The sequence below is a fragment of the Schistocerca cancellata genome, chromosome 8 (assembly GCF_023864275.1).
Source record: "Schistocerca cancellata isolate TAMUIC-IGC-003103 chromosome 8, iqSchCanc2.1, whole genome shotgun sequence".
NCBI classification, from domain to species: domain Eukaryota; kingdom Metazoa; phylum Arthropoda; class Insecta; order Orthoptera; family Acrididae; genus Schistocerca; species Schistocerca cancellata.
Window position 1 is genome coordinate 560486669 of NC_064633.1, and position 288358 is coordinate 560775026.

The following is a 288358-nucleotide window of genomic DNA, read 5'->3' on the forward strand; positions in this document are numbered from 1 at the left end:
GTAGTCTTTTCCTGCATGACGGTCTTCAGCATCAAAAGTGAACTGAAAACGACTCTACTTGTCGGGCCCACTGCGTCTCGCATATTTATTCACTTCAGTTAGCTGGAGGTGAACGACTTCACGGTCATTGCCTCTTCTGTCACGTTGATAATCTTCACGAAGAATCTTCTTAACGTCGGTCATTGGCTCTTGGAATGTAGGCCAGGGCCTTTGCTCACATGTGACAATTGAGAAACACGTGAGCCGGTCGGGCGATGCCGTGACGCCTGAATCGACAGCGTCCGCTTATGTGGGGAGTGCGATGGCTTCTTCTGTCACGTGAAAAGCTTCTCGGGGAGTCTTCTTGACGTGAGCCGGTCGGGCGATGCCCTGACGGCTGAATCGACAGTTTCCGCTTCTCTCCTGAACGTGCTGACTTCAAGCGCCGGCCGTTGCCACTGCTGCTTTGCCCGCTGTTTGCCAGTGTGTAATTCTTCTAAACTAAACTAAGTTTTTTATTTATTTTCTAATTTATACTTTACTTCACATCTACCTTTCTTAAGTACCACTCAACACTTGTCACATCACAGAACCAAGTACCTAAAAAAGCCAAATTAAGAGTCTTTTTAAACGTTTTCTATTTTTGGTACATAGAAAAAAATTGACATATTCATTATTGAAAAAAATATTGAACTTAAAGCTTTTTCAATTTAGCCAGCATTGTTATTGTTAAATTTTTGATTTTTGCTCAAAGTCTCTGTCTTCAAATCTGGGTGTTTAGTATAACAGACTCCTCAAAAAATTGAGTATCATACGAAATATATTTAATATATTTTTTATTCTAATAGCATCTTGCGGCCCCCCCCTGGCATAGCTCGCGGACCCCTGGGTGTCCCCGCGGACCACCTGTTGGGAACCACTGGTCTAGACGTTTTGGTGTGGGCAGGCTTACGCAAAGTGGCCGAAGACCACTGCGTGTCTTTGGGCGATGAACCATTACAGCACAGTGGTACTGCACGGAGATTATTTTGGATAAGTCCGGGTGTTTAGTGATGCGGTGGTTCCGACTTCCTGTTTGTGGGTGACAGTAATGGATCACACAGGACAGCCGAGATTTCAGACACGGGGGATTAAAGATATTGATCGTATGGAGTAGCCTGCGTACTCCCCAGATCTAAGCCTTATAGCGGGTGCCTCGGATACTATGGCAACCGTGTGTCTCAACGTACACTCGCTCCCCGAACAGCGCAGGAACTGAAAACCACTTTGAGGAAGAAATGGGAGAATATTTCCCAAAGACTCCCAAACGGTTTGGTAGCCAGCATGATTAACAGGTGCAAAGTGTGCACTGGTGTGCAAGGAGGCACCGTGTAATCGGATGACCCATTGTCTGTGATTACACTTCTCTCACAAAAATATTGAGCTCTACATACAAGCCCCCCCCCCCCCCCCCCCCCCCATGAACCATGGACCTTGCCGTTGGTGGGGAGGCTTGCGTGCCTCAGCGATACAGATAGCCGTACCGTAGGTACAACCACAACGGAGGGGTATCTGTTGAGAGGCCAGACAAACGTGTGGTTCCTGAAGAGGGGCAGCAGCCTTTTCAGTCGTTGCAAAGGCAACAGTCTGGATGATTGACTGATCTGACCTTGTAACAATAACCAAAACGGCCTTGCTGTACTGGTACTGCGAACGGCTGAAAGCAAGGGGAAGCTACGGCCGTAATTTTTCCCGAGGGCATGCAGCTTTACTGTATGATTAAATGATGATGGCGTCCTCTTGGGTAAAATATTCCGGAGGTAAAATAGTCCCCCATTCGGATCTCCGGGCGGGGACTACTCAAGAGGATGTCGTTATCAGGAGAAAGAAAACTGGCGTTCTACGGATCGGAGCGTGGAATGTCAGATCCCTTAATCGGGCACGTAGGTTAGAAAATTTAAAAAGGGAAATGGATAGGTTAAAGTTAGATATAGTGGGAATTAGTGAAGTTCGGTGGCAGGAGGAACAAGACTTCTGGTCAGGTGACTACAGGGTTATAAACACAAAGTCAAATAGGGGTAATGCAGGAGTAGGTTTAATAATGAATAGAAAAATAGGAATGCGGGTAAGTTACTACAAACAGCATAGTGAACGCATTATTGTGGCCAAGATAGATACGAAGCCCACACCTACTACAGTAGTACAAGTTTATACGCCAACTAGCTCTGCAGATGACGAAGAAATTGAAGAAATGTATGATGAAATAAAAGAAATTATTCAGATAGTGAAGGGAGACGAAAATGTAATAGTCATGGGTGACTGGAATTCGAGTGTAGGAAAAGGGAGAGAAGGAAACGTAGTAGGTGAATATGGATTGGGGCTAAGAAATGGAAGAGGAAGCCACCTGGTAGAATTTTGCACAGAACACAACTTAATCATAGCTAACACTTGGTTTAAGAATCATGATAGAAGGTTGTATACATGGAAGAACCCTGGAGATACTAAAAGGTATCAGATTGATTATATAATGGTAAGACAGAGATTTAGGAACCAGGTTTTAAATTGTAAGACATTTCCAGGGGCAGATGTGGACTCTGACCACAATCTATTGGTTATGACCTGTAGATTAAAACTGAAGAAACTGCAAAAAGGTGGGAATTTAAGGAGATGGGACCTGGATAAACTGAACGAACCAGAGGTTGTACAGAGTTTCAGGGAGAGCATAAGGGAACAATTGACAGGAAAGGGGAAAGAAATACAGTAGAAGAAGAATGGGTAGCTTTGAGGGATGAAGTAGTGAAGGCAGCAGAGGATCAAGTAGGTAAAAAGACGAGGGCTAGTAGAAATCCTTGGGTAACAGAAGAAATATTGAATTTAATTGATGAAAGGAGAAAATATAAAAATGCAGTAAATGAAGCAGGCAAAAAGGAATACAAACGTCTCAAAAATGATATCGACAGGAAGTACAAAATGGCTAAGCAGGGATGGCTAGAGGACATATGTAAGGATGTAGAGGCTTATCTCACTAGGGGTAAGATAGATACTGCCTACAGGAAAATTAGAGACCTTTGGAGAAAAGAGAACCCCTTGTATGAACATAAAGAGCTCAGACGGAAACCCAGTTCTAAGCAAAGAAGGGAAAGCAGAAAGGTGGAAGGAGTATATAGAGGGTTTATACAAGGGCGATGTACTTGAGGACAATATTATGGAAATGGTAGAGGATGTAGATAAACATGAAATGGGAGATACGATACTGCGTGAAGAGTTTGACAGAGCACTGAAAGACCTGAGTCGAAACAAGGCCCCCGGAGTGGACAACATTCCATTGGAACTACTGCCGGCCTTGGGAGAGCCAGTCCTGACAAAACTCTACCATCTGCTGAGCAAGATGTATGAAACAGGCGAAATACACTCAGACTTCAAGAAGAATATAATAATTCCAATCCCAAAGAAAGCAGGTGTTGATAGATGTGAAAATTACCGAACAATCAGTTTAATAAGCCACAGCTGCAAAATACTAACACGAATTCTTTACAGACGAATGGAAAAACTAGTAGTAGCCGAACTCGGGGAAGATCAGTTTGGATTCCGTAGAAATACTGGAACACGTGAGGCAATACTGACCTAATGACTCATCTTAGAAGAAAGATTAAGGATAGGCAAACCTTCGTTTCTAGCATTTGTAGACTTAGAGAAGGCTTTTGACAATGTTGACTGGAATACTCTCTTTCAAATTCTAAAGGTGGCTGGGGTAAAATACAGGGAGCGAAAGGCTATTTACAATTTGTACAGAAACCAGATGGCAGTTATAAGAGTCGAGGGGCATGAAAGGGAAGCAGTGGTTGGGAAGGGAGTAAGACAGGGTTGTAGCCTCTCCCCGATGTTATTCAATCTGTATATTGAGCAAGCAGTAAAGGAAACAAAAGAAAAATTCGGAGTAGGTATTAAAATCCATGGAGAAGAAATAAAAACTTTGAGGTTCGCCGATGACATTGTAATTCTGTCAGAGACAGCAAAGGACTTGGAAGAGCAATTGAACGGAATGGATGGTGTCTTGAAGGGAGGATATAAGATGAACATCAACAAAAGCAAAACGAGAATAATGGAATGTAGTCGAATTAAGTCGGGTGAAGCTGAGGGAATTAGATTAGGAAATGAGACACTTAAAGTAGTAAAGGAGTTTTGCTATTTGGGGAGCAAAATAACTGATGATGGTCGAAGTAGAGAGGATATAAAATGTAGACTGGCAATGGCAAGGAAAGCGTTTCTGAAGAAGAGAAATTTGTTAACATCGGGTATAGATTTAAGTGTCTGGAAGTCGTTTCTGAAAGTATTTGTATGGAGTGTAGCCATGTATGGAAGTGAAACATGGACAATAAATAGTTTGGACCGGAAGAGAATATAAGCTTTCTAAATGTGGTGCTACAGAAGAATGCTGAAGATTAGATGGGTAGATCACATAACTAATGAGGAAGTATTGAACAGGATTGGGGAGAAGAGAAGTTTGTGGCAGAACTTGACCAGAAGAAGGGATCTGAGGCATCAAGAGATCACCAATTTAGTATTGGAGGGCAGCGTGGAGGGTAAAAATCGTAGGGGGAGACCAAGAGATGAATACACTAAGCAGGTTCAGAAGGATGTAAGTTGCAGTAGGTACTGGGAGATGAAGAAGCTTGCACGGGATAGAGTAGCATGGAGAGCTGCATCAAACCAGTCTCAGGACTGAAGACCACAACAACAACAACAACATACAAGCACATGACACAACTATCTGAGACTGATGCCTTAGCACGTGGTCTCCATGTGGTCGAGTACATGCTATGCATGTGTTCGTAACATTAGCAGTAACACTGTAGACAGTAAAAGGTATACACTCTACAGATCTTAAGAATTGTTATAATAAGTTGCTTCTGTTTTGATAGTTCTCAAAGTGCTTTCGTTGGAATTTTCTTCGTGATATAATCTAACAGGCACTTACGATGTGTACGAAAATGTGTTAAAAATGAATATAACTTCTGATGTTGTTACGGTGAAGTGATATTAGTTTCATGGGAGTGTTAAACGCTGACTTCTGTAGACGAGATAAGTTTCTTGCATTTTGGCTGTAAGGTAGGGAAACAGAACAAAAATTGGACACCACAATTATCCTGTATGATACGTTTGTCCAGTTTCAGCATGTGGATGAATGGAAAAGATATATGCCAATTTCGACTAACAGTGATTTCGACACAGCCCAACAACCACGCTAATGTCTTGTTTCTTTCTGCTTCCCCTTATAAACAGGGGTGCCTCCATGAAAAAAATGTGGTAAACTCATGTACACTGTGCAATCTCCCGCTTGCATCGTGGCAAAGAACTTTCCGTTCCTGAAAATCTAGGAACTTTTTCTGTGAGGTCTAATGAATTCTCAACTAAAGATGAGAAATCTTCCAGTTAAACAGTGGAAGTGTTTCCGATGTACCATGCTCTGTATCCTGTGGCTTATGTTCTCCCGCACTGCAACCCAGTATGCCAGGTTGCCTAGTCGGCAGACGTCAGTACTTTAATATCAACACGTTTACCGTCAGGTTTGTGGAAGGCAGTACTCGAATAAATGGTGCCAACGTTGTCATAGGCGGCGCCATATTTGCCGCACTACTTCCTCACACCGGCCACGCGTATGGAAATAGAGCAGAACAAGTAAACCTCTGCTTAGCTGGTACTTAGGGGGCCACACGGCTCCTCGCCACCCAACCGAGTGGCCACCAGTTGACCTGGAGTTCTTGGAGCGGTTGTTCACAAGTATATATCAATGATCACGGAGTAACCTTGGAGCGACCTTCCAGATTTCTACTTTGATTTATAAATAATTACCAACTGGGGCTACTGCCAGCAAGTCAGCTAGTTTCGATTGTGACCTACCAATAACGTATAGCTTATCCAGTTTGGATTTTGCTTCTAAGTGGTCATTAATTAACTTACCCACCCAGATAGCCGTGCATGTTGAAGCATCCCTTCGGGGACAGGGAGATTCCCCGGCTCCACATCGAATCTGTCACGCGTATTAACGGCAACGTTAAGTGTGTCCGCTAGGCTGGGTGGGTTCTTAGGCGGTTTTCCACATCCCACTACGTACATACCAGGCCTCGGTTCCACGATTCTCAAACATTCAGACAACTTCCGCTCTAATTCACATGAATAAAACTACATGTAGACAATTGGGGTACGCATATTCCGCCCTGGGGGAGTAGCGGGATGGTGACAGCAAGGGCATCTGACCAACCCTTAGCTTAACCATGCCAAGTCCGTTAATAACCATGCTGCCCCTGCGCCAATGCAGGACAAAGGCACAAGAAAAAGATCTTTAATGAACTTACGCATTTTATTCTTAGTCTCCTATACGATATGAACTGTATGTATTGTGCCTTGAATAAATTTGATGATTTGTACTAATAATGTCACTTGTAGTTACATTGACACTTTGGAGAAACTGTCTCTTACTTGAATGCAATACAGCACTCTGTGACAACACCGTAAAAATGTCTACATTTCGCTATAAAACTTTCTAAAGACGCTCAACTCGAAGTACTACAAGCCAAGAAAACACAGATTGGTACTCTTTAAAAATGTTTTGGCTAATTTTCTGAGAACCTTCAAAGCATAAAATTTCAAACACCTTGTTTGATGATGTGATGTGCTTATATGAACAGCTGCAATGTAATATATAAGTAAAGAAACACTTTTCGCAGTCTTTTTTGCAGTCACACTCGAATTCGAATCAAGAACAGCTGCCAACATGAGTAACGTAGAAGTAAATATCCTCGGAGTAGTGAAGCAACTTAAATCACTTAATAAAAGCAAGTCTTCTGATCCAGACGGTATACAAATTAGGTTCCTTTCGGAGTATGCTGATGAATTAACTCCATACTTAACAATCATATACAACCGTTCGCTCGACTAAAGATCCATTCCCAAACACTGGAAAGTTGCACAGGTCACACCAATATTCAAGAAAGGTAGTATGAGTAATCCACTAAATTACAGGCCCATATCGTTAACGTCGATATGTAGCGGGATTTTGGAACATATATTGTGTTCGAACATTATGAATTACCTCGAATAAAACTGTCTGTTGACACACAGTCAACATGGGCTTAGAAAACATCGTTCCTGTGTAATACAACTAGCTCTTTATTCACATGAAGTGTTGAGTGCAATTGACAAGGGATTTAAGATCGATTCCGTATTTCTGAATTTACGGAAGGCTTTTGACACTGTACCATACAAGCGGCTCGTATTGAAATTGCTGCTTATGGAATATCGTCTCAGTTATGTGACTGGACTTGTGATTTCCTGTCAGAGAGGTCACAGTTCGTGGTAATTGACGGAAAGTCATCGTGTAAAACGGCAGTGATTTCTGGCGTTCCCCAAGGTAGTGTTATAGGCCCTTTGCTGTTCCTTATCTATATAAACGATTTGGGAGACAATCTGAGCAGCCGTCTTCGGTTCTTTGCAGATGACGCTGTCGTTCATCGACTAATGAAGTCACCAGAAGATCAAAACAAACTGCAAAACGATTTACAAAAAATATCTGAATGGTGAGAAAAGTGGCAGTTGACCCTAAATAACGAAAAGTGTGAGGTCATCCACATGAGTGCTAAAAGTAACTCATTAAACTTCGGTTACACGATAAATCAGTCTAATCTAAATGCCGTAAATTCAACTAAATACGTAGGTATTACAATTACGAACAACTTAAATTGGAAGGAACACATAGAAAATGTTGTGGAGAAGGCTAACCAAAGACTGCGTTTTATTGGCAGGACGCTTAGAAAGTGTAACAGACCTACTAAAGAGACTGCCTACACTACGCTTGTCCGTCCTCTTTTAGAATACAGATGCGAGGTGTGGGATGCTTACCAGATAGGACTGACGGAGTATATCTAAAAAGTTAAAAAAAGGCAGCACGTTTTGTATTATCGAGAAATTTGGGAGAGAGTGTCACAGAAATGATACAGGATTTGGGCTGGAAATCATTAAAAGAAAGTCGTTTTTCGTTGCGGCGGAATCTTCTCACGAAATTCCAATCACCAACTTTCTCCTCCGAATGCGAAAATATTTTGTTGACACCGACCTACATAGGGAGGAACGATCACCACGACAAAATAATGGAAATAAGTGCTCGTACGGAAAGATACAGGTATTCATTCTTTCCGCGCGCTATACGAGATTGGAATAATAGAGAATTGTGAATGTGGTTCGATGAACCCTCTGCCAGGCACTTAAATGTGATTTGCAGAGTATCCATGTAGATGTAGATTTAGATGCACGCTGTGTCTCAGGTTCTCATCATTCCTCATAAGAAGATCGTCTATAAAGAGTAACTGTTGTTTCTTTCCTACCTCCATTGTAAAATTAACGTTGGAATGAAAGCTATTGAGATCTCTCAAGAAATCACCGAGCTGTTCCACACCATTGATCCAAACGACAAAGGTGCCGTCGGCATACCTACATCGCACCTTAGGCTTACAAGATGCCAAGTCCAGGCCGTGTCTTTCGAAATGATCCTTGAAGAAAGTGGCAACCACTGTTCTAACTGGTCTACGCATGGCGACGTTTTCCAGTTGTACGTGGAAATCGCCATTCCACATATAGTGCCTCGTGGTAAGACGTGAATGGAAGGGCTTGGCGATGTCCTGCGTGAAAATGGAACCGACGTGTCGATAGGGTCATTGATTGGCACTTTGGCCAACAAAGGAATAATATAAAAGCTGACCGGGATGTCGTTTGATCCAACTTCGGATTTTTCAGCTTCTCAGTGGACTGTCCGAAGTCCCTTATGTATTGCAGGTGTTTTCCACGTTGAGCTGAAGCAAAGAGGCCAAGCGTTTCGGCAGCTTGTACATCGGTGAGCTAGGAGTGTTTACGGTCAGTCTTAATGGTAAATTAATTATTATGGGTTTTTGTTAACCTGCACAGTCGAAGTGGTTAAGCTTCTGTATTGCATAGGTCATTCTGTACGTCCACCGAGAATGAAGAATAGCTGATTAACCGCTTCGAATTCCATGTGATCCTCTCCGTTGGTTCTGCACTTAGTTTTTGGTTTGTCGTGAGATCTAATAGGAGATGTACCTTCAGATCATAACCTTCGGTTTTCATTACAGAGACTGTATTTCCCTTGCCGACAGGAGCACGAAAATGGTCTCATTGGCGTTCAGGCCTTCGGTAGCAAAATTCTGTAACACCACTTCCCAAACGCATTGATTCTCTTCCTTCCCGGTTTTACAATATTCTATTGCACAAACGAAGGTTTATGTTTCATGGTAGTAGATTTCTTTCAGCAAAGAATACTCTCTTTCGCTGGGTTTATCTGCTTCTTATATACTGTTTGCTCCGGCCATCACACATTATTTTGCTTTCATGGTAGTACAAGTTCTTCATCTATTGCGTGATCCTCAAGTTCATAATAATTAAGGGACCGATGACCTCGCAGTTTGGTCCCTTTCCCCCTCTTTTAAGCCAACCAACCATAATATTTATGGCTAAGGCCTTTCCGGAAAATATAATGTGGTGCAACATGGCTTGAACGCAATTCGGCAACACATTTTACCTCGTGATCACATGGTGGTGAGTAGTGCTTAAGTTTCAGAAGACTCACAGCTCTTTTGTATGTAACTGGCAACCTAGCGGTTACAGGGCCCCAAGCCACAGTAGCGCTATTTCATTTTTTCTTTAGATTTCTGTACTAGTGTCTATTGTCCTATTTTCTACACATTGTTGAACACTATCGATCTATGGCGAGTAAAGGGAAATTTTTATGCACGGTACTCAATTTTGGAGTGAAAGACGCTGCAGAGTAAAGAAAAAGGAGACAGATTTAGGCCCAACAGTAATCACAGATTGTGACCCAGTAGTATAACCTCATAATTTAAACAATAACACATCAGTAGCGCCAAGGAAAGGCAATAATACATTAGGTCTTGTGGATATGCTGACTGAATGAACAAAATAACTTTGTGACACGCTGAAAACATCTGCTGAACATATTGCTTCAAAGAAAGAAAGCTGGCTTTTACGTGTTGGTAGTAGATAAACATAAATTAGAATTATTTTCAATAGACCTTATCGATGAAAAGTATCATGGTCAACTGAAATTTAAAGATTGTGTAAGGGTTATGTAGAGACGATATTTGTAACTTCAGCGGTTGTCAATAAAAGATTAACAAGCGTACCATTAATGATGAATGGAACATTGTTTTGCGAAATAAATAACCGTCCATTGATTATCATGGTCAGAAAATGTGGAAGTACATGATACTGCAGATTTTTTAAATATATTGTTCAACAGAAATGGATAAAAAAGATTATTAAGAAAGATAAGTGCAAGAACGCTACAAAGAAAGATGTTGTTTATCGCAAGTATGGAAAGCACAGGGCGCTATCTGTAGTCTAACAACTAAAACTTCGCAAGGGATATACTTTGATTTTGATCAGTTTTGAATAGGTTGTAGTGCAGAGCAAAATGAGTGACATATTTTTATAGGTGCCCATACGGCCTTTAAGGGGGATAAGTATACCCTTGAAGAAACTGAATTTAAAATTTCTGAATGGATACCGTTGAAATTGTAACAGATATAAAAAACTTCCAATAATAGTACTATTACTTTTAATGTACGTTACACTGGTCCTCCCAGATTTGTCGATAAAGTTATTTTTTTTCGAAATACTCTCCCGCCCCACTATTTTGTTTTTCATTTCGACATTCAACTAATGGCAAAACGTGTACCATCATTAATTCCAAATTCAGTCATGTATGATAAAATGGTATTCGAAAGCCGGATTTGTCAGAAATAAGGTACAAATATTTCTGTATCGCATATATGCATCGGATGTTTCCGTTTAAATTCCATTTGTCATGTTGGTTTGTTTGATACGTATTTACCAGATAAATGGATTCTAAATGTATATTTTTCATTTAATTTTATGAAATATAAAATATGTTGTATTGTATTTGCGTTTCCTTTTAAAATTTGGAGTATTTTTTTGTTTTCTATGTTGGAATAATAATGTACGAAGAATTTCAAACACACTATAATTAAACCTGAAAAAGTTAAAATTTGAAAACAAAAACAAAAGCTAACTGCAAAAAGAAAACTCACGTACAACAGAAGCTATTTTATATTTCGTGTAATTGAAAGAAAAGATATACAGAACAATATTTGTAGAATAAACATTTAGATATATTTATCTGAGAAAAACGTATTTTTCAGTGTTAGAACAATTATTTACAAAGAGTCTCAAACTTAACGAAACTAAATCTGAAAAGATCAAAACTTGAGAAAACAATACACTAACTTTAAAAAGAAAACTCAGATACAACATGAGATCTTTATATTTCATAAAATGGAAAAAAAAACCTTATTACAATATATGAAGAACATACATTTAGACTGTATTTATCTGGAAACGACTCACTAAACAACCCACCATGATGGTTGACATTGAATCAGATACATATTAGCCATGCATACAGTGATATAGAGATATTTCTAGCTTATTTCTGACAAATGCGTCTTTGGAATACCGCTTTATCGTATGTGATTGAATATGGTATGAACAGTGCTATACGTTTTGCTATTGGTCAACTGCCGAAATGAGAAACAAAATAGTGTGGCGCGGAGATCTCGAAGAAAAAAAAAAGACTTTTTGGACAAATCTGTGTGTACCATTGTAACATACACTCCTGGAAATGGAAAAAAGAACACATTGACACCGGTGTGTCAGACCCACCATACTTGCTCCGGACACTGCGAGAGGGCTGTACAAGCAATGATCACACGCACGGCACAGCGGACACACCAGGAACCGCGGTGTTGGCCGTCGAATGGCGCTAGCTGCGCAGCACTTGTGCACCGCCGCCGTCAGTGTCAGCCAGTTTGCCGTGGCATACGGAGCTCCATCGCAGTCTTTAACACTGGTAGCATGCCGCGACAGCGTGGACGTGAACCGTATGTGCAGTTGACGGACTTTGAGCGAGGGCGTATAGTGGGCATGCGGGAGGCCGGGTGGACGTACCGCCGAATTGCTCAACACGTGGGGCGTGAGGTCTCCACAGTACATCGATGTTGTCGCCAGTGGTCGGCGGAAGGTGCACGTGCCCGTCGACCTGGGACCGGACCGCAGCGACGCACGGATGCACGCCAAGACCGTAGGATCCTACGCAGTGCCGTAGGGGACCGCACCACCACTTCCCAACAAATTAGGGACACTGTTGCTCCTGGGGTATCGGCGAGGACCATTCGCAACCGTCTCCATGAAGCTGGGCTACGGTCCCGCACACCGTTAGGCCCTCTTCCGCTCACGCCCCAACATCGTGCAGCCCGCCTCCAGTGGTGTCGCGACAGGCGTGAATGGAGGGACGAATGGAGACGTGTCGTCTTCAGCGATGAGAGTCGCTTCTGCCTTGGTGCCAATGATGGTCGTATGCGTGTTTGGCGCCGTGCAGGTGAGCGCCACAATCAGGGCTGCATACGACCGAGGCACACAGGGCCAACACCCGGCATCATGGTGTGGGGAGCGATCTCCTACACTGGCCGTACACCACTGGTGATCGTGAGGGGACACTGAATAGTGCACGATACATCCGAACCGTCATCGAACCCATCGTTCTACCATTCCTAGACCGGCAAGGGAACTTGCTGTTCCAACAGGACAATGCACGTCCGCATGTATCCCGTGCCACCCAACGTGCTCTAGAAGGTGTAAGTCAACTACCCTGGCCAGCAAGATATCCGGATCTGTCCCCCATTGAGCATGTTTGGGACTGGATGAAGCGTCGTCTGCACGTCCAGCACGAACGCTGGTCCAACTGAGGCGCCAGGTGGAAATGGCATGGCAAGCCGTTCCACAGGACTACATCCAGCATCTCTACGATCGTCTCCATGGCAGAATAGCAGCCTGCATTGCTGCGAAAGGTGGATATACACTGTACTAGTGATGCATCTGACCCCAGGAATGTGTCAATAAAGTTTCCCCTTCCTGGGACAATGAATTCACGGTGTTCTTATTTCAATTTCCAGGAGTGTACTTTAAAAACAACAGAAGTTTTATTCGAAGCTTTTTTATATCTGTCACTGTTTAAACGATATTAATTCAGAAATATTAAACTCGTGGTTCAAAAGGGTGTTTCACCACCTTAACGACCATATGGGAATGTATAAAAAAAATGAGTCTCTTATTTTGCTCTGCACTACAACACATTCAAAGCCAATCAAAATCGAAATGTGTCCCTTGGGTAGGTTTTCTTGTAAGTTGCGCAATTCGGGGAAGTGGACCAAACAGCAAGGTCATGGGCTCCATCGGATTAGGGAAGGATGGGGAAGGAAATCGACCGTGCCTTTACCTGTAAGTATCATCGAGAACTGTGGTAGCCTAACGAATGCAACCTAGTAATGACGTGTCAGCGATATTCTAAACAACTACTGTATCGTTTTCGAGTCTATGTCCAAAAGTCCATCGATAATCCTGTCTGTGATAGAAGCAAATAAAGGCAAACAACTCTGCTTGAAAGCTCATGGTAGACATTGAACCCGTAAAGAAACTTTGTTAACAGTTTGAACCATATTGTGTTACGCAGTAAGATACACAGCATAACAACCAAACACTTACTTGTAGCTTTTGCTTCTGTGTGGCCGTTAGATGTTCTAATATGTAAAGACAGAGTAATATTTGTCAGTAATAAAATAATACCATGATACTCAACGTTAACTTACTATTCGACTGACATTAGGATTCCCGACCCAGCCCGTCTGTCGATATGGAGGAACGGTCAGAGATACTCGGGCTTCATTTTACGACCGCAGCTCTCTCCCGTGGAAGGCACCGAGGCATGCCACATGGGCGCATCCACTGATGCGACGGTGACCGTAATTACCGCTGTCCCACACCTGTCCAGCTATTCTCTGAAGTCTTGAATACGTGCCATTGATAGCAAAGGTATTGATCTTACCTGCGTTTCAATTCTTCGATTCTGAGCCGTCATCTGGGCTGTTTGCGCGCGATTATGAGTGCTTTCGCAGCTCGCTGGACTTTTGTATCTGGTTAGCTGTTCACTTTGACTAAGGGATTCACCTCTTTTTCCACCAGTCTCTGTGTCACCGCTAGTGGAAGTGATCATGAACTGTATTCTGCCGCACCATTTTGACCCTGCAGCCACTATGAACCACGGCACACAGGAATTGAAGACATCAGTTGCCAGTGTGCACTGATTTAGATCAATGGGGCAAGTTGAAAATTTTTGCCATACTGGGATTCGAACCAGGGTCTTCTGTTTACTAGGCAGATGCGCTGTCCACCACACCATCTGGACCCAGTGGTCACCACAGCCGCACGGACTACCCTAGCACACCTCCCGTCAGGCCCAAATTCTCAACGTGTACCACACTCTACTGAGGAAGTGCCCCTGCACATTAATCTTATCATCAGCGGCATCTCACCGATTCCCATAAGAGTTCTTGCCTGGTGTGCATTTGCACTGAAGGGATCATTGGCGTGTCTGTCGCGAGGGGTAGCCGCGCTGTCTGGCGCCTTGCCACGGTTCTTGCGCCTCACCCCGTGCCGGCCGGAGTGGCCGTGCGGTTCTAGACGCTACAGTCTGGAACCGCGACGCCGCTTCAGTCGCAGGTTCGAATCCTGCCTCGGGGATGGATGTGTGTGATGTCCTTAGGTTAGTTAGGTTTAAGTAGTTCTAAGTTCTAGGGGACTGATGACCTCAGAAGTTGAGTCCCATAGTCCTCAGAGCCATTTGAAGCATATGAACCTCCCCCCATCGGACGTTCGAGTCCTCCCTCAGGCATGAGTATGTGTGTTTGTCCTTAGCGTAAGTTAGTGTAAGTCAGAATAAGTAGTGTGTAAGCCTAGGGACCGATGACCTCAGCAGTTTGATCCCACAGGAACTTACCAAAAATTTTAAATTTTTTTGTTCTTTCGGACATGATCAGGTGGACATTTAAAAGGAAAACACCGACTTCCTATCATACGAGATGAAGAGCATTCGCATTCTGAAGACAAGACAATAATGACATATTACACAGAATAACGACATGTCACACTTGCGCAAGCAATTACGTATTATGAAATCTCCAGTCCCGTTAATGTGACCACCTGGAAAAAGCTTGAATAACCGCTTTTTGGAATGCGGACCACTGCGAGACCTGCAGGAAATGAGTCCGTGTGGTTCTGGAAGGTACCGAGGACGATGTGTAGCCAGGCCGACTCCAGTGCAGTGGTCAGCTGCGCCAGGTTTCTCGGTTGAGGATCAACGGTGCGAACAGCCTGATCGAGGTAGCCCCACAGCCTCTCGATTGGGTTTAAATCGGGGGAGTTTGATGGCCAGCGCAGTACAGTTCTCATCCTGGGGCTCTTCTAACCACTCACATACACTGCGAGCTGTGCGATATTTTGCAGTGTCCTGCTGATAGATGCCATCGTGCTGAGGAAAAACGAACTGCATGTGCGCGTGGACAGTCCCAAAGGATAGATGCATAGCGCCTATCACAATGACGAGATAGTTAGAATGCCACGAAAACATTCCCCAGACCACAACTGTCTCTCGTCCGGCCTGGACCCTTCCGACGATCATTACAGGGCCGTGTACGCCAACCGACATCCGCCTGATCTACATCTACATCTACATCCAGACGCAGCAAGACACCTGACGGTGTTTGGCGGAGGGTACTTTGAGTACCTCCATCGGTTCTCCCTTCTATTCCAGTCTCGTATTGTTCGTGGAAAGAAGGATTGTCGGTATGCCTCTGTGTGGGCTCTAATCTCTCTGATTTTATCCTCATGGTCTCTTCGCGAGATATACGTAGGAGGGAGCAATATACTGCTTGACCCCTCGGTGAAGGTATGTTCTCGAAACATCAACAAAAGCCCGTATCGCGCTCCTGAGCGTCTCTCCTGCAAAGTCTTCCACTAGAGTTTATCTATCATCTCTGTAACGTTTTCGCTATTACTAAATGATCCTGTAACGAAGCGCGCTGCTCTCCGTTGGATCTTCTCTATCTCTTCTATCAACCCTATCTGGTATGGATCCCACACTGGTGAGCAATATTCAAGCAGTGGGCTAACAAGTGTACTGTAACCTACCTCCTTTGCTTTCGGATTGCATTTCCTTAGGATTCTTCGAACGAATCTGGCATCTCCTTTACCGACGATCAACTTTATATGATCATTCCATTTTAAATCACTCCTAATGCCTACTCCCAGATAATTTATGGAATTAACTGCTTCCAGTTGCTGACCTGCTATATAGTAGCTAAATGATATGGGATCTTTCTTTCTATGTATTCGCAGCACTTTACACTTGTCTACATTGAGATTCAATTGCCATTCCCTGCACTATGCGTCAATTCGTTGTAGATCCTTCTCCATTTCGGTACAATTTTCCATTGTTACAACCTGTCGATATAGCACAGAAACTTCCGATGTAATCCACAAGGTCATTAACGTCTGTTGTGAATAGAAGCGGTCCTACGACACTCCCCTGCGGCACAACTGAAATCACTCTTACTTCTGAAGACTTCTCTCCATTTAGAATTACATGCTGCGTTCTGTTATCTAGGAACTCTTCAATCCAATCACACAATTGGTCTGATAGTCCATAGGGCTCTTACTTTGTTCATTAAACGACTAGGGGAACTGTATCGAACGCCTTGCGGAAGACAAGAAACACGGCATCTACCTGGGAACCCGCGCCTATGGCCCTCTGAGTCTCGTGGACGAATAGCGCGAGCTGGATTTCACATGATCGTCTATTTCGAAACCCATGCTGATTCCTACAGAGTAGGTTTCTAGTCTCCAGAAAAGTCATTATACTCGAACAGAATACGTGTTCCAAAATGTAGCAGAAGGCGTGATTTATGTCAACAAGCCACCTGCAGCCGCTCACTGGACGAACAGTTGCGATGATACTGGCGTGCGAATTTCAACCTTAGTCGTCGATGGACAGCAGTCAGCATGGGTGCATGACCCATGTCTCTGCTGCAGGGGCCCATACGCAACATCTCGTTGCGGAGACACTGTTATTAGTCCCTTGGTTCTTCCATGCGATCAGTTGCTCAACAGTTGGACGTCTATTCGGCCGTACACATCTCCACAGCCATCGCTCACTTACACTCCTGGAAATTGAAATAAGAACACCGTGAATTCATTGTCCCAGGAAGGGGAAACTTTATTGACACATTCCTGGGGTCAGATACATCACATGATCACACTGACAGAACCACAGGCACATAGACACAGGCAACACAGCATGCACAATGTCGGCACTAGTACAGTGTATATCCACCTTTCGCAGCAATGCAGGCTGCTATTCTCCCATGGAGACGATCGTAGAGATGCTGGATGTAGTCCTGTGGAACGGCTTGCCATGCCATTTCCACCTGGCGCCTCAGTTGGACCAGCGTTCGTGCTGGACGTGCAGACCGCGTGAGACGACGCTTCATCCAGTCCCAAACATGCTCAATGGGGGACAGATCCGGAGATCTTGCTGGCCAGGGTAGTTGACTTACACCTTCTAGAGCACGTTGGGTGGCACGGGATACATGCGGACGTGCATTGTCCTGTTGGAACAGCAAGTTCCCTTGCCGGTCTAGGAATGGTAGAACGATGGGTTCGATGACGGTTTGGATGTACCGTGCACTATTCAGTGTCCCCTCGACGATCACCAGTGGTGTACGGCCAGTGTAGCAGATCGCTCCCCACACCATGATGCCGGGTGTTGGCCCTGTGTGCCTCGGTCGTATGCAGTCCTGATTGTGGCGCTCACCTGCACGGCGCCAAACACGCATACGACCATCATGGGCACCAAGGCAGTAGCGACTCTCATCGCTGAAGATGACACGTCTCCATTCGTCCCTCCATTCACGCCTGTCGCGACACCACTGGAGGCGGGCTGCACGATGTTGGGGCGTGAGCGGAAGAGGGCCTAACGGTGTGCGGGACCGTAGCCCAGCTTCATGGAGACGGTTGCGAATGGTCCTCGCCGATACCCCAGGAGCAACAGTGTCCCTAATTTGCTGGGAAGTGGCGATGTGGTCCCCTACGCCACTGCATAGGATCCTACGGTCTTGGCGTGCATCCGTGCGTCGCTGCGGTCCGGTCACAGGTCGACGGGCACGTGCACCTTCCGCCGACCACTGGCGACAACATCGATGTACTGTGGAGACCTCACGCCCCACGTGTTGAGCAATTCGGCGGTACGTCCACCCGGCCTCCCGCATGCCCACTATACACCCTCGCTCAAAGTCCGTCAACTGCACATACGGTTCACGTCCACGCTGTCGCGGCATGCTACCAGTGTTAAAGAATGCGATGGAGCTCCGTATGCCACGGCAAACTGGCTGACACTGACGGCGGCGGTGCACAAATGCTGCGCAGCTAGCGCCATTCGACGGCCAACATCCCGGTTCCTGGTGTGTCCGCTGTGCCGTGCGTGTGATCATTGCTTGTACAGCCCTCTCGCAGTGTCCGGAGCAAGTATGGTGGGTCTGACACACCGGTGTCAATGTGTTCTTTTTTCCATTTCCAGGAGTGTATTTACGTCTTATGCTGCACCACAGTTGTCTCTCAACTGTTTTAGATAGCGACATTTTACCATGCACGGAGTAGTATAACACCGGCGACACGTGTACAGTTTACAAACTTGATCCGAAAGCAATTGATCACGTTCTTTCCGACGTTAGATAAATCGCTGCCTTTTCGCATTAAGACAACGACTGAACTCTTTTCCACACACCCCTCTGCTAGTGCTGCCATCTGCTGTCTGTGAGTGTTTATTACACGTTGACGTCGAACATAGGCTGCAGTGACACTAGTTTTGCTGGACTGTGTACATCTTGAAACTGTTGACAAGCACGATGTGACAAATATTTTCACCATTGAATATACAAATACAGTAGAGGAAATCAGTATAAAAGTAGGATTTCTACCAAAGTAATAGTACAATGTCTGAAGCATACTGTATCGAATTTATTATGAAGGTAATAGATATACATATAAGACTACACAGTCATGACGGAATATTTCATAACACGAGTAACAAATAGGCTTATACATTCCCTTGGTGGTATAAAGGCACTCACTGTCTTATTGTGTTATTGCGTTGTTAGGATTCTGTCCAACTTCCGTTCTCGCCTCAGAAATTCTCCACCCTTTATCTACTGAATCGTTGATGTCCTGTTATATACTGTACTACAAACGTCAAATGCGATATTATTTGACGGAATATGTCAGTGTGCTGGACCTCATACTACTAGTTATACACTGTGCACAACTATTCCAGCCGACAATATTAATTTTACTTTAAGTATCCAGCCCTTACACTGATTTCTACTACTGTATAAGATGACATCAACCAACAATATTGTGCATATCGTTTTAAAACCAAATGAATTCAGTTGTACCTGCCTAAAATGTGAAATCTGATGTGTTGTAGTTTTAAAATGCCACTAGGTGCAGCTAATAAGTATCTTTTGATTCATACTAAGTTGATCAGAATGTTATCACAGAAAAATACGTCATGAGTTGAAGACAGAGAAATCAGCAAAAATGGGATGGTTACTTGACAATCACGCAAAAGGAAGCCAACAAATTTCTTCCAGTGGATACCAGCTTCAATTGTGATTGTTTCTGTTTGGAATCAGCCCATCTTCCAGTCGATAAAGTCAGAAGATCATAGATAGTTTTTTTTGTTCTGTGAAATATCTTAATAGACGATCACATGCCGATTATCTTGTTTCATCTCTGTAATGCGGTTGATGACAAAGTGCTGCAAAAGTTATCTAACCTCTGTATTATTCTGTGATAAATAAAGTACATGTACCAAGTGTGAAGTGCTCTTAGAATGGTGAAGAGCCAAAGAGTTTTCTGTTTACTTAATTTGATATCAGTGTACGAAAACAATTTCATTATCATGTGCTTGTAAATTATAACTGAACAAGATATTTTTTTAATGTTCTTGTTAGACTACATTGATTCTTCCTAGAGCACATAGTTCATTCGTTTTTGATGATTTCAAGTCAATATAGCAATAAGAAGAAGGGTTCACATTCTTCTCAGTTTAGAGTATAACATTCTTCATTTAGAGTATATCATTCTTTATTTAGAGTGGATTCCAAGACATTCTTATTAGGTAATTCAGTGACAGTAATGGCATACGTATATCTAGGCCACATTCAGCACAATTTCATGACATGATTAATTACACAATTCATGCGATTTTGGAACGTATTAAGGCAGTAATGGGGTTCTTTTTCTCTTTTATGTGATCAAAATTTTTGAGTTGTCTTTAAGAACTTCTAATTTTGAGTGAATTCAACTGGGGTGTGTGTAACATTTTGGCTAACTGGTCCTTGTGGACAATATAATGTGGTGCATTATATCTCGAACCCAACTGGATAACACATGTGGTGTCGTGATCACAACTTTGGTGTGTGATCGATGACGGGAAGCCACAGAGAACTACGTTTCCTCGTCCCACATTTGTTGTCCACAGCATGCCCTTATCAGGAAGTGTTACGTTTCCTTGACTCTGATTGGTTAGAATTCGAGGAGACTCCAGAATGACCTGAGGATGAGCGTCGGTCTGAGCAGGAATGTGCCCTGAGGAAGACACACATAGTGCGACGTGTGTTGTACTTCCGTATGGATTGTGTGTAATCATTTTGTTGTAATTGTGATGCAGTGTGATACATACTCTACCATGTCAATGAAATAGTATGGTATTTCTAACAAATAGTTATTTGATGTCAATAGCTCAACAGATTCGCACGATCATAGTGACCTTTGCGGTTACGGTTAGTGAAGTCAACAGATCTGGATCCGTGAGACATCTTATGCGAGAGGGACCGAACTATAGATGACGCAGTGTCCGTGGACAGAACATTTACGGCATTTTCCTGAAACCTGCATGTCCAACTCCAAAGAACAAGTCAAATTTCAGGCTCTTAAACAACTCCACAGCTTGACGTTTTCGGCAGTAATGTCGAGTGGAGATGTTGCAAGTTTATTGCTGACTTTATTTCTGTTAATCCTCATTTTTTTTGTCTTTCTTTGATTTCAGTTCACATCCTCTCCTCAGGAGACTGCTCCGTCCATTAAACAGACTCTGTAATGCATCCTCGCCTTCAGTGAAGTTAGCAATGCCATTAGCAAATTTTTTGACTGATATTCTTTCACCCGGAATTTTAGTCCCACTCTAGAACCATTTCTTTATTTCCATCGTTGATTCTTCCATGTACAAGTTGAACAGTTGGGAAGATACAGTGCATCCCTGCCTTTTGACCTGTTTATGTGAGTACTTTTCTCTCAGTCTTCCAATCAGATTGTTCCCTTTTGGTTCCTGTACATATTGTGTATTATCCATTGTAACCTCCCCCTTGCTTATCGACCTTAATGACAGTGAAAAATTAAACCGCATGTACCTAATGGAAATTTAGGAAAAGCAATCGTCACTGAAGTTAATCTGTCGGTAAAGTGGGAGGAAAGGGTTACATCTAAGTGAAAGGAAAAATGCCAATGAAACTGGTGGAAATTAATTTTGAAAAAGGGTAAAGTTAATAAAGAAGGTAAATGTGTGGCCGTTACATTAACAATTAACTAGCAGTAATTAGATATTTGAGATTTGGGGGAAATTACAGTCGCCAGTCCTATGGACAATTACTATAGTAACTGAAAAAGAAAGGTAATTACACATATAATTAGCGCTAGAAACGTGGCAACTGAAGGTTGACACGTGTAGTGTGAAAACTGGAAGTTTGTCAGAAGTAATAAATTTCGCTACACTCTGACTTAATTTAGCAAAAGAATTAATAAAACAGGAAAATCGAAAGTTAATTTAGTGACTGAAGTTAATAGTGAGCTTTCTTTCTGAAGCACATCGAAATTCAGTAAAATATGGTTAGTCTTGGACTACCTCAACAATCATTTCAAAAGCTACTTGAATCTACGCAATTTAGAGATAATAGATTTAACTTTGAACTTGAATTAAATGATTCTGAACAATTAACAATAGTAAAATTTAGTACGTACCAAGCTGAGCTGCAGTCACAGGTAAGCTAAAATACGATAACAAAACTCGCACTCTTAATTTGTGCTTGTGTAATCTAAATATTGTAGCCAGTTATGAATGCCTTAACTGAACTTTGAAATTAAAGCAGTGAAATCGATTGATGCTGGCATTTGAATTCCAACGACACTCGGGTTCATTCCGGAAAAGGAAGGGACCCTGCTTGGTAATGCAATTGGGACAATGAGCAACAAAGGTTCATGCTAAGTTGCTGTAATTTTGTGATGCAACAATTTTAAAAGTTTGAAAAGCTGAGGTCTGCCATACAGTTCTAAAACTTTACATGCTTCCAGTCTTCCTCGTTGGTTGATTGAAGGTTTGAAGCCGTTGATCGAGGAGGTGGCGACAGTCACTCATTGTCGGCCGTCGCTGTTGCAGAAGCTGGATGTTGGCGCGCCTTCTTCTCGACACGGTCACCAGACGAAACGGGCTCTTGATGTGCGCCAGATAATGCTTCCCGTCCGCGACACCATGTCAGAAACTATCATCGCAAGTCGAGCGCAATTACATGCTGCCAAACCCCGAAAGCGCGGCAACTCGCGGGAGCTTCACACAACACACCTGCTCCACTGCAGCACCCCAGCCAGACTCTCCCTGCTCAGCGCGCGCTCCACGCGGCAGAGTTAACACTACCAAAGATCCTAAACACTTTGATTCTTCACACGACCTATCGATGTAATCGTTCGATAGCAGTCTTCCCTAGGCAAGACCCAGCGTATAAATACAAATAATATTTACGAAACAAACCAATTATACATCGACATAAATGCATAAATATATATACACAAATAGTAAAACAATTACAATATGTAAAGACACAGAAATGTCATATATTCAGGTAACAAAAATAAGGAAAACAAATTTATAGTACAATAGATGGAAATAGGAGGATATGCATTTCTGGCGTTACACCGTCTTCCCCTAAAGCTTACATCTATTTTTCTGACGATATGAAACATCTTGCATCATTCTACGTTGCCAAAGGCCTTTTCTAGTTCGACAAGTCATATTTTTCTCAAGTCTTGTCTCCATTACGAAGCTCAACGTCATAAGTGCCTATCTGGTACCTGTACCTTTCCTGAAACGAAACTAACCGTCATATCCTTTATTTTATTTTCAATTCTGCTGTATATTGTTCTGATCAGTAACCTGACTGCATGAAGTGTTACGCTGATCTGCGTTAGTTCTCGTGTTTGTCTGAATGGATGGCATTCTTCCAGAAGTTCGGTAGTGTGTAGATAGATTCTACATGCTAACTTGAGTACCTGTGTGGTTGCCACTCCCCATCCGCCAATATTTTTAGAAATTCCAAAGGAATGTTATCTGTCGCTTCCTTTTCTTTATCGCTTCCTTTTCGTTTGACTACAAATCTGTGAAAAACTCAACTCTAATAATGGATCCCCTCTGTGTCTCAAATTGACCGTTATTTCTTTTTCTGTTACTTCTGCAGACATATCCTCTCATTCAATGTGCTCTTTCCACCAATCAGCTTTCTCCTCTGCGTTCAACAGTGGAATTTCTTGTGCACACCTGATGTTGAAGCCCTTACTTCTAATTTCAGCGAACCGTACTTCCATTTTACTACATGCAGACTCTGTCCTTCTAAAGACTATTATTTTTCGATTCTTACACAGTTTTCATGCAGGCATTCTTCTTTACCTTTGCCGCATTTACTGTTGGTTTCGTTCGACGGTGACCTATATAACTGTATTGCTTTCTTTTCCTGAACATTTTTCTATTTCCTTCTTTCGTTGATCAATTGAAGCATATCTTATGCTACCCAATATTTCTTCACTTTTATTTCTTTGTGGTATAACTATCTGTTCCACTTTTATGATTGTTCTTTTTAGTCATGTGCATTGCTCTTGTACTGAACTACCTATTGTGGTATTCATTTTTGCAATATCGATACTTTTACAGAACTTCAAAAGCACATCGCCGTTCGTCAGCACTTCAGTATCCCATATCTTTACTCACTGATTCTTTCTGACGATTATCTGAAAATTCAGCCTACTGTCACTAAATTGTGACCTCACCCCCTATCTGCTTCTGCGTACGCCTTAGAATTCAATATCTGATTTAGAAATCTATGTCTCATCATGACGTAATTCAGATGGTACTTTCCCATGTCTACCTGTCTCTTACAGATATAGGACACATGTCTTCTAGTAAGCCTGAGAAGCACATTTTGTATCACCACTGAAATATATTGTAGAACTCAAGGTGTCTTCTTTTTCATTCCAGCTACCGTGTCTGTATTCCCCTGCAACTCTGTTTCCTCTTACTATCGCGACCCAGTCACCCTTTCTCTATCTGCTAATTTCATTTTTACTTGAAACTCGAGCCTTTCTTATCAAATCAATTTTCTATCTTTTAACCAGCATTCATTTTCCCATGACTGACCTCCTTTGACCTTCAGTAGACATCACATCATGCATATAGCAACATGATATCCGCTTAGCTCAAACGGGAAATACATAACAAGGAGGACAGATGGTTCTTATTATTATGGTCTCTTTGATGCAGACACAAACATAATCTGGGAACGTGTACAGTTTTTTTTTTGTTGGCTTCCTCTAGTCCCCTGCAGAAGTTTCCAGGGAAAACATCGCAGTAAATCTCGTCCCTTTGGATCTGCTAATGAACGCCAGTCCCTAGAAAAGCCAGACTACGTATTTGTGTAACCCCTGGGGCACATCGCAGCGTCAGGGATTTCAATTACGAAGGAAACAGTTGGTAATCAACCATTGTCAAATGGAAACGAAACGCCTGGGGGCTCTCAATTAAATACAACGTTCATTTAACGATGTGGTTTGTCTAACCTCTTGGCCGTTATGAAGTTAGTGCTGAGCCCAACACGACTAATAAAAATTTTCATTCGCAAAACTGGAGATAATTGCCGCAGTTATAACAAAGTCTCCCGAAACGGTTTCGAATGGCCACAGAATTATGTGCGACTGTATGAGGTCACTGCAGTTCCGGGGAGAATAGGGAGCCTCATACGTACCTGATGAAGAGCTCGTAATACAGACCTGGATTTCTAACTATATTTCACAACAATGAAACGAACGTATAAGCATCTTTTCTTATAATTTACGTTTACAGACAGAAAGGTATAAAAGAGTTTTTGTTTCAGTGTCATCCTCACGATTTATCAGATAAACAGCAAAAGCTTATTGTTACTGATGAAGCAAGTATTATGTTGGCGTGGAAAGAGAAGAAAAAACTCTGCTATTATAACACAACGTGAGAAATTCTTACAGAATAAGTCTATCTGATATGCTCCATCTGTACATCACCATTTCCTAGAAGTCCGACTTTTGTAGTATCGTGCAAACTGGTAACAACACAATAGGAAATGAGAAATTTCATGTTTGTATTACTGATCAGCGTTGCGTACTTTTTTATGTTAATTTTATTTTATTAATTATTTTACTTGAACTTGTTTTTCATTTGAATATGCGTTGGTCCACTATCTGGGGGCAGTAATAGGTCGGATTTTACACTTACTAATGAAAAGCAACCACAAAAAAAATCACAAGTTCTGAAAAAAAGAGATAATTCCAAACTGTTAACTAACCGTAATGAAATACCACCATGAATCTAACCTACCCTAAAACTAAGCTATGGCATTATTGGGTCAGACCATTGCCAGCGGCAACGAGAGTCCCTTCCAGGGGACCAGGGTTGTCCATAATGTTCTTTACAAATTAGTAAGATATGTACTGAAATAAATACAACATTCCCATTGGGTTTCTTGTAAACACTGCAAAAAGTATGAAACAGTGATTCAATTCTCTAAACGTATATTATCTGCACATCATGAACATAAATTAAGGATCACATTTGGCTATCATGTGAGACGCAGAAAGACTTCCATCGTTCTTAAGCAAAACTGGACTGGAGTTAGGAAGGAATCCAGTAGACCGCGTTTCTAGAAACGGTTTACCTGGGATCTTGCTATCGGCCTTGTAACAACATATAGCATGTTTTATCAAGTAGCGTGTGTAAATAAGTCGTACACTACTGGCCATTAAAATTTTTACACCACGAAGATGACGTGCGACAGACGCGAAGTTTAACCGACAGGAAGAAGATACTGTGATATGCAAATGATTAGCTTTTCAGTGCATTCACACACGGTTGGCGCCGGTGGCGACACATACAACGTGGTGACATGAGGAAAGTTTCCAACCTATTTCTCATACACAAACAGCAGTTGACCGGCGTTGTCTGGTGAGGCGTTGTTGTGATGCCTCGTGCAGGGAGGAGAAATGCGTACCATCACGTTTGCGACTTTGATAAAGGTCGGATTGTAGCCTATCGCGATTGGGGTTTATAGTACCGCGACATTGCTGCTCGTTTTGGTCGAGATCCAATGACTGTTAGCAGAATATGGAATCGGTGGATTCAGGAGAGTAATACTGAACGCCGTGCTGGATCCCAATGGCCTCATATCACTAGCAGTCGAGATGACAGGCACCTTATCCGCATGGCTGTAACGGATCGTGCAGCCACGTCTCGATCCCTCAGTCAACAGATGGGGACGTTTGCAAGACAACAACCATCTGCACGAACAGTTCGGCGACGTTTGCAGCAGCCTGCGCTATCAGCTCGGAGACCATGGCTGCGCTTACCCATGACACTGCATCACAGACAGGAGCGCCTGCGATGGTGTACTCAACGACGAACCTGGGTGCACGAATGGCAGAACATCATTTTTTTGGATGAATCCAGGTTCTGTTTACAGCATCATTATGGTCGCATCCGTGTTTGGCGACATCGGGGTGAAAGCACATTGGAAGAGTGTATTCGTCATCTTCATACTGGCGTATCACCCGGCGTGATGGTTGTAAGGTGCCAGGCAAATCCAACACCTTCCAAGAAAACCCTGACATGATAAGCAAATCCAGTGGTATGTCATATAGCTCCGAATAAATCGTGACATTAAATTAACCAAAGTAATACGAGTAACGAGTGAGCAAATGGAATACCACAGACTAACACAAGAATGCCTAAAAGCATGTCATACCTTCCCACCGTGAGACAGACGCAGTTCCGAGGGGAGAAACGAGAACAGAAGCCGAGAGCAGAACCGTGTTAAGTCTGAAGGCCCTACGATAAGGGACGGACACCCACGTCGCCAGCTAACCGCTAGGACCACACCCCAACCGCAAGTTTTAGCGTGAGACTTTTTCGCGTTTCTGTTATGTCAGGACCACCCCCCAGCCCATGTTAAAAGATAGAACCCTCCAGAAGAACAGTATAGCTCTTACGATAACACAAAAAGGGCCACCCCAGCCGCAAGTTTTAGCGTGAGACTTTTTCGCGTCTCTGTTACGTTGCAAACTTTAAAAACGTTGCCCCACCACGAAAAGTATAACGTTTCTCATTGGATGGACAGAATTTTTGTAGGCGGTGCTTAAGGTTAACATTGAGACCCTGATTGGTCAGATGAAAACACAGCCAGATATTTTTTTTAAACCAACTTCGGTAAATTGTAGTAAGGAGAAGTTAGGAGAGAGTTGCTTCCGAGAGGGCGAGGCGAGTGGAGCTGTGCTGCCCGCCGCCCCCTGACGAACACCAACAAGGTAATGAACGCACGCGATGCCGCATAACAGCGCATAAAGCTTCACTCAGAACTGCAGAAGTCTCATCTGTTACACCCCCTTTCTGTGTAATACTAGTTTCGATCGTCAATTAAAGCTCATGGTGTTCACATTTGCCACTTGAAGTAAAAATCTGAAAAGCAATGATTTTTCTGTTATATAGTTATTGAGAAGCCACATCAGCCACTGTAATTTACGACAAGTTAGATAAGTAATTAAAGATAATTGAGGGTCACTGTAGACCATTTTGATAGTTTTCTCTTTTGTGAAACTTAATTTAAACCGAGATTATAGATGTGATATGGCATAGGTCATCCTTCGATCCATTGTAGAACTTGGAAACCCATTCAGGGAATATTCGCAGTTGGTTTCTACCATCGTGTATTAAAACATTTCCTTTTATCAACAGTGCAATTTATAAACAATGTTTTGTGAGTAGAATAAAATTTCCAGTGGTAAACTTAACTGCTTTTTCGACGTTATTTTTACCAGCTAACTAAAAATAGGAAAGCCTTGAACCCCTTCCGCTAAATTTAGTTAGTATTAAGATTCTTTTACAGGGAATGCAGTGGAGCTGACGCGGAAATCATTAAGTATTTGGTTATATCATCGCTAGTCTCACTGAACTCTTCTGAATTCTACCTGTCATGTGTGGTCTGGCGTCTCCTTACCAGCAACAGGTCCCAGGTTCAAACTAGTCAATTCCCTAAAAATCACGCTCAGAGCGTCGTTGCGCGAAAGTGGTAGGGAGACACGACTTAGAACAACAGACACCACGCAGAATGTTAGATGGTGTGGGGTGCCATTGGTTACACGTCTCGGTCACCTCTTGTTCGCATTGACGGCACTTTGAACAGTGGACGTTACATTTCAGATGTGTTACGACCCGTGGTTCTACCCTTCATTCGATCCCTGCGAAACCCTACATCTCAGCAGGATAATGCACGACCGCATGTTGCAGGTCCTGTACTGGCCTTTCTGGATACAGGAAATGCACCCAGGTTCGTCGTCGGGTACACCATCGCATCGTCAGGGTAACGGCAGCCATGGTCTCCGAGCTGATAGTCCATGCTGCTGCAAACGTCGTCGAACTGTTCGTGCAGATGGTTGTTGTCTTGCAAACGTCCCCATCTGTTGACTCAGGGATCGAGACGTGGCTGCACGATCCGTTACAGCAATGCGGATAAGATGCCTGTCATCTCGACAGGTCGCATCCGTTGGGATCCAGCACGGCGTTCCGTATTACCCTCCTGAACCCACCGATTCCATATTCTGCTAACAGTCATTGGATCTCGACCAACGCGAGCAACAGTGTCGCGATACGATAAACCGCAATCGCGACAGGCTACAATTCGACCTTTATCAAAGTCGGAACCGTGATGGTACGCATTTCTCCTTCTTACACGAGGCATCACAACAACGTTTCACCTGGCAACGCCGGTCAACTGCTGTTTGTGTATGAGAAATCGGTTGGAAACTTTCCTCATGTCAGCACGTTGTAGGTGTCGCCACCGGCGCCAACCTTGTGTGAATGCTCTGAAAAGCTAACACTTGCATATCACAGCATCTTCTTTCTGTTGGTTAAATTTCGCGTCTGTAGCACGTCATCTTCGTGGTGTAGAAATTTTAATGACCAGTCATTAAAAGTTTACGCGCAAGTTGAGGCACATTAATCCTTTGTCTTACTTCGTCAAAAACAGGGCGTTCGCCACGCAGAATAATCCCTTCTGAATATCGAAGTTTGGATCGCGGTTTTAACTTATAGTCTTGTACCATGTGTAGCGATTATTAGCGCCAGAAAACACTACCGCGGAGTTCAGAAGCTATGTCCGTTATCTCATGTTCTCGAGTGTAAACGCTTACTCACAATACGAGCGAATGGTAGTCAACACTGGCGAATTGTCTGCGGAGGCGCATCCGCTTGTGTTCGCCTCACTTCACCCCGGTGTGAAGCCCCCTCGAGCAGAATGTGCTTGAGTACGCAGAACAGCAGCATGCCACGCCAAGCTCCGGGCGTGTACCTTTGAATGCCCTGGCGAGCAGACACTTAGCCGCTTCTGACCGACAGCTTAACCGCCCAACTGCCTGTTTAACGAGACTGCTGCATTCACACTGGCGTTCTTACGCGCGGAGCTGTGTGGCTCGTCCGAAATCGCGTGGCTAGGGTCTTCCGTGTGAGGGAACCTAATGAGCGCCACTCCGACAATAACACGATCGCTCTTCTCCTATCACGCGTATTACGCTCGCTATAAATGTCAGTAATAGCGCATACACTATTCAAGAATCACACGGGGAGGAGGTATATTTGGAAAAGGCCTGGAGACATGGGAACATTCCAGATAGATTACATCATGATCAGACAGAGCTTTGGAATCAGATATTGGATTGTAAGGCGCATCCAGAGCTTCGACCATAGATACTAGTAGACTGGCCTTGCTGTGCAGAAGCTATAGGGCTGGTGTGGCTCCAACATAAACCACGTGACTGTTGGCAAAACGTGGCGGGATTTCAAATCAGCGGTCTGCCATCCTATGTTTGTATCGTATTTTCCCCACATTTCTCAATTGACTGCCAAACGCTTCCTACGAAAATATCTTTTTAATTTGCGAAAAATTATGCCAGAACTACAGTTGATCTGGATTTGTTCACAGTACCATTTTTAAAATCTAACAAATACAGCGAACGCCACTCTGGTGGCCAGCGGGACGAAATTACTATAAACTAAGTAAAATGTCGTTAAAATTCTTTTAAACGGTAAGAGTGGGCTCGTGTCAAAGCTTCTAACATTGGATTCGCCGCGTTTTGAGCTCTAGTCACTTATAAAAGAAAATGGGATATGGGAATTACGCCAACTATAGGTGCCAAAATTGTCGACTTTAGGAGCAGGTCCATTTTAGAGTATCAATTTTAGGTGCACTCTAAAGGTTCAGTTCCTACTATTTTTACAAAAGTTTAAACTATCAGTTTAAAAAAAATGACATTTTAGATGAAAGATGAGACTTTGAAGTTTCAGAAAATAATTTTGGGCCTACATTTATTTAATAGTATCAGAAGGTAGAAAAAAATTCTCTTCATGTGTCGACTATAGGTGCTCTTACCTTATTATAATCTCACTTGTATATACAAAAAGGCGCGTATGTGCAGATGGCTTAAAGTTTTTCCATTTCAGAGCCTGTATCCAAAGCTGCCTTCGGTTTTCATCCTTAGGGAATCTATGAGTAGGAACGAGAAACACTTATACTTACTTCTGTAACCGAATTATCACAGATACTTTCGAAAATGGAATATGAGTCTGACTTCACAGGCATCACTTTCAACACTTTAATTTACGTGATACTCTATTTCAAGTGTAAAAAACATAAAAGTCACTTCAGCAGATTTCTATAAACGCATCTGCACCATCATAGGAACACTTACACGTGAAATGTAATGCCATTTCCCCCGACAAAACGCTGAGTACAGCCGAAAGCGCAACACGAAACAACCATGTTTTGCCAACAGTCACGTGACTTTAGCCCTGAGATGTTGCAGCCACGAAAATGACGTCAGGGCCAGTCTATTATATTTATGGTCGAAGATCCAGAGGTAGATATAGACTCTTTAGTAATGATGAAATGTAGCCTGAAGTTTAAGAGGCTACTGAAGAAGAATCAAAGCGCAAAGAATGTGGTACGGAACTACTACAGAATGAAGTGACATGCTTCAAGTTCTCTTAGGCTATAGATAGTGCGATAGTGAATAGCTAATTAGGCAGTTCGGTTGAAAAAGAATGGAGATTTGAACAGTTCTCGGTTATCCGACCGGCTAGCGTCGTAATTTCTCCACAATATTTCGGCAGACGTACACGCTGCCATCTTCAGGTGGTTACTGACGAATGCTGTGCCGTTCCTCTCGGCGCCCTATATATACTAGCCGTTACCCCCTCCACCGTTCCTCTCCTGGTGTCTTCAACTTAGTCAGGCTTGGAACCCTGCACTCAGCCTGGAGAGAAAGATGCGGTCCCAGAGATCGAGGACCGGCTCCCAACGGCGGCAGCAGGGAGACTGCAGACCCCAGTTCAGACCCAGGCACCGCTTCCCCCACCACCTCCAGTAGCCGCCGCACCAAAGACACCAGGAGAGGAACGGTGGAGGGGGTAACGGATAGTATATATAGGGCGCCGAGAGGAACAGCACAGAATTCGTCAGGAACCACATGAAGGTGGCAGCGCGTACGTCTGCCGAAATATTGTGGAGAAATTACGACGCTACCCGGTCGGATACCCGAGAACTGTTCAAATTGGAAATACGTCGGGAAAACTGCAGATCGAAAGAATGGAGATCTCTAATAAGAACAATTACAGAAGTTGGAAAGGAAAACACAGGTACAAAGAAGGTAACTGCGAAGAAACCAAGGATAACAGAAGAAATACTCCTCCTGATCGATGAAAGAATGAAGTTTAAAAATCCAGGAATATCGTTATACAAGTGGCTGAGGAATGAAATAAATAGGAACTGCAGGAAAGCTGAGACGAAATAGCTGCATGAAAAATGCGAAGAAATCGAAAAAGAAAGAATTGTCGGAAGGACTGTCGCAGGGTATAGAAAAGTCAAAACAACCTTCCGTGAAATTAAAAGCAAGGGAGCTTACATTAGGAGTGTACTGGAAATTCCACTGTTGAATGCAGAGGAGAGAGCGGATACGTGGAAAGAGGGGGAAGAGTTGTCCGATGATGTTATAGAAAAAGAAACAGGATTCGATATACAAGAGAAGGGGTATCCAGTATTAGAATCAGAATTTAAAAGAGCTTTGGACGACTTAAGATCAAATAAGGCTGAAGGGATAGATAACATCCCATCGGAACTTCTACAACCGTTAAGGTAACTGGTAACAAAAAGACTGTTCACGTTCGTGTGTAGAATGTATGAGACCGGAATATACTATCAAACTTCCGGAAAAACATCATCCACACAGTTTTGAAGACAGCAAGAGCCGACAAGTGCGAGAGTTGTTGCACAACAAGCTTAACGTGTCAAGCATTCAAGGTGCTGACAAGAATAATATACAGAAGAACGGAAAAGAAAATTGAGGATTTCTTAGGAGATGATTAGATTTGCTTTAGGAAACGTAAAGACACCAGAGACGTATCATATAAGCAAGACTGAAGAAGACTCAGGACATCTTCACAGGATTTTTGGGCGAAATGCGTTCGACAATATAAAATGGAGCAAGATTCTGAGAAATTCTGAGAAAAACAGCTTCAGATGTAGGGAAAGAGGAGTAATAAACAGTACGTACAAAAACCAAGAGGGAACAATAAGACTGGAAACCAAGGAGGAAGGGTTCGGATTAAAAAGGCTATAAGATAGGGAGGGATATACACTCCTGGAAATGGAAAAAAGAACACATTGACACCGGTGTGTCAGACCCACCATACTTGCTCCGGACACTGCGAGAGGGCTGTACAAGCAATGATCACACGCACGGCACAGCGGACACACCAGGAACCAAGTGTTGGCCGTCGAATGGCGCTAGCTGCGCAGCATTTGTGCACCGCCGCCGTCAGTGTCAGCTAGTTTCCGTGGCATACGGAGCTCCATCGCAGTCTTTAACACTGGTAGCATGCCGCGACAGCGTGGACGTGAACCGTATGTGCAGTGGACGGACTTTGAGCGAGGGCGTATAGTGGGCATGCGGGAGGCCGGGTGGACGAACCGCCGAATTGCTCAACACGTGGGGCGTGAGGTCTCCACAGTACATCGATGTTGTCGCCAGTGGTCGGCGGAAGGTGCATGTGCCCGTCGACCTGGGACCGGACCGCAGCGACGCACGGATGCACACCAAGACCGTAGGATCCTACGCAGTGCCGTAGGGGACCGCACCGCCACTTCCCAGCAAATTAGGGACACTGTTGCTCCTGGGGTATCGGCGAGGACCATTCGCAACCGTCTCCATGAAGCTGGGCTACGGTCCCGCACACCGTTAGGCCGTCTTCCGCTCACGTCCCAACATCGTGCAGCCCGCCTCCAGTGGTGTCGCGACAGGCGTGAATGGAGGGACGATGGAGACGTGTCGTCTTCAGCGATGAGAGTCGCTTCTGCCTTGGTGCCAATGATGGTCGTATGCGTGTTTGGCGCCGTGCAGGTGAGCGCCACAATCAGGACTGCATACGACCGAGGCACACAGGGCCAACACCCGGCATCATGGTGTGGGGAGCGATCTCCTACACTGGCCGTACACCACTGGTGATCGTCGAGGGGACACTGAATAGTGCACGGTACATCCAAACCGTCATCGAACCCATCATTCTACCATTCCTAGACCGGCAAGGGAACTTGCTGTTCCAACAGGACAATGCACGTCCGCATGTATCCCGTGCCACCCAACGTGCTCTAGAAGGTGTAAGTCAACTACCCTGGCCAGCAAGATCTCCGGATCTGTCCCCCATTGAGCATGTTTGGGACTGGATGAAGCGTCGTCTCACGCGGTCTGCACGTCCAGCACGAACGCTGGTCCAACTGAGGCGCCAGGTGGAAATGGCATGGCAAGCCGTTCCACAGGACTACATCCAGCATCTCTACGATCGTCTCCATGAGAGAATAGCAGCCTGCATTGCTGCGAAAGGTGGATATACACTGTACTAGTGCCGACATTGTGCATGCTCTGTTGCCTGTGTCTATGTGCCTGTGGTTCTGTCAGTGTGATCATGTGATGTATCTGACCCCAGGAATGTGTCAATAAAGTTTCCCCTTCCTGGGACAATGAATTCACGGTGTTCTTGTTTCAATTTCCAGGAGTGTAGTCTTTCGCCCCTGCGGTTCAACCTGTACATCGAAGAAGCAATGAGGGAAATAACATAAAGGTTCAAGAGTGGGATTAAAATCCAAGATGAAAGGATATCAATGCTAAGGTACGCTGATGACGTTCCTATTCTCAGTGAAAGTGGAAAAGAATTCCAGGATCTATTGAAAGCAGCCGCGCGGGGTAGCCGCGCGGTCTCAGACGTCTTGTCACGGCCCGGACGGCTCCTCACGTCACAGGTCGGAGGTTCGAGTCCTCCCTTGGGCATGGGTGTGTGTGTTGTCTGTAGCGTAAGTTATTTGAAGTTGGATTAAGTAGTGTGTAAGTTTAGGGACCGATGACCTCAGCAGTTTGGTCCCATAAGATCTTATCACAAATTTACAATTTTTTTATTGAAAGGAATGAACAAACTGAGTATAGAATATGGACTGAAAGAAAGACGAAAGTAATGAGATGTAGCAGAAATGAGAACAGCAAGAAACTTAAATTCAGATCTAGGGATCACGAACTGGCCGAAGGAAGTAGACGAAGTTAAGGAATTTTGATATCAAGGCAGCAAAATAACCCACAGTAGGTGGAGCAAGGAGGACATCAAAATCAGACTAGCATTGGCTAAAAAGGCATTTCTGGCCAGGGGAGTCTACTAGTATCTAACATAGGCCTTAATTTGAGGAATAAATTTCTGATAATGTACGTTTGGAGCACAGCATTGTGTGGTAGTGAAACATGGACTGTGGGAAAACCGGAGCAGAAATGAATCGATGCATTTGAGATGTGACGCTACAGACGAATGTTGAAAATTACATGGACTGATAAGGTAAGGAACAAGGAGATTCTGCGCAGAATCGGAGAGGAAAGGGATGTTCAAAAAATGGTTCAAATGGCTCTGAGCACTATGGGACTTAACATCTGTGGTCATCAGTCCCCTAGAACTTAGAACTACTTAAACCTAACTAACCTAAGGACATCACACACATCCATGCCCGAGGCAGGATTCGAACCTGCGACCGTAGCCGTCCCGCGGTTCCGGACGGAGCGCCTAGAACCGCTAGACCACCGCGGCCGGCTGAAAGGGATGTGTGGGAAACACTGACAAGAAGAAGGGACAGAATGTTAGGACATCTGTTAAGACATCAGGGAATGACTTCCATGGTACTATAGGGAGCTGTAGAGACCAGAAAATGTCAAGGAAGGCAGAGACTGGAATACATCCACCAAATAATTGAGGACGTAGGTTGCAAATTGCTACTCTGAAATGAAAAGGTTGACACAGGAGAGGAATTTGTGGGGGACCGCATCAAACGAGTTAGAAGACTAATGATTCGAAAAAAAACGAGAGGTAGATAATTCTGGAATATTCATGTCTTAGGTTGTGATCAGAATGGTACAGACATCTGTGGATTCCGCCGACGAAAGATATCTGCTGAGGACGGCCGATTTTTGCAAATCAGTATGGCACTACGAGCACGGTGACAATGCAATCGATCTCATCACCCGAACGTGTATCTTTCGGATGACAATCGGTAAAATTCAGATCAGGTTGTTTTATTTGGTCGAGTCAGCCTTCGTTGTCACACCCGAAACTGTGGGAAACTGACAAGTTCAGTCCTAGAAAGGAGTTTGTTGAATACTGAGGGCGAAAAATGTCATATTCAGAATATAGCCTAGCTCTGAATTTGTGGACTCAAATAGCAGCTTAACTGGAAACCACAAGTAGGCAAAATGTTTATAGTAAATTTTAGGCATAAATTATAGCCTCAGAAAATATTTGGTTCACGTTAGAAGGGTGGCGTATTTTATAAATTACTGTCATGGATCATTTTTGGGTTTTTGGTAGGTGGGCAGTTTATCCGCCGGCGAATTGTCCCTGCTGTTACTGGAAATTGCAGGCCTAAATTCTAACCTCAAAAAAATAACTTGTTCATGTTAGAAGAGTGGCGTACCTTATGCTTTAACTTACTGTAATGTATTTTTTGAGTTGCGTTAAGTGGGCATTTGTTGCCTACTATTTATTATTACAGCTTACTGGTGTTTCTATGCCAGTGTGGTGGTGATTTTGTTATAGAAGACGGATTGCAAATGTGGTGTACGTGTTTCACTTTTAAGTGCTTTAGATGATCTGAGTGTCATATCTAAAATTTATGTGTTTTACGTATACGTTGAATTACAATCACTGAAGGTTAACTGACATATCTCTTTATTGGTGAATTTGTTTGCTGTTTCGCAGAGTGTAATCTTGCTTTTCAAAGGTACCGCGAAACATGGTCGCCCAGCTCATGAGGCTTCTGCGCTACCGTACAGTTTTTAAATCCTACTACGCGCTGCCAAAAGGAACTAGGACAGAAGTAAGAATTTAAAAAAAAATCTGTAATTTATTTATTGCCTATAAACATAAATTTCTAATAAATATGAAATTAATTTTAATTAAAGTGTATGCAGGCATAATAAACTGAAATTTAATTGCACGTAAGAAAGAAACTGAAGCGTTGTTAGTTGTGAAGTAAATATGCAAGAATAGATATTTTCATTACTCTTATTAACGTTAAGAGAAGAATGGCATTTTTTTTCTCATAAACAAGTTCTTTAATGTTGGGAGGATGGTAATGGCTACCATTCGAATACAGTAGTACAAGCATTCTTCAGTCAGCCTGTTACTGTACCTGCTTTTTACAAATTTCGTACTGGAAAAGAAACCTCGCACAGACTTATAGAACTGAACATTGCCTTCACTATAAGGCAAACATAGACCAAAAGGGTGTATTTTGCTTGAGGAAAAACAGGTAAAACATTTTTAGTTTTAAGTTACGAAGTAACTTCAGCACTCATAACCCAACCCGCCTCGTACTGTAATAGCAGAAAGATGTACAGATTTTCACTGGTGTCCAAAATTAAAGCAACAAGTAGAAAATTTTCAAGGTTGCATTTATTTTGCCATAAAGCTGCAAACACGGGCGATAGTAAAGTAGCAACAATGTAATGAATACAGAAAGCAAACAACTGCAGCAAAAAAAAAAAAAAAAATGGCTCTGAGCACTATGGGACTTAACATCTGAGGTCATGACTCCCCTAGACTTAGAAATACTTAAACCTAACTAACCTAAGGACATCACACACATCCATGCCCAAGGCAGGATTCGAACCTGCGACCGTAGCGGTCGCGCAGTTCCAGACTGAAGCGCCTAGAACCGCTCGGCCACACCGGCCGGCCAAACAACTGCAGCATCCATAAAGGTAGACAAAAATGTTATTTTTCAACTTAACGGCTTTGCACACACGTTCTGACAACTGGTTATGTTCTCAGTATGGGTGTGACCAACTCTAGCAGCAATACAGACTTGATAACGACGGGGAAAGCTGTGAATGATGTCATCAGTCTCGTGTTGAGGCAGCAGTGCTCATTCTTCCTGCTGAGCTGCTCGCAGTCTCGGAGAGTGGTTGGTGGATGCTGACGTCATTCAAACCGCCTCTCTAGTGCACCACAGACATTCTCTATGGGATTTAAATCGAGAGAGCGAACAGGTCACGCTATGTAGGAATCAACATGGATTCCGGAAACAGCGATCGTGTGAAACCCAACTCGCTTTATTTGTTCATGAGACCCAGAAAATATTAGATACAGGCTCCCAGGTAGATGCTATTTTTCTTGACTTCCGGAAGGCGTTCGATACAGTTCCGCACTGTCGCCTGATAAACAAAGTAAGAGCCTACGGAATATCAGACCAGCTGTGTGGCTGGATTGAAGAGTTTTTAGCAAACAGAACACAGCATGTTGTTATCAACGGAGAGACGTCTACAGACATTAAAGTAACCTCTGGCGTGCCACAGGGGAGTGTTATGGGACCATTGCTTTTCACAATATATATAAATGACCTAGTAGATAGTGTCGGAAGTTCCATGCGGCTTTTCGCGGATGATGCTGTAGTATACAGAAAAGTTGCAGCATTAGAAAATTGTACCGAAATGCAGGAAGATCTGCAGCGGATAGGCACTTGGTGCAGGGAGTGGCAACTGACCCTTAACATAGACAAATGTAATGTATTGCGAATACATAGAAAGAAGGATCCTTTATTGTATGATTATATGATGGCGGAACAAACACTGGTAGCAGTTACTTCTGTAAAATATCTGGGAGTATGCGTGCGGAACGATTTGAAGTGGAATGATCATATAAAATTAATTGTTGGTAAGGCGGGTACCAGGTTGAGATTCATTGGGAGAGTCCTTAGAAAATGTAGTCCATCAACAAAGGAGGTGGCTTACAAAACACTCGTTCGACCTATACTTGAGTATTGCTCATCAGTGTGGGATCCGTACCAGATCGGGTTGACGGAGGAGATAGAGAAGATCCAAAGAAGAGCGGCGCGTTTCGTCACAGGGTTATTTGGTAACCGTGATAGCGTTACGGAGATGTTTAACAAACTCAAGTGGCAGACTCTGCAAGAGAGGCGCTCTGCATCGCGGTGTAGCTTGCTCGCCAGGTTTCGAGAGGGTGCGTTTCTGGATGAGGTATCGAATATATTGCTTCCCCCTACTTATACCTTCCGAGGAGATCACGAATGTAAAATTAGAGAGATTAGAGCGCGCACAGAGGCTTTCAGACAGTCGTTCTTCCCGCGAACCATACGCGACTGGAACAGGAAAGGGAGATAATGACAGTGGCACGTAAAGTGCCCTCCGCCACACACCGTTGGGTGGCTTGCGGAGTATAAATGTAGAATGTAGATGTAAATGCGTGCAATATCTTTCCTTTCCAAGAAAACAATTAACCACCCGTGTTCTATGAGGTCGATCATTATCGTCCATCAGTACGATGGGGCACACAGCATCTCGCAACAACCGCAAATGAGGTACCAAGATGTCGACACGATACCTGACAGCAGTTAAACCTTGCGGATTCACACGTACAACTTAATGAAGACGGGATCGTGTCGTAAACGTAATCCCTGCCCACAGCATTAGGGAGCGTCCTCGATCTCGGTCTCTTTTCGAAATGTTTGGATCCCGAAATCGTGTTCCAGTTTCCCTCCAAGTGCGAAACTATCGAGAATCACTCTCCAGGCTAAATCGGGACTCAAGTGTGAAAACGACATTGACCCACTGTTCTATCGCCCAGGTGGTATGTTGATGACTTCACTGCAGATGTACCTTCCTGTGCAGACGCGTCAGAGGTAGACATACAGCAGGCCTCCGAAAATAAAGGCCACTCTGCATACTGTTTGCCTAGACACAACATGTCCGGTGGATGATGCGAGCTCAAAAAATGGTTCAAATGGCTCTGAGCACTATGCGACGTCTGAGGTCATCAGTCGCCTAGAACTTCGAACTAATTAAACCTAACTAACCTAAGGACATAACACACATCCATGCCCGAGGCAGGATTCGAACCTGCGACCGTAGCGGTCGCTCGGTTCCAGACTGCAGCGCCTAGAAACGCACGGCCACTCCGGCCGGCCTGATGCGAGCTCACATACCAGGTGCCGTGCAGCACTAAGGCGGTTATGGTATGCCCCTGCAGCGAAATTACGGTCATCTCTTGCAATGTCTGATATAGCCACAAAAACATAACGTGCGCAACCTCAACTATGACGTTCGTTATGTAGTATTCTTGACTGCCGAAGCAATAGTTTCTCGACCAACGATTTGCCGATCACTCACCTCAGGGAATAGAACGTTTCTCTCTTCATCTCATATATACACTCCTGGAAATGGAAAAAAGAACACATTGACACCGGTGTGTCAGACCCACCATACTTGCTCCGGACACTGCGAGAGGGCTGTACAAGCAATGATCACACGCACGGCACAGCGGACACACCAGGAACCGCGGTGTTGGCCGTCGAATGGCGCTAGCTGCGCAGCATTTGTGCACCGCCGCCGTCAGTGTCAGCCAGTTTGCCGTGGCATACGGAGCTCCATCGCAGTCTTTAACACTGGTAGCATGCCGCGACAGCGTGGACGTGAACCGTATGTGCAGGTGACGGACTTTGAGCGAGGGCGTATAGTGGGCATGCGGGAGGCCGGGTGGACGTACCGCCGAATTGCTCAACACGTGGGGCGTGAGGTCTCCACAGTACATCGATGTTGTCGCCAGTGGTCGGCGGAAGGTGCACGTGCCCGTCGACCTGGGACCGGACCGCAGCGACGCACGGATGCACGCCAAGACCGTAGGATCCTACGCAGTGCCGTAGGGGACCGCACCGCCACTTCCCAGCAAATTAGGGACACTGTTGCTCCTGGGGTATCGGCGAGGACCATTCGCAACCGTCTCCATGAAGCTGGGCTACGGTCCCGCACACCGTTAGGCCGTCTTCCGCTCACGCCCCAACATCGTGCAGCCCGCCTCCAGTGGTGTCGCGACAGGCGTGAATGGAGGGACGAATGGAGACGTGTCGTCTTCAGCGATGAGAGTCGCTTCTGCCTTGGTGCCAATGATGGTCGTATGCGTGTTTGGCGCCGTGCAGGTGAGCGCCACAATCAGGACTGCATACGACCGAGGCACACAGGGCCAACACCCGGCAGCATGGTGTGGGGAGCGATCTCCTACACTGGCCGTACACCACTGGTGATCGTCGAGGGGACACTGAATAGTGCACGGTACATCCAAACCGTCATCGAACCCATCGTTCTACCATTCCTAGACCGGCAAGGGAACTTGCTGTTCCAACAGGACAATGCACGTCCGCATGTATCCCGTGCCACCCAACGTGCTCTAGAAGGTGTAAGTCAACTACCCTGGCCAGCAAGATCTCCGGATCTGTCCCCCATTGAGCATGTTTGGGACTGGATGAAGCGTCGTCTCACGCGGTCTGCACGTCCAGCACGAACGCTGGTCCAACTGAGGCGCCAGGTGGAAATAGCATGGCAAGCCGTTCCACAGGACTACATCCAGCATCTCTACGATCGTCTCCATGGGAGAATAGCAGCCTGCATTGCTGCGAAAGGTGGATATACACTGTACTAGTGCCGACATTGTGCATGCTCTGTTGCCTGTGTCTATGTGCTTGTGGTTCTGTCAGTGTGATCATGTGATGTATCTGACCCCAGGAATGTGTCAATAAAGTTTCCCCTTCCTGGGACAATGAATTCACGGTGTTCTTATTTCAATTTCCAGGAGTGCATTTGTAAAACTTATCTGATTATTTTAGTAACTGAGGAAAGAATATACAGTACTTGCCATGTCGGAAAAGACACTCACCTTCTTGACAGAACAGATCGTAATTTCCCTGATCCCACCAAAACCCTCACGCAGCAGATTGATTCCACTGTGACCAACCTGTCTGTCGACCTCACCGGGCGACCCCTGGCGACGGCGTCTGCCGAACGTCGTCAGTGCCACTGTGACCACGGCCTTAGTTACAAGTGCACAATCAGGACGTACGAATTTACTGAATGTTTTTAAATGTGACTGGTAGTGTGTATCGGCCGCTGAAAATTCGCTTGTGGTTTTGAACTGACTTTAACAACTACTGGCAAAAACTCACTGCTTGTTTCGGTCTGTCAAACAAGACCCCTTGAAGGAAAGTGTCTCAAAAATTTACACATGCCATTGAACTGTAGTTTCCTGTGGCCCAAGAGATTGGCACAAGGTTCCATAATCTTCTTGAGACCATCGTGATCACCACTGGGGTGAACGGGTTGGATGTGTCGCCCCCAATATTTTTTGAAAAGCAATTTCAATTTTTTTGAGTCTTAGCTGACAGAAAATGACACCGTTGAACGAATATATCCACGCTTAACTAATTGTTGTTGTTGTTGTGGTCTTCAGTCCTGAGACTGGTTTGATGCAGCTCTCCATGCTACCCTATCCTGTGCAAGCTTCTTCATCTCCCAGTACCTACTGCAACCTACATCCTTCTGAATCTGCTTAGTGTATTCATCTCTTGGTCTCCCCCTACGATTTTTACCCTCCACGCTGCCCTCCAATACTAAATTGGTGATCCCTTGATGCCTCAGAACATGTCCTACCAACCGATCTCTTCTTCTGGTCAAGTTGTGCCACAAACTTCTCTTCTCCCCAATCCTATTCAATACTTCCTTATTAGTTATGTGATCTACCCATCTAATCTTCAGCATTCTTCTGTAGCACCACATTTCGAAAGCTTCTATTCTCTTCTTGTGCAAACTATTTATCGTCCATGTTTCACTTCCATACATGGCTACACTCCATACAAATACTTTCAGAAATGACTTCCTGACACTTAAATCTATACTCAATGTTAACAAATTTCTCTTCTTCAGAAACGCTTTCCTTGCCATTGCCAGTCTACATTTTATATCCTCTCTACTTCGACCATCATCAGTTATTTTGCTCCCCAAATAGCAAAACTCCTTTACTACTTTAAGTGTCTCATTTCCTAATCTAATACCCTCAACATCACCCGACTTAATTCGACTACATTCCATTATTCTCGTTTTGTTTTTGTTGATGTTCATCTTATATCCTCCCTTCAAGACACCATCCATTCCGTTCAACTGCTCTTCCAAGTCCTTTGCTGTCTCTGAAAGAATTACAATGTCATCGGCGAACCTCAAAGTTTTTATTTCTTCTCCATGGATTTTAATACCTACCCCGAATTTTTCTTTTGTTTCCTTTACTGCTTGCTCAATATACAGATTGAATAACATCGGGGAGAGGCTACAACCCTGTCTCACTCCCTTCCCAACCACTGCTTCCCTTTCATGTCCCTCGACTCTTATAACTGCCATCTGGTTTCTGTACAAATTGTAAATAGCCTTTCGCTCCCTGTATTTTACCCCTGCCACCTTTACCATTTGAAAGAGAGTATTTCAGCTTAACTAATTACACAGCTAGAAGCTCTTGTGAAATAAGAATTAATGGTTTACAGGGTTTACTAATGTGAGAGTAAATCAAATCCACTTATATTAATCAATAATTAAACAATGTTCGAAGTTTGAATTAGCTGTCTTGATACAACTAATGGTGATGGATGAGTGGGATAGGTAAGGTGAAATTTACTTGGTTTTACTGTAAGTTTGTAGAAGGAGTGGCCTGGAGGAAGACGGCTGCCAATTGAAAGCCGCTTGACAATGACTTACGGTACGGTGTTGGTATATTAAGAAAGTTATATAGTCATTGCTTGCGTCAACAGGAATTGCTATGAAGAGAGTTTAAGACAATTCAACGGAAAAGCATAGTTGGAGAGAAAAGTACATGATGTGGTAGCTCCATATCCAGAGTCATGTCCAGTCTTTGAAAACAGAAGTTGAACTCATTATGGTGGAAAAATGGAAATGAGGGTTTGGTGTCATTGGGCGGGAGGCCTTGGTGCAGGTCGACGCCGCACTGGGCGACCTGCGCGCCGGATGAGGTTGAAATGATGATGAAAACTACACCCAGTCGCTGAGCGGAGAAAATCCGCGACCCAGCCGGGAAACAAACCCGGGACCGTAGGACGGCAATCCGTCACGCTGACCACTCAGCTATCGGGGCGGACATTGATTTATGATACAACGTGGTGTCCCTCAAAGACCCAAAAGATGTTTTGGCTTCTACGAAGAAAGAAGTTCGGGAATTGTTTGCTAATGTTGAAGCACTGGTAAGATATACTTGTGTGCGCCCCAGCAAGGTGCGAGGCAGGATGCACTTTTGCTGCTCTACGAACTATATGTGTTCAACAATGACACGGTGGAGGCTCAACCACGTAGCGGCTGGCAGCGTACAGGAGTTGCTCTTGACTCAAATACACTTAAGAAATGTTTCTGTAATATCCAGTTTCGAAAACAGGAGAAATTCATTTGTATCACTATAAGACGAACTTTGTAAGATTATTTTACAATATGCTCTTGACAGTTTCTGCCTTTTTAACTACTTACATTTTTATTCCTAGTCTTCACAGCTGTCCGCAGCTCGTGGTCGTGCGGTAGCGTTCTCGCTTGCCACGCCCGGGTTCCCGGGTTCGATTCCCAGGGATTTTCTCTGCCTCGTGATGACTGGGTGTTGTGTGCTGTCCTTAGGTTATTTAGGTTTAAGTAGTTCTAAGTTTTAGGGGACTGATGACCATAGATGTTAAGTCCCATAGTGCTCAAAGCCATTTTCTTCACAGTTTTCCGATTTTTTTAAAATTCATTTTTAATGTTTCAAAGATAAAGCAAATACAATCGTGTATGCAACAGGCTGTTTATTTACATTTCCAATAAAAATCAATCAAAGGTCATTTCAAGAAAATATTCAGTTTCAAATACTTTCCACAGTTGGTCAGGACATAATACATCGTAATCATGAACACACTGTAAATGTTAGTATTGTATAACTGTTTTCACTACGTAATCGCTAAATACGCTTTAATCTAGACTTAGATCGGTACGCTTTAAAAATTTTAAGCGCCATTGAAATATATGGTCTGATGTATCCAAAATTCTCCAAAAAGTGGTTTTAGGCCCTAGTTTTTTAACTTCTTTCAAGGTATCTCCCATTTGGACCCCCTATTGAGCCCCTCTCCTCCCTCAATAATATAGTACTAGTGAACTCTATGCTTGTTATTGGAATCATACTAAACCCACTGTAAAATTCAACTTTACAATGATATCAATCAAACACAATGCATCTTAAATAACGCGGAATATAAAGATACCGACACATTACAAACGTAACTCTAGTTCACCTGAAGGCACCGAGGGTAAGCTTTCCGGAGTGTGAGCTCTAGCTCTTGTGGCGGAACCGGTTTATAGGACAGGGTGATTCAAAAAGAATACCACAACTTTAGGAATTTAAAACTCTGCAACGACAAAAGGCAGAGCTAAGCACTATCTGTCGGCGAATTAAGGGAGCTATAAAGTTTCATTTAGTTGTACATCTGTTCGCTTGAGGTGCTGTTGACTAGGCGTCAGCGTCAGTTGATGCTAAGATGGCGACCGCTCAACAGAAAGCTTTTTGTGTTATTGAGTACGGCAGAAGTGAATCGACGACAGTTGTTCAGCGTGCATTTCGAACGAAGTATGGTGTTAAACCTCCTGATAGGTGGTGTATTAAACGTTGGTATAAACAGTTTACAGAGTATGAGTGTTTGTGCAAAGGGAAAAGGTCTGGACGGCCGAGAACGAGTGATGAAAATGTAGCACGCATCTAGCAAGCATTTGTTCGCAGCCCAGGAAAATCGACTCGCAGAGCTAGCAGGGAGCTGCAAATTCCACAATCAACTATATGGAGAGTCCTACGAAAAAGGTTAGTTATGAAACCTGAACGTCAACTACCAGAGGCGATGGATCGGCCGCCAGGCAGCCCGTGACAGAGCACTTCATCACTGGCCTCCAAGAAGCCCTGATCTTACCCCCTGCGATTTTTTCTTATGGGGGTATGTTAAGGGTATGGTGTTTCGGCCACCTCTCTCAGCCACCACTGATGATTTGAAATGAGAAATAACAGCAGCTATCCAAACTGTTACGCCTGATATGCTACACAGAGTGTGGAACGAGTTGGAGTATCGGGTTGATATTGCTCGAGTGTCTGGAGGGGGCCATATTGAACATCTCTGAACTTGTTTTTGAATTAAAAAACCTTTTTAAATACTCTTTGTAATGATGTATAACAGAAGGTTATATTATGTTTCTTTCATTAAATACACATTTTTAAAGTTGTGGTATTCTTTTTGAATCACCCTGTATTTCGTGACTTTAATTACTTATAAATGATATTTCAGATAGATAAAAAATATAAATAAAACCAGTTACCTATTGGCAGCGTAACAATTCGTTTGATCTCAAAAATTATTATCCCGTCTAATATTTGTCACTCCGCTAAAGACATCTCCACTTGACGTTGTGTAGGAATGTTGTCTGTAAAGTCGTGTGAGTGGGACTAAATTGCATATCATTTATCAGATTTTACACAACTGTTACTTAAGATGAAAGCACCTTTCTCCAGCAAAAGGAACATTTAGTCACAAAATACTACCCGCGCACAACAATGACGTATGTCTCCTATTAAAGTATTTCATGTAAATCGTCCGAAATAATTAGGCTTCACACATCAGCAAATAAGAAATTGATATTACGTAACGCACTGTGAGCACTATTTTTAAAGATTCAATCTGAGTTGAATTCTGTCTTTTAAAGTAGATTAGGGACCAGCAGTGCACATTTATTTCCATTCATTTATATCTGATAACATTTATGTTTGTTAAAATTCTCGATTCAAAACTGCCGCGGAGATACATTTGCTAAGATGGCGACAGATAGACGATAGTCAATTTGTCTATTGTTATTTTCCATTCCTTTTATATCAAGTTAATATATTCAGATAAAAGTCTTTAAACCTTTTGCTTTCTATTCTTTAGCATAAATACCAACTATTAGTAAACTCCGCTGTAAGTTACAAGCGCTAACGGCTGCCCTCCTAATTGCGGATCTGAAAATTAACACTTAAAAGCATTAATAAGATTGGATTACAACTGAAATAAATATAAATCTACGTATGGCAGTAGCGACTCTATTTTTCAAATAATAATTAACAATAGTCCGCAGCTCGTGGTCGTGCGGTAGCGTTCTCGCTTCCCACGCCCGGGTTCCCGGGTTCGATTCCCGGCGGGGTCAGGGATTTTCTCTGCCTCGTGATGACTGGGTGTTGTGTCATGTCCTTAGGTTAGTTAGGTTTAAGTAGTTCTAAGTTCTAGGAGACTGATGACAATAGATATTAAGTCCCATAGTGCTCAGAGCCATTTGAACCATTTTTTTTTGAACAATATAGTTATAGGTTTTCTCTTTACAGACCTCACACGTCTAACGTCCGAACAGTTCATCTGTTAGCCCAGGAAGAAAAACTGAACTACAATTATCACAGATAACAAAAAAAAGAGATTATAATTGTCGTTGTCCATGAATGTAGTTCTCTGATAATACACTCCTGGAAATTGAAATAAGAACACCGTGAATTCATTGTCCCAGGAAGGGGAAACTTTATTGACACATTCCTGGGGTCAGATACATCACATGATCACACTGACAGAACCAAAGGCACATAGACATAGGCAACAGAGCATGCACAATGTCGGCAGTAGTACAGTGTATATCCACCTTTCGCAGCAATGCAGGCTACTATTCTCCCATGGAGACGATCGTATAGATGCTGGATGTAGTCCTGTGGAACGGCTTGCCATGCCATTTCCACCTGGCGCCTCAGTTGGACCAGCGTTCGTGCTGGACGTGCAGACCGCGTGAGACGACGCTTCATCCAGTCCCAAACATGCTCAATGGGGGACAGATCCGGAGATCTTGCTGGCCAGGGTAGTTGACTTACACCTTCTAGAGCACGTTGGGTGGCACGGGATACATGCGGACGTGCATTGTCCTGTTGGAACAGCAAGTTCCCTTGCCGGTCTAGGAATGGTAGAACGATGGGTTCGATGACGGTTTGGATGTACCGTGCACTATTCAGTGTCCCCTCGACGATCACCAGTGGTGTACGGCCAGTGTAGGAGATCGCTCCCCACACCATGATGCCGGGTGTTGGCCCTGTGTGCCTCGGTCGTATGCAGTCCTGATTGTGGCGCTCACCTGCACGGCGCCAAACACGTATACGACCATCATTGGCACCAAGGCAGAAGCGACTCTCATCGCTGAAGACGACGCGTCTCCATTCGTCCCTCCATTCACGCCTGTCGCGACACCACTGGAGGCGGGCTGCACGATGTTGGGGCGTGAGCGGAAGACGGCCTAACGGTGTGCGGGACCGTAGCCCAGCTTCATGGAGACGGTTGCGAATGGTCCTCGCCGATACCCCAGGAGCAACAGTGTCCCTAATTTGCTGGGAAGTGGCGGTGCGGTCCCCTACGGCACTGCGTAGGATCCTACGGTCTTGGCGTGCATCCGTGCGTCGCTGCGGTCCGGTCCCAGGTCGACGTGCACGTGCACCTACCGCCGACCACTGGCGACAACATCGATGTACTGTGGAGACCTCACGCCCCACGTGTTGAGCAATTCGGCGGTACGTCCACCCGGCCTCCCGCATGCCCACTATACGCCCTCGCTCAAAGTCCGTCAACTGCACATACGGTTCACGTCCACGCTGTCGCGGCATGCTACCAGTGTTAAAGACTGCGATGGAGCTCCGTATGCCACGGCAAACTGGCTGACACTGACGGCGGCGGTGCACAAATGCTGCGCAGCTAGCGCCATTCGACGGCCAACACCGCGGTTCCTGGTGTGTCCGCTGTGCCGTGCGTGTGATCATTGCTTGTACAGCCCTCTCGCAGTGTCCGGAGCAAGTATGGTGGGTCTGACACACCGGTGTCAATGTGTTCTTTTTTCCGTTTCCAGGAGTGTAGTTTTAATTCACACAGAAATGAAATTATTACAGAAATAATGGAATAATTATCGTCATTTTTACGCGATACAGTCTTTTTATACGTAGTATCGATAATATTTGTTGAAGTTTGTATACTTAGTTCATTTTAACATCTTGTGGCTACAACATAGTGTCGTTGATATTACACTCCTGATACAACTCTATCAACTTTGCAAGTCACCTACTGCAACGCTCCCCATTGTGCACCTCCAAGTCTGTTTTGTACTTATACAACGAGTTCGCTTTTGCAGACCTGATCTGTCATCGTATTCTAGCACCAAACACAGTTCCACATTACATGGGATTTTATAACCTCGTAGAAGGACTTTGTGCTTGTCTTTAAATCCAACTCGCCTGTCTCCAAACCTAGGTGCTTTGGTTCCCATATACACAAGACAAACGTTTTCTCTCCGCTCTGTTGTATGTTCTGTATAATCATCTGTAATATGATTCATGACCTTTCATGAAATATAAAAAACCATCGTGACAGCTTCATGTGCTTTATTTTGAGCCGTTCACCAACACTCGACAAGAAATTGGAAAATCTTCTCCTTGTAAGCTCCCTTTTTATTTTCACCTTTCCCTCAGGTTTTGTAAATCCTCGTTGCCAGTTTTCTAAGGCCTCGTCGCTACTGCTGGGGAGGCCGAGTTGCCACTGTTTTTACGGTAGGCCGAGATTGTGAGCTCGTGAAGCGGTTTCTGGTGCGGTACACCACAAAGACAATGTCTCCCTGCCACTGTTACACAGCTATGCCCAAGGGTCAGGTAAAAGTATAGGAGAACGAAGGTTCTACAACACTCCAACAAATTAGTAACAAAGTCACGCAAATGAGTTAAAAAGGCTTACTTCTCATCGTGACTTGCTGAATAATGAAGTCCGCAACACAGCATGTAATATAACTCAAAAAGCCCTAAATGGCTAAGTGCAAATAATCACCAAGTGAGTGAAAGCTGCTTTCTTAACTCCCGAGTAGGTTTCTGTCCGTTGTCGTCTGGAAATTTGCGGATTGTACTCGGCCGGCAATTGGCCGAGGCCAAGTCGACATATTTTCCCCATGTTGGTAGAAACATCTAATTCTCAACAAGTGAAGAACATCCAGAAATTTCAATGCCTCGGGGAGTATGCAATAGAAAGTGAACTGTACAACACCTTGAACTACGGCAAAGGTGTTTTGAGTTGCAGGAATCTGGTTGACATTCCCTGAGAAGAATTGAAAGCTGAGTGGTCTCAGGAAGACATCGCTGATGTGAAAGCGTGAAACCCTCAGAGGATGTTAAGGTCAGTTTTCTTCGCATCAGTGTGCGGCCATATCTTTCCATCCCAATGCGCTTTGGCATACCACCGTAAGTTTTAAGGGAGAAGCCAATTGTGGCAAATGTGGTAAGGCCGCCCATGGAGGTGTTGGTTGTTCATCTCCTTCAAAGTGTGTAAACTGCTCTGGCGATACTCTGTCTGGAGGATGAACTACAGTGTCTTCCTTGAAGAAAGGAAGATACAGGAGGTCAAAATAACTAAGAAAATCTCGTATGGAGAGGCCAAAAAGTTCTATAAGGCCATGCAGCCCCCGAAGTTTGCTACCGCCTTTGTGTCTGTTCTTAAATACACTCCTGGAAATGGAAAAAAGAACACATTGACACCGGTGTGTCAGACCCACCGTACTTGCTCCGGACACTGCGAGAGGGCTGTACAAGCAATGATCACACGCACGGCACAGCGGACACACCAGGAACCGCGGTGTTGGCCGTCGAATGGCGCTAGCTGCGCAGCATTTGTGCACCGCCGCCGTCAGTGTCAGCCAGTTTGCCGTGGCATACGGAGCTCCATCGCAGTCTTTAACACTGGTAGCATGCCGCGACAGCGTGGACGTGAACCGTATGTGCAGTTGACGGACTTTGAGCGAGGGCGTATAGTGGGCATGCGGGAGGCCGGGTGGACGTACCGCCGAATTGCTCAACACGTGGGGCGTGAGGTCTCCACAGTACATCGATGTTGTCGCCAGTGGTCGGCGGAAGGTGCACGTGCCCGTCGACCTGGGACCGTACCGCATTGACGCACGGATGCACGCCAAGACCGTAGGATCCTACGCAGTGCCGTAGGGGACCGCACCGCCACTTCCCAGCAAATTAGGGACACTGTTGCTCCTGGGGTATCGGCGAGGACCATTCGTAACCGTCTCCATGAAGCTGGGCTACGGTCCCGCACACCGTTAGGCCGTCTTCCGCTCACGCCCCAACATCGTGCAGCCCGCCTCCAGTGGTGTCGCGACAGGCGTGAATGGAGGGACGAATGGAGACGTGTCGTCTTCAGCGATGAGAGTCGCTTCTGCCTTGGTGCCAATGATGGTCGTATGCGTGTTTGACGCCGTGCAGGTGAGCGCCACAATCAGGACTGCATACGACCGAGGCACACAGGGCCATCACCCGGCATCATGGTGTGGGGAGCGATCTCCTACACTGGCCGTACACCACTGGTGATCGTCGAGGGGACACTGAATAGTGCACGGTACATCCAAACCGTCATCGAACCCATCGTTCTACCATTCCTAGACCGGCAAGGGAACTTGCTGTTCCAACAGGACAATGCACGTCCGCATGTATCCCGTGCCACCCAACGTGCTCTAGAAGGTGTAAGTCAACTACCCTGGCCAGCAAGATCTCCGGATCTGTCCCCCATTGAGCATGTTTGGGACTGGATGAAGCGTCGTCTCACGCGGTCTGCACGTCCAGCACGAACGCTGGTCCTACTGAGGCGCCAGGTGGAAATGGCATTGCAAGCCGTTCCACAGGACTACATCCAGCATCTCTACGATCGTCTCCATGGGAGAATAGCAGCCTGCACTGCTGCGAAAGGTGGATATACACTGTACTAGTGCCGACATTGTGTATGCTCTGTTGCCTGTGTCTATGTGCCTGTGGTTCTGTCAGTGTGATCATGTGATGTATCTGACCCCAGGAATGTGTCAATAAAGTTTCCCCTTCCTGGGACAATGAATTCACGGTGTTCTTATTTCAATTTCCAGGAGTGTAGCTTGTTCACAAGAACAATGCTGCTACACAAATGGAGGTTGGTAGTGTCAGTACTAGCACCAGTGCACCTGTGCCGCTACTGTTACCTCAGAGCCTACACTGTCTCACAGAACATCAGACAAGGCCATGGTAGTCGACGTTGCGGAGCTCCCTGCTCCTCCTAAGGTCCACTCTCGTCCACCATCCAGCGCTGCCACTACCACTGCTGCGATTGTGGCTCTGAAGCCTGGTGAAGCGTCCACGCCGACGGAGTCGGGAAGTAAGCAGTCCGACGACGTCTACATCATCCTATCTGAGGTCTTCATGATTCTTCTGTAGAGCTAATGGATTTTGATGTCGCACTGGGGCGACCATCTCGCCCCAAGAATAAGCCTCCAACAACCAAGGGCTCACTTCAGAGGCGGAAAGACAGTATGAAACTGCAACCCCTGTGATATATTATGTAATACATTATACGAGGTGAATTCAAGTTCTACGGCCTCCGATTTTTTTCTAATTAACTACTCACCCGAAATTGATGAAACTGGCGTTACGTCTCGACGTAATCGCCCTGCAGACGTACAAATTTTTCACAACGCTGACGCCATGATTCCATGGCAGCGGCGAAGGCTTCATTAGGAGTCTGTTTTGACCACTGGAAAATCGCTGAGGCAATAGCAGCACGGCTGGTGAATGTGCGGCCACGGAGAGGGTCTTTCATTGTTGGAAAAAGCCAAAAGTCACTAGGAGCCAGGTCAGGTGAGTAGGGAGCATGAGGAATCACTTCAAAGTTGTTATCACGAAGAAACTGTTGCGTAACGTTAGCTCGATGTGCGGGTGCGCTGTCTTGGTGAAACAGCACACGCGCAGCCCTTCCCGGACGTTTTTGTTGCAGTGCAGGAAGGAATTTGTTCTTCAAAACATTTTCGTAAGATGCATCTGTTACCGTAGTGCCCTTTGGAACGCAATGGGTAAGGAATACGCCCTCGCTGTCCAAGAACATGGACACCATCATTTTTTCAGCACTGGCGGTTACCCGAAATTTTTTTGGTGGCGGTGAATCTGTGTGCTTCCATTGAGCTGACTGGCGCTTTGTTTCTGGATTGAAAAATGGCATCCACGTCTCATCCATTGTCACAACCGACGAAAAGAAAGTCCCATTCGTGCTCTCGTTGCACGTCAACATTGCTTGGCAACATGCCACACCGGCTGTCATGTGGTCGTCCGTGAGCATTCGTGGCACCCAACTGGATGACACTTTTCGCATTTTCAGGTCGTCGTGCAGGATGGTGTGCACAGAGCCCACAGAAATGGCAACTCTGGAGGCGATCTGTTCAACAGTCTTTCGGCGATCCCCCAAAACAATTCTCTCCACTTTCTCGATCATGTCGTCAGACCAGCTTGTGCGAGGCCGAGGTTGTTTCGGTTTGTTGTCACACGATGTTCTGCCTTCATTAAACTGTCGCACCCACGAACGCACTTTCGACACATCCATAACTCCATCACCACATGTCTCCTTCAACTGTCGATGAATTTCAATTGGTTTCACACCACGCAAATTCAGAAAACGAATGATTGCACGCTGTTCAAGTAAGGAAAACGTCGCCATTTTAAGTATTTAAAACAGTTCTCATTCTCGCCGCTGGCGGTAAAATTCCATCTGCCGTACGGTGCTGCCATCTCTGGGACGTATTGACAATGAACGCGGCCTCATTTTAAAACAATGCGCATGTTTCTATCTCTTTCGAGTCCGGAGGCCTTAGAACTTGAATGCAACTTGTAGTGGAACACTAGTGGGTTCAGGACACATGTGGAAGAACTGAAACTGCTAGCACACGAATGCCCACTGTGTGTGTATGTGTGTTCCCAAGAAACGCAGGTTCGAATCCTGCCTCGGGCATGGGTGTGTGTGATGTCCTTAAGTTAGTTAGGTTTAAGTAGTTCTAAGTTCTAGGGGACTTATGACCTAAGATGTTGAGTCCCATAGTGCTCAGAGCCATTTGAACCATTTTTTTGTCTCATCTGCTTTTTAGGTCCCGAATTGGTATCATTTTGCAACAGGTGAACGGTGCCCCTCAGGACATTGTTTTAAGTGTTGCTATCTTTGCCACATCCATAAACAGCATCACGTCTACAGTGCGGAGTCCTATACAATGGGCCTTCTTTGTGGACGATTTTGCTGTTTTCTGTTCCTTCTCCAGTGTTCCAACAGCGACTGTTCAATTGTGCTGTGGTTAGAGGACCGGGCTGCAGAGACAGGTTTTCAGTTTTCTGCAGATAATTGTGTTTCAGTATTCATTTCAGTCGTTCTCGTCGTATTTTTAATGTACCTGTGTGGCACATGAGGGATACCGTTCTACATTGTAAACGCTCAGTGAGATTTGTGTACCTCAGTTTTGATTCGAAACTGCCGGCCGGTGTGGCCGTGCGGTTCTAGGCGCTTCAGTCTGGAACCGCGTGACCGCTACGGTCGCAGGTTCGAATCCTGTCTCGGGCGTGGATGTGTGTGATGTCCTTAGGTTAGTTAGGTTTAAGTGGTTCTAAGTTCTAGATGACTGATGACCACAGATGTTACGTCCCATAGTGCTCAGAGCCATTTGAACCATTTTTTTTTAATTCGAAACTGTCGTGGTTACCACACCTGAGACACATAAAAGCCAGAACCCAGTACGCACCGAATATCTAAAAGAGCCTTACCCATAGGTCTTGGGGCGCAGACAGGGTGCATCTGCTCCAGTTTTATAGGGCTTTTGTGCGTTCACATCTAGACTGTGGATGCACAGTGTTCGGGGCAGTGACGTCTTCATACCGAAAGATTATTGACGCTGTCCACCACGAGCGGATGAGGCTGGCCACCGGTGCTTACAGGACAAGCCGGATATCCAGTGACTGTGCTGAGGCTGTGGAACCGCCACTCACCATCCGAAGGCAGCTCCTCATGGTGCATCCGGCATTTAAGTTCCTTCCAGCTCCGATTTCACCTGCACACCATAATGGTGCTCATCCGCCTCTGGAACGCCATTTGTCCAATGGCCCACAAGCAACAAGCCCTTTTGGGACTTGCGTGCGGCATGTGCTGGAGTCACTTGGTGTGGAGCACATACAACCCAAATCCATGGTCTTAACCGCCCGCCACCATGGTTACTGCAGATACCGAGAGTAATTTTAGATTTGGTGCGGTACAGGAGAGATTGCACTCCTGCATATGTCTGTACTACATTTTTTTATCACATTTTAACTATTCTGCAGCTGTTTTTACGGATAGGTCGAAACCGGGGTCTCCGTTGATTGCTCTGTGGTTTTGCTGGTTCGTGTCCTCAGCGTACGACTGCCTCGAGACTTAACTGTCTTCGATGTGGAATTACATGTGATCTTCTGCGCACTGGAGAATGTGAAACATGAATGCGGAATTCCTTCCTTGTCTGTTCCGATTCTCTGATTACGCTGCACTCTTTACATGGCTTGTGACCAGCAGATAAAGTAGTTCAGAATATCCAGGAAACCTCCTTCAACGTCTGGGGAAGGAGGTGGGTTTCTGTTGGATACCAGGGAACATGCGTATTGCAGGGAACAAAAGTGCGATGTAGCAGCTAATCAGACGCGTAGCGACCCTTAGTTATTTCAGTGTACCATCCCCCTTCAGCCTCTCACCTCACTGTCGAAGTACAGTGTCATGCATAGATGGGAAAACGAGTGGCTGGAAGTGACCCATCATGAACTGCGCGGCTGTGGCTCACTACCTTTCAGACGCGAAGGCGGGATGAGGTCCTGCTTACCCGTCTTGTCACAGGCCGCATCCTTATGACACATGGCTTCTTGCTCCGGTGGGAGGACCCTCCAGTGTGTGGTGCTTGTGGCGTCGGATCAATGGGTGCCACATTTTAAGAGAACGTGTCAGGATAAGAAAACCAATGTGCACTCCGTGTGCATACCGAGTGGAGTCATTCCAGATATAAAAAGGGTCCTCCCGGATGCTATGAAGAGCCAACTGCTGGTGGTTGCTCACATCGGTACCAATGATGTATGTCACTTTGGATCAGAAGAGATTCTCTCTGGTTTCGAGCGGCTAACAAGAAGTGGTAAAGGCTGCCAGTCTTGCTTGCAAGATGAAAGTAGAGCTGACCATTTGCAGCATAGTCGACAGGACTGATTGCGGACCTCCGGTACAGAGCCGAGTGGAGGGTCTGAATCAGAGGCTCAGACGGTTCTGCGACCGTATAGGCTGCAGATTTCTCGGTTTGCGCCAAAGGGTGGATGGGTTTCAGGCTCCGCTGAGTAGGTCAGGTGTCCACAACACGCAGGAGGCGGCTACGCGGGTAGCAGGGGCTGTGTGGCTTGGACTGGGCACTTTTTGCGTTAGAGGGTCTCGGGAAAACACAAGAAGGGCTTCAGTCACAAAGGTTGCAGGCTGAACACAGGAAAAACGTAGGTACAGGAACCATTGGTATAACAATTGTAAATTGTCGTAGCTGTGTTGGGAAAGTACCATAGCTCCAAGCGCTAACAGAAAGCACTGATGCTCAAATCGTTATAGGCACTGAAAGCTGGCTAAAGCCGGATATAAGCTCAGCCGAAATTTTTGCGAAGAATCTAACGGTGTTTGGAAAGGATTGGCTAAACACGGTTGGCGGTGGCGTGTTTGTTGCGGTTAGAAGCAGTTTAACTTGTCGCGAAATTGAAGTAGACACTTCCTGTGAGTTAGTATGGGCAGAGGTCATTGTTGGCAACCGGAGAAAATAATAATTGGATCCTTTTACCGACCTCCCAATTCAGATGATACAGTTACTGAAAGGTTCAAAGAAAACTTGACTTTGATTTCAAGCACACACCCGACTCATACGATAACAGTTGGTGGTGACATTAATTTACCCTCGATATGTTGGCCAAAATACATATTTAATTCCGGAGGTACGCATGAAATATCATCGGAAATTGTGCTAAATGCATTATCTGAAAATTATATCGAGCAGTTAGTTAAAGGAGCCCACGCGAATGGTAAACGGTTGTGAAAAAACACTTGACCTCTTAGCAACAAATAATACTGAGTTAATAACGAGCATCAAAACCGATTCAGGGATTAGTGAACACAGGGGTGTAGTAGCGAGATTGAATATTGTAATCCCCAAATCCTCGAAAAATAAACGAAAAATATACCTATTCAAAAAAAAAAAAACCAGATAAAAATTCACTTGACGCCATCGTGAGAGACAATCTCCACTCATTCCAAATTAATAATACAAGGGTAGACCAGATGTAGCTTAGATTCAATGAAATAGTATTGGCAGCAATTGAGACATTTATACCAAATAAATTAACAAACCATGAAGCTGATCCTCCTTGGTACACAAAACGTGATAGAACATTGTTCCAGAAACAACGAAACAAACATGCCAAGTTTAAACAGACGCAAAATCCCCAGGATTGGTGATCTTTTACAGAAGCTCGAAATTTACCGTGGGCTTCAATGCGAGATACTTATAAGTGTTTCCACAACGAAACTTTGTCTCGAAACCTGGCAGAAAATCCAAAGATATTCTGGACGTATGTGATGAATGTTAGTGGGAAAAAACAATCAATGCCTTCTCTGCCCGATAGCAATGAAATACTATCAAAGACTGTCTGCTTTGGCAGCACTTACTAAACACAGTCTTCCGGAAGCCTGCACAAAAGAGGACGAATTAAATATTCCAGAATTCGAATCGAGAACAGCTTCCAACATGAGTAACGTTGAAGTAAATATTCTTGGAGTAGTGAAGCAACTTAAATCACTTAATAAAAGCAAGTCTTCTGGTCCAGACTGTATACCAATTAGGTCCCTTTCGAAGTATGGTGATGCATTAGCTCCACACTTAACAATCATATACAGCCGTTGGCTCCACGAAAGATCCGTACTGAAAGACTGGAAAGTTGCACAGGTCACACCAATATTCAAGAAAGGTAGTAGGAGTAATCCACTAAATTACAGGTCCATATCATTAATCTCGATATGCAGCAGGATTTTGGAATATATATTGTGTTCGAACATTATGAATTAACTCGAAGGAAACGGTCTATTGACACACAGTCAACATGGATTTAGAAAACATCATTCCTGTGAAACACAACTAGCTCTTTATTCACATGAAGTGTTGAGTGCTATTGGCAAGAGATTTCAGATCGATTCCGTATTTATGGATTTCCGGAAGGCTTTTGATACTGTACCACACAAGGTAGTGTTACAGACCCGTATCTGTATAAACGATTTGGGAGACAATCTGGTAGCCGTCTTCGGTTGTTTGCAGAAGACGCTGTCGTTTATTGACTAATAAAGTCATCAGAAGATCAAAACAAACTGCAAAACGATTTAGAAAAGATATCTGGCAGTTGACCCTAAATAACGAAAAGTGTGAGGTCATCCACATGAGTGCTAAAAGGAACTCGTTAAACTTCGGTTACACGATAGATCAGTCTAATCTAAAAGCTGTAAATTCAACTAAATACCTAGGTATTACAATTAAGAACAACTTAAATTGGAAGGAACACACAGAAAATTTTGTGGGGAAGGCTAACCAAAGACTGCGTTTTACTGACAGGCCACTTAGAAAATGTAACAGGCCTACTAAGGAGACTGCCTACACTACGCTTGTCCGTCCTCTTTTAGAATACAGCTGCGAGGTGTGGGATCCTTACCAGATAGGACTGACGGAGTACATCGAAAAAGATCAAAGAAAGGCAGCACGTTTTATATTATCGCGAAATATGGAAGAGAGTGTCACAGAAATGATACAGGATTTGGGCTGGACACCATTAAAAGAAAGGCGCTTTTCCTTTCGACGGAATCTTCTCACGAAATTCCAATCACCAACTTTCTCCTCCGAATGTGAAAATACTTTGTTGACACCGAGCTACATAGCGAGGAACGATCAACACGATAAAATAAGGGAAATCAGAGCTCGTACGGAAGATATAGGTGTTCATCCTTTGCCGGCCTTATGTAGCCGAGCGGTTCTAGGCGCTTCAGTCTGGAACCGCGCGACCGCTACGGTCGCAGATTCGAATCCTGCCTCGGGCATGGATATGTGTGATGTCCTTAGGTTAGTTAGGTTTAAGTAGTTCTAAGTTCTATGAGACTGATGACCTCAGATGTTAAGTCCCATAGTGCTCAGAGCCATTTGAACCATTTGTTCATTCTTTCCGCGCGCTATAAGAGATTGGAATAATAGAGAATTGTGAAGGTGGTTTGATGAACCCTCTGCCAGGCACTTAAATGTGATTTGAAAAGTATCCATGTAGATGTAGATGTAGATTTTCAGACCAGGGGGCAGCAGCAGATTTGGTGGCAGATCTGCCCTCTAGTTTAAGTGACTTTGAAACGAATGTGGTGAGAGTTTTAATGTTCTGCGATTTGTCCAACTTGTTTCCTAAAATATTAGGCTGATATTATTAACGTGTTAACAGGGTGAATGACTCACCGATGTTTTTTGAAAGTTTTCAGCCATTCACATTTCCCTGTGTTTGTCTTTTAAATCTTCTGTGGTTTTACTTTTGTTTGAATCCCAAGTATCGCACCTTTCACCCTTCTCCGTTCTCCTAAAGCGTGTGTGTAGAGTGATTGTGTGGGCCAACTCATGTGAGGACGGAGTAAGTGAATGAGTGTCATTTTATACTAAAATGTAGACTTTCACGGCCGGAAATATCATGTCCATTATAATTATCCGGGCTGTTATGCCGAGGTCGGTTGATGAATTCTGTGTCGATTCCCAACGTTTCGTCTCCGACTTCGGGACACATCTTCAAGGGTGTCCGTAGCTCAATGGAAGGTCCAACACATCCACTGGCTCGCTACCGACTGCCGCTAAATTCCGTGTCCGCGCGCTCCCACACCGCGGCGTGACGTCACGTGTTTTGAAAACGTCAGTGCAATTGGCCGCTGTCCGTCGCCGTTGCCATCACCCAGTAGTGGGTGGGTGGTACACATCTTCTTTAACACCGGAATACATATGCCGTTTAATTTCACACCCTCCTCCTTACGGTTGAAATTATTTGGGTGTTTAGCGATTTCGATTGCCTCCCTGTAGAGCCTTTCGTAATATCCGCTTGTGGCCGCTAGTACTTGCATCTCCTCGAAACGAATATTGTGGTTCCCTGGCTGGAAAGCATGCTCCGCAACAGCTGATCGTTCCGTTTCTCCTCTTCTGCAATTTCCCTTATGCTCTTCCAAACGTTTAGAAACAATTCTTTTAGTAGTACCCACATAAACATCACCACAGCTGCATGGGATCCTATACACTCCAGCTTTTTCCAGTGGTTTGCGAGCGTCCTTGGCAGGCTTAAGGTATTCCTGTATCTTCCTGGAGGGCTTGTAAATTACGGTAATATTCCGCTTCGTCATGATCCTCCTATTCTTTCCCTTACATGTTTAACAAACGGCAGGAAAACCTTAGATTTTGCAGTAGCCTGTACGTCAGTATGATTTCTGTGTGGCTGCCTCAACGCACGTTTTATTTCAGCGGACGAATATCCGTTCTTCATTAGTGCATTGTGGAGATGTTCTATCTCAGCGTCGAGCAACTCAGGTTCACAAATATTTCTAGCTCTGTCCGCTAACGTCTTGATAACACCCCGCTTCTGTTGTGGGTGGTGGTTCGAATCCCGGTGCAAATAACGGTCCGCGTGCGTGGGTTTGCGGTATACTGAGTGGCCCAAACTACCATTTTTGTTTCTAAGAACAAGCACGTCGAGGAAATGTAAATTGCCGTCTACCTCCTGCTCCATTGTAAACTGAATTCTCGAGTTTATACTGTTCAGATGTTCGTGGAACCGGCTTAGTTCCTCCCTACCATGTCTCCACAGCACAAACGTGTCATCCACGTATCGGAACCATACATTTGGTTTTTTGCTGGCAGTACCTAATGCCTGTTCTTCGAATTTCTCCATAAAGAAGTTTGCAATTCGGGACTTAGGGGGCTTCCCATAGCCACGCCATCCGTTTGCTCATAAAACTGTTCATTCCACTTGAAGTATGTGGTCGTCAAACAACACTTAAACAGTTCTGAAATATCGGCAGGAAAAATTCGATCCAGCTGTTCCAGTACATCATTAAGTGGAACCATGGTAAACAGCGATACCACATCGAAGCTGACCAATATGTTCTCCGGCTGGACCACTATGCCATTCGATCTGCTGATGAAATTTGTCAAATTCTTTATATAAGAGTCCGAACGGCCCACATGTGGTTTTAGCAGCGTAGTGAAAAACTTGGCTAACGAGTAGGTGGGCGAACCAATGGCACTTAGTATCGGTCTTAACGGCACATTTTCTTTATGAATTTTGGGCAATCCATAAAGCCTCGGTGGTAGAGCAACCGAATTGCAGAGACCTTTCTGTGCACTCTCTTCAATGGAGGACTTTTTTATTAACCGAGACAGAATTCTGAGAACGCTGTTAGTGGGATCCTTATTCAGCTTCCTATATGCTTGCGGATCCAGTAGATCAGTAATTTTACTCCGATAGTCGGCCACATCCATAACCACCGTTGCGCTTCCTTTGTCAGCTGGGAGAACCAAAACCCGCAGTCGGAGACGAAACGTTGGGAATCGACACAGAATTCATCAACCGACCACGGCGTAAAAGCCCGGATAATTATAATGGACATGTCATTTTATAGATTTCCTCCTCTCTGTATGATAAAAATTTCAGCCCTTTTATCCACTTTCGTTTCTTCTAATATGTGTAAGGGTGCTGATAACATTGCCGTTGAGCGGCCGTAAGCCGCAAATACTCATACGCATTTCTACCTTGATATCTAGCTCTTGTCTCGTGAGCAGCTGCAATCCGCTCTCATCTCCCCTTCGATGCTAATATACTGCCCCACCTTGGTATCTGTAGATCTGAAGGGTACAACCCGTGCTTCCACTGGAACAGCCTCGTTTAGCCCCATAATACTGGGTAACATCAGTGTTGTGCATCAGAATAGTTTCGAACGAGAGCTCTTCGAATTAGGTTCTGTTTCACCACATATTCCAGCCGAAATCATTCCGTATGCATGATGAAGACCTCTTACTCTCCTTCCATCCTCCTCGAGCAAACTATTTACAAGACTCTTGCAGCTAAGAACGTCATTATATACTATACCAATAATATTAATTTCACTTCAAGTTAGACACACTGCGTAACAACTGCAACTACTGCAACGAGACGGTGATTGGTTGAAGCCATACTGGGCGATGCAGACGTGACATGGTGGAAAATGTTCAAATGTGTGTGAAATCTTATGGGACTTAACTGCTAAGGTCATCAGCTTACACAATATTTAGCCTAAATTGTCCTAAGGACAAACACACACACACCCATGCCCGAGGGAGGACTCGAACCTCCGCCGGGACCAGCCGCACAGTCCATGACTGCAGCACCCTAGATCTCTTGGCTAATCCCGCGCGGCCACGTGGTGGAGAGATCCCCATTATATAAAAGCATTTTCAGACCTAAAATTGCGATCTCTCTCTCGTCTCGCGGCGGACCGCACAAGAGTGTGGAAAATAGTGAGGGCATTGAGAGCTTTACTTTCTGCGAAGTAAGGACGATACACTTCACACAAATAGCAAAGAGATAGTAAAATATTCCTGCGGGAATTTTTGCGGCCAACCCTTAGCAAGTGTGGAATAGCCATTATTTCGACTAGGGGAAGATTGACATTCTACGGAATGCAGCAAAGTCGAGACTGAGTGATTTCAGTCAAGGCCAGAGTAGGGAATTAGCATTTCAGATCCAGCACGGAGACAATGCCATTGCAGATTCCACGTGGTAAAGTACCATTGCACATTAGGCCAAAGTAAATGTTTTGTCTAAAATTGCTCACTCTAACTGGTTTACACTATCAAAAGCTAGGATACTAACCTACCATCACATTGAGTGCATGAGGGTTGTTCATTGGTACATAAAGAAAATCTATTCTCCGCCAACTCAGTACATTGACCAGCTACGACAAGCAGATGTCAATGGGTTGATGAAGATTTTTAATCATTCTTTCCTGTGATAAAAACTTTTATATGTAGAGGTAACGGTTTTAATAGTCGTCAGTTCTGTATGACCGAGAGTTAAATATTTTTCATTGAGTGTCAGAAGTAATTGAACATGGTTGTTGTATATCATTTGACCCCTGAAAGCACAGTTGATAAATTATAGGTAGAATAAAAAAGGGAATAGCTGTTTTGTGTTTCTAAAATAGACCCCAAACTTTCACCTTTATTGATTCATGCATTCCAGTTACGTGACACCAGCATTTCTAATGATTTTTGTTATGCTCTGCATCTGATATTAGCTGCCTTAGAGAGCCAAGTTCATATTTATTTAGAATGTATGTTTGACACCCTGAGCTTGAGAAGAAAGTTCAGATGTTTTGTCCATTTACGCGCCAAGTGGTAAGCTAAGTTTGCACACATTGGTAGGCTCACTGTGCGAATATAAAGGTCAGACACTGACATGTGACAATGCAACATCTGCATTCAAGGAATCACCATGCTTAACGGCTGCTTGGGGTACAAGCATGCCATGATGTACTGGTGATAAGCATGTCACACTCTGAGATCAGAACCATATAACCTGCCACCCATTTCTCACTATTGATGTTGTTGGTAGATAAATTTACCTACACTGTGAGTGCAGATTCATGACATTTTTTAATAATTTAATAATAAGTAAGTAAGTCAATAATTATGTGATGGTATACTGCGAGGAGAGGACATACTGCTGTTTGAGGCAAACATAGAACATCCTGCATATGTTCTACTTGTTTATGTCTATCAAAATTATTTAAAATCTAAACTCAATGTAATTCAGAGTGTGTAATTCAGAGTGAGAGTTTATTGGCACAGAAACTCAGAAGCTGCACAATATGATACTAAGTCCAAAAGTATGCATAATAAAATCATGTGATCATAGCTTTAATCACCTCAGTTTCAATTAATCTGAAAAATGCTTACAAATCTCGAACTGCAAGAGCATAAAGCTTTCACTCTGGAAATATTTATGTATCGTGAACATAAATCCATAATAAAAATGACACTGTAATTTCAACAGGAGGTTCACTGGCTTCTCTGCCGACGGCACCTTCTGCACATATTACCTCACTTCCTGGCACATCACTCCAGCTGCCGCTGCAGCCTGGAACCGCAAGACCGCTACGGTCGCAGGTTCGAATCCTGCCTCGGGCATGGATGTTTGTGATGTCCTTAGGTTAGTTAGGTTTAATTAGTTCTAAGTTCTAGGGGACTAATGACCTCAGCAGTTGAGTCCCATAGTGCTCAGAGCCATTTGAACCATTTTGAACTCCAGCTGCTACTGCCTTAACAAGGCCTTCACAGACAAGTGTGCCAATCCGATGCTGAGTAGACAGGCCCTTCATTCAGCCAACAGCTGCAATCATGTCTGGAGATGCTGCATAATATGTTTCTCAGGTTTGTGTGTGTGTGTGTGTGTGTGTGTGTGTGTGTGTGTGTGTGTGTGTGTGTGTGTGACAGAGAAAGAGAGAGGGGGAGAGAGAGAGAGAGAGAGTGAGTGAGTGAGTGAGTGAGAGAGAGATATATGAATTTACTTGCGAGGCAGAGTTTTTACTGGCAAAACTGTGTATCAGATTGCTGCTGACAAAGCATCTTACCCGCCCCCTATCCTCCCCCTCCTTGAAGCATGATGATGTCACAGGAAGGGGGAATTGGATCGTGACGTCACGGGTAGTGTACTGATTTGCAGAAGGAACATCATATGTCGAAGGTCAATGACTGCACGTGAAGTCGCCAGGGTTAAAGATCAAAGTCGCCCAGAATGCTATGCTACTGTCTCACATTAACAGATCGAGGTTGCTTGTAGTTTACGTTTTTAACACTAGATAGTTTTCAGACAGTATTTTCACCACATATCATGCAAGTATGTTAGTGAAGGGTCTTCAAGAAGCCTGCAGTGTGTCCACCTGGGATGTCTGTCGTGTGGTTTATAAGATGGTTTATATTATAAGATGGGTACACTGCGATTGCTACGTATCGATTTTATTTTCTCTTGATCGTATTTTACGGAATATAGCGAATGGTGATTATTAGTACTACAGAGTTTACCTTGACGTCCTTCGAAATACTGATTATTTCCATTCATTTCAAAGTATTATAGAGCCTGTGGCTACGTTGTTTCTGTCTCTTCGATTTTTCATATTTTTCATCGTATTAAGGATTGTTTTACGTTTTATGTTATTAATCTAGTGTTCACGTTGATATTTCACTTTGCCGGCCGGTGGGACCGAGAGGTTCTAGCAGCTACAGTCTGGAACCGCGCAACCGCTACGGTCGCAGGTTCGAATCCTGTCTCGGGCATGGATGTGTGTGATGCCCTTAGGTTAGTTAGGTTTAAGTAGTTCTAAGTTCTAGGAGACTGATGACCTCAGAATTTAAGTCCCATAATGCTCAGAGCCATTTGAACCATTTTTGAAGCTATTTCACTTTCTGTCAATGTATGTCACTACACGCTCTGGCTAGTTTATGTGATTTCCGTATCTTTGTAATTTATTTATCAATTCACATTAGACATCAATTCCGTGTCTAACATCTCCATTTGTTTCATTTTATTTGTAAATCTATGAGGTTCATCAGTCCAGTGAGAAGACTGGGTGACGCTAACCTTGTTTTTTGTACGCTTGAGTACAAGAGCAGTGGATTAGAAAATGATTTTGAACTATATGAATAAATAATTTTTAGATGGAGGATATGAAATTTGACGAGGGCGTTCCTTTCTATGGAATATATCTCGTATGACAACTGTTACGCATGCATCGACTTCAGCAACATTTCAGTGTCTTGAGAGAAAACATATTTCTAGGTGTATAAAGTGTATTCCATTTTTCGAGGTGAAGTTGTGTTTAATTGGGAGCGTGTCCGTTTTACTTTTGGTTTTCAGGAGGTATTGAATATGTTTTTCACGTATGTGCGGAACCAATTTAATAACAACATCCGATTTCTGAGATTTTCCCTTGAGGGAAAGAACATTTATGTTTGTACTTTCTAGCTGATTACTGGAGATGTTTGTTTTCGTGAAACCATTGTCACTTTGGTAAACTGGACAGACGAAATCCCATGTCCCAACCTTCTGATGTTTCAGTGTGTTTCTCCTGTACACATAAACCAAACCGTGACATAGCTAAAGGGGCAAATTTCGTAGTGAATGAGAATTTTCTTAAAATTTATAAATATTTAACAATATATGCCACACTGTCCCTTTTTGACATCTTCTATTAGCATCGAGTTTCCTGAGCGTAATCATAAAATGTTTGACGATAATTTTATTATCCTAGAATTTTTTCCCTGAAGAAGCCTGCATGAAGCAACTCTTCCCGGTGCAGATCTCGGATTACTGCGAGAAGCTGGCGTTGCTCTTCCCCCGAGTAGACCAGCATCGGCGCTAATACGGCATTCGACACTTGCGCCATGTGCTGTGAATATTTCATACTACGAAGAGTGCGCTTTGGAAGATTCGCTTGGCAGGTGGATTGGCATTGACGGCTGTGGGTCAGATCGATGAGAGAGGAATGGAGTGGTATTGTCCGGTCTGGTTCTCTAATGGCCAGTGCACGCAGGAGACGGTAACTCAATACGGAACATGGTTCTATGAATCTTCTTGCTTTGGACCTACCAGAATCAGGTTTCTGGCACCGATTCAGCAGGATTCAGCTGTTCAGGAACTGTAGGTAACGATTTGTGGAGGTCCTACTGTAAATAGAAATAAGTTGAATAACAGTGGACACCCGTGCACAGGTTAAACACAAATGTTGGACAGTTAATTGTAGGTAGTAGAAGGTAACTGCTATGAAACTTCTGATTACACAAAATTTGCTTCGATTGATCGATGAAAGAAGGAAATATAAAAAAGTTTCAGGGAAAAACAAATATATCGGTGTAAGTCACTTGTGAATGGAATGGACAGGGAATATAAGGAAACTAAAGCGAAATGGCTGCAAGAAAAATGTGAATGAATCGAAAAACAAGTGGTCGTCGTATAAGGCAGAACGCCATACACACTAGTGTGCAAAATTTAAGGGCGAAAGTAACTTTCAGATGATGTGTCACAGCCATGTAACAAAGCTCAATGATCCTTGTAACATACTTAAAAAGAGCTAATACAGTATAGTTGTAAGTGTACTGTCATATCGCTGGTTTAATTGTGGAGTATCGTTGCGGGCAGCCGTGTCTAGAGAGTCGAGCGCGGGACACGGAACTGATATGTTGTGTAGTGTGTAGCTCTGCATGTGAGAGGCACTGTTAGTATGGAAGTTGAAGTGTTGCTACAGGTGCTGTTATAGTAAAGTGATGATATATGGAAACGGTTCAGAGGAAAGTGCGTCAAGAAGTAATAGCAAACGAGCAGTGCCGTCAATAACGTATTTATGTTTCCTTTCGTTGTGTGTCGCACAGTATCGATCATCCGCGCCGTGTTCGGTCTCCCGGAATGAACTGATGTGAATTTGTAGAAATTAGTTACAATAAAAGAGTGCAGTCAAGTTCCAGTGTCTTGTAGCAAGCGTGAGGACGTGCGTTCGATCATCCCGTTTCCGCATTATCAACTATCAGCGGCGCCGCGACGGTTACGCGCTCGCTCGTACAAGTGAGAACTGAGAACTGAGAAATTAATTTTAGGAACAGTGTTATATAATTACTAGTGTCAAGGAGGACTATTACCAGATATCTGTATGTGTGATGTGTGACGAGTGTAAGAACTTTCGTTCGATCATTCGGCTTCCGCATCATCTATGAGGCGCATTCAAGTTCTAAGGCCTCCGATTTTTTTTTCTAATTAACTACTCATGCGAAATCGATGAAACTGGCTTTACTTCTCGACGTAATCGCCCTGCAGACGTACACATTGTTCACAACGGTGACGCCATGATTCCATGGCAGCGGCGAAGGCTTCTTTAGGAGTCTGTTTTGACCACTGGAAAATCGCTGAGGCAATAGCAGCACGCACTCAGTGATGTAGTTGTTAGAGTAAAGGACAAGGACAGTGTTCTGCTCATGGGTGATTTTAACGCCAGGATTGGAAATCGAACAGAAGGGTATGAAAAGGTTATGGGTAAATTTGGAGAGGATATGGAGGCCAACAGGAACGGGAAACAACTCTTGGATTTCTGTGCCAGTATGGGCTTAGTAATCACAAACTCCTTTTTTAAACATAAGAACATTCACCGGTATACTTGGGAAGGCAGGGGAACCAGATCTGTCATTGACTATATAATAACAGATCAGGAATTCAGGAAGGCTGTGAGGGACACACGTGTATTCAGGGGATTCTTTGATGACACTGATCATTATTTAATCTGCAGTGAAATTGGGATTGTGAGGCCGAAAGTGCAGGAGGTCAGGTCCATATGTAGGAGGATAAGAGGGGAGAAACTTCAGGATAAGGAAATCAGGCACAAGTACATAACAGCGATCTCAGAAAGGTACCAGTTACTTGAATGTAGCCAATTACAGTCATTGGAAAAGGAATGGACAAGGTACAGGGACACAGTACTAGAAGTGGCTAAAGAATGTCTTGGAACAGTAGTGTGTAAAAATAGGAAGAAGCAAACAGCTTGGTGGAATGATACAGTCAAGGCAACCTGTAAAAGGAAAAAGAAGGCGTATCAACAATGGCTACATACCAGAACCCAGGTAGACAGAGAAAGTTATGTTGCAGAAAGAAACAAAGCCAAACTGATAATTGCAGCATCCAAGAAGAAATTGTGGGAAGACTTTGGAAACAAGTTGGAGACTATGGGTCAAGCTGCTGGAAAACCATTCTGGAGTGTAATTAACAGTCTTCGAAAGGGAGGTAAGAAGGAAATGACAAGTATTTTGGGCAGGTCAGGAAAACTGCTGGTGAATCCTGTGGATGCCTTGGGAAGATGGAGGGAATATTTTGAAGAGTTGCTCAATGTAGGTGAAAATGCGATCAGTAATGTTTCAGATTTCGAGGTAGAATGGGATAGGAATGATGATGGAAATAGGATCACATTTGAGGAAGTGGAAAAAAATGGTCAATAGATTGCAGTGCAATAAAGCGGCTGGGGTGGATGAAATTAAGTCGGAACTCATCAAATACAGTGGAATGTCAGGTCTTAAATGGCTACACAGGATAATTGAAATGGCCTGGGAGTCGGGACAGGTTCCATCAGACTGGACAAAAGCAGTAATCACACCAATCTTTAAACATGGAAACAGAAAAGATTGTAACAACTACAGAGGTATCTCTTTAATCAGCATTGTGGGTAAAATCTTCTCAGGTATTGTTGAAAGGAAAGTGCGAGTATTAGTTGAGGACCAATTGGATGAAAATCAGTGTGGGTTTAGGCCTCTTAGAGGTTGTCAGGACCAGATCTTTAGCTTACGACAAATAATGGAGAAGTATTATGAGTGGAACAGGGAGTTGTATCTATGCTTTATAGATCTAGAAAAGGCATATGACCGGGTTCCTAGGAGGAAGTTATTGTCTGTTCTACAAGATTATGGAATAGGAGGCAAACTTTTGCAAGCAATTAAAGGTCTTTACATGGATAGTCAGGCAGCAGTTAGAGTTGACGGTAAATTGAGTTCATGGTTCAGAGTAGTTTCAGGGGTAAGACAAGGCTGCAATCTGTCTCCACTGTTGTTCATATTATTTATGGATCATATGTTGAAAACAATAGACTGGCTGGGTGAGATTAAGATATGTGAACACAAAATAAGCAGTCTTGCATGTGCGGATGACTTAGTTGTGATGGCCGATTCGATTGAAAGTTTGCAAAGTAATATTTCAGAGCTAGATCAGAAATGTAAGGACTATGGTATGAAGATTAGCATCTCCAAAACGAAAGTAATGTCAGTGGGAAAGAAATATAAACGGATTGAGTGCCAAATAGGAGGAACAAAGTTAGAACAGGTGGACGGTTTCAAGTACTTAGTATGCATATTCTCACAGGATGGCAACATAGTGAAAGAACTGGAAGCGAGGTGTAGCAAAGCTAATGCAGTAAGCGCTCAGCTACGATCTACTCTCTTCTGCAAGAAGGAAGTCAGTACCAAGACTAAGTTATCTGTGCACCGTTCAATCTTTCGACCAACTTTATTGTATGGGAGCGAAAGCTGGGTGGATTCAGGTTACCTTATCAACAAGGTTGAGGTTGCGGATATGAAAGTAGCTAGGATGATTGCAGGTACTAGTAGATGGGAACAATGGCAGGAGGGTGTCCACAATGAGGAAATAAAAGAAAAACTGGGAATGAACTCTATAGATGTAGCAGTCAGGGCGAACAGGCTTAGATGGTGGGGTCATGTTACACGCATGGGAGAAGCAAGGTTACCCAAGAGACTCATGGATTCAGCAGTAGAGGGTAGGAGGAGTCGGGGCAGACCGAGGAGAAGGTACCTGGATTCGGTTAAGAATGATTTTGAAGTAATAGGTTTAACATCAGAAGAGGCACCAATGTTAGCACTGAATAGGGGATCATGGAGGAACTGTATAAGGGGGGCTATGCTCCAGACTGAACGCTGAAAGGCATAATCAGTCTTAAATGATGATGATGATGATGATGATCGTTTCGATGGTCCACGTGGTATGGTGTGGGGAGGCATAATGTTTCATAGGCGTGCTGACCTCCAAATCTTTGAGCACGGTACACTCAGCGGCTAACCTCGTGGTGATACTGTACTTCTCCGCGTGTGTGTGTTTTCACGACTGCCTTCGGCCCTGACTTCATTTTTACGGATAACATTGTGTGACTTGAAACGTAACAGCCCATTAAGACCCACTTAAAACGAACATTTTCCAGTCTAATTCAGGATCGCACATGTAAACAAAGTATGTAACTCGTCTAGAAAAAAATTATAACTGAGAAAACAACTGTTTAATCTCTTTCACTTCAAAGTGTAGAAGCTCTGTTAACGAAGGGGACAGTTCCCATGAAGGGAGCCTCTAGTAATTAACAAAAAAATGTAAATGTATTATTGTAATTTCTTATTTGAGAATTTATTCTCGAATAAAATAACAGACATGTACGGTACTAATATCGTAGTGTACTAGCTGTTCTGGAGTAAATATACAATCATATATGTATTTTCAATTTTTTATGTCAATTTTAATTATTAATTAATCAAATAATTATTTTAAACAATGCCGAGGATTGTTAAGAAAGTATAAATAGTTATAGCCGTGTTGGCAAAGCCAGTCAGTACTTTGTGTGATGTTGGACAAAAAGCGTGTAGCTTGTTGTGCATAATTTATTTCATTATTGTAAGTATGTCACAGCTTATTTCAGATTTGTCAAGATGCTTTTAATTAATTTGAGACTATAATAAATGTTCAGTGGAAATAATATACGGGATTAATTATTTAAAAATAACTTTATAGTTATTTTTTTACAGTAACTGTTTCCAGGACTTCTGCTGCGACAGATTGCTAGCTACGATAAGTAAACCAACGCGTAGAACGTTATAGACTGCGTCCAGCAGCGCAGGTGGAGGAGGTGTTGGAAACCGAGGATATTCGGCAAATGGACCGGCCTGTAAGTTTCGCCGAGGTAAATCACATCGAACACGTGTGGTATGCGTTGGAAGAAAGTACTGTAGCACGCCCAAATGCACCAACGACCACCCAGCAATTGCCCAGATCGCTAGTTGAGGAATGGACAGTCGTACCACAAGACCTTCTTGCCTACCGAGGCAATAAAACGATTGTTCAAGTTAGTGTGTGGGGAATATGAGACAGGAAACATGCCTTCGGGAATTCAGAATAATATCATGAACACGAGAACTTTGAAACAATCGCATCAGTTCAAGGTTAAAAGTTCCTGGTAAGAAAAATATACAACAGAATGGAAAGGAAAACAGAGAATTTGTTGGATGGCTATCAGTATGTACAAAAAACAAGCAGTAGCAATAAGAATGAAAGCTCAAACTCTTAAAAAAATCTTAAAATTATTGTTTTAGGTTATATTGTAATTAGTATTAGACTTTTTACAATCAAATGCCATAATTTTAATTTTCTTTGTATTTCATTTAAATAAAATATACCTCCCTGACTTATTTATATATCCCAGGGATAAGCCTGCGTGATTCCAAATCACGGCACTGATGTGAGGTAATGTGATAAATTCTCAGTCATATTACTTAAGAACAGAGGGTGTTTGGAGAAAGCACAGGATAGTAAATTAGAACTTAGGTTTCTCCATGAATTTCTGTCTCATATATTCAGCTGAAAGAGTCATTAAGGGAACATTCAAACCATGAATAGGACTTTAAGCCACGATTATCACCGTAAGAGACAAAGGCGTTTCCTAGAACGATAATCTGATAGTTGTTTTTGAGATACGAAGTCCTTCTGGATGCCACTAACTCACATTTCCGTCAGAGAGGAACCGCGTAGCAGGCGATCCGTAAGTCTGTCAAATTAACTACCTTCTCCACATGTCGGGGCCACCTATTCTTACATGAGATATTCTAGTGTCGATATATATTTTGTGTTTTATTCTTACCTATCCTTTAACACAGAGTGTGGCTGGTATCTTATGGTAAGTACGCAATAGCACGTCAAATAATATGCACCTGCTTTCTTTTTGGAATCGTGGTAGAGAACGGATTATAATAAATGCAGCGTGGTGGTGTACTCGCCCACCAGCAATAATATTTTTTTCAAAATACACTTTCATTTTCCAAGAAGCGCTAACTACTTGTTCACAGCTTACACAGTCACAAGTAACATTGTTCACAATCTTTATAAGAAACAACATTTTGACAATGTATTTATGCCAAATGTGTAATTCTTATTGATAATTACTGAATACTTTCACAAGGGAAAAGGACTCAAATGATTTTCATAGACTTATAAAAAGCGCATAAGACCGTTCCGATCAATAATCTGTGTGGATGTCGTGACGAGATCACAATAAATAAGACATATTTCGAACTGAAAGACGGTCTGGGTTGCAAAGTCATTTAGTTTCAATAACACGTTTCGCCGTTTTGGGGCATCATCAAATTGTCTGCAAAACAAGAAACATTAAGAACTAATACAGCCAGGGGCGCGTTTCTATCCTGTACGACTACGCGAAAAAAATATTGAAAAGTACATTAAAACTTACGCAAAAGTAACTGGATATAAAACCACTTCGCCATTAAGTCATACAGAATGAGAGGTGGACCTAATTAAATGAAAGAAATTACGACAATAAGCCACTCCGTGTATGAGGGATCTAACAACCCTACCACAACAAAGGTCAAAAATTAATTATGATTTGAAGTGTTGCTCACGCTGCTAATATTGCATTTTCGGGTAACAACAAAGTTATATTATGTGGCAGGTGTCATTAGAGCACAGTTAATAAAGTCATTTCATGAAATAATGGATAAACTAGGCGCTCATCTTTTCGTGTTTCCCACGCTGGTCTCGTTGTAAACTCATGCCTCAATCGTCGAAAATCTAGGCAGTGATGATTCCAAGCTCGGATGCAAAGAGGCCTAGGTGTTATTATGCGATATTCAAAAGTTTTATAGATGTGTTTCATAAACCATTCTTGAAGATTAAACCTATTGAAAGTTAGCACAATGGTGATGTAAAAAGTAATCAGCACTCCGAATTTAAGTTACATTTCTTTTTTATTGCTTTTGTTGCAATATCACGTAACACACAAAACATCACATTATAAAACATACTTGAACATATCTTCCTCACTGTTAAAGTTCACATTTTATAAACTGACTACAATTCGCGTCTTTGCAACATGACGACCAAGACTTGACTTTCTAATAGCCGCTTACGCGCCCCAAAAATCAGAGTTACAAGTACGACACATATCATAGTGACAAAAGAAAGAATACACATAAGAATAATATCATTGCAATACAAACATATCGATGTATCAAAGTACCTCTACATTAATGAAATCAAATCTGAATGTTGTCACAGAAATGTGTTAACTATTCTACAGAAACACAGTAGAATATTGCTGGTATCGAGAGGTTGAGGTGAGGTGCCGTAATGGTTGCGTAATTCAAGTACCATTACAAGGAGAATTTTTGTAAGCGTGATCCTATACTTTGCTGCTGTGCCAGTGTCTGTGTGTTTTGAACCTTTTTTGAAATATTCCTGCCTCCTTCATACCAGGGGGGGGGGGCTTATTGTCGTCATTTCATTTCATTAGGGCCGTTTCTCATTCTGCGTAAATTTTAATATATGTTTTAACTTATTCTTTCCGGCAGTTGTACAAAATAGAAACATGCCCCCACCTCTATCTGATCTTAATAAATTGATTTCTTCTTTTTTATACAAACTGATGGTGCCACAAAACGGTGAAAAGTGTTACTGAAATTAAATAACTTCTCAACCAAGATTGTTTTACAATTTGAAATAATTCAAAATTTTTGTTGTACCAGACAGCGAGAATGAAACGGAATAAATTTAATGAGATATATGTTGCTGCAGTTAAAACAATATCGAGGGATTAGAGACAAGAATTAAATAGGAAAAGAAATATCTCACGTAATACGACCAACCAAAGGGAGTGTACAAGAGTGCTGTATAGTACCTTCACAGGTTAAAATTTTTCCGAATGAAGTTCTTAAGGAATGGACGAAAAAGTGTGGAGGAAAGGGCTTAGGAATAGATGGGGATTACCTGTCAAGCTTACTATGCTCCGATGATCAAATTACTTTGTCTGAACATCATTATGATACAGATTGTATGATGTAGAAAATCGTAGAAACATACAGTAAGGCCAAAGTAACAAAGTTTTTGTACAACAAAATATCTCTCTATAGGAAGTAAACATCATGAAGTTATTGTAAATGGAAATATTATTGACATGTCAAAAGTGTAACTGCCTAGGAGGTATAATCTCAGATCCGGCTTACAGTGAACAAGAAATGAGGCACAGGACAACGTAAGCCAAACAAGCAATGAATAAGCTGAATTCCATTCTTTGGCAGACAGAATTCAGAAAAAGACAAAGAAAAAAAGGTTACATGAATCAATAATACAAAACATGGAGCAGAATCACGGAAACTAGCAAAAGAGATAAAAGTAGAGTTCAAGCTGAGAAAATGGATATTTTGTGAGTAAATTTTAGAATTTTATGGTGAGAGACGATCCCGAATGAGGAAATTAGGAAGAAAATGAAAACTATCCTGTAGTACATTATGGAAGAGGTGGGACTACGACATTTAATATGGTATACACACGATGAGATGAGGGGACGAACGATGGCTGGAAAAGTACTTTGTTGGCAACCTCCACAAGACAGAAAAAGATGAAGACTCTGTGCAGAATGGAAAAGTCAAATAGAGGAGTATATACAACGTAGAAATTTTAAAGAAGATTTATGCAAGAACCTAGAAGCGTGTGTAAGAGGTTGCGAGCAACGGCCTCAAGAGCTGTAAACAACACGCAAGCGTATGCAATGGCTCTGAGCACTATGGGACTTAACATCTGAGGTCATCAGTCCCCTAGAACGTAGAACTACTTAAACCTAACTAACCTAAGGACATCACACACATCCATGCCCGAGGCAGGATTCGAACCTGCGACCGTAGCGAGGCGTATGTAATGCATACACAGGATGTTAGTGGGCATAAGTACAGATATTATTAGTGATGACCGAGGAGGTGTATTGAACAACATTACATTAGTATTTACTTCGTTTGTTTGTAGCTATTACGAGTATTACGTTTTTAGATTGCTTGGTACGCGTGGCACAAGCAAGCCACTAAAGTTTATTTTCCGCTGGGCAGCAGGTCAGATACTGAAGTGTGGATGCATGGAGGCAAAACGATAGTCTATCCTGACAGGCGTAGTCCACTTCATGGTGGAACTACGAATGTGCAGGAAACATTATGTGGTGTTTTGTGGGAAGACTTTTAGATGCAGAGAAAAAGCAACTTACACACTGAAGTTGGGGTACTTTTAAGGTATCAGTGATCATAACATCTTTACCTATACCCCTAACACCGTTTATACAGAGAGGTGCAGAATAATGTAGACACTCCTTGACAACCAATATTAATGGAGCAAAATGGTATAGTATTAGCATTCTTGTATGGGGGAAGGGGGGGGGGGAAGGTTATTTTATGTGTTCAAAGTGTCCCCCACTAGCAGCCAGACAACGTTGATGCCGCTGCACTGTTGACCGAACTGCGCTGTCAGTGTTGTCGGTGTGATAACCGCACAGGAGGCCTCAGTGGTTTCTAGTAGCTCGTTCAGTGTAGCTAGTATCTGTTGATAAACTTAATCTTTCAAGGTCCACTATAGGTAGAGGTGAGAGAGGTGAAGAGGTGTAATGTCTGGAGACTGTGGTGGGTACTCAACAGCTCCACTTGTAACGCCGGAAATGCATATCTTCCTATTTCCATCTATTGTACTATTATTTTTTTTCCTTGCTTTGTTACCTCAAGATATGACATTTCTGTCTCTTTATATATTGTAATTGTTTTACTGTTTGTATATATACACTCCTGGAAATTGAAATAAGAACACCGTGAATTCATTGTCCCAGGAAGGGGAAACTTTATTGACACATTCCTGGGGTCAGATACATCACATGATCACACTGACAGAACCACAGGCACATAGACACAGGCAACAGAGCATGCACAATGTCGGCACTAGTACAGTGTATATCCACCTTTCGCAGCAATGCAGGCTGCTATTCTCCCATGGAGACGATCGTAGAGATGCTGGATGTAGTCCTGTGGAACGGCTTGCCATGCCATTTCCACCTGGCACCTCAGTTGGACCAGCGTTCCTGCTGGACGTGCAGACCGCGTGAGACGACGCTTCATCCAGTCCCAAACATGCTCAATGGGGGACAGATCCGGAGATCTTGCTGGCCAGGGTAGTTGACTTACACCTTCTAGAGCAGGTTGGGTGGCACGGGATACATGCGGACGTGCATTGTCCTGTTGGAACAGCAAGTTCCCTTGCCGGTCTAGGAATGGTAGAACGATGGGTTCGATGACGGTTTGGATGTACCGTGCACTATTCAGTGTCCCCTCGACGATCACCAGTGGTGTACGGCCAGTGTAGGAGATCGCTCCCCACACCATGATGCCGGGTGTTGGCCCTGTGTGCCTCGGTCGTATGCAGTCCTGATTGTGGCGCTCACCTGCACGGCGCCAAACACGCATACGACCATCATTGGCACCAAGGCAGAAGCGACTCTCATCGCTGAAGACGACACGTCTCCATTCGTCCCTCCATTCACGCCTGTCGCGACACCACTGGAGGCGGGCTGCACGACGTTGGGGCGTGAGCGGAAGACGGCCTAACGGTGTGCGGGACCGTAGCCCAGCTTCATGGAGACGGTTGCGAATGGTCCTCGCCGATACCCCAGGAGCAACAGTGTCCCTAATTTGCTGGGAAGTGGCGGTGCGGTCCCCTACGGCACTGCGTAGGATCCTACGGTCTTGGTGTGCATCCGTGCGTCGCTGCGGTCCGGTCCCAGGTCGACGGGCACGTGCACCTTCCGCCGACCACTGGCGACAACATCGATGTACTGTGGAGACCTCACGCCCCACGTGTTGAGCAATTCGGCGGTACGTCCACCCGGCCTCCCGCATGCCCACTATACGCCCTCGCTCAAAGTCCGTCAACTGCACATACGGTTCACGTCCACGCTGTCGCGGCATGCTACCAGTGTTAAAGATTGCGATGGAGCTCCGTATGCCACGGCAAACTGGCTGACACTGACGGCGGCGGTGTACAAATGCTGCGCAGCTAGCGCCATTCGACGGCCAACACCGCGGTTCCTGGTGTGTCCGCTGTGCCGTGCGTGTGATCATTGCTTGTACAGCCCTCTCGCAGTGTCCGGAGCAAGTATGGTGGGTCTGACACACCGGTGTCAATGTGTTCTTTTTTCCATTTCCAGGAGTGTATATTTATGCATTTATGTCGATGTATAATTGGTTTGTTTCGTAAATATTATTTGTATTTTTACGCTGGGTCTTGCCTAGGGAAGACTGCTATCGAACGATTACGTCGATAGGTCGTGTGAAGAATCAAAGTGTGTAGGATCTCAGGTAGTGTTAACTCTGCGCGTGGAGCGCGGGCAGAGAGAGTCTGGCTGGAGTAGCTAGTGGAGCAGGTGTGTTGTGTGAAGCTCCCGCGAGTTGCCGCGCTTTCGGGGTTCGGCAGCATGTAACTGCGCTCGACTTGCGATGATAGTTTCTGACATGGTGTCGCGGACGGGAAGCATTAGCTGGCGCACATCAAGAGCCCGTTTCGTCTGGTGACCGTGTCGAGAAGAAGACGCGCCAACATCCAGCTTCTGCAACAGCGACGGCCGACAATGAGTGACTGTCGCCACCTCCTCGATCGACGGCTTCAAACCTTCAATCAACCAAAAAGGAAGACTGGAAGCACGTAAAGTTTTAGAACTGTACGGCAGACCTCAGCTTTTCAAACTGTACCATTTTCGTAACTATAATTACAGCAACTTAGTATGAACATTTGTTGCTCATTGTCCCAATTGCATTACCAAGCAGGGTCCCTTCCTTTTCCGGAATGAACCCGAGTTTCGTTGAAATTCAAACGCCAGCATTAAAGTAATGTTATAGCATTCCACTGCTTAGATTTCAAAGTTCAGTTAAAGTATTCATAGCTGGCTACAATATTTGGATTACACAAGCACAAATTAAGAGTGCGAGTTTTGTTACCGTATTTTAGCTTACCTGTGACTGCAGCTCAGCTTGGTACGTACTAAATTTTACTATTGTTAATTGTTCAGACTCATTTAATTCAAGTTCAAAGTTAAATCCCTTATTTCTAAATTGCGTAGATTCAAGTAGCCTTTGAAATGATTGTTGAGGTAGTCCAAGACTAACCGTATTTTACTGAATTTCGATGTGCTTCAGAAAGAAAGCTCACTATTAACTTCAGTCACTAAATTAACTTTCGATTTTCCTGTTTCATTAATTCTTTTGCTAAATTAAGTCAGAGTGTAGCGAAATTTATTGCTTCTGACAAGTTTTCAGTTTTCACACTGCACGTATCAACCTTCAATTGCCACGCTTCTAGTGCTAATTATATGTGTAATAACCTTTCTTTTTCAGTTACTATAGTAATTGTCCTTAGGACTGGCGACCGTAATTTCCCCCAAATCTCGAATATCTAATTACCGCTAGTTAATTGTTATAGTAACGGCCGCATATTTACTTTCTTTATTAACTTTACCCCTTTTCAAAATTAATTTCCACCTGTTTCGTTAGCATTTTTCTTTTCATTTAGATGTAACCCTTTCCTCCCTCTTTACCGACAGTTTAACTTCGGTGACGATTGCTTTTCCCAAATTTCCATTAGGTACACGCGGTTTAATTTTTCACTGTCATTAAGGTCGATAAGTGAGGGGGAGGTTATACACTTCGATCTATCCATCGTCCATGTAGGTTTTCATCCAAGTAGGCTCTGACATATCTGTGGAAGTAAAATCTTTTGTTTCCAAACACCTCTCGGATTGCAGGTAAGATCGATGTTTGCAGCATATGAAGAAACACTTCACCACTTACGGTATCTTCAAAGTAGAATGGGCCAATCAAACAGCGCAGTGACGGTCCACACTACACATTACCACGTTTGTCCACGGGAACGTGAGGAATTCCAGAAGGTCAGTATACGCAGTTGTGGAGGTTTATGGTCCCTTTCAGTTTGAATTGTGCCTCGTCAGACCAGATAACCATTCCTGTAAACCGTTCATCCTGGCGAAGCATGCCTTCAAACCACTCACAGCCCTCAATTTTCGAACCGGGCGTCCTAGATCATAGCGTGCAGCGATCTTGGGATGTACACTCTCCACTTCGCAGCTTTCAGAACTAGTCGTGCGCTTAATCAGCTTATCCCACTTTCACTTGCACCCAGCTTCACAGAATTTTGAAGTGACCTAGTAAAATGTTGCGACACAGCAGAGCTGGAAGCTGGATTTGTTGACATTTTTGGTCGATCAGACGTTTCCTTATGCACATCCGCAACAGTACCGACAGCTTCAAATTTATCCCGAATACAATAAATTGTTGTACATGTTGGTGGCTGAGTTCCGTACACGTTACGCCATTGCTTTTGTACCTCCATCATGGTTTCGTACTTCGGGTACCGCTTCAGTTAAGGCCTGGCGTTGCTCAAACGACCATCTCGCTTCATTCATTGCTGCACCATCATCCACTGCAAAACGCGCACCAAGAACCTGGACTACGCTACCGCAAAAAATTGCACCGATATGTTATTTTGTTCCTAAGATATTAACTATCAAAGAGCTCTACATTTTTCTGGACCCCTCTGTAAACTTTCGCTATTAAACCCAATGAAAGCATTAATCACTTAGAGTCCAATAACAGTATTAAAGCATTAGGATTATGAACATCTAGATTTCTTTCAAACTGATCTGAATGCAGCTTAGCACTATTCAAAGAATGAAGCAATTCAACACACTACCTTCATACCATTTATGCACTATGCCCTTCTAGATTACACTATTGACAATTTCATTCCTCTGGCAGAAACTTAAAAGAAGGTTAAATTAACTGCCTTTAAATTTCCATTAAAAATAGAATTATCTTAGAATCTGTCCCGTTGCCTAATGCGACATACAAATCTAAAATTGACCAGATGATGATTGGAAAATTATTCGAGCAGTAGCTCATGCCTGTGAACAATACATGAATAGCTCAGACGCACACTATCCTTTTAAGAGCAATTCTAATACGCTACCCATAACAACCTAGATCACGATTTCAAGCCACTGACGTATGCCAACGAAGATTAACTAATAGACCTGATCAAAATATTGTGCAATGCTAGATCAGTGGTACGTTTTATGAAGATGCGTACCGTGACATTCACAGCCCTGATACATGTGGCGCCAGATCTTGCCCGCACCAAAATTCTCATACCTTTGTACCATCGGCCAAGCAATAACGTCATTGGTCGTATCGCCGTACACTGCCATCTTCAGTTGGCCTGGCCGCGCAAACAAACCAGAGAATCTCAAAGACTCGCTGTGGATAACTTGTCCGTGTGTTTGCTGACTTCATCGATACTGCTGGTACAGTTTGCAACTGTCTCTGTCTTACTAGTATTGTCTCTGTGGTTACTGAGCTGTCGTCACACATTCAGCTATCGTGTTGACTTCCCTGGCACACTCGCCAACCTATCTGTTTTTTTTCCTTTATTGAGTTTCGATTCCCCCTTTAGGGGGCTTGCTGGCAGCAGCTTATTACGCCGCTCTACAGCCTATAGAATTTGTTTTAAAAAGTGGAAGATAATAAAAAAATAATAACAGTTGGCGATAAAATCGGTGACTTAAAGGTAAAATGGCAGAAAATTCTGGAGTTTAAAACATAAAACATAGGGTTGATGATGCTAATAAAATACACAGCAAGCAGAAAAATAATAGACAGACAATTAAAAAAACACGGCGACAGTCTGGGTTCTGTTCGCAAGAGATATAAAATGCACACCCAGCGACAGCATGATTTCTGTTCGCAACACTGTGGAAAGACGCACAACACTGAACACTCACTTAAACACTGCACTAAAAAGTTGGCACAAATTTGACATACCACACCCGAGAGCAGGTGGGGGGAAACTGGTCAGATGACGGGAAAAAGGGGGGGGAGGAGAGGAAAAGTGAAGGAGGAGGGGGGAAAGGAGCCAATGGAAGATGAGGATCCATAAGAGGGGTGGGGGGTGCTGAGCAGAAGTGCCAAGGAGTGGGGAAGGCAGAGGAGGGGAGTACAAAAGGACTCGGGGGGGGGGAGAAAGGAGATAGGGAGAGGGTAGGTGGGGAGAAAACACAGGATGGAAGGGGGGGGGGGAGGAAAAGGGAGCCCAGGGAAAGGACAGAGGAAAGGAGGGGGGTGAGGATCAAAGTTGATAGGAGGGATAAATGGAGGGAGAGAGGGCACCATCTGGGAGGGGGAGTTGATGGAAGCCACCTTGGGAAAGGAGATGTAGGGTGTAGAGATGGAGGGTAGGGGGGATACAACAGTGAAGACGTGACAGGGGGCGGGGATGGGAGAGGAGAGGAGCAACCAGGGGGTGAGGGGGTTCAAGGCGGCGGGAGGTGTAGAGGATGCGGATATGTTCGAGGAAGAGGAGCAGATGGGGGAACCTATCGGCTACGCGAGTGATTTTTATACATCTTGGCGGCAGGCGGAGTCAAATAAACAAGAGATAACAGCTCGTTAGCGAGCGCGCAGACATATATAACTAGACTGGCAAAGATACAGCTTTTCGTGAAACCTGAAATTTGGTGAGATGAGATGGAGGTGTCAGGAAGTTTGTGTAAGTTACTAATGCGAGTTTCTGAAACGCAATGGCGATGTAAGCTTTAACATGTGTTCTAAAGAAGTTGCGCAGTTGAGCAAATTGAGCCGTGCGTGGGTCGTGTTCCTGCCATCATGTATTTTACACCCTGTTTCTAACGTACTTCCACCTCACTAAGTTAATTTAAATAATTAGTACTGTCACTGAGTTGCTGCTTTGCCTGACCGTGACCGGTGCTAGCAGCGTGTATCGATGTATTCCCTCTTGTAGTATCTTTTCTCGACTCCCGGTCGTTGTCTGTCGTAAGCTAGTTCGCATCTGCCAGTCAGTTGGAACGCGTCTGGAGCGCAGTCCGGACGTGCCAGTCGGGGTGTTGTAATATTGCACTAGTGTAATCGGGCTGGAGCAGCAGTGAGGTCTGCGTCGACATGGCTCGCCCGACCGTTGCCGCTACGCATCACTTCAGCCGGGCCATGGTATTGGTGTATCATCGGACGAGGCGTTTGGGTTCGCCGATCGTTCATGAGTCGGCTGTGTGTGTGTGTGTGTGTGTGCGTGTGTGTGTGTGTGTGTGTAGACTCCCGATTTGTCGTCGTGCGTTCTTAGTTATTGTTGGGTATCGTTCTGGTATTCGTGCAAGTGTTTGTCAGGTTGTGTGTGTAGTTGCCGTGATTTCCTTTGACAAGTTGTTTTAAATGTTGTCGGCATACTGACTCTGAGAAGTCGATCGTCTCATCGGGCGACGTGTAACTGGTTCTGTCATTTCCTGGTGCAGGGATGTTGCTTAACCAGTGGGCGTGTCTCCTCTGCATGGTTGGGTCCGAGCCAGTACTTCCGCCGACGTGCGTCTGGAAGTGGGTGGGAGACGCACCAGCAGTGCAGTCGCGAAGGAGCAGCAATCGTGGACGGACCAACGGGCAGTCGGTCGGTTGTTGCGGACCAGGAAGGATATCTCCGTGCGGTGCAGTCGGCTGGGTCCGCTGCCGGTCCCTGGACAGTGTCTGAGCGTGTATGGAGCTGTCCGATCGCTACGAGCTTCGCGGTTCACCGACCCAGCAAGTCAAAGTTGAGTAGTGGTTTCAACTACCCAAGCCACGTCCATTCATGCTGTGATGGTTCGTTTCGGTGGTTTGGTGTTGGGGAGGTTTTGCTGTGAGCAACACCGAGTGTTTCTACTGCTGAAATTTAGCCGCCATGCGGTGCAATTAGCTATTTTGGTAGACTACAATTTGAGTGCACCAGTGGAATTTTCTGCCTAGTGGCCGTTAGTGTTCTGGTTACCTGCCCTGGCCGCTAACGTAATTTCAGGCAGCGTCCTTCCTCACGTGTTGTTGCTGTCCAACTTGGTGTGTAATTCTGACAGCTAATACATACTCCATTGTGGATTATCACGTTTGTAACCTTTTCTGTTTGAGTTCTTATGTACTGATTGACGGGAAGCAAGTCGTTGTGTCGGTCGGTCCATGGCTGTCACCTGGTTGTGTTCCGACGGATCATGTATAGTTGGGCTCACCACCTGTCTCTCCTAAGTGAACGACGGCAGACCGACCTTGTAACGCTGGAAATGCATATCCTTCTATTTCCATCTATTGTACTAGAGATTTTTCCTTATTTTGTTACCTGAAGATATGACATTTCTGTATCTTTATATATTGTAATTGTTTTACTATTTGTATATATATATATATATATATATATATATATATATATATATATATATATATTTATGCATTGTGTTGATGTATAATTGGTTTGTTTTGTAAATATTATTTGTATTTATACGCTGGGTCTGGCCTAGGGAAAACTATGCTATCGAACGAATACATTGATAGGTCGAGTGGAGAACCCAAGTGTTTAGGATCTTTGGTAGTGTTAACTCGGTCGCGTGGAGCGCGGGCAGAGGGAGAGTCTGGCTGGGGTGGTGAAGTGGAGCAGGTGTGTTGTGTGATGCTCCCGCGAGTTGCCGCGCTTTCAGGGTTGGGCAGCATGTAATTGCACTCGACTTGCTATGATAGTTTCTGACATGGTGTCGCAGACGGGGAGCGTTAGCTGGCACACATCAAGAGCCCATTTCGCCTGGTGACCGTGTCGAGAAGAAGGTGCGCCAACATCCAGCTTCTGCAACAGCGACGGCCGACAATGATCGACGGCTTCAAACCTTCAATCAACCAACAAGGAAGACTGGAAGCACGAAAAGTTTTAGAACTGTATGGCAGACCCCAGCTTTTCAAACTGTTCCATTTTCATAACTAAATTACAGCAACGTAGCATGAACCTTTGTTGCTCAATGTCCCAATTGCATTACCAAGCAGTGTCCCTTCCTTTTCCGGAATGAACCCGAGTTTCGTTGAAATTCAAACGCCAGCATCATTCGATTTCACTGCTTTAATTTCAAAGTTCAGTTAAGGTATTCATAGCTGGCTACAATATTTAGATTACACAAGCACAAATTAAGAGTGCGAGTTTTGTTACCGTATTTTAGCTTACCTGTGACTGCAGCTCAGCTTGGTACATACTAAATTTTACTATTGTTAATTGTTCAGAATCATTTAATTCAAGTTCAAAGTTAAATCTCTTATTTCTAAATTGCGTAGATTCAAGTAACTTTTGAAATGATAGTTGAGGTATTCCAAGACTAACCGTATTTTACTGAATTTCGATGTGCTTCAGAAAGAAAGCTCACTATTAACTTCAGTCACTAAATTAACTTTCGATTTTCCGGTTTTATTAATTCTTTTGCTAAATTAAGTCAGACTGTAGCGAAATTTATTACTTCTGACAAACTTTCAGTTTTCACACTACACGTGTCAACCTTCAGTTGCCACACTTCTAGTGCTAATTATATGTGTAATAACCTTTCTTTTTCAGTTACTATAGTAATTGTCCTTAGGACTGGCGACCGTAATTTCCCCCAAATCTCAAATATCTAATTACTGCTAGTTAATTGTTAACGTAACGGCCGCACATTTACTTTCTTTATTAACTTTACCCCTTTTCAAAATTAATTTCCTCCAGTTTCATTTGCATTTTTCCTTTCATTTAGATGTAACCCTTTCCTCCATCTTTACCGACAAATTTACTTCGGTGACGATTGCTTTTCCCAAATTTCCATTAGGTACACGCGGCTTAATTTTTCACTGTCATTAAGGTCGATAAGTGAGGGGGAGGTTACAACCTTTCTGGAGGCTTCTGTGTGCCACCAGTGTTTAATTATCTATTGTCAGCTACTTTAAATTCAAGGCTTAAAATTTACCTTTCACGCTTAAACACTGCGGGCTTCTGCCCTTAAAAGATTATGGTAGTATTTTAAAATTTTGAAACTTAATTGTGGCCTTTAGCCAATGGTATTGCACCTTGCATATGTATGTTCTATCTGCTTAGCCGTAAGGCTATCCATGTTGTCGTGATAGGTTTCATTATTTATTTGATTTGCCTCTTTAAATGCATTTTAATCTTGTTGATTTTTAAGATTTCTTGTTTGGAAGCCTTCAGCCGTGAAAGAGTTACATTCGGTAAAGGACAGGCTATGTGCCTCTTTGGTTGTAAAGGTTATTAAATTACAATAAATGACAACTAGAAGGAGAAACTGACCTCAACCTTTGGCGCTTTCCACAATCCTATTACCTGTCCTGCCCAGCGGGTGTAGCTGGGGTTTCACAAATATCTGCGTACTATTTCAGTTTAACACGCACAATGTACAATCACGTTATGAGAAGAACATCAGGTTACATATACACGTTTAAAGCAGGCTGTGGTTTTCGTAAGAGCATTCATACGAATAAAGCTGCTTGTTATCAAAGACGAATAGCACGTTCTACTTGTAGGAGCACTTTTATAACGAGCGTACATCTACATCTACATCTACATCTATACTCCGCGAGCCACCTTACGGTGTGTGGCGGAGGGTACTTATAGTACCACTATCTGATCTCCCCTTCCCTGTTCCATTCACGAATTGTGCGTGGGAAGAACGACTGCTTGTAAGTCTCCGTATTTGCTCTAATTTCTCGGATCTTTTCGTTGTGATCATTACGCGAGATATATGTGGGCGGTAGTAATATGTTGCCCATCTCTTCCCGGAATGTGCTCTCTCGTAATTTCGATAATAAACCTCTCCGTATTGCGTAACGCCTTTCTTGAAGTGTCCGCCACTGGAGCTTGTTCAGCATCTCCGTAACGCTCTCGCGCTGACTAAATGTCCCCATGACGAATCGCGCTGCTTTTCGCTGGATCATGTCTATCTCTTCTATTAATCCAACCTGGTAAGGGTCCCATGCTGATGAGCAATACTCAAGAATCGGACGAACAAGCGTTTTGTAAGCTACTTCTTTCGTCGATGAGTCACATTTTCTTAGAATTCTTCCTATGAATCTCAACCTGGCGCCTGCTTTTCCCACTATTTGTTTTATGTGATCATTCCACTTCAGATCGCTCCGGATAGTAACTCCTAAGTATTTTACGGTCGTTACCGCTTCCAATGATTTACCACCTATGGCATAATCGTACTGGAATGGATTTCTGCCCCTATGTATGCGCATTATATTACATTTATCTACGTTTAGGGAAAGCTGCCAGCTGTCGCACCATGCATTAATCCTCTGCAGGTCTTCCTGGAGTACGTACGAGTCTTCTGATGTTGCTACTTTCTTGTAGACAACCGTGTCATCTGCAAATAGCCTCACGGAGCTACCGATGTTGTCAACTAAGTCATTTATGTATATTGTAAACAATAAAGGTCCTATCACGCTTCCTTGCGGTACTCCCGAAATTACCTCTACATCTGCAGATTTTGAACCGTTAAGAATGACATGTTGTGTTCTTTCTTCTAGGAAATCCTGAATCCAATCACAAACCTGGTCCGATATTCCGTAAGCTCGTATTTTTTTCACTAAACGTAAGTGCGGAACCGTATCAAATGCCTTCCTGAAGTCCAGGAATACGGCATCAATCTGCTCGCCAGTGTCTACGGCACTGTGAATTTCTTGGGCAAATAGGGCGAGCTGAGTTTCACATGATCTCTGTTTGCGGAATCCATGTTGGTTATGATGAAGGAGATTTGTATTATCTAAGAACGTCATAATACGAGAACACAAAACATGTTCCATTATTCTACAACAGATTGACGTAAGCGAAATAGGCCTATAATTATTCGCATCTGATTTATGACCCTTCTTGAAAATGGGAACGACCTGCGCTTTCTTCCAGTCGCTAGGTACTTTACGTTCTTCCAGCGATCTACGATAAATTGCTGATAGAAAGGGGGCAAGTTCTTTAGCATTTCGAAGAAAAGCCAAAGTTGATCGAAACTGGTTAAAAACACAACATTATGCTACGTTTGTTTATACTAAACTATTAAACCCCATAAAATATGCGAAACTATTTAAACGATGCCGGTATTTCGGATAAGACAAAATGTAATGCAATTATCTAGGCTTATATACAGTGCAAAAACAAAACTACGTAACATATTTCTAGCTATGCTTGCTTTGAGACAAGTTACATTGCTTGTACTTTCCGTCTGCTGTACGAAAAATTACCGTGAAACACTACGGATGTATCGACCATTGTGTCAAAACTCTGAAGGTAACGTAGCTGTTTTGGTTTATTCCCAATTATTACGACTGTTTTATCGGTAAATAAGCAGCTGTTTACACGTCCTTTGCACTCGCCTCCATATTCCTATCCTAAAACGCTGACTTCAGTGACACCAATGATACTATATACGGCATTGACAGTCTAGTAATGTATGTCTGTGAGCTAGCCACAGTATAACATAACAGACGCGATAATCCATCTCGATTTTGTTACCCCACGGATAGCAACATCCCAAGCGGCCAGCAAACGAAACTTCTGAATACAACATCGGATGAGTGCGAATACTGTTTGTACTGCTTTATAACATAGTTTTTACATTATGGAGTGTAAGTAGTGTCATAAAAATCGACAATTATTAAAAAATTACACTGTAAGTTCACCAAGTTCAAAACCATCTTACAATATGCATTAGATGAGTATGTGCCAAGCAAAATCGTAAGAGATGGAAAAGAGCCACCGTGGTACAACAACCGAGTTAGAAAACTCGGCATACGAAGTCAGCCTCATTCTGCCAACGGCCTTGCCAAAGAGGGCGGAGGAGCGGAAAGAGGTTCAGGGCACTCTCTTGTCCTAGGGGTGGGAAATTGCCCCTAAAGGCGGAAGAATCAACCATGATCAACGACATGAGGATGCAGAAGGCAATGGAAACCACTGCATTAAAGACACGTAACATGTATCCACAGGACATGTGGCCTGTATTTGAAGAAGTGTCATGATGATCTCTCCATTGGCAAAAGATTCCGGAATAGTCCCCAATTCGGATCTCCGGGAGGGGACTGCCAAGGGGGAGGTTACCATGAGAAAAAGATTGAATAATCAACGAAAGGATAACGTTCTACGAGTCGGGGCGTGGAATGTCAGAAGCTTGAACGTGGTAGGGAAACTAGAAAATCTGAAAAGGGAAATGCAAAGGCTCAATCTAGATATAGTAGGGGTCAGTGAAGTGAAGTGGAAGGAAGACAAGGATTTCTGGTCAGATGAGTATCGCGTAATATCAGCAACAGCAGAAAATGGTATGACAGGTGTAGGATTCGTTATAAATAGGGACGAAGGTGTGTTACTGTGAACAGTTCAGTGACCGGGTTGTTCTAATCAGAATCGACAGCAGACCCACACCGACAACGATAGTTCAGGTATACATGCCGACGTCGCAAGCTGAAGATGAACAAATAGAGAAAGTGTATGAGGATATTGAAAGGGTAATGCAGTATGTAAAGGGGGACGAAAATCTAATAGTCATGGGCGACTGGAATGCAGTTGTAGGGGAAGGAGTAGAAGAAAAGGTTACAGGAGAATATGGGCTTGAGACAAGGAATGAAAGAGGAGAAAGACTAATTGAGGTCTGTAACAAGTTTCAGCTAGTAATAGCGAATATACTGTTCAAGAATCACAAGAGGAGGAGGTATACTTGGAAAAGGCCGGGAGATACGGGAAGATGTCAATTAGATTACATCATGGTCAGACAGAGATTCCGAAATCAGATACTGGATTGTAAGGCGTACCCAGGAGCAGGTATAGACTCAGATCACAATATAGTAGTGATGAAGAGTAGGCTGAAGTTAAAGACATTAGTCAGGAAGAATCAATACGCAAAGAAGTGGGATACGGAAGTACTAAGGAATGACGAGATAAGTTTGAAGTTCTCTAACGCTATAGATACAGCAATAAGGAGTAGCGCAGTAGGCAGTACAGTTGAAGAGGAATGGAAATCTCTAAAAAGTGCCATCACAGAAGTTGGGAAGGAAAACATAGGTGCAAAGACGGTAGCTGCGAAGAAACCATGGGTAACAGAAGAAATACTTTAGTTGATTGATGAAAGGAGGAAGTATAAAAATGTTCCGGGAAAATCAGGAATACAGAAATACAAGTCGCTGAGGAATGAAATAAATAGGAAGTGCAGGGAAGCTAAGACGAAATGGCTGCAGGAAAAATGTGAGGACATCGAAAAAGATACGATTGACGGAAGGACAGACTCAGCGTACAGGAAAGTCAAAACAACCTTTGGTGACATTAAAAGCAACGATGGTAACATCAAGAGTGCAACGGGAATTCCACTGTTAAATGCAGAGGAGAGAGCAGATAGGTGGAAAGAATACATTGAAAGCCTCTATGAGGGTGAAGATTTGTCTGATGTGATAGAAGAGGAAACAGGAGTCGATTTAGAAGAGATGGGGGATCCAGTATTAGAATCGGAATTTAAAAGAGCTTTGGAGGACTTACGGTCAAATAAGGCAGAAGGGATAGATAACATTCCGTCAGAATTTCTAAAGTCATTGGGGGAAGTGGCAACAAAACGACTACTCACATTGGTGTGTAGAATATATGAGTCTGGCGATATACCATCTGACTTTCGGAAAAGGATCATCCACACAATTCCGAAGACGGCAAGAGCTGATAGCTCATGCATCGAAGCTGCTTACAAGAATAATATACAGAAGAATGGAAAAGAAAATTGAGTATGCGCTAGGTGACGATCAGTTTGGCTTTAGGAAAAGTAAAGGGACGAGAGAGGCAATTCTGACGTTACGGCTAATAATGGAAGCAAGGCTAAAGAAAAATCAAGACACTTTCATAGGATTTGTCGACCTGGAAAAAGCGTTCGACAATATAAAATGGTGCAAGCTGTTAGAGATTCTGAAAAAAGTAGGGGTAAGCTATAGGGAGAGACGGGTCATATACAATATGTACAACAACCAAGAGGGAATAATAAGAGTGGACGATCAAGAACGAAGTGCTCGTATTAAGAAGGGTGTAAGACAAGGCTGTAGCCTTTCGCCCCTACTCTTCAATCTGTACATCGAGGAAGCAATGATGGAAATAAAAGAAAATTTCAGGAGTGGAATTAAAATACAAGGTGAAAGGATGTCAATGATACGATTCGCTGATGACATTGCCATCCTGAGTGAAAGTGAAGAAGAATTAAATAATCTGCTGAACGGAATGAACAGTCTAATGAGTACACAGTATGGTTTGAGAGTAAATCGGAGAAAGACGAAGGTAATGAGAAGTAGTAGAAATGAGAACAGCGAGAAACTTAACATCAGGATTGATGGTCACGAAGTCAATGAAGTTAAGGAATTCTGCTACCTAGGCAGTAAAATAACCAATGACGGACGGAGCAAGGAGGACATCAAAAGCAGACTCGCTATGGCAAAAAAGGTATTTCTGGCCAAGAGAAGTCTACTAATATCAAATACCGGCCTTAATTTGAGGAAGAAATTTGTGAGGATGTACGTCTGGAGTACAGCATTGTATGGTAGTGAAACATGGACTGTGGGAAAACCGGAACAGAAGAGAATCGAAGCATTTGAGATGTGGTGCTATAGACGAATGTTGAAAATTAGGTGGACTGATAAGGTAAGGAATGAGGAGGATCTACGCAGAATCAGAGAGGAAAGGAATATGTGGAAAACACTGATAAGGAGAAGGGACAGGATGATAGGACATCTGCTAAGACATGAGGGAATGACTTCCATGGTACTAGAGGGAGCTGTAGAGGGCAAAAACTGTAGAGGAATACAGAGATTGGAATACGTCAAGCAAATAATTCAGGACGTAGGTTGCAAGTGCTACTTTGAGATGCGGAAGCGAAGGGAACTTCACAGCAAACTTAAACATAGCTTAAGCCTTACAGACAAACAAAAATCACACGAAGCGAAATGTAATGTGAGGAGGGCTATGCGAGAGGCGTTCAATGGATTCGAAAGTAAAGTTATATGTACTGATTTGGCAGAATATCCTAGAAATATTGGTCTTATGTCAAAGCGGTAGGTGGATCAAAACAAAATGTTCACACACTCTGTGACCAGAGGATGACAGACTATAGGCCGAAATTCTAAATGTCTTTTTACAAAGCTGTTTCACAGAGGAAGACTGCACTTTAGTTCCTTCTCTAGATTGTCGCACAGATAAAAAAATAGTAGATATCAAAATAGATGACAGAGGGATGGAAAAACAATTAAAATCGCTCAAAAGAGGAAAGGCCGCTGGACCTGATGGGATACCAGTTTGATTTTACACAGAGTAAGCGAAGGCAATTTCCCCCTTCTTGCAGCGGTGTACCGTAGGTCTCTAGAAGAGCGGAGCGTTTCAAAAGAAAAGGGCACAGCTCATCCCCGTTTTCAAGAAGGGATGTCGAACAAATGTGCAGAACTATAGATCTATACCTCTAACGTCTATCAGTTGTAGAATTTTGGAACACGTATTATGTACGAGTATAATGACTTTTCTGGAGACTAGAAATCTACTCTGTAGGAATCAGCATGGGTTTCGAAAAAGACGATCGTGTGCAAACCAGCTCGCGCTATTCGTCCACGAGACTCAGAGGGCCATAGACACGGGTTCCCAGGTAGATGCCGTGTTTCTTGACTTCCGCAAGGCGTTTGATACAGTTCCCCACAGTCGTTTAATGAAGAAAGTAAGAACATATGGAATGTCAGACCAATTGTGTGATTGGATTGAAGAGTTCCTAGACAACAGAACGCAGCATGTCATTATCAATGGAGAGAAGTCTTCCAAAGTACGAGTGATTTCAGGTGTGCCGCAGAGAAGTGTCGTAGGACCGTTATATTCACAATATATGTAAATGACCTTGTGGATAACATCGGAAGTTAACTGAGGCTTTTTTCAGATGATGCTGTAGTATATCGAGAGGCTGTAAGAATGGAAAATTGTACTGAAATGCAGGAGGATCTACAATGAATTGACGCATGGTGCAGGGAATGGCAATTCAATATCAATGTAGACAAGTGTAATGTGCTGCGAATACATAGAAAGAAAGATCCTTTATCATTTAGTTACAATATAGCAGGTCAGCAACTGGAAGCAGTTAATTCCATAAATTATCTGGGAGTAGGCATTAGGAGTGATTTAAAATGGAAATGACCATATAAAATTAGTCGTCGGTAAAGCAGATTTCAGACTGAGATTAATTGGAAGAATCCTAGGAACTGCAGTCCGAAAACAAAGGAAGTAGGTTACAGTACACTTGTTCACCTACTGCTTGAATACTGCTCAGCGGTATGGGATCCGTACCAGATAGGGTTGATAGAATAGATAGAGAATATCGAACGGAGAGCAGCACGCTTCGTTACAGGATCATTTAGCGAAAGCGTTACGGAGATGATAAATAAAATCCAGTGGAAGACTCTCCAAGAGAGACGCTCAGTAGCTCCTGTAGGAGCTTTTGTTGATGTTTCGAGAACATATCTTCAAATGGCTCTGAGAACTATGGGACTCAACTTCTCAGGTCATCAGTCGCCTAGAACTTAGAACTACATAAACCTGACTAACCTAAGGACATCACACACATCCATGCCCGAGGCAGGATTCGAACCTGCGACCGTAGCGGTCGCACGGTTCCAGACAGTAGCGCCTAGAACCGCTCGGCCACCCCGGCCGGCGAACATACTTTCAAGCAGTATATTGCTCCCTCCTAAGTATATCTCGCGAAAAGACCATGAGGATAAAATCAGAGGCATACCGGCTATCTTTCTTTCCGCGAAAAATACGAGACTGGAATAGAAGGGAGGACCGAGAGATATACTGAAAGTACCCTCCGCCACACACTGTCAGCTAGTGTGCGGAGTATGGATGTAGATGCAGAGATGTAGATTTGTTTTATTGACTGCCAACCCAATTCATGTATCATGTCCGTGGCACTCTCTCTCCAATTTCGCGATAATACAAAACGAACTGCCCTTCTTCGAACTTTGTCGATGTCCTCCGTCAGTCTCCTCTGACCTTGATTCCATACCCCACAGCTATACCCCAAAAGACGGCGTAAAAGCGTGGTGTAAGCAATCTCTTCAGTAGACATGTTGCTTATTCTCAAGTGTTCTACAATAAATCGCTGTCCTTCGTTTGCTTTTCCCACAACATTATCTATGCGATCCTTCCAATCTAAGTTATTCGTGATTCAGTACATAAATGAGTAATTGTAATCCCACAGCATTTAGTTGAATTTAGAGCCTTTAGATTTGTGTGATTTGTCGTGTAACCCAAACTTAAATGATTTCTTTTAGTTCTCGGGTGGATGACTTCACAATTTCCATTAGTTAGAGTCAACTGCCACGTTTTGCACCTTACAGAATCATTTTCCAATTGTTTTTATACTTGAAAAAAGAGACAGCATTGGTCGTATATTTTTTACTATCGCAAAATCGATTTTCTGTCACTGAGTGACCATCTTCAGTGCTATGTTGTATAGCTTAAATTAGGATGCACTGTTGTCACTAAGCTTACGGCAATCACATAGCTATTTTTCTATGTGATTGCCGTAAGCTTAGTGACAACAGTGCATCCTAATTTAAGCTATACAACATAGCACTGAAGATGGTCACTCAGTGACAGAAAATCGATTTTGCGATAGGAAAAAATATACGACCAATGCTGTCTCTTTTTTCAAGTATACCTGTTGTCTGGTCGTAGTGCACAAGACAACATGGAGTCGCCAGCCAATTGTTTTTACTATTGGATCACTTTACGAGATGCTAAATGAAAGCATCATCTGCGAAGAACATAAGAGTACTGCTCAGATTGTCTCCTGTGTCTTTTATGTAGATGAGGAACAGCAGAGGGCCTTTACCACATCATTCAGGAACGTCAGATATTAATTCTGTTTACTCGACGACTTTCCGTCAGTTACTACGAATTGTGACCTTTCTGATAGGAAACCACAAATCCAGTCAGGCTACTGAGGCGATACCGCATAGGCACGCAGTTTGATTAGAGTACGCTTGTGGGGAACGGTGTCTAAAGCTTTCCGGAAATCTAAACATGTGGAATCGATCTGACATACCCTGTCGATAGCACTCAGTGCTTCTTGAGAATAGCCGGCCGCGGTGGTCTAGCGGTTCTAGGCGCTCAGTCCGGAGCCGCGCGACTGCTACGGTCGCAGGTTCGAATCCTGCCTCGGGCATGGATGTGTGTGATGTCCTTAGGTTAGTTAGGTTTAAGTAGTTCTAAGTTCTAGGGGACTGATGTCGACGACTTTCCGTCAGTTACTACGAACTGTGATCTTTCTGATATCTGATAGGAAACCACAAATCCAGTCGGACTACTGAGGCGATACTGCATAGGCACGCAGTTTGATTAGAGTACGCTTGTGGGGAACGGTGTCGAAAGCTTTCCGGAAATCTAAACATGTGGAATCGACCTGACATACCCTGTCGATAGCACTCAGTGCTTCCTGAGAATAGCCGGCCGCGGTGGTCTAGCGGTTCTAGGCGCTCAGTCCGGAGCCGCGCGACTGCTACGGTCGCAGGTTCGAATCCTGCCTCGGGCATGGATGTGTGTGATGTCCTTAGATTAGTTAGGTTTAAGTAGTTCTAAGTTCTAGGGGACTGAAGACCATAGATGTTAAGTCCCATAGTGCTCAGAGCCACTTGAACCATTTTTTTTCCATGAGAATAAAGAGCTAGTTGTGTATTAGAAGAACGATATTTTCTGAATCCGTGCTGGTTGTTTGTCAATAAATCGTTTTCTTCGACGTAATTCATCTTGTTCAAACACAGAATACATTCCAAAATCCTACTGCAAATCGACGTTAGTAAAATGGAGCGGACCCGCATCTCGTGGTCGTGCGGTAGCGTTCTCGCTTCCCACGCCCGGGTTCCCGGGTTGGATTCCCGGCGGGGTCAGGGATTTTCTCTGCCTCGTGATGGCTGGGTGTTGTGTGCTGTCCTTAGGTTAGTTAGGTTTAAGTCGTTCTAAGTTCTAGGGCACTGATGACCATAGATGTTAAGTCCCATAGTGCTCAGAGCCATTTTTGAAAATGGAGCGGATTACATCTATTGCCTTTCATGAATACTGGTGTGATTTGTGCAACTTTTCAGTCTTTAGGTATAGATCTTTCCACGAGCTAACATTTGTATATGGTTGCTAACTATGGAGCTATTGTATCAACGCACTCTGAAAGGAACCTGACTGGTATAAAATGTGCACCTGGGGCCTTGATTTTATGAAGTGAGTGATTCTGCTTCGCTAATCCAAGAATATCGACTTCTAAGTTACTCGTGTTGGCAGTTGTTCTTGGTCTGAATTCTGGAATATTTACTTCGTCTTCTTTGGTGAAGGAATTTCGGAAACCTGTGTTTAGTTACTCTGCTTTAGTGGCACAGTCATCAGTAACATCGCCATTGTTATCGCGCAGTGAGGATATTGACTGCGTCTTGCCACTGGTGTACTTTCCATACGTTCACAATCTCTTTGGTTGTCCTGCCAGATGCCGAGACAGAGTTTTGTTGCGGAAACTACGAGGCGTGTTTTTTAAGTAAGTACCGTTTTGAAATTAAAAAAAGACGTGCTAAGATATCTCAATAATTCTATTTTTATATGAAAGCCTGTATCTTAATCTACTTTTCTACATAATTTCCGTCAATATTGAGGCACTTGTCATAACGTTGTACCAGTGTTTGAATACCCTCCTTATAGAGGTCTGCCGCCTGACTTATTAACCATTCCATCACCACTGTTTCGAGTTCGTCATCGTCTTGAAGACGCTGACTGCCCAGGTGTTTCTTCAAGTGCAGGAACAGATGGTAGTGACTGGGCGCAAGATCGGGGCTGTACGGAGGATGATCTAGAGTTTCCCATCGAAAAGATGTGATGAGATCTTTGGTATGATTCGCCACATTCAGACGGTCATTGTCTTGCAGCAAAACGATGCCCTTGCTCAAATTCTATGGAATGTTGCTTTGATTCTGGTGTGACGTAGGCCGCCCATGTTTCATCTCCCGTAACAATCTGCCTTAAGAAATCATCACCGTCGTTGTGATACCGCTCAAGGAAATTCAATGCACTGTCTAAACGCTTGGTTTTGTGCACATCCGTCTACATTTTCGGTACCCAACGTTCGCACAATTTTCGGTAATTCAAGTGCTCGGTCACAAATGCCAAACAAAACACTACGAGAAACGTTAGGAAAGTCATCCCACAAGGAGTAAATGGTAAAGCGTCTGTTTTCTCTCACCTTATTGTCCACTTCCTGCACCAAACTTTCATTAACGACTGAAGGACGCCCACTCTATTGTTCATCATGCACATTTCTGCAGCCATCTTTAAATGCTCTTAACCACTTTCATACCATTCCATCTTTTCTCCCTAAACTGCACAGATCTCACGATGAATATCGATTGATTTTAGGCCTTTAGCACTAAGAAATCTTATAATAGCCAGTACTTCAAAGTCGACGGGACTGCGATTATCTGAGGCATCTTAAACACTCAGTACACAACGTAAACAAGGAAGAATCAGACTGTAATGGCGTCAGTGTGCAGATAAGGTACTGGCTTTCATGTAAAAGCCCGCATCTCGTGGTCGTGCGGTAGCTTTCTCGCTTCCCACGCCCGGGTTCCCGGGTTCGATTCCCGGCGGGGTCAGGGATTTTCTCTGCCTCGTGATGGCTGGGTGTTGTGCGATGTCCTTAGGTTAGTTAGGTTTAAGTAGTTCTAAGTTCTAGGGGACTGATGACCATAGATGTTAAGTCCCATAGTGCTCAGAGCCATTTGAACCATTTTTTTCATGTAAAAATAAAATTATTGAGATATATTATCACGTCTTTTTTTAATTTCAAAACGGTAGTTACTTAAAAAACACACCTCGTATTAAAAGCAACTCGCATTGAAATCCTCATTAAATTTTTGATCTTCTGTCAAACTTCGCAAATCTTGGTTAATTAGTAAACGTAGTGCGAAGCGTGCAAGGATTGGACAGCTCACTCATTACTTTGTTTTTAAGAATAAACAGCTGCACTGAATTAGGGTACGTCAAAATACAGATTTAGAATAAAGTAGGGCTGTCTATTGTAGAACATATTCACATTCTTCAGATAAGAAACCTGACAAACTGATGAACCTGAAACACACGAAGGAAAAGAGAGAGAGCGAGCCTACTTTGGGCCAGAGCCGCAGTGTAAGTTAGGCCCGGTGCTGTTCTTGGTGGAAACTGCTCCGGCAGGCGTCCACCGCATTACCCGTAGGGAGGAAGCAGAAAGCCCGGGAACAATTAAATAATCAAAAACTGGAGCCAGATGTGCGTGCCTGCCTTTGTCTGTTTAAAAGGCTATTAAAGATAAGAGTAGGCGCCGTGGCGCGTCTTTGTCGCGCGGTTTATTGCAATTAAAGTTTGTGTTCGAGGACTCGCTCAAAGCGCCCATTATACGTCTGCTCTCTGCCAAGTTTGTAATCGTTTCGCGGCAGCCTTCTATGGGCGACTTAATCTGTTTCCGCTAACTGCAGCCCATGCTAATTCTAAGCCCGACTTTGCACAAAAGTGTGTACAGATTAATAGTTGGTTTCTTGCTCCAATTACTCACGCTTACACGAAAATGGGGACGACGCTAAAATTTCTTCCTTTAAGCAGACAAATAATCTCATGTGCGGTATGGGCGTACGAAGGTCGAAAAGTTTCGCTCTAAATACTGCTGACAGTAACGAATCATTACAAAGACTCGCTTAGAAAGTAATACTTGATACTTACACACCACAGTCTCAGCAAATCGACCACTTCGATTAAACATATGGAGTCTGAAGGCCTATGAGACGTAAAACAGTGAATGAAGACAAACATATACAGCATGTTGAGAAAGAAAGTGTTCCACATTTTGAGAATTAGTAGAGCGGAAAAAAAACACCAGTAAACGTAGACTCCATAATGCATTCCTTAAGAGCAGACCACATTTTCTGCTTTGCTGACTTAACCGTTTAAAATCATGTCTATCACGTAAAGAAGGAGCAACACACAAGCTTTCGAAATTCGGTGCTTGAGTTTTAAATTTTTAATATGATTCTCAACGGTATTTTTGAAAACCAACTTTCGTTACTCAGACCTCAATTTTCACATTTTAGTTTTTTAGGTACATTCTCAAGACACTGTTCAACAGTTCTATGCAGTCACTTCATGAGAATTTACTTTCAGTGTTTTTCATAGATCCAAACTTAAATTTTCTTTAATTATTGGATCATTAATGTAATTATACATTAGTAAAATAGACAAATTACATTTACCATAATATTAACGCATGGAAGTATGCAAATACCTCAAGACTATTTCTTGCAAAAAGTTCATTGAGATTTGTTAACATTTAGTTTTAAAAATTGGCATTGAACTTAGAAAAAGAAATTCTTAGCAAAACAGATTTTAAAATTTTACTAAAAAATGAATGCAGATACAACATACATACCCATTACAATTTACCGGCGCCATACACTTAGCCTTCCTGCTCCTGTAAGACTTCTTCCTACTGTTGTAATTTCTAGACCGCGCCAGCTGTTTTCTTGAATTTTTCCTTCTCTAGGTTGCTTGATCCGTCGTTGATCTCTAGATAACCAACTGTTCTTCTGGGAGGGTGCTAAAGGAGAGCTGGAACTCCTGATTCCTTCAGTCTTCATACATTCCATACTGAACTAAGAAACAGTTTCTAACAAATCCAAGAGTATCTTTTTTTTCTTTTTTCCTTTCTGTGGGATACTTGGATCAAATGCCGCTCTTCAAACTTTCATTTTCTTGTTGTGTCATGCCATCATTGTATCTTGCCAGCAGTGCATCAGATACAAGTCTCTGGTAAGACAGGTACTATCTTGACATACACGTTTAAAGAGTATCGTACTGCTTCATAACGTAAAAAACTTCACTGGTCCACTAGACCCAGAATAAAACCACTATAACCGTGGCTGGTGGCTGGAACGTTGGTTTCCCCTGCAAAGTTTTTTTTTTCTTTTTACGTTATGACGCTGTACGATACTCAAAACGAAAACATATGTCAACTGACTCTGGCGACGGAAGCTTCTTTTTTTTTTTCCAATGCACTGCCCTTTTATATCACATGTGTACGCGATACTGCCGACATCTGTGTAAGTGCACGTCGCTGTCCCATAAATTTTGCCACCTCAGTATATATTACTGGTCACATGTAAACTTTTCTTTCTTTCTTCTTCTTTTTTTTTTATTTGAGTCACCAGTCGTCTGACTGGTTTGATGCGCCCCACCACGAATTCCTCTCCTATACCAGCCTATTCATTTCAGAGTAGCACTTGCAGCCTACGACGTTAGTATCTTCTGGGTGCATTCCTATCTCTGTTTCCTCTACAGTTTTTGCTGTCTACAGCTCCTCCTAGTGCCATGAATGTTTTTGCCCGATGTCTTAACATGTGTCCTATCATGCTATCCCATCTTCTTCTAAGGGTTTTCCATATATTCCTTATGTCTCCGATTCTTCGGGGGACCTCTTCATTCCTTGCCTTACCAGTCCATCTAATTTTCAACATTCGTCGGTAGCATCACATATCAAATGCTTCACTGTTCCAGTTTTCCCACAGTCCATATTTCATTACCACACTGTGCTGTGCTCCAAATGTACATTCTCAGAAATTTCTTCCTCAAATTAAGGCCTATGTTTGTTACTAACAGACTTCTCTTGGCCAGGAATGCCCTTTTTGTCAGTGCTAGTCTGCTTTTGATTTCATCCTCACCCCGTCAGTCATGGGTTATTTTGTTGCCTAGGTAGGAACTTCCTTTAGTTCGTGATCACCAATCCTGATGTTAAGTTTCCCACTGTTCTCATTTCTATTGCTTCCCAGTACTATCGTCTTTCTTTGATTTACTCTTAATCCACATTCTGCTCTCAGTCGACTGTTCATTCCATTCGACAGATCCTGTAATTCGTCTCCACTTTGACTGGGCTCAGTAACGTCATCAGTGAATCTTATCATTGATATCCTTTCACCTTGAATTTTACTTCCTTTCTTTTATTTGCTTCATTGGTTCTTCGATGTATAATTTGGACAGTAGGGGCCAAGGCATATCCCTGTCTTAAACCTTTTTTAATCCGAGCACTTTGTTCTTGGCATTCCACTCTTATTATTCCCGCTTGGCTCTTTTACATGTTTTCATCTCCCATGTCTCCCTACAGTTTACCCCTATTTTCCTCAGAATTTCGAACACCACACAATATTTAACACTGACTAACAAGTGCTTTGAACGTGTCTTGATTTTCCTTTAGTTTTGCTTCCATTATCAACCGCAACGTCAGAATTGCCTCTCTGGTGTCTTTAACTTTCTCAAAGGCAAATTGATCGTCGTAATAGATCTTATGCAATTTATTATTTGGACCACTTTAGCAGGTGTGACTGTCCCATCGCCCGTCACGCTGACCATATTTCTAATATTTCTTATACCTATTTGTAATTCGAATACAGCCAAAACGTTTCCCGATGCTAGAGCAAATACTCCAAAGACGTAAAATAACTATAAAAATTAAAAAAAATTGAAGTTTTGAACGCAGTTTCCCTTAAAACCGTGTGAGTGAATACTTGTTCATCTTCGCAACAGTGAAACACCACTATTTTATTGCGAGTTCTTTACTATTACGAACGAGCTACAGAATACAGTAAACAAATGTTACTGTGAAGCAGCAGAGCACGTAATCTTCTCTGCTTTCAATTACATTCGACCGCAATTGTGAGACGTCACTAAAGGAGGTGCTCAATATGGTGTGCATTCATAGTAACGCGTTCTTGTGTTCACATCTTAGGGAATCACGCTCTATCAGCACAACTCCAGGCTGCTTACGAATGACCTATCGGGCACTGATGATGCCTTCCCGTAGTCTTTGGACATCATTAATGAGGCTTAAACACTCCAAAGATTTCAAGTGTTCCCACAACCATAAATGCAAGAGATTAAAATCAGAGGAACGAGCTGGCGAACGTACTGGACCTAGCTCACCAATCGATTGTCCACTAAAAGTCTGTGTGAGGTGTTCCCGGACGTTTCGGAGAAAATGTGTTGGCGCCCGATCACGTATGAATCACATCTCAACCCCTTCTAGAAGAACAGGCAAGTCGTTTGTTAGAACTAACGATATCTTGCACCAGTCAACCTGTTTGGTGGTATGGAAGGTCCTACTAGTCTACTGCTAAAAATTCTTCTCCGCACAATTAATTGAAAATGGCGATGATGCCTTGCTTCTTCAACTGCTTGTATATTTACATCAGCCCACAGAAGTAGGTTATGAAAATATAATCCCATTTCCCGTACAGTGAGTGTCGTCTGTGAACATCATCTTTGTTGCGAAAAGTGGATCTTCACCACATCTTTTCAACAGCCACTGACGGAACTGGATTCTGGCAGCTTGATACTGTCGTCAAAGTGCTTAAAAACCCTGTTCATGATAAGAGAGTAGCAACTGTTCGAACAGGATCGGCTGACTAGAGGATGGCTAACTCTGATTGATGCATTTTAGAAACTATGTTAGTGGATTTTTTTTGTTTTGCTCCATACTACCCCCTTTCAAAATATGAAATACTTTTTCAAATACCCTGTGTAGAGATCCAGGTTACCGCCCACTGCTTCGCTCGCGTAGTTTGTATGGTCTCTACGAATTTTTGTTTTGTTTTCCTTCAATCGAATTTGAATTTTGTTACATCCACTGCTCATGTCTAAATGTACACTCTGTGCAAAAATTGAACCTAGTCTACGCAAACAAAGCTGCATGTAGGGTATTAAAATTTAATAGTACAATTCTTTGTACAAGATGTGCAGATATTTTTTTTTAAAGTTAATTTTACGTATTCTTACTACATCGTTCATATACAAACCAACCAACTACAAACACTATACCTAGTCATCTAAAATCAAAATTCGTATACATGCTATCTACACTCCTGGAAATTGAAATAAGAACACCGTGAATTCATTGTCCCAGGAAGGGGAAACTTTATTGACACATTCCTGGGGTCAGATACATCACATGATCACACTGACAGAACCACAGGCACATAGACACAGGCAACAGAGCATGCACAATGTCGACACTAGTACAGTGTATATCCACCTTTCGCAGCAATGCAGGCTGCTATTCTCCCATGGAGACGATCGTAGAGATGCTGGATGTAGTCCTGTGGAACGGCTTGCCATGCCATTTCCACCTGGCGCCTCAGTTGGACCAGCGTTCGTGCTGGACGTGCAGACCGCGTGAGACGACGCTTCATCCAGTCCCAAACATGCTCAATGGGGGACAGATCCGGAGATCTTGCTGGCCAGGGTAGTTGACTTACACCTTCTAGAGCACGTTGGGTGGCACGGGATACATGCGGACGTGCACTGTCCTGTTGGAACAGCAAGTTCCCTTGCCGGTCTAGGAATGGTAGAACGATGGGTTCGATGACGGTTTGGATGTACCGTGCACTATTCAGTGTCCCCTCGACGATCACCAGTGGTGTACGGCCAGTGTAGGAGATCGCTCCCCACACCATGATGCCGGGTGTTGGCCCTGTGTGCCTCGGTCGTATGCAGTCCTGATTGTGGCGCTCACCTGCACGGCGCCAAACACGCATACGACCATCATTGGCACCAAGGCAGAAGCGACTCTCATCGCTGAAGACGACACGTCTCCATTCGTCCCTCCATTCACGCCTGTCGCGACACCACTGGAGGCGGGCTGCACGATGATGGTGCGTGAGCGGAAGATGGCCTAACGGTGTGCGGGACCGTAGCCCAGCTTCATGGAGACGGTTGCGAATGGTCCTCGCCGATACCCCAGGAGCAACAGTGTCCCTAATTTGCTGGGAAGTGGCGGTGCGGTCCCCTACGGCACTGCGTAGTATCCAACGGTCTTGGCGTGCATCCGTGCGTCGCTGCGGTCCGGTCCCAGGTCGACGGGCACGTGCACCTTCCGCCGACCACTGGCGACAACATCGATGTACTGTGGAGACCTCACGCCCCACGTGTTGAGCAATTCGGCGGTACGTCCACCCGGCCCCCCGCATGCCCACTATACGCCCTCGCTCAAAGTCCGTCAACTGCACATACGGTTCACGTCCACGCTGTCGCGGCATGCTACCAGTGTTAAAGACTGCGATGGAGCTCCGTATGCCACGGCAAACTGGCTGACACTGACGGCGGCGGTGTACAAATGCTGCGCAGCTAGCGCCATTCGACGGCCAACACCGCGGTTCCTGGTGTGTCCGCTGTGCCGTGCGTGTGATCATTGCTTGTACAGCCCTCTCGCAGTGTCCGGAGCAAGTATGGTGGGTCTGACACACCGGTGTCAATGTGTTCTTTTTTCCATTTCCAGGAGTGTATTTTTTCATGAGTAATGATTAGTTTGCGTAGTAATTACAACAAGAGTAATTTAATAAAGTAATATTAGGACTATTGAAAAATTACTGTATTAAAGACTGGTTTCTTCTTCTATGCAGTTCTGACGAAGTCGATTTGTTGTGGTGACCAGTAAATAGTTCCATCTGATGCAGTTCACAAACTGGAACACTTTCTAAACTTCTCAAGCTAATTAAGTATGTAGAAGCACCATCTTTTCCGAATGAACTTTTGAGCCCTTGTGGAGATATTTGCATAGAAACTTTCATCCAATTATATAAGCAGTTTCTTTTTTTAGGCCGAGAAGTCAAATATCAATTCTCATAGATGTAGCTTTAAAATTGTTTTAATACAACGAAGTATTTCCATAAAAACTTCCAGCCCGCATTTTACTACTTAGCGGGTGAATTATCAAAAGCACTGAAACATGTATTTATTTCTGAGCGAGAATCCAAATATAAAAATTCATACGTTTAGCTCCAAAAATGTGTTCATAATGAATTATCTTCATAAAATTTTTCATCTCCTATTTCACTTCCTTTAGGGTTGAACTTACAAAAACACTAAAACATCTATTTTTTAATTAATAACCGAGAAATAAAATAATAATATTCAAACATGTAGCTTTAAAAATCCGTTAGTAGTTCTTTAATATTAGTTCATTAAAAAAACTTTTATCCACTGCATCAGTCCCTTAGAGGTGGAATTTCGAAAAATCCGTTCTTAAACTATGTCTACGGTATAGGATCAACACCCATTCCAAATTTTAAGTTTCTGTCCTCAGTGCTTTGGGCTGGGGCTGATGATTCAATCAATCGGGGCATTTCCTTCTGTGTATAGAGACAGGTGAGGACATTGGAAAACAAATATGCTAATTCAGCTACATTAATGGCACAGTGCACGAAAATAAAACAAGAAGAAAGACTAAGATGCAACTTTACAAATCTTGGGCTATTCCTGCTCAACGGTGTGGATGTGGACCATGGTTTCATCTACATCCAACTCTACAAACTATTGTAATATGTATCGAAGATCTACGTCTAAATCTACATTTATATCTACGTCGATGCTCTGTAAATCACTTTTAAGTACCTGGCAGAGGGTACATCGAACCACCTTCACAATTTTCTATTATTCCAATATATAGCGCGCGGAAAGGACGAACACCTATATCTTTCCGCACGAGCTCCGATTTCCCTTATTTTATCGTGATGATCGTTTCTCCCTATGTAGGTCGGTGTCAACAAAATATTTTCGCATTCGAAGGAGAAAGTTGGTGGTAGGAATTTTGTGAGAAGATTCCGTAGCAACGGAAGACGCTTTTCTTTTAATGATTTCCAGCCCAAATCCTGTAACATTTCAGTGACACACTCTCCCATATTTCGCGATAATACAAAACGTGCTGCCTTCCTTTGAACTTTTTCGATGTACTCCGTCAGTCCTACCTGGTAAGGATCCCACACCGCGCAGCAGTATTCTAAAAGAGAACGGGCAAGCGTAGTGTAGGCAGTCTCCTCAGTAGGTCTGTTACATTTTGTAAGTGTCCTGCCAATAAATGGAGTCTGGTTAGCCTTCCCCACAACATTTTCTATGTTTTCCTGCCAATATAAGTTGTTCGTAATTGTAATACATAGATATTTAGTTGAATGTACGGCTATTAGATTACACTGATTTATCATGTAACCGAAGTTGAACGAGTTCCTTTTACCACTCACGTAAGATCTCACAATTTTCGTTATTTAGGGTCAACTGCCACTTTCCGCAACATTCAGACATCTTTTCTAAATCGTTTTGCAGTTTGTTTTGATGAAACTTCCTGGCAGATTAAAACTGTGTGCCGGGCCGAGACTCAAACTCGGGACCTTTGCCTTTTGAGGGCAAGTCGATAAACGACAGCGTCATCTGCCAACAAGACGGCTGCTCAGATTGTCTCCCAAATCGTTTAGTTATGGATAAGGAACAGCAAACGGCCTGTAACACTACCTTGGCTAACGCCAGAAGCCACTTGTGTTTTACTCGATGACTTTCCGTCAGTTACTACGAACTGTAACCTCTCTGACAGGAAATCGCAAATCCAGTCACGTAACTGAGACGATATTCCATAAGCACGCAATTTCGCTACAAGCCGCTTGTGTCGTACAGCGTCAAAAGCCTTCCGGAAATCCGGAAATACGGGATCAATCTGAAATCCCTTGACAATAGCACTGAACACTTCATGCGGGTAAAGAGCTAGTTGTCTTTCATAAGAACGATGTTTTTTAAATCCATGTTGACTGTGTGTCAATAGACCGTTTTCTTCGAGGTAATTCATAATGTTCGAACACAAAATCCTGCTGCATATCGACGCTAATGATACGGTCCTGTAATTTAGTGGATTACTCCTACTACCTTTCTTCAATATTGGTGTGACCTGTGCAACTTTCCAGTCTTTGGGTACGGATCTTTCATCAAGTAAACGGCTGTATATGATTGTTAAGTATGGAGCTAATGCATCAGCATACTGCGAAAGGAACCTAATTGGCGTACAGTCTGGACCAGAAGACTCGCTTTCATTAAGTGATTTAAGTTGCTTCAGTACTCTGAGGTTATTGGCAGCTGTTCTAGATTAGAATTCTGGAATATTTACTTCATCTTCTATTGTGAAGGCATTTCGGAAGGCGGTGTTTAGTAACTCTGCTTTGGCAGCGCTGCCTTCGATAGTATCTCCATTGCTATCGTGCAGAGAAGGTATTGATTGTTTCTCGCCCTAACATACTTCACATACGACCAGAATCTCTTTGAATTTTCTGCCAGGTTTCGAGACAAAGTTTCGTCGGGGAAACTGTTATAAGCATCTCACATGGAAGTCCGCGCTAAATTTCGAGCTTCTGTATAAGATCACCAATCTTGTGGATTTTGCGTCTGTTTAAATTTGGCATGTTTGTTTCGTTGTTTCTGCAATAGTCTTCTGACCCGTTTTGTGTACCAATGAGGATCAGCCCCGTCGTTTGTTAATTTACTTCGTATAAATCTCTCAACTGCTGTCGATACTAATACTTTGAATTCAAGCCACATCTGCTCTACACTTCTATTATGAATTTGGAAGTAGCTTGTCTCTGAGGAAGGCGTCAAGTGAATTTTTATCTGCTTTTTTGAACAGGTATATTTTCCGTTTATTTTTGGTAGTTTTTGGGTTTACAGTATTCAATCTCGCTACGACAGCCCTGTGTGCACTAATCCGTGTATCCGTTTTGATGCTCGTTATTAACTCAGGACTGGGTGTCGAAAAATATCCGCTACCAGTCACTATAAAAGGTTATTTATTTTCACAAGTCATGTACATGTTTGTACTTTTGGTGATGACTGTATAAATACAAAAAAAATAATTTGCTGGTGACTATACAGATACAAGTGGGACAATTGTAAGTGGTAAGGCAGCATTTGCCGAAAATGTATCTGTACTTACATAAAGATGAAGCACCATTATCACTGTTATGCTGTGGTGACAGTTTTACCAGTTAGTTACACACTTAGGGTAATTTTCACGTCCATATTTCAGTTTTACCAAGTATAGCTTCCTATTACACTATTATGATGTGCACTCATGAAATACACTGTGTTAACATACAAGCATGTGATCTGTGGTCAAAGAACTTAGATGTAGCAGATGTAAAGATGTTGCTCATACAGAAACTTGTAGGTTATTGTCAAAGTACTTAGCCACAGTAAGTGCAAGGGTGTTGCATAAATAAACAAATTAAAAAGCTATTATAGACTGCGACATTTCTTGATACGCATTATGATTTTTTCCACATTTTTGTCGGAGAGCTTAGATCTAGGAAGTACAATATTGTTATATATATGAAATTACTCACAGCTACTACAAATTAAAAAATGACAGCTAGAACTATTTTGAGCCACACTGTTATCAGAGAAATTACATCTAGGAGGTACAATAATGTTACATACATGAAATTTTGAAAGCTATTACACATACAATACCAGTTACTGCTTGTGCTTACAATATGACTGTTACAAATAACGATGATGACACTTGGACTGTTGTATGACTGCTACATCGAATTTCTATAGAATATTACTTTGTTATTCTATCAGAGGATAATTATTTTCTGTTTCTGAATATTTCATGAAATATGTGAACATAGGATTATTTTTCAAGTTCCACTTGTTCATTGAGAACAAGGTCTGGTGAGTTAGAGCTGTGGATATAAATTTACATCTCTTCGAGGAGATTCATTTTCTTTCCTTTGCTCACAGTGTGTAGTACTTGTAGGTTTTCTGTAATGGCTGTGGCTGAGTGACCATGGTCTTTTAGGTGCATTGCAAAGTTGGATTTGTCAAAATTATTTAGCCTGAAGGCATCCATATGCTCACGGTATCTTATAGTGAAACTCCTTAGGGTTTGTCCTATGTAGAACTGTGGGCAATTGTCACATAAAAGTTTGTAAATACCTGATTTTTTTGTGGCATTGGTTGTTTGTCTTACTGTTGTGGATGATGTGCTGTTGTAGCTTGTTGTTAGTGCTGAAAGAAATTTGAATACCAGTTTTCTGAAAGAGGTTGGCAATTTGGTATGAAATTTTACATATAAAGGGTATGTGAGCGAATGTTTTTTTCCTTCTTGTGAATCTGATTTAGTAGGTGTGCATTGTTTCTTTTTGATTTTGTTGTTAAGTTTATCAATTACATCTGGTTTGTATCGATTTCTCCGTGCAATTTCTTTTATAATGTTAATTTCTTTTTGTTCATCATGGGGGCTGAGCGGGATTTTATGTATACGATTAAGTGTGGATCTGAAGAATGCCATTTTGTGTTGTGCTGGATGACATGAGGACTTGTTAATGACAATGTCACTAGTGGTAGTTTTTCTGTATATCTGGAAGGCATGTGTATTGTTTACATTAGATATTGTAAGGTCAAGAAAATTGATGCTTTTATCTACCTGATGTTCTACAGTGAATTTGATGTTGTTGTGCATGCTACTGAGGCCTTTAGCAAGTTTCTCAATCTCCTCAGTTGTACCATTGTACAAGGTAATAGTATCATCCACATACCTTTTGTAGTATATTATTTTATTTTCAAGTGAACTATCTGATCTAAAAAATTTATTTTCTATGTGGTTAATGTAAATATCTGCAAGTATTCCTGCCAAACTACTGCCCATTACAAATACTAAACACTGTGAGCAAAGGAAAGAAAATTAATCTGATCGAAGAGCTATAAATTTATATCTACAGCTCTAACTCACCAGACCTTGTTCTCAACGAACAAGTGGAACTTGCAAACAAATCTTATCTTCACATATTTCATGAAATATTCATAAACAGAAAATAATTATCCTCTGATAGAATAAATTAATATTCTATAGAAATTCGATGTAGCAGTCATACAAAAGTCCAAGTGTCATCATCGTAATTTGTAACGGTCATATTGTAAGCACAAGCTGTAACTGGCATTGTATAATGTGTAATAGCTTCCAAAATTTCATGTGTGTAACATTATTGTACTTCCTAGATGTAATTTCTCTGATAACAGTGTGGCTCAAAATAGTTCTAGTTGTCATTTTTTAATTTGTAATAGCTGTGAGTAATTTCATATATATATAACAATATTGTACTTCCTAGATCTAAGCCCTCCGACAAAAACGTGGAAAAAAAAATCATAATGTGTATCAAGAAATGTCGCAGTCTATAAAAGCTTTTTAAATTTCTATTTATGCAACACCCTTGCACTTACTGTGGCTAAGTTCTTCGACAATAACCTACAAGTTTCTGCTACATCTAAGTTCTTTGGCCACAGACCACATGTTTGTATGTAAACATAGTGTATTTCACGAGTGCACATCATAATATTGTAATATGAAGCTATACTTGGTAAAACTGAAATATGGTCGTGAAAATGACCGTAAGTGTGTAACTAAGTGGCAAAACTATCAAAAATGGCTCTGAGCACCATGCGACTTAACTTCTGAGGTCATCAGTCGCCTAGAACTTAGAACTAATTAAACCGAACTAGCCTAAGGACATGACACACATCCATGCCCGAGGCAGGATTCGAACCTGCGACCGTAGCGGTCATGCGGATCCAGACTGAAGCGCCTAGAACCGCACGGCCACACCAACCGGTGGCAAAACTATCACCACAGCATAACTGTAATAACGGTGCTTCATCTTTATGTAAGTACAGATATATTTTCGTCAAATGCTGTCTTACTACTTACAATTGTCCTAATTGTATCTGTATAGTCACCAGCAAATATTTTTTTTGTATTTATACAGTCATCTCCAAAAGTACAAACATGTACATGAATGTATGAACACCTGAAGATGGGCGCAAGCCCGAAACCGGTCGTGTGAAAATAAATAACCTTTTATTGTGACTGGTAGAGGATATTTTTCTACACTCCATAAAGGAACAGTCACGGATTTCGACAGCATCCACTATGGATAAAATTCATTTAATTCAGGATTATTTGTTGCTAAGCTGGAACTTCTCATCCTATTACGTATTAGCGTTTCTTTACATTTCTTTCACGTGTGACGCGCTGGGAGACTCATTGCTTAAGAGCTTGTGTTTGCGTTGTAGGGAGCGATACGTAGGGTGCTATAGCTTATTCCTAGATTAGTCAACGATAATTGATGAAGCTATGTAAGTACACTTTCGTTGGATAGTGTCTCCAAGCGTCTAGCAGTTCAGTCACATTTCTGTGACTCTCTGCAGTGATTCAATCGAATCTATCACCATTCACGCTCCCCATTTCTGTGTAATTTCAATATTCTCTGTTAGCTCAGTCTGGTGTGGGTCCCATACAACAGGGCAACATTCTAGAATTAAGTAACTTATTTTCCAAAATAAAACTTAAAACCATACACATGGTTTTGGAACAAATTTTGTCAAGAACTATCTGGTGCGTATTTATTTCAGTTCTACTGTTCCATCTCCTACTTCCTCCGCTCTCGGTCCGTCACGTTCTGCCCCCCCCCCCCCCCCACTCGTCCACCACCTTCTGCCCCTTCCCTGTGTCCACCTAATCCACCCTCCAGTCTCTGTCCATCTCTCCTGTTCCTCTCTCTATCCATCTGCTATTTCTTGTCTATCTTCTCCTCCCCCTGTCTCTCTGTCCACCTCCTTCTTCCCTCGCATCTCCTGAATTATATGTCGTACAATGATATAATTTTGTAGGTACGTTCAGAAGCACATGCGGATACTGTCTGCTAAATGTGTTGATAATGAAGTTAGTAACAAAGAAGCTATAAATATAAACGTCATGACATCATGGCTGATGAGACAGTTTTGCAACATAAACAGTGAAAATGTAGTAAAAATAAACTTTTTTCGTTTCATTTTTTTTCTCTCGTCCTCAGATACTGGTGAAGAGCGAGTGCCCTATTTGCCATGAAGATTTTCAGGTTGTTTTAGCCATAATGTAAATGAAGTTGTGAATTTCATAAATGTACTCTATCTCTGTTGACATTATAATCTCTGGTCAGAGAGATTACTTCACTTTGAAGAGAATAGTAGTGTGTGCTGGATAGTCTTGCAATGCACTTGTTTTGAAGAGGATGGAAGCTGACCTGCTGTGTAGTGGAGGCAATATTATTTAAAAAAAGGATTTTGTACTAGTATGTTGTGAGAAAAAAACTACACTATATCAGTGGAAGAATGATAAAACCAACGTTTAAGGTACTCTAGATTTTTAATAAATTTTGTAGCTGTACAGCTTCTTATTATCAGAATACTGCATACAGTTGAAATTTGTTATAGAAATTTTATATTGAAGCACATGGACTTGTTTGGTAGCGGGTAGAAGTGTCAAGGTAAATAATTGTACTCAAGAGAGTTATTAAGAAATATTTTTGCTAATTTGTCTAGGTATGAGAACATTACAAAAAAGATTTATTGTTGTCATCGCTTAATGAAGCAGTCTTTGTCTTTGTTCTCTTTTATCGGTTCTTAAGACTGGAGCCCTATTATCATTTACTTTCATGATTGTGTATGCATAGTCGCATTGCAGATCGCGATTTGTGTACTGAGAAGCATTTTTATGAAAACTAGTATGATACCGTATTGCATTGCACACCGCATGTACGGCAAATGAAATTTAGTTTTGGACAGTCACTTCAATATTCCTAATGACAACAGGTTGCAGAGCAGACGAGCATTCCATGCGCACAAGTATGCCAATTAATTTAATGACCATCAAAGTTCATATCCATTGTAAGGCACAGTGACTGTCAGAATGTATTTGTGAAAGTAATATAATATCAGCGTAGGGGCTTAATACCACTGGGAAAGTAAAATGCTATCTTGTGGCTTTTCAAGCATTTTTTTCAGAAAGTCAGATGCGTTGATTTTTACGTTCATTTTCTGTGTATTACAATAACAGTCCTGGGGGTACAGTGATTGTTTACAATACTAAGACAAATATTAACTATACTCAGGTCCAACAATGTAATCTGGATCATTCTGTTTTGCTGTCAGATGTCATATGTAAATTTCATTGAAAACTAATTGCTATCTCGCAGATGAATTGTTTGGTATATGGGCTAACGTGAATTTCGCATGGTGTAGCGTGTGTTTCACATATTTCCGTTCAAAATTTAATTTTCACCTTGTTCTGTTGGCCTGCAGCGAAGCTTACACATTTCGATATCAAAATAAGTTTTACACATTTTTCAGATACCAACTTCGTACTTACAAACACGAGTTTAGAAGTTTTATACTAAACTTTCGCTAGGTAGTAAGCATAGCAGCTAAAAATTATGCAACAAATAGTGTGGAAGAATGGAATAAACACATTTCAGATTGTAAACCGATGTATTCGTTACTCTGAATCGTGTTACCTAGCACATACCAACCAAGAAAAGTATTTTCACAGATATGATAAGGTTCAAATGTGAAAGAATGAACAGCTTTTTCAAAGAGTAAATACTTTCCCCTAATTCGCATAGTATTTTTCTAAACAATAAGTATCTTCTACTATACACTTTCAAAAGTAGCCTATGTTCTTTTTCAGGGTTCAGATAATCTCCTTACCAAAATTTCATTGAAATCGGTTCAGAGAATTAGCAATAATACATTTAAAAATCACGGATCTCGGTGTTTATGACGCCAGCTATAATTTTGCAGGTAAATTCAGTGGTATCCGTGAACAGTCCGCAATAAGTGTCCAAAAAATGGTTCAAATGGCTCTGAGCACTATGGGACTCAACTGCTGAGGTCATCAGTCCCCTAGAACGTAGAATTATTTAATCATAACTAACCTAAGGACATCACAAACATCCATGCCCGAGGCATGGTCGCGCGGTTCCAGACTGTAGCGCTTAGAACCACTCGGCCACTCCGGCCGGCCAAAATGTGTCGTTAATACAGTTCGTAGTAAAGAAGTAATAAATTAAAACGTCATGCGCGCCCCGAAATAAACAACGAAAATGTAGTAAGCGATAAACGTTTTTCGTTTCGCTGTGTGAAGTGTGTCAGCTAGGAAAAGTCTCGTAAAAGTTTGAAATTATGTGTAAAGTTTGATGCAAATCTCTGAGTGCTCTTGATCTCAAATAGTGGATGAATAAAACGTAGGTATTCGCGCGTCATGGCCTACACTTCTTTTTCACCATCATCCCACCCCTGTGATAGGTGGTTCTTTCCCTCACAGCGATAACTTTTTTCCGTAATCGGATTTGATTGATTTACGGTGGCCTCAGTTTAGTAGTTTTGAACATTAGCATGTTCCGAGAGACAGACAGACTAGAAAGTTTTAGTAAAATTTTAAATCACGGTTTTTTTTTCTCCGTGATCCAATTTTTGTGAACTGAAGCCTGTAAGGTGCCCCACATTATACTAAAGATATCTATGAAACTGACGAAAATTCTTCTGGCAGTTTTGGAGATTAGCGTGATAAGAGATAAATAGACAGGCATGACGATTTTACTGATTTTTAGTAGTATAGAGGATATAAAGCTTCAGAGCCAAAAGTTCTACACGTTTATTATGTTAAATTCTGCATGTTAAATTACGATAACTTTTATCAAGTTGCTAAGACCGTATAACTTCTGAATACCAGACATCGATATATATACTCTGTCTGGCCCTCAGAAGCTATCAGAAAAAGACATAGTTATTCAAGTGTATGCGATTAACTAGCTGTGCAGGCCAATTACATGACAATAGGTTAACAAGTTGCGAAAGTTAGCAAGCACATTGTTCTGTTTGTGCCAAGACTGGTTATTTCAGAAGATACTTTGATTAATTTTAACCTCAAAATGAAGAATATTAACAGCAAAGCTCCTACTTTAAGCACTGTTTATAGCTGATGAGGTATATATCCATTGATTAGAAAGTGAACCACCGATTTCAATATTTACGATACTCGTGTGTTGACAGATTATCATTACTAAACATTATTCGGATATATTATTGGAGTATAAAAGGAATCTTATACAAATAATGTGACGCGAATTAACGCCGCCGTACAGGGCTGAAAGAAATGTTGCTTCTTATACACTACGAATATTTATAAGAATGTCTTTATAACTTAATAACTGAATCAAAAACACTTTTTGGTGGCTTTATGAAACTGCAGGAATCGCAATAACACTGTCGATATTTACACCGCTACATACGGTGCTTCCCCTATTCTTTGCTCTGCGACCACACTCAGGCTACATTCTTACAAGATGCGTCAAAGTCGACTATTGACTACTGCGCTAGACACCCACTGTTAGACCAGATATTAACTAACAATATCGACACTTAGAATTAACCGTTATTTTTATATTAGTGACATAATACACATTTTTACCGGTTTATTGCTTAGATAAAATCGATATTCATCAAAGAAAAAATTTATGCACAACACATTTTGTATACAGGGTGTTCCATTGATAGCGACCGGGCCAAATATCTCACGAAATAAGCATCAAACGAAAAAACTACAAAGAACGAAACTCGTCTAGCTTGAAGGGGGTGACCAAATGGCGCTATGGTTGGCCCGCTAGATGGCGCTACCATAGGCCAAACGGATATCAACTGCGTTTTTTGAAATAGGAACCCGCATTTTTATTACATATTCATGTAGTACGTAAAGAAATATGAATGTTTTAGTTGGACCACTTTTTTCGCTTTGTGATAGATGGCGCTGCAATAGTCACAAACGTGTAAGTACGTGGTATCACGTAACATACTGCTAGTGCGGACTGTATTTGCTTCGTGATACATTACCCGTGCTAAAAAGGACCGTTTACCAATTGCGGAAAAGGTCGATATCGTGTTGATGTATGGCTATTGTGATCAAAATGCCCAATGGGCGTGTGCTATGTATGCTGCTCGGTATCCTGGACGACATCATCCAAGTGTCCGGATCGTTCGCCGGATAGTTACGTTGTTTAAGGAAACAGGAAGTGTTCAGCCACATGTGAAACGTCAACCACGACCTGCAACAGATAATGATGCCCGATTATGTGTTTTAGCTGTTGTCGCGGCTAATACGCACATCAGTAGCAGACAAATTGCGCCAGAATCGAGAATCTCAAAAACGTCGGTGTTGAGAATGCTACATCAACATCGATTGCACCCGTACCATATTTCTATGCACCAGGAATTGCATGACGACGACTTTGAACGTCATGTACACTTCTGCCACTGGGCACAAGAGAAATTACAGGACGATGAAAGATTTTTGCACGCGTTCTATTTAGCGACGACGCGTCATTCATCAACAGCGGTAACGTAAACCGGCATAATATGCACTACTGCGCCAAGTGGAACATCAGCGGCCTTGGTGGGTTAATCTATGGTGCGGCATTATGGGAGGGAGGAATAATTGGGTCCCATTTTATGGATGGCAATGTAAGTGGTGCAATGTACGCTGATTTCCTATGTAATGTTCTACCGATGTTAGTACAAGATGTTTCACTGCATGACAGAATGGGCCGGCCGGTGTGGCCACGCGGTTAAAGGCGCTTCAGTATGGTCCCGCGCGACCGCTACGGTCGCAGGTTCGAATCCTGCCTCGGGCATGGACGTGTGTGATGTCCTTAGGTTAGTTAGGTTTAAGTAGTTCTAAGTCTAGGGGACTGATCTCCTAAGATGTTAAGTCCCATAGTGCTCAGAGCCATTTGAACCATTTTTGACAGAATGGCGATGTACCTGTAACATGATGGATGTCCGGCACATAGCTCGCGTGCGGTTGAAGCAGTATTGAATAGCATATTTAATGACGCGTGGCGGTCGAAGCACCATACCATGGCCCGCACGTTCACCGGATCTGACGTCCACGGATTTCTTTCTGTGGGGAAAGTTGATGGATATTTGATGTCGTGATCCACCGACAACGCCTGACAACATGCGTCAGCGCATTGTCAATGCATGTGCGAACATTACGGAAGGCGAACTACTCGCTGTTGAGAGTACGTTACATGTACTGCCAAGTGCACTGACGTTGACGGACATCATTTTGATCATTTATTGCATTAATGTGGTATTTACAGGTAATCACGATGTAACAGCATACGTTCTCAGAAATGATAATTTCACAAAGGTACATGTATCACATTGGAACAATCGGAATAAAATGTTCAAACGTACCTACGTTCTGTATTTTAATTTAAAAAATGTACCTGTTACCAACTGTTCGTCTAAAATTGTGAGCCATATGTTTGTGACTATTACAGCGACATCTATCACAAAGCGAAAAAAGTGCTCCAACTAAAACATTCATATTTCCTTACGTACTACACGAATATGTATTAAAAATGGGGGTTCCTATTTTAAAAAACGCAGTTGATATCTGTTTGACCTATGGCAGCGCCATCTATTGAGCCAACCATAGCGCCATATGGTTTCCCCCTTCAAGCTAGACAAGTTTCTTTCTTTGTAGTTATTTCGTGAGACATTTGGCCCGGTCACGATCGATGGACCACCCTGTCTATTTAAAACAATGTTGTCGTGTAACGTAGTGACGTGTCGACGCTACTCGGCCAAGCTTTTGGATTAATCTGTCATTTTCTCATTCTTACAGCGCTGCCGTCGTCTTACTCTCTAACATGCATCTTCTACGTAGGGATATAAGCGAAGCGGATGTCTGTGCCACTTGTATGTTATAACAAGTTATCGGTAACTTACTCCGTCTTCAGGCCCCAAGTGGCCCATCGGGATCATCCGACTGCCGTGTCATCCTCAGTTGAGGATGCGCATAGGAGGTGCGTGTGGTCAGCCCACCGCCCTCCCGATCGTTATGATGGGATTCTCGACCGAAGGCACTACTGTTCGGCCGAGTAGCTCCTCAATTGGCATCACGAGGCTGAGTGCACCCCGAAAAGTGGCAACAGCGCATGGCGGCCTGGGTAGTCAGCCATCCAAGTGCCGACCACGCCCGACAGCTCTTAACTTCGCCGGCCGCGGTGGTCTAGCGGTTCTAGGCGCTCAGTCCGGAACCACGCGATTGCTACGGTCGCAGGTTCGAATCCTGCCTCGGGCATGGATGTGTGTGAGGTCCTTAGGTCAGTTAGGTTTAAGTAGTTCTAAGTTCTAGGGGACTGATGACCACAGATGTTAGGTCCCATAGTGCTCAGAGCCATTTGAACCATTTTTTTCTTAACTTCGGTAATCTCACGGAAACCGGTGCATCCACTGCGGCAAGGCCGTTGCCATCGGTTGCTTAGGTTTACCAAATTATGATAGATTCTGTTACCAGACTTACTGAAACTTTCTGGCAGATTAAAACTTTGTGCGGGCTGGAGACTCGGACTCGGGACCTTTGCCTTTCACGGGCAAGAGCTCTACCATCTGAGCTACTCAAGCGCAACTCACGACCCGTCCTCAGAGCTGTACTACGGCCTGTACCTCGTCTACTACTTTTCAAACTTCACAGAAGCTCTCCCGCGAATCTTGCAGAACCAGCACTCCTGGAAGGAAGGATACTGCGCAGACATGGCTTAGCCACAGCCTGGGGGATGATTCCAGAATGAAATTTGCTCTCTGCAGTGGAGTGTGAGCTGATATGTAACTTTCTGGCAGATTAAAATTGTAGGAGACGAGGTACTGGCGGAAGTAAAGCTGTGAGGACGGGTAGTGAGTTGTGCTTGGGTAGCTCCGTTGGTAGAGCACTTGCCCGTGGAAGGCAAAGGGTTCGAGTCTCGGTCCCGCGCACAGTTTTTATCTGCCAGGAAGTTTCGTACCAGCATATACTCCGCTGCAGAATGAAAATTTCATTCTGGAAACAAGAATTATTATTGGAATGTATTGCAAGTCACTGTGTGGGCTAATTTCCCCTGCGCGAACTCCTCGTTGTGTCGGATTTAGACCCTCTGAAGACCAAAATTTGGATGAGCTGTGATACTTATAAATCCAAAAAATTTCGAGACTGGGTAAATAAAGAATGGAGAACAGTTAAGACAGTGGCGTTAATACTTCATAACCCGATAAGCCACTGACCACCGCCACGTTGGATGCCGCCTGGTGGCGTTGGAGGCATGTGACTGCAACAGAAGCACGTAAGTGGAGTAGACACGGACGGGGATCACCACAGCGAAGATATGGGCTACAAATGGCGAAATCCATTGAGATAAGCGACTTTGACAAAGGGCAGATTATTATTACACTGAAGCTGTGAACCAGAATCTCGGAAACGTTGAAACTGGTCGAATGTCAACGTTTTACTGTTGTGAGCACCTATGGAAAGAAGTAGGACACAAACTACCACGACATGCTATATGGTTGGACGTCTACAACTCTTCACAGAACGTGGGGTTCTGAAGCTTGTCTCATGTGTAAAGCAAGATCTGTTGCACCTCTTCCGAGCACATCGTTCATCGTACGTTGTTGGACATGGAACTCCGCAGCAGACTGCCCCTACGTGTTCACATGAGTTAACCCAGCAATATCGTCAGTTACGATTTCAGTGGGCGCGGGAACATATGGATTCAAATGTTCAAATGTGTGTGAAATCTTATGGGACTTAACTGCTAAGGTCATCAGTCCCTAAGCTTACACACTACTTAACCTAAATTATCCTAATGACAAACAGACACACCCATGCCAGAGGGAGGACTCTAATCTCCGCCGGGACCAGCCGTACAGTCCATGACTGTAGCACCTTAGACCGCTCGGCTAATCCCATATGGATTCGACCGCCGATCAATGGAAACTTGTCGGCCCTTCGGGTGACTCACATTTCTGCCACATGAGTTCTTTGATCCAAATAAACAATTTTTTCAGCCTTCAGTTGCAAGGTAATTTTACTCGTTTACCTAGGTTTCGATTCCAGTAATGGAATCTTCTTCAGAACAAAAAATGAGATTATTTTGTGAGCCAAACACTGGCCATGTCACAGATTAAAAATTCATTCACATTTCACAGTTGCTGACACGCTGCAATATGTTAAAGATTTGTAAAGTTCTTTGATCGTCTCCACAGAGGCCGTCATCGATGCGAATGGTGCTCCGTAACTTGCAGTTCGCCATGGACGTAGGCTGTGGTAATAACCAAACTCACACTGACAGCTACGAACCACCTGGATCCCTTCATGCTTGATGTCTTCCCCGACGGCAATGTCATTTTCAGCAGTATAACTGTCAGTGTCTCGGAGCCAGAACCACGCTACAATGGCCTGAGAAGCATTATTGAGCTTACGTTGATGTCTCTGCTACCATATTCGTCTGCTGTAAATCCTATGGAACCCATCTGGGTCACTGTCTAACGCCCTCGCTGTGTAGGCATGTCAGCCGCCGGTTATTTACACGATTAAAGACATGTGCGTAGACATCTAATGCCACACACCTCCGCAAACCTACCAACAAACAATCGGATCCGTGATACGCAGAATCAGTGGTGAATTTCGTTCCGAAGACGGACAAACAAGCTATTACGCAGGCGGTGATAACGCTTTGGCTGATCATTGCAGTCTTCCTCCACTTGAGTGCATTGCACAGGAAGTTCATACAACCAAGCATGTGGATTTGTTAGGAAAAACGTTCATTGGGATGTTGTTCATGTTGCACTTCACATTGGCTTGAATTTTATTTTGCCATCAGAGCATTGAACCCTCATGTGAATTTTTGCACCTTGTCGTTTTGAAGCAGCTTCGAATTGACAACACCAAGTTGCGGGGCGGCAGGTGGAAAATTTTAATTTTGAATAATACATACTTTCTGGTTGCCAACACTGTAGTTAGAGATCCTGTGTTGAGAACGGCAACTATTGGCAACCAGAAAGTGATTAGCAAACACGTGATGCCTGTAATTAGAGTTCACTGTGCCCACTCTGATGGAGAGTAAAAGTCACTGATTATTGAAGTTCATTACTCTGAGGATTTAGGTTGATGTCTGGGATTCATAGAAAATGCAGTTTACTATTACAATTTTCACTATACTCTGAAAACGATAAAGCGTAAGATTCCAGACAAGTGATTACCCATAACAGCTATTGTACTATCAGAGCTGTTCAGAGTCTGTTGTGCGGATCCTATTATCCCTAGGTAACGAAACTGTTCAATAGTCGTTATTGATGTAGATGTTCAAAGTGAATGCTCACCAAAATTTAATGTTAATACTCATCAAACGCCATGCTAATAATGGTAGAAAGTCTGTCCCACCGCGACACGTGAAAATACGACATATGCAAACTGAGACTAAATAACTGGAGTCGTTCCGTAATTAACACTTTACCTCAATGCGAACTCATTGTTAAGTGTATATCGTAATGTGGCATCCAAGGCTGTTCCTGGCAACTGCACAAACGCGACGCGGCTTCCGACACGGAGTGCGCGCTGATACGAATCTAGAAGAGAACTGGGGCCTTACTCTAGCTCGCACGCTCTTATTTATACAGCTGTGGTGCGGACCGCCAAAGGCGCAGCCGACAACATTTGCCTTACTGACCAGCTGCTGGGCTAGTAGAATACCACTTCAATTTATTAAATAATTAATTCAAAAATGGCTCTGAGCACTATGGGACTTAACATCTATGGTCATCAGTCCCCTAGAACTTAGAACTACTTAAACCTAACTAACCTAAGGACAGCACACAACACCCAGCCATCACGAGGCAGAGAAAATCCCTGACCCCGCCGGGAATCGAACCCGGGAACCCGGGCGTGGGAAGCGAGAACGCTACCGCACGACCACGAGATGCGGGCAAATAATTAATTGCTTCATTCACTGAAGGCCAATGAAGCTCGCAATTTAATTGTGCAATCAGCACTCAGGTAAGTATAATAAAATTCTAATGTGGCTAGGTTAAATAGTTTTGGCGAGCGAATTATTTTAGTTGTACTGCACGCAATAGATGAGCTCTGAACTTGCACTTTGGAGAGACGGTAGTGCTATAGCTTTATAGCTACCTTTTTGAAACTTCTCACATCTTTGTTACTATACCTTATCTCCATTCTACCTAAATCTAAACATCCTAGCTTTATCTAATCACTTACTTAATCTATCTTGCTTCCGAACTTTTAGGACACAAAAACAGAAAATCATGAATTTCAACCAAAATATTACTTTTTGAGATCCAACATACTGTTTCCATTAAATGGCAATGAAAAAGGAATCCGAATATAAATTTTGAAGTTTCTGGCTCCTTCCTGTTGCGCCAATGACTTTTACATAAAACGTCCAAATTTCGAAAACTGTTTAAGTTACCAAACTGAAACTGAACACATTATTATTTTAGCATCACTCCTGACATGCTATTAACTTTTTAGATTATTTACTTTACTTTTAAGGTATTGCACAACATTCATGACGTCATAGCTAGTCACAGTGGACTAGGCTGGCAAACAATGGAAAGGATATAAATTCTATATGGTGTGAGTAGGCTGCTTCCCTACAAAGTCTTCTCACAAGTAATGACTTTTTCCAGGAAAGAATTGTTGCCGTTTCGGATTACAATCAGGTCGCGGTAGGCGTCCAAAAGTCGTTATTTTTGTTTGGTAGTCAAGGTGTGTGGGACTGAATTTGCACACACTTTTTCGGAGAATGTTTTGAACACTTTATTTAGAAATGTTGCTCCACTTCGATGTGTGACACGACACTGATACACTGTGGTCGCACGGCAGCTACTTAACCTTTTACTGCAGTTTCGGTGGAAAAAAATATCTGTGAGTAGGGTCTAACACACAGAATACTATGCAAGTGGTTGGCTGAAGATAGACATTTTTATTTAATTTTGATTTAATCAGTATTTTAGGTTCGTTGCTGCGCGGTAACAAATCGAAAATATTGATTAGTTATTAATTGGTCACTTACAGAGACATGGGAACATAGTCTGTGCTATCATTAAGTATCGTTTTCCATTCTTTAACAATCCAACTTGGTGTGATCTAAGTGGCAGGAATAATTCATTCTTTCAGCTGCTTTCGCCCGTGTTTAAGTACACTCGATTTCCAGCACAGATTATCGATTTTCAACTGTTTCTGCCAACATAATGACGCTAAGCACAGTCTAACTCGATGCAGCCAAACGTTTGTTTTGCCAGGTGACAGCATCATTAATATACGAGTGGTTTCGTTAACTACATGCGTAAATTTACGGTTTGCTGCCAACACCATGCAGTAGGGGGTTAAATCTACCTGCTCAGAACTGACGGGTCGACTGTGCAACGGTTGTTTGCAGTTGTTGTGCTGCGAATACATAGAAAGAAAGATCCTTTATCATCTAGCTACAATAAAGCAGGTCAGGATCTGGAAGCAGTTAATTCCATAAATTATGTGGGAGTAAGCATTAGGAGTGATTTAAAATGGAATGATCATATAAAGTTGATCGTCGGTAAAGCGGATGCCAGACTGAGATTCGCTGGAAGAATCCAAAGGAAATGCAATCAGAAAGCAAAGAAAGTAGGTTACAGTACACTTGTTCACCCCCTGCTTGAATACCGCTCACCAGTGTGGGATCCGTACCAGATAGAGTTGATAGAAGAGATAGAGAAGATCCAACGGAGAGCAGCGCGATTCGTTACAGGATCATTTAGTAATCGCGAAAGCGTTACGGAGATGATAGGTAAACTCCAGTGGAAGACTCTGCAAGAGAGACGCACAGTAGCTCGGTACGGGCTTTTGTTGAAGTTTCGAGAACGTACTTTCACCGAGGGGTCAAGCAGTATATTGCTCCCTCCTACGTATATCTCGCGAAGAGACCATGAGGATAAAATCAGAGAGATTAGAGCCCACACAGAGGCATACCGACAATCTTTCTTTCCACGAACAATACAAGACAAGGGAGATCCGATAGAGGTACTCAAAGTACTCTCCGCCACACACCGTCAGGTGGCTTGCGGAGTATGGTTGTAGATGTAGATGTAGACGTAGATATTAGTCGAAGCTACCGCCGTGGTTGCCCGCGCCGGAGTCACTTATATGCTAGAGATAAAATCAGTCTAAGACCCATGCTGAACTTTTCCACACATACAAATAATATGGCAGAAAACTGAAAGACGAAATACGCTGGATCAACCATGGTGAAATTTCCACACATACAAATTCGCAGAGTACTGACAGGCTATAACAGAAAATCGTAGGAAAAATAAGAACTGAACCCTGCTCTTTATGCCTGTAGTGAAGAACTTTTACACCGAGACACGCTCTTATATTTCAAACGCCAACATTTACTTGCTTCCTGTATCCCGCATGCCAGCCAACATACTCGCACACACAAACACACAACTGGCATTCTGATTCGCGCTACCGTGAGATGCAGCCTCGCCATCTTCCTGACGACTAAGCATGTCCCGCAAGAGAGCAAGAGAGCACGCATTAAAAATTCATGAAGGGGTTACGACACGCAGCGGGCGGAAAGAAGGGCAAAAATGGAGGGTGCGGGCCCGCAGGAGCATCAGAATTAGCACGTCGCGCCACTAATCAGGGTTATTAAATTTATACGGGCCGAGTTTTAATTGATGAGCTTCGGCGCCACGGCCGCCATGAATTTTAATCCCGGCGCAGCGTGCAGTGGTTCCGTTCTCACAACCCAGGCCACAGGTCACGGCCTAAACGCACGGCCGCTGCTGTCTGCCTGGACGAACGGTCAGCACAGAATACGCCGGCCTCGTTCCTAGACGGTCAGTTGTCAGTCTTGCACCCGCATGCAGTTGTCTTTTAGTGATGTTTCTGCAGTGCTGCACCTACCTGACATCTTATACACCACTGGCCATTAAAATTGCTACACCAAGCAGAAATGCAGATGATAAACGGGTATTCATTTGACAAACATATTTCACTACATCTGACATGTGACTACATTTTCACGCAATTTGGGTGCATAGATCCTGAGAAATCAGTACCCAGAACAACCACCTCTGGGCGTAATAACGGCCTTGATACGCCTGTGCATTGAGTCAGACAGAGCTTGGATGGCGTGTACAGGTACAGCTGCCCATGCAGCTTCAACACGATACCACAGTTTGTAACGCCGGAAATGCATATCCTCCTATTTCCATCTATTGTACTATAAATTTGTTTTCCTTATTTTTGTTACCTGAATATATAACATTTCTGTGTCTTCGTATATTGTAATTGTTTCACTATTTGTATATATATATTTATGCATTTATGTCGATGTATAATTGGTTTGTTTCGTAAATATTATTTGTATTTTTACGCTGGGTCTTGCCTAGGGAAAACTGCTATCGAACGATTACATCGATAGGTCGTGTGAAGAATCAAAGTGTGTAGGATCTTTGGTAGTGTTAACTCTGTCGGGTGGAGTGCGGGCAGAGGGAGTCTGGCTGGAGTAGCGGGTGGAGTAGGTGTGTTGTGTGAAGCTCCCGCGAGTTGCCGCGCTTTCGGGGTTTGGCAGCATGTAATTGCGCTCGACTTGCGATGATGGTTTCTGACATGGTGTTGCGGACGGGAAGCATTAGCTGGCGCACATCAAGAGCCCGTTTCGTATGGTGACCGTGTCGAGAAGAAGGCGCGCCAACATCCAGCTTCTGCAACAGCGACGGCCGACAATGAGTGACTGTCGCCACCTCCTCGATCGACGGCTTCAAACCTTCAATCAACCAACAAGGAAGACTGGAAGCACGTAAAGTTTTAGAACTGTATGGCAGACCTCAGCTTTTCAAACTTTTAAAATTGTTGCATCACAAAATTACAGCTACTTAGCATGAACCTTTGTTGCTCATTGTCCCAATTGCATTACCAAGCAGGGTCCCTTCTTTTTCCGGAATGAACCCGAGTGTCGTTCAAATTCAGACGCCAGCATTAAAATACAATAATTCCATTTCACTACTTTAATTTCAAAGTTCAGTTAAAGTATTCATAGCTGGCTACAATACTTAGATTTCACAAGCACAAATTAAGAGTGCTAGTTTTGTTACAATATTTTAGCTTACCTGTGACTGCAGCTCAGCTTGGTACATACTAAATTTTACTATTGTTAATTGTTCAGAATCATTTAATTCAAGTTCAAAGTTAAATCCCTTATTTCTAAATTGCGTAGATTCAAGTAGCTTTTCAAATGATTGTTGAGGTAGTCCAAGACTAACCGTATTTTACTGAATTTCGATGTGCTTCAGAAAGAAAGCACACTATTAACTTCAGTCACTAAATTAACTTTCGATTTTTCTGTTTTATTAATTGTTTTGCTAAATTAAGTCAGAGTGTAGCGAAATTTATTACTTCTGACAAACTTTCAGTTTTTCACACTACACGTGTCAACCTCCAGTTGCCACACTTCTAGTGCTAATTATATGCGTAATAACCTTCCTTTTTCAGTTACTATAGTAATTGTCCTTAGGACTGGCGATCGTAATTTCCCCCAAATCTCAAATATCTAATTACCGCTAGTTAATTGTTAACGTAACGGCCGCACATTTACTTTCTTTGTTAACTTTACCCCTTTTCAAAATTAATTTCCACCTGTTTCATTAGCATTTTTCCTTTCATTTAGATGTAACCCTTTCCTCCCTCTTTACCGACAGTTTAACTTCGGTGACGATTGCTTTTCCAAAACTCCCATTAGGTACACGCGGTTTCATTTTTCACTGTCATTAAGGTCGGCAAGTGAGGGGGAGGTTACACGTGGCGACCTGGTGACAGGACAATCTTCGGATTTGAGGTTGTTCTGGACACGAATTTTGCATTGTGCAAATCTCGTAACAAAGTACTGGTTACGTACAGGCCGTTACGTCAGCGAGAATAAGTAGTGGGAGTAATCGTAATTATATTTGAGGTTTGGCATTTATATTGAATATTATTAAAATAAGTGAAGGCAACAATTGCCAAAATTTGGTAGACTTGGATACGGAACAATCGGTCGAACAGTGGGAAACGCGCACCGCGGTACCCACTGTTCAGGGGCAGACGGCTAGCATGAAAGACGCGACCGCCGAAACGCAACAAAGAGCAGAAATGGAATTCCAAACGTTAGAAAATGTTTCGTAATCGGAAGTGAAAATCAAATCTGAATCCCCTGATGACGAATACGGGGGGACAATTAAAGAGGAAGCCGCTACAGAAGTAAAACCGGTAGTTTCCTGGAATTTAACTAATTTATTGAATGTTTTGATTAACGAAATCAAGAGTCAATCGGCCAAGCTAGAAGATCAGGCTGCCAAGCAAGAAGCTCAGGCTGCCAAGCAAGAAGCTCAGGTTGCCAAGCAAGAAACTCAGTCTGAAAAAATTGAACGGATGCTAGACAATCAGAACAAAGCTATTAACGTTGTTAACAACAATGTTGGAGTTGTTAACACAAAATTTGATAAAATCAAAGAAGATATTGTTGTAATGAATACCGAAATCGGTAATCTTAAACAGGAAATGATAGGCGTTCAGGCGGAAATTGCGAGCATAAATACTCGTTTTAATTCTGAAATTAGCAGAATCAAGAAAAGTGTAGGAGAAGCAATTGCTCCGATCATCGAGAATAAGGTGACGGAACAAATTCAATTAGGGAAAAAAGAGGATCAACAGAAGGTTGAAACTTTAAAGGCTTTTGTGTCCGAGGTTGATGCTAAAGTGACGAAGCAGGCTAATACCTGCGAAGAGAAAAAGAGGGAAGTGGAAACGCTTGCGACAACCACTTGCCAAGTAATTATGAGAGTGTCGGAATTAGAAAAGAAACTTGACGAAGAACAGAGCTATGTGCCAATCTGTGCACATAGTTCGGAATTGTTGACGAAAGAGGAACGGTTCGACCCCTTGAAAAAAGGCGGTATACACGCGACGGATTTCATTAAAAATTGTGAAAGAGTTTTACCCAGATCATGGACTAATGAGAGGAAAATTAATGCGGTTATTGACGTGTTGGCTGGTAATGCCAAGCGTTGGGGCTTAAACCTCAACATTACGAACCTGACTTTTGACGAATTTAAAAATTTGTTTCTGGCTGAATACTGGTCAGAGCAAAAACAGCAAAGTGTCTGGCGCGAATTTGTCGTATCGAGGCCTTTCGATGCGAATTCGCGCGGTTCGATGAAGGAGTTTTGTGAGGGCTGGATCCGCAAGTTGGAATATTTGCGTGATCGCCGCACGGAATCCGAAATAGTCTGGGAACTCTACAAAAAGCTTCCAGATGATACAAAACGCTATGTAGGAAGCAATTACAGGACAATAAATGATTTCATGGAAAGGGTGGAGGACGAGGACAATTGGCGCAATAATCGCGACAGTGGTAGAGGCCGTGGTAACAACAACGGGTACCACAGCAACCACAACAACGATAACCATGGGAATAATGCATACCGCAACCATGGCAGGAATAACAATAATGGTTCGGACCGTAATAACCATCGGTACAATGCAAATAATAACAGGAATGACAGAAACCAGTATCATACTAACGTGATACGGGCTTCACAGAATAGTAATAACGCCAGAGGGTGTGATCAGCCGCCTCAGCAGCATCCAGGGAGCGTATCTGCTGGGACGAGACAGGGAAACCATTAGCCGCGCCGGTGAGGGGCCGACCGGGCGTGGAGAAATTTTGGCGGCCCAATAACAGGAGAAAACCCAGGTGTCGTCGTTATGAAAATTCCGTGTGGAATAATCAACGGCGGGAGAGTGTGCCAGTGTTAGGAGAAAGGAGTGCGTCCACAAGTAGTAGATCAGCTGTATACACGGCAGTAGGAAGTACATTCACTGTCAGTGAGAACAATTTAAGTAGTGTTCCGGAAATCGATTATAAAGTGGCAGCTGTAATACCCACAGCGGAACTGGAGATTGAGTTTAAGAATGATTCGCAAATGTTGAGAGAAGATCAGATGTCGGATAAAACGTCCGTCATCGAGCGAGGGGATGCAGAGAGGGATGAGGTCTGGTTAAGGCAGTTCGGTCGCTTATACGACGAACTAAGAGATTATAGGGGTCTGTATGGGAGAAGTGTTTATGGGGAGCGCGTGCATGACTTGCCGCGTCTCGTCCCGCAGGAAGATAGTGGAGAAAGATTACGAAACTTTTAGTGATAGCCAGACACGATTGGTAGAAAAGCACATAGATGACAGCGTGTAAGAGGTAAGAGCTGACGTTATACGGTCGGACGGTAGCAGTGTGGGTTGCGCAGATCCAGAGGAAGTAATTGCAGATACTACTGGGCACATTCCTCCAGGTAGATTGGCAGATGAGATCAATCTGACCAAAGTGGAATCAACGAAGGTGACAATTAGTGAATTGATAGCAAAGCAACACTCATTAGTTGACGAGTTACAGGAAAAGGTTTCGTTATTGGAGGCGAAGCTACACACTAAGCCTCAGGACAAACGTGTTAAAATTAAAACTGTATGTGAACAGAGGCTGAAAAAGCCGCCAGATAAGCCGGATTTAGGATCAAAGCCAGATGGTTTTTTCTGTAATGACCTGGATAGACGAGGATTTGCTGTGGGAAAATAAAGAAACAGTCGAGGACAAGTGTAGACAGATAGTGGTGTCTGTTAATATGCACGGCCTACAACTAAACGTGTTGATTGACACCAGTGCAGAATTGAGTGCTGTATCTGCGAAAATATTTGAGTTACTGAAAGACAGACCCGGCATCGTAGTTATGCCAGTAACAGGAGTGAAAATGATCGGTGCTACTGAGAAGGCCAGTAAACCGGTCACAAAACAGATTTTTGTCAACTTCGAGGTATGTGGGGCACGATTTGAACAAGAGTTTGTCGTCGTGCCAGACTTAACTACGGAAGTAATTATTGGGTTAGATTGGCTATTAAAGTATCGTGCAGTGATTAATTGCGAAAGCAAAACTTTGACATGTACGTCACAAGATAAAACAATAGTAGTTAGTTTTGACGAGGCAGGAGATGGTGTGCATAGGCAATACCAGCCTATACACATTGTTAACTGGCCAGATGGTATTGACGTAGGTACGAATCTGAACTACTGTAATGTGAGGAATCTCGGCATTGACAATATTGTAGAAAGTGATTTGGAAAGTATTGTAGAAGGTGTGTCAAATGTAACACACGAACAAAGACGAGACCTGTATGAAGTAATAATGAGGAATAAGAGTGTGTTTCCAGACAAACCGAGTATTGGTGTGAAAAAAGATCTTTTACCAGGAATAATGAAGCTAAGAACCGATGGTCGCATACGTCATCATGACGCTAAAGCGCGTTTTGCTAAGTTTGCAATCGGAGACTTAGTACTTGTAAAAGCTCACGAGAAATCGAGAGAGATAGACCATGAAATCTCTAAATTTAAGTTTGTTTATAATGGACCATATAAAGTCATTGGTATACCTCACACAAATGCTTATTGCTTAGAGTATCCAAGCTCTGGAAATCTATTAGGTTTACGGAACATTGTAGACTTGAAATTGTACCAACCTAGGATCGATTAATACCACACAATGGGTAATTTGTACAGTATGTAAAATAGAGTGTAAGATTTAACGATTTGCTAGATTGCCATGCTTTTGACTGACCAAGGTCATTAAAGAAGTTGTAATTAATAAGTAATTAATTTTGATTAATCAATTTAATTTTAATTAATTTAATCATGATCTAATCAACTGAAAAATCCAAGCTGCTAGTTTAAGTTTTCAGCTGAGTCACAGTAGATTAAGGAATGTAAATATGATTTTGTAAATAGCTGTAAGATTTCATAAATATGTGATTTACTAGTCATTGCTGATGTACTTAGACGCTGTTTTAAGTTTTACATGCGTGTGATGATGGACAGTGTTGAGTTATCCACTGTGATAGTGTTTATGGACTCCTTGAGATTACTCGGGAGTGAATTTTTCCGAAAGAATTCAGTGAAACGGACGTTCTGGAAACGCCGTTACAAGGGTGAGTGAGATCAAGCGTGCCGCACAGGCGGGCGCAACAATACTGGCAAGGCGGAGCCGCTGTCAGCTCTTGTGCCGCTGTCGGCTCTTGTGCCGCTGTCGGCATTCTTTGTACTTGCGAGTACGGAAGGCGGAATTGTTTTTCTTCCTGGACAGCTGAAAGAATTCTGCTGTCAATATTTATAGTTTTTTCGATCTGCTGAATATTATTTTCTTGTTTAGCATTAAGTGGACTCTCATGGCGAGAGTATTAATTATGAAAAGGTTATATAAAATGTGTGTTCTATGTAATTAATAATTAATTTGCGTATTTTGATCTACCTATTTTTATGACCATGTACTCTGATTAATTTTGTAAATAGTATTCCATTTCTTGATAGTGTTACGGATTTTGACGATTTTGGAATAGCTAAACCATTTTCTAAGTTTTCTACAAATTTTAATATGTTGTCAACCTGTTTTATTTTGTGCAAGATGACGGAGTGGAATAAGATTAGGGGTGTCTCCACTCAATTATTATGGTCTAAAAAATTGATTTATGGTTAATTAGACGAATGCTAAATTTTGTTGATGTTTTGAGCATATGCATTTCCGCTGCTTCTTTTTTGGGACATTTTCTGAGTCTGTTTAGGTTACACGAACATCCTCAGACAATGTGGGGCACGTGTAACGCCGGAAATGCATATCCTCCTATTTCCATTTATTGTACTATAAATTTGTTTTCCTTATTTTTGTTACCTGAATATATAACATTTCTGTGTCTTCGTATATTGTAATTGTTTTACTATTTGTATATATATATATTTATGCATTTATGTCGATGTATAATTGGTTTGTTTCGTAAATATTATTTGTATTTTTACGCTGGGTCTTGCCTAGGGAAAACTGCTATCGAACGATTACATCGATAGGTCGTGTGAAGAATCAAAGTGTGTAGGATCTTTGGTAGTATTAACTCTGTCGCGTGGAGCCAGAGTAGCGAGTGGAGCAGGTGTGTTGTGTGACGCTCCCGCGAGTTGCCGCGCTTTCGGGGTTTGGCAGCATGTAATTGCGCTCGACTTGCGATGATGGTTTCTGACATGGTGTTGCGGACGGGAAGCATTAGCTGGCGCACATCAAGAGCCCGTTTCGTATGGTGACCGTGTCGAGAAGAAGGCGCGCCAACATCCAGCTTCTGCAACAGCGACGGCCGACAGTGAGTGACTGTCGCCACCTCCTCGATCGACGGCTTCAAACCTTCAATCAACCAACAAGGAAGACTGGAAGCACGTAAAGTTTTAGAACTGTATGGAAGACCTCAGCTTTTCAAACTTTTAAAATTGTTGCATCACAAAATTGCAGCTACTTAGCATGAACCTTTGTTGCTCATTGTCCCAATTGCATTACCAAGCAGGGTCCCTTCCTTTTCCGGAATGAACCCAAGTGTCGTTCAAATTCAGACGCCAGCATTAAAATACAATAATTCCATTTCACTACTTTAATTTCAAAGTTCAGTTAAAGTATTCATAGCTGGCTACAATACTTAGATTACACAAGCACAAATTAAGAGTGCTAGTTTTGTTACCATATTTTAGCTTACCTGTGACTGCAGCTCAGCTTGCTACGTACTAAATTTTACTATTGTTAATTGTTCAGAATCATTTAATTCAAGTTCAAACTTAAATCCCTCATTTCTAAATTGCGTAGATTCAAGTAGCTTTTCAAATGATTGTTGAGGTAGTCCAAGACTAACGTATTTTACTGAATTTCGATATGCTTCAGAAAGAAAGCTCACTATTAACTTCAGTCACTAAATTAACTTTCGATTTTCCTGTTTTATTAATTGTTTTGCTAAATTAAGTCAGAGTGTAGCGAAATTTATTACTTCTGACAAACTTTCAGTTTTTCACACTACACGTGTCAACCTCCAGTTGCCACACTTCTAGTGCTAATTATATGTGTAATAACCTTTCTTTTTCAGTTACTATAGTAATTGTCCTTAAGACTGGCGACCGTAATTTCCCCCAAATCTCAAATATCTAATTACCGCTAGTTAATTGTTAACGTAACGGCCGCACATTTACTTTCTTTATTAACTTTACCCCTTTTCAAAATTAATTTCCACCTGTTTCATTAGCATTTTTCCTTTCATTTAGATGTAACCCTTTCCTCCCTCTTTACTGACAGTTTAACTTCGGTGATGATTGCTTTTCCCAAATTTCCATTAGGTACGCGCAGTTTAATTTTTCACTGTCATTAAGGTCGATAAGTGAGGGGGAGGTTACAAGTTCATCAAGAGTAATGACTGGCGTATTGTGACGAGCCAGTTGCTCGGCCACCATTGACCAGACGTTTTCAGTTGGTGAGAGATCTGGAGAATGTGCTGGCCAGGGCAGCAGTCGAATATTTTCTGTGTCCAGAAAGGCCCGTACAGGACCTGCAACATGCGGTCGTGCATTATCCTACAGGGATCGAATGCAGAGTAGAGACACGGGTCGTAACACATCTGAAATGTAACGTCCACTGTTCAAAGTGCCGTCAATCCGAACAAGAGGTGACCGAGACGTGTCACCGATGGCACCCCGTACAATCACGCCGGGTGATACGCCAGTATGCCGATGACGAATACACGCTTCCAATGGGCGTTCACCGCGATGTCGCCGTAGTGATGCTTAAATAGAACCTGGATTCATCCGAAAAAATGACGTTTTGCCATTCGTGCACCCAGCTTCGTCGTTGAGTACACCATCGCAGGCGCTCCTGTCTGTGAAACAGCGTGAAAGGTACGGCAGCCACGGTCTCCGAGCTGATAGTCCATGATGCTGCAAACGTCGTCGAACTGTTCGTGCAGATGGTTGTTGTCTTGCAAACGTCCCCATCTGTTGACTCAGAGATCGAGACAGCCATGCGAATAAGATGCCTGTCATCTCGACTGCTAGTGGAACGAGGCCGTTGGGATCCAGCTCGGCGTTCCGTATTACCCTCCTGAACCCACCGATTCCATATTCTGCTAACAGTCATTGGATCTCGACCAACGCGAGCAGCAATGTCGCGATACGATAAACCGCAATCGCGGTAGGCTACAATCAGACCTTTATCAAAGTCGGAAACGTGGTGCGACCCATTTCTCCTCCTTACACGAGGCAACGCCGGTCAACTGCTGTTTGTGTATGAGAAATCGGTAGGAAACTTTCCTCATGTCAGCACGTTGTAGGTGTCGCCACCGGCTCCAACCTTGTGTGAATGCTATGAAAAGCTAATCATTTGCATATTACAGCATCTTCTTCCTGTCGGTTAAGTTTCGTGTCTTTAACACGTCATCTTCGTGGTGTAGCAATTTTAATGGCCAGTAGTGTAGAATGGATATTGTCACTTTGCTCTGTATACCTTAAAATGGGATGAACAAAATCTGTTTTCATGTTTAAAAGAAAAAAATGATAATCTTATAAAGAAATTTGATAGTCTAAATTACATGGATTATACGTGTTGTTCCCAACCTTAAACTTATAAATTGTTCAGGCAGATATCAGCATATGCTCTGAGGTGATGATGATGATGTTTGGTTTGTGTGGCGCTCAACAGCGCGGTTATCAGCGCCCGTACAATTTCCCAACCTTTGCTCAGTCCAATTTCGCCACTTTCCTGGATGATGATGAAATGATGAGGACAACACAAACACCATCTCGAGGCAGGTGAAAATCCCTGACCCCGCCGGGAATCGAACCCGGGACCCCGTGCTCGGGAAGCGAGAGCGCTACCGCGAGACCACGAGCGGCAGACTTGTGTGTGTGTGTGTGATGCTCTGAGGTGACAAGTCACGGGGTACCTCCTAATATGGTGTCGGACCTTATTTTTGCCCGGCATAGTACAGCAGCTCGACACGGCATAGACTCAACAAATCCGTGGACGTCCCCTGTAGAAATACTGACCCATGATGCCTCTACAGCCATCCATAATTACGAAAGTGTTACCACTGCAGCATTTTCTGCACGAACTGGCGTCTCGGTTGCGTCCCATAAATGATCGATGGGTGGCCAAATCATTCGCTCGAGTTTTCAAGAATGTTCTTCAAATCTGTCGTGAACGCTTATGGCTCTGCGACATGGCGCATTTTCATCCACAAAAATTCCATCGTTGTCTGTGAACATAAAGTCCGTGAATGGCTGTAGATGGTCGCCAAGAAGCCGAACATAAGCATTTCAATTATCTCTTGATATAATAATTTACCAACAGACTGTGGCGCCTGGCCACCAAGAGCTGTTGCGTGGCGATTTGATTCACAGATCCAGTTGTATGGCTCCTTCCGTGTATAGCGAGTTTACGACTATGACGTGTGGGGCCTGAAGATGGCATCAATGTATTGCCGAAACTGGTAGCATATAAGAAGTTCATAAAATAAATTTCTACAATACATACTGTTGTTAACTGCGACCGGGACGGCCGCGGGGTTGAAGTGACGGAAAGCGCGGCGGGACGCGCGGAGCAGCCCGCGAACAACAGCACAACGGGAGAGGACGGACACGACCAGCGAAGGACAGAACGAACGACAACAACATCGAAACAACGGAGTCACAAGGAAACCTAACAACCACGTCCACTCGTACACAAAACAGGAAAGTAAGTAAGCTATCTAACGGGAGGCGATGCGTCCAGAGACGTACGCAAGACTAGACTGTCTGGCTGAGCTTTTTTTTTTCTCTTTATTGTGATTTTAAAACCTGTAGAACAGGCAGTCTGACAGCAGCACAATACGCCGCTCTTCAGCCAAAGATATGACAATGATATAAACAGAGAAGATGCATGACTTGGAAAAACGGCGGGAAAAAACAGTAGACACATGAACAGAAAAAAAAAAACATGACGCCGATCACACTCGACGACAATCCACACTACAAACTGTTGACACGAAGCACAAACACTGAAGATGACGATGGCACTGGTGAACGATGGAGTGTGGCGGTGAACACTGAACACTAAACACGACGGCACACAGGAGACACTGATGGCGATGATCTCCGGCGCGCGAATGTCCACTTACCATGTGCGAGTCTGGGGACCTGCCAAGAGGGGAATAAGGGTGAGGTGGGGGAGAGGGGAGAACGAGGATGCCAATGGCTGAGGAGATGGGGGGAGGAGGATAGGGACAGGGGAGGGGAAGCCCAGGGGAGGAGTGGGTAGGAATGGAGGAGGGTGGGAAGAGGGAGAGAAGGGAGGGAGGGTGCCCAGAGGAGCAAACACAGGAGGAGGGTGGGAGGATCAAAGTTGGTAGGAGGGGTAGATGGAGGGGAGGAGGGCACCATCAGGGAGAGGGAGCTGGCGGAATCCACCTTGGGAGAGGGTAAGGAGGGTGGAGAGATGGAGACCGGGTGGGACATGGGAATACAGACGTGGCAGCGGGCGGGGGTGGGAGAGGATCAGGGAGACTAGCGGATGAGGAGGATCGAGTTTGAAGGAGGTGTACAGGATCCGTATCCTTTCAAGGAAAAGGAGGAGGTGGGGGAAGGGGATGAGATCGTACAGGATCCACGTGGGGGAGGGGAGACGGATGCGATAGGCGAGGCGGAGAGCATGGCGTTCAAGGATTTGGAGGGATTTATAAAAGGTAGGGGGGGCAGAGATCCAAGCCGGATGGGCGTAACGAAGGATAGGGCGGATGAGGGATGTGTGGAGGGGTCCAGACCCCACGTACGGCCGGAGAGGAGCTTGAGGAGACTGAGTCGGGAGCGTGCCTTGGCTTGGATTGTCCGGAGGTGGGGAGTCCAGGAGAGGCGACGGTCGAGGGTGACGCCAAGGTACTTACGGGTGGGAGTGAGGGCGATAGGACGGCCGTAGACGGTGAGATAGAAATCTAGGAGGCGGAAGGAAGGGGTGGTTTTGCCTACAATGATCGCCTGCTGGCTGAGCGAGAGGCAGGCGCTCAAGTACTCTATCGGGGGCGCCGCTATTGGCCGCTGGAACCACGTGTTCCCTCACACTAAATGCGGGCCAGGAGGCGCGCGCCGCCACAGCTTACGGTGCGATGGTGCAGAGACCTCTAGGGGTCTTCGACGTCCATGACGTCTGTCGGGGATTCAAATTCCGCACCAGACACACGGCTGTTGGTAAATTATTGCCAGCCGTTGTCCCAGAGTCCATAACGGATCAACAAAGATTTCAACTATCGGTTAGTTGGACGAGAGGAACGGCTCCAGTCCACGTAAGCACAGCTCGTATCATTGTGGAGCCACCACGAGCTTGCACAGTGGCTTGTTTACAAATTGAGTCTGCTGCTTCGTGGGATCTGCGCCACACGAGAACCCTACTATCAGTTCTTACCAACTGAAATCAGGACTTACACGGCCAGCCCACGGTTTTCCAATCGTCTAGAGTCCAACCGACATGCTCATGAGCCCAGGAGAGGCGCTGCAGCCGATGTCCTGCTGTTAGCAAAGGCACTAGCGTCGGTTGTCTGCTGCCATAGCGCATTAACGTCAAATTTCGCCGCACTGTCCTAACGGAAACGTTCGTCGCGCGATTCACATTGATTTATACTGTTATCTCACGCAGTGTTGCTTGTCTGTTAGCACTGACAACTCTACGCTTCTGCTTTTGGTCCATAAGTGAAGGCCGTTAGCCAATGTGTTGTCATTGGCGAGAGATAATGCCTGACGTTTGGTATTCTCGCATAATCTTGACACTGTGGATCTCGGGATATTACACTCCAGGAAATTGAAATAAGAACACCGTGAATTCATTGTCCCAGGAAGGGGAAACTTTATTGACACATTCCTGGGGTCAGATACATCACATGATCACACTGACAGAACCACAGGCACATAGACACAGGCAACAGAGCATGCACAATGTCGGCACTAGTACAGTGTATATCCACCTTTCGCAGCAATGCAGGCTGCTATTCTCACATGGAGACGATCGTAGAGATGCTGGATGTAGTCCTGTGGAACGGCTTGCCATGCCATTTCCACCTGGCGCCTCAGTTGGACCAGCGTTCGTGCTGGACGTGCAGACCGCGTGAGACGACGCTTCATCCAGTCCCAAACATGCTCAATGGGGGACAGATCCGGAGATCTTGCTGGCCAGGGTAGTTGACTTACACCTTCTAGAGCACGTTGGGTGGCACGGGATACATGCGGACGTGCATTGTCCTGTTGCAACAGCAAGTTCCCTTGCCGGTCTAGGAATGGTAGAACGATGGGTTCGATGACGGTTTGGATGTACCGTGCACTATTCAGTGTCCCCTCGACGATCACCAGTGGTGTACGGCCAGTGTAGGAGATCGCTCCCCACACCATGATGCCGGGTGTTGGCCCTGTGTGCCTCGGTCGTATGCAGTCCTGATTGTGGCGCTCACATGCACGGCGCCAAACACGCATACGACCATCATTGGCACCAAGGCAGAAGCGACTCTGATCGCTGAAGACGACACGTCTCCATTCGTCCCTCCATTCACGCCTGTCGCGACACCACTGGAGGCGGGCTGCACGATGTTGGGGCGTGAGCGGAAGACGGCCTAACGGTGTGCGGGACCGTAGCCCAGCTTCATGGAGACGGTTGCGAATGGTCCTCGCCGATACCCCAGGAGCAACAGTGTCCCTAATTTGATGGGAAGTGGCGGTGCGGTCCCCTACGGCACTGCGTAGGATCCTACGGTCTTGGCGTGCATCCGTGCGTCGCTGCGGTCCGGTCCCAGGTCGACGGGCACGTGCACCTTCCGCCGACCATTGGCGACAACATCGATGTACTGTGGAGACCTCACGCCCCACGTGTTGAGCAATTCGGTGGTACGTCCACCCGGCCTCCCGCATGCCCACTATACGCCCTCGCTCAAAGTCCGTCAACTGCACATACAGTTCACGTCCACGCTGTCGCGGCATGCTACCAGTGTTAAAGACTGCGATGGAGCTCCGTATGCCACGGCAAACTGGCTGACTGACGGCGGCGGTGCACAAATGCTTCGCAGCTAGCGCCATTCGACGGCCAACACCGCGGTTCCTGGTGTGTCCGCTGTGCCGTGCGTGTGATCATTGCTTGTACAGCCCTCTCGCAGTGTCCGGAGCAAGTATGGTGGGTCTGACACACCGGTGTCAATGTGTTCTTTTTTCCATTTCCAGGAGTGTAGATTTCCTAGTGATTTCCGAAATGGACGTCCCATGCAGCTCTCTCCAACTGCCATTCGGCGTTCAAAGTCTGTCAGTTCCCGTCGCACGGCTGTACACTCATCGAGAATCGCCTGAGTATAAATGACAGTTCCGCTAATGCGCTGTTCTTTTATTCCTTACGTACGGTATACTACCGCCATCTGTATAAGTGCATATCGCCGTCCTATGACTGTTGTCACCTCACTGCATATTATCTAAGAAGGGCATAACATAAATGCTGACTTTAAAACAAATTATATACCTACCAGTTTCAGTCCAGGACCATGTTCATGATAGTCAGATACGCAGTCATGAAACCAACATCACACATCATACGTCTTTTGATGTCCAAGGTACATTAAATCAAGCAGAACAACTATGAACTCAGTAACTGTGTGAAATGCAGACGCTAATTAGCTACAAGTGAAGGCGTGAAACCGGCTCAGCATAGTTGTTGACCGGGAACACTATCCTATACTGAAACCGGTCGGTAAAAATTTTACATTAAAGTCTGGGTTTATTTTATGTGTTTTCTACATTTTAAATTTACAATTAGATTTGGGACCTAGCTCATGCTTTCGTAACTTGGAAAAGCTTGGTATTTCTGCTCACCCTGCAGAAAGAGGTTAATAGTACAGCATAAAAAACACCTCCCATTCACCTCTCTCTCTCTCTCTCTCTCTCTCTCAAACACACACACACACAAATGGTAGATCACCTCGAAAACATTCAAAATTCCCGCCCAGAACACATTCAGCTGTTCCACTGACCACCATCTTCTTTTAGTAGTTTATAAACAGGAACAGTGAACGTTACATACCACTCATAAAATTTCGAAGTAAATAACTTCTCTAGATTAAGTTCCATACAGTTATAGATGGCAAACTATGAAAGGAGAGCAAGTATAGCGCAAACAAAAAATGTGGTGTCACCGCCAGACACCACACTTGCTAGGTGGTAGCTTAAATCGGCCGCGGTCCATTAGTACGTGTCGGACCCGCGTGTCGCCACTGTCAGTACTAGCAGACCTAGCGCCACCACATGGCAGGTCTAGAAAGACGGACTAGCACTCGCCCCAGTTGTACGGACGACATTGCTAGCGACTAGACGTACGAAGCCTTCCTCTCATTTGCCGAGAGACAGTTAGAATAGCCTTCAGCTAAGTCCATAGCTACGACCTAGCAAGGCGCAGTTAACCATATCTGGAGAGAGTCTTACTCGTATTCACCATGGAGATGTACCACACAGGAGAATAAAGTTGAGTATACGAGAAGCTCCGTTCTTTTCTTTATAGCATTTATGAAGTATCCTGTTTCAGACTTAACGCAGGACGGCGTGAGTTGACGCGTGCCCTATTCGGCCCCTTCATAATAACACTGTGTCGGCACTTCTGTCGACACACATAAAAAAACCCAGAAAACCACAGCATGTGGTGACAAGTTACACAAGCACAAAGTCAATTGAAACTGTGTGGTACCACAAATCTTTTCAAGTCTCAAACTTCTACAACGCATATACCCAGACTGAAGCGAGCAGACGTCTAGGCAGCTGTGCAAAGCCACTGTGCCAGGGTGCTATGGTGCTTAGTGCATCTGCAAAGAAGAATGAGACCTGGGTTCGAATCCTGACCTTAGTACAAATTTTTAATTGGCATTTCAGTCTGCATAGATACGCCATAGATGTTTCGGACTCGAAAAAGTCCCTAGAACTGTATAGTTTCATTTCATTAAGGCACTTATGCATGTGGTTCAAGCAAGATGCCCCGTTTCGTTCGATGCTGTCGTGCAATTGCAATACAGTTGCAGAGCATCTACAGTTCAGGGCGAATGCATTTCGGTTTAGGCGTGAATGAGAATTTAGATTGAGGAGGGAGGCGTGCTGCGGTAGTCCGCGCAGTTGTGCAAAACCACTGTGAAAAGGTCGCCTAGTGGTCGGGGCATATGCCCAGCGAGCAGGGGACCCGGGTTCGAGTCCTATCACTTCAGTCTGTATATATGTATCATGCGACAGCGTGCGAACCTAATACGTTCCAAAACGCCGCACATAAAATCTGGATTTTCTGGTGTCCATACTTCGGGTTCTGTTGGTTATAAAAAGGCAGGGTCAAGTCTCTTTGATAGTCCTTGAGCTAGGGACCATTTGCATACCCAGAAGAAGGTTCGTCTTAATGTCACTATGATACAGTACAGGGTCAAAGTATGAATATTACACACTTCCTGCTGCTTATACAAACTGAGTAAATCGGTTGTTTCTTTTTAAATTTGGTGTGGTCTACGGTAGGCTTGACCGAGCTTGTGGAGGCAGCAATAGTTCATGGGCGTTTCCTCGGAAAACCCCAGAAAAAGGGTTTTTTGCTGTATTTTCGCCGTCGCCAGCGAACCAGAAACCAGCCCAGGATTTCAACATGGCTACGCACAACAAATGGCTGAAATTTTTGCAATGGATTTCTAAGATCCCGATCTGGAACAACCTTGAAAATTTTCCTCATATCTTTATCCGTCTCCAAGATGCAGAGATTCACAATTACCGTACATCCACACATAGAATCGGATAAGAGGTGAAATCTAAATAATAAATAATAGCAGCCAATTATCGAATTTTAACCGTATTTTCTCTATGTACAGGGTTATTACAAATGTTTGAAGCGATTTCACAGCTCTACAATAACTTTACTATTTGAGATATTTTCACAATGCTTTGCACACACATACAAAAACTCAAAAAGTTTTTTAGGCATTCACAAATGTTCGATATGTGCCCCTTTAGTGATTCGGCAGACATCAAGCCGATAATCAAGTTCCTCCCACACTCGGCGCAGCATGTCCCCATCAATGAGTTCGAAAGAATCGTTGATGCGAGCTCGCAGTTCTGGCACGTTTCTTGGTAGAGGAGGTTTAAACACTGAATCTTTCACATAACCCCACAGAAAGAAATCGCGTGGGGTTAAGTAGGGAGAGCGTGGAGGCCATGACATGAATTCCTGATCATGATCTCCACCACGACCGATCCATCGGTTTTCCAATCTCCTGTTTAAGAAATGCCGAACATCATGATGGAAGTGCGGTGGAGCACCATCCTGTTGAAAGATGAAGTCGGCGCTGTCGGTCTCCAGTTGTGGCATGTGCCAATTTTCCGCGGGCTACGCGTGAAACTTGCCCGCACGCGTTCAACCGTTTCTTCGCTCACTGCAGGCCGACCCGTTGATTTCCCCTTACAGAGGCATCCAGAAGCTTTAAACTGCGCATACCATCGCCGAATGGAGTTAGCAGTTGGTGGATCTTTGTTGAACTTCGTCCTGAAGTGTCGTTGCACTGTTATGACTGACTGATGTGAGTGCATTTCAAGCACGACATACGCTTTCTCGGCTCCAGTCGCCATTTTGTCTCACTGCGCTCTCGAGCGGTCTGACGGCAGAAACCTGAAGTGCGGCTTCAGCCGAACAAAACTTTATGAGTTTTTCTACGTATCTGCAGTGTGTCGTGACCATATGTCAATGCATGGAGCTACAGTGAATTTATGAAATCGCTTCAATCATTTGTAATAGCCCTGTATTTATCTAGAAGGGCCACATCCCCGTTTTCAAAAATCTGTTATCGAGAAACGCACCCCCCCCCCTCCCCCAGAGACTTGTTTTTGGGTACCAAAACCAAGACTCAGATTCCGAGAGGTCTATGGACAACAAATGGCTGTAATTTATAGGAAATGTTTCAAAGATCCCGATCTCTAATAATCTTGTACACGTAAAATACGCACGTAACATCCGATATGGGGTGAATACGTAGTTCATAAAGTGGCTTAGCACGGAGAGGTACGATGTAGAGTGCCTCGGATAAATTTTGTATTTAATTTTAATTTCTTTTTATTGATTCATCAGTCCATAGACTGGCTTGGTGCGGCTCGCCCCGAATTCCCCTCCTGTGCCAACCTCTTCATCTCAAAGTGGCACTTGCGACCTGCGCCCTCAATTACACTCCTGGAAATGGAAAAAAGAACACATTGACACCGGTGTGTCAGACCCACCATACTTCCTCCGGACACTGCGAGAGGGCTGTACAAGCAATGATCACACGCACGGCACAGCGGACACACCAGGAATCGCGGTGTTGGCCGTCGAATGGCGCTAGCTGCGCAGCATTTGTGCACCGCCGCCGTCAGTGTCAGCCAGTTTGCCGTGGCATACGGAGCTCCATCGCAGTCTTTAACACTGGTAGCATGCCGCGACAGCGTGGACGTGAACCGTATGTGCAGTTGACGGACTTTGAGCGAGGGCGTATAGTGGGCATGCGGGAGGCCGAGTGGACGTACCGCCGAATTGCTCAACACGTGGGGCGTGAGGTCTCCACAGTACATCGATGTTGTCGCCAGTGGTCGGCGGAAGGTGCACGTGCCCGTCGACCTGGGACCGGACCGCAGCGACGCACGGATGCACGCCAAGACCGTAGGATCCTACGCAGTGCCGTAGGGGACCGCACCGCCACTTCCCAGCAAATTAGGGACACTGTTGCTCCTGGGGTATCGGCGAGGACCATTCGCAACCGTCTCCATGAAGCTGGGCTACGGTCCCGCACACCGTTAGGCCGTCTTCCGCTCACGCCCCAACATCGTGCAGCCCGCCTCCAGTGGTGTGGCGACATGCGTGAATGGAGGGACGAATGGAGACGTGTCGTCTTCAGCGATGAGAGTCGCTTCTGCCTTGGTGCCAATGATGGTCGTATGCGTGTTTGGCGCCGTGCAGGTGAGCGCCACAATCAGGACTGCATACGACCGAGGCACACAGGGCCAACACCCGGCATCATGGTATGGGGAGCGATCTCCTACACTGGCCGTACACCACTGGTGATCGTCGAGGGGACACTGAATAGTGCACGGTACATCCAAACCGTCATCGAACCCATCGTTCTACCATTCCTAGACCGGCAAGGGAACTTGCTGTTGCAACAGGACAATGCACGTCCGCATGTATCCCGTGCCACCCAACGTGCTCTAGAAGGTGTAAGTCAACTACCCTGGCCAGCAAGATCTCCGGATCTGTCCCCCATTGAGCATGTTTGGGACCGGATGAAGCGTCGTCTCACGTGGTCTGCACGTCCAGCACGAACGCTGGTCCAACTGAGGCGCCAGGTGGAAATGGCATGGCAAGCCGTTCCACAGGACTACATCCAGCATCTCTACGATCGTCTCCATGGGAGAATAGCAGCCTGCATTGCTGCGAAAGGTGGATATACACTGTACTAGTGCCGACATTGTGCATGCTCTGTTGCCTGTGTCTATGTGCCTGTGGTTCTGTCAGTGTGATCATGTGATGTATCTGACCCCAGGAATGTGTCAATAAAGTTTCCCCTTCCTGGGACAATGAATTCACGGTGTTCTTATTTCAATTTCCAGGAGTGTATTTGCTGGACGAATTCCAATCTCTGTCTTCCTCGACAGTTCCTACCCTCTGCAGCTCCCTCTAATACCACGGAAGAAATTCCCTCATGTGTTACAAATGTTCTACCATCCTCTCCGTTCTTCTTTTCAATGTTTCCCATATATTCCTTTCCTCGCCGATTCTGCGGAGTATCTCCTCACTGCGTACCTCATCAGTCCACCTAATTTTCAATATTCTTCTGTAACACCACATCTTAACTGCTCCGATTCTCTTCTGTTCCGGTTTTCCCACAGTCCATATTTCACTACCATACAATACTGTGCTCCAAACGTACATTCTCGGAAATTTCTTCCTCAATTTAATGCGTATCTTTGATATTAGTAGACTTCTCTTGGCCTTTTTCCCAGTGCTAGTCCACTTTTGATGTCCTCCTTGCTCCGTCCGTCAAGGGTTATTTTGCTGCGTAGGTATCAGAATTCCTTAATTTCATCTTCTTTGTGATCAGCATTCATGATATTAATTTTCTCCCTTGTTCTCATTTCTGCTACTTCTCATTATTTTCATCTTTCTTCCATTTACTCTAAATCCATATTCTCTACTCATTAGACTTTTCATTCCATTCAACAGGTCCTGTAATTCTTCTTCAATTTCACTGAGGATAGGGATGTTATCAGCAAATCGTGTCGAATCTTATCGCTGATATTCTTTCACCTCTTCGTTATCGTATGGGAACTGGTACTGAAGGACATGAAAAAATTTTTTTTTCACATAAAATTCGGCCTCAGGTTTAAAATTAGTTTTATATTATTTCATTCCGACATCAGCAAACTATCTCAAGTGGGCAACTATCTCAAGTGGGCAACTATCTCAACTGGGCACATTCTCCAGCATTTATTCCAAATGGCAGCGCTGTGTATTATTAAGAGGAAGTATAGGAACACAGCAATAATTCCGAATCTCATTGATTTTTTATAATTCTTGCATTACCAGATTTGAGCTACAAATAGCCACCTTCAGTGCATTTAAATAAGTTATAATTCAACAAACGTCCAGCAGTACATGTCACGACACGACTTCACTGGTGAACAGGTACGGTGACACGTATTTCTGGGAGGCTGTTGGATTATAACTCATCAAAATGAACTGAAGATAGCAATTTATAGCTGAAATATGGGTATGCAGGCATAATAAAACACCAGTGTGACTGCGACTGATTGCTGTGTTCCTATCCTTCCTTACAAAATATTTCTTTTCATGTGAGTTACATTACCTGCTACAGCAGGGAAAAGAAGGGAACCAGCGGAAAAATGCTCCTATCGGAGCACAAAAATGCAAATACGTTCCTGTTTATTTCCATCATTCTGACTGAAAAATGGGGAACCCGCTTCCTCATTATACATTCTTGAGCAACTTAAAATTTTCTCCCAAAAACTTTCCCTCTCGTATTTATATGTACAAAACCTTGTCTTCGAAACTCAATTTTGTACGTGTACAAGTAGTAAAGGGAATTTCACCCTTTGATAGAAAGAAAATAAAAGCCCACTGAGCTTAACTTCAGCGATACATGCCTATCTAAAGAAGAAAAGGAAAAATGTGTTTTGCTCATGGTGGACCGACTCCAAACACAAATTTGTTTGTAACCAAACACGGACAGAAGAGCTTCAACCTCAAGATCATTAGAACAGTAGTGTTAATCCTATTAATTTTTATGTATTGGTCGTTGTGTGAATAGGGACATATAAAAACTTATATGGCAAAAATAGTTTTATTCCATATGCAAAGCTAATAATATTGTAAGAATTTTGGTATTTTATTCTGTTTCCCAAATGAAGTTGTTGTATCTCTACTTACTTTGGCCTACCATTAAATTGCTGAACTTGGTTTGTCTGTCAGTACATTAAGTCACTGACATCACGTCTAAAATACTGTCTTTGGATCTACAAGTCGCACCTCCAGAAATAAAGACGAGCTTCCGAGGAACGTCTCTTTGACTAAGATCTGACTCTTTATCTGTTAAAATAAACACGCTTGATCGGCCTTGATTTTTCAAAAAAAACAAAAAAAACAGCATAACCTTTGGCTTCCAAATAACAAATTATACGTGCCTAAAATCCAAATAACTTTATCCATACATTTTAATCACATCTGAATTTCCTGGGTTGAGAACAGTGCCAGATTATTCCTCTTATCAAGAAGCACTGACGACTACTGTTTCCTGTCACCCTACAAATTCCGAAAACACAACCCTCCTTTTTCAGCTAGATGAAACACAAGTCAGAATGAAGTACAGTTAAACTGAATTTTTGATCAGTGACACGGGACTGCAAATTTGCTTACCATGTGCTAAAATTAAAACAATACACTTTAGACTGATACTCACTAATGAAGTTCGAAGTAAGCAAATTCAGCCCCACATCCGACGTTTGTTATAGAGTGAACAAAACGTCAATTGACAGTATTACCACCTTGACATCCATAATTTCACTGTTTTATTGCTTCGCTGCCATGATAGGCAAACAAATCTTTGAATGATATTCCAGTTTATCTTTCGACACGATAGCATAGAGAGTTTTTTGTAAGTTTCGTATCTGTTCACACCATTGTTCCTGTTCACTCAATTTTACGGTAGTCGTTTCATTGTCACCAGCAGATAGGATGTGGAGTAACGATTCACAACCCTTCTGATGTCTTTACCTCCCAAATGGATCGGATGTTAATCAGGGTCCCAAACAAACCCTTACCACCTGATTACCAGGCATAGTCATAAAGTTTAATTGTTACCTCGAAAAAATAAAGTTAGTTAATATTTTGTTTGATTGCTGGTACATTGCTGCAATCCTGGTACATAGTGAAACTCCGCGCCACAGTATCGTAGCATCTGCGTCTACAGCTACATATATACTAGGCACTGCCCGTGCCGGAGGGTGCTTTGTACCACTGTTAATGATTCCTCGTCCTCTTTAACTCGCAAATAGAGCGAGAGAAAGAAGACTATATCCATGTCTCCGTACGAAACTGATTTCTCTTATCTTTGTGGTCCTTCCGCAAAATGTACGTTGATGACAGTAGAATAGTTCCGCAATCAGCTTCAAATGTCGGCTTTCTAAATTTTCTCATTCCTCGAAAAGAAAGCAGTCTTCCATCCAGGGATTTCCATTGGAGTTTTCAAAATATCTCCGTAATAGTTGCATGTTGTTTGAAGCTATCGGTACCAAGCGAGCCCGCCTCTGAATTGCTTCAGTGCCTTCCTTTAATCTGACCTGTGCGGGTCCCAAACGTTCGAGCAGCACTCAAGAAATGGTCGCGCTAGTGTCCTATACGCAGTCATCTTTGCAGAAGAGGCCCACTTTCCGAAAAGTATTCCAGTAGACCAAAGTTGACCATTCACCTCCCCTACTGCAATCCTCGCCCTCTCATTCCGCTTCATATCGCTTTGCAACCTTACGCCTAGATACTTAAGCGACATCACTGTGTTGAGAAACAGACTACTAATACAGTATTCGAACATTGCAGGCTTGTTTTTTTCACTCACCCGCATTAACTTCGACTTTTATACATTTAGAGCTAGGTGCCATTCACCACACCAACTAGAAATTTTGTCGAAGTTATCTTCTGTCCTCATACAGTCACTCAATGACAGCATCTTCCCGCACACGACAGCATCATCAACAAACAGCCACAGACTGTTGCTAACCCACTCTGCCAGATCATTTACGTACACAGAAAATGGTAGCAGTCTTTATACACTTTCCTGGGGCGCTCCTGACGGTACTATTCTCTCCGATGAACGCTCGCAGTCGAGGATAATGTATAAGGTTCTGTTCCTTAAGAAGTCTTCGAACCATACACATATCTGGGAATCGATTCCGTATGCTCGTACTTTCGTTAACAATCTGCACTGGGGCACCATGTCAAATGCTTTTTGGAAGGCTAGGAATGTGAAATCTTCCTGTTGCCCTTCATCCGTAGTACGCAGGGTATCATGCGAGAAAAGCGTAAGCTGTGGTTTGAACGAGCACTGTGGTACAGTAGCCAAAACGAAACGGAGCAACTCCACTGTTGAAGTTTTGTATCATGTGCGAAAATTCGACTTCTGCATTTTCAGAGGGACAACGCTGCAGTAATTCATGATGAGGTGGTGGAAATGTACGGCAACAAAGCGCCATCATATGACACAGTGGTCAGGTGGAGCATACGCTTCCGGTGTGGTCGACCAAGTCTAAACGGCGAAGAACGGAATGGCAGACTATCTTTACGTGAAGCACTGGGAATCACAAGAGAAGTGGTGGCCTTTCTGACAGAAACTGGTGGTGACTGTATCACACGTCCATGATTTTACAGGAAAAACAGCTGAACAACTGCTATTCTGTATGTGTAGCGTGACAGGGACCAACAGGCTTACGGAAAACACGTTCCGTGTTACAAGCAAGTTGCATTGGTGTCATTTTCTCGCTGTATTCAGACACTGAAAATTAATTGATTAAAGAAAATATCTTTCACTGATAAAGTCGACTGTAAATTGATACTAAACAATTAATAAAACTACAGGATTTATTTTCCTGCTATTTCTTGTGCCAAATATGAAGATAAGAAACTCTCATATCTAGTCTTACAAGGTTGAAACATGCCTGTTACTGAATCAATGGCACAAAAATATTATCAGAACAGCATTAAATGAAAAAAAATAATAATAACATGAAACAGTTATCTGCTTGCTGGGTGTTGTACAGAGACTGGCGTGAAAGAAAGAGGGGATCAAGAATCTCTTGTCGGCTTTCGTTGTCGAGTGCTCAACACGACATACTGTCACTCGGGGACCCAGGTTCGATTACCGGTACAACTAGAGATTTTGCCTTGGTGGAAGGACTGGACTGGTGTGCACCCAGCCTCGTGATACCAACTGAGGAACTGCGCGATTTAGAGGCAGCGCCTTCAAGTGCGGAAGGTCGTCAACGACCGACCGAGCGGTATGCCGATCCCATGCCCCTCCGTGCCGCACCCGGTCATGAATGGCGTAGGATGACATGGCGGTCGGTCGACTATCGTGTCGTCTTCAGGGTCTGCTCGCGAGGTTTCATTTTTTCTCTTTTTCCACGAATTTCTTGGCCTGTATTAGAAAAGTCCCTGGACGGTCCACCAATGGATCGCGGGCGAGTCACTGAGAGGCACTGCTCTTTACAGTTTATTCTGTAGCACTGAACGTCACCGTAACTTAAAAGTTTAAAACATTGGTTTTGGCGTCGAGCTAACCCTTTTTGTACCCTACCGCCATTCTTGTTTTTAATTAGCACATAGCCTGAAGGCTGAAGTTAATTAGGCACAACTTGTAATGTCTGTCAGGTAAAAAAATGTGGCTTTGGTGCATCTATGCCCCTAGGAGGATGATACAGGTCCGGACTTGTTCTGTGAAACGTGTACGTTAGTAACTATTTAATTTCATTATTCGTGAGCTTGAAGAATAAATATTCTTTTATATAGTCTGCAAGAGATATTTTGCAGACCCTTAATTAAGCTATATAGTGTACATCAGAAATTAAGAAAAGAGAAGGAAATTTTCACGGTGTAGACTTTTTCTGACGCAAAATACATACAACAATAATAAAAAAATTCGTAGAAGATTTGTAAGGATGGGGTAGAGATAATGAGACGGCAGTAGTAGCTGCTGTTGCTGTTAAGCCCTCACGTTACTTCGCGTGCTATAGCGCCCGATTCTAAAATATCGCGGACTGACGTTATCAAAATGTTACAGCGGTACGCGTCATTTCCCGATACATCAGAAACATCACGACATGAATTTCATAATCACATCACGTTTTTTCGATGGGCTTGTGACGAGTGGCAGAATTGATGGCCATTACTGTTTCCAGTCTTCTTTTCTTTTTTTTTTTTCTAGAGGACGCATTATTATTATCGCCTGCAGACCTCAGTCTCCAAGTACTTCGAATAATGTAGTTGCACTGTTAACTATTAGGCAGCTCATTACACAAGTGGCCGGCCGGTGGGGCCGTACGGTTCTAGGCGCTTCAGTCTGGAACCGCGTGACCGCTAAGGTTCCAGGTTCGAATCCTGCCTCGGGCATGGATGTGTGTAATGTCCTTAGGTTAGTTAGGTTTAAGTAGTTCTAAGTTCTAGGGGACTGATGACCATAGATGTTACGTCCCATAGTGCTCAGAGCCATTTCAACCAATCATTACACAAGTGCCCGCATCTCGTGGTCGTGCGGTAGCGTTCTCGCTTCCCACGCCCGGGTTCCCGGGTTCGATTCCCGGCGGGGTCAGGGATTTTCTCTGCCTCGTGATGGCTGGGTGTTGTGTGCTGTACTTAGGTTAGTTAGGTTTAAGTAGTTCTAAGTTCTAGGGGACTGATGACCATAGCTGTTAAGTCCCATAGTGCTCAGAGCCATTTGAACCATTACACAAGTAAAACGTAGGCGGTACTAAATTGCATTTACAATGATCGCTGTTCGAAAGAGATTGTACAATAAACTGATCTACTAGTGCAGGGGTTAGCAACAAAATTTTCTCGAGGACCCCCTCATCGAGCATGATTGGTACCTTGTCAATATCACAGTATCAAGTACCTAAAAAAGCCAAATTAAGAATCTTTTTATATGTTTTTTTATTTTTGGTACTTTGAAAATACATTGACACATTCATTATTGAAAAAATATTGAGCTTAAAACTTTTTCAATACAGCCATCATTGTTATTGTTAAATTTTTTAATGTTGCTCAAAATCTTTGTCTTCAAATCTGCGTGTTTAGTATAACAAACTCCTTAAAAAAATTAAAATTGAATATGAACTGAAAATGACAGAAAAAATTATAACTGAGAGTATTGGTCTTTCAAGTGTACCACACTTGAGACTGCATCGAGTAGACATGTGTGAAAAATAAGAAAACACTAATTTCATACAAGGTACTATTTATTTGAAAAAATACAGTTACAGAGTACTCCATCAGTATACAGTTAGTTTTAATATTCAGTTCTTAATGAGATGAGTTCAATCTGACATTTTAGTCCATTATTTCTCAAACGTTAGGTTCCAAACTTGAAACTTTCACTCTGAAATCCGACCGCATGTCGAGCCGATTCCTATATTGGTTTTTCATGAAACACACAGAAGAAAATGCTTGCTCACACCGATATGTGATTGCAAATGGAAGGACCTTTTTCATCTCCAAGTTTCTTGTAGTCCTTGCGTGCTGATGCCCAGAAGTCTGTAATTTTATCACCGATGAAAATGTCTATCATCGCACCACAGCTGGACAGATCCACAAGTTGATCTTGCTCTCCTTCAGTGAGGCCTTGGATTTTGTCTATTTCTTCACAGCTGAAGGGATTTCGAATCCATCTGTCGTCAAGGTCAGGTTCAGGGAAATAACCTCTAAAAGTGGTGGCTAGGCTGCGTAGATGCTGGGCTACATTGATCTTGATCTGGTCAGGCAATCTCTGCTCTGATGACTCGAAGAATTGTTTTAAGGTAGAAAAGTTAGTTAGTGACACGTTTTCTATCCTTGACTCCCAGATCTGACACTTTTTGACCATAGCACTAATCTTATCCTCAACTTTAAATATGTCTACATTTTTTCCTTGTAAACTCAGTTTTAATACATTCAAGTGTTCAAATACATCAGCCAAGTATGTAACTGAGCAAAGCCAAGAGATGTTAGTGAGAAAATCCGCGTATTTTGTGTCAAGGAGGAAGATACGAACCTCGTCTCTAAGTTCAAAACATCTTGACAAGATACCTCGACAAAGCCATCTTACTTCCGTATGAACAAGAAGATGCTCATGCTCACTGCCGATCTCTTTACACTCTAGGAAGACGCTAGACGCAGAAGTTAGCGTTCGCTAAAGCTCTGCTCATGCAGGAAGCGGTCAAAACAAAAAATCTGTTATCATCCAAAATATATTTAATGTATTTTTTTATTCTAATAGCATCTTGCGGACCCCTCTGGCATAGTTCGCGGATCCCTGGGGGTCCCCGCGGACCACCTGTTGGGAACCACTGTACTAGTGCATTACAAATTACACATTTCGGCTTACACAAAGAACTTGTCTATATCAAAATGTGTTAATTATTTCTTATGAACCGCGTAGGCCATTTTTCCTTTATTGCATTTTCGATTTAGTACGAGGGGAAAATTTTAGGGAATTTCAGATTTAAAGTTTTTGAGATAAAATCATATAAAATGTTAAATGGAATCAGAAATGATGTTCATGTTACTGTGGGGGAATAGTGATGCTGCTGGTAGAAAAATATGATGGGTAGGCGATGGTGGTGGAATGAGGGGGAGGGGTGGAATCACCCATTACGACCAGCGCTGCGGAAGCACAGGCAGGAACCGACACTCACTGAAGGGAGGCAAACGAAAGGACGGGCTGAGATGGAATGTTGTTTAGTATTAGGGTTTGGAGGAAGGCTATACCTCCGGACGGCTTTCACCGTTGGACAGAGGGAGGTGGTTGAAGTTGCGGCAGGAGAAGATGAATAAAGCTTGGAGGAAGTTCTCATTAGGTAGGATATGGTTGTAGTGCCACAGATGGGTAGATGAGTTGGTGATTAGTTGGTAGGATATGGAGTGCTGGGACTTGGTTTTCCGATTAAAGTATTCGGTCCGAAAGAGCTTAAAGAAGAGAGCACGTGGGAAATAGCTGGGTTGATATACGATGCAAGTTGCGGAAAGTAGGTGGATGCTGAAGGCGAGGCGGAGTGCATAGTTCTCTAGAATTTCAATGTATTTGTAGAATTTAGTAGTGATGGAGATCGAAGCAACATTGGCGAAAGTAATCATGGGGCGCAGGAGAGATTTATAGGTGAAGAAGACGTTGGTAGAAAGATTTAGATTCTACGTGCGGATAGTTATTAAGCATGGTGGTGGTGGCGGTGGTAAATTCTTGTGGGACCAAGATGCTGAGGTCATCGGTCCCTAAGCTTACGCACTACTTTATCTAACTTTAACTTATGCTAAGGACAACCCACACACACCTATGCCCGAGGGAGCACTCGAACCGTGACAAGGTGCCTCAGTTAACAAAATTTAGTACTTTTTGTCGCTTGATTTCGACGACAGCATTCATTAGAACTAAGTGCAGGAAAAGAAAACATATAAGGAATAACGCATCAGAATTGTAAATACCAAGCTAAACCCTAAAGTAGTCATACAATTTACCAAGTCAAAGAATCAAATCTGAGGCATACATACGTACAGTGTGCTACATGGGAGTATATGACAATGATAAATTCCAGACTGAACCCGGTGGAAGCTGGCGCAAGAAAGACAAATTGCCGAGCGCTACGGTGAAATTCATATCGCCACACAAGTTGAACATTAATGATAAAAGCTTTATCCTTACGCTGATACGAGCAGAAAGTACATTATGCGATTTAAATCCACAACAAAAATCGTTGCCGAATACGTGACATGAATACCAAGTGTGAATACACAGCAGCGTATTACACACCATTGTACCCTCGCTTTTGAAGCATACAGTGTAAAGATATGAAGTATAACTGACAAAATGCCATCTTTATTATGATCAAGAGTATTTTGATGTTCCACCATCATCATCATTGTATAATGAAGCGTCAAAGAAACTGGGAGAGGCATGAGTATTCAAATACACAGATATATAAACAGGCAGAATACGGTACAGCGGTCGGCAACGCCTATATAAAACAACACGTGTCTGGCGCAGTAGTTAGATCGGTTACTGCTGTACAATGGCAGGTTACCAAGATTTAACTGAGTTTGAATGTGGTGTCACAGTCGGCGCATGAGCGATGGGACACAGCATCTCCGAGGTAGCGATGAAGTGGCAATTTTCTCGTACGAGCATTTCACGAGTGAACCCTGAATATCAGTAATCCAGTAAAACATCAAATCTCCGACATCGCTGCGGCCGGAAAGAGATCATGCAAGAACGGGAACAACGACGACTGGAGAGAATCGCTCAACGTGACAGAAGTGCAACGCTTCCGGAAATTGCTGCAGATTTTAATGCTGGGCCATCAACGAGTGACAGCGTGCGAACCATTCTACGAAACATCATCGATATGGGCTTTCGGAGACAACCTCATGAATCCATGGACCTTGCATGTCAGTAGGGGCCGGCCGGAGTCGCCGAGCGGTTCTAGGAGCTACAGTCTGGAACCGCGCGACCGCTACGGTCGCAGGTTCGAATCCTGCCTCGGACATGGATGTGTGTGATGTCCTTAGTTTAGTTAGGTTTAAGTAGTTCTAAGTTCTAGGGGACTGATGACCTCAGAAATTAAGTCCTATAGTGCCCAGAGCCATTTGAACCATTTTTGTCAGCAGGGAATTGTTCAAGCTGGTGGAGGCTCTGTAGTGGTGTATGGCGCGTGCATTTGGAGTAATATAGGACCACTGTTACGTGTATATATTACTCTGACAGGTGACATGTTGAAAGGGTACAGTACCGCCCGACATTGAAAATAGGTACAACATACTTCATTATTTTTGTCAGAACAACACATTTTTTTTGTAAAATAACTCAATTTCAATTAATACAGCGAAGCCGGATACCAGTGTGGGAAAGAATGACAATTTATTTATTTAATTGATCACATGTGCACTCCCACAAAGTAAATTCTTACATCCAGTTTGGTGAGATCTGTGAAATGAATGAATGTATGGTCGTCTGCTAACCGCAGATAGTGAATGTGAATATATGATCATCTTTGAGACGATCCTTTGGCCACCTTTGGTGGGTCCAAAGAGATGAAATTTACCTGAGCTTTGAGCGCCTGAAATGTGGCTGACCAATACGGTAGCATGGTCTTCCCCCACCTCGAGATAGGTGCGAAAGGACCTGGAGAACGGCCATATTTCGGCACTCTGCCGCTGGATCTTGTGCTGTTAACACCTGTTTTAGTTGTGCTCCGTAATGACGAAAGAGTGGAGACATGGTATGCATGTGGAATATTTAAGAGTAGTTTGAAATAATAATTTCTCTATTTCAGGAACTTTTGTGGGGAGAATTAAATGTCAGACAGGTAATATTAATGGGATTGTAGTAATCTTCGGAAGTGACCAACGGTCACAATGAGACCACGTGTAGCAATAAGTTGAAATACCTCCGTGTGCTTAAGTTAAGCTGAATTACTAGCGTGTGTACAATAAGTTGAAATATTTAAGAAATAGCGTGTGTACCATAAGTTGAAATATTTAAGAAATGGCGTGTGCAGGACTTGAAATTAGAGACGAGTACTTCCACGTGGTGAGTACTGTGTGAGTCTCAAACTGTGTATGAGACGAAAGATAAAGAGAAGTACTCGTCCATGGTATCAGTTGAGGACTCGCGTGTGTGATGAATATGTTCTTAATATTACTTTGCGTGATATGAATCCGTGTGACGCTAGATTCAAACTCTGAGAGAGAAGCAAGGTGAGTCGGCCGTCTATCCAGCAACGCCAAATGGCTTGCATTGCACAGGAAGACGTGCATATATCTCCAGAGTTCATAGTAGGAAAGTAGAATTACAAAGTGGGGCAGTGTCGTGTGAAACTGGGTTGGTTCAAATGGCTCTGAGCACTATGGGACTCAACTTCTGAGGTCATTAGTCCCCTAGAACTTAGAACTAGTTAAACCTAACTAACCTAAGGACATCACAAACATCCATGCCCGAGGCAGGATTCGAACCTGCGACCGTAGCGGTCTTGCGGTTCCAGACTGCAGCGCCTTTAACCGCACGGCCACTTCGGCCGGCTGTGAAACCGGGATAAATATTAATTGAAGTGGGAAAGCAGAAAGTGATAATGTTGTGACTATTCACTGTCTTGTATTTCGTATTGTAGTGTGGTGTATGTCATGTAATTTGGGTATGTGTGGTTTGCATGGGAGAGTAGCGAGGTAGTTTCAAAAGATTAGTGGGTTATGCTTGTTCCTTCCGTACCGCTCGGTCTGGAGGAAAGTTTCGTGATGATGATTGTGAGAGTCGAAGTGTGAGAAATAATAAAAGATCCACCATCCTATCCAGAAAGTGCACTGTAGCGTTAAATAATTAACGAGACCATAATATAGAGATTCACCAATGTAAAGTCATGCCCACTGGGCGGAATTTCTCATGTGTTATTGTTGTAGGTTATAGAATTTGTGTGTTTAGGTTAGAGAATTTATCGGAATAAATAAGACAGTGAAAAGAAAAAGATTGGTGGACTTTTCCATTGAATTGTATGTTGCCATAATGTCCCGAATTTATAATGTGTGTGCCATTCATATTCAGTGCGGTGGCCACGTGTAGACAAAAGCCGTTAAATAAAAAAAAAAGGAAAGAAAATGTGGTATTGCCAGTGCGTAGTGTACAGTCAGAGTTCTGTAAATTACTGATAGTCAGATCCGTGTTTCCGTTGCGTATTATTCATACAGGAGGATAATTTGTAACTTAATTGTGAGTACTAGAGTTCATGTTACTCGATAAATAAGAATGAATCCACTCGCTTGGCAGGCCACTCATCTTGCAGGCGTGACTGCTTGATGCCACAGTATGAGCAAGGCATGTGGGTGCCTCTCAATGTGCGTAAGCATCCTATCTGATCACCTGCGTCCATTCATGTCGCTTGTGAATTCCGAAGGACTTCGGCAACTCCAGCAGGACAATGCGACACCCCACTGGTCTAGAATTGCTACAGAACACTCTTCTGAGTTTGAACAATTCTGCTGGCCACCAGACTCCATAGACATGAATATTATTGAGCATATCTGGGTTGCCTTGTAGTGTACTGTTCAGAAGAGATGTGCACCCTCTCGTGCTGATACGGATTTATGCACAGCCCTGCAGGATACATGGTGTCAATTCCTTGCAGCACTACCTCATGCATCAGTCGGGTCCATGCCACGTCGTGTTGCGGCATTTCTGCGCGCTTGTTGGGGCCCTATACGATATTAGGCAGGTGTACCAGTTTCTTCCTGAAGAGGGGCAGCAGCCTTTTTAGTAGTTGCAAGGGCAACAGTCTGGATGATTGACTGATCTGGCCTTGTAACAATAACCAAAACGGCCTTGCTGTGCTGGTACTGCGAACGGCTGGAAGCAAGGGGAAACTACGGCCGTAATTTTTCCGGAGGGCATGCAGCTTTACTGTATGATTAAAGAAATAAAAACTTTGAGGTTCGCCGATGACATTGTAATTCTGTCAGAGACAGCAAAGGACTTGGAAGAGCAGTTGAACGGAATGGATGGTATCTTGAAGGGAGGATATAAGATAAACATCAACAAAAGCAAAACGAGGATAATGGAATGCAGTGAAATTAAGTCGGGTGATGCTGAGGGAATTAGATTACGAAATGAGACACTTAAAGTAGTAAAGGAGTTTTGCTATTTGGGGAGCAAAATAACTGATGATGGTTGAAGTAGAGAGGATATAAAATGTAGACTGGCAATGGCAAGGAAAGCGTTTCTGAAGAAGAGAAATTTGTTAACATGGAGTATAGATTTAAAAGTCAGGAAGTCATTTCTGAAAGTATTTGTATGGAGTGTAGCCATGTATGGAAGTGAAACATGGACGGTAAATAGTTTGGACAAGAAGAGAATAGAAGCTTTCGAAATGTGGTGTTACAGAAGAATGCTGAAGATTAGATGGGTATATCACATAACTAATGAGGAAGTATTGAATAGGATTGGGGAGAAGAGAAGTTTGTGGCACAACTTGACAAGAAGAAAGGATCGGCTGGTAGGATATGTTCTGAGACATCAAGGGATCACCAATTCAGTATTGGAGGGCAGCGTGGAGGGTAAAAATCGTAGGGGGAGACCAAGAGATGAATACACTAAGCAGATTCTGAAGGATGTAGGTTGCAGTAGGTACTGGGAGATGAAGAAGCTTGCACAGGATACAGTAGCATGGAGAGCTGCATCAAACCAGTCTCAGGACTGAAGACCACAACAACAACACCAGTTTCTTTGGCTCTTCAGTGTATTACCGCAGCACAAAAAACAATCACGATTGTACTTTAACAGTTATGTGAAGCCTCTAATTTTTTTAACGTCATGAAAAATCTTCACCAATGTAAATTTTAAAACAGAACTTATTTAATCTGTTTTATGTAACTAAAACTTTATTATAGATGTGAAGTCGTTATTCAAAGAGTGGTTTAATCCTCAGTGAAGCCACTCCCCTGATGCGAGAAATACAGACACAGTATACCGAAAGTGACGACAAGGGGGCAGAAAAGCGGGAAATCATCTTTTTCTATTACTAGCATTGTACTAAAATTCGCATATAAATTTGTCGGTTCTAGGCGCAACAGTCTGGAACCACGCGACCGCTACGGTCGCATGGTCGAATCCCGCCTCGGGCGTGGATGTGTGTGGTGTCCTTAGGTTAGTTAGGTTTAAGTACACTACTGGTCGTTAAAATTGCTACACCACGAAGATGACGTGCTACAGACGCGAAATTTAACCGACAGGAAGAAGATGCTGCGATATGCAAATGATTAGCTTTTCAGAGCATTCACACAAGGTTGGCGCCGGTGGCGACACCTACATCGTGCTGACATGAGGAAAGTTTCCAACCGATTTCTCATACACAAACAGCAGTTGACCGGCTTTGCCTGGTGAAACGTTGTTGTGATGCCTCCTGTAAGGAGGAGAAATGTGTACCATCACGTTTCCGACTTTGATAAAGGTTGGATTGTAGAATATCGCGATTGCGGTTTATCGTATGGCGACACTGCTGCTCGCGTTGGTCGACATACAATGACTGTTAGCAGAATATGGAATCGGTGGGTTCAGGAGGGTAATATGGAACGCCGTGCTGGATCCCAACGGCCTCGTATCACTAGCAGTCGAGATGACAGGCATTATATCCGAATGGCTGTAACGGATCGTGCAGCCACGTCTCCATCCCTGAGTCAGCAGGGATGCACGTTTGCAAGAGAACAGCCATCTGCACGAACAGTTCGACGACGATTTCAGCAGCATGGACTATCAGCTCGGTGACCATGGCTGCGGTTACCCTTGACGCTGCATCACAGACAGGGGCGCCTGCGTTGTGTACTCAACGACGAACCTAGGTGCACGAATGCCAAAACATCATTTTTTCGGATGAATCCAGGTTCTGTTTAGGGCATCATGATGGTCGCATCCGTGTTTGGCGACATCGCGGTGAACGCACATTGGAAGCGGGTATTCGTCATCGCCATACTGGCGTATCACCCGGCGTGATGGTATGGGGTGCCATTGGTTACACGTCTCGGTCACCTCTTGTTCGCATTGACGGCACTGTGATCAGTGGACGTTACATTTCAGATCTGTTACGACCCGTGGCTCTACCCTTCATTCGATCCCTCGAAACCCTACATTTCAGCAGGATAATGCACGACCACATCTTGCAGGTCCTGTACAGGCCTTTCTGGATACAGAAAATGTTCGACTGCGGCCCTGGCGAGCACATCCTCCAGATCTCTCACCAATTGAAAGCGTCTGGTCAATGGTGGCCTAGCAAGTGGCTCGTCACAATACGCCAATCACTACTCTTCATGAACTGCGATATCGTGTTGAAGCTGCATGGGCAGCTGTACCTGTATACGCCATCCAAGCTCTGTTTGACTCAATGCCCAGGCGTATCAAGGACGTTATTACGGCCAGAGGTGGTTGTTGTGGGTACTGATTCCTCAGGATCTATGCACCCAAATTGCGTGAAAATATAATCACATGTCAGTTCTAGTATAATTTATTTGACCAATGGATACCCGTTTATCATCTGCATTTCTTCTTGGTGTAGCAATTGTAATGGCCAGTAGTATAGTTCTAAGTTCTAGGGGACTGATAACCTCAGATGTTAAGTCCCATAGTGCTCAGAGCCATTTGAAAGGTTTGAACCAAATTTGTCAAAAATATGGATAAACTACGTGTAGCCTTCGAAAGGAACTAAGTATCATAATCCTTACAGGAAACATGTAAAATAAAAACTGTTTTTGTGTGATCGTAAATATATACAACCACTCAAGATTGACTATGTTTATGGAAAATGTGAATGGAAAGATGAAATAAGAAAAGAGGGTATCAGCAGGAGACAGAGCCAGCTGCGATAGGAAACTTTGTGAAACGTTGACTCACCTCACACTTCGACTTCAGGAGCCGACGTGTAGAAAACAAATCTTAACGTTATTTCGAACAGGAGCCGATGCATGTCCTTCTCTGTTACGGTGGCCACCCACCGCCCTTTTGTTAGTATCGTGTGGGTGCTTCTTCAGCCTCGTTGGGAACTCTCGGCCCTGCGAGTGCGAGCCGCCGGCACACAAGTCGTGAAGGCGAAACTCGGCAAGAAAGAGGTGGCGGACAGATACACCGTGGTCAGATCTGCACATGTCAGGAGAAATAAAAAAAAAGCAATGTATCTCTGTGCATAGCCGGTTTGTGTAAAAAACCTGAAGCCGTGTTTTGATACCACAGAATTATGCTACTCGCTGTGGGAAAGCAAGCGCATCTGGCTGCATAGTGGCGAGCTAGAGGGGGAGAGAAAGAGGGAGTTCCCATACTCTTCCCTCCCTGTCTTAAAGTCATACTGATCGCGCCTTGGCCGTGGACAGGCATACAAAGCATTGCACAACTATATAACAAAGAAAATAAATAACATTAGAATTTAATAATTTGTTCATAGAATAGTGCAGTATGATGTAGATGTAAAAAATACTAAGTTTGAAAAAGCATCGAATGAGTAGTTTCCGCAAAAACCGACGTGTTTCGTAATTTTTACAGCCGACAGGAAAAAGAGCTGAAATTTGCAGAATACATGTATTTTGACATAGAAGTGTGATATAGAGGATGAAATGATCTTCATTTCTTTTCGAGATTTTTAAATAAATACAGCTTTTGACCTAAAAACCCAATTAAATTAAGAGGAGACGTTCTTCTAATACAGACTTACAATAGGAAAAATTACAAGAGCAATAAAATAATCATTTATTATGCAGATAGGGTGCCTTTTGAGAACTGAGTAAGGTGCGCCAGTGTTGTAGGCGCCAGTGTTCCGTGTAGCCGTCCGCTCCGAGTGCTACCGAGGGGTACCTAAGTTGCTAATGAATCATTCGCTCAGTGTCTTTCGCAGACGTTGTGTATCGCCGTCAGTGCCGAACAGTGGGTGCAATCTACAACCGGGAACGCGAACCGTTGGTTAGCCGTGTGCGGACATTTTTACTGATGTGAGAAACTTCACGGAACTGCGAAAAGTGAACTTTTGAGTGAATTATAATGTTTGAAAAGCCACGTTCGTTTCTATTATAAATTAGAGGTCACCTATCGTGATACAAAACCACGTGGTGAATGACTATTGAAATTTTTAGGCAAGCACGAACTGTACCTTAAACCATTATTTTCGGAATAGTAAGTTACGTATATTGGAATGTTGAGAGAGTTAGGCGCTGAGCTGCGTTTATTGCTGAGTGGCGTATTGCACACTGATATGATTTATAAAAACATCTGTGCGTGTGAAACTAGATTTTCTGAATACACGTGAGTATTTAAAATAGCGAACTTTGTAACTCATCGCCATTCTCTCCTTATTTCTAGCAACGTAGCGAATATGATATTATTTTCCAACCGAGGCGAGCTGAAATGTGGACAAGTGGAATGTAGGTTACGAGTATCACATTTTAGGCTACTTTCTCGGTATTAATCAAAGAAATCTACAAACTCTTGAAATTGTAGGTGAAAACAGAGACGAGATAACGGAAGCTCCAACCCGCCATCCCACATCACGGCAAAAAATAGTGAGACAAATTAGAAAATAAACACTTCATTAGGAACGTTCGAAGTGCCATACCACGAAACACGCTGATTCTAAGCGCCTATAAGAAAGTTTTTTTAGGCTGATTACTGCAAAGAAGAAAACAGCTACGACCCACTGTCAGTTATCATCAATACAAACGGCGCCATTACTGGCTTCGAACCGACAGGCTCATCTTCCTTCACCTGGCCATTCACTTTTACATTATGTATGTTGCTGTTAACATTAGCTGTCGGCTGTTTTTTCCCCACAAATAATGTAAGAAACAATAAACGTAATACTAACGTAAACAGACGTCTGAAGATGATTCTTGCGGTTCTAAACCAGTAACAGCGCCGTTTGTGTTAGTAATCCTGAGAATAAATGGTTGCTGTTTTCTTGTTTCTAAGAATCCGCTTGTATTTTGTACACACTCACGGTATCAAAAATGTCAGTTCTCGACAACATGAAAGATTTGTTGAAAGCTCCAGTAATACTGAGGCATAAGGAATTATTTGTGATAATACGACTACAGAACTACAGTGTTAAGATTCTGGCTAGTAGAACTGCAGCCAACAAAAACTGCTCCGCCATTTAGTAACTCATGTTTGAATGACTTTTTCCATGGTTTGGCACCTGGAGCCAGTCTAGAGACGTACAGCGGAGTACCGAAAACGCAACACAACGGAAACACGTTTTGTGAAAACATGGCATTTAGAACGTTTCCGATTTCCACCCTTCAAATGTTTAGCGATGTTTCTGTGGATGTTGTTTCTGTGCACGAGTTTCTTCAGCTACACCGTATTCAGCTTAACTCATTGATGTTTCTGTCCCGTGGTTGATGTTGTGCTGTTAGGTCCGAAGACTAGTCGTACGCAGCTGTCCATGCTACTCTATCCCGCGCAAGCCTCTTCAACTCCGAGTAACTACTGCAACGTACAATCCTTTGAATCTGCTTATTGTATTCATCTCTTCATCCCCCTCTACGATTTTTACCCAACACGCTTACGCCAAGTACTAAATTGATGATCTCATGATGTTTACCACCAAGCGACCCCTCCTTCTAGTCAGGTTGTACCACAAAATTCTCTTTTCCCCAATACTATTCAGTATTTCCTCATTAGTTCCGTGAGCTACCGATCTAATCTTCAGCATTCTTTTGTAGCGCCATGTTTCAAAAGCTTCTATGTATTATCTTTTTGTTGAAATGGTTCAAATGGCTCTAAGCACTATGGGAATTAACATCTGGGGTCATCAGTCCCCTAGACTTAGAACTACTTAAACCTAACTAACCTAAGAACATCTCACACATCCATGCCCAAGGCAGGATTAGACCCTGCGATCGTAGCGGCCGTGCGGTTCCGGACTGAAGCGCCTAGAACCGCTCGGCTCTATCTTTTTGTCTAAACTGTTTATCGTCCATGTTTCATGGTTTCAGTCCTGTGGTGACTGACAATTGGCAATTTTTCACACCACAACTTTTATTGATCTAAGTTCACAAGGTTGAGGACTGAACATACAAACGAAAGGCAACAATAACGAAAAAAGTCTCCTAATTGAGGCAAACAAAAGTTCACTTCTTATTTTCCACAAAGGTTCGTGGTAACACACTCACAGACTAGTAACAGTCCAATTCCGAGACGAAGACTTTATCTTCGACGGTTGCAGTACACGAGGACAGCATCCGGCATGAACTAAACTTCGGGCCTGGTTCTAGCCCCTAAATAGCTGTCTCCAGCCATCAGATTTCGGCGTAGTGATACTTCCTGCAGGCCGTGGCTCGAGCTCCCCCATCAGGAAGTAGTGCACGGAATGTCTGTTTCCGTTATCTTGTGTGTAAATAACCGGTGTTTACCATGGTGCTTTTGGGTACGCCTTTGGGCATAGACAACCTCGTGCTCCGTGGTGTTATATGGGTTGCCGGCCCTAAGGGGCTACCTTGGCTCCTGTATAATACCCCTCCCCCCTTGGAAAAGCTGTTGTGGCACGGGTGACCGCGGGGGAGAGAGTACCAATATAGCCCGGTGCCGTAGGCTGATCTGCAGCTAAGTCCTGAAAGAGGCGGTGGAACGCGTCCGCCGGAGAGAAGGGTGCCGTTTCCCGCGCGAGGCGACTGGAACGCCGCGGCGGTAGTGGTTGTGAGGCGACGTCGGGCTGGGCAAGTGGCACTGCGTCGTCCAACCGAGGCGGCGCCGAAGAGTGGCCGGGAAGTGGGTTCAGGGGAAGGTCCTGGAGCTGTCCCGGGTTCGGAGTAGCGGAACTAGTCTGGTGGCTATCTGAAGGAATACCAGCCACCAACTGAGGAGAGGGCATCAACATAGGCCCCAAGGAAGGGACCGGCGATGGGAGAGAGAGAGGAGCCAGTGTTTGGGGCTGCAGCTGCTTGAGGAAATGAGGACACAGTTGGTTGCAGTGAAGCGAAACCACCCTGTCGTCCAGTCGTTCGTCGAACAGTTGTTGACCACGGGGCCAGATAACGACCCCCGGAAGCCAGCTGGGCTGGGGCCCGAAACCGTGAGCGCAAACTTTGGAGCTTGATGAATATTGGGAAGCGCCTGGTAGGGCGCAGGGTCTGACCTGTAGCAGGAGGAGATGGAGGAGGGTCCGAGGTTGGCGACCATGGAGCAGTTTGGCTGGACTCTTGTCACTCACCAGTGTAGCCCTGTAGATACTGAGAAATAACGTAAGAGCTTCTTCTGGGGAACAGTCCTCCATGTTCTTCTTCATCTGAGTTTTATAGAGCAAACCAGGCGCTCCGCCTCTCCATTGGATTGGGCATGGAAAGGAGGGGTAAAGACGTGGTGGATACCATTATCGTGACAGAATTTGGTGAACTCATGACTGCGAAATTTCGGCCGTTTTCTGATACGAAGGAGACGGGAAGGCCTTCAATGGAAAATATTTTTGTCAGGGCCATGATGGTATTCTCTGTGGTGATAGAGGAGCATCGGATAATGAAAGGGAAGTGGGAGTAGGCATCCGTGATGAGTAGCCAGTAAGTGCCGAGGAAGACACCTCTAAAATCCACGTAGATGCGTTCCCATGGGAGGGAAGAAGCCAGCAAGGATGGTGTGGGAAAGGCCTGGGTACACTGCTGACAACTGCGAGCCATGTGCTTCACGTCCGCTGTCATGCCTACCCAAAAGACATGGGTTTTCGTTCGGGCAATACCCCAGTGATCTTGATGTAAGACGTGGAGAATTCGGGACCACAGGGAAGTTGGTACGATGGCGTCATTTTCTGCATGGACGAGCACCCTGTCGAAGGCCACCAGCTGCTGGTGGATGGAGAAAAAGAATCAGAGGTCAGCCAGGGCGCAAGATGGACGAAGTGTCTGCCAGCCGCGGAGAACATAGCGGCGCACCAGCTGGAGGAGGAGACCGGTGGTCGTCACTGCGGCCACCCTCTCAGTGGTGACTGGCAATGGAGCCAACGCATCTTGTATGTCGTCATCGACCTAAAAAATTAGGAGGTCCAACGAATCGTATGCCGGAGGGGAGGCAAGACAACGTATCAGCGTTGGCAAGTTGGGAGGTGGGCCAGAAATGAATGGTGTACCTAAAACGAGAAAGGAATAAAGCCCATCTCTGCAGGTATTGGGAAGTCTTCGTGGGTAACTGGGCTGAAGTAGAAAATAAGGCAATGAGGGGCTTATGGTCAGTGATGAAGCGAAAAGACCTACCATAAAGGTAGAGGAGGAATTTGGTACAGGCAAACACGGTGGATTCTCAATTTGAGAATATTTGCATTGGACCTCGTTAATGGATTTAGATATGTACGCCACTAGGCGTTCTGATCCATTGGGTAGACGGCTCCAACACCAACACCATAGTCTGAGACATCCGTAGGCAAAAAGGGAGGAAGAGAGTGGTTATACAGCATGAGACGCTCCGCAGAGTGTAACCTCCGCTTTAAGGTTTGGAAAGCCGATTCACAAGACAGGGACCAATGGAAAGGCACCTTAAAAAAATGGTTCAAATGGCTCTGAGCACTATGCGACTTAACTTCTGAGGTCATCAGTCGCCTAGAACTTAGAACTAATTAAACCTAACTAACCCGAGGACATCACACACATCCATGCCCGAGGCAGGATTCGAACTGTGTCCGTAGCAGTAAAGGCACGTTCTTTCGGCATAGGCAATGGAGGGGCGCTGCAATGTGGGCGGTGGAGGGAATGAACGTTCGATAGTAAACAATTTTATCCAGGAAAGACCGCAATTGGTGGACGTCACGGAGACGAGGAAGAGCTGTTATAGTGGCGATATGGTAGAAGGTAGGCGATATGGCATGGCGGGAAATGATGTGACCTAGGTAGGAAATAGCAGGTTAAAAAAAGGAGCAATTAGCAAAGTTGCATTTTGGGCCCGCAGTCCGCAGGTGTAGGAACAACTGTCGCAGAAGACTGAGATGTTCATCCGCTGTACGGCCGGTGACGATGATGCCTTCGAGGTAGTTTATACAACCTGGCATATACCGACAGAGCTGTTCTAAGTAAAGCTGAAAGATGGCCGACGCACTAGCGATGCCATACATAAGGCGGTTCAACCAGAACAGCCCAAACGGGGTGTTGACAACGGCCAGGTGAGTAGAAGGCTTATCTAAGGAATTTGGAGATAGGCCTTGGCAAGATCGATCTTTGAGAAAATTGACCCCCTGCGAGCATGAAGAACAGGTCCTCAGGATGCGGGAGGGGATAGTCTTCATCCTGTAGCTGAGGGTTAAGTGTAGCCTTGAAGTCGCCACAAACTCGGAGACGCCCATCTGGTCTTTTGAGGACGACCAAGGGTGTCGCCCACGGACTGCAACGGACCAGAGTGACGACTGCCTCCACGGTGAGATGGTCCATTTCTTGTTGAAGAGGCTGCTGGAGGGCGCGGGGAACCTCCTGGGCCCAGAAGTACTTCGGGTGGGCAGACGGTTTCAGCTGAAGTGAGCATGAAAATCTTGAGCACAGCCGACACCCGGTGAGAAGAGGTCCTGGAATTCCGAGCACAAGATATCGTCTGCCGGGAACGGAACCTGGGTAGACACCAGATGAACATTGTCGTCAATGGTGAAACCAAAAGCCCAGAAAGCATCCAACCCGAAGAGATCTGTCATGGCCGCATTGTTGACCACAAGGAAGGTAATTTCCCAGCGAACCGATTTATACAAGGTGGACGCCGTGAACTGACTCAAGAGGGCGATCGCTTGCTTATTATAAGTTCATTTCTGGGGAGTTCAGTGGCCAGTAGAAGTGTTTAAACTCAGAAGAGTGTTCCTGGAGCCACTCTGTAGCAATTCTGGACATGTGGGGTGTCGCATTGTCCTGCTGGAATTGCCCAAGTCCGCCGGAATGCACAATGGACATGAGTGGATGCAGATAATCAGGCGGGATGCTCACGTACGTGTCACCTGTCAGTCGTATCTAGACGTGTCAGGGGTCCCATATCACTCCAACTTCGTACACCCCACACCATTACAGAGACTCCACCAGCATGAACGGTCCCCTGTTGACATGCAGGGTCCATGGATTCATGAGGCTGTCTCCATACCCATACACGCCCATCCGCTCGATAAAATTTAAAACGAGACTCGTCCGACCAGGCAACATGTTTCCAGTCATCAACAGTCCAATGTCGGTGTTAATGGGTCGAGGCGAGGCATAAAGCTTTGTGTCGTGCAGTCATAAAGAGTACACGAGTGGACCTTCAGCTCCGAAGGCCCGTATCGATGATGTTACACTGAATGGTTCGCACACTGACACTTGTTGTTGGCCCATCACTGAAATCTGCAGCAATCTGCGGAAGGGTTGCACTTCCGTCACGTTGAACGATTCTCTTCAGAAGTCGTTGGTCTCGTTCTTGCAGGATCTTCCCCCGACCGCAGCGATGTCGGAGATTTGATGTTTTACCGAATTCCTGATATCCACGGTTCACTCGTGAAATTATCGTACGTGAAAATCACCACTTCATCGCTACCTCGGAGATACTGTGTCCCTTCGCTCGTGCGCCGACTATAACACTACGTTGAAACTCATTTAAATCTCGATAACCTGCCACTGTAGCAGGAGAACCGATCTAACAACTGCGCCAGACACTTGTTGTCTTACATAGGCGTTGCCGAGTGCTGCGCAGTATTCAGCCTGTTCACATATCTCTGAATACGCATGGGCATTATATGTAGCCAGAAAGAAAAATGTCATATTTGAGAGTCGTGGTACACCGAATGCAAAACGTACCTATGAAATACGCAGATCACAACATGAAATCAGTTTAATTAAAATACTGGCTCTCAACAATGGCTATGATCCTATAATAATAGAAAAACTCCACAACAAAATACAAACAGAAACCACAGTTCCACAGCACAGCAGCTCACGCAGCATTTAATCCAAAAAAATCAGCCTCCTGCACAAGGAAAACTTAAATATTTATCGTTTCTGTTTGTATTTAATGCCCTAGATTTAATGTGAAACACTATTTCCGTCTAACATAACAGTAATTTAAGTTTTCTTGCCCCCGAAAATGCCATATCTTTGTATCATTGCATTGTAGCATCTTTGACACTCATGTACTTTGCTAACTGCATATTTGTTTTTGTATGCCATAAATCAAAACATGTGGTGCACATTGAAAATTCGTTTTGTGACCAAATGAGAGTCATTTAAAATACAGTGCAAATTTTATACATGGACGTTTCACGTAAGTTGCATTCCAACATAAAGATGTAGCGTAGACATATTCGTTACTCGTTATTAATTTGTAAATTATTGTTTATCCTAGGCCAACTTACAGGAAACCAATGTATAATCTGTAGTCATTAAAGCATGAAAGAACCGATTGTAAATTATAAAATATTCGAAACTGGTAACTGTAATTTTTGAATAAATTAATCTAAAACCCATATGTGGCTAGTTGCTGTGCAACATAAACAATTCATTTTATGTAACCGTCACGGTCTCAGATCATGTCGATATACACAGATGCGCCAAAGAAACTGGTATAGGTATTCGTTTTCAAATATGGAGATATGTAAACAGGCAGAAAATGATGCTGCGGTCGGAAACGCTTATATAAGACAACAAGTGTCTGGCCAATTGTTAGATTGGCTACTGCTGCTGCAATGGCAGCTTATCAAGATTTAAGTGAGTTTGAACGTGGTGCTATAGTTGACGCACGAGCGATGGGACACAGCATCTCCGAGCTAGCCATGTAGTGAGAATTTCCTGTACGACTGTTTCGCGATTTCACGAGCGTACAATGAGTATCAGGAATCTGATAAAACATCAAACCTATGACATCGCTGCGGCCGGAAAAAAATCCTGCAAGAAAGGGACGAACGACGACTGAAGAGAATCGTTCTACGTGACAGAAGTGCAACCCTTCCGCAAATTGCTGCAGATTTCAATGCTGAGCCATCAGCAAGTGTGATCGGTCGAACGATACAACAAAACATCGTTGATATGGGCTTTCGGAGCCGAAGGACCACTCGTGTACCCTTGATGACTGCTTGACACAAAGCAATACGCCTCGCCTGGGCCCATCAACACCGACATTGGACTGTTGATGAGTGGAAACATGTTCCCTGGTCGGACGAGTATCGTTTCAAATTTTACCGAGCAGATGGGCGTGTATGGGTATGGAGACAACCTCATGAATCCATGGACCCTGCATATCAGCAGGGTGTCCGCCTCTGTAGTGCAGCGGTAGCGTTACCGCCTGCCACGCAAGAGGACCCGGATTCGATTCCCGGCAGGGGACTGGGTGTTGACTCTCCTTCATCACCATTTTCATCATCATTGATATACAAGTCGCCGAAGTGGCGTCAACTAAAAAGACTTGCAATACGGCGGCCGAACCCGAAAGGGGATATCCCGGCCAATAAATGCCATACGATCATTTCATTTTTATCCGCAGTGTACTGTTCAAGCTGGCGAAGGCTCTGTAACGGTGTGGGGAATGTGCAGTTGGAGTGATAATGGAACCCCTGATATACGTCTAGATACGTCTCTGACAGGTGACACGTACGTAAGCATCACCTGCATCCATTTATGTCCATTGTGCATTCCGACAGACTTGTCAGTTCCAACAGCACAATGTGAAACCCCCCCCACCCACACGTCGAGAATTGCTACAGAGTGGCGCCAGGAACATTCTTCTGAATTTAAACACTTCCACTGGCCACCAAAATCCACAGACATGAACATTATTGAGCATATCTGAGGTGCCTTGCAGCGCGCTGTTCAGAAGAGATCTCCACCCCCTAGTGCTATTACGGACTTGTGGACAGCCCTGCAGGATTCATGGTGTCAGTTCCCTCCAGCACTACTTCAGACATTGATCGAGTCGATGCCACGTCGAGTTGGGGCACTTCTGCGTGCTCGCGGGGCCCTACACGATATTACACTACCAGCCATTAAAATTGCTACACAAAAAAAGAAATGCAGATGATAAACGGGTATTCATTGGACAAATATACACTCCTGGAAATTGAAATAAGAACACCGTGAATTCATTGTCCCAGGAAGGGGAAACTTTATTGACACATTCCTGGGGTCAGATACATCACATGATCACACTGACAGAACCACAGGCACATAGACACAGGCAACAGAGCATGCACAATGTCGGCACTAGTACAGTGTATATCCACCTTTCGCAGCAATGCAGGCTGCTATTCTCCCATGGAGACGATCGTAGAGATGCTGGATGTAGTCCTGTGGAACGGCTTGCCATGCCATTTCCACCTGGCGCCTCAGTTGGACCAGCGTTCGTGCTGGACGTGCAGACCGCGTGAGACGACTCTTCATCCAGTCCCAAACATGCTCAATGGGGGACAGATCCGGAGATCTTGCTGGCCAGGGTAGTTGACTTACACCTTCTAGAGCACGTTGGGTGGCACGGGATACATGCGGACGTGCATTGTCCTGTTGGAACAGCAAGTTCCCTTGCCGGTCTAGGAATGGTAGAACGATGGGTTCGATGACGGTTTGGATGTACCGTGCACTATTCAATGTCCCCTCGACGATCACCAGTGGTGTACGGCCAGTGTAGGAGATCGCTCCCCACACCATGATGCCGGGTGTTGGCCCTGTGTGCCTCGGTCGTATGCAGTTCTGATTGTGGCGCTCACCTGCACGGCGCCAAACACGCATACGACCATCATTGGCACCAAGGCAGAAGCGACTCTCATCGCTGCACGATGTTGGGGCGTGAGCGGAAACGGCCTAACAGTGTGCGGGACCGTAGCCCAGCTTCATGGAGACGGTTGCGAATGGTCCTCGCCGATACCCCAGGAGCAACAGTGTCCCTAATTTGCTGGGAAGTGGCGGTGCGGTCCCCTATGGCACTGCGTAGGATCCTACGGTCTTGGCGTGCATCCGTGCGTCGCTGCGGTCTGGTCCCAGGTCGACGGGCACGTGCACCTTCCGCCGACCACTGGCGACAACATCGATGTACTGTGGAGACCTCACGCCTCACGTGTTGAGCAATTCGGCGGTACGTCCACCCGGCCTCCCGCGTGCCCACTATACGCCCTCGCTCAAAGTCCGTCAACTGCACGTACGGTTCACGTCCACGCTGTCGCGGCATGCTACCAGTGTTAAAGACTGCGATGGAGCTCCGTATGCTACGGCAAACTGGCTGACACCTGCGGGGGCGGTGCACAAATGCTTCGCAGCTAGCGCCATTCGACGGCCAACACCGCGGTTCCTGGTGTGTCCGCTGTGCCGTGCGTGTGATCATTGCTTGTACAGCCCTCTCGCAGTGTCCGGAGCTAGTATGGTGGGTCTGACACACCGGTGTCAATGTGTTCTTTTTTCCATTTCCAGGAGTGTATTATACTAGAAGTGACATGTGATTACATTTTCACGCAACTTGGGTGCGTAGACCCTTAGAAATCAGTACCCAGAACAACAGCCTCTGGCCGTAATAACGGTCTTGATACGCCTGGGCATTGAATCAAACAGAGCATGGATAGCGTGTACAGGTACAGCTGCCCATGCAGCTTCAACACGATACCACAGTTCAGGAAGTGTAGTGATTGGCGTATTGTCACGAGACAGTTGCGAGACGTTTTCAATTGGTGAGAGATCTGGAGGATGTGCTGGCCAGAGCAGCAGTTGAACATTTTCTGTATCCAGAGAGGCCCGTACAGGACCTACAACATGCGGTCGGGCATTATCCTGCTGAAATGTAGGGTTTCGCAGAGGTCGAAAGAAGGTAGAGCTACGGGTCGTAACACATCTTAAATGTAACGTCCACTGTTCAAAGTGCCGTCAATACGAACAAGAGGTGACCGAGACGTGTAACCATTGTCACTCCATACCATCACGCCGGGTGATACGCCAGTATGGCGATGACGAATACCCGCTTCCAATGTGCGTTCACCGTGATGTCACCAAACACGGATGCGACCATCATGCTGATTTAAACAGAACCTGGATTCATCCGAAATGACGTTTTGCCATTCGTGCACCAGGATCGTCGTTCAGTACACCATCGTAGGCGCTCTTGTCTGTGATGCAGCGTGAAGGGTACCCACACCCATGGTCTCCGAGCTGATAGTCCATGCTGCTGCAAACGTCGTCGAACTGTTCGTGCAGATGGTTGTTGTCTTGCAAACGTCTCCATCTGTTGACTCAGGGATCGAGATGTGGCTGCACGATCCGTTCCAGGCATGCGGATAAGATACCTGTCATCTCGACTGCTAGTGATACGAGGCCATTGGGATCCAGCACGGCGTTCCGTATTACCCTCCTGAGCCTACCGATTTCATATTCTGCTAACAGTCATTGGATCTCGATCAACGCGAGCAGCAATGTCGCGATACGATGAACCGCAATCGCGATAGGCTACAATCCGATCTTTATCAAAGTCGGAAACGTGATGGTACGCATTTCACCTCTTTACAAGAGGCATCACAACAACGTTTCTCCAGGCAACGCCGGTCACCTGCTGTTTGTGTATGAGAAATCGGTTGGGAACTTTGATCATGTCAGCACGTTGTAGGTGTTGCCACCGACGCCAGCCTTGTGTGAATCATTTGCTTATCACAGCATCTTCTTCCTGTCGGTTAAATTTCGCGTCTGTAGCATGTCTTCTTCGTGGTGTAGCAATTTTAATGGGCAGTAGTGTAGGAAGGCGTACCAGTTTCTTTAGTTTTTCAGTGTATGACAAAACTGGATGTGCGTATCTAACTTGTGGAGCATATTATGCCAATTTGGCGTCTTTTGCATGCCGCCTTCATGGTGTTGCAGTTTTTATAGCCAGTAATATACTTGTTGAAACCATTCTGTCCTGTGCACTTGTCACTCGACTAGCCTGGATACTCGAGAGACACTACGGGGTTTACAGGAAGAGCAATGCCGCAGTTTATTATCGTGACCGTCTGGTTGGTTTTTATCGGCGCTGATGGCGACCCTCAGATGACACGCAGTGTCAGGCAGGCAGAGCTGCCCCTGGAAGCGCCGCCGCCGCCGCCGCTGCCACCGCCCAGCGCCGGGCTGCCCGTATATCACCGCGCCGGCGGCAGAGGAAGGGCGGCTCCCTCAGCGGAGAGATTTAGGGCGCCCGCCGGCTGCGGAAATTTGCAGTCTCGGATACAGGCCGTAATGGCCAGGAAGCGACAGCTGGAATCCGTAACGAAGACGCATTTTCAATATTGGGTGGCCGGCGGCGGAAGGAAGAGGGCGTGGCGCTCCGCGGTCGTCGCGGACAAAGGGCCCGTCTGCTGCACGACGGCCGGCTCCGGCGAGAACTTCGGCCACCAGTCCGACCGAGGTGGCGAAGCGCGCACTGCTTCGCTGATTCAGCTGGGCATAGGCGGGTCCGCGTGTCTGCGGCAGTGGACATTGTTTAGTGCAGCCCTGATTCTAAACTGGTCAAGAATGTTTTATACCGCCTGCATAATTAGAATCGTGTGTGCCCTTAACTGAAAGGGAGAAGGAAATGAACGAATAAGCGTTATGAAAATAAGGAAAAGTTAACTTACGGAAGTAAAACAGAACTAAGACCAAATCAAACTGCACTGCCAGACAAAATGCAACTCTATCGAGGACAAGTTTTGTGGACGACTCATCTGACAGGTAGTTCATCGTTGTAGGACTATGTTGTTGTCGTTGTTGTCTTCAGTCTAGAGACTGGTTTGATGCAGCTCTCGATGCTACTCTATCCTGTGCAAGCTTCTTCATCTCCCAGTACCTACAGCTTCCTACATCCTTCTGGATCTGTTTAGTGTATTCATCTCTTGGTCTCCCCCTACGATTTTTACCCTCCACGCTGTCCTCCAGTAATAAATTGGTGATCCCTTGATGCCTCAGAATGTGTCCTACCGACCGATCCCTTCTTCTAGTCAAGTTGTGCCACAAATTTCTCTTCTCCTCAATTCTGATTAATACCTCCTCATTCGTTATGTGTGCGTGTGGGCTCTTCTTCCAGTGGTGGCACATAGGAGTGTGAATGTATAGTGCGAGAGGACTTAGTGTCTTCCCATTGTTTGCGCTCACAATAACTAGACGGAACAAGTTGTCTGCTATAAAGTGTATATTACATTAGACTTTACAACTTGCACAGGCAGCGCGCCAACTGCGGCTCCTGGCTTAGACATACACGTCCGCCCGCTGCGGGGTCTCGCAGCTACCTTCGGCCGTTACAAAGGCTAATCCTCCCTGCGCGCACAAAGGACCTGGGAGATCCACTTCCGCACGTAGGTTGCAAATTCTTCCGAAAGGGAGCAGACTATACTGGACAGTCTGACCTGCCCAGTTTGAAGCTGCCACTAGATGTCAGTTGGAGTGAGTAGCAGAGTCCAAACATTATGTGATCTACCCATCTAATCTTTAACATTCTTCTGTAGCACCACATTTCGAAAGCTTCTATTCTCTTCTTGTCTAAACTATTTATCGTCCACGTTTCACGTCCATACATGGCTACACTACATACAAATACTTTCACAAACGACTTCCTGACACTTTAGTCTGTACCCGATGTTAACAAATGTCTCTTCTTCAGAAACGCTTTCCTTGCCATGCCAGTCTACATTTTATATATTCTCTACTTCGACCATCGTGAGTTATTTCGCTCCCCAAATATCAAAACTCATTTAATACTTTAAGCGCCTCATTTCCTACTGTAATTCCCGCAGCATCACCCGATTTAATTCGACTACATTCCATTATCCTCGTTTTTTTTGTTGATGTTCATATTATATCCTTCTTTCATGTCACTGTCAATTCCGTTCAGCTGCTCTTCCAGGTCCTTTGCTGTCACTGACAGAATTACAATGTCATCGCCGAACCTCAAAGTTTTTCTTTCTTCTCCATCGATTTTAATTCCTACTCCAAATTTTTCGTTTGTTTCCTTTATTGCTTGCTCAATATACAGATTGAATAACATCGGGGTTAGGCTACAACCCTGTCTCACTCCCTTCCCGACCACTGCTTCCCTTTCATGCCCCTCGACTCTTATAACTGCCATCTGGTTTCTGTACAAATTGTAAATAGCCTTTCGCTCCCTGTATTTCACCCCTGCCACCTTCAGAATATGAAAGAGAGTATTCCAATCAACATTATCAAAAGCTTTCTCTAAGTCTACAAATACTAGAAACCTAGGCTTTCCTTTCCTTAATCTATTCTCTAAGATAAGCCGCAGGGTCAGGATTGCCTCACGTGTTCCAACATTTCTACGGAATCCAAACTGATCCTCCCCGACGTCGGCTTCTACCAGTTTTTCCATTCGTCTGTAAAGAATTCGTGTTAGTATTTTGCAGCCGTGGCTTATTAAACTGATAGTTCGGTAATTTTCACATCTGTCAACACCTGATTTCTTTGGGCCTGGAATTATTATATTCTTCTTGAAGTATGAGGGTATTTCGCCTGTCTCATACATTTTGCTCACCAGATGGTAGAGTTTTGTCAGGGCTGGCTCTCCCAAGGCTATCAGTAGTTCTAATGGAATGTTGTCTACTCCCGGGGCCTTGTTTCGACTTAGGTCTTTCAGTGCTCTGTCAAACTATTCACGCAGTATCATATCTCCCATTTCATCTTCATCTACCTCCTCTTCCATTTCCATAATATTGTCCTCAAGAGTCCGCAGCTCGTGGTCATGTGGTAGCGTTCCCGCTTCCCGCGCCCGGGTTCCCGGGTTCGATTCGCGGCGGGGTCAGGGATTTTCTCTGCCTCGTGATGACTGGGTGTTGTGTGATGTCCTTAGGTTAGTTAGGTTTAAGTAGTTCTAGGGGACTGATGACCATAGATGTTAAGTCCCATAGTGCTCAGAGCCATTTGAACCATTTGTCCCCAAGAACATAGCTCTTGTATAGACCCTCTATATACTATATCCACCTTTCTGCTTTCTCTTCTTTGCTCAGAACTGGGTTTCCATCTGAGCTCTTGATATTCATGCAAGTGGTTCTTTTTTCTCCAAAGGTCTCTTTAATTTTCCTGTAGGCAGTATCTATATTACCCCTAGTAATACGTGCTTCTACTTCCTTACATTTGTCCTCTAGCAAACCCTGCTTAACCAATTTGCACTTCCTGTCGATCTCATTTTTGAGACGTTTGTATTCCTTTTTACCCGCTTCATTTACTGCATTTTTGTATTTTCTCCTTTCATCAATTACATTCAGTATCTCTTCTGTTGCCTAATGATTTCTATTAGCCCTTGTCTTTTTACCTACTTGATCCTCAGCTGCTTTCACTATTTCATCTCTCAAAGCTACCCATTCTTTTTGTACTGTATTTCTCTCCCCCATTCTTGTCGATCGTTCCCTAATGCTCTCCATGAAACTCTCTACCACCTCTGGTTCTTTCAATTTATCCAGGTCCCATCTCCTCAAATGCCCACCTTTTTGCAGTTTCTTCAGTTTTGATCCACAATTCATAGCCAGTAGATTGTGGTCAGAGTCAACATCTGGCCCTGGAAATGTCTTACAATTTAAAACCTGTTTCCTAAATCTCTTTCTTACCATTATATAGTCTATCAATGTAGGACTATATGATAATAAATTCAGACTGAATGGAACACACACGTCACAGTAAGAGGTGCGCAAGCAATCAATCCTCCGTGTACCAACCTTCTGGTGGAAACGCAAGCGTGTAGTGTCGCATGCATGTGATGATAAAGTGCTGAATGGTATGCTGCGATAGATCGTTCCAAGTATCTTGCACCTTTTGTTACAATCGGCTATGGTTATTGGAGCCCTGGAAACGAGTAAGTTCCCGATTCGTCATGCCTCAAGCGTGTTCAGTTTGTGAGGGACCTAGTGATACTGCTGGCCGGTTGTAATCGGCTTGGTTATTGGAACTCTGGAAACGACTAAGTTCTCGAACTGTCATGATTGCACCGGTTACTTTACTCCGCGGTAACGCCAAATGTGATTGTGAATTGTGACTGCAACCGCTCCCCCACGCGTTCACACGCCATGAAGCCTGTGTGTCGTGGGCGAATGCAGTCTGGAACAGGCAGCTCACCAGGTCTACACCAAACACGCACGTTCATCACTCGCATATGGACAGAACCCACTTTCATCACTGAAGGCAACAGAACGCCATTCCACTCTCCAGTCAACTCTTTCATGACACCGGAGTAGCCATGCTTGGCAGTGTCGTGTTGTCGGTGTAACCTGTCCAGAGGTACATGTGACCATAACCTTGCTAGAAGCAGACGGTTTCCAATCTCCTTATTCACAGAGCAGGAGCAACATGTACCCCGATGATGTCAGATCGTCCACCACTTTCGGCACAATTCTTGGATTCTAATGTGTTTCTGTACTACCCTGACGTCCAGAGCTTGGTCAGTAGGTGTGGGAATGCCCCACAGATCACTGTTGAAAGCAACGACACACCACTCGACGTGTGCAGAAATTCGTCGAAACGTTCATCCAGCTTCCCAATTTTGAAATAGACGCTTGGAATGTGAGACACTGCAGCAGACTAGAAGACCTAAAACTTGAAATGGACTGACTGGAAATCGATATATTTAGCTCACCAGAGACGATATGGCCCCCATCAGGAGACTTCTGGTCTGGAGAATACCGAGTCATTCACACGGGAACTGATGAAGGCCGACCCAGAGTTAGAGGAGTTGGAGTAATTAAAAAAAAAAAAATAGCTCCTGCGTCAAGGAAGAATGTGCAATACAGCACTGGGATAATATTACTCAAACTTGAAATCAAACCAAAGGAGACTGTGGTAATACAAGTTTGTATGCCAACGTTCAGAGAAGAGGATGCGGTAATTGGTGAAATATACGAAGACGTAAGTAATGTGATAGGACATATTAAGGGAGATGAAAACCTAAGTGTCACGGGGCACTGGAATGCAAGTGTGGGTGAAGAACTGGAAGAGGGGATTATGGGCAACTATGGACTTGGAAGAAGAAGAGGAGCCCGAGTAATTGAGTTCTGCTCCAGGCACCAATTAGTTGCTGCAAATACACTTTTCCATCACCACAAGCCAAGAAGATACGCCTAGAAGGCCCCAGGAAACTTAAGGAGACAAGTCGATTTCATTTTAGTGGAATCACGGTTTAGAAACCAAGTACGAGACTGCAGCAGCTTTTCATTGCAGTCATAGACAGTGACCACAACCTGGTCCAGATGAAAAGTTTATTCAGATTCAAACATCTGAATAAAAAGGCATTAAAACAGAAATGGGAAAAACTGAAAACTCCTAGGTATTATGCACAAGGACCATACAACTTTGCTAAAAATTTCCATCATGGCTGAATAAAAGAAAAATGAGAACAAATTAAATTTCGTATATATAAAACAAAAGAAAAGCTAGTTGGAAAAACAAAACCTGGGATCTGGAGGAAATGAATTAGGGCAAACGTTATTCAGCTTATTGAAAACAGAAGACTATTAAAAAAAAGGAACCAATGAACAAGGAAATGCTGAACACTGAAGATTAAGGCATTTAATCAGTTTTGAGGCTACGGGAGCAATAGGAAACTTTCTTGAGGCAATGTGTTGAAAAGTGGAAGAAATTATGAAATGGAATAACTGATAAGGCCTACAGAAAGGCAAATAAATAATATACTGTACCAATTCTGGTATAGTAGAAGATAAGAAGAGAAAAATGTTGGTTGGTGAAGATTTGATGAAGAGCTGGAACGAATACCAGAGGAACTGTTTGACGAAAACCTTTATTGGAGAATGTAGTAGGGCAAGAAGAGGAAGTTGACGAAGATGACAAAGAAGACGACATTCGGCAAGAAGAATTTGAGAAAGCTTATAAAGGCCTTTGGGAGAGCAAAGCAACGGGTACTGATTTCATTGCTGCATGACTAATCAAGAATCCTGGTGACAACATGAAAATGAGGCTGCTGAAACTGATGAGGTCCATCTATAACGCAGGAGAGATACCATCCAACTTGAAACTTCCTGGCAGATTAAAATTGTGTGCCGGACCGAGACTCGAACTCGGGACCTTTGCCTTTCACGAGCAAGTGCTCTACCATCTGAGCTACACAAGCACGACTCGCGCCCAGTCCTCACAGCTTTACTTCTGCCAGTACCTCGCCTCCTACCCTCCAAACTTTACAGAAGCTCTCCTGCGAAACTTGCAGAACTAGCACTCCTGACGCCTCAGATCAGTCGAAGGACTGATGACCCCAAAGAAAAATATCTGCTATGCGCATAAAGTCTTCTGTGTCTATTGTTTGATAACTACATAAATATTGCAAACTTCGGATGTGGCTTGCGCTACTAAAGATAGTCTCTTAGGAACCTCTGCATATCGCAACTTTTCGTTATACATACATAATTGGTATCACTTGATCGGTCCATCAACAGGTACCAAGACCGTAACAAAATCTTTATAGTAGTTCCTCAGACTAGCTCTAACATACAAAAAGACGTGAGCGGCAGGGGACTTAATTTTACACATATAGAGAGTACAACTTACATTTTGTGTTTGTAAGTTGTAAAGTTCGTCTATTCTGCTTTTGACAGATGATGAATGCAATGTATGTTCAAATGATAAAATATATTTTTTATGTGATATAATTACAATTTAAGAAGGTTCAGATTTTTCCTGTAGTTATACTGTGAAACTTGCTTCTTGACGAATTTCATGATTCTGTGACAACGGGAAATAGTCTGTAGGTTTTTGTGAATGTGTTTGCGAGTATCAAAATACGTGAGACAGATGACCGAATCTTTTGGTTGTTTTGACTTAGAAGCTTAATTTTTTTAGAAAATGTAAATGTGAACTTTGTACGCCAACCTGTTGAGAGAAAAAGAAGTCTTACAAGACATACATACAGATGAATAAAAAATGACAAAAATATTTTGTTAGTGTGTTATAATTACAAATTAACTATTTTCAGATTTTTTCTTTACTTTTAATGTGAAAACTAGGTCAACAGGAAGCACCCCATAGCTTTCGATGAGTAAATTTTCGAGTATCAAAACACGTGACGTAAATGGCCGTGTCTTTTGATTGGAGTGACTTAGAAGCTTAAAATGTTTACACCGCCTAGGGACCATAGATCTTAATATGCGACATAAATGTGAACTTGATACGTCCAACCATTCATGGGAAAAGGTTTTCGTAACAATCGGACAAACAGACAGGCAGATAGACAGACGGACAACAAAGAGATCCCATAAGGATTTAGTTTTGCCCGCGAAAGGCGAAGGTCCCGAGTTCGAGTCGCGGCCCGTGAAAGGCAAAGGTCCCACTTCGAGTCTCGGTCCGGCACACAGTTTTAATCTGCCAGGAAGTTTCTAGTCTAAACGTTTTTCTTATCATTCTGTAGCAACGAATTATACGAGAAGTTGTAACTTGGGAAATTTCAAAAGAGGCATGAGAGTTAGTAGTAAAACAGAAGTAAGGAAAATCATAGTATCCCATGATGGTCAAAGCAAAGTTGAGTATTACTGAGGCTTTCTAGGAAGTATGAGACTGCGGATCTTGTTCAGCAACTGGGTTCTGATGTCTACATCACATTCACCAACAATGAAATCCGACTGCTTCTTCGTTTTTTTACCTTTCATGCTGTTATGTCCTGTAGTATCATATTTTGGTAAAACTCTGCGTATTGTCGAAGAATGTTCCTTGTCCACAAAGTGAACATGAGAACGGCTTGCGACGTAGGTCCCCAAGTTCGGGAAGGCTTTTGTTTAAGCGTTACGTAAATTCAGTACTGCCATCCCGGAAATCTCTCGTGGGATTTGAGGCTGATGGAATGGAATTAAATGAAACAGAACTACAACATGGACTCAGTGAGCAGTGGATACAAAAATTACACGTACTTGAATAACACACCCTAAACCATTGTAAAGAGTGGTGTGCGGTGCTGTACAGATGCAATTGCTGACATGCATATGGACTAAGAAATTTCGAGCGATTGGCCTAGATCCAAGGCATTCAGACAAGGATTCAGAGGATTCATTGGGCTGTATGTTTTCCTTCTGCGCAGGAGTTCTTCAGTGTAGTTTCGAGACTTTCGCTGTACTCTGTTACTTATTTGTACATACTATCGCAGCTTTCGATTATTTTTTTCCAACGTTTCGCAAGTTACTTAGTGATTTCGTGAATACCCGAGAAATGTTTGTTAACAAGATACCAAGATAAGACTACGAATTTAAAACATATTCATCCCCAATGCAGACAGCCATATTATCAGTGTTTACCGACGTTTCGTCCTCAGCTTCCAGATGGTGATGCTTCTTGGACATGCCTGGTGCTAGTATGGTCGCAGCGCGTGTCTCAACACATAGGAAAAGTAGACTGTGATAAGGATGATGTATGAGTTTGTAATTACTGTTTCCTTCTGATTTGCTCGTCATACGCCAAAAGAATCAGTGATTCTTACAAACGACAGAAAGAAGATAAAAATCCCACATTCATTCAATGCTTTAACTTATAACTAGCAAAATAAAATAATATTATTTATTCTCAATAACTAATAAATTCAAGCGCTGCACAAATGCTATGATTTCATCGATCTTATGTTACTTATATACCAATATCTTTAACGTATTTCATGATAACTACAAAAATCAATTTTTGTGCCTCACGGTACTGAGAATTTTTAGTACAGTTAACGTGAAAGCTTAGTAAATGATTAAAGCTTTATTAAATGAAAAAGAAAATCAGTATTTGCAATGAAGTGACTACAAAAATGTGAAAGCATAACAACCACAGAATAACATAAAAAAGGATTACACTCTAACTGTAAACATTATCTTTCATATTCCAACACACCCCCTTAGACTGATAGTGACACAAAACGTAAAATCCAACTGAGCAGTCACTTCTCAGCTTATTTAACAAGGTCACAATTTCTTACACATCTTTCTTGTATAGCTCTACCTGGCGGTTTGTAAAACTATGAACTAACATTTCTTCAGAAGCCAGATGTTCAGCATTAAGAACACCTGACTCCAGATAACTTCTTCTAAAATGGTATTTTGTATCAGTATGCTTGGATCTAGAAATTGTCACTAGATTTCTGGCTAATTAACCAGCTTCTTTATTATCAAAATACTTTTAAGTGACTTAGTGACACCGCTTGGATCTAACTAATTTGTCTTAACCACAGTAGCAGTTGACGGCAATGCCATTCATTCATCTTCACAAGTAGAAAGTCCTGTATATTTTCGTGTTCTACTAGACAAAAAATCTAAGAATGTTGCATTTTATGCATGAACTAGCTACACAGTATTTGCCGTTCATTTTAGTTCTATAATTTACATCACTGAAGGCAATTATTTCTCTACGGTCATCTCTAAAACATTTTGGAGATGGTCTTCTTCCTGGCAACCAATGGACCATTTCAAAAAGTGATTATATCTGCTTAGGAGACTGACAACAGAACGAATGTCAAGTCTGGAGATAAGAGGTAGGTTTCAGCTTTCTTGACACCTCGTCAGTTTCCTACCGCCTCCTAGTAAGGTACACGTAGGGTACATTGATGTCAGTTGATTCGACAGCGTGAAAGTCCAAATTTCACTCATTACAAATTTCTGTAGACCTTTTCTTGCATAGGATATCTGGGCAGTCCAATTTTCTTCTCTTTCACGATTTGTGTAAGTTCCATATATAGGATATGGCTCACTGGTCCTAAATGTTTTACCTAAAAAAAAATCTCTTCAAAGATTTTTGATGTGATTCAAAACACTTCTGTTATTTGAGAATAATAGCGTATCATTAACATATGAACCTATGAAGACTAGATTGGTCCCATCTCCGTAAAAATAGATGTATGAATAAGTGTTTGATTTGATCAGTTTCAGTTTAAAAAAAAAAACTTATCATGTTTTTGATTCTAATTCCGACTGGCCTGTTTAAGTTCGCAAACCTTCAGCCTCCACACATTTCCAAAATTATCTGATGGAATGCCATAAGTTTTATTTTCATTTAGGTCTTCATAGACATAAGCGGTGGTGATATCAACGTGGTTGGTCCCCAGGTCCTCTTTAGTTGTAGATACGTAATGAACGCATGCTTGATCACTGGTGCGAAAGTTTCCCAACAATTAACACATTGGACTTGAGAGCTCCCTCTTACCTAGGCGTGCCTTAAATGTCCGTGGCGTATGGGCGGTAACATGCTTTATCTTTACTACCCAGTTAGTCTCGTTGGTCTCGAGGCTTGGGTCGCCTGGGTAGCTCTGCCCCTTCGAACCGCTACACACGAGAATTATTTCTTCACTGCACTTTTCCATTCTTACTTATTCATCGTTCCCAAGGCCTCTCTGACACAACGTCTTCATTTGGAAGTCCTTCTTGTAAGTACATAGTAATTAAAATTTTCAGACCGTCCTTTGGGGTTTGGTTCTCTGCTCGACCTTCGAAGTGTAACCCCATGTTGAACTATAGGGTCCCGTTTTTGATCCTCACTTTCATCTTATACTTAACTGTCAAAACCGAAAAAAGTGCATTATCACGGTCCACAGACTGAATTTATCCTTTAGTATTTGAAATACTGATGTCACGAAAAACTGCTTCTTGTTTCAGTCCTAAGAAAATGGCCATCATAGGTTTCCCTATCTTAGAACTCTTATCCTCCAGGAAATTTGCATTCCTGCTGAGTTATCTGGCTACTGTCCTTGACTGTGAATCGATTGTTCGTATGGCAGTAGCCTGAGAATGTCAACTTCTTTGACTTCTCATCCCACTAGTTGCGGTGCGGTTTCGGAATGTGAACCATTGCTCTGCAACTTAAGGCTAGTGAGGGAGAGCTCTTTGATAGATACGCAAATTAGACACAACTTCAGTCCATTACTCCTTTGATAAGTTGGCATCGAACATCATGGTATGGGCTATTTCAACTAACCTTCGGTTAGCTCTCTGAGCAACATTATTTTTTGTGGGCTGTGTCATAGTGTAAGCTGGCGGATGATACGATGAGACGCCAGAAATCTTTCTAGTTCATCGGAGATATTAATTTCCAGCAGACTGTCGGACTGCGAATTCTTGATTTTTCTGTCAGTCTGCGTTCATCATGACTTTGAAATTTTTAACGTCTGTGAGACCAAAATGTTTTCCTCAAAAACTAGACGAACTTGTATCTTGAAAAATCATCGAAAAATGTGAGAAAATTAAGATTTCCACCAATAGACAGTGTCTCCATTGGCCCAGACAAATCAGAATGTACTAACTTCAAAAATTTTTGGAACATATTTTGCTAATTTTGAATGGAATACGTGACCGTATTCCCATCATAAAGAACCCAGAGGGTCCTTGTTCACAGTATCCTCATTTGCCCCCTTTGAAAGCTTTGTCAGCTTCAGCATACTCTTACGATTCTTATTCCCTAGCCCACGATCCCATAGGAATCCAGTTTTTTGTACATTAGAACTCTTTCATTTCACCTGTATTTAAAACATGGATGCCACTATTAAATGATGCTTTGTGAATCCGTTCATCTTGTACATAGAAGATGAATCCAACATTTTTTTAAATATATATAAAAGCCACTTTCTTCCCTATGCTTACAACTTTACTTGTATCTTTACTGTGACATATGGTACTAGTTTTACTCTTATAGAATCTCCTGTGATATGTGTGCAATTGTCTTCAAGTGCCATATTCGTAGATTGGTAATGATTAAGTATTCTAGCCAGGAACAAAGTTCTTATTCATTGTTCATACTCAATCATATATTGACTATCTAAAAACGTACTCGAATAGCTACTTTCAAATTAATTAATGAACTAATTAAATTTCTATTCTTCCATATGTCACGGAGAAAGTTCGTTTTTTCTCTTATCAACTTTCTTTCGTCAGTTAAATTTTAGCAACAAACAAGTGATGTTATTCAGATGTAAATAGTGTTGTATGAATTTCTTTCAGATAATTCTCTTTGTTAATTTACATGATAACTTCTTTTTCTTATGAAAGATTCCTTAAGAGTTTGATTTTCATTATAAACCTGACATCGTATTTCAATTATCCATAGAAAATAAATTATGCATCTTATAATTCCCCTTTCAATAAGTACTTGGGCTTCTTTCGGTACTCTAAATAGGAAGGCAAATCCTTTTTTATGTCCTTTTTTCCGCTATTTTGTTACGGTATTCTAATTTACAGTCTACTTTAGATGTAAATAGCGAATAATTTCTTATACTTTTAAGCAGTTTTCAGTAGTGCATACACTCGCTGTCTTCGGCTATTGCAATATTCACCACCCTAAACTACTATTTACCCTTACTGAAAAATTTAAAAAAATCAGTGTCACTGTCATTTGTACCCCATTTCTTAAACAGTGCAGCAAGGAAACTAATCCACTTCAAACGCTGGCGTCTCACTACAAGGATATGTTTCAAATATCTGGTTAAAAAGAGTATATATTAGAAGCAGCTTAGACTTTAAGTAGTACATAATGCTGTACCTTGCTTTTTATAGTTCTAAAACATCTATTTACAGATGTGGTATCAACAAGCTTAAGTTTTCTCTGTGAGGTTATAGCAGAAGCCGTTTCACCAACCACATTCTCCAGGGTATTTTAGCACTTAACATCACGTAATACGACAATATTCACAGGAAAAACAGTTGTCTTTCTCACTGGACATCATTCTGTCTACGGATTAGGTATGAGTTCCGAGTAGTGATGTATAAAATTACCGAACCCACAACGTTAAAGATATCTCGATACTCACTCGAGATGTAATTAACTCCCCATCAAATAAAGATAACTTTTTCTTCCCCCAACATGGTACTACGTTACCCGGATTAAATATTAATTGGAACTCAACAAGATGAACTCAATTTATTCCCAAGGATAATTACTTTCCCGTTACCAATTAGATCACGATACTACGGCGACAAACACACCCAGTCGACTCCAAACTCTAGCCTCACTTACTTTAAAGAGCCGCTCCGATTATCAGTGCAAATTATAAAAAAATCTAAAGAACAGAGTTATTTGCGTGGATTTTACGGCTGTCCGGTAGTTCTGTAGCGACCAACTATGATGCCGTGGGCGTTCTTTAATATAATGCGTACTTCCAACTATAGCTAACATACGCGTTGCGAGAGACTTCAGCAACATTGTTGTCTTAAAAAATTTTACACCTTTTATTCTTCAGTCTCAGCTGCACATTTTTTGCAGCATGACTAGTTTAGATCTCTCCTGGATCATCCTCAGGTCTATGTAGTTTCATAAGCAACTGTCGCGTCTATGTCGGAACTACACATAGGAATATCGATTATGATGTGTAGTTCCAATATAGACACGATGGTTTGTTTGCGGAAATAATTTTAATCATTGTTTCATTCTTACGGTCATATTATTTGGAATAGGGGAATTGTGTGTGACCTATCTCCTGAGGCTTAACGTGGTCGATACTGGAACACAACAAAATGCCTTGCCCGTGGGCTTTTCAGTGCGCCAGCAACGAGTTTCGTTCGAACAGAAGCTTATGTAAATATACTGGCGCGTTTAATTTATAACAGTTCCTGAACCGTTAATTTTCGTTCGGCATTCAATTACGGTGGGATGAGGCTGTTGTACGTCGAAAAAACAACACGTTTTAGCAAATTTCATTCCTGGTTCCCGTTGTAAGGCCTGTATTTCACGTTAATAGTACTGTACTTTCTGTGCGTTGGTGCTATACGAACCTTTCCAATTGTGGTTACATAAAAAACGACTACTTGTTACAAAAGATTTAGTGTTGCATAGACCAGAATAATTACTCATGTGTACATGTAAACTGTTCTTCAGCCACTATTGGCCCCAACACATGAGCTTAAATTCTCTAGCTTCTCCGTCTGCTATTCACTGCTTTAGGCGTAATCGATAATGACAATTTTTCATCAGCTGTTGCATATTCTGCATGTTTCCGTGGCGATGATACCAAGTTTCAGGGTCAACGGAGACGAGTAAATAAATACTATCAATTTCGACCATATGTTCTCCCAAGTCCTTTGCCATTTCTGACAGAATTACAATGTCAGTGGCAAACCGTAAAGTTTTTATTTCTTCTTCCTGTATTTTAAATCCCATTTATTTTGCAGCTTACTCAGTGTGCAGATTGAATAACGTGGGAGACAGGGTACAATCCTAATCCCCTTCTCAATCACTGCCTTCCCTCTTTCGTCTATCAAATTCTTGTAACTGTAGCTCGGTTTCTGTATGAATCGTAGATACCCTTTCACTCTTTGTATTTTAGCTTTCCAGTTAACATTGTCAAAAGCCTTCTCTAAATCTACGAACGCTGTAAATGGTGGTTTGCCTTTACTCAACCTATCTTCTTACTTATGTCGCAGACCAGTATTGCTTCGCGTGTTCCTACAAGTCTCGGGGACCCAAAGTGATCTTCCCCAAGGATGACTCCTGCTAGTATTTCCGTTCTTTTCAGCATAAATCGCGTCAGTATTTTGAAACCACGGTTTATTAAACTTATTGTCCATTAATATTCACATCTTCCCCCTCCCTTGTTCCATTTGAAAATGGTGCTTGAAAAGAACGCAGCCAATACGACACCGTATGACCTCTAATTTCTCAGATTTTCTGATCTTGATGACTTCTCGAAACGAGGTAGTAATAAGTTGCCGATTCATGTCGGATTGCACACTCCCGGAATTTGAACAGTGTTTGATACGCTGCCTTTCTGCAATACCTTTAGTTCATAAACAATAAAGTATACTCAGAGTTCAAATCTGTCCCTGGAAATGGTTTGCAGCACTTTAAAATCAAGTTCCAATATTTCTGTCTTACTATTATAAAGGGTGTTAGGGGTCTAAGTGCAGACATTTTTATTCGCGGCTGAGGACAGTTTACTGAATAACATTACATCAGTATTCCTTATTTTGTAGGTTAATAATTATACACTGAAGCTCAAAAGCAACTGGTATAGGCATGCATATTCAAATGCAGAAATACACTCCTGGAAATTCAAATAAGAACACCGTGAATTCATTGTCCCAGGAAGGGGAAACTTTATTGACACATTCCTGGGGTCAGATACATCACATGATCACACTGACAGAACCACAGGCACATAGACACAGGCAACAGAGCATGCACAATGTCGGCACTAGTACAGTGTATATCCACCTTTCGCAGCAATGCAGGCTGCTGTTCTCCCATGGAGACGATCGTAGAGATGCTGGATGTAGTCCTGTGGAACGGCTTGCCTTTCCATTTCCACCTGGCGCCTCAGTTGGACCAGCGTTCGTGCTGGACGTGCAGACCGCGTGAGACGACGCTTCATCCAGTCCCAAACATGCTCAATGGGGGACAGATCCGGAGATCTTGCTGGCCAGGGTAGTTGACTTACACCTTCTAGAGCACGTTGGGTGGCACGGGATACATGCGGACGTGCATTGTCCTGTTGAAACAGCAAGTTCCCTTGCCGGTCTAGGAATGGTAGAACGATGGGTTCGATGACGGTTTGGATGTACCGTGCACTATAGTCTGACGTTTCTTCGAAATATATAGAATCAACACGATCACTGTCTTACATTATTGATAGTGAAATGAGAGCCTAATTGAGGTAATGTTCATGTAGCTTAGCTGAAGAGCGAGAGAGTTCAGTGTCCCCTCGACGATCACCAGTGGTGTACGGCCAGTGTAGGAGATCGCTCCCCACACCATGATGCCGGGTGTTGGCCCTGTGTGCCTCGGTCGTATGCAGTCCTGATTGTGGCGCTCACCTGCACGGCGCCAAACACGCATACGACCATCATTGGCACCAAGGCAGAAGTGACTCTCATCGCTGAAGACGACACGTCTCCATTCGTCCCTCCATTCACGCCTGTCGCGACACCACTGGAGGCGGGCTGCACGATGTTGGGGCGTGAGCGGAAGACGGCCTAACGGTGTGCTTCATGGAGACGGTTGCGAATGGTCCTCGCCGATACCCCAGGAGCAACAGTGTCCCTAATTTGCTGGGAAGTGGCGGTGCGGTCCCCTACGGCACTGCGTAGGATCCTACGGTCTTGGCGTGCATCCGTGCGTCGCTGCGGTCCGGTCCCAGGTCGACGGGCACGTGCACCTTCCGCCGACTACTGGCGACAACATCGATGTACTGTGGAGACCTCACGGCCCACGTGTTGAGCAATTCGGCGGTACGTCCACCCGGCCTCCCGCATGCCCACTATACGCCCTCGCTCAAAGTCCGTCAACTGCACATACGGTTCACGTCCACGCTGTCGCGGCATGCTACCAGTGTTAAAGACTGCGATGGAGCTCCGTATGCCACGGCAAACTGGCTGACACTGACGGCGGCGGTGCACAAATGCTGCGCAGCTAGCGCCATTCGACGGCCAACACCGCGGTTCCTGGTGTGTCCGCTGTGCCGTGCGTGTGATCATTGCTTGTACAGCCCTCTCGCAGTGTCCGGAGCAAGTATGGTGGGTCTGACACACCGGTGTCAATGTGTTCTTTTTTCCATTTCCAGGATTGTATATAAACAGGCAGAATACGGCATTGCGGTCGGCAACGCCTATACAAGAAACAAGTGTCTGGCGCAGTTGTTAGCTCGGTTACTGCTGCTATAATGGCAGGTTATCAATATTTAAGTCAGTTTGAACGTGGTGTTATAGTCAGCGCACCGGCGATTGGACGCAGCATCTCCAAGGTAGCGATGAAGTGGGGAATTTCCCATAAGACCATTTCACTACTGTACCGTGAATATCAGGACTCCATTAGAACATCAAATCTCCGACATCGCTGCAGCTGGAAAAAAATTCTGCTAGAACGGCACCAACGACGACTAAAGAGAATCGTTCAACCCATCTGCAGACTGTTGCAGATTTCAGTGCTGGGCCATTTCCAAGTGTCAGCGTGCGAACCATTCAACAAATCATCATCGATATGGGCTTTCGGAGCCGAAGGCCCGCTCGTGCACCCTTGATGACTGCACGACACAAAGGTTTACGCCTCGCCTGGGTCCGTCAACACCGACGTTGGACTGTTGATGACTGGAGACTTGTTGCCTAGTCAGACTTGGGCAATTCCAGCAGGACAATGCGAAACCCCACACGTCCAGAATTGCTACAGAGTTGCTCTAGGAACAGTCCTCTGAGTTTAAACACTTCCGCTGGCCACCAAACTCCCCAGACGTGAACATTATTGATCATATCTGGGGTGCCTTGCAACGCGCTGTTCAGAAGAGATCTCCATTCCATCGTACACTTACAGATTTATGGACAGACCTGCAGGATTCATGGTGTCAGTTCCCTCCAGCACTACGTCCTCAGACATTAGTTGAGTCCATACCACATAGTATTGCGGGACTTATGCCTGCTCGCGGGGACCCTGCATGATATTAGGCAGGTGTACCAGTTTTTTTGACTCTCCAGTGTAGTTATTAGAAGCAGTATGTTTTTAGTTTGGTTAGTACCTCCAAGTAACCACGGCAAGAGCAAACCGTTTAATGGTTATTTTCCCTTGTACAGCAAGTAAGCTATGGAAGCGTGGATGCGTGGACGCAGTGCGGTTGGTGTGTACTGACAGGCACAGTAACCTTAGTGGCACGGTTACCACTATGAGGAAAACGTCAGGTAGTAAATTACGTAACGCGTTTATGGGAAGACTGGTAGATACAGAATTAAAACAACGAACACGGTGAAATTGGTACATATTAAAGTACCAATGACAACAATATCTGTACCTGTAGCCATAACACCTTTATAGTCAATGTGAAACTCTCTGTTACTAACAGACCTCTTGCTAAGTTTGTGATTCTTAAAGCAAGTCTTTAAAGTAATTAAATTTTGTACAGTTCTGCCAGTTCTACTACTATTTTTCCTCCTTTTTCTTTTGGTAGAGTCGAATTACAGTCCTGTATCAACATTTAATTTTCGTCTTCCTTGACAAACTGAATATTTTTTTTCTGTCTCGTCATACATTCTTTCAATCTCTTAATCATCCGCAGAGTTACAAGTAGTAAGCAAATATTCTTGTTACACTGAGGTAGGTCTTGATTTTGTATCTACCTTACGTGCGATAGTGCATTCACTATGTTGTCAGTAGTGGTTTAACCTTATTCCTATTTTTCTATTTATTATGAGACTTACTCGTGCCTTACCCCTATTTGATCCTGCATTGGTAACTATACTCACCTGCCCAGAAATCTGGTTATGCCTGTCATCGCACTTCACCAAATCTCACTAAACCTAACATCGACTTACTTATTTCTCTTTTTAAGTTCTCTAACCTATCAACCCAATTAAAGGACTTTTTAATTACGATTCCTAGAAAGTCAGGTCTTTTTCTGACGACAGCATTCTCTTGTGTAATCTTCGCACCGAGAAATCCATTCTTTGCACCCTCTTCGCGGTCTACTGACGTCACCAAGCATCTTCCCCCGGAATAAAACCATCAAAAGCCTCTACTAGAAGGCAGTGTCATCTGAGATTATGTCCTTTTCAGATTAGGATCCTCTTCTTCACTGTCAGCAACACCCTCCTATCTTCTCCAATTCTTCTCAGCACCTCCTTATTCGAGATTTTATCAGTCCAGCTGATCTTCTCCATTAGGCACCATCCATATTCCACGAACTTCAGTTCTCCTCCCTCTCTGGTCTCTCAGTGTCCATGTCTCTTCTATGCACAGGACTACGCTCCGTATCAGGCATTTCGTTTGTCGCTTCCTTAATTATGTGTACAAATCACTAGCTAAGAGTCTTTCCTGCCTTTGGAATGCCTCTTTCGCCAGCGCCGTTCTGAATTAAATATCCTGTTCACAAAGAACACACATCAAAAAAATTTTTGCATCACCTCGGTTCCGAGAGCTCCGGAACCTGTACAGAAAATTGGAATAGAGATGAACATAAACATCGTTTCCGCCCTATTTATTGCTCATGAAAACCACACATTGCATGTCGTACCATCATACAGCGAGACCTTCAGAGGTGGTGAACCAGATTGATGTACACAGCGGTACCTCTAACATCCAGTAGCACGTCCTCTTGCACTGATACGTGCCTGTGTTCGTCGTGCCAAACTATCCACAAGTTCATCGAGGCACTGTCGGTCCAGATTCTCTCACTTCTCAACGGGGATTCGGCGTAGATCCCTCAGAGTGGTTGGTGGGTCACGTCGTCCATAAACAACCCTTTTCAATCTATCCCAGGCATGTTAGATTGAGTTCATGCCTGGAGAACATGCTGACCACTCTAGTAGAGAGACGTATTTATCCTGAAAGAAGTCATTTACAAGACGTGCACAATGGGGGCGCGAATTTTCGTCGATGGAGATGAATGCCTCGCCAATATGTTGCCGATGTGGTTGCACTATCGGTCGGAGGTTGGCATTCACCTATCCTACAGCCGTTACGGCGCCTTCCATGACGACCAGCGGCGTAATGCCACCCCCAAAACAGCAGGGAACCTCCACCTTGCTGCGCTCGCTGCACAGTGTGTCTAAGGTGTTCAGCCTGACCGGGTTGCCTCCAAAGACGTCTCAGACGATTGTCTCATTGAAGGCATATGCGACACTTATCGGTGAAGAGAACGTAATGCTAGTCCTGAGCGATCCATTCGGCATGCTGTTGGCCCATCTGTACCGCACTGGATCGTATCGTGGTTGCCAAATGGACCTCGCCATTTACGTCGGGAGTGAATTTGCGCATCATGAAGCGTATTGCGCACAGTTTGAGTCGTAACAATACATCCTGTAGCTGCACGAAAAACATTAATCAACATGGTGGCGTTGCTGTCAGGGTTTCTCCGAGCCATAGTCCGTAGCTAGCGGTCATCAAATGCAGTCAGTAGTAGCCCTTGGGCGGCCTCAGTGAGGCATGTCATCGACGCTTCCTGTCTCTCTGTATCTCCTCCATGTCAGAACAACATCGCTTTGGTTCACTCCGAGACGCCTGGACACTTCCCTTGTTGAGAGCCCTTCCTGGCACAAAGTAACAATGCGGACGCGATCGAATCGCGGTATTGATCGTCTAGGAATGGTTGAACTACAGACAACACGAGACGTGTATCTCCTTCCTGGTAGAATGACTGGAACTGATCGGCTGTCGGACCCCCTCCATCTAATAGGCGCTGCGTGGTTGTTTACGTCTTTGGGCAGTTATAGTGACATCTCTGAACAGTCAAAGGGACTGTGATACAATATCCACAGACAACATATATCTTCAGGAGTTCTGGGAACCGATATGATGCAAAACTCTTTTTGATGTGTGTGTATCTTTCCTAATCCAACTTCTCAAATATTTCAGTGCTCTCTCCTGTTCTATGGTTGGTGGCCCTAGCTTATACTTCCCACTCTTTTCGTCTATAACCATGCCTTTCGTTTTCTTTTTGTCTGTTTCATACACCTGTCATTAAGCTCTTTTATCATTTTGAGCAGTGTCTCTTCATTTTCTGTAAGAATCACCACATCGTCTTCAAATTTTATGCATTCCACCCATCCTAACCCCTGTTTTCCCATCCAAACAGCTTTTCATTGTTTTCTCTAAGTAAACATAAAACTGTATCGGCGAGAGACTACTGCCCTGTTTGCCCCTCTCCCCATCTGGTGCCTTTCGAGGTCTCATTTCCTATTCGTACCCTTGCCACCAGATTTAACTACAGATTTGCTGTCAGTCTCCTCACCTTCCACTGTATTTCTCATCTTTTCATGATATCCACCAGATTATTACACTGCACTCTGGCAAAATCATTTTCGATGTCTGTGAATGTCACAAATTCTCATTTTTCCTCTCTAGGAATCGTTCACCAATACTCCTTAGAAACCCAATGGCTTCTAGTGTCCAGTTTCCCCTACTGGTACGTTTTGCTCCTCCCCATGTGCTTCTGCCAGCGTACCGTGTAGCCTTCCGTTCAGAACTCTAAAAGGAAATTTTGCTGCCTGTGATATTAAGCTGATTGTCCTGTATTCTTCACACTTTTTAGAAATCGTCTTTTTTGGGACTGGGACTATTACGGATACGAAAAAGTCCTCCGGCCATTCCCCTTTGTCGTTGATGTAGCTGCAAAGAGAGGCCAACTCATTTTCGCCCGTTTCTCCTAAATTCTTTAAGATTTCTGGTGGAATATCGTCTATACCACACGCCTTGTTGTTTTTCTTTTCCCCCAAACTTTTACCCACTTCTGACCCTAGGATGAAGTCTCCCATTTCCTCTTCATTTTCTGCTTCTTCACCACAAGTGTTACTTTCTTTTATTCTTTGATTTAGTCATTGTTTTACGTATTGGAAGCTTCTGGTGGTATTCGGATAGAACCTGAAATCATACTGCTTAAGTTTATCCTTTTTTTGTAAATAATTCACGGTGCAGCAAATCTGAATTTTGTATCTTACCGCGAGATGAAAGTATGTGTTCTGTACTAGGCCACATACTGTGATTGCGCGAATGAAATCAGAAATGTTCCATCAAGTAAAATCAGTAATGTTCCAACACGGACCAGTTTATTTGGGAAAGATACGCCACATATATCACTTTCGAGAAATAAAATTAAAAGAGTACGAGAAAGCTGAATAAAGCTTGAAATGTACCTACGAATTAGAAACTTTTCCTGGAAACTCTCCGTTGTGAGTTGATGGTGAAACTTCTTGTAGGAGCGTCCAACAGTAATCCGCCAAAAGATTTGGTTACCATCTAGTTTTATGTCGTCTTTCCATGGCATCGATATCTTGGTAAGATCGCTCAGCATGTTCGTCACTCACATCTCCAAGATTAGGGGAGAAGAAATCCAAATGGGAATGAAGTAAAGGTAGCATCAGAAACATGTTGCACCACAAAGCCTTGTAACAGTCCCACATGTGTTCAGTCAGTTCCCTGTAATTCTGAGACTTTTCGTTTCTCAAGAAATTGTAGCATACATCTTTAAAAGCAAGCCAAGTTGACTTCTCAGTAGCAACGGTTCAAAAGTAATATCTTTCATCATGTCACAGATCTGAACGCCAATGGAAATTCCATCTTTAATTTTTGTGTTACTAATCGCAGGAAATTTAGATAGCAAAACCTAGCTATCTTTGTCCATTGATTTCACAAAATTCTTCATAAAGATTAATTTCAGATGGAATGGAGGTAACAGCACATGGTCTTTGTCAACAAGGGATTCATGCGACATATTTTTTTCACCAGGACTGAAAATTTCTCTCACAAACCACTCTTTCCTTGCCTACTACCGCATTGACACAAGAAATAGCGATATTTTATGTACCCAGACTGCATTCCCAGAAGAAGTCCCAGACCTTTGAGATCACCATAGATTTCCAATTGTGATTCGAATGTCCAATATACTTCAGACATAGCCTATGTTCTCGTAGGTTTTCTTTAACTGAACGGAATGGTCCTCTGGAAGGTTTCTCGTTTCCGTTACGTAAGGCAACAGCTCTGAGATTAATTCTTGAGGAATCTATAACTAAGCACCATTCTTCTTGATTGTGAATCATCCCAAATTTTGTAAGCAGCCCAATTATGTCATTAAACTATGCAAAACTCTCCGTTATTGAGAAAGAAGTGGGAAAAAAAATGGTTCAAATGGCTCTGAGCATTATGGGACTCAACGTCTTAGGTCATAAGTCCCCTAGAACTGAAAACTACTTAAACCTAACTAACGTAAAGACATCACACACACCCATGCCCGAGGCAGGATTCGAACCTGCGACCGTAGCAGTCCCGCGGTTCCGGACTGCAGCGCCAGAACCACTAGACCACCGCGGCCGGCAAGAAGTGGCAAGATCAAGCTGTAGTTTAAGGAATATAATTCTAGTGTTTGGCTGTAACAAATGTTTTTCTTCAAGACGAGGCCTAAGTAATTCTGCTTGCTTCTTTGAAAGATTTATTTCTCTTACAAGATCGTTCAGTTCTACCTGAGACAATGGCTGTAATAGTAACCACGCTGCAGATGACATGTACTAAAGATTTTCACGATCTGTTGGTTTGTCACTACCAGCGTCTGTTTCATCTTCCAGTGTCCATTCCGTTGGTGGTTTTGGAACTGGGAGAGAATCAGAATGCAGAACTGGCCGCATTGCAGATTACAGATTTGGATAAGAAACTGTCTATTTTGATTTACTTGAGGTTCATTTTACTTTCGTTAAACGACTGTAGCCATCCGTAATGTTGTCTCTAGGTTCCCTCTAAAACTGTGGCACGGCAAATGGCATAATGAGTCGGTTCCACGCAACCAGCCTCCTAAATATCGGGAGCAACGTGAGTAACAGTTCTGTGGTGCCAAACACTTACCCTCATCTACCTTTGACTCAGAAAACAACTCGTATGCGTTTTTGACGATCGGTGAAATGGGATGTCTTTGAAACTTAGTCGTAAACTCACTAAACGCATGACAGAAAGGATCTGGTGAATTAACACAGTTCCTAGACATCGCGTAGCATAAGAAACACACCAAAAGCACAAACAATATACTTCACGTTAGCGGATGTACACACCCCAAGTGGAAAGCTACCCCTCCACTCTTTAGTCCCAATAATGTTCCTAAAATAACAGAGTTTGATAAACGCCGCGACAGCATAAATAACGCAGTCAAGCGCAGATAAAATTGCGATCAAGAGGAATTTTTAGGCGATAGCGAATAATGGTTTACACTATTCTCGTCAGGGCGCTGAACTTCATAACTAGCACATATTTTTGTTCTGCGGCAAATCTCATTAACATACGTGTAATATACAGGGTGTTTCAAAAATGACCGGTATATTTGAAACGGCAATAAAAACTAAAAGAGCAGCGATAGAAATACAACGTTTGTTGCAATATGCTTGGGACAACAGTACATTTTCAGGCAGACAAACTTTCGAAATTACAGTAGCTACAATTTTCAACAACAGATGGCGCTGCGGTCTGGGAAACTCTTTAGTACGATATTTTCCACATATCCGCCATGCGTAGCAATAATATGGCGTAGTCTCTGAATGAAATTACCCGAAACCTTTGACAACGTGTCTGGCGGAATGGCTTCACATGCAGATGAGATGTACTGCTTCAGCTGTTCAATTGTTTCTGGATTCTGGCGGTACACCTGGTCTTTCAAGTGTCCCCACAGAAAGAAGTCACAGGGGTTCATGTCTGGCGAATAGGGAGGCCAATCCACGCCGCCTCCTGTATGTTTCGGATAGCCCAAAGCAATCACACGATCATCGAAATATTCATTCAGGAAATTAAAGACGTCGGCCGTGCGATGTGGCCGGGCACCATCTTGCATAAACCACGAGGTGTTCGCAGTGTCGTCTAAGGCAGTTTGTACCGCCACAAATTCACGAAGAATGTCCAGATAGCGTGATGCAGTAATCGTTTCGGATCTGAAAAATGGGCCAATGATTCCTTTGGAAGAAATGGCGGCCCAGACCAGTACTTTTTGAGGATGCAGGGACGATGGGACTGCAACATGGGGCTTTTCGGTTCCCCATATGCGCCAGTTCTGTTTATTGACGAAGCCGTCCAGGTAAAAATAAGCTTCGTCAGTAAACCAAATGCTGCCCACATGCACATCGCCGTCATCAATCCTGTGCACTATATCGTTAGCGAATGTCTCTCGTGCAGCAATGGTAGCGGCGCTGAGGGGTTGCCGCGTTTGAATTTTGTATGGATAGAGGTGTAAACTCTGACGCATGAGACGATACGTGGACGTTGGCGTCATTTGGACCGCAGCTGCAACACAGCGAGCGGAAACCCGAGGCCGCTGTTGGATTACCTGCTGCACTAGCTGCGCGTTGCCCTCTGTGGTTGCCGTACGCGGTCGCCCTACCTTTCCAGCACGTTCATCCGTCACGTTCCCAGTCCGTTGAAATTTTTCAAACAGATCCTTTATTGTATCGCTTTTCGGTCCTTTGGTTACATTAAACCTCCGTTGAAAACTTCGTCTTGTTGCAACAACACTGTGTTCTAGGCGGTGGAATTCCAACACCAGAAAAATCCTCTGTTCTAAGGAATAAACCATGTTGTCTACAGCACACTTGCACGTTGTGAACAGCACACGCTTACAGCAGAAAGACGATGTACAGAATGGCGCACCCACAGACTGCGTTGTCTTCTATATCTTTCACATCACTTGCAGCGCCATCTGTTGTTGAAAATTGTAACTACTGTAATTTCGAAAGTTTGTCCGCCTGAAAATGTACTGTTGTCCCAAGCATATTGCAACAAACGGTGTATTTCTATCGCTGCTCGTTTAGTTTTCACCCTGTATTATCTTCCTTGAGGCTGACTCCCCTTTGCGACTGATTATTTACAACTTGCAGTTAATTACTAAGGTATAATGCGTTAACGAAAGTATCATTTTCGTACTACTACGAAGGATCTGTCTTAAGATCATCGCTCTAGTCAAATCTGGTAAAGAAATGTTGTTTTATTAGGCACTAACTGTTCAATTCCGTGGCTGATGATTTCTGGGATTTGAATGATACTACGTAAATGCTTATAATATTTCCCGCTTCGTGTTTAATTGCATTGACGCTTTTCTTTGTTATTCGGAAGTGTTCCTCTTCCTTCTATCGGACTAAGGTCGGAGGTTCAGCAGGCCAGTCGAGTTGTTATGGGTTGCCTAGTATTCACAAAACCAGGAAATTTTGTCTACGGCCGTGTGATCAGCGCCGTTGTAAGACGGGAGTGTCCACAGCATAGTCATTAGGAGGTTTAGAAAGGGGAGGAACACTTAAACACCGATAATGTTGAAATAAACGCCCTGGCTGAAGTTGTAACAACTTCTAATGTTTCGCAATGCTTTAAGTTGAATATTGTGTTTTAGGTTGTCACTCATCTTGACCGTTTGTCGTTCTCGTGTTTCGCAATGCTGAATGTGAATTTCATGTCCTTTAAGTTGAATATTGTGTTTCAGGTTTTCACTCATTTAGACCGCCTGTGTCACGCGAGAGAAGTACATCGAACAAGATGTTATTTGAAGCGTACTCGCGCGCAACTGACTGCCAGAAAGCAGCATTATCGCTGACACTCTCTCTATTCCTTGAACTAAGAAAGCTTTAGTTCGATGTTAAGTATTGTGAAAATATATAGTCTAGCTTCGGATCTTAATGAGTATGGACGAATGTATTACGGCTTAAGAGAGAAGGCATTGTCGTAAGACCGCCATCTTTGATCGAAAGGCATTTTCTGATTTTGTGCGAGAATAATAAGCCAATAAACCAATTTCTCGACATCATAAACAAGGTGCATATTGCGTAAATTATTCTCCATTTTAAGGTTTCACATTTTCCAATATTTGTGAATGCTACGTGACATTTCTTTGGACTGAGGAAGCTCGACCCTGCAAAACTCTATATGGTCATTAATTTAAAGACTTTTAAACTAATCCACTTCGACGGACAGGCTTCCATATAAAGGAGAATTGGACCAGGGGCGATTCTAGAAGTCGGTCAAGGGGGTGGGGGAGGGGTGGGCTAATGGCGGGGGGGGGGGGGGGTTTGGAGGAATGGAATATCGCTTAACAAAAGGGGAGTTGGGGTCCTCCACCGACAAACTGGTAAAATTTGGTGTTGCTTCAAGTAGTTTTTGATAACTGTTCTGGAGTTCAGGGTAAAAACGTGTCTACAGAATGTGTGTTCTCGGGAAAATAATACGATTTGACCCAGATGTCCGGCAATTTCGAAGTTTTTGGCTGGGGTCAGCAATTTAAGTGTTGGTAGACATACCAGGCATATTTAGCTCTCTTGATAATTGTAAGTGGTAACTCGTACATTAATATACATCCAATGTATATTTATAAATAATAAGACGCCAATTTTAAGTTAAATGATGTTTTTTAGATAGTAAACTATTTGCCGCTCTTATTCTTTTGTTGAAACGTATTTGAAATACATTACAACCTATACTGCTAGATAGTTATAAAAAAATGAGTGAATCTGTTGAAGTAATATATTCGCTGATTTCTGAAGTCATTTTATCCAGTGTAATATGATACTCTATTCGAGGGGGGGGGAGGGGCTATAGCCCCCATAGAGCCCCCCCGCTTGCCACGGCCCCTGAATTGGATCGTAGTTAACGTAGACTAAGATTGCTACAGATTCAGCACGCAGTTCGACGGCCGTCAGAGACCTCGAGTACAGCTTACAGTCAGCGTGGGGCAGCAGACCTCTAGCCTACCATGAACATTCCCATGAACATAATCGTCGTCTAGTGAGATCCGTTTGGTTATTTATTCATTTCAAATACCTAAACTCTTTTCTTAGAGAGACTAATTCCTTGGATCAGTAATAGTAATAATAATTAAATCAAAGCAGTAATTAAATGAATAATAATAATAATAATAATAATAATAAAAGCAGTTCATCGAGGCTACTTTTTGTCTCGCACGGATCTTGATATAATAACTGGGTTCACAGTAAAATGATGACTCGTCTCGTGAATCATTCAATCTCGGTAAAATTATAACAACTTACTTTTCACGTGGGATGGAGTAACAGTAGCTCTCTTTTCTGTCCAGACCGCAAGTTTTAAGGTCACGCGACTTTTTATTTATTATATGGACTGACGTTTATGTCTTTTAATTTTTACGAAGTCCGTTTACCACCGCTATTATCATGCAAGTAATTTATTGCAATGAAACTTAACATTATCACGGGCCCGTGTCCCAAGCTTCCCCATCGCCAAAACCGGCCTATGCGCCAGATAAAAGTCACATATAATTGCACGGCTACTAATTAATCTTCAGACTAGTCGACTATGCAGAAGAGGTTTTATTCCATCTATTAATTTCAAAGCATACGATCTTTCTCTTAATACACTACTGGCCATTAAAATTGCTACACCACGAAGATGACATGCTACAGAAGCGAAATTTAACCGACAGGAAGAAGATGCTGCGATATGCAAATGATTAGCTTTTCAGAGCATTCACACAAGGTTGGCGCCGGTGGCGACACCTACAACGTGCTGACATGAGGAAAGTTTCCAACCGATTTCTCATACACAAACAGCAGTTGGCCGGCGTTGCCTGGTGAAACGTTGTTGTGATGCCTCGTGTAAGGAGGAGAAATACGTACCATCACGTTTCTTACTTTGATAAAGGTCGGATTGTAGCCTATCGCGATTGCGGATTATCGTATCGCGACATTGCTGCTCGCGTTGATCAAGATCCAATGATTGTCAACAGAATATGGAATCGGTGGGTTCAGGAGGGTAACACGGAATGCCGTGCTGGATCCCAACGGCCTCGTATCACTAGCAGTCGAGATGACATGCACCTTATCCGCACGGCTGTAACGGATCGTGCAGCCACGTCTCGATCCCTGAGTCAACAAATGGGGACGTTTGCAACACAACAAACATCTGCACGAACAGTTGGACATTTGCAGCAGCATGGACTATGAGCTCGGAGACCATGGCTGCGGTTACCCTTGACGCTGCATCACAGACAGGAGCGCCTGCGATGGTGTACTCAACGACGAACCTGGGTGCACGAATGGCAAAACATCATTTATTCGGATGAATTCAGGTTCTGTTTACAGCATCATGATGGTCGCATCCGTGTTTGGCGACATCGCGGTGAAAGCACATTGGAAGCGTGTATTTGTCATCGCCATACTGGCGTATCACCCGGCGTGATGGTATGGGGTGCCATTGGTTACACGTCTCGGTCACCTCTTATTCGTATTGACGGCACTTTGAACAGTGGACGCTACCCTTCATTCGATCCCTGTGAAACCCTACATCTCAGCAGGATAATGCACGACCGCATGTTGCAGGTCCTGTACGGGCCATTCTGGATACAGAAAATGTTCGACTGCTTCCCTGACCTGCACACTCTCCAGATCTCTCACCAACTGAAAACGTCTGGTCAATGGTGGCCGAGCGACTGGCTCATCATAATACGCCAGTCACTACTCTTGATGAACTGTGGTATCGTGTTGAAGCTGTATGGGTTGCTGTACCTGTACACGCCATCCAAGCTCTGTTTGACTCAATGCCGAGGCGTATCAAAGCCGTTATTACGGCCAGAGGTGGTTGTTCTGGGTACTGATTTCTCAAGATCTATGCACCCAAATTGCGTGAAAATGTAATCACTTGTCAGTTCAAGTATAATATATTTGTCCAATGAATACCCGTTTATCATCTGCATTTATTCTCGGTGTAGCAATTTCAATGGCCAGTAGTGTATGTTTTGGACTGTCCTGCCCACAGAAAACTGAGTGTATATTTTCTCAGGCCTAGCTGTGGCCACATACCAGAATTTGGAGTTCTGTCCAGGAACAGGACGAAGTGGTTGCTTCCGCAAGTGGTCACACAGTCGCCTTGTAGCAGGTTAGGAACTTCCGGGGTTTCCGACTCTTCCTGTCCCTAAGCCTTCCGGCCAGTACTGCCCGAACTGGATACTCAGCCCACCTGTCCAGTGGAACCCTTTTGTCCTGCTCGAGCCCAGGATTAGGCCGGTAGGGCCGACTTGTTATTCCTGCCAATGAAGTGAACTATGTTTCTGAGTTGCCCTTAGCGTGACTGGTCATTACGAAAGGCTGATTCTTCCCCAAAGTTTGAGGTTACCGTGAGCTTAAAGCAACAAGATACAGAAGGTCTTATAAATTAAAGTAGACAGGACTAGTGAAAGATTTGCTCCGTATCAGAACAGAGTTGAAGTAAAAATGTTCTGCTGCCCCTGACCACTCATGTAGTTAAGTGCAGAACAATTTGATCAAGGAAAGCAGATATTGTCTGAATCGAAAAAGAGAGTGGCGGTGATAGGTGAGATGCATGTAATTCATTATTAAAATAGAAATAAAAAGTGAGAGGACTACGTGGCGCTGAATGACGTCTCGCAGCGAAAATACGAAAGAAATAACACATTTTACAATTGTGGAAAAAATAGGACACTTAACATCCAGGCAAAGCGACATATGAATCTCTTTCTAAGATTGAGGAGAGGCAACAAATAAGATTTATTCACATGTCGAGTAGACAGTCATATTTCGTGTTGTGTGCCAAACGAGAGATACACACCAAACGCTGCCAGAGGGGTCGCCACCACATGGGCACAACCACTCGCCTGGTGTCACTCAGTTTTGGTTTCAATGGACCGTCTGACTACAACTGAATGAAACACAACTTTCGTACCATACGCGTTTCGCCTTTTTTTCTGCAAGGCATCTTCAGTGGCAGGTTACGTGGACCAAAACATTGCATCAGAACAAGTGTTGAGTTCCTAGTGCTGGGACATGTGGGAAAAAGCGGCAAATTGGCATTTATAAGAAGAGGAACAACACCAAAAATGCAACAGGAGCGTAATACGTAGAAAATCGTCCACGCAACCTGCCACTGAAGATGCCTTGCAGAAAATAAAGGCGAAACGAGTATGGCACGAAAATTGTTTTTCATTCAGTTGTAGTCGGACGGTCTATAAAGGAAAAATTATCAGTATACCGTAATATTACACGCAACTGAGGAAGACAGGACTACAGAAGTTGAAGATGTTAACACAACAGAATGTAATTCACGACGTACCAGTATCAAATGCCAGTTGGACCTACTACAAGCAAAAAGTATTAAGTTACTAAATAGATTCACACTTCATTCACACGCTCCAGTTTCTCAATCACGAGATCTAAAAGTAGTAGTACGAAATTTTTATATACATTTGGAATCCTCATATTCTTCCATATAATTTGCATTATATCCCCGTTTCGTCTCCTTCCTTGTTCCAACCAACAATCTTCTCATCACTGATTCTGTAACCATTCCTACCATTATCTAAATTGATTCTCCACTTAACTTCACTATTTCTGACAGAATCACCAGTCCAGTTGTTTTGCGTTTATTCTCCGGTAAGGCGTTACTATGTTTTCGAACAAAGAGTTTTCCGAGCTATATCGAGAACTTAAGAGGCTGCTAACCAGGGACTGCACACGGGCCCTTACTAGTGTAGCGATGTGTTATAATTGCCCGCATCTCGTGGTCGTGCGGTAGCGTTCTCGCTTCCCACGCCCGGGTTCCCGGGTTCGATTCCCGGCGGGGTCAGAGATTTTCTCTGCCTCGTGATGGCTGGGTGTTGTGTGCTGTCCTTAGGTTAGTTAGGTTTAAGTAGTTCTAAGTTCTAGGGGACTGATGACCATCGATGTTAAGTCCCATAGTGCTCAGAGCCATTTGAACCATTTTTTTGTTATAATTTTTCTGTAAATATCATACACCGAGAAGATAATATGTAAGCTTTCTTACCTATTATTCCTGTTAGTCGTTTATTTCCAGTCTGGTAGTCGGAATCTATGGGTCTCACTAATAATTATAACAACGCTGTTCATTCGCACACCCAGTCAACTACATAAACAAACAACGATTGATATTTACCCATTTATTCCTGTCAGCTTGTATAGCACCGTCCCCTTTTGTCTGTGGTAAAGTATTTTACTTCTAGATGTGAAGAGGATTCCCCCGAAGGAGACTTCACGTATACTACGCAAGCATTCAAAAATCAACTTGTTATTTGTTCAGAAATCAACTTAGAATGTTTTCGAAAATGTTCAGAAACCAACAGAGATGATTTTCAAAATAATACGAATAATCGATAGACCAACGTGCACTGGATGCCATTTACTTTGTGAAACAACGTTATTGTTGTTGCCGGCCGCGGTGGTCTAGCGGTTCTAGGCGCTCAGTCCGGAACCGCGCGACTGCTACGGCCGCAGGTTCGAATCCTGCCACCGGCCGCGGTGGTCTAGCGGTTCTGGCACTGCAGTCCGGAGCCGCGGGACTGCTACGGTCGCAGGTTCGAATCCTGCCTCGGGCATGGGTGTTTGTGATGTCCTTAGGTTAGTTAGGTTTAAGTAGTTCTAAGTTCTAGGGGACTGATGACCACAGATGTTAAGTCCCATAGTGCTCAGAGCCATTTGAACCATTTTGTGTTGTGTTTTCTTTTTTTTCCCCTTCAAGAATATAAGTTCCGCACCCCCTGCTGAAATTACCGCCCGGGGCAGATACCCTGGTTTCCCCCCCCCCTCCCCCCCCCCTGCCACACCACCATCCCCCGCTAGATCCGGGCCTGTTTACAGCTCTATAGTTACCCAGCCCTACTCACGGCTACAGTGGAGAACAAGGATGCAGTGGTGCGGCATGAGCTCTGTTAATTTGATCTGACATCGTCTAAGTCTTTAATTACACTGAGGTGACGAAACCATGGGACAGGGAAATGCACATATGCAGATGGTGGGAGTATTACGTTCTCAAGGTATAGGGGGCGTTCAAAAAGAAACGAGCCGGAGGCATAATTACAGAAACCAGTACCTGTGTGTTAGAAGTACTGATTCCTGGCTGGTGAGACACTTGTCCCACTGTGACACAAAGTGGTGAATGGCTGTCTCATAAAATTCCCGGGGTTGCGATGTTAACCAGTTCCGCACGTACAGCTGAACATCGTCGTCCAAGGTGAATCGTTTGCTCCTCAGGGCCTTTTTAAGGGGACCAAAAATGTCAAAACCACATGGAGAGATATTCGAACTATATGGAGGGTGGCCGAGAACCTCCCATTTGAATTTCCGCAAGAGTGCCGTGAGTGTGTTGGCCATATGAGGCTTCGCGTGGTCGTGGAACAGAATGACCCCACTGGTGAGATTGCCTAGTCGTTTTGATTTGATCGCTTGGCGAAGGGTGGTCAAGGTTTGCCAGTAACGCTGGACAGTCATTGTTGTCCCATGCTGCAGGAAGTGAAGCAGAATGGGGCCATCTTGGTCAAAGAAGAGAGGCAAACGATTCACCTCGGTCGACGAAGTCAAGCAGTACGTGTGGAACTGGTTAACATCGCAGCACTGGGAATTTTATGAGACAGACATTCAGCAGCTTGTGTCACAGTGGAACAAGTGTCTCAACAGCCAGGGTCAATACTTCTAACATACAGGTACTAATTTCTATAGTTATGCCTCCGCCTCGTTTCCTTTTGAACGCCCCTTATATAAAAGGGCAGTGAACTGCCGGAAGTGACATTTTTATGCAGGTGATTCATGTGAGAAGGTTTGCGAGGTGATTATTGACGTACGACGGGAATTAACAGACTCTGAACACGAAATGGTAGTTGCAATTAGACTTATGGGACGTTCCATTTTGCAAATCGTTAGGGTGTTCAACAGCGTCAAGAACATGCTGAAAACACCAAATTTCAGGTATTACTTCTCACCATGGACTACGCAGTGGCCGACGGCCTTCATCTAACGACCGAGAGCAGTGGCGTTTGAGAAGAATTGTCAGTGATAACAGACAAGCAACACTGCATGAGGTGACCACAGAAATCAATGCAGGGATGTACGACGAACGTGTCCATTAGGATAGTGCGTCGAAATTTGGCGTTAATGGGCTGTTCCAGTAGACGAGCGACGCGAATTCTTTACTGAGGGCACGACATCGCCAGCAGTGCCTCTCCTGGGGTCGTGACACGATCGGTTGGATCCTAGATGATTGGAAAATCGTGGCCTGGTCATGTGTATCCGGATCTCAGTTGGTAACAGCTGATGGCAGGGTTCGAGTATGGTGGAGACCCTACGAAGTCATGGACCCAAGTTATTAACAAGGCTCCAGCAGGTGGAGGCGCCAAATTCGTGTCGACTGTGCTTGTACGGAATGGACTTGAACCGATGATTGACTGGGAATGGTTATGTTAGGCTACTTGGAGACCATTTGCATTCATGGACCTCACGTTCCCAAACAACGGTGATACGTCACCAGGCTATAACTGTTCGCGATTAGTTTCAAGAACCTTCTGGACAATTTGGGAGAACGATTTACCCACCCAGATGACCCGACATGAATCCCATCGAACATTTATGGGACATAATTGAGCGGTCAGTTCGTGCACAAAACCTGCACCTGCCACATTTTCGCAATTACGGATGGCTATAGCGGTATCATGGCTCAATATTTCTGCAGGGAACTTTCAACGACTTTTTGAGTCCATGCCACGTCAAGTTGCTGCACTACGCCGAGTAAGAGGAAGCCAGACACGATATGAAGCGGTATCCCATGACTTTTGTCACCTCAGTGTGTTGTCACCATTCAAATTAATACCAATGTCCTCACTTCCTAAGCAATTTTATATTTTCTTGTAGCTCTTAAACGAACTATTAATGCAGCCTATTCCACCACTGAGATTCGGACACGATGACATGATTTGCATTCGGCCAACCCCTATTTGTCTGTGATGTCAGAAGCGTCAATTTTCATAGTAAGTATTATTAAAATAGTTTCATTCTTTCGTTAGCACCAACTGTGACGAATACTTACACCCACTCAGCTATTTCGAGAATTTGAGTATATTTACTTCTCATTTAAATAGTATCCTACCTATTACGTGACTCGCCCAATTTAAAGACGTGAACGAATCCATTCACCTAAGCACGCTCAAACTGCGTCTTAAGTTTTCGTTTCACCGGAAGCGTATCCACGCGGCATCCTTCTTGAAGGTTCGAGGAAGCGACGTTGGCCCGTCCTCCAGGTACACATCTTCCGTCCCTGTCAGCGCCACTGCTGCTCCCCCAGCCGTCTCGACTTTCGCGACAAAGTCAAATGTGGTTACTCAGATTCCCTTGAGTTCTCCTGCTCTGGTCCCATCAAAATTGCATAAAAGTCAAACCACACATTCGATTTATATCCAGATTCCATCATTTACTCGTAAATTTTCTGCTCTAACGTTGTTTATAAAAGATTGCTGAAATACTTAACTGAATGCCTGGACTGTGAATGCATAAAAAACTGGCAGTATCGTGTAGCATGTCGTAAGTGCAAGTGTTGTGCTTACTCTGTGTTATTGTTAGCAAGACTTTATACGAACTGATTGGGCAATGCAACTCCCAATACCAACAAAGAAATACAGTCACTGCAAAATACATTCAGCCCCTTTGGTACTAAATCCTCTGGCCCTTTTCGAAACTGATAACTTTGGTCCCTTTGTAGAAAACAAATAAATATAATTGTCTTATCTCTGAAGCAGCAACGGTGGATCGCGTTATATTCTGCTCTCTCATGAAGAAGAATAAAATTTACTAGCTACAGCCACAGCGGTGTTCAATGCGACGGTATTACTTTGAAATATACATCAAATTCTTTTGTCTGATAAATGAAAACATTTTAAAAAAATTGAATATCCTTAAAAATAATATGACCTAGACAGGGAGGCGATAGTGATTTGGGTGAATTACTACTCATGAATTTTTCAATAATGAAGTTGTATTCTAAGTTAAGTTTGTCTTTACAAAACCATTGAAATTACATTTCTCAGAAAAATTACATCATTTTTACTAAATAAAAACCTATCTTTACTTACTGGCCACAAATAATGAGATTTGTTCACCAAGTATTGTCGAACATCACTGAAAAGCATAAACACAAATCATCGATTTACATATACCTGTTAAACAAATCTTAGAAACATTACAAAAGGGAAATCTCTAACTACCCCATGTACCAAATCTGTTTACGTACCGGGTGATCAAAAAGTCAGTATAAATTTGAAAACTTAATAAACCACGGAATAATGTAGATAGAGAGGTAAAAATTGACACACATTCTTGGAATGACATGGGGTTTTACCAGAACAAAAAAAAAAAGTTCACAAAATGTCCGACAGATGGCGCTGGACAGCAAAACGTCAGTGACTGCGCATGACAATCGTGTATAAAAGAAACCGTAATGAGAGAGAGAATCAAATGCGCCAGCAGTCGTAGCATATTGACGGTACCTGAAAAGGCGCTTTTAGTGAAGCTGTATTGTCAGAATGGGGAATGTGCTAGTTCAGCGTTACGATCCTATCGCCATAGGGAGGGGATTCGAACGGGTAAAGGTCCGTTGACAAATGCAGCTGTGGCGAGAATGATTTTGAAGTTCGAAGCCACGGGTTGTTTAGACGATAGACCCCGTAGTGGTCGACCGAGCACAAGGCCTAATGCTGCTGAGACAGTTCAGGAAGAAATGGAGACTGTAGCGGGTTCGTCTATGCACGGGGAAGTCAGCGCTCGTGCAGTCGCACATCGCACCGGTATTCCATACGCTACTGTTTGGTTGGCACTTAGGCGCACCCTCCGGTGCTATCCCTACAAAATCCATCGGCATCATGAACTTTTACCTGGCGATTTAGTTAAGCGGAGGGCATTTGCGGTGTGGGCGTTTCAAAAGATGGCGGAAGATGACGATTGGTTGAGTAACGTGTTGTGGACCGACGAAGCTCATTTCACGCTCCGAGGGTCTGTCAACGCCCACAACTGCAGAATTTGGGCTACCGAAAATCCTAGAACTGTCGTGGAAACTCCATTGCACGACGAGAAAGTCACGGTATGGGTTGGGTTTACCTCATCTACCGTTATCGGGCCTTTTTTCTTCGAGGAAATGCGAGAGTCTGGTTTTGTAACTGCTACCGTGACGGGTGAAAGGTACGCCGATATCTTACAGAATCGCATCATCCCCAGCATGACTGATAAACACCTGCTCGAACGCACGATGTTTATGCAGGATGGCGCTCCACTCCATATTGCTAGACGCGTGAAAGATCTCTTGCGCGCGTCGTTTGGTGATGATCGTGTGCTCAGCCGCCACTTTCGTCATGCTTGGCGTCCCAGGTCCCCAGACCTCAGTCCGTGCGATTATTGGCTTTGGGGTTACCTGAAGTCGCAAGTGTATCGTAATCGACCGACATCTCTAGGGATGCTGAAAGACAACATCCGACTTCAATGCCTGACCATAACTCCGGACATGCATTACAGTGCTGTTCACAACATTATTTCTCGACTACAGTTATTGTTGAGGAATGATGGTGGACATATTGAGCATTTCCTGTAAAGAACATTATCTTTGCTTTGTCTTACTTTGTTATGCTAATTATTACTATTCTGATCACATGAAGCGCCATCTGTCGGACATTTATTGAACGTTTGTGTTTTTTTGGTTCTAATGTCATTCCAAGCATGTGTGTCAATTTTAACTCTCTATCTGCATTACTCCATGATATATACAGTTTTCAAATTTATACTGACTTTTTGATCACCCGGTACATTGTGGGGATACTCAACAAAGAACTCACTGTTACCAATAATGAGCCAACTCATTTACACTAACGCACTGGTAAAAGGGAAGTAATAAAAAATTAACATCTTTACCGTAACTGAGAAAAGACTTCTACTTCCTCATTTATATTTCCAATAATACATGTACTCGTAAAACTTCTCTGTAATATCAATCCAGTTATCCTTTCCTGTCACAATTAAATTTACATTTCTTTATAAAATCAGTCATCATGTTTAACTACCTATTTCACGTGCGGTGTAACACAAAATATTGCTATGAGAAAATTTCTGCATTATATTCTAACGCTTCGTGGTTTTACCATAGAGTAAATATCTTTGGAGTGAGCATTCTCATGCGCAGAACAGATTTTGTGTTGTCAACATACATTGCCGGCCTGGTCACGTGTTCTCGGGACGTCGTGTGTTTGGCCGTATAGCGCGCTGTATATTTGGAATGTCACTACATCCGTAGTACGGACGGATTCTTTTCGTACGTGTCGTGGATTATTTATATATGTAGCGCAGATATTTTAACAGTATCCATACCGGGAATAAACCAGCTACGTAACTTTTAAGGGCAATTGATATTACATCCTGCTTCTTTGCGATAGGTGTCACAATTAAGCTGCACTCTATTTTTGGTAGTTTTCGGTGCGATACGGCACTTTATAGTATTACAGAGCCTGACGTACATTTTTGCAGTGATAGTCTTGCAAAACGAATTGACAGTACGCTAGTACTTTTGCAAGTATCCGAAAAACACCGAATTTGCCACACATTAGCGATTATATCCCTGCTGATTCGTCCTTTTTTCTGCTGTTTATGCGTATTTATTTTCTCGTTTTTGCGACCTAAAGCACAATTTTTCTTACTGGCGACACTTTGAAGTATTTATTTAAGGCATTTTACGTGCTTGCTCCAAGTTTATTAAATAAATAGTAGTTGGCTGAGTAATCTATATTCATAGTCGACAAGTCACTGATAAACGCATGGAGGATAGTATTTGCTGAAACAACTAACCATTTCCTTTCCTGTTCCACTAGCAAATTTACGTGAGGAAGCGATTGTTTGTAAGCTTTCGTACGAGCCGTAATATCTGTTATATAGTCATAAAATCGTAGAAAAATAGGTCAACAGAATCAAGCTTTAATTATAATGCGTCTCTAAATTTTTAAACATATACTGTGTCTCTTACTGATATGATAACTATAATTAGTGCTACATGGTATGTACCCATGAAAAGTTACTATCCATCCTTTCATATATTTTTCTTTGCATCCGTTGCAACAACAGTAATTCACCGTCACTATTACACTATCAACAAACGGTGAAACACAACAAAAACTCTTGATATTATAAATTTCAAACGCTGCAGAAAGCACACACGCATAGCGAAGTCCCGAAAACACGTGACAATCCTGGTTTAATGTTGCGCAGAACACAATGCTCACTCCAGAGATATTTGCTCTATGGGTTTTACAGAGCACACCACAAAAACTACCTACTGCATCCTCTTTCACTCACAGACAGATACACACTGTCAGCTGTCTCTTACTCCAACACTACAATCTCAGACCAGAAGTAGTATCTTTGGCTCTGCGATCGTGCAAAGTCAGTGATTCGCTTTATAGAGCCCATCAGACATACATCGCTTACAGTATAAGTTTCATTTTAGCTTACATTAGTATCATTAAAACATGCGAGTGCTATATGAATGCGATGCACCTGTGGTCACAGTTTCACTTGGGACGCGACAGCGACCGGACGTGCCGGTCCTTCCGTGTAGTCGTAGCGCCGCAAGCCGTATTTATAGAAATTCTTGGATTGTGACTTGTGATATTCTCAGTGCTTTTTCACTACCGTCGTACACACGCTTATTACTTAACTCACAACGGTCTCAGCCGCTCATATAGTGCAGTTATGGCTCCCAGTGTACCCCGTCAGAATACCCTGTGTTTTTACATTTGAGAAATCTTCCTGGAATGTGCAACAGAGTTGTCTAGAAATCCATGACGGGGTAGTAGATATTATTGGGATCACGTCTTACCAGATCCACACATATTGTGACATGGCGGAATACTGTTTCTTTTTGAAGTTTATAGATCAGATACAACTGGAGAACATTTTGGTGAATAGTGGCGGGAAAGCAGAGTTCCGACCTCGCGATCAGTCGGTGAGTACAGTTTCAATTACTAACGCTGACATCGAATATACACAAATGAGAGTGTTCAATATGCCACCTGAGGTTGAGAATTGTTTTCTTAGAGATGTCCTTGCCAAATACGGTGACATCCGACAGATTAGAAACGAAAAATGGCCGAGCCGTCACAAACTCCAATGTTATAGTGGGGTTCGCTCAGATGACTGGCCATTAAAGTTTATATCCCATCCTATATAATGGTTTGCGGTTATAAGGCTCATGTCATTTACGATGGACAAGTAGGCACTTGTTTTATCCGTGACACGAGTGGCCATTTAAGAGGTGATTGCCCACGGCGCGTTTTCGTACTTCGAAACAATCTGCAACAACGACAGAGATTAACATTGACTGATGTCCTAACTCAAAATCAGACGCTTTCTATGATTGACTCCCAACCAAGTGCGTGTGTGCCAGAGGACAACCGTTCCGCACTGTCGCCTGATAAACAAAGTAAGAGCCTACGGAATATCAGACCAGCTGTGTGGCTGGATTGAAGAGTTTTTAGCAAACAGAACACAGCATGTTGTTATCAACGGAGAGACGTCTACAGACGTTAAAGTAACCTCTGGCGTGCCACAGGGGAGTGTTATGGGACCATTGCTTTTCACAATATATATAAATGACCTAGTAGATAGTGTCGGAAGTTCCATGCGGCTTTTCGCGGATGATGCTGTAGTATACAGAGAAGTTGCAGCATTAGAAAATTGTAGCGAAATGCAGGAAGATCTGCAGCGGATAGGCACTTGGTGCAGGGAGTGGCAACTGACCCTTAATATAGACAAATGTAATGTATTGCGAATACATGGAAAGAAGGATCCTTTATTGTATGATTATATGATAGCGGAACAAACACTGGTAGCAGTTACTTCTGTAAAATATCTGGGAGTATGCGTGCGGAACGATTTGAAGTGGAATGATCATATAAAATTAATTGTTGGTAAGGCGGGTACCAGGTTGAGATTCATTGGGAGAGTCCTTAGAAAATGTAGTCCATCAACAAAGGAGGTGGCTTACAAAACACTCGTTCGACCTATACTTGAGTATTGCTCATCAGTGTGGGATCCGCACCAGATCGGGTTGACGGAGGAGATAGAGAAGATCCAAAGAAGAGCGGCGCGTTTCGTCACAGGGTTATTTGGTAACCGTGATAGCGTTACGGAGATGTTTAACAACCTCAAGTGGCAGACTCTGCAAGAGAGGCGCTCTGCATCGCGGTGTAGCTTGCTCGCCAGGTTTCGAGAGGGTGCGTTTCTGGATGAGGTATCGAATATATTGCTTCCCCCTACTTATACCTCCCGAGGAGATCACGAATGTAAAATTAGAGAGATTAGAGCGAGCACAGAGGCTTTCAGACAGTCGTTCTTCCCGCGAACCATACGCGACTGGAACAGGAAAGGGAGGTAATGACAGTGGCATGTAAAGTGCCCTCCGCCACACACCGTTGGGTGGCTTGCGGAGTATAAATGTAGATGTAGATGTAGATGTCTCGATAAAGGCACCTTCCCATCCTTACCCCAAAAAACCGTGGCCAGTCACCCCTTAGCCGCCGGCGTTGCATTATCTGTCGGTAACAAACGACGCCGTACTAGTGACGGTAGTGGCTCAGGTGACCAGGTCGTAAAAAATCAGACCGATGACGTGGAGACACAGACCTCCACACAGGACGCGCATATGTCGGACGGCTCAGTTACGAACCGCCAAATTCACATTGAAACTCCCGTCGGAGAAACTGTCAATACGAGTGCAGTCGAGTGTTTACAGCAATCCGTCGCGATGCCGATTCCCGACTCGCCACAGATGGTCAACAGACAAGAGGCGGAAGTCAGTGAGCTGATAATGGGAAACACAGAGGATGATGCACGCGGTGTAGAGCGTAACATAGACACCCGCCACCTCGGAACTGCTTTCAAACAACGCGAGGAACTGGAAAGCTGTATACAAACAGCCAGTGCGGCTCCAAACAAACACATTGAGCCTACTGAAGACGCGTCTTCGGACTTGCCGTTACCCGTTCAGAAGCAAGGACTTTCACATACTGCTTACAACCATGACTCGCCAACTCAGGCGTCTTCTATGGCACTTCGGACGACTGTACGACGGAAAAATGAAGTTAAACCAAATGACTCCGTGGCTAGAACTAAGTCAAAAAGCAAAGTCAGCGCAAAAACTGGTACAAAACCTGCGGATGTAAATTCGAAGTCTGACAGTGAGATGGACTGGGCTTCCAACGTTTCCCAACACCCACACGTCTCTGACGATCATGAGTCAAGCTTATAAGTTTTAGTCCGTGAACATTAATAGAGTTAGGACAGATTTAAAATTACCAATGCTACGGCAGTTTATCTGTGAGTCCGAAGCTGATATAGTTATGTTACAGCAAATGTCTATCTTAACTTTCCATGTATCAGGATTTGCAACAATCGTAAACACCGCGGCGGACGGGGGTTCAGGTACGGCCATTCTATCACGAGACGAAATCCCAGTGAGCAATATCGAAATGCTGGACTCCGGTAGAGGCATAGCTTGCCAAATTTTTGACGTCACCCTCGTCAATACCTACGCTCCATGTGGAACGACCCTAAAATCAGAAAGAGATAACTTCTTTAAACAAGACATCATCTACTTGTTACGCCGCAACCCAACCCAGTTGATAATTAGTGGTGATTTTAACTGTGTGATCCACAGGAAATACCAATCGCCAAACCTTAATTATTGTAGGGAACTGCATGATTTGGTGCGTCACCTGCAGCTGAAGGATGCGTAGGAACTAAAATTTCCTACCCTGGTAAAGTACACGCACCTCATCTCCACCGCATGAAGCCGTCTAGACAGTTTGTACATCTCTGAGAACATTTGCCAACATGTTCTGGACGCCGATGTCATTCCGGCTAGTTTCTCCGACCACTGCGCCCTCTGTGTCACGATAAATCTGGCCAAACAGCACACTAAATGGCATAGGATTCCGTGGAGTCTAAATGTTTCTATTCTCGCCCATGCCGCGCTACGACATGTCATCTCCACGCCATGGGCGGATTGTCTCAAGCAATGCTGCAGATATCCGAGCAAGGTACCCTGGTGGAATATTGTGGTCCAACGGAAAATGCGATTATCATTAAAAAACTACAGTTGGCAACGGGCGCAAAATGTCAAACGCACGATTGAATTTTACCAGACAGTTCTGCGAGAGTTGTATGCGACTACGTCACCAACCAACACGCAGCTGGCGACTATCAAACAAATAAAGGCGAAGCTTATAGGCATAAAGCGAACGCAGCTTGAAGGACTGAAGATCCTATCTAAAGAAAAATCGCTCCAAGAGGACGAACTTGCATCGCTGTGTCACCTCATAAAACATCGTGCCAATCGCAAGCGAGCTTTTATCGGGGAGGTGAACACAGATGATGGACTACGTTTGACCCGACAGAGCTATATTCTTACTGCAGTTAACCGGTACTTCCCGGATCTGTACTCGCAATGCGATACATATGGTGACGACGGCGACGAGATAGTTGGTGCTCTGCCCCCCGCAGTCACGCCTGCAGAGAACTCGGCGGTCGTACACGATTTTGTTCCAGACGGAGTCGTTGAAGTGATTTCTGGTTCACCATCGAATAAATACGCTGGCCCTCATGGATTGCCACGGGAATTGTATGTGCATTTCTGGCCCATAATCGGACACGCATTTACAGATGTTCTCAATGAAGTGATGCGAGGGAGTGACGTGCCGGCCGAAATGAAGGAAGGTCGAATTGTATTGATACTAAAAAGCAAACACTTAAAAACCTTAGATAACTTCCGACCGATTACTTTACTCAATTTTGATTACAAAACCTTTGCCAGAGCACTCAACAGCTGATTGTCTTGATTAATGAAGCAAGTGATTAACGACCATCAATCACACTTCCCTGGTTGCACTATTATGACGCCCCTTTCGGAATATAGAGATTTAATAGCCATAGCGTCAGTCACTAACGTGAATCTCGCATTTCTGTTTATCGACTTTTGCAAGGAATTTGATCGCGCCCGCCTCGAGTACCTCCTACAGCTACTGCAGCGGTGTGGTTTTGATCAACGGGTTATTAATGTTGTGCAACATTTCGTCACGGGCATTACAACCAGAGTCAGCGTAAATGGACAGCTTACTCACAAGGGAACCTCCCAATCGAACCCCCCTCAGATTTAGTTATAAGTTGGCACAGTGGATAGGCCTTCAAAAACTGAACACAGATCAATCGAGAAAACAGGAAGAAGTTGTGCGAAACTATGAAAAAATAAGCAAAATATACAAACTGGGTAGCCGGCCGCGGTGGTCTAGCGGTTCTGGCGCTGCAGTCCGGAACCGCGGGACTGCTACGGTCGCAGGTTCGAATCCTGCCTCGGGCATGGATGTGTGTGATGTCCTTAGGTTAGTTAGGTTTAAGTAGTTCTAAGTTCTAGGGGACTTATGACCTAAGATGTTGAGTCCCATGGTGCTCAGAGCCATTTTTGAACAAACTGGGAAGTCCATGCGCAACGTAGGCAACTACAAGTAAAAAGCAAGCTCGTGGGTGCCGTGGTCCCGTGGTTAGCGTGAACAGCTGCGGAACGAGAGGTCCTTGGTTCAAGCCTTCCCTCCGGTGAAAAGATTAACTTTCTAATTTTCAGTTTATGTGACAAACGCTTATGTTTTCGTCATGTGACAAACGCTTATGTTTTCATCACTTTTTTGGGAGTGATTATCACATCCACAAGAAAACCTAAATCGGACAAGGTAGAAGAATCTTTTTACCCATTCGCCAGGTTTACAAGTTAGGTGAGACGACAACATATTCCCGTCATATGACGCACATGCCGTCGCCAGTGTCGTATAGAATATATCAGACGTGTTTTCCTGTGGAGGAATCGGTTGACTTATGACCTTGCGATAAAATGTTTTCGGTTCCCATTGGAGAGGCACGTCTTTTCGTCTACTAATCGCACGGTTTTGCGGTGCAGTCGCAAAACACAGACACTAAACTTATTCCAGTGAACAGAGACGTCAAGGAACGAACGGACAGATGACTTTGCGAAAGGAAAGAAAGTAAAAATTTTCATCCGAGGGTAGACTTGAAGCAAGGACCTCTCATTCCGCAGATGCTCACGCTAACCACGGGACCACGGCGCTCCTGAGCTCGCACTACCTTTGATGTCGCTTATCATGCACATGGACTACTCAGTTTGTATATTTTGCTTACTTTTTCATAGTTCCACACAGCTTCTTCCTGTTTTCTCGATTGATCTGTGTTTAGTTTTTCAAGGCCTATCGAATGTGCCAACCTATAACTAAATCTGAGGGGGGGTGCGATTGGGAGGTTCCCTTGTCAGCCCATCGAGGTCCAAAGAGGAGTGCCGCAGGGGAGCCCTCTCTCCATGATATTTGTTTTATCGCTCGAGCCACTCTTACGCTCTATTCATGACAAATTTGCAGGCCTCTCGATCGCCGGGACGTCCTTCGTGGTTCGTGCTTACGCCGACGACGTCGGAGTGTTACTGCGCAACGACGGAGACGTATCAACACTCGAGACCGCGGTAGACGAGTACTGTCGCGCTTCCGGTGCTAAAATCAACGCCGATAAGTGCACCTTTGTCAACATTCCGGGATTCGACGCAGTTATTGTACCTTGGGCGAAACGTGTCGAAGCCCACAAAACTCTGGGGATGATTATCGACAAATGCCCGCTAAAAATGTATGCAAAAAATTGGAAGCCGGTCACCAATAAAATGCAGGGTCCCATCTATGAAAACAATTGGCGGTCCGTTGACATTCGTCAACGCATGCGACTCCTCAGCCGTTATACATTCAGTAAAGCGTACTATACGACCCAAATATTTCCAGTCCCCAAGACGCAGGCCAAACACGTTATGAAAATCTCTCTAGCAAGGGCATCTGTTTAAAGTGAAATAAACCACGCTGACGTCTTCCAGGCAGGCCGGCGGACTCAACATGCTTGACATTCACCGAAAGTGTACGGCGTTAAATATTAAACGAATCACCCACTTGTTGAACAAGGAACCTCTCAGCGTAACCAGTTGGCTCTTCTGAACCTTACAACCCAACGATATGCACCCACCCATTGATGTAGGTAAAATGCATTACAAACTACGACATGTCAAGCAGTTTTTTCTTGAAGTAAGCGATATAGATGGAAACTGTCTCACGCAGGATTTACCGTCGACGCACCTGTTATTAAAAAGATGGACACCTCCAATAGACCGGAATCTCATTGAACTTAAATACCCGAGTGTTCATTGGAAAGCAGTTTGGGACAACATAAGTTTAAACGTCCACACTGCTGAGGTGGCATCCACTTGGTATAAAGTGGTAAACGATGTTATCTCCACTAATGAAAGGTTGCATAGAATCGGCTTATGTGACAGTGATAAATGCGTCCGCTGTGGCCTGGTCGACACCTTACCCCATCGCTTCACTGTGGCGGTCATCTCATTAACTGGAAATGGGTGCAGCAGAGGCTGGGCCTGATTACCCGCAGCAGCCCAGCCAGCCACTGCACTGACATCCTGCTCTGGCCGGACACGAAACATTTTCCCACTACCAAGAACAACACCGTGATTTGGCTGTTAGGGCAGTGTGTGATGTATACCATCATCCACAATAGTGAAGATAATCTCATTAGTTTCTAGGCTTATATTGGAACGGCACACTGGAAGATGGAACGTTACCCAAATGTCAAGACGATGTTTGGTAACATGTTAGACATAATTTTTGGAAAACAAGGCGTAGGGTAATTCTCGATGCCGGTAAGGGCACAAATCACATGCACGACGATGTAACGGACAATATACACAACGAATAAGGGCATACAGCTGTTCCCAGGACTGCTCCCAACTTCTCAACGGTGTTTATTAGCTTCATTATGACGCTTTCCTTAATTTATGTTGCCTGTGCATTTCTCTGTTAAGTTTGTATGCTCAAAATAACTTTCTGTGAAGAGTCTGGACGGTTGTGAATCAATTGACAGAACTGCATTTCTAGTTAAGACAGTCAATTATACTTTTTTTGTAATTCTCTTTAATATGTTTGCGTTTTAGTTCTATGTCTCTGTCTGGATTGAAGATGCCATTGTCAGTTTGAAATTTTTGTTACGTCTTATAAGCTTAGAAATGGCACAAAGAATATTGAAATGTATTCTTCAGTCTATTGTAGGAGATAATTTGTGTTGAAACAGTTCCAGTGCTTCATTTTATTTGTGCTTATGTTCTTCATATGATTGTTTAATAAAAAAGATGTGGTTCAGGGGTCACGTTTTATTTATAATCAAAACATCTTCAGTCCTGGGATCGAATCCCACCGCTGCCTAAATTTGGATTAATAATCAGTATTGGCGGCCGAACACTTCCGGCATAAGAAGTCACTCTCATTCTACCAACGGCCTTGAAAAGAGGGCGGAGGAGCGAACAGTGGTTCAGGGCACTCTCTTATCCTAGGCGTGGGAAACTTGTAACCTCCCCACAAAATATAATAAATAATATGAATAATATTCTAATTTAGTGTAACCTCCCCACAAAATACTTTCACCAAGTGTAACCTCCCAACAAAATAATTTACCGCAACCTCTCAACAGAAAATATTAACATAAATAATATTCACGTTTAGTGTAACCTCAAAACAGGAAAATTCCTAAACCTCTCAACAGTAAAAAAAATTATGATTGTGTCGTTCACATTCAGTGTAACGTCCCAACAAAAAAATAAATTCAGTAACCTGGTGATAATACAGTGTAACTAACCTCTCAATTAAATTGTCACTCACTTATAACTTTTCAATAATTGACTGTGAATTTAACCTGGTAAATTTTCGAAGTCAGCAGTGCTGCGTCATGGCCCTGAAAGATCATGCTGAATAAAAAAGAGAAAAATTGTTACCTCAATGAAGTCGCCGGATAACGCATATATATCTGCTCTTAAAATAATGTTTTCTGGCACAGCCCTGTGCAATGCTGGCCGATAGATTTGTCATTTATGAAAGGAAGCAACTGATTTTCCTTTTGCAACAATCAGGATGATCATGGATGGGAGAAATTAGTAAATTCTTTAAATTGAAATGAATGGTTGTTAAAAGTTACTTTTTATGACAAAGATTATTATTACCAGATTTTTAAAACATTTACATGGGACTTTAGATGACATTACTACATATGCGCGAGGCTGATTTTTACCTTATACAATAATACTCAGGCTCCGGCATCGCTGCACCGCGACCGGCCCAGCCAACACGATGCACCAGACCAGACCAGAGCAGACAGCAGACTAGCAACAACTTACTGATACGGCTACACAGTTCGTACTGTAGTCAACACTGCTCCCTGGTCAGAGATTCTCTTATACCTTGCATATCGCAGGCAGCGCATGAGCAATACATCGAAATTACATCTGCTCGGACCTCTTACAAACTGCCCCTAAAGGCGGAAGAATCAGCAATGACCAACAGCATGAGAATGCAGAAGGTAATTGAAACCACTGCATTAAAGACATGTAACGTGTATTCACAGGACCTGTGGCCTGTAACTGAAGAAGTATCATGATGATCTCTCCAAGGCAAAAGATTACGGAATAGTCCCCCATTCAGATTTCCAGGAGGGGACTGCCAAGGGTAGGTTCCTATGAGAAGAAGATTGAATAATAAACGAAAGGTTAACGTTCTACGAGTCGGGGCGTGGGATGTCAGAAGCTTAAACGTGGTAGGGAAACTAGAAAATCTGAACAGAGAAATGCAAAGGCTCAATCTAGATATAGTAGGGTCAGTGAAGTGAAAAGAAGACAAGGATTTCTGATCAGATGAGTACCGGTATAGGGTAATATCTATAGCAGCAGAAAATGGTATAATGGGAGTAGGATTCGTTACGAATGGGAAGATAGGGCAGAGAGTATATTACTGTGAACAGTTGAGTGACAGGGTTCTTCTTATCAGAATCGACAGCAAACCAGCACCGACAAAGATAGTGCAGGTATACATGCAGACGTCACAAGCTGAAGATGAAGAGATAGAGGGAGTGTATGAGGATTTTGAAAGGGTAATACAGTAGAAGAAAATCTAATAGTCATGGGGGACTGTAATGTAGTTGTAGAGGAAGGAGTAGAAGAAAAGGTTACGAGAGAATATGGGCTTGAGACAAGGAATGGAAAAGGAGAAAGACTAATTGAGTTCTCTAACAAGTTTCAGCTAGTAACAGCGAATACTCTGTTCAACCATCACAAGAGGAGGAGGTATACCTGGAAAAGGCCGGGTGATCCGGGAAGATTGCAGTTAGATCACATCATGGCCAGACTGAGATTCCGACATCAGATACTGGATTGTAAGGTGTAACCAGCAGCAGATGTAGACTCAGATCACAATATAGTAGTGATGAAGAGTAGGCTGAAGTTCAAGACATTAGTCAGGAAGAATCAATACGCAAAGAAGTGGGATACGGAAGTATTAAGGAATGACGAGATACGTTTGAAGTTATCTAACGCTATAGATACAGCAATAAGGAATAGCTCAGTAGGCAGTAAAGTTAAAGAGAAATTGACATCTCTAAAAAGGGCCATCAAAGAAGTCGGGAAAGAAAACATAGGTTCAAAGAGGGTGACTGCGAAGAAACCATGGGTAACACAAGAAATACTTCAATTAATCGATGAAAGGAAGAAATACAAAAATGTTCCGAGAAAATCAGGAATACAGAAATAAAAGTCGCCCAGGAATGAAATAAATAGGAAGTGCAGGGGAGCTAAGACGAAATGGCTGCAGGCAAAATGTGAAGACATCGAAAAAGAAATGACTGTCGGAAGAACAGACTCAGCACACAGGAAAGTCAAAACAGCCTTGTGTGACATTAAAAGCAAGAGTGATAACATTAAGAGTGCAACGGGAATTCCACTGTTAAATGCAGAGGAGAGAGTGGATAGGTGGAAAGAATACATTGAAGGCCTGTATGAGGTGGAAGATTTGTCTCATGTGATAGAAGAAGAAACAAGAGTTGATTTAAAATAGATAGAGAGTCCAGTATTAGAATCAGAATTTAAAAGAACTTTGGAGGATTTAAGATCAAATAAGGCAGTAGGGATGGATAACATTCCATCAGAACTTCTAAAATTATTGTGGGAAGTGGCAACAAAACGACTATTCACGTTGGTGTGTAGAATGTATGAGTCTGGCGACATACCATCTGACTTTCGAAAAAGCATCATCCACACAATTCCGAAGACGGCAAGAGCTGACGCACGATCAACTTAACAACTCATGCATCCACGTTGCTTACAAGAATAATAAACAGGAAGATGGAAAAGAAAATTGAGGATGCGCTCACATTGGCTTTAGGAAAGGTAAGGGCACGAGAGAGGCAATTCTGACGTTGCGGTTAATAATGGAAGCAAGACTAAAGAAAAATCAAGACACGTTCAAAGAATTTGTCGACCTGGAAGAAGCGTTCGACAATGTGAAATGGTGCAATGTGTTCGAAATTCTGCAAAAAGTAGGTATAAACAATAGGGAGAGGCGGGTTGTATACAATATGTACAAGAGCCAAGAGGGAATTATAAGTGTGGACGACCAAGAACGAGGTGCTCGTATTAAAAAGGGCTTAAGACAAGGATGTAGCCTTTCGCCCCTACTGTTCAATCTGTACCTCGAGGAAGCAATGATGGAAATAAAAGAAAGATTCAAGGTGAAAGGATATCAATGATACGATTTCGTGATGCCATTGCTATGTTGAGTGAAAGTGAAGGAGAATTACATGATCTGCTGAACCGAATGAACAGTGTAATGAGTACAAAGTATGGATTGAGAATATATGGAAGAAAGACGAAGGTAATGAGAAGTAGTAGAAATAAGTACAGCGAGAAACTTAACATCAGGATTGATGGTCACGAAGTAGATGAAATTAAGGAATTCTGCTACTGAGGTAGTAAAATAACCTATGACGGACAGAGCAAGGAGGACATCAAAAGCAGACTAGCACTGGAAAAAAGGGTATTCCTGTCCAAGAGAAGTCTACTAATATCAAATACCGGCCTTAATTTGAAGAAGAAATTTCTGAGAATGTACGTCTGGAGTAGAGCGTTGTATGGCAGTGAAACATGGACTGTGGGAAAACCGGTACAGAATAGAATCTAAGCATTCGAGATATGGTGCTACAGACGAATGTTGAAAATTAGGCGGAATGATAAGGCAAGAAATGAGGAGGTTCATCGCAGAATGGAGAGGAAAGGAATATGTGGAAGACACTGATAAGGAGAAGGGACAGGATGATAGGACATCTGTTAAGACATGAGGGAATGGTTTCCGTGGAACTAGAGGGATCTGTAGAGGGCAAAACCTGTAGAGGAATACAGAGATTGGATTACATCCAGCAAATAATTGAGGACATAGGTTGCAAAAAAATAAGTAAATAAATAAATAAAATAAAATAAAATAAAAAAATGTAAGAGTACACTAACAGACTCTTTTCAGTGACAGTTGTGCATCTGGCAATACGCGCAGTGCAGGCTACACGTTACGCTGTCTACGAAGTTTCAGTGGTTTACATCGATGGCTAATGTTTCGCCAGACATGATGGACGCCGGATCCCAAAGAAGCATTGAGTAACAAGTGTACCTCGCGCTACCTGGACAACATTGCAGTCGCAGTATCGACGAAGGGCAAACACGGCTTCACGAGGCTTTCAACTATACGTCTGCATTGTGCCATTCCTGCAAGTCAACATTGACTACACATGGGGAGAAGGAGGCCACTGAAAGAAACGCCCTCCAAGACTGATCATGGCATTGGTGCAAGTGATTATGGGAATGTAGATCCTAAGAAGTTACAGGGAATCGTCGAATAGACTGCCAAATTGCAAGTCCAGCTGATGCCTGCCTGCCTGCCTGCGCCCGAGGAGACCACGAGACAATGACAGTCGATCGGGATGGATCAAGAGTGGATCTCGTAGCGGTAACAACCTTCATTAGTTGCCTGGAAGAGTCTCACTAGGAAATGATGACCGTAATTAAAGAGCAAAAATAAAAGTGTATAGTTTTTAGTCATAGGAGGAGTGGCACTAAGAGTAGTACTGGTAGTTGCATGACTGGCTAAGGAGTCAACAGTAGTTGTGTAGCGTTAGAAATTAGCCGATTTGGTTGTTGTTCCTTCCTGTACCTTTGATGTTATTATAGCCAATGGGCTTGTCACGTTGAATAGTTGAATACACTGGTTCTCACCCGATCACCAAAGTTGGGCCGGCCGGTGTGGCCGTGCGGTTTAGACGCTTCAGTCTGGAACCGCGTGACCGCTGCGGTCGCAGGTTCGAATCCTGCCTCGGGCATGGATGTGTGTGATGTCCTTAGGTTAGTTAGGGTTTCATTAGTTCTAAGTTCTAGGCGACTGATGACCTCAGAAGTTAAGTCGCATAGTGCTCAGAACCATTTGAACCATTTTGAACCAAAGTTGGCCACTGCCGTGCCTGGTTGGTACTACGATAGGTGACCACCTGGGGAAACCAGGTGCCACTGGCTCCAGGAAGCGCAATATACCGTGGCGGCCGGCCGCTCTGGCGAAGCGGTTCTAGGCGCTACAGTGTGGAACCGCGTGACCGCTACGGTCGTGGGTTCGACTCCTGCCTCGGGCATGGATGTGTGTGATGTCCTTTAGTTAGTTAGGTTTAAGTAGTTCTAAGTTCTAGGGGACTGATGACCTCAGCAGTTATGTGCCATGGTGCTCAGAGCCATTTGAACGATTTTGAACACCGTGGCGTCCAGCTGAAAGTCTTGCACCTGCCCGTTGAGCCACACGACGTTATTGTTATTTTAATTCTGTGTTTTTTATTTGTAGTATCGCCTTTTAGTATTTGTAGGTACCAAGTAATAATAAGGCAACGGCCTTGCCGCAGTGGATACACCGGTTCCCGTGAGATCACCGAAGTTAAGCACTGTCGGGCGTGGCCGGCGCTTGGATGGGTGACCATCCGGCCGCCACGCGCTGTTGCCATTTTTCGGGGTGCACTCAGCCTCGTGATGCCAATTGAGGAGCTACTCGACCGAATAGTAGCGGCTCCGGTCAAAGAAAACCATCATAACGATCGGGAGAGCGGTGTGCTGACCACACGCCTCTCCTATCCGCATCCTCAACTGAGGATGACACGGCGGTCGGATGGTCCCGGTGGGCCACTTGTGGCCTGAAGACGGAGTGCAAGTAGTAATAATTATTATATACACTGTAATTACAAGTAAAAATGTGGGTTGTATGACCTGTATCAGTTTTCTAAGTAACAGGCTGTAATTGTGAAGAATAAATAAATAAATTTCTTAAATCGTTCGTGACTATTGCTAAGCTGTGGCCTTCAGGTAAGACAGAGCCGATACGCTAACGAGCTGGAGCAACATCTCTAATGATCATGACGTAGGTGGAACCTAAAAATCCCAATGTTCCTCCTACCACTTCATTCGAACTGGTGTTTGCTTTGAAAACTGCTTAGCTGAAGAACAGGTGTATTGTGCTGTTGACAGCTCAAGCCCTGCTTAGCGTGCACCGAGGCTGATGAAACAACCTCTAAGGAGAGCGGACTCTTTTTGCAGACAGCTGCTTTTGTGCAGTGGTGTCAGGTTAGTGAGGCCGGCTGAAGGAGACGAGGCGGCCCTAGGCAGTGCCCGCTGCCGGCCGCCCGCTGCTTCCTGGGGCGTTATTGATGGCTCCTTGTGGCGTCTCGCCGGGCCACGCCCGTCGCCTTCAATCCGAGGGAGAAGCTTAATCTCGATTTAAAGCTCTCCGGATGACGAATTAATAAACAGCCTATTTGAAATCCAGTTTGTTCCCTCCTTCGCCGAGCATTTTATTCCCATTACGGACGGAGACGACGCCCTAGCTTTATTGCTCCGAATGCGAAACGGGAAGTTCCGCGCCGTCGCTGGTCGCTGAAATTGGGATGAAATATTGTCTGAGAGTCAGTGCATTATGTCGAAGGGAAGGTCGCAGTTACGTGATAGCGCTTCTACGAAGCGTATTTTGATTAATAATGAAGAATATCCATTAGTCGATGTACACATCGTGAGAAATGCATGCTTGAACATAAATGCTTGCGCTGTTGTACGAGGGCAGTTTAATACGTAATGCAACACATTTTTTTTCTCGGCCGATTTTGGTTGAAAAAACCGGAAATTTCTTGTGGAATATTTTCAAACATTCCCGCTTCGACTCGTATAGTTTCATTGACTTCAGACAGGTGGCAGCGCTGTACGGAGCTGTTAAAATGGCGTCTGTAACGGATGTGCGTTGCAAACAACGGGCAGTGATCGAGTTTCTTTTGGCAGAAAACCAGGGCATCTCAGATATTCATAGGCGCTTGCAGAATGCCTACGGGGATCTGGCAGTGGACAAAAGCACGGTGAGTCGTTGGACAAAGCGTGTGTCATCGTCGCCGCAAGGTCAAGCAAGACTGTCTGATCTCCCGCGTGCGGGCCGGCCGTGCACAGCTGTGACTCCTGCAATGGCGGAGCGTGCGAACACACTCGTTCGAGATGATCGACGGATCACCATCAAACAACTCAGTGCTCAACTTGACATCTCTGTTGGTAGTGCTGTCACAATTGTTCATCAGTTGGGATATTCAAAGGTTTGTTCCCGCTGGGTCCCTCGTTGTCTAACCGAACACTGTAAAGAGCAAAGGAGAACCATCTGTGCGGAATTGCTTGCTCGTCATGTGGCTGAGGGTGACAATTTCTTATCAAAGGTGGTTACAGGCGATGAAACATGGGTTCATCACTTCGAACCTGAAACAAAACGGCAATCAATGGAGTGGCGCCACAACCACTCCCCTACCAAGAAAAAGTTTAAAGCCATACCCTCAGCCGGTAAAGTCACGGTTACAGTCTTCTGGGACGCTGAAGGGGTTATTCTGTTCGATGTCCTTCCCCATGGTCAAACGATCAACTCTGAAGTGTATTGTGCTACTCTTCAGAAATTGAAGAAACGACTTCAGCGTGTTCGTAGGCACAAAAATCTGAACGAACTTCTCCTTCTTCATGACAACGCAAGACCTCACACAAGTCTTCGCCCCTGAGAGGAGCTCACAAAACTTCAGTGGACTGTTCTTCCTCATGCACCCTACAGCCCCGATCTCGCACCGTCGGATTTCCATATGTTTGGCCCAATGAAGGACGCAATCCGTGGGAGGCACTACGCGGATGATGAAGAAGTTATTGATGCAGTACGACGTTGGCTCCGACATCGACCAGTGGAATGGTACCGTGCAGGCATACAGGCCCTCATTTCAAGGTGGCGTAAGGCTGTAGCATTGAATGGAGATTACGTTGAAAAATAGTGTTGTGTAGCTAAAAGATTGGGGAATAACCTGGTGTATTTCAATGCTGAATAAAACAACCCCTGTTTCAGAAAAAAAATGTGTTGCATTACTTATTGAACTGCCCTCGTATTTGGACACGAACGGTGCCTGTGCAGTGTCCTCAGTACAGGAAATGTGCGAGTACTCGCAGTTGCGAATATGAAACAAGCAAAAGAAACACCGTCCGAACAGGCCTTAAAGCGCCAACAGAACCGACCGGCCGCCATGCCATCCACAGTCCTTGTGGGTGTCACCGGATGCGGATACGGAGGGGCATGTGGTCAGCACACTACACTCGCAGCTGTTGTCGGTTTTCGTGAGCAGTGCCGCTACTTCTCAGTCAGGTAGCTCCTCAACTTGCCTCACAAGGGCCGAGTCCACCCCGCCTGCCAACAGTACTCGGCAGACCCGGACGGTGACCAATCCGAGTGTTATCCGAGCCTGACAGCTGTTGACTTCGGTTATCTGACGGGAGCTGGTGCCACCACCTGCGGCAAGGCCATTGACTTCGAATATGGACCACCTTCGTCCGTATATTGGAATGACGACTTTGAAAAGTTTCTCCACTTTACTCCAGCACTCGCCTTAACTGCTTCCGTCATCCGAGCATGAACCGCAGCCAGACCCAACCTTCCATATGTCGTTGTCTAAATGTCACAACCTGCACCAGTACATTAGGTATATTCCCGCCCAGGAAGGGCATATTTATTGAGGATCGAAGGCCTGGTATTGGCGAATAAATACGAGATTGCAGTGCCTATGTTGTTAAGAAGTACGATGCAACTACGAATACATTTTCTGTATTTCTTGATGGCTGTAGTCACTGAAGTGCCTGCTCCTTCGGAAATGCACCGCTATTTCCTATCCTTAATACGTTGCAAATGTCATTACCTGCCAGATCAGTCCGCTTGCATTGTTGAGTGGACAGTGCGGCAAGGGGCCAAAGTTCGATACCCAGTCTAGTAGGAGATTTTCCTCCCGGTTACTGGGAGTTGTGTCGTTTTCATCATCATTTCGTCCTCATCGACATGCACGTTGCCGATGTGGCGTCAACTTAAAAAGACTTGCTCCACTCGACGGGAGGCCGTAGCCATATGCACGTATCATTTCCCCGAAAAGTGCCCTGCGTGGTTGTGAGTGCATTATGTCGGAACTAAGTGCAGTCTACCGTGAACAAATTGTTGGAGGTCATATGACGGGTGTAACAGTAACTAATGGAGCCGAAATGTTTGGTGTTTCAAGACGCAACGTATCAAAGATTTACGTTACATATGGGCAGATGTGGACTCTGACCACAATCTATTGGTGATGACCTGTAGATTAAAACTGAAGAAACTGCAAAAACGTGGGAATTTCAGGAGATGGGACCTGGATAAACTGAAAGAACCAGAGGTTGTACAGAGTTTCAGGGAGAGCATAAGGGAACAATTGACAGGAATGGGGGAAAGAAATACAGTAGAAGAAGAATGGGTAGCTTTGAGGGATGAAGTAGTGAAGGCAGCAGAGGATCATGTAGGTAAAAAGACGAGGGCTAGTAGAAATCCTTGGGTAACAGAAGAAATATTGAATTTAATTGATGAAAGGAGAAAATATAAAAATGCAGTAAATGAAGCAGGCAAAAAGGAATACAAACGTCTCAAAAATGAGATCGACAGGAAGTGCAAAATGGCTAAGCAGACATGGCTAGAGGACAAATGTAAGAATGTAGAGGCTTATCTCACGAGGGGTAAGATAGATACTGCCTACAGGAAAATTAAAGAGACCTTTGGAGATAAGAGAACCACTTGTATGAACATCAAGAGCTCAGATGGAAACCCAGTTCTAAGCAAAGAAGGGAAAGCAGAAAGGCGGAAGGAGTATATAGAGGGTCTATACAAGGGCGATGCACTTGAGGACGATATTATGGAAATGGAAGAGGATGTAGATGAAGATGAAATGGGAGATACGATACTGCGTGGAGAGTTTGACAGAGCACTGAAAGACCTGAGTCGAAACAAGGCCCCCGGAGTAGACAACATTCCATTGGAACTACTGACGGCCTTGGGAGAGCCAGTCCTGACAAAACTCTACCATCTGGTGAGCAAGATGTATGAAACAGGCGAAATACCCTCAGACTTCAAGAAGAATATAATAATTCCAATCCCAAAGAAAGCAGGTGTTGACAGATGTGAAAATTACCGAACAATCAGTTTAATAAGCCACAGCTGCAAAATACTAACACGAATTCTTTACAGACGAATGGAAAAACTGGTATAAGCCGACCTCAGGGAAGATCAGTTTGGATTCCGTAGAAATACTGGAACACGTGAGGCAATACTGACCTTACGACTTATCTTAGAAGAAAGATTAAGGAAAGGCAAACCTACGTTTCTAGCATTTGTAGACTTAGAGAAAGCTTTTGACAATGTTGACTGGAATACTCTCTTTCAAATTCTGAAGGTGGCAGGGGTAAAATACAGGGAGCGAAAGGCTATTTACAATTTGTACAGAAACCAGATGGCAGTTATAAGAGTCGAGGGACATGAAAGAGAAGGGAGTAAGACAGGGCTGTAGCCTCTCCCAGATGTTATTCAATCTGTATATTGAGCAAGCAGTAAAGGAAACAAAAGAAAAATTCGGAGTAGGTATTAAAATCCATGGAGAAGAAATAAAAACTTTGAGGTTCTCTGATGACATTGTAATTCTGTCAGAGACAGCAAAGGACTTGGAAGAGCAGTTGAACGGAATGGATGGTGTCTTGAAGGGAGGATATAAGATGAACATCAACAAAAGCAAAACGAGGATAATGGAATGTAGTCGAATTAAGTCGGGTGATGTTGAGGGTAGTAGATTAGGAAATGAGAAACTTAATGTAGTAAAAGAGTTTTGCTATTTGGGGAGCAAAATAACTGATGATGGTCGAAGTAGAGAGGATATAAAATGTAGACTGGCAATGGCAAGGAAAGCGTTTCTGAAGAAGAGAAATTTGTTAACATCGAGTATAGATTTAAGCGTCAGGAAGTCATTTCTGAAAGTATTTGTATGGAGTGTAGCCAAGTATGGAAGTGAAACATGGACGGTAAATAGTTTGGACAAGAAGAGAATAGAAGCTTTCGAAATGTGGTGCTACAGAAGAATGCTGAAGATTAGATGGGTAGATCACATAACTAATGAGGAAGTATTGAATAGGATTGGGGAGAAGAGAAGTTTGTGGCACAACTTGACCAGAAGAAGGGATCGGTTGGTAGGACATGTTCTGAGGCATCGAGGGATCAGAATTTTAACATTGGAGGGCAGCGTGGCGGGTAAAAATCGTAGAGGGAGACCAAGAGATCAATACACTAAGCAGATTCAGAAGGATGTAGGTTGCAGTAGGTACTGGGAGATGAAGAAGCTTGCACAGGATAGAGTAGCATGGAGAGCTGCATCAAACCAGTCTCAGGACTGAAGACCACAACAACAACATGGGGAAAGTGAAAAACAACCTCCGCTAAGTCACAACGTGGACGAAAGTGTGTTTTGGGTCGTCTTGGGGGATGGTCATTGAAGAGGATTGTAACGAAAAATAAGACGATAGCGGCAAAGGTTACTGCAGAACTGAATGTCGCACTCACGATAGGAGCTCCATAAGCTGGGACGAGATGGGAGACCAGAACTACTCATCAGTGACGCGAATGCCCTTAAAAGGACAATGTGGTGCCGAAGCCATAAAAACCTGGACTATGCAATAATGGGAGAATGTCGTTTGTGTATTGTGTGCATTGAACTGGGGACCTAGAAATGATAGAGAGGCTTCGTCCCGCTGTAGCCCTCAGTGGTTCACAACCCCACAACAGGCCACAACAGTGTACTCGCCCCACTGCTACCCCACACCGAACCCTGTGTTATTGTGCTGTTCGGCCGCTAGTGGACCCCTTGTAACGCCGGAAATGCATATCCTCCTATTTCCATCTATTGTACTATAATTTTTTTCCTTATTTTTGTTACCTGAATATATGACGTTTCTGTGTCTTTACATATTGTAATTTGTTTTACTTTTTGTATATATATATATATATATATATATATATATATATATATATATATATATATATTTATTTATTTATATTTATGCATTTATGTCGATGTATAATTGGTTTGTTTCGTAAATATTATTTGTATTTTTACGCTGGGGCTTGCCTAGGGAAAACTGCTATCGAACGATTACATCGATAGGTCGTGTGAAGAATCAAAGTGTGTAGGATCTTTGTTAGTGTTAACTCTGTCGCGTGGAGGGCGGGCAGAGAGAGAGTCTGGCTGGAGTAGCGAGTGGAGCAGGTGTGTTGTGTGAAGCTCCCGCGAGTTGCCGCGCTTTCGGGGTTTGGCAGCATGTAATTGCGCTCGACTTGCGATGATAGTTTCTGACATGGTGTCGCGGACGGGAAGCATTAGCTGACGCACATCAAGAGCCCGTTTCGCCTGGTGACCGTGTCGAGAAGAAGGCGCGCCAACATCCAGCTTCTGCAACAGCGACGGCCGACAATGAGTGACTGTCGCCACCCCGTCGATCGACGGCTTCAAACCTTCAATCAACCAAAAAGGAAGACTGGAAGCACGTAAAGTTTTAGAACTGTATGGCAGACCTCATCTTTTCAATTTGTACCATTTTCGTAACTATAATTACAGCAACTTAGCATGAACTTTTGTTGCTCATTGTCCCAAATGCATTACCAAGCAGGGTCCCTTTCTTTTCCGGAATGAACCCGAGTGTCGTTGAAATGCCAGCATTAAAGTAGTAATATAGCATTTTACTGCTTTAATTTCAAAGTTCAGTTAAAGTATTCATAGCTGGCTACAATATTTAGATTACACAAGCACGGTTTAAGAGTGCGAGTTTTGTTACCATATTTTAGCTTACCTGTGACTGCAGCTGAGCTTGGTATGTACTAAATTTTACTGCTGTTAATTGTTCAGAATCATTTAATTCAAGTTCAAAGTTAAATCTCTTCTTTCTAAATTGCGTAGATTCAAGTAGCTTTTGAAATGATTGTTGAGGTAGTCCAAGACTAACCGTATTTTACTGAATTTCGATGTGCGTCTAAAAGAAAGCTCACTATTAAGTTCAGTCACTAAATTAACTTTCGATTTTCCGGTTTTATTAATTCTTTTCCTAAATTAAGTCAGGGTGTAGCGAAATTTATTACTTCTGACAAACTTTCAGTTTTCACACTACACGTGTCAACCTTCAGTTGCCACGCCTCTAGTGCTAATTATATGTGTAATAACCTTTCTTTTTCAGTTACTATAGTAACTGTCCTTAGGACTGGCGACCGTAAATTCCCCCAAATCTCAAATATCTAATTATCGCTATTTAATTGTTAACGCAACGGCCGCACATTTACTTTCTTTATTAACTTTACCCCTTTTTCAAAATTAATTTCCACCTGTTTCATTAGCATTTTTCCTTTCATTTAGATGTAACCCTTTCCTCCCTCTTTACCGACAGATTAACTTCGGTGAGGATTGGTTTTCCCAAATTTCCATTAGGTACACGCGGTTTAATTTTTCACTGTCATTAAGGTCGATAAGTGAGGGGGAGGTTACACCCTCACCCCCCCCCCCTCCCTCCTGGAACGTCTCACACCAGACGAGTGTAGCCCTACATGTCTGCGCGGTGGAGTAATTATGGTGTACGCGTATGTGGAGACAGTGTTTGTGCAGCAATCGCCGACATAATGTGACACAGAATTAAGGGAACCAGCCAGCATTCGCCGAGGGAGATGGAAAACCTCATTAAAAACCATCCACAGGCTGGCCGGCACACCGGACTTCGACACTAAATAGCCGGGCGGATTCGTTCAGGGGACCGGCACGCCTCCCCCCTCTGGAAGCGGCGCGTTAGACCGCGCGGCTAGCCGGGCGGGCTTGAATGTCGTGTAGTTCGATGAATCTTGTTGCGCACGGCTTCCAGCTTCTGGCCTAGTTTACGCCCCAAGAGTGAAACATGGCTTCGGTGATGATTTGGACAGTCATATCGTGGTATTTCATGGAATCCATGATCATTCTGCAAGGTCGCATTAGTACCGACATTTTGGCCATCATGTCCGTTCCGTGCTACAATGTTTGTTCTCCAGTGGGTATGCTATTTGCCAAGACGACTGATCCTCTGTTCACACAGCCCGCAAAGCCCCGGATTGGTTTCGTAAGCATGATTCAGCCGTTGTGTTCTATTTTGGAGAGAAGGGTGTGTGATTGCTATCAATCTCCATCATCGTTACCAAAACTTCCCATTGTTTTGCATTAAGAGTCCTTCGAAAACCGCACAGGACCTGTATTTATCGATTCCGAGACGTCTGGTTTCAATGCCAACGGTTTTCCTGCACCTTATTAGGAATGGTAATGTGTTGTGTTTTTGGAGTTTCCATGTTTTTGTACACCACTGTAAGTGTTTAACGGACCTAGTAGCGTTCACATCTTGAAATAATAAAAGTAGAGAGAAAACAGAGACTAAAAAAATAAGAACTATAATATAATTTTTCTAGTATTTGACCGAAGAACTATAATATAATTTTTCTAGTATTTGACCGGTCGCTTAAAAAACTCGTTTTGTGTTCATTAATTTGATAATAAGGATTAACATTCGTCTACGTTTAAGTTCATAAACGTTTCGATTTACTAAGAAGTAGATAACATAAGCAATTAACTGTCTGAAGTAAATGTTCTAGGGCGAACGACAATCGCGTCAGACATTCACAATATTTCGACAATAAAGCAAATTCTTATCAGGCGCACTGAAATTTTTCATCATATTACTCGTCTTTGATAATCTGAAACTTTAGATACTGTTTCTGAATTCTTAAAAACAGAAGAAGACACCAGTCGACATTTTTTGAAATTTTGTCTCTGTTTGCGTAACAGAAGGGACGTCGTTGACTAGCCATTTGATAGTGTGAAAATTTATGATGCAGTAAATACCAAGAAGGTAGTTAGAAATCAAAACAGGCATCTACGATGGCATACACTACTGTGCAGTCTAAAGCAATGAACGTACTGGAGAAAAGTTGTCAAAAATATTTTTCCAGATGCTTCCTTTGCATAGTATATGATACTAATGTCAGAAAAAACCATATCGACTAAAGTCATGCGAATGTTGTACGTTGAAGAATCGTATGAAGAAGTCTGCGTAATGCCCATAGATGTTACAATTAATAAAATATTCCTAGCTATTATGCCGTGGTGGATGGATTTCACAATAAAACCCAACTTTTCTTCCCATCTGTGGAGTACATTTTCAAGGCATATCTCAGCTTCTTTGAATGTCCGATTCAACCCTGGCTCGCTGCTGATTGCAGCGAAATTCAATTTGCACGTGCTCCCACGCAGTGGCGTGACGTCATATACCACATATCTTCTTCAGCACCGGGATCCAGATGTCATTTATTTTCACGCCCTCTTCCTTGCTACTGAAATTCCTGAGGTGTTTAACAATCCCTATGGCCACTGTGCATTGTATTAATGGTGTGGTATGGTATGGCATGGTATTCTGTACAGGGAAGCCATAGAGATTGTTAAACACCCAAAAAATTTCAATAGAAAGGAGGAGGGTGTGAAATGAATGGTACTGAAGACATGTACGAGTCTTCTACCTTGGTGTGATGGCAAACAGCAGACGAAGGCAACTGACAACTTTGCACAGCTATTCAAAGCATGTGACGACACACCACTGCGCGGGAGCACGTGTAAACGAAATTTTGCTGTAGTCAGTAGCGAGCCATGTGTGAATCGGACACTCAAAGAAGCTACGATCCTCCTTTGGAAACGTCCTTCGTAGATGGGGACGAAACGTTGGATTTTAATGTGAAATCCTGTAACACTTATTTTTGACCTATTTTGTATCTGTATCGATATTTCAATGTCAATTTGTAGTATTGCTTATATAGAATGTTGTATCTGTCATGGAAATTCTTTGAGTATGTATACATGTTTCAGTTTTGTGAAACTTTTGAACGATGTTGTTTAAAATGTGCTTGTGAGTTTAAATAGCTACTGGAATGATTGTTATGTAATATACTGTGAAAGACGTGGTCCATAGTTAGGGAACATAGGATTGAATGTAAAAGATGTGGAGAAGCCCCGAAGCTACAGAACTAGCTCGGCGGAACGGAAAAGGTGTGGTTGGCACGCAACCCATCCTTTGTGGGAGGTAAGGAGTCTGGGTTCAGCAGTGCCGTGGTTAACACCTCGCCAGCACTAGCGGATCATTGTGGCTCATAGTCCAGACGTTTTGAGGCCATAAGAGCTAAAGGGCAGTATTTATGGGATTCGGATGGTATGTTTGGTGAAAGTATTGCCATGGCACGGGTTGGGAGTTGTTTGGGGAGGAGACCAGACAGCGAGGTCATCGGTCTCATCGTATTAGGGGAGGACGGGGAAGGAAGTGCCCTTTCAAAGGAACCGTCCTGGAATTTGCCAGGAGCGATTTAGGGAAATCACGGAAAACCTAAATCAGGATGTCTGGACGCGGGACTCCAGCATCGTGTAAGGAGGAGAAATGCGTACCATCACGTTTCCGACTTTGATAAACGTGGGATTGTAGCCTATCGCGATTGCGGTGTATCGTATCGCGACATTGCTGCTCGCGGTGGTCGAGATCCAATGACTGTTAGCAGAATATGGAATCGGTCGGTTCAGGAGGGTAATGCGGAACGCCGTGCTGGATCCCAACGGCCTCGTATCACTATCAGTCGAGATGACAGGCGTCTTATTCGCACGGCTTTAACGGATCGTGCAGCCACGTCTCGATCCCTGAGTCAGCAGATGGGGACGTTTGCAAGACAACAACCATCTGCACGAACAGTTCGACGATATTTGCAGCAGCATGGACTATTAGGTCGCTACTTCAGGTGAATACAAGAGCACACATCAAGTAGCTTCACGACAATTATAGCACGGCTGAAATTTAATCATTGTAAGTTGAAGAAATATCGGCTTAACCTAAGCGCCACCCCTCTACATCTTTGCGGAGAGGAAGAAGATACACACACACACACACCCACGCACACACACGCACACACACACACACACACACACACACACACACACACACACACACATATTAACTTATTTGCAAGCAATCTCCGGCTCCCTGGACATCATCACCCAAGCAGCCTTCACATAGGGTTAGCATCCAACGATATAGCAAAGTATAAACTGCAGTACGTGTTCGTCAACAGTGCCAACACCCCGATATAGCTCCCTGGGCTGCTAATCTAATGCTCTTAGCAATCAGACTGCCAGGGGAAATCCAAAGCTCAACTAACTGACCATCTTCCCACGTGGTACTCAACATAATACGGAACGCTCTAGCTCTAAATGTACGTTATTATGTACCTCCTATATGCATTTGTCTGAATACTGGTGTAACTAATCGTATGGCTGTGGTGCCCAAACCTGGTTCTTGTAAACTATACTCCTGTTCTGTCTAGATGGTACTTACACACCTACACAAATATTCAGTTCTCTATTCGTAGTTTTTGGTAAAATTATTGCCGGACGTACAAAAGAACATTTTGCTGTTAGTTTAGATATATAGTCATCAACATGGATTAAATTGAGAATATCCCAAATGCGTACCAACGGCATTTTATCATTTCTTATTTTGTTACCAGAAGGATTTTCTTAACATACTACCTCTGTGTATCCTTTGTTACATTTTCGTCTTGTGTACTCGCTTCAGTATACTGTGATTGTAAAACTTGTTTTATGTTGCTTTTAGTCCTTTGTAAAGCAATCTAACTTCGTACCAGAGTACGACTTACACTAATGTCTACTTTGAATTGTCAAAGAAAACTGTAATCTGTAATATAACATTTACAGCGTTCAGTTGCCTGCATGAGCACGTCCCGAGAACTATTAAATTAAAAGACATTGTTTTCCCACAAATTAATTTTGTAATTAATGCAAGTATACAAAAACTACCATCGTCTTAAATATTCTTTGCTGTAAACTGATGCGCTTTGGAATACAAATTAGACTTACCATAGAGGTATTCGATAATCATAGCAATGCCGTACACCTGAAAAGAAACCGAAGTATTATCAGTTCAACGTCGTCAACGATTACTTCACAATGCCGGATGTCGGATAAAGACTAAAGAATAACATAATTAAGATCACAAATGTCCATCACACATAATTTCATTTCATAATTCGAGAATTACGAGGATAAGGTAACGAGGTTGGTACAAAATTAAAGGTAAAATCATATTTCTCATATTTTCCATTGACTTTAATCTACTTGAGATTACCTTTTATTTATTCTCTCGAAAAAGAAATTATTTCCATTATATTAACAAAACTGGGAATAATCCCCCTCCCTCCACCACCAAGCCATGTTTTGAGGTTAGGAACAGGAAAACCGCCTATGAAATGGTAGGAATAATTTCAAATCTTAGCTCGTGTACTGTTGTCTTCGCAACTAGTCACTGTGTCAGCAGTCACGGGTCAGTTCTCTCATACACAGCCATGTATGTTGATACAAAGTCCTCACGTACTTAGTTTACAACTTGGGTGTCGTACAGTTACTCTGCATCACAAACAGGAGCGCCTGTGATGGTTTACTCAATGACGAACCTGGGTGCACGAATGGCAAAACGTATTTTTTTCGGATGAATCCAGGTTCTGTTTAATCATGATGGTCGCATCCGTGTTTGGCGACATCGCGGTGAACGCACATTGGAAGCGTGTATTCGTCATCGTCATACTGGCGTATCACCCAGCGTGATGGTATGGGGTGCCATTGGTTACACGCCTCGGTCAACTCTTGTTCGCATTGACAGCACTTTGAACAGTGGACGTTACATTTCAGATGTGTTACGACCTGAGGCTCTACCCTTCATTCGATCCCTGTGAAACCCTACATTTCAGCAGGATAATGCACGACCGCATGTTGCAGGTCCTGTACGGGGCCTTTCTGGATACAGCACATTCTCCAGATCTCTCACCAATTGAAAAGTCTGATCAATGGTGGCCGAGCAACTGGCTCGTCACAATACGGCAGTCACTACTCTTGATGAACTGTGGTATCGTGTTGAAGCTGCATGGGCAGCTGTACCTGTACACGCCATCCAAGCTCTGTTTGACTCAATGCCCATTCGTTTCAAGGCTGTTATTACGGCCAGAAGTGGTTGTTCTGGGTACTGATTTCTCAAGATCTACGCACCCAAATTGCGTGAAAATGAAATCTCATGTCAGTTCTAGTATAATATATTTGTCCAATGAATACCCGTTTATGATCTGCATTTCTTCTTGGTGTAGCAATTTTAATGGCCAGTAGTGTAACTTAAATATTATTGTGATTTATTACTTTTAAGGCATTCCCGACGGATGTGTTGTAAATACACTTCTAATGTTTGCCGTCGATTAACATCATGCAAGTCCCATAGTATTTCATTGAAACAGTTGTTCAGTTGCTGGTAGTTGCTGTCGTCACTGCTGCAGGACTTAGTTAAACAGTGTAGAACTTGCACAATGTTAACCGGCGGAAATCCGAGGGCCGTATCTGCATCCTGTGATTTAAAATGATTTGTAGCATTTGCATAAAGCACTAACTTCTGAGCAGTCAAAATAGATCCTCATTTTATCCTGACACAATAAGCTTCGTTTATTCCCTATGGGAAAAATTGTTCTCATTCCAATTATCGAATTCTCGCATAATTTACGATATTAATATCGCATTTAGCGTACTCTAATTTTAATCCTAATTTACATGAAAGCAAAGACATTTATATCCTCTGTAGTAGGTAGGTCTTAATACCACTCCATGTTGCTGTGTGTAACATTGTGCTAGTCGTGTAGCATCACAAAAGTAATCAAATATGATAGATAGTGACGGCCCCCGACAACTAAGCAGACATGTGAACAATGTAGTGTTGTAAGTAGGCTGTTTACGTTTTCTTATTGGCAACGTTATGTAGCGCTCTGTACGAAAATCACTGGCTGTGCTGTGTGCAATCTGTGGCTAGTTTGCATTGTTGTCTGCCATTGTAGTTTTGGGCAGCGGCAGCTGGATGTGAACAGCGCGTAGCCTTGCGCAGTTGGAGGTGAGCCGCCAGCAGTGGTGGATGTGGGGAGAGAGATGGCGGAGTTTTGTAATTTGTCATGAACTGCTATATATATTATGAGTGTTAAGGTAAATACATTGTTTGTTCTCTACAAAAATCTTTCATTTTGCTAACTATGCCTATCAGTAGTTAGTGCCTTCTGTAGTTAGAATCTTTTATTTAGCTGGCAGTAGTGGCGCTCGCTGTATTGCAGTAGTTATGAAACGTCCCCTTTCAAAAATTTATACAAGACTGTGCTTAAACTGACACACAATATTTTTAGCGCAACGCAATCTGACTTTCAAAAATCCCTACAAAAGAATGGCCCTGACTAACATTAACCTATACCTTTCACAAATCACTTACCTCACAAAAATCTTCATTACTCGAACTACTGCAATACAGCGAGCGCCCCTACTGCCAGCTAAATAACAGATTCAAACTACGGAAGGCACTAACTACTAGTAGGCATAGTTACCAATGAAAGATTTTAATAGAGAACAAACAATGTATTTACCTCAATATTCATCAAAAGTCATAATATATACAGTAGTTCATGACATCCACTTTTACAAATTTCAAAACTCCGCCATCTCTCTCCCCACATCCACCACTGCTGGCGGCTCACCTCCAACTGCGCAACGCTACGCGCTGTTCACATCCAGCTGCCGCTGCCCAACACTACAATGGCAGACAACAATGCAAACTAGCCACAGACTGCACACAGCACAGCCAGTGATTTTCGTACAGAGCGCTACGTAACGTTGCCAATAAGAAAACGTAAACAGCCTACTTACAGTGTCACACCAGGCGATGGGCTGTCATTGGTTGGTCCTTAAGAGACGTGCGAGCTGGCTGAGCGTAAAGAGGTAGTGGGTGTCAGACAAAATGTAAAAACAATTAAGTGACATTATGTGGTTCTTCACATTAGTCGTGATATTTCACGAAAGATATTCAAGAGGCAAAAACGGAATTTCTGGATATCAGAGCTCTCTCGTACGACGGGCGGTTGCAGAGCTACAGGATGTCAAAAAAATTTCCATTATCACACTTTTAAATTTTATTACCAAAATATGATTCGTTTAATAGCTACGACTCAGTAACAGTGCTGTTGGTAGAGTTACGTTGAATATCATCCATTCTCAAATTCTGGTGTGTGGTGCTAAGTATTTTTGGTAGCACTGTAACTCTTTGACTACCATCGGGGAAGTATGTGTCCGAGGACGAGTTATCAGATAACCAGGTGGCATTTTCTGCATGCTATTGCTGTGTATCAATGTTCTATCAATGTCCCACTGGTAAATGGATGCCTGCAAATGGCTTGCTAAACTGTTGAAATTACAGACTGCACCTGCACCTTTCCGGTGTCCCACCCTCAAATTGCAGTTTTTGGTTCATTATTTTTGTGCTTCCGAGCCACAGGCGCAGTACATTACGGTGACCACCGCCCATGTTTGACGTCAACGTGCAACAACCACTCACGAACGGCAAGTGGCAGCACTAGCAGTGGTGTCTTAATGCGGAGATGGAGCGACTTGTTTGAGGTCCAAAAGCACTTTTGGGCCAAGAATGGAAGCATTTCCGAAATGGATAAGTTTGTAAACTGCTCGCATGCCACCTCAGTCGTTGGAATTTAGTTCAGTGATACAACCCGCCTTCGAACGACTATTCAGGAATCGGCCCCACGCGACCCAGCCATACGTGCTACGGCTTGCCTCAAGGATCTGGATCTCTCGGGAATGAAAATACACACCCAGGGATGGAACGCACTGCCGCCTTGGTGTCTTTGGAGGTCCAAAGTGATTTTGAGCTTGACTCAGTACCCGAAAAATTGTTCTCCAGATATGGTTTTTAGAACTCTGTTTTCGTCTATTGTAAGTATGTACCACGGTTTTATCGTTATTTATACAGATGGATCCCAGCAGGGGAATGCTCTCAGTTGTTCTGTGGTTCCCTGATAGGGATTTCAAAGTGCGTCTTCCAGAACAATTTACAAATTATGATGCTGAGTTATATGGCATTCTAATGGCCCTGCAGAGGGTTCACAGACATCACCGTAAGAGTTTTCTTGTCTGTTCCGACTCTCTTAGTGCACTGCAACCGCTTCACCAAATGTATCCGGTAGGCCCGCTGATTCAGCTCATCCGTGACTGCTCACAGCGGCTCCAACGCCGTGGCAAGTAGGTGATCTTTTGCTGGGTACCTGGCCATGTTGGGATACAGGGTAACGACATGGCTGACAAAGCTGCCAAGGAAGCATGTTGGGATGGTGCTGTCCATCAATGTCCCATCCCGTGGCACGCCATTATCTCATTTTCTGACAGATGCATCATGCCTTAGTGGGAGACTGAATGGTTGCAGGTGTCGGACAACAAACTGCGGTCGCTCAAACCGACCACAAAAGCTTGGCGGACTTCGTGTCAGCCTCGCCGCTGAAAGGAGGTTTTGCTTACCAGACTGCGGCATCGGGCATAGCCCTTTCACACATAGATTCCTCCTCCGGGGGAAGGATCCACCTTTATGTGAAGTTTGTGGCGTGCCGCTTTCAGTTCAGCATATTGTGGCTACGTGTGTCCTGTACACTGAGAATAAGGCAGCCCTTTGTCTCGCTGGAGATCTGCCCACCGTCCTCGCAGATTAATATATCCGCCGTCCGCGGATAGGAAAATCTCAGAGTGTGAGTTATAGCGTTTTTATTTAAACTAAAGTCTTTATTCAAAATTTACAAAACAGTATTCGTGAGGTAGGACTGATCCTCCAAGCCTACCAATAACTAAATCAGAGATTCTTCCAAACATGAACTATCTGTAGTAACCATACAACTTCACCAAACCAAGCCCCGGTCGTCTCTTGAAGAGCGGCGCGGACTCCACGTTGCCGTCACCTGAGTCCGAAGACGAGTAGAGGCCCTGCGAGGATGGCTCCGGTGGGCTAGCGACGGTGGACGATGACGCGGCGGCTACGATGACACCAGTGGGCTCGCTCGGCGTGAACTGGCTCTCCAGCTTTTTTTCCCCTTTATTGTTGATTTTAAACCTGTTTACAGGCAGGCCTGCAGCAGCATACTACGCCGCTCTTTGGCCTCAGAGAAACACAAAAGATACAAATGAAGACAATGTTAGAGAAAAGTAAGGTGGACATATAAACGGAGAAAAACACTTTGTAAAATACATGGAGCCGTTCACGGGCGTAGAGTCCAAGATAAAATTTGTTCAGATACTTGGACACATACATAGACGAAAATTGTCACACGTGAACGTAGGTGCACAGAACGAATAACATTGAACCACTGAACCACAAAACGACGGCACACACAACACGAGGCGTTGATCTCCGGCGCGCGAATGTTCACTAACCGTGTACGAGTCAGAGGACCTGCCAAGAGAGGAGGAGGGGGGTGGGAGAGGGAGAGGGGAGAGCAGATGCCATGGGCAGGGGAGATAGGGGGAAGGGAGGAAGGGGGAGGGGAAGAGGGGCGGAGGAAGGGGGATGGGGGAAAAGGAAAGAGAAGGGAGGGAGTGTGCCTAAAGGAAAGGACACAGGAAGTGGGGGGGGGGATCAAAGTTGATAGAAGGGGTAGATGGAGGGGAGGAGGACATCATCAAGGAGGGGGAGCTGGCGGAAGCCACCTTGGGAGAGGGTAAGGAGGGTGGAGAGATGGAGACCGGGTGGGACGTGGGAATACAGGCGCGGCAGTGGGAGGGGGTGGGAGAGGATGGGTGAGACAAACGAGTGAAGAGGATCGAGTTTGCGGGAGGTGTACAGGATCCATATTCTTTCAAGGGAAAGGAGGAGGTGGGGGAAGGGGAAGAGATCGTACAGGATCCGTGTAGGGGAGGGGAGACGGATGCGATAGGTGAGGCGGAGAGCATGGCGTTCAAGGATTTGGAGGGATTTATAAAAGGTAGGGGTGGGGGGCGGAGATCCAGGCCGGATGGGCGTAACGAAGGACAGGGCGGATGAGGGATTTATAGGTGTGGAGGATGGTGCAGGTGTCCAGACCCCACGTACGGCCGGAAAGGAGCTTGAGGAGACGGAGTCGGGAGCGTGCCTTGGCTTGGATTGTCCGGACATGGGGAGTCCAGGAGAGGCGACGGTCGAGGGTGACGCCATGGTACTTAAGGGTGGGAGTGAGGGCGATAGGACGGCCATAGATGGTTAGGTAGAAATCAAGAAGGCGGAAGGAAGGGGTGGTTTTGCCTACAATGAGCGCCTGGGTTTTGGAGGGATTGACCTTGAGCAACCACTGGTTGCACCAAGCGGCGAACTGCTCAAGATGGGATGCTCTCCAGGCTCCTGCGCCAGCCTAAATACTGCTCGGCGCACGGATATGGCTGGCTCTATTTGCAGTCACGTGTCGAGCGGAAGGAAAGAGGTTCGCGGCTGTAGCGACCTCTTGCGGCGCCGTGGACGCCTCCAGGTGGTCTCTGGGAAGCGTCTGTCTTTCCGGGACGACCGGCCAGGCTGAACCCTACTCGGTCCGGGGGCTGCTGTACCGGTCTGCTTCGCGGGAAGCGAGTGTTGCAGGCGCTTAGTCTCGAGACAGTACAGATAACGAACGATACCAGTGTAAACAGAGTGGTGTAATTTAGAGAACTGTCAGGCCTCATCCCTAAACTGGTCGGGAAAGGCGGCAGACTTTAGTACGTTATAAACTGCTCTGCATATGGGGATATCCTTCGCCCCCCCTCCCCCCTGTTGATTTTTCGTCAGGGCGCCGATGACCGTGATGTCGAGCGCCCTCTCAACCCAACTCATCATCATCAACATCTGCTCGCATGCCGCCATGGTCAAAGTATATCGTGCATGACAAAACGGCGCTATCCAAAGCCGGGACCGAGGCAACTGTGGTGGACGTCGGGCCATAGATGACAGGGGCGAACGACGGAAGGTGGAGATATCTACGGGCGCATAGACGTGCAACTGTTGAGCAACTGACCGCCCAGGTGAACCGAGGGGCTTCCAGTAGTGTATCCTCAATGACTTGAACAGTCAACGTGTACGGGCCTCGCGAAAAGGCGCCTGGTTCACGCGCGCCTTCTGGCTGCTGTTCATCGGCGACGAAGGCTGGAATTTGCACACCAGTACCGCACATGAGTGGCGACGGGCTGCCTTCTCAGATGAGTGATGGCCCTTGGCGTGTAAGGCGTGAAACATCTGAAAGAAAAGACTCTGCAACAACCGTTGGAAGGGTGGACGCCTGAGTGAGCTCGTCATTCTAGGCACAATGGAACAGCGCAAGTACGCACGTCCACCTCCACATGCTGTTTGTTTTTCTCTGCACGGTAGTACCTGCCAGTAGGGCGATGCAGCCTGTCACACAGCTCACTCTGCACGCGAGTGGTTTGAAGACCACCAGAATTAATTTAGCGCACTTCCCGGCCACTGAACTGAGATATAAATCCAATCGATTATCTGCTTGACCACCTCGGTCGGGCTGCTCGCGCCTTGGATTCTCAACTGAGAAACCTGTTATGACTTGGTTGCACGCTGTGTGGCTCTTTCTACATCTACATGGTTACTCTCTAATTCACACTTAGATGCCTGGCAGGGGGTTCATCCAACCATTTTCATACTACTTCTTCTACCATTCCACTCTCTATTGACGCGTGGGAAAAAGAAACTGCTAAATCTTTCCGTTCGAGCTCTGATTTCTCTTATTTTATTATGGTGATCATTCCTCGCTACGTAGGTGAGTGTCAACAAAATATTTACGCATTCGTAAGAGAAAGTTGGAGATTGAAGTTTGTAACCTCCCCACAAAATTTAAAAATAAATAATATGAGTATGATTCTAATTTAGTGTAACCTCAAAACAAAATTTTTTCACAGTGTAACCTGCCCACAAAATTCATTTACATTTATAACCTCCCTACAAAATTCTTTTCACAATAACCTCCACACAAAATTCGTTTACATTTAATCTACCCACAAAATTCTTTCTGATTTAATCTAAGCTCAAAATTCATTCACATTTAGCGTAACCTCACAACAGAAAAATTCCTAAACCTCTCAACAGTAAAAATTATAATTATGTCGTTCACTTATGATTTTTCAATAATTCCCTGTGAATTTAACCTGGTAAATTTTGGACGACAGCAGTGCTGCGTCTTGGCCCTGAAAAATCATTCCGAATAAAAAAAGAAAAAATTCTTACCTCAATGAAGTCGCCTGATGTATCTGCTCTTACAATAAATTTTTCCCGCACAGCTCTGTGCAATGCTGGCCGACCTATCTGTCATTTATGAAAGGAAGCAACTGATTATTCTATTGCAATAATCGGGATGATCATGGATGGCAGAAATTAGTAAATTCTCTAATTGAAATGAATGGTTGTTAAAAGTTACTTTTTGTGAGCAAGATTATTATTACGAGGTTTTTAAAACATTTACATGGGACTTGAGATAACATTACTACATATGCGCGAGGCTGCTTTTTACCTTATACAATAATACTCAGGCTCCGGCATCGCTGCACCACGACCGGGCCAGCCAACACGATACACCAGACCAGACCAGAGCAGACTCCAGACTAGCTACAACATACTGCTACAGCTACACAGTTCCTACTGCAGTCAACACTGCTCTCTGGTCAGAGACCTTGCATATCGCAGGCAGCGCATGAGCAATGCATCGAAATCACATCTGCTCGGACCTCTTACATAACCCTCCAATGGGGGGGGGGGGGGGGGGTCAAAAATTTGGCAGCGATGGTGAGTCAATTGGACTTGCCATGAGCAACAAATTTTTCTTAATTTACTAAGTTTACAGTCACAGAATATATACATATATATAAGTGCAGAACATGAAATGAAATAGAGTGCACATGCACTGAGTACAGAACATATCAAGAAATGACAAAATTTATACGCAATGAGTACAAAACACATTAACAAATGACATAAAGTGCACACGCACTGTATATATTTTTTACCATTTCACAAGAACTAGGAAAGGAAAAGAAAGGATTGCATCATGGTTGTAGCACAGAACGTTGCACATAGCTGCACTGAAAGTCCATATCTTTCTACAGAAGCACAACACCAAGTGAGACAATCTGAAGTTCTCTTCCCTGAAGTATTAGTGTAGCCAAGACACTGAAATGTCGTATTAATATTGAATGTTATCATTTTGGTAGTACATTAGGTACACCGAACAGTGGGACCATAATAACATCTCCATCGTTCAAGGTGGTGGACAGCATGATGTGTCAACACCACACTCTTGTAAAGTACACCAACGTAGAATTAGTGCAAAAACCAAATATAGTGCTCCATGATCATGAGGATAGACACGACAAACGGATATTGCAGTAGTTTCTGGTAATTAGGTCAGAAGGTGAAGGACATTAAGTCTTATGCTAGTCATCATCGAAAATTACACTAGTCTATCAAGCGATTTGAGTAATTGTTGGCACTCATTGCCTAGTTGCTAAACATTTCTGTACTATGTATGGAGTATTACAGAACATTATTCATAAGTCATCTGATTAAACTAAATATTGGCATTCATTGGCCAGTTACAAACGATATTTATGCATTGATCATGAACCATGGACCTTGCCGTTGGTGGGGAGGCTTGTGTGCCTCAGCGATACAGATAGCCGTACCGTAGGTACAACCACAACGGAGGGGTATCTGTTGAGAGGCCAGACAAACGTGTGGTTCCTGAAGAGGGACAGCATCCTTTTCAGTAGTTGCAAGGGCAACAGTCTGGATGATTGACTGATCTGGCCTTGTAACAATAACCAAAACGGCCTTGCTGTGCTGGTACTGCGAACGGCTGAAAGCAAGGGGAAACTACGGCCGTAATTTTTCCCGAGGGCATGCAGCTTTACTGTATGATTAAATGATGATGGCATCCTCTTGGGTAAAATATTCCGGAGGTAAAATAGTCCCCCATTCAGATCTCCGGGCGGGGACTACTCAAGAGGATGTCGTTATCAGGAGAAAGAAAACTGGCGTTCTACGGATCAGAGCGTGGAATGTCGGATCCCTTAATCGGGCAGGTAGGTTAGAAAATTTAAAAAGGGAAATGGATAGGTTAAAGTTAGATATAGTGGGAATTAGTGAAGTTCGGTGGCAGGAGGAACAGGACTTTTGGTCAGGTGACTACAGGGTTATAAACACAAAGTCAAATAGGGGTAATGCAGGAGTAGGTTTAATAATGAATAGGAAAATAGGAATGCGGGTAAGCTACTACAAACAGCACAGTGAGCGCATTATTGTGGCAAGATAGATACGAAGCCCACACCTACTACAGTAGTACAAGTTTATATGCCAACTAGCTCTGCAGATGACGAAGAAATTGAAGAAATGTATGATGAAATAAAAGAAATTATTCAGACAGTGAAGGGAGACGAAAATTTAATAGTCATGGGTGACTGGAATTCGAGTGTAGGAAAAGGGAGAGAAGGAAACGTAGTAGGTGAATATGGATTGGGGCTAAGAAATGAAAGAGGAAGCCGCCTGGTAGAATTTTGCACAGAGCACAACTTAATCATAGCTAACACTTGGTTTAAGAATCATGATAGAAGGTTGTATACATGGAAGAACCCTGGAGATACTAAAAGGTATCAGATAGATTATATAATGGTAAGACAGAGATTTAGGAACCAGGTTTTAAATTGTAAGACATTTCCAGGGGCAGATGTGGACTCTGACCACAATTTATTGTTTATGACCTGTAGATTAAAACTGAAGAAACTGCAAAAAGGTGGGAATTTAAGGAGATGGGACCTGGATAAACTGAAAGAACCAGAGGTTGTAGAGAGTTTCAGGGAGAGCATAAGGGAACAATTGACAGGAATGGGGGAAAGAAATACAGTAGAAGAAGAATGGGTAGCTTTGAGGGATGAAGTAGTGAAGGCAGCAGAGGATCAAGTAGGTAAAAAGAAGAGCGCCAGTAGAAATCCTTGGGTAACAGAAGAAATATTGAATTTAATTGATGAAAGGAGAAAATATAAAAATGCAGTAAGTGAAGCAGGCAAAAAGGAATACAAACGTCTCAAAAATGAGATCGACAGGAAGTGCAAAATGGCTAAGCAGGCATGGCTAGAGGACAAATGTAAGGATGTGGAGGCTTATCTCACTAGGGGTAAGATAGATACTGCCTACAGGAAAATTAAAGAGACCTTTGGAGATAAGAGAACCACTTGTATGAACATCAAGAGCTCAGATGGAAACCCAGTTCTAAGCAAAGAAGGGAAAGCAGAAAGGTGGAAGGAGTATATAGAGGGTCTATACAAGGGCGATGCACTTGAGGACAATATTATGGAAATGGAAGAGGAAGTAGATGAAGATGAAATGGGAGATACGATACTGCGTGAAGAGTTTGACAGAGCACTGAAAGACCTGAGTCGAAACAAGGTCCCGGGAGTAGACAACATTCCATTGGAACTACTGACGGCCTTGGGAGAGCCAGTCCTGACAAAACTCTACCATCTGGTGAGCAAGATGTATGAAACAGGCGAAATACCTTCAAACTTCAAGAAGAATATAATAATTCCAATCCCAAAGAAAGCAGGTGTGGACAGATGTGAAAATTACCGAACAATCAGTTTTATAAGCCACAGCTGCAAAATACCAACACGAATTCTTTACAGACGAATGGAAAAACTAGTAGAAGCCGACCTCGGGGAAGATCAGTTTGGATTCCGTAGAAGTACTGGAGCACGTGAGGCAATACTGACCTTACGACTTATCTTAGAAGAAAGATTAAGGAAAGTATAACCTACGTTCCTAGCATTTGTAGACTTAGAGAAAGCTTTTGACAATGTTGACTGGAATACTCTCTTTCAAATTCTAAAGGTGGCAGGGGGAAAATACAGGGAGCGAAAGGCTATTTACAATTTGTACAGAAACCAGATGGCAGTTGCCGGCCGAAGTGGCCGTGCGGTTAAAGGCGCTGCAGTCTGGAACCGCAAGACCGCTACGGTCGCAGGTTCGAATCCTGCCTCGGGCAGGGATGTTTGTGATGTCCTTAGGTTAGTTAGGTTTAACTAGTTCTAAGTTCTAGGGGACTAATGACCTCAGCAGTTGAGTCCCATAGTGCTCAGAGCCATCTGAACCATTTGAACCAGATGGCAGTTATAAGAGTCGAGGGGCATGAAAGAGAAGCAGTGGTTGGGAAGGGAGTAAGACAGGGTTGTAGCCTCTCCCCGATGCTATTCAATCTGTATATTGAGCAAGCAGTAAAGGAAACAAAAGAAAAATTCGGAGTAGGTATTAAAATCCATGGAGAAGAAATAAAAACGTTGAGGTTCGCCGATGACATTGTAATTCTGTCAGAGACAGCAAAGGACTTGGAAGAGCAGTTGAACGGAATGGATAGTGTCTTGAAGGGAGGATATAAGATGAACATCAACAAAAGCAAAACGAGGATAATGGAATGTAGTCGAATTAAGCCGGGTGATGTTGAGGGTATTAGATTAGGAAATGACACACTTAAAGTAGTAAAGGAGTTTTGCTATTTGGGGAGCAAAATAACTGATGATGGTCGAAGTAGAGAGGATATAAAATGTAGACTGGCAATGGCAAGGAAAGCGTTTCTGAAGAAGAGAAATTTGTTAACATCGAGTATAGATTTAAGTGTCAGGAAGTCATTTCTGAAAGTATTTGTATGGAGTGTAGCCATGTATGGAAGTGAAACATGGACAGTAAATAGTTTGGACAAGAAGAGAATAGAAGCTTTCGAAATGTGGTGCTACAGAAGAATGCGGAAGATTAGATGGGTAGATCACATAACTAATGAGGAAGTATTGAATAGGATTGGGGAGAAGAGAAGTTTGTGGCACAACTTGACCAGAAGAAGGGATCGGTTGGTAGGACATGTTCTGAGGCATCAAGGGATCACCAATTTAGTATTGGAGGGCAGCGTGGAGGGTAAAAATCGTTGGGGGAAACCAAGAGATGAATACACTAAGCAGATTCAGAAAGATGTTGGTTGCAGTAGGTACTGGGAGATGAAGAAGCTTGCACAGGATAGAGTAGCATGGAGAGCTGCATCAAACCAGTCTCAGGACTGAAGACCACAACAACATGATTTTATAAAACATTATTCAGCGTTATTCAGAAGTCATTATTCAAAATGAGAGTTAATTATTGGCATAGCATTTATAGAGTATAACAAAAATATTATTTACAGAAATTTTTGGCATAGCATTTATGCATTATTACAAAACATCATTCATTATTACTCAGAACTCATCATTCAAGTGACATAGGACATATTTAAAATGTAACACACTATAACTATTACTCAAGGTCTGTGGTTAGAAAACATCATTCAGTATTACTCAGAACTCATCATTCAAGTGACATAGGACATATTTAAAATGTAATACAATGTAACTATTACTCAAGGTCTGTGGTCCAATAATACATAGATATTGCATTATATTTAGTACTAGAAATATATCTTAAATTAGTAGCATAATTTGGTTGTATACTGGTAATAGCTGGGACTGGTAAAAATTACTTTTTTTTGTGTTAGCAATGCATTGTGTTGAGATCGATAACTAATTGCTGGGGGGGGTGATAATATTTGCTTTTGACTTATTGCTGGAAAGAAGGATTAATTACGTCATTCGTCATGAGCCAACTGTAGCAAGGTTATGAAACAAGTAGAGAATATGTGATCACATTCATGAATGACACACACAAATGAGTAATAAAAATGCAAGTACTATAACAGGTTTAATAACTAACTGCTTATAGCACATTAATTTCGTGAATAGCTTCTCATGGAAAAAATACAAAATTGATTATTAAGCTGAAGGAAGAAACGCATATTATGCTGAAAAGTAGTGAACTTCGAACTAACAGGTAATGAAACGTGTACTCAATATGTATGTACTCTAGCTGTCCTTTCCAAAACATTCAGTCATTATACCATGTGACATAAGACATACTGTCAAAACGAACTGCAACAAATACTTAAATAACTACATAGCATTTCTTAACTAACAGTAAATATATAAACTTCATCATTATTCTCATCTGCAAAGAAAAACTTAAAACTGGTGCGTTAAGTGGCCATATAAAATTCATCACTATCATCACCTGCAAAGAAAAACTTCATCATTCATATTACCATAACTTCATTACTATTCATCATCATTTATTATCATCTGCAAAAAATAGACACTTCATTATTCATTATTCATATTTCCATTTACTTCATACAACTATTCATAGTATAGAGTTTCTTATTTCTAGCATATTTCATCACTAAAACTAAGATGTGTAGTTCTGTCTGACAGCCTGCATCAATCGCCTCGTATTCTGAAAGAAAAAAATTAGTTAGGACTGCTATCATACGATGTGTATAGTATATTCTTGTTAATGCTTGTTAATTCTGATCCATTTACTCTTCATCACAAAGTATTCCATTTTCTTTCGTTCATTCTGAAGGTGAAATTCCCATTTCATAGTAATCCACTGTGGTTTGTTTAATTTATTTCTTAAACACGTTATTGCTTTCTGAAAATGGTGAATAAGGATCAATATCTTGCACTTAAATCATATACCCATTAAATAAAAACTGGTTTCTAGTGATATAATTAAGCATACAGCATAGCACGACGGAAAACGTATTATGTCAAAAACATAGAGAGTGTTCAGGTGCAAAAATGTACACACAGTCTCATAATGCAGTAGCCAAAAGTGTAGAATAGTCAAGATACTGATATATCATAAGGAAAAATGTCAAAGTCAGCTGGTGTTTGTTACATCTTAAACATTTCATAGTGCATACAGGAAAACAATCATACATACACGAAAAATGGAAAATGTGCATGGTCTGATATATAACGACAAGAAAAGCGACCTGCTAACATTACCTTGCCGGGCACTTGACAAGAAAAAATACGATCATTATCAGTAAGTACTCACATAAATATAATTGCTCAAGTGGTCATAAAATATGTAAGTTTATCTGCAAAAATGTGCACGGTCTGATGTTTAACGACAAGAAAAGCGACCTGCTAACCTTACCTTGCCGGGCACTTGCCAAGAAAAAATACGATAATCATCAGTAAGTGTTCATATACATATAATTGCATAAGTGGCCATATAAAAATCAGGAAATGGCATTACAGTGTGATAAATCATGAAGTATGTTCATTCAATAAAGGGTTTGATATTGGAGACATGGTAATTGCCTTTGCTTTTTCTGGTTCTCACAGTTTCGACGTGTACTACATTGGGGTGAGGAACGCTGCGAATTCGATATGGACCTGCGTATAGAAGCTCAAATTTACTACATCTACTCTTTCCTCTGTTGGATAAATAATGTGTGCGTACTAATATCTTCTCTCCAACGTGAAAGTCACGGCGTGTGCAAACCTGTTTTTGCTTTCTTCTCCGGCGCTCTGCGGCACGTTTGATGTTGTTGAGTGAAATGTCAATTATATAATGGTGGCGTAGTCGACGAGATGTAGGAAAGGATACTAATTCTTTAATTTTGTTAGGTGGTTCAACATTTTTCGGTATAACAGTCGGAGATAACATAGTAGATTCATTTGATATGGAATTAATTACATCCTGGAATGAGAGTATGTGTGTGTCCCAATCAATATGTCTTTTATGGCAGTATATTCTACATAGTTTACCGATTTCTTTCATTAGTCGTTCACAATGGTTCGAAGAAGCGTGGTTCCTGGATATATAGATCGGAGAAATGTTTCTTTTTCGTAACATACGTGTCCATATAGCAGATCGAAACTGCGATCCATTGTCGGAAATTACTTTCAATACATGCCCTACATGGAATAAAAAATGTTTTACAAATGCATTCGAAACAGATTTAGCAGTAGCTTTGCGTAACGGAGTGAAGGTAACAAAATTTCGAAGTGAGTTCAACAGCGACAAAGATGTAACAAAAACCTCTATTAGTTCTGGGAATCGGACCAAAAATGTCTACAGCGACAATGTGTCTCAATTTAACAGGTACAATGGGATGTAACGGAGGAATATGTGAAGTCGTGTCTGACTTAGCTTTCTGGCAAATTTTACATGACGCTAAAATTCGTCGAATACGTTTCTCCATGTTCGCAAAATAACAGTTCTGTCTCAGTATAAGAAAACATTTTCTGGCTCCATAATGTGCGTAACTTAAATGAGTATACCAAATCAATTTGTTAACAAGCTCGTCAGGAATACATAGTAACCAGTTGTTGCTGTCAGGGTGAGAGCGGCGAAACAGAATATTATTGCGTACAGTGTAATGGTTTCTGATGGTAACATTATTCCTATCTTGCCAGAGGTGTTTAATTTCTTTCCATACGTTGTCTTTGCTCTGCTCCTGTGCTATGTCTCGTAATGACGACGAAATGAAATTTTCGAATGCAACTTGTTGAATACACATGACGCTGAAATTTGCTTGGCAGAAGTTGGTTGCGATGTCTTGCTGATTGTTGCTGAGAGAACGGGATAGTGCGTCTGCTACAATATTTTGTGTACCGGGAATGTGAGCAATTGTAAAATTAAATTCCTGTAAACAAAGTTTCTATCTGGTTAACCTGTCATGTGTAAATTTAGCGGAAAGTAAAAACTGGATAGCTCAATGATCTGCGTAAACGGTAGTGTGTCTTCCATAAAGAAAATGCCGAAATCTCGTAAATGCCCATACAACACATAATGTTTCAAGTTCTGTAACAGAATAAATGCGTTCAGCAGGTAACAGAATGCGACTCGCAAAGGCGATGTTTTTAGTTACTGAAGTGCCATCTTCTTCAATTTCCTGAAAAATGTGTACGCCTAAAGCGGTGTTAGAACTGTCGGTGGCAATGCAAAAATTTCTCGTAAGATCTGGGTTTGATAAAAGTGGTGCATTCAACAACGCATGTTTCAGATTGACAAATTCAGACTGTGCTTGGCTATCCGAGGACCAAATAGTGTTTTTACTCGTCAATTGGCATAATCTAGGGGTGTCTAAACCAGAAAATGAATAAATTTGCGAAAAAAGTTAATTAAACCCAAAAAGCTGCGTTGTTGTTTCTTCGTCGTAGGAACAGTAATGTCACGTAAAGCTTGAAGTTTTTCCGGGTCAGGCGCAATGCCTTCTGCTGAAATTACATGTCCAAGAAATTTTATAGAAGTTTTGCCAAAGTGCGATTTACTAAGATTAACTGTGAGTCCTTGTGCACGAAAAGCTTGTAACAGTTGTTCAAGAATCAGATTGTGTTCAGACCAGTTAGCTTCTGCAATAAGAATGTCGTCTACATACGCTGTGATTCTGTCTTTAAGTTCTGTCGGAAGTATACTATTCAAACCGCGAATAAACGCTGCTGAAGAAATAGTTAAACCGAACGATAATTTACAAAATTGATAACAGTCACCAAAACAGAGAAAAGCTGTGTACTTTCTGCAGTTCGGATGGAGCTGAATTTGCCAAAATCCCGATTTCAAATCTAATGTGGAATAAATAGCAGTACCATGAAATTTCTCTAGAAGTTCTTCTAGTGTTTGAGGGCGATCTGTTTCATTAATAATAATGTCTTTGATGTGACGCGAATCAAGTACGAGGCGAAGTGAACCATCCTTTTTCTTAACAATATGGAGCGGGTTTATGTACGGACTAACCGCCGGTTCAATAATTCCTTGGTCAAGCATAGCTTGCAGTTCTTTCTTAACTTGTTCTCTGTGAATATACGGAATGGGATAATGTTTGGCTTTAAACGTGTCGTGCTGTTTAACTTGAAATTCATACATAAAACCGGACATAGTACCAGGGACGTTGTCAAAAACTGGAGCTTGCTGTAAAAGAATTTTGTGTAGTTGAGTACATTCGTTGTCTGTATTTGCACTGCTCTGTTTAACTTTATCAGAAATCATCTGTATAACGTCATAGTCGGCTTCGTCTGGAGCATTATAGCTGTGTACGTACGTATCTGTGAACAATGTGGAATGACAGTCTATGTTACGTGATGCAGAAATGACCTCTGTCCGATTAATTGTTTGTTCTTTTGCAGATAAAGAGTGCTGAAATTCTAATGCCAGTCGTACATTTTCATCCTTTAACATTAAATACGAATTTTGAAAGTCAATAATTGCATCATGTTGTACCAGAAAATTCGTACCTAAAATAGCGTCTGTTGTCAATAAGGGAAAATTTGAGTGAAACGTATGACCTGCAATACAAAACGATAAGTGTGTCTGTAATTTTACATCTACTCCTTTACCAGATACTGCTCCTTTTACTTTAGTTTTGCCTAATGGTAACGTAGGATAGGTATTCTTTTTGTTACATTCGTTGAAAGTTTCCTCATTTATAACTGACATAGGTGATCCAGAATCGATTACTGCTGAAAATTTGGATGATCCAATGTTTACCTCAATCACAGGGTGTGAAATGGTTTTTGAATAACTGGTTTTTCATGCAAAAGTGTGTCTCGGATGTCGTCAAAAATAATAACATTTTCGTGAACATGATTCTCTGTGTCAAAAGTATTGCTTGCGTTGCTGGAAGATGCAACCTGTACTGTATCTAGTAAAATTCTTTCTGACGTGCTATTATTTGCGGGAGGATGCTGTGGCATTTCAACTATTTGTACTGTTCTGTTATTTCTTCCTGACGTATTAGGTTGGCGATGATACCGACTGTCTGGTTCATTCATGATAATCTGTTGTTGCGGATGATTTTGCTGCTGGTAAGACCGACTGTTACGCTGAAAATTGTGCTCATTACTTTTACGTCTGTCATAATAATCATTGCTATACGGCGCGTTGCGATAAGAGTTAAAATGATGTGTTTTCTGTACGTAGTGATTTCCTTGTTGTTGTGCGTTACTATTTGGCGGAGCCGACGCTATACGTGTAGGCGGCGAAACATTAAAGCTTGGTTGACCTTGCAGACTACATTGTTGGTTAGGTATGCTAACTGGCTGGTTTTGTTACTGTTGTGGTGAAAACCCTCTATTGTTGCCAAAATGTGTTCTCTGTTGCTGATAATTTTGTACATACTGATGATTAAAATTTTGCTTGTTATTGAAGTTCTGGTAGTTGTCATTTCGCGAGTGTCTAATGAAAACTGTCACTTTCGGTAAAACTTGTCATATCATGTTTCTTTACTAATTCCTAATTCTATATAGATCGATAGTTGAAGAATTGTTTTGATAGATATACAGGATAGTAAAAGAGAAGGCAGCAGTGCAGAAAACTAAAGGTGAAATAGCACTACTACGGCTCGGGGCCCTGTGCACGCTACGGCACATATTCATCGAAGTGTAATGAATCCCCTGAGGTCAATTACGCGCTACAAATAAATTTTAGTTTCTGCGTTACAGGCAATGCCGGTGAAAATTCAAAAGCAAGTTGTGGTATCCAATCCAATTCTAGTTTCTGCATTACAGGCCAAGCTGATAAAACTACAAAAGCAATTTGTCGTATCCAGTCCAAAGGATGTATTTGTATTCTGTCATTTTTAAATACCTTAGATTTTTTTACGGATAAAAATTGCTTACAATCAATGTTATCGTCTCTGAATGTGTGAACAGGTTCAGGATTGCATGAGAATTTGTTTGTCTGTGTCTCTTCGGATTCTAAGTCGCGTGGTCTCTGTAAATTACCTAAGTGACACTGGCTGTGTGAGTGTGACAAATGTTCGGAATGTGGCATATGCTGTGACGTGTTAGAGGCTGAAAAATTTTTCATTTCTGTTACTTTAATACGTTCATCAATTTGGCTGATCTGTTGTTCAAATTTCTTATCGACTTCCGTATCCAGAGTGCGTGAAACTTCTGCTGACATTAATTTAAACTCGTCGCGTATCTGTGTTGCGTTTTCTGAACATTGTTCAGTGACTGCACTAATTTCACCTCTAAGTAATTTCGTTGTGGCTACATGTATACTACTTAATTCTTGTGCAACAGATCTAATTTCTTCACTACTGTTCCTAGCACAAGTCTTAGTATCCTCACGTAATTGTTCTTTAGTATCATGACGTTACACGGTAACGGCTGTAATCTGTTCACTAAGTTGTTTGTTCTGTTCTTTAAGGTTGTCGTGTTTTTCATTCGACTGTTTGAAACTTTCATTAAGTTGTTTGTTCGATTCATTAAGTTGTTTATAATTGTTGTCTAGTTTTTCACTGAGTTGTTTGAAATAGTTGTCTTGTTTTTCATTGAGTTGAAGTAATAATGCGATAACTTGATCCCAGCCAAAATTAGCGGCTCTGTTCTCAGTGCTGTGTGATCGTGTATGTGCATTTGTCACGTTTTGTGTACCGGTAACCATTTGGTCATTATTTGATTCACGAAAAGGTTTGCTACTCGGATGTGAATTGTTAGTCACTACCTCCAAATCAAATAAATCTGACGTATTTGACTACATTGTTCATCTTCGTGAGAAAAATTTATCTGTTCACGATTCAAATTTTGCAAACCGGGTGCGTCAAACTGCGCAACGTTCATTGTATCGGAACGTGCCGCGTCATCAATTGTCACATTTACTGTGGACATAATTGAATTTGTTTGCCCATCATTAGGATTTAACTCAATACTAGTGATCGGCAGGCACTGATTATCTGTAATTAGGGGATTATCATTATTACACTGAGTGTCGCAATTATTATCGGTCCAATTATTCGAGTCGGCTATTTCACTCATTGCACATCGTGATGTACTGTTAACAGTTTTTCGCGGCATTTTTCACAAATCAAAATTAATCACAAAATGAAACAAAGACAAAGCGAAATGAAACAAACACAATTACAACAAAGAGCAATAAATTACGGATGATCTGTGAAAGAAAAAGTGACATATTAGTAAATGCGTTGCGCCAGATGCAAACTACATTTAAGTAAATAAGAGCAGATATATGACTACTTCTAAGAAATTCACAATGAAATACGATCCTGGCCGGTTGTCGCCAAGTGTAACCTCCCCACAAAATTTAAAATAAATAATATGAGTATGATTCTAATTTAGTGTAATCTCAAATCGAAATTCTTTCACGGTGTAACCTCCCGACAAAATTCATTTACATTTATAACCTCCCTACAAAATTCTTTTCACATTAACCTCCACACAAATCTACCCACAAAATTCTTCCTGATTTAATCTAAGCTCAAAATTCATTCACATTTAGCGTAACCTCACAACAGAAAAATTCCTAAACCTCTCAACAGTAAAAATTATAATTATGTCGTTCACTTATGATTTTTCAATAATTCACTGTGAATTTAACCTGGTAAATTTTGGACAACAGCAGTGCTGCGGGGATGATCATGGATGGCAGAAATTAGTAAATTCTTTAAATTGAAATGAATGGTTGTTAAAAGATACTTTTTGTGAGCCAGATTATTATTACGAGATTTTTAAAACATTTACATGGGACTTGAGATAACATTACTACATATGCGCGAGGCTGCTTTTTACCTTATACAATAATACTCAGGCTCCGGCATCGCTGCACCGCGACCGGGCCAGCCAACACGATACACCAGACCAGACCAGAGCAGACTCCAGACTAGCAACAACATACTGCTACAGCTACACAGTTCCTACTGCAGTCAACACTGCTCTCTGGTCAGAGACCTTGCATATCGCAGGCAGCGCATGAGCAATACATCGAAATTACATCTGCTCGGACCTCTTACAAGTTTCGTAAATAGATCTTGCCGCAAAGAAAATCGCTTTTGTTTCAGTGACTGCCACCCCCCACTTGCGTATCAGATCAGTGACAATCTCACCCCTATTGCGCGATAACACGAAACGAGCTGCCCTTCTTTGCACTTTTTCGATGTCCTCCGTCAATCCTACCTGGTAAGGATCCCACACCGCGCAGAAATATTCCAGCAGAGGACGGACAAGTGTAATGTCGGCTGTCTCTTTAGTTAGTTTGTCGCATCTTCTAAGTGTTCTGCCAATGAAACGCAGTCTTTGTTTCGCCTTCCCCACAGTATTGTCTATGTGGTCTTTCCAATTTAAGTTGCTCGTAATTGTAATTCCTAGGTATTTAGTCGAATTGACAGCCCTTAGATTTGTGCGATGTATCGTATACCCAAAATTTATCGGATTTCTTTTAGTACACATATGGATTACCTTGCACTTTTCTTTGTTTAGTGCCGACTGCCACTTTACGCACCATACAAAAATTCTCTCTAGATCATTTTGTAATTGCAATTGATCGTCTGATGATTTTACCTGACGGTAAATTACAGCATCATCTGCAAACAATCTAAGGGGGCTGTTCACATTGTCACTTACATCATTTATGTAAATCAGGAACAGCAGAGGGCCTATGACACTACCTTACGAAACGTCAGGTATCACGTCTGTTCTGCTCGATGATTTACCGTCTATCAATACGAGCTGTGACCTCTCTGAGAGGAAATCACGAATCCAGCCACACAACTGAGGCGATACTCCATACGCACGCAATTTCATTAATAGTCGCTTGTGAGGAACGGTGGATACAGGAGCGAGGAACAGATGCTGTTCCTGGACAGACAATTCAGTTATTAATTTATTTTACATCTGATATCAAATAGTAAAAAAATACGTAACTTTGTGCCAAAGTTGCAGCTTCACATGCTAATAGTAGATAGAAATATACAGGGTGTTACAAAAAGGTACGGCCAAACTTTCAGGAAACATTCCTCACACACAAAGAAAGAAACCATGTTATGTGGACATGTGTCCGGAAACGCTTACTTTCCATGTTAGAGCTCATTTTATTACTTCTCTTCAAATAACATTAATCACGGAATGGAAACACACAGCAACAGAACGTAGCAGCGTGACTTCAAACACTTTGTTACAGGAAATGTTCAAAATGTCCTCCGTTAGCGAGGATACATGCGTCCACCCTCCGTCGCATGGAATCCCTGATGCGCTGATGCAGCCCTGGAGAATGGCGTATTGTATCACAGCCGTCCACAATACGAGCACGAAGAGTCTCTACATTTGGTACCGGGGTTGCGTAGACAAGAGCTTTCAAATGCCCCCATAAATGAAAGTCAAGAGGGTTGAGGTCAGGAGAGCGTGGAGGCCATGGAATTGGTCCGCCTCTACCAGTCCATCGGTCACCGAATCTGTTGTTGAGAAGCGTACGAACACTTCGACTGAAATGTGCAGGAGCTCAATCGTGCATGAACCACATGTTGTGTCGTACTTGTAAAGGCACATGTTCTAGCAGCACAGGTAGAGTATCCCGTATGAAATAATGATAACGTGCTCCATTGAGCGTAGGTGGAAGAACACGGGGCCCAATCAAGACATCACCAACAATGCCTGCCCAAAAGTTGACAGAAAATCTGTGTTGATGACGTGATTGCACAATTGCGTTCGGATTCTCGTCAACCCACACATGTTGATTGTGAAAATTTACCATTTGATCACGTTGGAATGAAGTCTCATCCGTAAAGAGAAAATTTGCACTGAAATGAGGATTGACACATTGTTGGATGAACCATTCGCAGAAGTGTATCCGTGGAGGCCAATCAGCTGCTGATAGTGCCTGCACACGCTGTACATGGTACGGAAACAACTGGTTCTCCCGTAGCACTCTCCATACAGTGACGTGGTCAACGTTACCTTGTACAGCAGCAACTTCTCTGACGCTGACATTAGGCTTATCGTCAACTGCACTAAGAATTTCCTCGTCCATTGCAGATGTCCTCGTCGTTCTAGGTCTTCCCCAGTCGCGAGTCATGGGCTGGAATGTTCCGTGCTCCCTAAAACGCCGATCAATTGCTTCGAACGTCTTCCTGTCGGGACACCTTCGTTCATCGAAATCTGTCTCGATACAAACTTACCGCGCCACGGCTATTGCCCCGTGCTAATCCATACATCAAATGGGCATCTGCCAACTCCGAATTTGTAAACACTGCACTGACAGCAAAACCACGTTCGTGATGAACACTAACCTGTTGATGCCACGTACTGATGTGCTTGATGCTAGTACTGTAGAGCCATGAGTCGCATGTCAACACAAGCACCGAAATCAACATTACCTTCTTTCAATTGGGCCACCTGGCGGTGAATCGAGGAAGTACAGTACATACTGACGAAACTAAAATGAGCTCTAACATGGAAATTAAGCGTTTCCGGACACATGTCCACGTAACATCTTTTCTTTATTTATGTGTGAGGAATGTTTCCTGAAAGTTTGGCCGTAACTTTTTGTAACACCCTGTATACAGATAAAAAACATTTATAAATATGTAACTCTTCTATACAATGTGTGCTCAGAAGAAGTCGAGCGGTGGCCACCATGAAAGTCTGTAAATGTTCCTCAACTGGCGAATACACACAATGGGATCAGTGCATGCATTTTCGAACTTCAGTATACCGGCCGCTGGAGCTCCGAAGAGGGAATGCTGGTATCTCACTGGCAGCGGCGTAGTCGTTGGTGGCAGGCAGCTCCCTCGTGCCCCGGCGGTGGCTGTGAGAAACGCGGCGGCGTGTCTCCGGGCGCGCGTGTTTGAAAGTGCGGTCGCCCGGATAGCGGCCGATACCGCGAGACCTGCCGCAGCTGGCGGCGGCCCTGGAATCGGCGTGACACCACATTCCTGTCGCCATCTTTCAGAGCAGCACTGACACATTTCCTACACGTCCCACAGGCGTCCGTGCTGCGAAAGCTGGTTATTCAGACTTTTGACAGGTGGTAACGTTAAAGACTGGGCAGTAGATTTTATAATTGACGCTCATTGTACCAAAATGGTGGCCCGAGCTTCAAATTTTATTGTGGTGTGCCCCGCGCTGTTGCGATTCTCTTCTCTCCTTCTGACCGTAACGTAGCAAATTATTACGGGATAACATTTATTGCAGTAAGATACGCAGACGTGGGGCCGGTAGCTAAATGGAGGCTGCAGAATTGCGTCTTAGCGATGACTCATAGCACAGCTGTCACTACGAACCAGCGTCAGAACCGGCTACGAAAGTGTATTCATACCCCCACAGGAATATAAACAAACTATAGTAAATATTATCCAATTGGTTTCAAACGTGATATACTACTTTTTGTTATTCAGTAGTAGATCTCATCAAAATTTCATCATTTTATCTGTTATAGTTTCTGAGATTGAAAAAATTACTTAAAAGTCATAAAACCGTCACTCAGTATACAAAACTTTGTTAGGAATAATAACAGTTGGTCTCTTGTTATCACCGCTACTGTCGCAGGTTCGAATCCTGCCTCGGGCATGGATGTGTGTGATGTCCTTAGGTTAGTTAGGTTTAAGTAGTTCTAAGTTATAGGGGACTTATGACCACAGCAGTTGAGTCCCATAGTGCTCAGAGCCATTTGAACCATCTTGTTATCATTTGAAATCATGACCAGAATTTTCAGGATATAATATTATTTAAATTGATTTTTCTTTTCAAAAACTTTAATTACTTTGTATTTCGTTGTATAAAAGCATGGAAACTAAATATTTATTATGTTGTTGTGTGAATAAATGGGAATGAATGAGAGTGTCTATGTGGGACATAGGTAAAATCTGATATTACTTTGTGTAAAACATTACGCAATCGGATCGTGGGACAGCTGTATTGTACCCACATTGCTGACGACGTATGTCAAGGTGTGATTGCTTTTCTAAGAAGACAGCCAGAATATCAGTTTGAAGTGTTCAATATGGTTCAAATGGCTCTGAGCACTATGGGACTTAACTTCTGAGGTCATCAGTCCCCTAGAACTTAGAACTACATAAACCTAACTAACCTAAGGATATCACACACTTCCATGCCCGAGGCAGGATTCGAACCTGCGACCGTAGCGGTCGCGCGGTTGCAGACTGTAGTGCCTAGAACCGCTCGGCTAGTTTGAAGTGTAATCGGTTTTTAAATTAATTTCAAGATTATTTTTCTTATCCGTCTTTTTATTAAACATTATATTAATATTTGCATTTTGGAATGACACAAATTACTTTCCGTAGAGTGATTGGCTTAGGCAAGTTTTAGCGCGAGAATGACCTCGAAGGATCATTCTGATTGGTCAGTCAGACTCATCAGCCAATCAGAACTAAGCTGCTGCCGCGTGCAGAAAACTTAGATATGGAGAGTGTGGAGTAGCAACGAGAGAGTCGATAGCCCGCTACCGGACGCGAAAGGTCACGGTAAATGTCACGGTGCTCATTACGTGTAAAATGAAGAAATATTGCGTTCTCGCGTTTGGTACGAGTCGTGACTAAAGCTGTCGCAGTTACGAACATTGTGACGGAAGTTTGAAGTTTCTGGATTGTTTTATTGGAAAGTTAATAGCGTGTGAACTTTCAGCCTTAGTGAAGATTCCGCTTGGCATATTCTGTATTCATTTATGGAGTATTTTACGTAAGACCACTGAGTGAGACCGAATGTAGAACTCTCAAATAATGGTGAATCAGAGACTGTGGGATCGCAAACATAAACTGGTCGGACTTGTGTAGATTTCTAGCTGCTTTGCGTGTGTAATTTCTTGTTTGACTGGGAACTGAAATGATAGAATAGTACCTCACTAAATTTGGACTTGATAGCCGTAAAGTGTGTTATTAAGCAATAAACATTACTGGTCTTGAAATCTTATTACCACCCGAAATCTTGATAAATAGGAACTTTCAGTAAGCGTTTCCACTCTGCTGGGTAGGTATTAGGCGACGTTTTCTTCAACGCTGCTTTATCGCCGTCTAGTTGGTACCTACGGTTGCAGAGTGCAGGGACGTCGAGCGGAAGCCGTACTGAGGTAGGTGGACATTTAGTATGAACAATACGATGAATGTTCGCGACATATATTTTAACTCGCCCCGTCGCATGACGATTAACTAACATTTCGTTTCCCCTGTCGTTTTTCACCGAATCTGTACTGTCTTGTCGTCCCGTGTATCGGTTATTGCTATATACTGCAAACTCCTTGTTATTATTTTCTTCCTGTCTGACGTGCTTGTGACTTTTAAATTTTTGTGTAGTACATTCGGTGCTTTTCGTAAAACTCTCAACGATAGCGCAAGGTCGTTCTTTTACCACATTCTCTCTTTGATTTATTTAGCTCAAGCCCTTGTAAAGACATTGCTTTCCCCAAAAATCGATAATATATTTTTTTCTTTTGTGCATTACCTTGTCATAGTACGTATGTATCATTTATTTCAACTATTCTTTACTTGTTAATACGTCACATTGTTTCTTCATTCATTTTGCTTCTGTTTTATGTTTTATATTGTACGAATATGAATGTTCTGGTTTTATGTGCTTTGTAAATCTTTGGTTAGCCTAGGAGAAGTACTGTGTCAGAGAGAGAGAGCGAACGACTATCGATAGAGAGCGTGCGAGTTGTTGTGGTATCGTGGCCGGTTCGCGGGTGGAGAAACGTTGCAAAGTTCGGCATGAAAGGCGGTGATACGCGGAGGAACAATTAATTACAGTGCGTCCGCTTTGTTAATAGGAGATCGTACATTATTAAGTGAACAGTAAAACCTGAAAAGTATATCGAGCGTTTGCGGTGACGATTTTACATACTATGTGAATTTGTGACAATTAGCCGTGAACCAGATACCATTGTCGTGTGGAGACACTAACTGTTAGAATTGCGTGAAAGTGGAACAAACCAAAATGTTAAGTAAAAGAACAGTGCTGTGATTTGATCAAGAAACATTTATTATATCATCCAAACTGTCTTAAAGACGACGACGTAAATTGAACTGATGTTTAACGGCCTGTTATAGTGATAAACACATGTCACTGTTTTCCTGTGGCAACACGGTGAAATAACTGTGTGAAGTATTGGCATTAACCGGCTATATATCGTAAATACTAAAGATATTGCATAATTCCGACCTACCCGCACCGCATGATTAATAAACTTTTAATAATAAAACGTCGCGCGCGTAACGACGACGAACACACTGGAACTATTATTATCGCGCCAGTGCTGCCAGCTGATTCGACTACAACGGAGACGTGGACCGCCGCCGTAACTGGAATATTAATGAAACAGGAGGATCCACCATTATCTTCACGCCATGCACCAGGGTTATCTTCACACATCATCCGCGCGGACCACCGCTGACGTCATCGCACTGCCTGCAGCAACAGTTAAGATGTTAAAAGAAAATTATTACGCCTTCTCTTTCTCAGTTCAAAATTAAAGACAATTGCAGTTAAATTATCTGTTTTAAAATACTGTCACAATATCAAGGTTCAACTTTGTTTAGTTCCAATAAATATTTTTTCCATTATTTCCTCTTGTTGACTGTGTTGAAAACCCGCCAAATTAAAGTTCAATTAATAATTTTCTTTCAAAATTTTTCTCACACATTTTGCTGCTCATCATAATTTTATTTTACTGTTTGTGTGTAACTTCTTTTGGAGGGAGTACATATTTTATTTTCTGTGCAGTAAAATTAGCTGCCATAAAATTACGTATATTACCAGCTGATGCTGTTCGCCATTACTGCTTGAAAACTGACCAATAGTATTTTTGCACCTACTTTCTCATTGGCTGTCAGCTTCAAAACAAAATTACGTATTTCGTGGGCATCTAGCAGATGCGTGATGTCTATGTAGGCCCCTACAATAATTTTTTTTTTTACTTTTGCGGGTTTTACTGGAATTACATTGACTTTAATTGTTCATTTGGCCCTGTTAAAGTGATTTATCGCATCTATATAATAATTGTACTGAATTACCTAATTTATTTTTTTATTACGTAAACATTGGCATACCATATTTAGATTAAAATTTTTTTGTAGGTTTACTGGAATTACATTGACTTTAATTGTTCATTTGGCCCTGTTAAAGTGATTTATCGCATCATCATCATCATCATCATCATCATTTAAGACTGATTATGCCTTTCAGCGTTCAGTCTGGAGCATAGCCCCCCTTATACAGTTTATACAGTTCCTCCATGATTCCCTATTCAGTGCTAACATTGGTGCCTCTTCTGATGTTAAACCTATTACTTCAAAATCATTCTTAACCGAATCCAAATACCTTCTCCTCGGTCTGCCCCGACTCCTCCTAACCTCTACTGCTGAATACATGAGTCTCTTGGGTAACCTTGCTTCTCCCATGCGTGTAACATGACCCCACCATCTAAGCCTGTTTGACTTACTGACTGCTACATCTATAGAGTTCATTCCCAGTTTTTCTTTGATTTCCTCATTGTGGACACCCTCCTGCCATTGTTCCCATCTACTAGTACCTGCAATCATCCTAGCTACTTTCATATCTGTAACCTCAACCTTGTTGATAAGGTAACCTGAATCCACCCAGCTTTCGCTCCCATACAACAAAGTTGGTCGAAAGATTGAACGGTGCACAGATAACTTAGTCTTGGTACTGACTTCCTTCTTGCAGAAGGGAGTAGATCGTAGCTGAGCGCTCACCGCATTAGCTTTGCTACACCTCGCTTCCAGTTCTTTCACTATTTTGCCATCCTGTGAGAATATGCATCCTAAGTACTTGAAACCGTCCACCTGTTCTAACTTTGTTCCTCCTATTTGGCACTCAATCCCTTTATATTTCTTTCCCACTGACATTACTTTCGTTTTGGAGATGTTAATCTTCATACCATAGTCCTTACATTTCTGATCTAGCTCTGAAATATTACTTTGCAAACTTTCAATCGAATCTGCTATCACAACTAAGTCATCCGCATATGCAAGACTACTTTTTTTGTGTTCACATATCTTAATCTCACCCAGCCAGTCTATTGTTTTCAACATATGATCCATAAATAATATGAACAACAGTGGAGACAGGTTGTAGCCTTGTCTTACCCCTGAAACTACTCTGAACCATGAACTCAATTTACTGTCAACTCTAACTGCTGCCTGAGTATCCATGTAAAGACCTTTAATTGCTTGCAAAAGTTTGCCTCCTATTCCATAATCTTGTAGAATAGACAATACCGTCCTCCTAGGAACCCGGTCATATGCCTTTTCTGGATCTATAAAGCATAGATACAAATCCCTGTTCCACTCATAACACGTCTCCATTATTTGCCGTAAGCTAAAGATCTGGTCCTGACAACCTCTAAGAGGCCTAAACCCACACTGATTTTCATCCAATTGGTCCTCAACTAATACTCGCATTTTCCTTTCAACAATACCTGAGAAGATTTTACCCACAAAGCTGATTAAAGAGATACCTCTGTAGTTGTTACAATCTTTTCTGTTTCCATGTTTAAAGATTGGTGTGATTACTGCTTTTGTCCAGTCTGATGGAACCTGTCCCAACTCCCAGACCATTTAAGTTATCCTGTGTAGCCATTTAAGACCTGACATTCCACTGTATTTGATGAGTTCCGACTTAATTTCATCCACCCCAGCCGCTTTATTGCACTGCTATCTATTGACCATTTTTTCCACTTCCTCAAATGTGATCCTATTTCCATCATCATTCCTATCCCATTCTACCTCGAAATCTGAAACATTACTGATTGCATTTTGACCTACATTGAGCAACTCTCCAAAATATTCCCTCCATCTGCCCAAGGCATCCACAGGATTCACCAGGAGTTTTCCTGACCTGTCCAAAATACTTGTCATTTCCTTCTTACCTCCCTTTCGAAGACTGCTAATTACACTCCAGAATGGTTTTCCAGCAGCTTGACCCATAGTCTCCAACCTGTTTCCAAAGTCTTCCCACGATTTCTTCTTGGATGCTGCAATTATCTGTTTGGCTTTGTTTCTTTCTTCAACATAACTTTCTCTGTCTACCTGGGTTCTGGTATGTAGCCATTTTTGATACGCCTTCTTTTTCCTTTTACAGGCTGCCTTGACTGTATCATTCCACCAAGCTGTTTGCTTCATCCTACTTTTACACACTACTGTTCCAAGACATTCTTTAGCCACTTCTAGTACTGTGTCCCTGTACCTTGTCCATTCCTTTTCCAATGACTGTAATTGGCTACATTCAACTAACTGGTACCTTTCTGAGATCACTGTTATGTACTTGTGCCTGATTTCCTTATCCTGAAGTTTCTCCACTCTTATCCTCCTACATATGGACCTGACGTCCTGCACTTTCGGCCTCACAATCCCAATTTCACTGCAGATTAAATAATGATCAGTGTCATCAAAGAATCCCCTGAATACACGTGTGTCCCTCACAGCCTTCCTGAATTCCTGATCTGTTATTATATGGTCAATGACAGATCTGATTCCCCTGCCTTCCCAAGTATACCGGTGAATGTTCTTATGTTTAAAAAAGGAGTTTGTGATTACTAAGCCCATACTGGCACAGAAATCAAGAGTTGTTTCCCATTCCTGTTGGCCTCCATATCCTCTCAAAATTCACCCATAACCTTTTCATACCCTTCTGTTCGATTTCCAATCCTGGCGTTAAAATCACCCATGAGCAGAACACTGTCCTTGTCCTTTACTCTAACAACTACATCACCGAGTGCCTCATGAAAACTATCCGTCTTATCTTGATCTGTCCCTTCACAATGCGAATATACTGACACAATCCTAATTTTCTTGCTAGACACTGTTAAATCTATCCACATCAGTCGTTCGTTTACATACCTTATTGCAACTACGCTGGGTTCCATTTCTTTCCTGATGTAAAGCCCTACACCCTATTGTGCTATTCCTGCTTTGACTCCTGACAGGTAGATCTTGTATTCTCCCACTTCCTCTTCTTTCTCACCCCTTACCCGAATGTCACTAACAGCTAAAACGTCCAGCCCCATCTTACTTGCAGCCTCTGCCAGCTCTACCTTCTTCCCAGAGTAGCCCCCATTGATATTAATAGCTCCCCATCTCATTACCATTTGTTTGCCAAGTCGTATCTTCGGAGTCCCTGGTTTGTCAGTTAGAGGTGGGACTCCGTCACCTCCAAAGGTCCGAGGCATTTTGCTCTGATTGTTGCCAGCATCATATTTAAAGTACCAGGGAAGCAGGTTGCTAGCCTTACTTGCCCCGAGTCCCATTGGGTTTTACCCCTAACGGCTGAGGGACTAACCGGTGGATTTGGTAGTCTTTGCCGTATGAGCACAAAGGTGACCACGACTCAGAATATGTCCGAGAAGCCCAGCCTTATTCCAAAGTAACTGGTATCCCGACTGTCGGGACCACTTACTTGGCCACTCATACGTTGCCAGTGGTTCATGAACTAGGACATGACTACAGGAACCCACACCATGATTTATCGCATCTATATAATAATTGTACTGAATTACTTAATTTATTTTTTCATTACGTAAACATTGGCATACCATGTTTAGATTAAAATGGACGTCTTACTGGCCCCATATAAGATTCTACACGTTCTGACAAAGACTATGCCAAATTTTGTTTTCGTCCATGACTAACAAGGGTAGTCAGATTCCTTGTATAGGTCATCTTTTATTATTTAAAAGGTTTTTTTTCAGAAGTAGAGCACCAGTTTCTTTACACCGTGTATTCATCAAATCGTCTAGCTATAGGAGTCTGTTTAACACTCGTTTACAAGAAACTTTTATGGTTATAGGGATGCTTCTGCTATGACAACTTCTGAAAATTTACTTAATTATATGAACATCACTTGAGCAGAAGACTGCTTATCGACGAAACATAGGATAAAATCGTAAAAATGGAGCATTAAACTTTTTTTCGTGTACCCAGTTATAAGCGAGTGACTGCGTGTGAGATCGCTCTCTAAGTTTTCATACATTTTTAATTTTCAGATACATATTTTAACGGTTTTTGTGATAATATTTACTATATAAGTGACGTATTAGTGGTTTCTTCATTCACCTCTGCCTTTCTTGTGTTTTGACCTAATATTTGTGAGTGTTTCGTATCGAGCAACTTAACCTCTTGCCTGTGTTTACATTCCGCGCTGACCAGTTGCAGCTGTAGTGGCGCATCGAAAGCTAAGTACTAACTAATTGCTTGTGTATAGTTGTTTTATTTAGGAACTTTAGTAGTCTTCAACCGGTGTTCTTGGTGTTTTCTGGTGAAATAATTTCAGAAGAACCTTTTGGGAACTGTTTACAGCTTCGTTACTGTGTCATTAGACGTTTGATTCTCTTTCTGTATTAGTCTTTTGTTATATTCACATTTGTTGTTTATTAATACTGTTAATAATAGTAGTTACTTCCCTTGTAGAGTACGTTTGTGATTATTGTAGTCAGGTTTCTAATATCTTCTTATTGTAGTAGCGGAACTTAGAAAAAGTAAAATTTTACCATGAGTGAGAAGTGTGGGTTTTGCCGTAGGTTCGTGAGTAGTGGATTGCGGTGTGAGACTTGTTCGAAGTATTTTCACTGGGGGAATGCAGTGGGGAAGCCAGTGGGCATTCTGGTGAGATCCTCTCCTGGAACTGCAGGTTTTGTAGCAAGAGTAAATTGATAGAGGAGCAGGAGCGTAAGATCTGTGCCCTTCAGGTGCAGTTGAAAAACGCACAGGAGGAGCTAGATAGGATGAGGAGGGAGAAGGGGGTTGGGGAATGGGAGCTGGCTGTTGGCAAGAGATCTGCTAGGGGAAGAAGATTTTCAGATAGTTTTACTATTTGTGTTTACAATAGATATGACCAACTGTCAGAGTCTAGTGGAGAGGAATCTCTAGTAGCTGTAGATGTAGGAAGTATGCAGCAGACCTCAGTAGCTACTGTGCCTAGAACAGTTGCAAAGTCGAAGAGGAAGAAGAAGGTTCTGCTGTTAGGTAGTTCTCATAGCAGAGGTGTAGGCCAGCAGTTGCAGGAAGTGCTGGAGAGTGAGTACCAGGTCACCAGCGTTGTGAAGCCTAATGCAGGGTTGGCTCAGGTGACTGTTAACATAGGGGGCTTATGTAGGGATTTTACTAAAGAGGATCAGGTAGTGATTGTGGGTGGGGCTGGTAATAGTATTGATAGGGATGTGGAGTATAACATAGATGGTGACCTGGAAAAGATAGCCACTCAGACTGGCAACACGAATGTGCATTTCGTGGAACTGTTTCAGCGTCACGATCGGCCTCATCTTAATACAGCCGTCAGGCGTAATAACATGAGACTTGGGGGTGCGCTGATGACAGAAAGCATGGGTCACATTTCAGTGGTGTCGGTGGAGTCTATCAGCAGGACGGGTTTCACTAGACACGGCCTGCACCTCAACAGGTATGGGAAGGGGAGGTTGGCAAAGCTTATAGGTGACAGCATAGGTGGGGTTGGTGGGATCACTCATGGGAGAATTCCTGCAGTAGTGGGTGTTAGAGCTGCACCTTTTTTAGATTGAAGTCAGCTGATAGGTATTCCTGCTTAAGGGAAGTCTCTCTAACAAGTGAATCACTTTTGACAAAGCTTAGGTATCCGAGTAATGAGGGAATTAGTATATTTCATCAAAATATACAAGGTATTAGAGATAAAGTTAGTGAACTGCTTATAGATGTTGACTCTGAAATTATTGGTATATCTGAACACTTCTTAAATAAGGAGATAATTCAGAGGCTTCCTTTACCAGGATACAGGTTGGCTGGCTGCTTTTCGAGGAGCTCTTTGCGGTGTGGGGGAGTAGCCATGTATGTGAAAAACGGCATCGCATTTGAGTCAATTGATGTTTCAAAGTACTGCACTGAAAAGGTGTTTGAATGTTGTGCAGGTGTGGTTAAATTTAACGGAGCTAAACTTGTAACTGCTGTTATTTATAGATCCCCAGACTCCGATTTCACAACATTTTTGCTAAAGCTAGAGGAGGTTCTTGGTTCACTTTATAGGAAATACAAAAAGTTAGTTACATGTGGTGACTTCAATATTAATTGTACAAGTGATTGTGCAAGAAAGAGGATGCTGGTAGACCTCCATAATTCATATAATCTTATGCAAACCGTATTCTTTCCAACTAGAGTGCAAGGGAACAGTAGAACAACCATAGACAACATTTTTGTTCATTCCTCATTACTAGAAGGGCATTCTGTTAGCAAAAAGGTGAATGGCCTTTCAGATCATGATGCGCAAATTTTAACTTTAAAAGATTTTTATGCTGCAACACGTGTTAAATATAGTCATCAGCTGTTCAGGAAAGCTGATCCAGTTGATGTAGAGACCTTTGTAAACCTTATAAAGGAACAAGATTGGCAAGATGTTTATAGCGCTGATACAGTAGACGATAAATGTAATGCTTTTCTCAAGACTTTTCTCATGCTCTTTGAAAGTTGCTTTCCGTTAGAACGTTTAAAACAGGGTACTTGCACAAACAGGCAGCCTGGGTGGCTGACTAGAGGGATAAGAATATCTTGTAGAACAAAGTGGCAATTATATCAAAACGTTAGAAACAGTCAAAATCTAAATGCAGAAGCCCATTACAAACAGTATTGTAAGGTGCTTAAAAATGTTATTAGGAAGGCAAAAAGTATGTGGTATGCAGATAGAATAGCTAAGTCTCAGGATAAAATTAAAACCATATGGTCAGTCGTAAAGGAAGTTGCTGGTCTGCAGAGACAGGTCGAGGATATAGAATCAGTGTGTAGTGGAAATGTCCGTGTTACTGATAAGTCGCATATATGTACAGTATTTAATAATCACTTTCTGAATATAGCAGGTGAACTAAATAGAAACCTAATCCCAACAGGGAATCATATAGCGCTCTTAGAAAAAAGTATTCCGAGACTGTTACCTGAAATGCTCCTCCATGATACTGACAAGAGGGAGATTGAGTTAATAATTAAATCACTAAAGACCAAGAACTCTCATGGATATGACGGGGTATCTAGCAGAATACTGAAGTATTGTTCTATGTATGTTAGCCCAGTTCTCAGCCATATCTGTAACTTTTCCTTTAGGAGTGGTCGGTTTCCTGACCAATTAAAGTACTCGGTAGTGAAGCCACTTTATAAAACATTGATAATGTTGACAATTTTAGACCTATTTCTATGCCATCGGTGTTTGCTAAAGTTATCGAGAAGGTTGTATATACAAGGTTACTGGAGCATTTATATTCACATAATTTGCTGTCAAATGTTCAGTTTGGTTTTAGAAATGGTTTAACAACTGAAAATGCTATATTCTCTTTTCTCTGTGAGGTTTTGGACGGATTAAATAAAAGGTTGCGAACGCTAGGTGTTTTCTTTGATTTAACGAAGGCTTTTGACTGTGTTGACCACAAAATATTACTGCAGAAGTTGGACCATTATGGAGTAAGGGGAGTAGCTTACAATTGGTTCGCCTCTTACTTTAAGAACAGAAAGAAGAGGGTAATTCTCCGCAATATTGAGAGTGGTAGTGATGTTCAGTCCCAATGGGGCACTGTTAAGTGGGGCGTTCCCCAAGGGTCGGTGCTGGGCCACTGCTGTTTCTTATTTATATAAATGATATGCCTTCTAGTATTACAGGTGATTCAAAAATATTTCTGTTTGCTGATGACACCAGCTTGATAGTGAAGGATCTTGTGTGTAACATTGAAACAGTAACAAATAATGTAGTTCATGAAATAACTTCGTGGCTTGTGGAAAATAATTTGATGCTAAATCACTGTAAGACTCAGTTTTTACAGTTTCCAACTCACAATTCAACACGAACCGATATTTTGATCAGACAGAATGGGCATATTATAAGCAAGACGGAACAGTTCAAATTCCTAGGCGTTCGGATAGATAGTAAGCTGTTGTGGAAAGCCCATGTCCAGCATCTTGTTAAGAAGCTAAATGCTGCTTTATTTACCATTAGAACAGTATCTGAAATAAGTGACAGTTCAACACGAAAAGTAGTCTACTTCGCATATTTTCATACGCTTATGTCGCATGGTATTATTTTTTGGGGTAATTCTTCTGATTCAAAAAGGGTATTTTTGGCTCAAAAACGGGCTGTTCGAGCTATATGTGGTGTAAGTTCGAGAACCTTGTAACAATAATGTACCTATAATAATTTTTTTCTTTATGCATTTAGATAAATGTTTCTTTCTGAATTTATGTGAAATAATGTAAATATTATTTTAGAATTTTTCTTTTCGTGTCATGTTAAAGAAACTGTACACAACTTTTGAAATGAATGTCATTACTTATGTTAGATTTTAAGCAATTTGATAACCAAAGGAAAATGTATTTAATGTTAAAACTATTGTAAAATGTGTAAATTGTAATTTAAACACTTGGTCCATACGTAGGTAATGCATTAGAATATGTGTAGTAGAAAACCTGTGGTGAATACCCTACCTGTAGGGGCGCGGGAAAAGGTGGATGCAGGTGAGCGCGGGAAAACGCACACTGGCGCGGATCGGCACAACGGGCTCAGTGACACAGTCGGAGTTGAGTATCGGTCAGAGGAACATGTACTGTACCGAGGAGGCTATCTAGGAAAAGTGGATTCCATTGAGCCTCGGATGGGCCGATTCCGACGACTACTTGGCATGGCTATTTCCTCAGGCACAAAATTGGAAAGATTACGACGCTAAGAAGAATGAAAGTGCCGATACTGTGAGAGCCTTAGCCGTGCTTGTATGTGTGCTGTGCTGCCCGCTATCTCGCTGCCCGCCATCCGCCGCAACTACGTGCACAGGTCAAACATTTATTTCATCTTTAGAAGTGTATCTGTGTGGACCAGTGTTGAAATTGTTCTAACTGTTCAATAATAACGTGACTTCTACCAGAATTGCCTTAGCCATCACTTATCCTTATCATTGACCTAGACAGGGTCCTTACCATATATTGTGCAACCCGAGTATCCCGAACTGAAAGTCTACAGTTAGTATTAAATTATCTGCAGATCGATCTATGCTATAAAGCAGTTTGAAAGTTAGGAGTGCAAATGTAAATGTTAGTAAAGAACAACAGTGCGATTAAATTGAAAGATAAAATTTTGAATTGAGCTAGCAATGTTAGTTAATTAATTTGAGACTGAAAGAATAATAACTAATTGATTCAGTAATAAAAGGAATAAAGTAGTTATCCACAGATTGACAATATTGAGTGTTAATGTACCTTCAGGACTTACTAGTTTCAGCATAACGACCGTAACAGTTTCAGCCCCCCCCCCCCTTCTCTTGCCTATTCTTGCACATTTTGAAGTGTACTGATCAGATTTGAACAGTAAAATCGATTTCTATATTAAACCTAAGCGTATTAGTGTTTTTTCCAATTTTAATAGTGACATTGTATGTGTGTTTTCAAAATTGCTGAGTCTAGGGTAATCTATGCCCGATTTCAGTCTGATCAATATACAAAGTGCAGCTCGTAGTAATCATTGCTGTGTGGTGTTGTGTATTTGTAGCTCGTCCAATTTAGTACAAAAGGAAAAAACTTTAGTTCAGTGGATTTTTTTTGGTTTCAAACTTTGCCATATAACGCTACAGTATTACGTGTTGTTATGCTTGTACATGCACACACTTGTACAAGGAAAAACTCACTCAATGCCTAATTAGGCTGGCGACCGTATTATTAATCATTGATAGTATCTACTGTATACACTTCTTGTCCATGCGAACGCGTAATTGTACTTTACATTTGCTTGACGCATCACTGTAGTTACTGACTGAATATAGGTTCGATCTTGCTTCCATTAGGTACACGCGGTCAACTTATGTACTAAATCCTTGTTTACAAGGTGAAGCCCGTGAACTTATTACAGTACAGGCTTTATTGAGCTAACGCACGTCCGACAGGGCGGAAGTGTTACAAGTGGCTTCCCGGTGACAGGACATCCAGTTGTTGTCGGTTATAAACTAACGTAAAGACCGAACAGTGGATGTTCAGTGGCACGAACAGTAATAAAGTTTAGCAAAGTAAACTGCAGTGTGAGTCAAGTATAATAGTAGTGTAATTGGCATTTAATATGGACAGGAACGGGGACAGGATAAATGTGCCAAGCGAAATGGAGAATGCGGCTAGTAGTAGCAGGAGCTTACGCGGCCAGATAACAGATGGCGTTAGCGGAAGACAATTGGCGTACATACAATACCATGAACACGTCAATGAACAGATTGAAATATCGAGATCGTCTCGAACACAGCAAGGGACAAAACAGGAAGTAGAGGGTGACTTTGTAGATGATAGTGGGTACGTGAACGATTCCACTGACATATTTGATTCACCGCAGATAAAGAAAGAACCGAAAGAAACTTTTGAAGTAGGTTCGGAACACACGGATTCCGTAGAACAAAACAGTGTAAAAATTTTGAGCATGAACGATCTATTAGAACAATTAACCAAACAAATTGCAGGACAGACTGAGCAACTTAAAACACAGAATGAGGAACTTCAAAAACAAGTCGGCAATCAGGTTGATCAGCTTAAAACACACGTTGACGAGCAACTTAAAACACAGGGCCATCAGATCAAAACACAAAACGAGCAGCTTAAAACTCACGTTGATCAAATTAAAGCACAGGTCAAAGATCAAGGAATTAGAATTAGTAAACAAATAGAGCAGGTAGAACAAAAAGTGGAAAATTTAAGTTCTGTGGTAAATAATATGAAATTTGAAATTGATACTATTAACAAAAATATGGATACTATGCAGGAGGAAATAGGTAACATTAACAGTAGATTCGATGTTGAAATTCTCAACATCCAAGAGAAAGTTGAACCTCTGGTTGAAACCAAGGTAGACGAGAAAGTTTTCGGTCTTAAAACTGAGATCGTAAACGAATGCCAACACGGAATATCTCAGTTGAAAAAGGTAGTTGTAGACACTGAAAAAGAATTAGATAAAAAAGTAACCGGATGTGTTCAAAATTGTGAACAAAATACTACGAAAATTCAGGGCAGAATTTTCGATCTAGAGAACAAAATTAAAGATAGGCCTGGTGTTGTCTGTAATGGCACACCGATTACGAAGCTGTTAGAAGGCGAGGAACGCTTCGATCCCGCCAAGAAACATAACGGGTGGCATCCGTTAGACTTCATCAAAAATTGCGAGAGAATATTTCCTGAGCACTTGTCTGATCAGGAAAAGATAAATGTAGTAATTAGCGCCTTAGCAGGTGACGCTAAGCGCTGGGGAATAAATTTAGATACCGAACGAATGACGTTCGAAGAATTCAGGCAAAGATTTACAGAAGAATATTGGTCTGAACAAAAGCAGGACCATTTATGGCGCGAATTTATCATGGCCAAACAGCATGATAACAGGGGCAGGAATTCTTTGAAAGATTTCTGCGAGTATGACACATCTAAGAGGCCGAAGATCAGATTCAGAAATTATCTGGGAACTGTACAAAAAGCTCCCAGAAGATTCTAAGAGGTATGTAGGAAGCAACCATCGTAGCTTCCAAGCATTACTAGAAAGGGTCGAAGACGAAGACCATTGGCGCGAAAGTCGAACCAATTATCAAAATTTTGGTAACCGTAATAACCGAAACCATGACGAAAGAAATGACGGCGATGGATTTCGCGTCAATATGATACAGAGAGGAAGAGGCAGGGGAAGAGGCAGAGGAAGTTATCCAGGTCGCGGTCGAGAGTACACCGCGCAAAATAATAACGACGTGGGAAACTAATTTCCGCGAACGTTGCGGGCCAAACGGAAGCGGACAATACATACCGGCCCCGATTTAAGAACAAATACCGGACCGACCGTAATGTAATGAGACAGGCTAGAGACAGGCGTGAAGCGACGCAATGTGTTGTGGCGAGACAAGCGTCAGGTGCGAGCCAGCGTGAGTCATATAGGCCGCACAGAATACTCCAGATTAAGGGGCGAGTGGAGCATCAGAGGGCAACGGCCCAGCCTAGCGGAACATCTGTTCAGAGAGAAGCAGCTAGCAATACGGCAGCAGTAGGTGCGAACGTAGCCGTAAGAGATAATGAAAATTTTACGAGTGATAATTCCGTGGCAAAGGAAACAATAGATGAGACTGTGAAAACACAGAGAGGTGCGGTTAGCAGTGTTTGCAATGAGGAAAAGGGCGATAATGAATTAGCAGAAGTAACTGATTGGCGTGTGCAGATCGACGATCTGTACAAGGGCCTAAAGCAATGTGAGTGGGAGGATTTTAAGAAGGAGTATGAGACGAAGAAATTAGTTAATAGAAAGGGAAATGATAGGGCCGTCAATAAAGTGACGTGGCCCAAATTTGAAGAGGGGAGAATAAATAGCGCCGCTCAAAGTACGCGTGCTGCCGATAAGGGGAAGGTTAATGATAGGAAGGATTTGGAGGATGAAATCCTCAGCATTGACGAAGAAATAACTTCTGCTAACAATCCGCCAATAGTGCAAGCTGCTACCGAGAGGCACCGTGGAGAAGGGGCAGATGATTACATGAAAGTAATTAAAGTCCACGAGGATTACACTGAATATGAAGTCACAGTAGAGGTAAATAAAGCTGATGATGAGGCCGTTTCGCCAAAAGAGGAGATTGAATTAAAATCTAAGCCTGACGACAATACCGAGGAGGAACTTAGTGCCTGTCTCAGAAAAGCCTTTATGTTAGAACCTGATAGCGATCCGGAATGGTCGGATTCCGACGATAGTTCAGATGATGAAACATACGTAAATACAGACAAAATTGAATATACTAGCTTTCCCTGTTGTGCAAAAGTAGCGTACTTAAATGAATCTGGTGTTGAGGAAGAGAGTAGTGATGACTCTAGTGAAGATGAATTTTTCGGGGTAAAAGAAAGTGAATATACTTTTACCGAAAGAGGATATGAAAAAATCAGTGAAATCAAAGGGGATGCAGTTAAGTACGATATTGTACCTAACAATGACGAAGTGTCAAAACAGAATCCAGATGTTGTGACTGAACAAAGAAAGAAAGAACCACCGGACGACTCAGAGTTTATTTCGCAAAGGGTTCAGGTAATTAATGACTTTGAACTACCGGAACCAAAGAAACCGCCTGATATATGTGAAGTGAATGTTAAAAGCATGTCTTGGGACGATGTAATCGTCGACCCGGATTTGCTCAAGGAAGACCACGATAATGAAAAACATTCGACGGTTAAACAAACAATAATACTAGTTGAAATTTATAACATGGAATTGCAGGTACTTCTTGATACTGGGTCTCAGATAAGTGCAATTTCCCAATCGTTTTTCGAACACATTTGTGATAAGCCTGGGCTAGTAATTATGTCAGTAACAGGTGTAAAAATTGTTGGGGCTACTGGCAAGGCTAGCAAGCCGGTAAAGAACCAGATTTTTGTTGAATTTAGTATAAAAGGACAAAACTTTGAACACGATTTTTTGGTTGTGCCAGACCTGAGTACTGAAATGATTTTGGGGATAGATTGGTTGGATAAAGAAAAGGTTATTATTGATTGTAGCCAGGGAGTGATCAAAATTAATAGTACATTTAGGAATTTGGAATTAAATTTTGAGGGAATTGGGAAAGTGTTTGATTCAGAAATTGATTCTTTGTTGTTGGAGATTGACCAAGGGAATGATGGGTTGACAAACAAGTACGAGGTGTACCATGTCCAGAAATTATTAAATGAGAGTGACAAGCAGGGGCATGAATTTAAGGGAATGGTGAAAAATTTAGAGGGAATATCTCCCGAACAGAAAGCAGAATTGCTTGAAATTTTAGATAATAACAGCCCCGTATTTTCGGACAAACCTGGCCTAGTTAAAAATTTTGAATACCAGATTGAGACAATAGAGCATAAACCTTTCTTCGTAAGACCGTTTTCGATACCCATATCAAAGAGGCAGGCTGTTCAAGTGGAAATAGATAAGATGATAGAGTGGGGGGTAATCGAACGAAGTAGCAGCGAGTATAATAGTCCCCTTATCATAGTGAACAAAAGGGATGGGGGAGTGAGAGTAGTTATCGACGCTAGGACTTTGAACAAAATTGTAAAAAAGGAAATAGATAGACCTGAGAATCTGGACGAAATGCTTCAAAAATTTTATAACGTAAAATATTTAACCAGTCTGGATATGACCGCCGGATACTGGCAAATACCGTTGAGTAAAGAATCCCGTAAATATACCGCTTTTCTATTCGCCGGGAAATGCTATCAGTATAAAGTAGTGCCATTTGGGCTTAGTACATCTGTGGCAGTATTTATTAGGACACTGGACTTTGTGTTAGGTAGAGAACTGAGTTCCCGGCTAACCATTTATGTAGACGATTTACTGATTGCTACAGAAACATGGCAGGAGCATTGCGAATTATTACAGAAAGTTTTTGTTGCTCTACAAGCAGGGGGCATGACACTTAAATGGAAGAAGTGTGTATTTGTGAAATCGGAAATAAAGTTTCTGGGGCACATTATCACTACAAACGGTATTGGCAAGGATCCGGAGAAGTTAAGTGCAATATCGGGATGTCCAGCTCCTAGAAATAGAAAACAGTTGAAAGCCTTTCTAGGTTTATGTGGGTTCTATAGAAAATTCGTCAAGGGCCAAGTTTTTAATAGTCCTCATTTAAATAATTTACTTAAGAAAAATAGTGCTTTTGTGTGGACTGAAGAATGCATGACAGATTTTGAAAACTTAAAAAGGGAACTTTTGAATGACAATATTTTGCATCACCCCATACTGTCAAAACCTTTCCATATGAGTACTGACAGCAGTGATTATGGAATTGGCATCGAAGTGTTCCAAGAAATCTGTGAGGGCAGAGAAATCGAACACCGAACTATCGCATTTGCCAGTAGAACCCTAACAAGATACGAGAGAAACTACACTATTTCGGAAAAGGAAGCTTTAGCCATTATATGGGGGCTAAAGAAATTTAGAAATTATCTGTGGGGCCATAAGCTCATTATACATACCGACCACAAAGCTTTGACTTTTCTTAAAGATTGCCGTTTACTTAATGGTAGGCTGACTCGTTGGGCTTTGTACCTGCAACAATTTGATTACGATATTTGCTATGTTAAAGGTACTGAGAATTATGTGGCAGATGCCTTATCTCGATTGCCAAATGGTATGAGTGAGGTGCCCAATGAAAATGGGGAAGAGGGTACTTTTCAGATAAGGTATATGAAAGAGATTTCAGGAAATAGGAAAATTGAGCAGATATGTAAGAATATGAGGTACCATCAGAATGAGGATTCAACCTGGAAATCAGTGAAAGTAAATTTTGACAGTGTGCAGTATCCTCAAATTAAGAAATATTACAAAATTTATAAAGGCATTTTATATAGGAGGAAAGATTTAGTTACTGAGGAATGGAGGGTATGTTGGCCAAATCAGTTTGATACTGATGTCATAGATTATTTTCATTTGGCATTGGGGCATAGTGGGCCGAAAAAATGTTTGGATAAACTGAATAAGGTCGTAGTGATTACTGGTAATGTAAGTAAGAAGGTAAAGGAATGGATTAAGTCATGTGATGTCTGTCAAAAGACCAAAGTACCGAACAAAACTAGTAGGGGACCAATGCAAAGTACATTGCCTGAAGACACCCTAGACTTATTATCGGTAGATTTATATGGTCCCCTCCCAAAGACTTCGGGAAATTGTGCATATCTTTTGGTGATTTTGGAAGTATTTTCTAAATTTGTGAAACTATACCCCTTGAAAAAGGCCACAGCAAAAGCTGTATTTAGTAGGATGGTCGAATACTTCAGGACCATCGGGAAACCCAAGGCAGTACTATCGGACAATGGACCCCAGTTCATATCCAAAATTTGGAAAGAGGGAATGGAGAAAAATGGTGTGGAGGTTAAATATATTGCAGCCTACCATCCTGCAAGCAATCCGGTTGAAAGATACATGCGTGAAGTCGGGAGATTGTGTAGAACATACTGCAGTCACAATCATAGAGCCTGGGGCAGATTCATATCGGATTTTGAGAATGTCATGAACACATTACATCATGAAACTACAGGATTCCCACCGGAAGAAATTTTGTTAGATAAAAGTAGTAAAAGTTTAATTGAAGAAAAATTAGAGTTTCCACCTTGTACAAGTTTGGGATTGAATCAAAAGAAAGAATTGGTAATAAAAAGGGCAAAGCAAAGAGCCGAATCTAGATCTAGAAGACACGATAAGAATCTAAAAGTTTCAAAATTTAAAATTGGAGATCATGTTCTTCTGAAAACCCACGAAAAATCTAGTGAACTAAACCATGAAATTTCAAAATTTAAATATATCTATAATGGACCATATATAATACAGAACATTCCACACGAAAATGCTTACTACCTAATCTACCCAAAATCCAAAAGACCTTTCGGTGTAAGAAATATTGTGGATCTGAAACTGTATGTTCCCAGAAACGAGTAATTGTGCTGTATTTTATGCTGAACCCAAGTTATTTGAAATGTAACTGATCTTTGTAAATGTCTGTATTCCATTGAAAGTGTACTAATGTAGTTATGTGAGTTTCAGATTACCAATTGTACTGTAACTATAAAAATGTATGGAGGAAAGGACTGAAAGGAAAGGGTAAATGCTTTCAGACAGATAACAGGTGGAACTGTCAAAAATGGAAATGGGCAGAGTATGAACCAGAATAGGAAGGACTGCCAAATACCAATGAGGGCAGATAAATAGTCGATGGAAAATAGTAAATATAATCCAGAGGATGTGACAATATGAAGTGAAATGGACTGCCCAAATCCACATAATAGGCAGTAAATATGTGTAGTTAATTTTCTGAAAATTTTGTGTGTGTGTTTTGTTTAGTAAATTAGGAAATGGACTGCTATTCAAAGCAAGCAGCGACAAATTATTTTATAGTATATAAGGAATATGCATTTGTTTTTGTAGTTAAATATTTGCATTCCAGAAATTTAAATTGTTTCATTAAGAAATTTGGGAAAAAATGATTAAATTGCTATTTTAGTAATGTTTAAATGGGAAGTTGGACTGTGCAAAAGGCACTTAAGTAAATAACAAGATATTGGTCTTAATATATTAAAATAGTGTGAACCTATATACAGTGAGTGGAAGGAAATATGTAGTGTAAATCTTCTTGAAATTTTACGTAAAGATTCAGAACCAGTGTATTATTGTTAAATTTAGTGTTCCCATAAAATTTGGACTTAAGAAAATTTTCTGGAAACAGGGGCATGTGTAACAATAATGTACCTATAATAATTTTTTTCTTTATGCATTTAGATAAATGTTTCTTTCTGAATTTATGTGAAATAATGTAAATATTATTTTAGAATTTTTCTTTTCGTGTCATGTTAAAGAAACTGTACACAACTTTTGAAATGAATGTCATTACTTATGTTAGATTTTAAGCAATTTGATAACCAAAGGAAAATGTATTTAATGTTAAAACTATTGTAAAATGTGTAAATTGTAATTTAAACACTTGGTCCATACGTAGGTAATGCATTAGAATATGTGTAGTAGAAAACCTGTGGTGAATACCCTACCTGTAGGGGCGCGGGAAAAGGTGGATGCAGGTGAGCGCGGGAAAACGCACACTGGCGCGGATCGGCACAACGGGCTCAGTGACACAGTCGGAGTTGAGTATCGGTCAGAGGAACATGTACTGTACCGAGGAGGCTATCTAGGAAAAGTGGATTCCATTGAGCCTCGGATGGGCCGATTCCGACGACTACTTGGCATGGCTATTTCCTCAGGCACAAAATTGGAAAGATTACGACGCTAAGAAGAATGAAAGTGCCGATACTGTGAGAGCCTTAGCCGTGCTTGTATGTGTGCTGTGCTGCCCGCTATCTCGCTGCCCGCCATCCGCCGCAACTACGTGCACAGGTCAAACATTTATTTCATCTTTAGAAGTGTATCTGTGTGGACCAGTGTTGAAACTGTTCTAACTGTTCAATAATAACGTGACTTCTACCAGAATTGCCTTAGCCATCACTTATCCTTATCATTGACCTAGACAGGGTCCTTACCATATATTGTGCAACCCGAGTATCCCGAACTGAAAGTCTACAGTTAGTATTAAATTATCTGCAGATCGATCTATGCTATAAAGCAGTTTGAAAGTTAGGAGTGCAAATGTAAATGTTAGTAAAGAACAACAGTGCGATTAAATTGAAAGATAAAATTTTGAATTGAGCTAGCAATGTTAGTTAATTAATTTGAGACTGAAAGAATAATAACTAATTGATTCAGTAATAAAAGGAATAAAGTAGTTATCCACAGATTGACAATATTGAGTGTTAATGTACCTTCAGGACTTACTAGTTTCAGCATAACGACCGTAACAGTTTCAGGGCCCCCCCCCCTTCTCTTGCCTATTCTTGCACATTTTGAAGTGTACTGATCAGATTTGAACAGTAAAATCGATTTCTATATTAAACCTAAGCGTATTAGTGTTTTTTCCAATTTTAATAGTGACATTGTATGTGTGTTTTCAAAATTGCTGAGTCTAGGGTAATCTATGCCCGATTTCAGTCTGATCAATATACAAAGTGCAGCTCGTAGTAATCATTGCTGTGTGGTGTTGTGTATTTGTAGCTCGTCCAATTTAGTACAAAAGGAAAAAACTTTAGTTCAGTGGATTTTTTTTGGTTTCAAACTTTGCCATATAACGCTACAGTATTACGTGTTGTTATGCTTGTACATGCACACACTTGTACAAGGAAAAACTCACTCAATGCCTAATTAGGCTGGCGACCGTATTATTAATCATTGATAGTATCTACTGTATACACTTCTTGTCCATGCGAACGCGTAATTGTACTTTACATTTGCTTGACGCATCACTGTAGTTACTGACTGAATATAGGTTCGATCTTGCTTCCATTAGGTACACGCGGTCAACTTATGTACTAAATCCTTGTTTACAAGGTGAAGCCCGTGAACTTATTACAGTACAGGCTTTATTGAGCTAACGCACGTCCGACAGGGCGGAAGTGTTACAACCTCTTGTCGACCCCTATTCAAAAATCTGGGAATTCTGACATTGCCCTCACAGTATATATTTTCTTTAATGTCGTTTGTTGTTAGCAATATTATCGTATTCCCAAGAGTTAGCAGCTTTCACTCAGTTAATAATAGGCAGAAATCAAATCTGCATGTAGAATGCACTTCCTTGACTCTTGTGCAGAAAGGAGTGCAGTATTCTGCTGCATCCATTTTCAATAAGCTACCACAAGAACTCAAAAATCTTAGCGGTAGCCCAAACTCTTTTAAGTCTAAACTTAAGAGTTTCCTCATGGCTCACTCCTTCTATTCTGTCGAGGAGCTCCTGGAAGAGCTAAAAAATTAAGCAAATTGCCGTGTTACGTTGTTGATTTTCTTCATTTAAACTTACTACTTGTCACCTGAATATGTTTTTTTTTATATTTCATTTTATCTGTTTCTAATATCGTGTTATAATTTCATGTATTGACTCGTTCCATGACCATGGAGACTTCTCCTTAATTTGGTCCCATGGAACAATAAATAAATAAATAAATAAAAGTTATGGTTCTCTTCTTTTACCAAACTGCACACTGACTGTACCTTTTCCGCTTCGTTTCATTCAGCGGACATTTTTCTATTCGACCAGTTATTTGTCATATGGAAAACGTGAGACTGTGCATTGCCGGTATACAACCGCTGCACGGTACTATACAACTTCATCTTTAGTAGAGGGTATGACTTTTAATCATTGTATGCCACGGTCGGGGTCAGAAAATATCGCTTCTGTATCTCCGGATTACTGTTCAAGATATGAAGTTTACCGACTTTATATACTGGATTGTTGCGCAAAAACAGTATGCTGTCTTTGCTATAAGCTTTACTACATAAAATAAAATATGTGATTGAAGTAGGGGAAAGTTTTGCATCTTGGAACATTTTTTCAAAATTCGACAATTATCAGTCTTGTAATGGAAGTTTAATAAACTTTCTTATTCTGTTTCGAAATAATACCAGTCGCTTTATGCATGTCGCAGTCTTTTTCTGAAATTACAGAAATTGCTCCATAAAAGTAAGGTTTTTTTCAAAATATGAAAAACTGTTCCAAGTTATAGCACGATCGTGTACCTAGGAATAAATTTATATTCTGATCTAAAAAAGCGGCAGTCGTGAAAATCTCGTCAATAGTTCATTTAATAGTGTATGTGTTACATTATTACATCACTGCACGCCAATAATCCCTAAGTTAGGTCAAATTAAGAAGAATTATTATGAAAAACCAGTTACAAATTGAAAACATTTTGAAGCCGATATTATTGGCGTCAAACACAAATATCCATCTTCAAGACAGAAAATTGCTAAGACATTAAAGTCACTCAGTTCATTTGCATATATCACGTTTTCCTTGGTAGATCTTCCATTTCAAGGTATAGGACTGACGAAGTATGGTTTAACCGCTCACCCGTTATGTAGCTATTTTTTAAAAAAAATACAGAATTTTGTTCACCATGAAACACCGTAACTGAAAAATTGACAATATCCTCCAAACGACTCTAATGTGTTATACAGCAGTCAAATATGTAAAGCTTCTAAAGTTTACAAACGCTGCACAGAAAACAACAAAAACAGCAGAGTATGCCGGAAATTGCTTACTGCCGTCTCTAGAGGGCTTAAATCGGTCGCTAGAGTGGAACACGGACCAGGAAACGTCATGTGTTGCTAAGCTTACTATTCTCCACGTACAACACTCTTCCCTTTATCAATCTACTGCGCAGATGCTTGCTTACTTGTCTTAAGGATGAGTTAATTCAGCACCTGTCAGCCCCACTGACTGTAGAGAAAGCATGGAGAAGGATAATAAAATTCATATTTTTTCCTTAGTAACATATCGATGATTAGTACTGGTCTTCACTGATGCATATAATGTTATACATTGTCTGTATGCATGCAGTCGGCTGGAGGTCATCTATAGATATAGAATCGAAAATGAGATGATGCACCACGGAATGAACGAGAAGGGTCTGCTGAGCTTTAGCAGTTCTTCCACCGAAACATTTAATGCATTTGTAAATTTATTCGCCAGAATTCTGTCATCTTTGACATCGACAATTCTACTCTTGAGTACCAGACGTTGACCTTTGTAGGCGAAAACATGGTAAAAAGAAAATATATAATGTCGAACAGTCATAGTTTCGCTTTCTCGCTCTCGTTTGGACAATTTTCGTTCTCTCATATAAGGCGGCAGAAGTGACAAGTGGTAGTGGACAAAGACTGTATCCGTCACAGCGGTAGATAGCTTTGTTTCGGCAGATCGCCGAAGCTCTATGCCGATCGGGAGAGCAGCTGGATAACCGGCGACACAAAATCCTTGTTTCGTGGTCGAAGTCACGTCGCCACTTAAAAGCGCTTAGGTCGTGGCATTAATTTTTCATCCGCTTGCTAATGAAATATATATCCCACTTTCCCTCGCTCAATCGAGCAGCTGTGTGCTAACATGTTGGGATGAGGGATGCGTTTACAAAAGTGTTCGGGTACATGACTGAGAAGAAATCATGAACATGGTCTCCCGAAGGACTCTTACGTTTCTAACATCATTGATTACCATTCGTGTATTCGTTACAGGGAGAACCATAAATAGTTTTCCCTGCCCGAAGGTTAGATGAAAATCCGCTAGTAAACCTCTGAAGAAAGCGAACTCGTTTCCATATTGAACTTTTTAACTATCTTGATAAATATTCATCTTGAGGTTGGATCTCACTTTTTGTACTTGTTTGATTTCAGATAAATATGTTTTGAAAATTATTCTGCTTTGAGCAAACAATTTTCTTCTTCCCCCTCTCCCCCATCCATGCTCCGAACAACAGAGAAAACACTGCGTAACTGCATGATGATACTAGTATGGACAGATTTGTGTTTTTGGTTATTATGGCCTTAACATTTTAGTGAAATATTTACCTTGATAGCACAAACTGTGTAGCTGTTGTAATGCACCTGATGTTTTAGTAGTTTGTCATTTCCTTGTTAGCTGCAGGTGGTAGGCTATCACCCTCCTCCGATCACCTAAATGACTAACACATAACATATGTAGAGAACTCACCATGTGCTACTCAATTGCGTAATGTCAACAAATTCTAAAGCAGAGATTATTTTCCGCATTCTAATATGCTGTTTGCATATCCTTATCATTTATCTTTTAAAACAAATGAAACGTTCTGCTTCTTCTGTTACGACAAGATTGGTATCACCTGATTCACTATCTTCGATGGGTGCTGATGTGTTGGCAGAAGAGCCAACACCGTATAGCTAGAGGAGGCCGAAATGCACGCTATAAGCTCACACAGGATGGCGTGAGGTTTGGAACAGTTAAGGGAGTTGAGTCTAATAAATAAAGTACGAAGCTCTTGGAATACTTAACTTTAATCCACAAGTGGTGAACATCTCTCGTTACTGTACAGGCTTCACAATATTAATTATCAAATGCTATGGCGCTTTGCTAGGTCGTAGCAAATGACGTAGCTGAAGGCTATGCTAACTATCGTCTCGGCAAATGAGAGCGTATTTGTCAATGTAACATCGCTAGCAAAGTCTGCTGTACAACTGGGGAGAGTGCCAGGACGTCTCTCTAGACCTGTCGTGTGGCGGCGCTCGGTCTGCAATCACTGACAGTGGCGACACGCGGGTCTGACGTATACTAGCGGACCGCGGCCGATTTAAAAGCTACCACCTAGCAAGTGTGGTGTCTGGCGGTGACA

General features: G+C 43.1%; 1 pseudogene; it reads left to right on the top strand.

Annotated features, from left to right (window-relative positions):
• The first annotated feature begins 224542 nt into the window (after positions 1 to 224542).
• Positions 224543 to 224659, top strand: LOC126095941 (5S ribosomal RNA; annotated as a pseudogene).
• The last annotated feature ends 63699 nt before the right edge of the window (positions 224660 to 288358 follow it).